Raw genomic sequence first — 269,333 nt, 5'->3', positions numbered from 1 at the left:
TAAGCCGATGCGGGGGTAACGCTGTCAGGAAGACAATCACACCGTGATCCACCGAACGCTGCATGTACGGGCAGCGCTTATTTAAAGCAATACATGAATCCCTTGCGATGACTGTCGTTTTCAGACCGCCGCAACGTCCACATCAATGTACCATTCATGTATCACAACTAGATTACTTATCTGAAACCAAAATAAATAAACATTGGCATCTTGGAGCACTCATCTCTAGTGATCTAAGTGCTAGAGCACACTGTAACTACAAAGCCAAAAAGGCATTAAGAGTTGTTAACCTAATCTTACGGAACTTTTTCTCTGGTAATGTTACACTACTAACTAGAGCATACAAAACATTTGCTAGACCAATACTCGAATACAGCTCATCAGTCTGGAACCCACATTACGGATATGATATTCACACAGTTGAGAAAGTTCAGAAATATTTCACAAGAAGAGTTCTCTACTCCTTTACTCGTTGCAGAATACCTTATACCACCAGACTTGAAATTCTAGACCTAGAAAATCTACAACTACGCTGCCTTCGGTCCAATCTAAGTATTGTATATAAAATCATACATTGCAATGTCCTACCTGTCAATACTTCAGCTTCAACCATAACAACACAAGAGCAAACAATAGATACAAACTCAAGGTTAATCGCACCAAACTTGATTGCAGGAAATACAACTTCAGCAACAGAGTGGTCAATGTCTGGAAATGTCTACCTGACTCTGTGGTTTCTTCCCCAAACCCCAAAAACTTTAATCTTAGACTGTCTACTATTGACCTCACCCCTTTCCTAAGAGGGGGCGTGCATAAGGTCCCTGTCCTATTGTTTCTTTTATTTTTCTTATATGTACTCATTTCACGTATTCATAACTATGTTTATTCTTATACCTATTATCTTGTAAGTGATTGACAAATCAAATAAATAAAAATAAAAATAAATAAATATCTCACACTGGAGGAATGCAGGAACTGAAGTTCCCATAAAAAGGCATTGTAACTGATCAGTTGCTCGTTTTTCTTTTCCTAAGAAAATATCAGAGATTAGCAGTACTTTTGAGACCTCAAACTTTTTTTGGACTGATTTGCAATTTTAAGAACGTGTGGGTTCTTGCAAACTGGCTGCTGAGGTTAGGGGGAACTTGAACAAATTGCCTGCCATTGAGGATTTAAACAGTTAGGAGGCATTTGTTATCCAGCTAGATTTTCCCATCCTAGCATGATGCTCCATACTGACTTATTGTCTTTGTTTTAAGAGGACATACAGCCAAACAAAACATGGAACCTGACCTTCATTTATACTATCTAATATAGTTTTGGAGCCTATTTGTGGTTTAGAGTCATTCTTGGGAAAAATCTTTAAAAGATAAAAGATGAAATAAATTAAGGAGCATGGCAAATTCTAAAGAAAAAACCTAGAGCAAGAAGCAAAGCACTGCTCTGTATCTAATAAATCCATTTTGCATGTCAAGAGGATTTTCCACTACACCATCTAATAACTCCTCTAAACAAAGATGTGATTCAACCACATTTTCCCATCCCACTCCCATCTTTTCTCGTGAAGAGTGCTTGACATTTAAGAGCTTGCAAGGATTCTATAAAAGTTCATTTGTCTAATTAAAGCATTTCTGCTAAAACATTAGGATATCCTCCTCCCACTATGTATGATCAAGTTGCTTACCATTTTATTTTCTAAAAGTGCATGTTTTCTTTTATGTATATTTGGTACATCCAATATTTATATTGGGTGGTCAAAAGGATTCTTTATAAATGAATGGCCACACCTATAGAATATTATTTTGACACAAATTGTTGATATAGCAATCCTGTATACTATCTCTCAATCAAAATTTTCATGGATCTTTAATATTTAGAGCATTTTATTATACTCAAAAGAGGTTGTCATGTCTCCAGCTTCCAATTCAGAATCCATATTTTGTGAGATTAGCTTTATAGATACTGATACACACACAAAAATCAGCTCAACTATTTAAATGCATATTCCTTTTCTGAAGGTATGAGTGTGGGTGTATGTATTGATAATGTGCTCAGCAGTTAAAAATGGTGAGCTTGTCAGCTGGAAAGCTGAAGTCTGAGTTTGAAACCCAAGTGCCATGCAACAGGGTGAGCTCCTGTTACTTGCCCCAGCTCCTGCCCACCTAGTAGTTCGAAAACATGCAAATGAAAGTAGATAAATACGTAATAGCACTTTGGTGGAAAGTAGCAGCATTCCATGCATCTTGGGATACAGTCATGCAGGCCACATGACCATGGAAATGTATCTGGATAACGCTGGCTCCCTTGGGGAAGAAATTTTTACTATCGGTTCTGTGGCTGTAGCTTGGTGGCCGTGGCTGGGGAAGGATACTGTAAAATCTCCACTCAGAGGTGGAATTTGCCAGTGCTCTGAAGTACTCAAAATTTCCGCTACCAGTTCTCCAGAACTGGTCAGAACCTGCTGAATACCACATCTGACACCCACCCATGCCTGCCTTGAGTCAGATATGACTGGACAGGGGAAACCTTTGCTTTCATGTGTCTATTTATATCAGGAAGGCAAAATATTGTTGTTCACAACATTACTGAACTTTTATTGTTTTCCCCACATTATACATTTGGTTTTAATGATTTGCAGATGGAAGTCATTTATAATATATGCATTAATAATAGTGAGCATGTCACACTGTGTATACACATATTGTAATATCACACAAAGGAATCAGAAACAGGGAAGATGCAAAATTTCATCATTGATTTCTTTGCTTTTCTTTCATCAAAATAATTTTTGTAGAAATCAAATAAATAAAGAGTTTTAAAAGGCCTAATTAAAAAAAAACTTACAGTGTTTGCATACAGTGTAGAATATTTCAACCTTGTAAAATGTTAAACTTCAGAAAGTCAGATTTACCAACTACATCTTTAAATGGTTAATTTTCAAACATTGTTACTGAATTTAAAAATAGTTTTTTAAAAACACATTGTATCATGAGCAGATCATGATACAAATTAGGAAATTTGAAGCAGGAAGAATTTGGAATGCTAGGTTTACCAGAATAATGATCCATGCTTGCTGATGCCACAGGTAGACATTCAGAGTCCAGTTTAGGGAGATAAAGGGAGATGATTTTGATCTTAAAATTACTCAGAATAAAACAGGTCAGAATGAAAAAGGATCAGATTCAGGGAATTATCAGTTCCTACACATTTCAGAAAGCCAGATTATTGGAATTCACTATCCTTTCATATTTATGATTATGAACTACATTTTAGCCCCTATTATGTAATTTTTTTGCTTTATGTGTGATTTTTAAAAATCTTTTGTTTACTACCATATGCTTATCTTGTTCTTGATGTAAGATTCTTGATGTGATATTTAGTATGGGCCAGGATAGCATACCTAATTCAAATAAATGTAATGTATTTGGGATATCTTTTGAAATGAATATGGTGGGAAAGTAGGGGAGAAAAAAATGGAAGAGGAAAAAGTGTAGGATAAAAGGGGGGAAAGAAAGAAAAACATTGACTTTTGACTCCTTTTAGCACAGTAGAATAAGATACTTAAATCTTATTTTTCACCTCACAATCTTTTTCTATTTTCCTTTTCCTCAGCATCCAGACCTCATTTCTACATTGTCTTGAAGTGTATGTATGTATGTATGTATGTATGTATGTATGTATGTGTGTGTGTGTGTGTGTACTTACATGTATGGCATTCAGCTTTGTTCAGGTATTTTCCCACGTCATAGCAGTTGTGCTTTTAAAGTTGTAGTGACGTTTCAGCAGAATCTCATCTGCCATCATCAGGCTTCTGTATAGTGTTCACCTGTGAGTCAAATCTGAAACCACTGTAAAAGCCTGACTCACAGATGAACACTATACAGAAGCCTGATGATGGCAGATGAGATTCTGCTGAAACATCGCTACAACTTTAAAAGCATAACTATAAAGACGTGGGAAAATACCCAAACAAAGCTGAATACATACATACATATATGTGTGTGTGTGTATGTATGTATATGTACACATATATACATATACAGTATATATATATATGTATATGTATATGTATATGTATATATGTTTTCTTAAGTTTTTGCGGGTACTTACATGTATGGCCTTCGGCTTTGTTCGGGTATTTTCCCACGTCATTGTAGTTGTGCTTTTAAAGTTGTAGCAACGTTTCAGCAGAATCTCATCTGCCATCATCAGGCTTCTGTATACTGTTCATCTGTGAGTCAGACTTTTACAGTGGTTTCAGATTTAAATTTGGGGCAGCCTATTGCTGTGCCAGAATGGTTTTTTCTTCATCCTGATTGGTTGGGAGTCTTGGTCTGTGTTTATTGGTCTTGGAGTTTGCTGTATTCTGCTTGATTGGTGTTTCTAATATCTTCTGTCTGTTTTTTTGGCTCTTTTTGTATCTTGATTGGCTGGCAACATTGTGTTACTTTATTGGAGGCCTTTAGTGCAGCTTGGCTCCGGGTAAATGGATGGCTATCATTAGTTAGGAAGCTAGGTTTCATCTGGGTGCCTGGTTGGGGTGTGTTTGAGCTGGAGGTATCAGGGGGGGATCTGTTTGTGCCCAGGTGTTTGCCTGGCTTGTGGTGTGGAGATTTTTTTGTTTGTGAGTGCAGGCTTCCAAATGATTGACAGTCTGGTGGAATCATCTCTTCTATTCATGCTTTCAGGTCTTTTTTCAATCTCTACGGCTTCTCTGATGATTCTGTGGCTGGGGTTTTCTATAGTGGCTAGGGTTTTGGTGCCATTGAAGTTGATACTATGACCTGTGGCTTCCATGTGTTGGACTAGTGAGGAAGTGTGTTCCAGCTTTTTGACTGCATTTTGTGTTCATCCAGGCGGGTACTTATTTTTCTATTGGTCTGTCCAATGTATGTGGCCGGGCATGATGCACAGGGGACTTCGATATATGCCTTGGTTTTCCAGGTCAATTTTATCTTTGGGGTTTCAAGGCTGCCTTCAAAACAGACAGAAAAATAGCAGCCATCCTTAGAAACCCCAGATAAAATTGACCTGGAAAACCAAGGCATATACGAAGTCCCCTGTGCATCATGCCCGGCCACATACATTGGACAGACCAATAGAAGAATAAGTACCCACCTGGATGAACACAAAAATGCAGTAAAAAAGCTGGAACACACTTCCTCACTAGTCCAACATATGTGTTGATGTTCCATCATATTCCTGTTATAGAAGGATCCAAAATGCAATGGGATTCCATCTGCCTTTTTCAGTTCCAGCTCAGCTTGACATCTTGATACATATGTACCCCATACTTCCTAAGTGTTAGAAGAAGGAGAACCACTTCCTGGTTTCCTTTTAAAGCAGCACGATCACTGCTATTCATCATATTTTCTTGTTGAATCCTTGAATATATTGCACAATGGTCCCAGGCTGGCAATTTCATTTGAGGAATTAAATTTAAGAATTGCAAAGTTGAGAGGGGTCTCTTGAGGCATCTTGTCCAACTACACTGCTCAAAAAAATAAAGGGAACACAAAAATAAGACATCCTAGATCTGAATGAATGAAATATTCTTATTAAATACTTTGTTCATTACATAGTTGAATGTGCTGACAACAAAATCACACAAAAATTATCAATGGAAATCAAATTTAACAACCCATGGAGGTCTGGATTTGGAGTTACACTCAAAATTAAAGTGGAAAAAAACACTACAGGCTGATCCAACTTTGATGTAATGTCCTTAAAACAAGTCAAAATGAGGCTCAGTAGTGTGTGTGGCCTCCACGTGCCTGTATGACCTTCCTACAATGCCTGGCATGCTCCTGATGAGGTGGCGGATGGTCTCCTGAGGGATCTCCTCCCACACCTGGACTAAAGCATCCCCCAACTCCTGGACAGTCTGTAGTGCAACGTGGCGTTGGTGGATGGAGCGAGACATGATGTCCCAGATGTGCTTAACTGGATTCAGGTCTGGGGAACGGGCGGGCCAGTCCATAGCATCAATGCTTTCATCTTGCAGGAACTGCTGACACACTCCAGCCACATGAGGTCTAGCATTGTCTTGCATTAGGAGGAACCCAGGGCCAACCACATCAGCATATAGTCTCACAAGGGGTCTTAGGATCTCATCTCGATACCTAATGGCAGTCAGGCTACCTCTGGCGAGCACATGGAGGGCTGTGCGGCCCCCTAAAGAAATGCCACCCCACACCATTACTGACCCACTGCCAAAACGGTCGTGCTGGAGGATGTTGCAGGCAGCAGAACATTCTCCCCGGCGTCTCCAGACCTTGTCACATCTGTCACATGTGCTCAGTGTGAACCTGCTTTCATATGTGAAGAGCACAGGGCGCCAGTGGTGAATTTGCCAATCTTGGTGTTCTCTGGCAAATGCCAAACGTCCTGCATGGTGTTGGGCTGTAAGCACAACCCCCACCTGTGGACATCGGGCCCTCATACCACCCTCATGGAGTCTGTTTCTGACCGTTTGAGCAGCCACATGCACATTTGTGGCCTGCTGGAGGTCATTTTGCAGGGCTCTGGCAGTGCTCCTCCTGTCCCTCCTTGCACAAAGGCGGAGGTAGCGGTCCTGATGCTGGGTGTTGCCCTCCTACGGCCTCCTCCACGCTCCTGATGTACTGACCTGTCTCCTGGTAGCTCCTCCATGCTCTGGACACTACGCTGACAGACACAGCAAACCTTCTTGCCACAGCTCGCATTGATGTGCCATCCTGGATGAGCTGCACTACCTGAGCCACTTGTGTGGGTTGTAGACTCCGTCTCATACTACCACTAGAGTGAAAGCACCGCCAGCATTCAAAAGTGACCAAACCATCAGCCAGAAAGCATAGGAACTGAGAAGTGGTCTGTGGTCACCATCTGCAGAACCACTCCTTTATTGGGGATGTCTTGCTAACTGCCTATGCTTTCCACCTGTTGTCTATTCCATTTGCACAACAGCATGTGAAATTGATTGTCAATCAGTGTTGCTACCTAAGTGGACAGTTTGATTTCACAGAAGTGTGATTGACTTGGAGTTACATTGTGTTGTTTAAGTGTTCCCTTTATTTTTTGAGCAGTGTATAGATGATAGATAGATAGATAGATAGATAGATAGATAGATAGATAGATAGATAGATAGATAGATAGATAGATAGATAGATAGAGATAGAGATAGAGATAGAGATAGATAGATACACATACATACACATACATGTATGAACACACACACACACCACTCTGAGCCTGTAATTAAAATTGTAACAGTTGATTATATCAATTTTCAAGGGTTTCAAAATGCTTTTGCCTCAAAAGAAATGTAACAAAATAGACATTTGATTACTGTTAATACAAATTGAGAATTACATTACACAAAACTTCTCATCCCTTGTTTCACTGAAATTAAAACAGACTTGCATGATATTAACACTTTTAGCTTTAATGCTGTTCAATTGCATATAATAAATTATATATCAGTATCAAATAGTACATAAAGGTCTGAGAAATTTACATAAGAAAAAGACACCGAAGCATTGTAAAATCTAAATATAAATCCCAGGAAGAGAATATAGATAAGGTAACAATTGTTGCTTAGATTTTTAAATCTACTAGCTTTCTCTGTTGTTTTTTATTTAGCAAATTTTGCATCCTATGAGGAACAAGATGCCAGCACGTACTGGCTAACCTCTGTTGCTAAATTCAGCACTGTCATAGAGCTCACCTGGATAAACAATGACATCATTGGCTCTTCTAGTGAGCTGCTTCCTGTCATGCTTTTCTGGCCATCTTGGATATGTAGGATATCCATTATCACAATGAGAACATTTTAGCATTTTCTATGATAATACTAAAATGTATAACAGGCCTTTATACTGTAACCATATCTCCTCTACAATACACCAGCCTAATGGTCTATTCATCTTCCACTGAAGCGTACAATCAAGTTGTAAGCATTTTTTTCCCGATGTTGTCTTTCTTTTCAAAAATGGAGAATAACCCTAGAGGGCATGACTGAATATTGCTTGTTTAGTAAATCTATAGATAATTTCAATCTAAAAAGACTCTAAATTATGCAGAACAGGTGATTGTGTAATCATTTTTATTGGCAAGATTGAAGTTTTGGGTATCTCTTTGGGAAGGAGATGCAGAGGTTATCCCATATGGTTTGTTTTTTTTTAAGTTCAAGTCATTTTTAGAATGTAAAAAAAAAAACATCCAAATCAACAAATAACTGCTACCAAACTTTGATGGTGAAATCAGCAGAATGAGTGACTGCTTTTGCTATAAGCTTTCAGCCATCAGATTTTCATCAGAACATTGTATTTTACGCCACTCATGAATATTATCCGATTTGCACCAGACTAAGGCCTGAAATAAATGAAAACCGAAGAACCAACTTCAGTGATGCAGAGAACATCCTCTCTCAAGATCTCCAGAAGATGGATGACTACTTAAAAAAATGATGCCTCTAACCAAGCCTAACAAAACCAGAAGGAGCCACATTCCAACTCAGCAATAGGTACGCAAATTACCAGCTTTCAGTGAAGTTCCAGAACCATACTTTACAATGTAATAATTCTCTCAGTACCTGGGGGTAACACTGGACAGATCAATTACTTTCCATCAACACCTGGAAAAACCAGCAAAATTTAAAAACCACAATTTACTAAACAGACTGGCTGGAACATTTTGGGGTGCTGATGCTAACACCCTACGTACAACAGCCTTGACTTTGGTTTATTTCACATCTGAATATTGTGCCAGTGTGTGGTTTACCAGTGCCCACATCCAAATGGTTGATATCCAACTCCATCAGAGCATGCATATCATGTCTGGCACATTGCACCCCACTCTTGTGCACTTGTTGCCAGTATGTCTAAGGAGATTCTCAATCATCCAGGTAATGGTTGTTCCAAAGCTGATTTTTTCAAGAGACAACTGGACTTTCTGGTTAAGAGTAATTACTCTAATTACCAGTACTTAGCAATATCATACCGCCCTACATTAGAAGACAACTGTTCTGACTGGGCTCCCAAACACAACCAGCATGCTGTTTTTAACTAAATGTTCCCTTTGTTAGGAGTGCCAGCAACCACAACAAAGTCTCTGTCTCTGTCTCTCTGTCTCTCTGTCTCTCTCTCTCTCCCTCCCCCTCTTCCTCCTGCCCCTTCTCTCACGCTCAGCAGGCTAATGAAGCACAGACACTTCCCCCTGAAATGGCTCCAACACACCAGGAATCTCTCTCTCTCTCTCTCTCTACACTCGTAACAGAAGTCCTGGAAGGTGCACTCAATCTTTTCTCAGCAGTGAAGACACCCACACACACGTGCTTAGAAGGCGCACCTGACTCTCAGCACTGCAAATTCCAAGAAAGGATACTGATACAGGTCCCAACAGGATTCAGAAGTTTGGACTTTCAGTGGCTGACTGACAGGAAGACAAATAGTTGTCTGCCACATCTGTTCATCTCTACCCCCTGCCTTTTATCCCCAGAGCTAGAGTGGGGCTTAGCTAGCAGTGGTGGCTCTTCCATCCCAAGGAGCGGCCCATAGATTCCCACTGCTCTCCTCTCCTCTGACTTCTGCGTATCAGTCACAGAGCCCAGCTGTTCCTGTTCTTCCTTATCAGCCACTTCCAGACCTGGGGGCTGTTGACTCTGAGGGCTGATGGATGGCCCAGGCTCTGCTTCTGTCTCTATCTCTGACAGCTCTATTCCCTTTCCCCCCTTGGAGCTCTCAGATTGCCTTGATGGTGGCTCCAACTCCCACTCTGCCTCCTCATCTGATTCAGCTGCTGGAAGGACTGGCAGCCGACAGGCCACAAAAACAACAAGCTCTCATTTGGCTATGGTTAAGGATGCTGAACAACAAGGTTCTTCTTATTCACCAGGATAATGCACAGCCCACCACAAGATTGAAATTCTGTAGGCCAACTTGGAAAACAGCTATTCACTTAACATCTACCCAGTTTGACGAAGGAAATGCCTGGATATGGGAATGGTCCAAGGTACCTTCTTGTGCCCCAGGTTATCCCTCCACCAAATTTTTTGACCCGCCTTTCTTTGTCTGGTTGAAATTAGGTGTGAAGAAGTGTCTCTGCTGTATATCAGTGGGGATGGAAACATTTCTCTTGTTGTGATTGTGGTGCTGATATGCAAACTATTAAACATATTGTGCAAGATTGCCTGTGATGTGCAATCTCTGCTTCCCTAGAAAATCAGTACGAAGCAATACTAGAGGTAATCCACCCTGATAGCTGAACTGGATATCCAGTTATGAGGCCACTGCAATACCCCCATAGAAGTTTTATTTAAAATTACGTAGACTATGTATATATGTTTACTTCTCTTCTGTCATGTTCCCATCATACACTAAATAATAATTAGATTTGTACCAGATTAAGGCCTGAAATGGAGAACTATTAATGGAAAGATTATGTAGTTCAGCATCAGCATCAAGCCATAAATCCTGAAATCCATATTTATGTCTTGTTTCACTATCAGGCTAGAAGAAAGAAGCTGATTAGAATGGCAGTTAATATTTAATAAAGACAATACATTAAATGTTTATTTAAATCCAGCCCACAAATGTAGTGTTTTTCCTTAGTAGTAAATGCTAATTCTTTTCCAAGTGCTTCAGGAGGAAAAATGGGAAATTACCAGAAAATCCTAGATTTTCAGGCTTGTAAATTGTGTGGGTAACTGAGCAAAAATTTCCCCAAAGAGAATTTGCTGTGAAACCCATGTGGAGCAATGAATGGGTTTCTAATTTTTTTTTTTAACCTGGCACAGTAGAACTAGAAGTCAGAAACAGATCTATTTTAAATTACATTGGTTACTTTATCAAAATAATAGAACTTCAAAATGTAAGGCAAACGTTGCAGTACTCAAGACTTTTGATAGGTATGTAGTCTGTCTTGGAAGAAAAAACTGCCCTAAGTTAAAGAACTGATCTTCCAAAAACTCCTATCAAGATCTTCCCAGTTCTTATCCCCTTTGCTTTAAAATACCCTGTGTGTCTCCTCCCTTTCTGGAGGCTCTGATGGATCAGTTTCCTCCCCTGCTTTGGAAAATCCACATAAGATAAATGCCACCTCCTACTTGTGAACAGTAGACAGATTGACTGCTAATATTACCGAAATTACTTCACAGAAATACAATAATTAATACAGAAAAATCCTAATATAGTTCTCATCAAGTTATTTTACATTGGAATAAGAATAAATAAAACCTTGTAACTGGTGACTAAGCCCAGGGGGAGAAGGATGGAAGTCTCAAACTCCCTTCCCAGAAGTCTTGAGTTCTATCACCCTGGCATTTCCTCCTGTTTGGGGTAGAGCTAAGCCTACTACTGTACCTACTCTCCAGAAGAAGCCTCACTGTCAGCCCTTTGAGGTAGTCCAGGCCAGGGGTCTTCAACCTTGTCGACTTTAACTTCCAGCAAAGCTGGCTGAGGAATTCTGGGAGTTGAAGTCCACAAGTCTTAAAGTTGCCAAACTTGGAGATCCCTGGTTCAGGCAGTAAACCAAAGTCATGAGTAATAACACTCTTTTATAGGATTAAGGTAACAAAATCTTGCAAGTCTGAAAGCACCTCTCTCCTCCTGTATTCTTACTTTCCAGAGAATTAAGGAGAACCCCTTCTGAGATGGTTTCTCCATCTCCCTTCCTTCGATGGGCTGAGATATCTCTTGTCAGACCATTGCCCATGGGGCACTTTTCTTCCTATCTCCCAAGGCTATTTGCACAACTATTACGCCATCTGCTACTCAAGATCCAATCTTAGTATACCTGACAGATAGGGTTGTCTAAACCTGTGTTGCCTTTCTCACAATTAAGTGGCCAAAATGCATCCCTTCCCCAATAAAGAATAATTTCTATAATCCCATTTCCTGGTCACACAGCATGGAAACACCTGGCTAAAGGATCCAGCCTTTCCTGTCCTCTTGGGAAACAGACCAATCTCACAAAATCTATCTTTAGTTTAAAAAGAAGGAAAAATATTTTTAAAATCCTTCTTTTTAATTTAATATTAATTAATTTTTATTATTTAATATTTTTAATATTAAATAATAAAATCCCAACATTCACTCTAGTTTAAAACATAGACCTGTTCAGAACACAGGACAGCATCCTATAAGAAAATCATATACAAAAAAAAAATATTGCTTTAAGCAGAATGCAGGTAGCATGATCCTTTCTTCAGAATAAATACTAGAGAAATTTCAGATTATAGTACATTACAGATTAAAATTATATCACAAGGAAATTTTAAGGAAAATATGTTTTCTTGCGCCTGTCCGAGATACAAATTAGAACTGACATAAAAGCCACTTTTTCTAGCTTGGAGATCGAGTGAGTGAGAAAAGGACAGGATTTAAAATTAAAGATAAAGGCCCTATACAGTGGTATCCAACTCTAAGGGGTGGTGCTCACTCCATTTCTTAACCAAGGGAGGCAGCATTCTCTGAAGACACTTCCATAGTCATGTGGCCAGCATGATTATATGCCAAGGCCCAAGGAACATTGACACCTTCCTATGAAAGTATTTATCTACTCATGTTTGCATACTGGAGCTGGGGCAAGTAATGGGAGCTCATCTCATGAGTCAGCACTCAGATCTTGAGCCCGGCCTTCCAGCTTTCCAGTTGACAAGCTCAGCATTTTTAACCACTGAGTCATCATGTCCCCATTGAGAAGGACTTAGTATCCTGCAAGAATAATAATAATAATAATAATAATAATAATAATAATAATAATAATAATAATAATAATAATAATAATAAGCAACCAGGGAATGGGCCTGCAGAGCTACTGGAAGCTGAACAACCTCAGAAGCGGCAGAAATACACCATGTCAGAGAACCGCACTGTAATGAAATGCTACTACAAAGCAGAACCAGAAAAATGAGGCTACCAAAAAAGATTGTACAAATTATGGAAACAAGAATACCCAGACTCAAGGATAACTGAATTACTACGATCAGCCGATCAGTGACGATTCATCACTCAGAACAAAGTGCTCAGTGAAGTCGAACTTGAAGAAATACGGAAAAATTGTGAAATGGGAACACCGACTGCTGAACAGCAGACTGCTGAAGTGGCAGCAGAAAATACTCCAATAATATCTAGATGAACTGAACAGCCTGAATTCAAAGAAAATGCAGATATTTTGCAAGAACAGGATCAGCAAGGGCCTGAAGTCATCATTGAAACACCAGGAGTACTCAATGACAGGCAGCAAGAACTGAAAGCTAAAATCTTGGCACACGCTGCAACAAATGCAGAAAGAAGGCTTCCACCATTGAAGACTGTGTCTAGAAAACGTTTGGTGCCATTGATGATAGATGCGAACTATGCACTTGCAGCAGTCCAGATAACATCAACTGAACAAACAAATCAGCTTGCCTATAGTACAGCAGTCATAGTAACAGAAGAACCAGGGATTCAACAGCTGCAACACTCTAGAAAATCGACTGGAAAACCACAGTGGGAAATCAGGTTGGAGTTGAAAATCAAGAGCCTGCGAGCAGATGCAAGCAACTTGAAGAATTTGCAGGAGAAAAAGCTGAAGAACAGCAAGATCAATAAATATCTGATAAAAAAATATGGGCTCAGCACAAGAAAAATTGACAAAGCATTGGAAATTGTGAAGCAGCAGATAACAGCAACAGCAAGAAAAATTGAAAGATGCGAAGCCAGAGTCATCCAGTACAAACAAAATCAATTGTTCCAATCAGACCAAAGACAGAGTCGGAATCAGATGGGGGAAATGAAAATTGAAAAACCTGAGAAAACGGCAACTACTCAGTTTTGGAAAGACCTGTGGGAGACTGAGAAATGTTACAACAAAAATGCTGGGTGGATCAGAGACTTTGAGATGAAATTCTCCAAGAACAAAATGGACCAAGTGGAAATAATTACTGAGATGATAAGCAACAGAGTGAAAAAAGTCAAGAACTGGACATCGCCTGGCAATGATCAACTGCATGGCTTTTGGCTCAAATAACTGACCAGCCTGCATGGAAAAATGGCTGAACAATTCAATGAGATGCTGCAGACAGGAAACATCAATGAATGGTTAACAGCTGGGAAAACCTACTTGATACAGAAGGATCCAGCAAAAAGGGCAACACCTGCAAATTACAGGCCAATAATGTGTCTGCCAACCATGTTCAAGCTGCTGACCGGCATCATAGCTGACAGGATCCAGGACTACCTAGAAGCAAACAACATCTTGCCAGTAGAAACAAACGAGGAAGCAGAGGCACAAAAGATCAGCTCCTGATCGACAAAATGATTCTAGAGAACTGCAAAAGCTGAAAAACAAATCTGCATACAACTTGGATTGACTACAAGAAAGCATTTGATTCACTACCGCACAGCTGGATCATCAAGTGCCTATATGTCATCAGAATATGCAAGTGCATCGGTACTTTCACTGCAAATGCGATGAAGCACTGGAAAACAACTGTTTATTGGAAGTGAAAGCTACGGACTGGTCAACATCAAAAGAGAAATTTTCCAGGGTGATTCTTTGTCACCTCTGCTGTTCATCATCGCCATGACCCCCCACCCCCCACCCCATCAACAATTTTACAGAAAACTAACCTGGGTTATCAACCTGCTAAAAATTCACAGAAAATCTCTCACCTGCTGTATATGGATGATCTGAAGTTATACGGAAAATCAGAAATTGAAATCCAGTCACTGACCAATACAGTTCGAATTATCAGCACTGATATCAGCATGGAGTTCGGCCTGGACAAATGCGCCACAGTGGCACTGAAGAAAGGGAAGATCGTAGAAAGTGATGGAATTGAAATGCCCAATCGACAAACCATCAAGTGCCACCAACCTGAAGCCCACAAATACCTGGGCATACTGCAGCAGGACAATATTAAGCACGGGCAAGTGAAAAATGTGTCAGCAAAGAATGCACACAAAGGGTCAGAAAACTTCTAAAAGCAAACTGAATGGCGGTAACACATCAAGGCTATAAATACCTGGACCATACCCGTCATCAGATATACTGCTGGGATCATAAACTGGACACAGGCAGAGCTGGACAGCCTGGATAGGAAAACAAAAAAACTGATGACCATACACTATACGCTGCACCCACATAGTGACGTCGACAGGCTATATTTGCCCAGAAAAGCAGGCAGCAGAGGACTTTTGCAAGTGAAGCAGACAGTCGAAGAAGAGAAGCATGCTCTGGCAGATTATGTGAAAGACAGTGTTGAACCAGCTTTGATGGAGGAAGCTGCTCCAAGTGCAGCAAACCAAGAATTAATATAGGAAAACAGCGGTGCAAACTCGGGCTGACAGCTGGTGTAACAGAGCACTGCATGGACAGTTCCTTGAAAAGATCCAAGGAAAAGTAGATAAGGAAAAGACCTGGTTATGGCTGACCAATGGAACACTGAAGAAAGAAATAGAAGGCCTGATTCTTGCAGCCCAAGAACAACCCATCAGAATGAATGTAATCAAAGCCAGAATAGAAAAAGTCTGCTGATGACCCCAAATGCAGACTCTGCAAAGAAGCCTATGAAACCATTGATCATATACTGAGCTGTTGCAAGACAATAGCTCAGACTGACTACAAACAACGTCACAACACAGTCACTCAGATGGTCCACTGGAACTTGTGTCACAACTACCATCTGTCTATAGCAAAGAACTGGTGGGATCATAAGCCTGAAAAAGTGGTCAAAAATGAGCATGCAAAACTACTGTGGGACTTCCGAATACAGACAGAACACAATACCCTGGATATCACAATTGTGGAGAAGAAAAAAGTGTGGATCGTCGACATTGCCATACCTGGTGACAGCAGAATCGATGAGAAACGACTTGAAAAAGTCACCAGATATCAGGACTTGAGAATCGAACTGCAGAGACTCTGGCATAAACCAGTGCAGGTGGTTCTAGTGGTACTTGGCACACTGGGTGCTGTGCCTAAAGACCTAGGCAAGCACTTGAAAACAATTGGCACTGACAAGATCACCATTGGTCAGCTGCAGAAGGCCACCTTAGTGGGATCTGCTCGCATAATCCACCAATACATCACGCAGTCCTAACATTTGGGAAGTGTTCAACTCGTGATTTGTGATACGAAACCCAGCATGGTTATCTCGTTTGCTGTGTATACTGTCATTTTTGTGTATAATAATAATAATAATCATCATCATCATCATCATCAACACTTGGGAAGCATTTGACTAGTGATTTGTGATACAAAACCCAGCATAGTTATCTCGTTTGCTGTGTACTGTCGTTTTTTGTGTCAATAATAATAATATAAATTTCATGGTTATAAATATTAACCTATCTTACAGAAATAGAATCCTCTTCAAGCAAAGTTCCGCTTTCTTTTTTCTAACTGCTTTCCCACTGCTTCAGGCAAAGATTTTTTTTCCTTTTTACCACTTTTAAACAGAAGCAAATTTATTTAAAGGCTTGGAGGAATGTTTATTTGGTACTTTTCCCAAGCTGGGTTCACAGTTTTAAAAGGGCCGTTTTGTTTTCCTTTAGCAGTCTGGAGAATGGAGCTTCTCTGTTAGATGACAAAGGGAATGTCAACTTCATGTGTTTTCTCTGTCTGGCCAGCTGCCTGTGCTATTGTGAGGCTACACTGACAGCAAACCTATTAAAAATCAGTATCTTGCCTCGAGAGCTGGGGTTTCTGCTTTTGATCTGTAGTGAGCACCTTTCTCTATCCATCTGCACACTTACACATTCTCCAGAACAATCTCCCTTCCAAGAAATGCCTTTGAAGCTAGTCTTTCACTGGAGGCTTGCAATCTTAATGAAACAGGTCTCTCTCTGCAGAATATCCTAAACCAGACAAAAAGTCTCATGTAGTTGTTTTCTCACTCTCTTACATCTCCTTCTTGTTGCATTTATTTACTAATGAAATGAATAAGGCTTCTTATTTATAACTCTAGGTAATAATTTTCAACTAAAAAAAAAAACTCCTTCAGAATAGATCAAACAATCATTTAAAACACTCAATTAACATCCCATATGGGTTATAATTTGATCTGTCCATCTATCTGGATCTCTTCCAGTTGGTTTTATTCTTTTCCTTCTTTGCTGGTCTATAGAAATTGGGCAAAGGCATGAAGTGTTGAAGTCTGGATCAATTCAACCCTGGGATCTATTGAAGAGACACACCATCCTTTGCCCCTCTGTTTAGTCTACTCAATATTGGGCAATGGGAACGCTGATAGCTTTTGGTGCCACATGTATTGGTTGGACTCACATAACTGCTGTGATGAAGATTGGAAGCCCCTTCCCTAGATGTTTCTTTTCCCCTCCATTTTTCTCTTTTCTTTTTTCTTTCCTTGTACCTTTTATTCTTTGTTCTAAGGCCTTTTTCTAAGTTTCATCTGTATTTGCTTATACTCTTATAATCAAAATTTCCCGTTACATTTTAAAAATAAAATGTTAAACAATTTGCTGAAGCAAAACAACTCCTGCTTGTAATGCAACCAATAATTAATAATTTTTTTTCTCTGAGATGTCAGTTAAGTATTTTAGTAGAACTCACAACTGCCATCTAGCGACTATTGTATGTTAAATATAGATAAAAGTGAGATGGAAAAACGGAGGGAGGGAATATTTGGAGGGAAATGTAGAGTTTTCTTTCATGGGTCAATGCTAGTTAAATTATATTTAGACTATAACTTACATGTATAACATATGCATGGTTAATAAAAATACAAGTAACACAAATAATAAAATATAAATTAAAGTGATCATTTCTCATCTCTTGAGGTGAGCCTCAGAATGGAAGCATTAGTATGGAAGAAATACCTTGACACAAGTGTAGAAAGTTAGCACCCACCCCTCTCCTAGAAGAATGAAATATTCTAGGAAATATTAAAAAGGCAGAATATTATATTTCCCCGGATGAGAAAAGGAGAAATATGTTTTAAAGACAAAGCAGCTTCCTGCAGCTCCCTGGACCCCCTCCAGCTCCAGGGTGATGGATTAAGACATGGCCCTCAGGACACGATAGGATTACCCATCTCACCACATGGCACCTGGGAAGATTACATCACCCAGCAGGATTCAACCAAACTTAGCACACATACAACCTACAAAACTAGCTATGACCCCTGACAGCATCCAATCAGGATACTCTTCCTGTGTCCAGGAAGTTCAAAGCTCAGAGAGGGCATTAAACCAAGGGACTCTCAGCATCTCTTCCCTTTTCGCTTAGGAGCTCCAAGGCATGTGGTCCTGTCCACCATTAAACCTTCTTTCCAAGCAACTTCCATGAATTCAGTGCCTTTTCCCCCACTTGGAACCCAGAAGGATATTTCTTCCAACACAAGACAAACATCCCACACATTCCTGAAATTATAATTACAAGAACATGTTATACAGGCATTTCTCCAACCCAAGAAGGCTATGATTTCCTTCACTAATGAGTCATATTCTGGCCTGGAGTTTGTTTCCTTACCTGAGATCTGTCTATGCCTACTTTGTTATGTTTGAGGCATGGATATAATGAACGGAGACCAGACTGTCAACCTTGAACTTCAGCTCTTTATTCACAAGCATAACAGAGACAAAGAACCCCGGCTAGCAGTCACTCTTTTATAGCGTAAGCTGCTATCTGGATAACCAATGGATATTGTTATAGCGTTTGAATCTTGGCGCAGCCCGCCAACAGCCAGTCAGATTGCTTGGAATGAACCAATCGTAACTTGCCATTATATGGGCCAATAGGACGTGCAGGATTACGATCCTGCTAGGCAAATGAATCTTTATTAATATATTTCTTTAGTTCACAACACCCCTCCCCCTTGGGTTTCGTTTGACGGCCGTGGTGACGTAATCACGCAGGTATGCAGGTCGTTTTACCTGCCTATTTGATTTTCGCTGTTCCACCGGTTTTTGTTTAAAGTTCGGTTCCGGTGGAACGCAAGGCTCGTCTTCGCCCGGGGTTGATTCCGCGGTGCTGTTTTCGGCACTATCAGGGTCCCTTAAGTCCATTTCTGGATCGGGCGGGCACGCCTCCACTACGGTGTTCCTCCATGGGGAGGATGCCCCCGATCCCGGACCTTCTTCAGGTGGCGCGAGTACTCGGTTTAGCGGCCGTCTGTCCTCGATTGCGTCGTCGTCTATACGGCCTTCGTCCCCCTCGGTATTCCCTCCCCCTTGAGTTTGGAAGTCAGAGGGGTCGCGGATATTTGGTTGTAAGCGAGATCAGAGTTGATCAATATGGCGTTTCCATATCTTGCCATCTGTCGTCTTAAGGCGGTAAGATCTAGGGCCAGTGAGGTAGACTACGGTGGCTGGGACCCACAACGGTTCGCCGGAAAGGTTTTTTGCATAGACCAAGTTGCCTACCTTGAATTGGCGATACGTTCCGCTGGATCCACAAGGTTTCTCTGGCGAGTAAGACGGGTGTAGTCGGTCGAGGTGGGAGCGAAGCTTCCGCCCCATTAAAAGTTCGGCTGGGGTCTTGTTGGTGACACTGTGGGGGGTAATGTGTTGTAGTAAGAGTATTTTGTTTAATCTAGCGTCGATGTCCCCCGGATCCATTTTTTTGGAGTGTCTTTTTAAGGAATTGAACCATCCGTTCCGCCCTACCGTTTGCCGCAGGGTGAGCCGGCGAAGTTAAGGCATGGCGGATGCCCCGGTCCGCCAAGTATTGTTCGAAGGTGAGAGCAGTAAACTGGGGTCCGCTGTCGGAAACTAGAACGTCCGGGAAACCGTGTGTTGCAAATAATCTATCTAGTTTTTTAATAACAGAGTCAGTAGTTGTGCTTTTCATCTTGTGGATTTCGAGCCAGTTGGAGTAAGCATCCACGGTTAGGAGAAACATGTGTCCTTTCGTGGGTCTCGCGAAATCAATGTGGATGCGGAACCACGGGCCTCGAGGAGTTTCCCATTCGGTGGGAATTGCTCTCGGTGGGGCATTGCTGACTTCTTCGCAGTTTTTACACGTGGTAACCCAAGCTTCAATTTGTTTATCGATGCCTGGCCACCACGCGTAGCTTCGAGCGAGGGCCTTCATGCGGACGATGCCCGGATGTCCTTTGTGCAGGGTTTGCAACACGAGTCGCTGTAGTTTCTCTGGCACGACGACTCTATCTCCCCATAGGATGCAGCCCTTCTGGGAGAATAGTTCCGTTTGCCGGTTCTTGAACGGTGCAAAAATAGCGGGGGTTTCTTCGACTGGCCACCCGCGTTCAACCCAACTGAGAACTTTTGCAAGGATAGAGTCTCGTTTTGTGCCGGCAGCGATATCTCTTGCCGTTAGTGGCGGCGAGTTGAGGGTTTCAATTTGCAGCGTGGTGAGGGTTGGAGCTGGGTCGCTGACGGTTTCCGGAAGTGGGGAACGGCTCAAAGCGTCAGCGTGGGGAATGGCTTTCCCCGGGCGATGCTGCAGTACGTAGTTGTAGGCTGCTAGGAATTCTGACCAACGAGTCATTCTAGGCGATAATATATACGGGGTTGGTTTATCACCTGCTAAAATGCCAAGTAAAGGCTTGTGGTCTGTAATTAGAGTAAAGGGCCGCCCGTACACATATTCGTGGAATCGCTTCACGGCCGATACAATAGCAAGAGCCTCTTTGTCAAGTTGGCTATAGTTTCGTTCAGCCTTTGATAATGTTCGCGAAAAGTATGCAATGGGGGCTTCATGCCCGTTTGGTAACACGTGACTCAAAATGGCTCCAACCCCAAACGGTGATGCGTCGCACGTAATATTTAATGGCAAAGTCTCGTTGTACTGCATTAGAACAGTATCGGATGTTAATAAGTCTTTCACTTTTTGAAAAGAGTGTTCTTCTCGATGTCCCCAGACCCAGGTGGCTTTCTTGTCGAGAAGTCTATGTAGGGGCTCAGCTACGGTCGCCTTCTGGGACAAGAAGATGTTGTAAAAGTTGATAAGTCCCAGGAAAGCCTGGAGTTCAGTCTTATTTTTAGGTCTTGGGGCATTCTTGATTGCCCTGAGTTTGTTTTCGGTAGGGTGAATACCGTTTTTATCGAGGAGGTATCCGAGAAATTCTACCCTTTCAGTGCATAGTTGACATTTATTTTTTTTAACCTTGAGACCGGCGTCCTTAAATCTATGTAAAACCAATCTGAGATGCCTTTCAAGCTCGTCTCTATTTGGGGCAGCAATTAACACATCATCGAAGTATGGTACAACCCATTTTATTCCCTGTAGAAGTCTCTCCATTAGACTCTGAAATATCCCGGGGGCTACACTCACTCCAAACTGGAGTCTGTTGCATTTAAAGGCACCTCGGTGTGTAATGATAGTCTGTGCCTCTGCGGTTTCCGCATCAACGGGTAGTTGTTGATACGCTTGCGCTAAGTCTAACTTTGCGAAGATCTTCCCGCCGCCCAGGGAGTGGAGAAGGTGTTGAACTACCGGCACCGGATAAGCGCTCTGTTGGAGTGCATGGTTCAGAGTGGCGCAGTAGTCTCCACAAATTCTGATCGACCCATCCGGTTTGATGGGGGTTACGATTGGGGTTTCCCAACGGGTGTGGTCAATAGGCTCCAACACCCCTTGGGCTATTAACTTATCAAGTTGCTCGTCAATCTTGGGTTTAAGGGCGAACGGAACCCGACGAGGCTTAAGGCGGATAGGGGCTACTTTTGGATTGAGGCTAAATGATATAGGGGTCCCCTTGTACTTGCCTAAGTTGTCCGAAAACACGTCGTGGAATTCCTGGATGATGCTCTCTTCCCAATCGTCGCTTCCAGCCTGGTGAATGCCGGCCACCTCGATCCCGAGTGGGGCGAACCATTGTAGGCCTAGTAAGCTGGGCCGGTCACCATCGACGACAGTTAATGGGAGTGACACGGCACGATCTTTAAAAGATACTTTGACTTGACTCACTCCGACGACTGGGATCGTGTTCCCCTGGTAATCTCTGAGGACGATTTTCTGTGTTCTGAGGTCTTGCCGACGGATGGCAGGGATCAGTTGTTTAAGGATCTTCCAGGAAACCATTGAGAGGGACGATCCGGAGTCGACTTCCATCAGGCAAGGTTTGTTCTTGATCGCCACTTCCACTCGGATCTTTTGTTTGTCAAATGACGAAGCGTGGCCGATAATAATAGTCTGGTGTGTCTCTTCTCGTCGTGCTGGAAGAGCAGATGTTTTGCTGCCGTAGGCATGGTTGCTCCATTGGTTATTCAAACGATCCCGATTTGCAGGGAGGTTCCCTGTGGTTTGGCGGAGGTTGTTCTCCTTTCTATTTGTGTTGAATTCCCTCTTACTTCTGCAGACCCGTGCGATGTGGCCTCTCTTTCCACAGGAATGGCAGATTGCGTCGAGGAATTTGCAACCGGATTGCGGGTGGTTTCCCCCACAACCCGCACATGGGCGCTGAAGTTTTAGAGTTTGTTGATCTCATTCGGCACGAAGTCTGTTAACCTCTTCTTCATCACTCTCGGATTGGGACTCAAGGTCCTCATGGTGCGCTGTTGCTGAGTGTCTTTCTAGTTGAGGCGAGGCTTCGTGGGCGAATTGACGGAGCGGCGCGTTGGTGCGGCGCATTCGAGCGGCCGACTTCTTGGTTGCCTCTGCTGCAGTAGCGTCAGCAATGGCATCTGCAAGATCGATGTCCCCTTTTGCCATGATTTTGCTCTGTACTGTGTGGTCATCTAATCCCAGAACTATGCGGTCTCGCATAGCTTCTTCTAGGTCTGAAAAACCACAGAGGCCTCCCAGGTTTCTAAGGTCAGCGATGAAGTCTGCAATACTTTTACCCTTCCGCTGATCCTGTTGATAAAATTCGTGTCTCCGGACCAACATTGGTACGGCGGGGGCATAGTGAGCCCGTAGGATAGGCTCGAGGTTGTCCCAATCCATTGCTGTCACCTCAGCCGGTTTCGCGAGCGCCTTCGCCATTCTAAAAACGGCTGGTCCACAATGGGTCAAGAACACCGCCCGCTTCTTTCCGGCTGTTGCGTCTTTCAAATTGTTGGTTTCTAGAAACATTTGAAACCGATCCATATACGACTCCCAGTCTTCCTTTTCCGGGTCAAAAGGAGTGGGTGGTATAGCGCCACCTGACATCCTGCCGATGTAGATGTGCTCTCAGCCACGTGCTTCGGTTGGTGCTCTGTAGGGTTTAGTCAGCTCTTTTGTCTCCGTATCCCACCTTCGTCGCCAGTGTTATGTTTGAGGCATGGGTATAATGAACGGAGACCAGACTGTCAACCTTGAACTTCAGCTCTTTATTCACAAGCATAACAGAGACAAAGAACCCCGGCTAGCAGTCACTCTTTTATAGCGTAAGCTGCTATCCGGATAACCAATGGATATTGTTATAGCGTTTGAATCTTGGCGCGGCCCGCCAACAGCCAGTCAGATTGCTCAGAATGAACCAATCGTAACTTGCCATTATATGGGCCAATAGGACGTGCAGGATTACGATCCTGCTAGGCAAATGAATCTTTATTAATATATTTCTTTAGTTCACAACATACTTCATTTCAGTTAAAGGATGAAGCTTACTCCACTGGGCACATTTGGTGCTTACCCACTTAGAGTAGGGTCCACACAGCAAGTAATCTCATAGCTTCCCAGGATCTGCTGGAGAGATAAAGAATTCTCCTGATAGCACATGTGTCCTGGAACCCTAAGACGCTCTAATATTAGTAAAAGAAATTAATTCACCCGCTTAGGTGATCACACAATGGAAGAGTGGTTGATTGTGCACTTGACTCTTGTCATTGGACATACAGTGACTAGAAGATAATTCTTTAACTTGAACCATGTCTTTGTAGAGCTGAGGCAAGAGCAGGTCAGTTGCTTGCCAAATTCCTTTCATGCATTTCTCTTTCCAATGTTTAAAGTGTCTAATGTGGAGGACACACTGAATGATGCCTTATTAGGATACCACCATCATAGAAAATAATGAAATGAGGCATATAAATGGATTATTTAAAACACACACATTCATCACATATGAATAATTTGTTAACTATAATGTTTAAGACAAAAAGTAACACTAATTCCAATCTCTTCAACGTCTTGAAAAACTTCCTTGAAACAATATAAATATGATTTTGCTAAATTGTCCAGTTAAATGAGTAAAAACTGATCCTTGATTTTATGCTAATTTATCCTAATCCTTCACTATAAACATTCTCTCTCAATTTTCCTTTCTTGTTTCTTTAGGGGGCGGGATATCCGGAATTATGGCAAAATATAGACTGGTCCTGACTTCCAGCATCAAGCAGTTCAGTTATAAGGCTGGTTGAGAGACTGACAAAATTGAAAGCTGATTGCTAATACTGCCGCTTCCAAGGACTGCCGTCTTTGTTAAACTACATTTGCACAAGATGCTAATTTCAATTTGTTTAATTGTGATTTATTTATAATTGTGGTGGTCCTGGAGAAAAGGGACCTTATAGGTCATCTAGTCCAACCCCCCCGCCCAGGTGGGAGACCCTACACCATTTCTGACAAATGGCAGTCCAGTCTCTTCTTGTTTCAATCTCTTCTCTCAAAGTTATTCCTCCCCATTAAAAGCAATACTTGAGGAACAAGAGATGCTTGCCTCTATGATTCATGCCTCTGTTTCTTTCCTTTCTTCCTCAATCAAACATTTAATTCTGAAGGAGCCTCCTTCTTCCCACCACTTATATCTCTTAGCACATCTGAATTTCAGAGTGGTGTAGCTGGTAAGCAGACACAAGCTGCAGTTGTGTAGCTGGTGGTGTAGCTGGTAAGCAGACGCAAGCTGCAGTTGCTGTTTTTCCCTTCAGTAGAGGACACAAACACCTAGGCTCTTTCAAAAGGAGTTTGTCCTGGTTTCCAATTACAAGCTTCCCAATTCAGGTATGTACAGGTGGAATAAAAACATCTGCTCACCTTTTCTTGAGGTAGAACAATGATAGTACTACCAGTATACGACTGGACAACATTTTAAAAACATGTCTTGTCATGGCTAATGTTAATTCATACTGGCTTGGTAGTAAGTCAATTATTTCACAAGCAATAAGGGAAGCATTATTAAAATAGCTAATGCTGCAATGGCTTGCTTAATATGAAGATTGTTTTCAATATCTAATAGAAACTCAGTTCTTGGCACTTTCTGTACATGGTTGTTTGCTTGCAGATGCTTTAACATCATCAATACTAGTGAATATGGGATTTTCTCCCTGTTTTTATACAGAACTTTGCTAGTGTTGGTGGAGGTGTGGTTTTTCTCTTGTAAACCCCTGATTAGAATATTTTCTCGTTGATTGTTTGTCTCCGGTTAATCTCTGCTTATCTGGGTGTTGGTTGTTGGAGAAGATGTGTTTTTGTTTACTTTTTTTTAGTTGTCTCTTTTGAATTATATGTAAATGTGGTTTATCTCTATGTGTCCTTTGATCAATGTATATTAACCATTAAGCAGACTAACCACGTGCTTAGGGCACCAGGACCAAAGGGGGCATCACGAAAACTTTTATGTAGCGTAAACTTGGCTTTGTTTGTACAATATGTACAAAGGAGAGGGGGAACCAAGATGTGGCAGTGCTTAGGACACCAATGAGCCTCAATCTGCCACTGCCTTTGATGAGTGGTTTGTCTGAATGCCAAGCTTCTGGGAATTTCCTAGCATCTTTTGGATCTAAGATGCTCATAGTTTCCCATTTGGAAACTACACTCACTTACAGTGATGATGTTACCTAGTTAGTAACATCTGCAAGCAAACAACCAAGGTCAAAGAGCCCCAAAGAATCCAGTTTTTAAATGTTAATAAAGTTTTAATTATTGTAACTGCAGTATCCTGTTATTAGAGGATATACATACCTTTAGAGTACTATTTGGACTTTCTCCTTTTTTAGCCAGAGCAGATTTGTTACAATTTTTTTAAAAAACCTGCAAATATCAAAATAAATGCTCAGATGCTTAAAATAGTACATAACAGCAACTGTGGTGTGAAATATTTGGGGGTAGAAAGCAATTGCAGCTTGATATATTTGAGTGGGAAATCTAATTGATCTGATTGAATGCAAGAACAATTCTATTGCTGTTATTTATATATATTTTATCTTCTTCTTTATGATGTGAAGGGTGACATTCACATCCCAGTTTTGTGTGTATAAGAATCAGGGGTGGGATTCTACCAGTTCGCACCTATTCGCTAGAACCGGTTGTTAACATTCTAAGCAGTTCGGAGAACCAGTTGTTAGAAGAAATTACTGGCCTAATCCTGTAAGGAAGGCAGGAAGGAACTATTCTGGTGTTGCTTACAGAAACTGCCTCTCTGTTAACCCTTATTACATTCTTAGCAGGAGTAGACTTCCTGTCTCAGGAATTTCTCTGGAGTTTTTTCCCCCTCCTTTGCTGGTACTTTGCTTGTGTGGAGTGCCCACTCAAAGTTACAATGACACTGAAAAAAGTGACTTATGACCATTTTTTACACTTATGACTGTTGCAGCATCCCCACAGTCATGAGAGGCCAGGCAAGGAGATGTGTGCCTCGATGTGAGTGATATTGAGTTGGCCACGCCCAGCCAATAACATGACCACCAAGCCATGTCCACCCAGTCACATGACCACCAAGCCACACTCACCAACTAAGCCACAGAACCGGTTGTTAAAAATTTGAATCCTACCCCTAATAAGAATATATCTGATGTAAGTAGCTAGAAGAGAGCCATTAGTCTAAGATTATTCACAGTTCATTAGATCAGGATTGAGAACAGGGCTCTGTACTTTTTCTATTCGGTCATTCCTCCATTCTGCAACGGAGTTCACGTCCACATAAAAGCACTGTAATATTAGTGGATTTTAGCATAAAAGAGAAGTCCATCCACTCAGGGGTGGGATCCTACCGGCATAACAACCGGTTTGGTGTGGAAATGAATAATTAATAAGTAAGATCCTTGGGCTAAACAGGGTGGCACAAAATTGTTCACCTTACTTTGCAGGAATAATTACATTACTAGACACATATTGGAAAAAATATAGTCGGAATATAAACTAAGAATGAATAAATGCTAGAAGAGGAAATTATGCATGGTTGCACTAACAATTTTACTCCGATAAGGTAAGAACTTGCCATTTTCATAAAGGTTTAGATTAACAGAATTGGAAGGGACCTTGTAGGTCATCTAGTCCAACCCCCCGCCCAAGCAGGAGACCCTATACCTTAAAGGTGTTATGAGATAATTAGCTTTAAGCAGAGGATTGCAAACTGAGTGGTTTGTCACAGAATCATTCATTCTTCTTCAGGATGTGTAGATCTGAATATGTGAGAATATTCCAAAATTTTATATTTAGCCCAGACTGGCGCTATTGGTATCTTACTGAAACCTGTGTAGCTCTTGATTTTTTTTTTTTTATTTTGCCTATTTTGACATTAGTCTAGGGGTGGGATCCTACCAGCATAACAACTGGTTCGCTTCACACGCGTGCGCACCAAATGCGCGTTACTTTACAAATTACTGAGTCTGGCAAGCATTTGCTTGCTCCAGCTGACGAGCGGCACTCAGCTGTGCTGCGCAAAGCAGCGGAGGAGGGAAAAGCATGGAATAAAGCACAGTCTAGAGCCCGGGCAGGCCGGTGGGCCATACAGATGACCAGAAAATCGTCACAGCAAAGCAGTTTGGCGTCAGTTGCTCTTCAGATCTACCGGTTCTAGAGAACCGGACTGAACTGGGAGCAACCCACCCCTGCATTAGTCCTGGAAATTGTAAAAGAAATCTTCCCTCCATTCTCATCTGCAGTGAGTCCTTTAAGACAGGGTCTCTGAATAAACTGAAATGCTTTTTCCCAGGTTTCTTGATACCTGGGTGAAGTTTATGACATAAGCTGCCAAGGGACTCGCATTTGGTCTTTTGATTCTTTATGCCCAGTCATCTTTCCATTGTTTTGTCAGCCTCCCCATAATCTTCTATCATGACAGTGAACCATATTACATTCATGGGGGTGTGGATTGCATGGCTGAGCATGCTAGTTGGCATGGAGGCCACAGCTTAAGATTTTATTTTTTTTTACAAAATGATTCATTTAATTGAATAGCTTTTTCTCAGAGTGTCATAAAAGAGCTATAACTTGATTTGTTATGCTTTTAAATTACAAACATTTGAATATCAATTCCTTTAATAGTGTGTTTGCTGAGTAAATATTTTCTGAAAGCAATTTTGAGAAATAAGAATTTCTCACCATCAGGCAAGTGGAAGTACAGGAATACGCAGTTGAGATAAAAGGACGTTTCAGTCAATGGAGGGTGGATAAGATCTCGCAACTCACCTGTGTAATTTAGTTAACCAAACTCTGGCCTTTCATTTACTCATCTAAAATATTTATTTGTTTAATCTAAGGGAAGCAGTTTACAATAAAAATGAAATTTGGTGAATGTTTACACAAACATTAAAGAAAGTGTGCCTCTAGCAATCTGTCTTCAGCATCACTCTATTCTCATGTTAGCAGTTTGTACTCTTTTCAAAGTATCCTTGCACGAATATAGCTCTATGTAGATTGTGTGCATCTCTTTCAATAAACTCTCTTTAATCAGGCCTGTTAATCAGGACAAATAATGCATTGGATTTGAAGAACATGTTCATCTCCCAGTCTCCAGTATTTTCTGAATGATGATGCTTTGATACACCCCTCCCTCTGGCTATTCACACACAAATGCTAACAGAACATGCTGATGATTAATTTTAACTTGCTTTAAAAAAAAATTTTTTTAAATTTATACAAACAATCTATCTTCCATTTAAACAGTGTGTCATCTGGGTACAAATATCTTGTGCGATAACCATTACAGTTTGTACATATTCATTGCTTGGTACTAATACTCTATTCTTACTTAATACTAATATACATAATACATCTAATTCTTATAACATTCCCCATCTTAACATTTTTAATTCTTTTCACATGTTTATTATTTTTTGCTAATCTTTAATTTCTAACTTCCATATTTATTCCTTTTAAAACAAAACTTTTGCCATTGATTCTTATCAGGAATCAGTCACAATCTGAATATAACAAGATAGAATGGTCAAGAAAAGAAGATTATCAGTGTCATGAGATTAATTTAGAAACATTTAGAACAAAAGATTTTTTGCACAGAATCTTTATGCAGAGGAAAATGGCACCCAATGATTTTCTGGCTGTTATTTTTTAATAATAGCAAAACTTGAAACTAAACATGAAAGCCTTACCTATCAAACTTGTGCTATGTCTAGCAATAAGGAAGTGGAAAGTTCCCATCTTTAACAATGGAATGGAAACACAGTTGGATTCAAGGCTGTGACAAGAAAATTACCCTTTCATGTTGCATTGACTTCTTTTCTTAATTGAAGGAGGAGACAATGCTGATGCTACTTATTTAAACATGTCTGATTCTCAGCAGTTCTATGGACCAACTCTAATTTTTTTCAGGCTGTTTATCTTTTTGCTTTACTTACATTTTAATTAACTTTTTTTTTTTTGCTGACTCCAACTCTTCTCCTTATAAGGGGGCGTGCATAAGCGCACCAACGTGCCTACCGTCCCTGTCCTATTGTTTCTTTTATTTTTCTTATATGTATCCATGTATTCATAACTATGTTTTTACTTATACCTATTATCTTGTAAGCAATTGACAAACCAAATAAAATAAAAATAAATAAAATAAGCAAAGTTGTCAGATGCAACATCCTGTAGGGTTCTCACGGATTTTTGGGAGTAGCTGATTCCTATTTGTGGTCAGAGTTGTTCTCTTTCTGACAACTTTAAAGAGACAAAATCTGAAAAGTCACATAAATGCCAGTGAGATTTCATTTTAATCTTTTCTTTCTGTTACCACCTGGAATGCCGTTAGTGTTATTATAGCTTTTGTGGGACTTGACTAATGATTGCGTTTCTCTTTCAGTTTTTTTTAAATGGCCAGTGGAGATTTGCCTTTCCAGTATGACATCGGAAGAAGAAGGAATTATGAAGGGCGTGGCCAGGAAGTGCAAATTCAGAACATCAAAGCATATGTTTGTCGACCTGCTTCTGATACAAACAAAGCTGTGATTTTGGTTCATGACATATTTGGGTGGCAATTCCCAGACACGAGATATGTTGCTGATATAATTGCTTCTAATGGATACACGTAAGCAAGGGTTCCTATTCTTTCAAGAATGTAAAAAATGTATTGTGAGGGAGGTGATAAATGGTGAGGACTACCATACCTGTGCTGCAACAGTCTAACCAGCCTTTAGACAGCAGGAAAGGGACACATGCATTTGTTTTGCTGCTGTCTAGTGGCACTCATATTTGTCAGTCCAGATATAGTAGCCCTAATTAGAAGTACGGATGAATTGCCACATAGCAAATAGAAATATGAGGATTCTTCTTTAGTTCATATAATCAACACTGCCCTGCAGGAATGCAGGAATTTTTTTTTTAAAGGAAAAGCAGACATATAGTCATTTATTTAAACTATGCAGTCTTACAGCAATGTCTCTAGGTGGCATATAAAGTTAAAAATTTAAAGACTCCAAATCACAAATGTCCAAGGTCATAAACAGCAATTTCAGCTGATAATAAAACAACCTCAGCCAGCTGTGTGTGTTTAACAGCCAGCTCTTCATTACACAAGGAAAGGCAAGTAGGGTTGAGGCTCTCAGCTGTTCTGTATGGCAGGCACTGCCACAGAGAAGGCATGAGTCCTGGATATCCAACAAGATAATGGTGTTTCATGGAAGGGACACAGGGTGTGTTTTCCTTGTTAGAACTGTTGGGATGGACAGAGATGACTGGAAACAATCAGTTCTGCAAATAGTCTGGCGCCATGCCATGTAGAGTTTTGGCTTCTTCAGGAGAGGAAAGAAATCTGGTTCTTTCGAGATAGGCAGACCTATCCCTCCTGCAAAGAAATATTCATCTTTCATGAATCTAATCACAATTCATCTCCTAGAAGTCTTTAAGCAACTAGCAGGGATGTGGATCTAAAATATAAATGGCCAAACTCATGTTTCCAAGGAGCACTTCATCAGAGTCAACAGGTACTAATTCTTCAGAGGTAACCAGGCAAGATCATTCCTCAGGTGACTCTGTAGAACCAATACAGCCACATTCTATCTCTGAGAAAATCCAAAGGACTTATACAACAAGATTCCTAGAACAGTCCACACAGTCCATACAACAGACCTGTAAGTGTTTCCTAGGATTCTCCTTACCCACAATGGACTGGGATATTCTAAAAATGGCCACAGCTTAGTATTTTGCAGATACTGTAAAGTTGGAAAAATAGCTACGCTTTGCCAGGGTTAATTGCCATGAGGCGATCCTTAAAGAAAACTCTTAACCTGTGTTTGGGGCATGCACACAATTTTCCTATTGTGGAACTCTCTTACACTGACCTCTTCTGAAAACCAGGAGCCATCCAGGATCAATGTGCATAGCATCCTCATAGGTGAGATCCAAACCAAGGCTGTTATCATCCTCTCATTCCCAGTCACAAGCAGAAGCCAAACTGTGCACCGGAGCCTTAAGAACAACCCCAATTTTTAAAACCATTCAGTTTCCTTTTCCAATAAAACGTTTAGCTCATGTATACAACTCCCCCACTAAAACAAAATAAATTTTGGCAGAATCATGCCTATATATTACACCTGCATAGATGGGACCAAGAAGCTTAACAAAAAAATCCCAGCTGGATGGTGTCGCTTGCCAGAAAATAGACCTCTTTTATGTCCAAATATAATGCAATGCATATCATTATTAACATATCCACTAAAGCTGCAATCATAAATAATTACATAAACCAATGCATACACTTTCTTAAAGTGTAGTCCTAGGAATCTGGGTGTCTCCCAAGGCCCTTTCATGGGTTCACAAAATCAAAATTATTTGCCAGTCTACCTTGAAAAATAATACAATATTAAAAATAATACAATATTAAAATCCCATCAAACAATCATGAGAAGTGGTAGTGGCAGTGAATATGTTCATTTTAAATTTTAATACAATATAACCCATTGAAACAAAAGCTCTTTTGGATTCCTCTACAATTTTTAAAAGTGGGAAAGAGTCCTGAGAGGTTTAAGAAATAATGATATAAGCATTAAATTAATTGCATTTTAGTGGAAATTCCTTCTAAGTAAGAAAAACACTGGATAGGTTAAAAATTAGAAATGTGTTATTTATCTTTATTGTTAGTAGTTAGCTTTAATATTTTGATTTGTTTTTTTTAAACAATTTATAGAATTACTGGGAGTCAGGAGTGTATAAATTTAATAAATATTTATCTATCTAAACTTCATGCTTGTTAACTTCTTAAGAGCTAGCTTTTTTGTACATGTGTATGTGTGTTTTTCTATGTTATTGTAAATACATAATGTTTTAATGCAGTGATATTTGTATAGAATTGACTGGAGATGAATAACACTTTTAATATTTTAGATAACTTAGACTACTGCAGAAAAATAAATAGAGAACTAAAGAGATAGCTTGGGAATTCATATCTCACAGAAATCTTCAAATAAGTTATTAATGCAATATTTTTACAGAACCATCTGCCCAGATTTTTTTCTGGGAAAGGTACCTTGGACACCAAATGATCATTGGCAGAATTTTGGAGACTGGTTAAAGGATCGAGATCCCATGAAAGTGGACAAGTAAGATTATTTAAAAGTAAATGCAACTGATATGTATCTGATTAAGAAAACATGTTAATTAAGCAAAGCCAGAAAGCTATTCATAATTGATAGGCCAGCAAAGAGTGGAGAGAGAAGATTGCAGCCTTGATACCTTTTAAGATAAAATAAGTTAGTTTCACAACAGAAAAAGAAGGATGAATGTTTTTTGTTTCTTTAGGATTTTTTGTTTGCATTGGATTCACCAAAGCATACATACTTGCATACCATCATACAATGTCTTTTCAGAATAAACAACTTTGCCTTGGGCAGAGGGCTGGACTAGAAGACCTCCAAGATCCCTTCCAGCCTTCTGTGATTCTGGTTCAAATGCAGGCCAATTGCTGAGCACCTTAGGTGAAGCACAGAAAAAAAAGTTAAGCAGCAGTAGTAGTAAGCAAATAAATTAAGCGAAGAGAATAGGAACTATAAACCTAGTTTATACCAATTCCATTCACTCTAACAATACACCTTGGAAACTATCTGCACTTCTACCTTATCTTTGCACCAGTTCCTACATTAGAAACAGATTTATTCTTCTATGCACTCAACGTTTTTATCTAACTTTGCAATGTTGAGAATACACTATTCACAAAAGAATGGGTACCACATAGAACCAAGCTGTGCATGTAAAAACATGTCTTATTCTATTTTCTCATCCTTAATAAATATTATATTATGGTTGAGGTTACTGTACCTGGGCAGCAATTCATTTACTTGCTGTAATGATTCACCATTTCTTTATATACACATTCTTGTCCAACTCACTATTCAGTATTCATCTGTTCACTAAGTATTCCATTTATTCTTACATATAGCACTCTTACCATGTTTAACAACCAATCTTCATTTCCCTATTCTCATGAAATGTCCCAATCTATTCATATAATAATATTCTTTCTCTAAACTACCAATATATAATGAATGTTATTTATACAGTTCTCAGTACTGAGAAACAAAATCTTTATATGCTTTTCCTCGTATAAGAGATATACAGCATTTCTCAGAGTCTTGTTTTTCTACCACTTACTCACTTTCAGTCAGAAATTTGCCAAATACACTCCCATGCATTCATAATAAACTAATCCCCCAATAGATTTTACATTTTTTTTCTTTTGTTTGTATAACAAAGCAAAAATGCCATTATTCTAATCATTTGGCAGAGATGTAGTCTTCACTTTAAAAAAGTTACACAGCCATTCTTTGATATACCACCCACACCTAAAGCATTCTCTCAACAATTATGACATCATTTTTATAATTACTCAACATCAACATTTATTTCAGTTCTGGAATATATAACGATCACTTCTATATATATATATTTCTATAATATTTCTCCCATCGTTTTTCTTCTTTATTCACTTGGCTACACACCTCTTATTCATCTGCTTCCAAAATATTTTCTCCATCCAATTACTCTGTATTTTCTAAATCAACCAGAGTTGGTTAGCTATTGACATCTACTGTGACCTAATGTGTGAATGGTGCTTTACTATCTATCTAAGGTTGCACATATAGGGGGAATGAAGAATGTATCTCACACTAGAGAGTTTTAATGTTACTGTTGTGTTGCAAGTTACACCTAGATTTGTAGATGACTCTACATATCTCTGTGGAGCTGTACCATTTTTACTGGTGAACTGTACAACCTAATTACATGATTGGGGAAAGGATGATGCAAGCAATGTTTTCATGTAGAAAAATACTAAGTATAAATTATATAGCCACACGTACAGGTAGTTCTCGACTTACGACCACAGTTGAGCCCAAAATTTCTGTTGCTAGGTGAGACATTTGTTAAGTGAATTTTGCTCCATTTTATGACCTTTCTTGTCATGGTTGTTAAGTGAATCACTGCAGTTGTTAATAACCTGGTTGTTAGTGAATCTGGCTTCCCCATTGACTTTGCTTATCAGAAGGCCACAAAAGGTGATCACATGACCCCAGGACACCGCAACCATAAATACGAGTCAGTTGCCAAGCATCTGAATTTTGATCACATGACCATGGGGATGCTGTGAAAAATGGTCATAATGCAGATTTTCCAGTGCTGTTTTAACTTTGAACGGTCACTAAATGAACTGTTGTAAGTTGTGGTCTACCTGTACCACATTGTTTTGCATGTAGAAAGAAAAGATACTGTAGTCCCATTTCTCTTCTTTCTTTCCTCCTTCTCCCTTGGCTTGCCTATACAGTATATTTATTTAATGACTTTCTTTTAACCTAGAGTGATTTTAAATCTCTCTCTCTGTCTATTGTTAAAATGCTTGTACGTAATGTGACAGAATCACCAAAGTGAACATCCACTGAACCCCTCATTTGCAAGTTAAAAGTAGGCATCTTCATAAAGATTTAAAATAGTACCAAACCAAAACATTTTTTAATTATTTGATTGGAAATTCAAAAATATACATCATGCTGTTATCATTTTAACATGTCCGTAATAGTAAAATAATAGTTCAGTACTATGGCTTATCAAACAATGGATTATATCAGACACCTTTTCAAGTAAATCAATAGACCAGAAATGCTGCCAAATTGTGTTTATTTCAAAACACCTTTTTTTAGATACTTTGCATTTTTTAATTCCTTTAGGTTGGAATTTGGTGGAGATAAGCAGTTAACGATAGCTAAAAGTAGCAGGCTGGGGCATGAGCGAGGCATTTCACTTGCCTTCTTCAACTCAAATTAAGCCATACCCCAGTACCCAGACAACCTATCCTTGCTTTTTGGCTCTCTGAACACAAATAAGATTTTGGGAGCTTTCCAAAGTAAAGGACAATGACCAGAACAATAGTTGAAAATCAACCACCAATTATCTGTAAAAGTGACTGAGCAGAGCAAAGGGACAATAAGGCATTCTATTGTAGTTATGCAGGTTATAAAATTTCAATTAATGTGGGTTTCAAACTCTCTAGAAAGAACAAGGGTCTTCAAACTTGACAGCTTTAAGACGTGTGGACTTCAACTCCCAGAATTCCTCCTCCAGTCATGTTAGCTCAGGAATTCTGGGAGTTGAAGTCCACAAGTCTTAAACTTGTTTGAAGATCCTTGCTCTAGAATGTGATCAGTGTTTGTCATTGGTGCATTTATTTGTAAATGAGTACCAAATACAACAATAAGTTGTTCACCACGGGCATTTCATTTTAGAAAATCCATTCTAAGACTTAATTGGTAGTCTATTGTCATCCTCTTAAGAAACCAGTACCTGAGTGGATAATGTTTTATAAGAATTGTTTTTAATAAGCAGGAATGATACATTTTGATAACTGTGTAGTTTGTTTTAGGTACATACAAAGATGTCTTTTTTGTTTATGCTCTCATTTTCTTAGGACAGTTGATATGGTCTTGAAATATTTAAAAGAGCAGTATAATGCAATCGGGATTGGTATTGTTGGATTTTCCTGGGGTGGAATGGCTGTACATCACGTGATGCTAACAAATCCTGAATTAAAGGCTGGAGTCTCCCTCTACGGTAATGAAAAATGCTTATTAATTCTTCAATTTCTAAATATTTGAACAGTATTAAATAATTATTTGTAAGGATAAATTGCATTATACAAGTACGACCATTTTACAAGCTGAGTGCTCTTTTTTGTCTCTCTCTCACAAACAAGGGGCATATCTGTGCTATCTAATTGCCCCATTACCAGACAGGCACACAATTTCTTCTGGAAGGAAAAAAAAAAGAATGTTATCACCCTACTCACTATCCAAGACCTCGGGTTGCATTTTTATGCTGTATTTCACTTTTGAAGTACACATTTATATGTTATGTCACCTTTAGGCTTTTATCCATTTCAAATAATCTGCTTCAGTTTGTTTCTGAGTAACTGTTGCAATTCATTGGACAGTTGACAGAGGAAAGATTGCTCTTTCAGCTGAGTTGGTGATCGCCCTGCTAATATTTTCTAAAGCTCCTTTAGAAAAAAAATAGGTTCTGACATAGCCTAATGGCTCTAACTGTTGCCTTACAAATAGAAAATTGTTTGTTTAAAATCAGCTTTTAAAAATGCTTTTTTAAAAAAATTACTATTTTCTTTTCTATTTTCTAGGCTTCTATACTTTTTATTGTATGTTTTTGTAAAGTGGTAAATTATTTTTGTTCCTGGGAAGATTTTATTGCGTCTGTCATTTCCACTTTTCACAGAATAATTGAAGAACATTCAATAATATGAAAAATATACATTCCCATTTTACGATTAAATATGTACATCACCACCTTATGCATGTTTACTTCTCCTTATTTCCAATAATCATACAGGTAGTCCTCAACCTGTGACCACAACTGAGTCCAAAAATTTCCAATGTGTTAAGTGAGTTTTGCCCCATTTTATGATCTTTCTTGCCACAGATATTAAGTGAAACACTACAGTTGTGACACAGTTGTTAATTGAATCTGGCTTCCCCATTGACTGTGCTTGTGAGAAGGTCGTAAAAGGTAATCACATAACCTGGGGCACTGCAACCATCACAAATACAAGTCAGTTGCCAAGTGTCTGAATTTTGATCACATGACCATGGGGATGCTGCAACGTTCATAACTGTGAAATACAGTCAACAGTCACTTTTTTTTAGTGCTGTTGTAACTTTGAATAGTCACTAAAATGAATGGTTGTAAGTCAAGGACTAACTATAGATAGAATATTCTCTTGGGTTGTCTCACAATTTCTCCAGGCCACTGAGGTTGAAAAGCTTCAACCCAAACTCTCAAAAACCTTCATAGCCCCCTTACCCAAATATTAAATAAGAAGGCTTGGCAGCAAAGGATTGGTATAGTTAGAGGATATGATTTAAATTCATATTGTGTCAAACCAGCATGAGCACAGATATGGCCAAGAGAATATCCTATGTGTGTTTATTTGGAAGAAGGAGAAATAAAGATGCAAAAGATTATGTTGTACATACAGAATTATATTCTTTGGCTAGCATATTGATAGTTCTTTTCAAAAAGTGGAAATAAGAGAAGCAGTCAAAGCCCTTGTTAATTTTCTTATCTCAAGTAACAAGAATAGTTTATTCAATTTACCCCAGCTTAATGTTATTAAAATCATTTTTCATCTATGTATGCCAAAAATATAAATAGCTTCTCACTGATTAACCCTGGCAAATAAAAATACTAGCAGATGGTCAGATAGGAAAGCTTTATAAAAGTGGTTTATTTCATGACTACATCATAAATGACAAAGACAGCTAGGTAAGTAATCATGATGACTGAAATTATTAAATTTTTGTAGATTCATGCTGCCTCTCCATTCTTTAGTCTGTTCCATCGGTGGTTTGATTTGTGAAGAATGTCTGCCCTTTAGAAACCAAAAATACACCCCAAAGTCTGTAAATATGTTTTACAACTCATGTTTTCAAATAATTGTAGAAATAATTTTCTGAAGACCCAAAGTTGTTTTTTTTAAAATACATATCAAGCTGGTGCAGGTTTGCAATCTCTCCTTTAGTACTAGACTTACCATGAAAGGGAACTGGTATCCTGGATAATACTGCATAGAAAACAATGCAGTTTATAATAGGACTATGGCAGATGATATCAGGGGTGGGCTTCCAAAATTTTAGCAAAAGGTTCTCTGTCTGGTTGATGGGTGGGTGTGGCCATGGTGGGCATGGCTTAGTCGGCCTCTTTCACCACGGCCTCCCTGGGCTCCAAAGGCTCACTGGAAGCCAGAAACAGGCCCATTTCCGGCCTTCCCAAACTTCCAGGCTTTTTTTTAACCCTCCCCGAGCCTCTACACGTGGCCTGAACTTACCTGCATCAAAAATGGGCCATGGGGGGACTCCTGGGAGAGGTGGGGAGGGGTGGGCGGGGCCAGCCAGGAGTTGGATTTGGGGGTTCTCCAAACTGCACAGAAACTTAACTAGGGGCTCTCTCGAACTCCTGTGAACCCCCAGCAGCTCACCCCTGGATGATATACATAATTTAGTACGTTCTAGGAATTGGGGATACACCAGTATCATAAAAACAACAGGAACTGGCTGGCACTAAATGCTGTTTTCAAAATTAATAAATGAAGTATATATAAGATGTCCTTGGCCCTGAAGTGCACATTGAAACTGTACCAACATAAATAGCCATAGCACTTAGACTTATATACCACTTTATAGTGCTTTACAGCCCTCTCTAAGCAGATTACAGAGTCAGCATATTGCCCCCAACAATTTGGGTCCTCATTTTACCCACCTCGGAAGGATGGAAGGCTGAGTCAACCTTGAGCCTGGTGGGATTTGAACTGCCAAATTGTTGACAGCTTGCAGTACTGCACTCTAACCACTGCGCCACAGAGGCTCCAAATAACTGCAGAGACACTTGAGTGTTTCAAATAACATTTTACATTTGTATTATATTTTTCAATTATACCTTAAAATGTCTGCCTCATCATCACATGACATAATAATTAAGGTAAATGGAGTATTTGTTTTCTACTTTTATTGTTTGCTTTGAAAAATGTAGTTTTAATGTAACTTCTCTTCTTTTAGGAATTATTAGAGATTCCGAAACTAGATATAATTTACTGAATCCAACCTTTTTCATTTTTGGCGAGAAAGATCATACAATTTCTCTTAAACAGGTAAATTATTATCTTCAGATTCTAAATAGTTTTATGACTGATATCACTGCAATCCATTTAGAGAATGAGTGAAAATGGGGAATAAGCATTGCAGGGGATCCTTATTTTCATTTAAGGGTCATTCCAAAAAATAATGAGCAGCTGCTCTTACTGTAGTATTACCAATGGGAACATTTAGCAGCAACTAATGTGATACTGGAGCCGCAGCTGAAAACAGCTGTTCATCTCTGCTACGTAGTGTTTATGTGGAAGAAGGGAATTCCTGCACAGAGGGAGAATCATTTGAAATCAATTTAATATTTTCCTATCCGCCTGCTTTTTAGCATGAATAATAATTAGCAGGATGTTGTTGTTTTTAGTAGGGAAAGGACTATCAGTGACAAAGTGCACACTTACAAGCAGAAGATAGCTAAAATGTGCGATTTTCCCAGAAACCTCTCCTGCAGTACAAGGTGCAATTACTCCAAAGCATTTATTCTACTCATTGTGTGCTCAGAGGTATTATACAATATCGTTCCATATATGTGCCCCAATTCCAAGGACTGAAAATTCTTGAGCTGTCAACACTTGACGTTCAGAATTTGGTTTGCTCAAAAAGCACGGACTAAAAAAATCTTGATGTTTCTCTGGTATAAAGTTTACTAGTAGTCCTCTGATTAGGACCCCTCATTCAGCAACAATTCTAAATTATGATAGCACTGGATAAGGGACACTTATGACCATCCTCAAAATTGTGGCCATTTCAGCATCCCACAGTCACAGGGATGCAATCTGGGCACTGGCTAACCAACTTGCAATTACCATGATTGCAGCATCCCAGCGGCCACACGATCACCATTTGCAATCTTCCCTCCTGGATTCCCACAAGCAAAGTCAGTGAAGAAGCAAGTAAGAGGTTGCAAGTCATTCCTCTTGCTTTTTCTCCCAAGGAGTCCCCTAGTACGGTGGTCACCAACCAGTGGGTTGGGGACCACTGATAGTACACAAGAAAATTTTGGTGGTCTTCAGAGAAATGTCATCCCCAAAGAACCCCCCCAAGGCAATTAATCCAGGCTGCGAGGGAACACAAGGCTGCGCTGGTGCAACAAGTCTCACAAAGACTCATTTCTGGCAGAATTTGGGGGAAAGAAAGAAAGACTTCTACTGTTTCTGCTACTTTCCTTGCATGAAGCCAAAAGTCTCTCTCTCTCCCTCCCCCCCAAGAATGGAGCTGGAGAAAGTATCCTGCGATCCCAAAGAAAGAATGATCAATCAGTAGGAAATGGGATGGGGAATTTTCCTGCAGACATTTTTTGGGATTTTCCCAGGGTGTCTGGTCCGTGGGATTTAAAATTATGAGTTTGGTGGTCCCTGAGGTCCAAAAGGTTGGCGACCCCTGCCCTAGTAGCATGGAAAATGGAGCCTTAGTGGCGCAGTGATTAGAATGTAGTATTGCAGGCTGACTCTGCTAACGGCCAGCCGTTCGATTCCAACCAACTCAAGGCTGACTCAACCTTCCATCCTTCTGAGGTTGATAAAATGAGGACCCAGACTGTTGGGGGCAATATGCAGTCATTTGTAAATCGCTTAGAGAATGCTGTAAAGTACTCTGGAGCCATATATAAGTCTAAGTGCTATTGTTATTGCTATTGCTACTCTCTAGCACCTGCCTGCCTGCACTCTGTAGTGGCCCACTTGCCCTCCACACCCCCTAGTGCTGGCCAAGAGCACCTATCTGCCTATCCAAGCTCTGAAGTGCCTGCCAATGGAACTCATCCACCTATGGGTACTCTGTAACATCCACCTATACTCTGTAGTGCCTGCCTGCTGGCTTGCTTGACTGGGACATGGTTTCAGCATCCCTTCCCACAATACAATCATGTGAGGTTCTCATTTAACAACCTGTACAGTCCTTGCTTAACAATGTCAACAGGGATTGCCAGGATTTCTGATGTGAACTTGTGTTTATAATCACATTTCTTAGAGGTTATAGTCCCAACTGTCACTGTAACCCAAGGACTACCTGTAGTCATAGAGAATGAGTCCGAGTGTTGATGTTCCATCATATTCCTGTTATAGAAGGATCCAAAATGCCATGGGATTCCATCTGCCTTTTTCAGTTCCAGCTCAGCTTGATACATATGTACCCCATACTTCCTAAGTGTTAGAAGAAGGAGAACCACTTCCTGGTTTCCTTTTAAAGCAGCACGATCACTGCTATTCATCATATTTTCTTGTTGAATCCTTGAATATATTGCACAATGGTCCCAGGCTGGCAATTTCATTTGAGGAATTAAATTTAAGAAATGCAAAGTTGAGAGGGGTCTCTTGAGGCATCTTGTCCAACTACACTGCTCAAAAAAATAAAGGGAACACAAAAATAAGACATCCTAGATCTGAATGATTGAAATATTCTTATTAAATACTTTGTTCATTACATAGTTGAATGTGCTGACAACAAAATCACACAAAAATTATCAATGGAAATCAAATTTAACAACCCATGGAGGTCTGGATTGGGAGTTACACTCAAAATTAAAGTGGAAAAAAACACTACAGGCTGATCCAACTTTGATGTAATGTCCTTAAAACAAGTCAAAATGAGGCTCAGTAGTGTGTGTGGCCTCCACGTGCCTGTATGACCTCCCTACAATGCCTGGGCATGCTCATGATGAGGTGGCGGATGGTCTCCTGAGGGATCTCCTCCCACACCTGGACTAAAGCATCCCCCAACTCCTGGACAGTCTGTGGTGCAATGTGGCGTTGGTGAATGGAGTGGGACGTGATGTCCCAGATGTGCTCAATTGGACTCAGGTCTGGGGAACGGGCGGGCCAGTCCAAAGCATCAATGCCTTCATCTTGTAGGAACTGCTGACACACTCCAGCCACATGAGGTCTAGCATTGTCGTGCATTAGGAGGAACCCATGGCCAACCACACCAGCATATGGTCTCACAAGGGGTCTGAGGATCTCATCTCGCTGCCTAATGGCAGTCAGGCTACCTATCTCTGGTGAGAACATGGAGGTCTGTGCGGCCCCCCAAAGAAATGCCACCCTGCACCATTACTGACCCACTGCCAAAACGGTCATCCTGGAGGATGTTGCAGGCAGCAGAACGTTTTCCACGGCGTCTCCAGACCCTGTCACACCTGTCACATGTGCTTAGTGTGAACCTGCTTTCATCTGTGAAGAGCACAGGGTGCCAGTGGCGAATTTGCCAATCTTGGTGTTCTCTGGCAAATGCCAAACGTCCTGCACGGTGTTGGGCTGTAAGCACAACCCCCACCTGTGGATGTCGGGCCCTCATACTACCCTCATGGAGTCTGTTTCTGACTGTTTGAGCATCCACATGCACATTTGTGGCCCGCTGGAGGTCATTTTGCAGTGCTCTGGCAGTGCTCTTCCTGTCCCTCCTTGTACAAAGGCGGAGGTAGCGGTCCTGATGCTAGGTTGTTGCCCTCCTACGGCCTCCTCCGCGTCTCCTGATGTACTGTCCTGTCTCCTGGTAGTGCCTCCATGCTCTGGACACTACGCTGACAAACACAGCAAACCTTCTTGCCACAGCTCGCATTGATGTGCCATCCTGGATGAGTTGCACTACCTGAGCCACTTGTGTGGGTTGTAGACTCCGTCTCATGCTACCACTAGAGTGAAAGCACCGCCAGCATTCAAAAGTGACCAAACCATCAGCCAGAAAGCATAGGAACTGAGAAGTGGTCTGTGGTCACCATCTGCAGAACCACTCCTTTATTGGGGATGTCTTGCTAACTGCCTCTGTTTTCTACCTGTTGTCTATTCCATTTGCACAACAGCATGTGAAATGGATTGTTAATCAGTGTTGCTACCAAAGTGGACAGTTTGATTTCACAGAAGTATGATTGACTTGGAGTTACATTGTGTTGTTTAAGTGTTCCCTTTATTTTTTTGAGCAGTGTACATTATCACCAGGTGCAGAAGGCATATTCCTACTTAGATATGATTAAAAAAAAGTCAGAGGTCATAAGATCAATGGTATTTAAAGGACTGTTGCTTAATTACACTTCAGGTAGCCTTGACTTTTAAGCAAAATTGTCCAAGAATCCAGGTTATGTGTGAACAATTAAGTTAAAAGTATAATGTTAAAATTTACCATAAATATGTAACATATATATATATTCTGCTACAGATCTCTTTGCTGGAGGAAAAACTTACAGAATATTGTAATGTAAACTATAAAATTAAAGTATATCCTGGACAAGTTCATGGTTTTGCACAGTGTAAGCCTGGAGACATGAAGCCGAAAGATGAGCCATACGCCGAAGAAGCAAGAATGGATTTAATAGAATGGCTGAATAGATACATTATGTTTTAAAGCAGCATATCCCATAGGCCCCTAACTTCCACAACAAAATGCCCTTTATTTGTTTAAAAAAACTTATTGTTAATATTGTAGGGTTGCCTATTAAAATCTGAAGAAGGGAAAATGCATTTGAAAGATCTGGCAATATTAACCATTGAATATCTGTCATTAATGGATTCATTATCGTATTACTCCAACGGAAAATTATACATACTCTTTCCTACATTATATACTGTATTATCTTTGTGTAAATATATTGAGTATATTTTAGCATGTCAGCATTGATACACTTAGCTTTGGGCCTTAATTCTATTATCACTACACCATCTGGGCTGCAAAAATCCAAGTTTTTACTTATACCTATTATCTTGTAAACAATTGACAAAAATAAATAAATAAAAATAAATAAATAAAATTTTTCTTTGTTTGTGCTGGTCTATAGACTCACATTAGACATCACCTTGAAGACACAGACTTTGCCCCCAAAATCTTTCTTCTCTAAGTCTTGTTTTGTAATAGTTAATCAATAACAGGAATATAATAATTTATCTCTGATGCAACATAAAGCAATGCATTCAAAATTGGGGTCCATCTCAAATTAAATTTTGTCTAATTCTAAAGCAATATGATTCTATGAATAATACAATTTGGAGGAGACCAACTTTTTAAAAAGGCAAAAGTAAAAATAAGGCATCATTTAAAAAAAAAAAAAAACCAAAGGGATGAAATGTTTGTAATTTTCTATATCTCCAAATAATAGAAAGCTGAGAGTTTTGAAACTAAATAAGGAACACTTAAACTGGTGGCATAATTTGACTTAATACTTAAGTAATATATATACAAGTAAACATTATTTTCTCACACTAACTTCGAGAAATAATTTATTTTCACTGCCAACTAGCTATAAATTGTGGAAGTTCATTAAAAATATGCAGAGATATGAGATATGATACATATGATCTGTCAGCTCATCAGTCTAGCTTAATCAAGTTCTAACTTTCATTTACTATTTTGTTTTAAAAATATCTACTTGTTTGCAGTTTACAGTGAAAATTATAAGGAAACACTTCACAAGTAAGGTGTGGAAAAAACAAGGTAGCAACTAAATCAAACTTAATCCTGGTGTGAATAGCCTGCCTCCAGCAATTTCTCTTCAGAAAGGCAAATACACATATTCTTAGTTGGCAGTTTGTATTCCAAAATATCCTCACCCATCTAAGCTCAGTGCAAATTACATTAAGATTTCCTAGAAGCTCTGTCATTAATGGATTCATTATCGTATTACTCCAACGGAAAATTATAAGGAATAGTCTTAATGCACCAAAGACAAAATATTTTCGCTTTCCACTCTCATCCTCCAGTATTCTCTTAACTATTGAAGCTTTTATATACCCTTCCCTCTGGCTGACATCAGAAACAAAGCAGCAGCATGTTTAGCTGTGGTTCTATTTATTTATTTATTTATTTTATTTGTCAATCGCTTACAAGATAATAGGTATAAGTATATACATAGTTATGAATACATGAAATGGATACATATAAGAAAAATAAAAAGAATCAAAAGGACAGGGACGGTAGGCACGTTGGTGCACTTATGCACGCCCTCTTATAAGAAGAAGAGTTGGAGTCAGCAAAAAAAAAAAAAAAAAGGTAATTAAAATGTAAGTAAAGCAAAAAGATAAACAGCCTGAAAAAAATTAGAGTTGGTCCATAGAACTGCTGAGAATCAGACATGTTTAAATGAGTAGCATCAACATTGTCTCCTCCTTCAATTAAGAAGTCAATGCAACATGAAATGGTAATTTTCTTGTCACAGCCTTGAATCCAACTGTGTTTCCATTCTGTTAAGTATGGAGAATAACGGAGACCAGACATCTGACCAGTGACTTCAACTCTTTAATAAAGTGATAGAACATAACAGAGCAATGCTATGGGCAGCAGTAACCCTTTTATAGGGTTAGCTGCTGCCTTATTAACCAATGAAAATGTGCAACAGGTTCAAACTACTGACCAATAAGGACAGTCCCAAGAGTGGCCAATCAGGGACTGGTTCTGGCCCAATCCCAACTTGTTGTATAAGGACCAATCAAGTGTGCAGGTTTTCAACCCCTAATTTGCATTTAGGTTATTCACTTTTATTGATTCACAACACATTCCATTGTTAAACTTTCCACTTCCTTATTGCTAGACATAGCACAAGTTTGATAGGTAAGGCTTTCATGTTTAGTTTCAAGTTTTCCTATTATTAAAAAATAACAGCCAGAAAATCATTGGGTGCCATTTTCCTCTGCATAAAGATTCTGTGCAGAAATCTTTTGTTCTAAATGTTTCTAAATGAATCTCATGACACTGATAATCTTCTTTTCTTGACCATTCTATCTTGTTATATTCAGATTGTGACTGATTCCTGATAAGAATCAATGGCAAAAGCTTTGTTTTAAAAGGAATTGATAGTGGCATTGGCTGAACTCATGTTCACAATGTAAAGCATTATAAAAAATAATTCAACATGTTTTCTAGACATAAATCTATGCTCTGTATACACAACACAAGCAACAGACCTTCTATAGCAGCATCTTAAAAGTTCAGAAGAGTTTTTGATTTATTTCTTTGTTACCTAAACACTTACTTGTTTTATATTAATGTGCCATAAGGCTACTTAACAAGACTATTTAAAAGAAGGCTCAAAATAGAAAAAAGGATGTTCAAACTACAAAGTTTGAAAATAAAAATCCTTGGAATGCTAATCCATCCTATGAGCAAAATAGATGCTAAGCTAAACAGGAAAACTCTTAGTTTTGATCCAATAATAAAATCAAATTTACAACAACAACAACAATAAAAAAATCTGTGGAAATGGGGTGGCTAAGAGCTTTTAAATATATGTTGGTGGTGCTTCAGATTAAGAGAATAAGTAGTTGTGGGGATAGACATAATTATTATCACTGACAACATTAATGAAGCAAAAATCTATTCAGCATTAAAGAAGATGCGAAATGATCTTCAAGGCAAGTTATAAATGGCATTTTGCATCAACAAGACTGGCAAGGATGTTTAAAGATAAATCAGCTAAATATTGGAAATGCCACCAGACACCTGGATCATATTATTATATGTGGTAGACATGCATAGAAACTAAAAGATATTGGACAAAAATATATACGTGATGATACAGCAACATATTGATTTAAAACCTGAAATATTTCTGTTGGGGATTATACCTGAAACTTATAGTAAAGAGAAGGTATATTTAATTATTCATGTATTAACTGCAGCTAGTATTGTATTTGCACAAAATTGGAAAAGTGAAGAGATTTTGACTGAAGAGCATGTGATTAGAAAAATATTAGAATGTGCAGAAATGAATAGGCTAACACTAGCAATTTAAAGAGAAGGAGCAAACTGAACATTGCTGATATGGGAATTATTTTATCAATGGCTGGAGAATAAATATGGAAGTTAGAAATTAAAGAAGATTAGCGAAAAATAATAAACATGTGAAAAGAATTAAAAATGTTAAGATGGGGAATGTTATAAGAATTAGATGTATTAGTATTAAGTAAGAATAGAGCATTAGTACCAAGAAATGAATATGTACAAACTGTAATGGTTATCGCACAAGATATTTGTACCCAGATGATGCACTGTTTAAATGGAAGATAGATTGTTTGCATAAATTTTAAATTTTTTTTAAAAAGCAAGTTATAATTAATCATCAGCATGTTCTGTTAGCATTTGTGTGTGAATAGCCAGAGAGAGGGGTGTATCAAAGCATCATCATTCAGAAAATACTGGAGACTGGAAGATGAACATGTTCTTCAAATCCAATGCATTATTTGTCCTGATTAACAGGCCTGATTAAAGAGAGTTTATTGAAAGAGATGCACACAATCTACATAGAGCTATATTCCTGCAAGGATACTTTGAAAAGAGTACAAACTGCTAACATGAGAATAGAGTGATGCTGAAGACAGATTGCCAGAGGCACACTTTCTTTAATGTTTGTGTCAACATTCACCAAATTTCATTTTTATTGTAAACTGCTTCCCTTAGATTAAACAAATAAATATTTTAGATGAGTAAATGAAAGGCCAGAGTTTGGTTAACTAAATTACACAGGTGAGTTGCGAGATCTTATCCACCCTCCATTGACTGAAAAGTCCTTTCATCTCAACTGCGTATTCCTGTACTTCCACTTGCCTGATGGTGAGAAATTCTTATTTCTCAAAATTGCTTTCAGAAAATATTTACTCAGCAGACACGCTATTAAAGGAATTGATATTCAAATGTTTGTAATTTAAAAACATAACAAATCAAGTTATAGCTCTTTTATGACACTCTGAGAAAAAGTTATTCAATTAAATGAATCATTTTGTAAAACAAAAAAAAATCTTAAGCTGTGGCCTCCATGCCAACTAGCATGCTCAGCCATGCAATCCACACCCCCATGAATGTAATATGGTTCACTGTCATGATAGAAGATTATGGGGAGGCTGACAAAACAATGGAAAGAAGACTGGGCATAAAGAATCAAAAGACCAAATGCGAGTCCCTTGGCAGCTTATGTCATAAACTTCACCCAGGTATCAAGAAACCTGGGAAAAAGCATTTCAGTTTATTCAGAGACCCTGCCTTAAAGGACTCACTGCAGATGAGAATGGAGGGAAGATTTCTTTTACAATTTCCAGGACTAATGCAGGGGTGGGTTGCTCCCAGTTCAGTCCGGTTCTCTAGAACCGTAGATCTGAAAGCAACTGACGCCAAACTGCTTTGCTGTGATGATTTTCTGGTCATCTGTATGGCCCACCGGCCTGCCCGGCTCTAGACTGTGCTTTATTCCACGCTTTTCCCTCCTCCGCTGCTTTGCGCAGCACAGCTGAGTGCCGCTCGTCAGCTGGAGCAAGCAAATGCTTGCCAGACTCAGTAATTTGTAAAGTAATGCGCATTTGGTGTGCACGCGTGTGAAGCGAACCAGTTGTTATGCTGGTAGGATCCCACCCCTAGACTAATGTCAAAATAGGCAAAATAAAAAAAAAAAATCAAGAGCTACACAGGTTTCAGTAAGATACCAATAGCGCCAGTCTGGGCTAAATATAAAATTTTGGAATATTCTCACATATTCAGATCAACACATCCTGAAGAAGAATGAATGATTCTGTGACAAACCACTCAGTTTGCAATCCTCTGCTTAAAGCTAATTATCTCATAACACCTTTAGGGTATAAGGTCTCCTGCTTGGGTGGGGGGTTGGACTAGATGACCTACAAGGTCCCTTCCAATTCTGTTAATCTAAACCTTTATGAAAATGGCAAGTTCTTACCTTATCGGAGTAAAATTGTTAGTGCAACCATGCACAATTTCCTCTTCTAGCATTTATTCATTCTTAGTTTATATTCCGACTATATTTTTTCCAATATGTGTCTAGTAATGTAATTATTCCTGCAAAGTAAGGTGAACAATTTTGTGCCACCCTGTTTAGCCCAAGGATCTTACTTATTAATTATTCATTTCCACACCAAACCGGTTGTTATGCCGGTAGGATCCCACCCCTGAGTGGATAGACTTCTCTTTTATGCTAAAATCCACTAATATTACAGTGCTTTTATGTGGACGTGAACTCCGTTGCAGAATGGAGGAATGACCGAATAGAAAAAGTACAGAGCCCTGTTCTCAATCCTGATCTAAAAGAAGAAACCACAGAGGATGATAACTGTGATAGTTTGCAACATTGAAAGCAAAGATGACTGGTTACAAAGAAAAAGAAGTCTTGAAAACATGCCCTTTATATAATATATACCAATCAAGAGTTTCTTTTTGGGATTGGAATAAAAAAGAAAACAGATTTGCAGTGTAGAGAGATACTTTGATTTGTGACCCCATCATTGATCCACATTTCCTCCTTTCCACAGCCATTCAAAGTATACTGTACAAAGGAGAAACCAGTTATTGTATTTATAGCATCTACAGTAGATATACATTGAGCAAAAGTGTTTTCTGTATGTTGGAGCTCAAAACTAATTTTTAAAAATGGGTTGATTTTTGTAAAAAAAGAAAAAAAAGAAGGGGAAAATAGTTACAGATACAGATACAGATAATCAGAGTTGGAAGGGACCCTGTAGGTCATCTAGTCCAAGCGGGAGACCCTACACCATTTCTGACAAATGGCAGTCCAATCTCTTCTTGAAAGTCTCAAGTGATGGCGCTCCCACAACTTCCGAGGGCAAGCTGTTCCACTGGTTGATTGTTCTCACTGTCAGAAAGTTTCTCCTTATTTCCAGATTAAATCTCTCCTTGTTCAGTTTCCATCCATTATTCCTTGTCTGGCCTACAGGAGCTTTTGAAAATAGCTTGAGCTAGTTGTTTCTCTCTATGTTGAGGATGAAAGCAAACACAAATAAAAATCGAACGCTTTGACTAGGAGCATTAAACTCTTCCTTGTATGGGGAAGTGCAGCCAAATCAAAGACTAAAGATGGAACCAAGAGGTCAAACAAACAATTTGATTTTGCCATTTGATCAAGCCTGTTCTCCCTCACCCAGGCTCACGCAGTCTCCAGGTACTGGGTTTGGGAGTACCATATTCAAGGATGGCCAAACTGATATACTTTTTACAGATATAAGGTTTTGTGGTGCTTAATTTAAAAAAATCCATCACCACAACAATCTGGGTGGCTTATCTTGATTAAAACATAAAATGTTAAAAATCAAACCTTACAACCAAAGACACATGGGGAGGACTGGGGTGGAGTGGGAGGGATCTGGGATCTGTTATTGCTCAATCAACCACCTCCATTGCACTGATCCACTGGAGCCTCAAGCCAACTGGCACAGCCATGTCTTTAGGCCCTTATGAAAAGATAGGAGGATTGGGGCTAACCTCACATTGGGGGCAAGGCGTTCCAGAGGCAGGAGCAACAACAGAGAAAACCCTCCTCTTGGACCCCGCTCCCGGTCGACTTTTCCAAACATGGAAGAAAGATCCAAACCGATTTTTACATTTTTAACCATATTTAGAAGATGGCTTATTTTATGAATTATCTAAAAGAGATAACTCATTTTCAAAACTTGGTTGGAAATTCAATAAACTAAAATACACTAAATGTGTATGTTTGTAAAAATGTAGCATGCTAAAAGAAATAGGTTTATCTAGTTTTTGTATTATAGATTCATTTGATGGATCATGTCATTTTTGCTAAAATCTATGACACTTCATAAAAAATTGTGTTAAACTCATTTTTTTTAAAAAAAAAAATATTTTAATGCCTAAACAAAAATGCTGCAGTTCCCTTCCAGAAGGGAAAGAGAAAGAGATCCGCCTCAGAATTTACTGAAAAGGCAGAGATAATCGTTATATAAAAATAATTCAACATGTTTTCTAGACATAAATCTATGCTCTGTATACACAACACAAGCAACAGACCTTCTATAGCAGCATCTTAAAAGTTCAGAAGAGTTTTTGATTTATTTCTTTGTTACCTAAACACTTACTTGTTTTATATTAATGTGCCATAAGGCTACTTAACAAGACTATTTAAAAGAAGGCTCAAAATAGAAAAAAGGATGTTCAAACTACAAAGTTTGAAAATAAAAATCCTTGGAATGCTAATCCATCCTATGAGCAAAATAGATGCTAAGCTAAACAGGAAAACTCTTAGTTTTGATCCAATAATAAAATCAAATTTACAACAACAACAACAATAAAAAAATCTGTGGAAATGGGGTGGCTAAGAGCTTTTAAATATATGTTGGTGGTGCTTCAGATTAAGAGAATAAGTAGTTGTGGGGATAGACATAATTATTATCACTGACAACATTAATGAAGCAAAAATCTATTCAGCATTAAAGAAGATGCGAAATGATCTTCAAGGCAAGTTATAAATGGCATTTTGCATCAACAAGACTGGCAAGGATGTTTAAAGATAAATCAGCTAAATATTGGAAATGCCACCAGACACCTGGATCATATTATTATATGTGGTAGACATGCATAGAAACTAAAAGATATTGGACAAAAATATATACGTGATGATAAAGCAACATATTGATTTAAAACCTGAAATATTTCTGTTGGGGATTATACCTGAAACTTATAGTAAAGAGAAGGTATATTCAATTATTCATGTATTAACTGCAGCTAGTATTGTATTTGCACAAAATTGGAAAAGTGAAGAGATTTTGACTGAAGAGCATGTGATTAGAAAAATATTAGAATGTGCAGAAATGAATAGGCTAACACTAGCAATTTAAAGAGAAGGAGCAAACTGAACATTGCTGATATGGGAATTATTTTATCAATGGCTGGAGAATAAATATGGAAGTTAGAAATTAAAGAAGATTAGCGAAAAATAATAAACATGTGAAAAGAATTAAAAATGTTAAGATGGGGAATGTTATAAGAATTAGATGTATTAGTATTAAGTAAGAATAGAGCATTAGTACCAAGAAATGAATATGTACAAACTGTAATGGTTATCGCACAAGATATTTGTACCCAGATGATGCACTGTTTAAATGGAAGATAGATTGTTTGTATAAATTTAAAAAAAAATTTTTTAAAGCAAGTTAAAATTAATCATCAGCATGTTCTGTTAGCATTTGTGTGTGAATAGCCAGAGGGAGGGGTGTATCAAAGCATCATCATTCAGAAAATACTGGAGACTGGAAGATGATCATGTTCTTCAAATCCAATGCATTATTTGTCCTGATTAACAGGCCTGATTAAAGAGAGTTTATTGAAAGAGATGCACACAATCTACATAGAGCTATATTTCTGCAAGGATATTTTGAAAAGAGTACAAACTGCTAACATGAGAATAGAGTGATGCTGAAGACAGATTGCTAGAGGCACACTTTGTTTAATGTTTGTGTAAACATTCACCAAATTTCATTTTTATTGTAAACTGCTTCCCTTAGATTAAACAAATAAATATTTTAGATGAGTAAATGAAAGGCCAGAGTTTGGTTAACTAAATTACACAGGTGAGTTGCGAGATCTTATCCACCCTCCATTGACTGAAACGTCCTTTCATCTCAACTGCGTATTACTGTACTTCCACTTGCCTGATGGTGAGAAATTCTTATTTCTCAAAATTGCTTTCAGAAAATATTTACTCAGCAGACACACTATTAAAGGAATTGATATTCAAATGTTTGTAATTTAAAAACATAACAAATTATAGCTCTTTTATGACACTCTGAGAAAAAGCTATTCAATTAAATGAATCATTTTGTAAAACAAAAAAAAATCTTAAGCTGTGGCCTCCATGCCAACTAGCATGCTCAGCCATGCAATCCACACCCCAATGAATGTAATATGGTTCACTGTCATGATAGAAGATTATGGGGAGGCTGACAAAACAATGGAAAGAAGACTGGGCATAAAGAATCAAAAGACCAAATGCGAGTCCCTTGGCAGCTTATGTCATAAACTTCACCCAGGTATCAAGAAACCTGGGAAAAAGCATTTCAGTTTATTCAGAGACCCTGTCTTAAAGGACTCACTGCAGATGAGAATGGAGGGAAGATTTCTTTTACAATTTCCAGGACTAATGCAGGGGTGGGTTGTTCCCAGTTCAGTCCGGTTCTCTAGAACCGGTAGATCTGAAGAGCAACTGACGCCAAACTGCTTTGCTGTGATGATTTTCTGGTCATCTGTATGGCCCACCAGCCTGCCCGGGCTCTAGACTGTGCTTTATTCCACGCTTTTCCCTCCTCCGCTGCTTTGCGCAGCACAGCTGAGTGCCGCTCGTCAGCTGGAGCAAGCAAATGCTTGCCAGACTCAGTAATTTGTAAAGTAATGCGCATTTGGTGCGCACGCGTGTGAAGCGAACCAGTTGTTATGCTGGTAGGATCCCACCCCTAGACTAATGTCAAAATAGGCAAAATAAAAAAAAAAAAATCAAGAGCTACACAGGTTTCAGTAAGATACCAATAGCGCCAGTCTGGGCTAAATATAAAATTTTGGAATATTCTCACATATTCAGATCAACACATCCTGAAGAAGAATGAATGATTCTGTGACAAACCACTCAGTTTGCAATCCTCTGCTTAAAGCTAATTATCTCATAACACCTTTAGGGTATAAGGTCTCCTGCTTGGGTGGGGGGTTGGACTAGATGACCTACAAGGTCCCTTCCAATTCTGTTAATCTAAACCTTTATGAAAATGGCAAGTTCTTACCTTATCGGAGTAAAATTGTTAGTGCAACCATGCATAATTTCCTCTTCTAGCATTTATTCATTCTTAGTTTATATTCCGACTATATTTTTTCCAATATGTGTCTAGTAATGTAATTATTCCTGCAAAGTAAGGTGAACAATTTTGTGCCACCCTGTTTAGCCCAAGGATCTTACTTATTAATTATTCATTTCCACACCAAACCGGTTGTTATGCCGGTAGGATCCCACCCCTGAGTGGATAGACTTCTCTTTTATGCTAAAATCCACTAATATTACAGTGCTTTTATGTGGACGTGAACTCCGTTGCAGAATGGAGGAATGACCGAATAGAAAAAGTACAGAGCCCTGTTCTCAATCCTGATCTAAAAGAAGAAACCACAGAGGATGATAACTGTGATAGTTTGCAACATTGAAAGCAAAGATGACTGGTTACAAAGAAAAAGAAGTCTTGAAAACATGCCCTTTATATAATATATACCAATCAAGAGTTTCTTTTTGGGATTGGAATAAAAAAGAGAAAACAGATTTGCAGTGTAGAGAGATACTTTGATTTGTGACCCCATCATTGATCCACATTTCCTCCTTTCCACAGCCATTCAAAGTATACTGTACAAAGGAGAAACCAGTTACTGTATTTATAGCATCTACAGTAGATATACATTGAGCAAAAGTGTTTTCTGTATGTTGGAGCTCAAAACTAATTTTTAAAAATGGGTTGATTTTTGTAAAAAAAGAAAAAAAAGAAGGGGAAAATAGTTACAGATACAGATAATCAGAGTTGGAAGGGACCCTGTAGGTCATCTAGTCCAACCCCCGCCCAAGCGGGAGACCCTACACCATTTCTGACAAATGGCAGTCCAATCTCTTCTTGAAAGTCTCAAGTGATGGCGCTCCCACAACTTCCGAGGGCAAGCTGTTCCATTGGTTGATTGTTCTCACTGTCAAAAAGTTTCTCCTTATTTCCAGGTTAAATCTCTCCTTGTTCAGTTTCCATCCATTATTCCTTGTCTGGCCTACAGGAGCTTTTGAAAATAGCTTGAGCTAGTTGTTTCTCTCTATGTTGAGGATGAAAGCAAACACAAATAAAAATTGAACGCTTTGACTAGGAGGGTTAAACTCTTCCTTGTATGGGGAAATGCAGCCAAATCAAAGACTAAAGATGGAACCAAGAGGTCAAACAAACAATTTGATTTTGCCATTTGATCAAGCCTGTTCTCCCTCACCCAGGCTCACGCAGTCTCCAGGTACTGGGTTTGGGAGTACCATATTCAAGGATGGCCAAACTGATATACATTTTACAGATATAAGGTTTTGTGGTGCTTAATTTTAAAAAAACCACCACCACAACAATCTGGGTGGCTTATCTTGATTAAAACATAAAATGTTAAAAATCAAACCTTACAACCAAAGACACATGGGGAGGACTGGGGTGGAGTGGGAGGGAGCTGGGATCTGTTATTGCTCAATCAACCACCTCCATTGCACTGATCCACTGGAGCCCCAAGCCAACTGGCACAGCCATGTCTTTAGGCCCTTATGAAAAGATAGGAGGATTGGGGCTAACCTCACATTGGGGGGGCAAGACGTTCCAGAGGCAGGAGCAACAACAGAGAAAACCCTCCTCTTGGACCCCGCTCCCGGTCGACTTTTCCAAACATGGAAGAAAGATCCAAACCGATTTTTACATTTTTAACCATATTTAGAAGATGGCTTATTTTATGAATTATCTAAAAGAGATAACTCATTTTCAAAACTTGGTTGGAAATTCAATAAACTAAAATACACTAAATGTGTATGTTTGTAAAAATGTAGCATGCTAAAAGAAATAGGTTTATCTAGTTTTTGTATTATAGATTCATTTGATGGATCATGTCATTTTTGCTAAAATCTATGACACTTCATAAAAAATTGTGTTAAACTCATTTTTTTTTTTTTTAAAAAAAATATTTTAATGCCTAAACAAAAATGCTGCAGTTCCCTTCCAGAAGGGAAAGAGAAAGAGATCCGCCTCAGAATTTACTGAAAAGGCAGAGATAATCGTTATAAAAATAATGCGTATGGTATAATTATAGTTACTTACTTATTAAGCTTTCATTCCTTCATATAACTCTTATTCATTCTCTTTTCATTCCTTCATGGAAAATAATACACTATAACTAAATCCCTCTAATTTTATTTAGCCAGTTTTTATAAAGCCGCTTCTATACAAAAGATACTGTATATTAGACATCTCAAATGTGTCTTCTAGCAAATGTTGCTTTCGGAAGATTAAATTCCTACTTAGGATGGAATTGAATAAGGCTTCTTTGGAGTGGCTGCCCACTTCTTTTCATTTGGAGGTACCTTGTAAAAGGATTTGTTTCCAATAATGCATCCTTTCAAAATGAACCATCTCCATATTAATATTTTGCTACCAAGGACAACCCACTAGAACAGATATTATCATGACCTAGTTTCCAAGTTGTGAAGGCACAAATTGTGAGCTCTAGGCCAGCATTGGAAAACAGCACAAAGATTCTTTGCCAGATGGAACTGAGCCCAGGCATTGAAGCTGCAAAGTTCAAAGCAATATTCATATATATATATATATATATATATATATATATATATATATATATATATATGTATGTATGTATGTATGTATGTATGTATGTATGTATGTATGTATGTATGTATGGTGTTCGGCTTGGTTCGGGTATTTAGTTGTAGCAATGTTTCAGCAGAATCTCATCTGCCATCATCAGGCTTCTGTATTGTGTCCGTCTGTGGGTCAGACTTTTACAGTGGTTTCAGATTTAAATTTGGGGCAGCCTATTGCTGTGCCAGAATGGTTTTTCTTCATCCTGATTGGTTGAGAGTCTTGGTCTGTGTTTATTGGTCTCGGAGTTTGCTGTGTTCTGCTTGATGGGTGTCTCTGATATCTTCTGTCTGTTTTTTGGCTCTTTTTGTATCTTGATTGGCTGGCAGCATTGTGTTACTTTAATGGAGGCCTTTAGTGCAGCTTGGCTTCGGGTAAATGGACGGCTATCATTAGTTAGGAAGCTGGGTTTCATCTGGGTGCCTGGTTGGGGTGTGTTTGAGCTGGAGGTATCAGGGGGATCTGTTTGTGCCCAGGTGTTTGCCTGGCTTGTGGTGTGGAGATTTTTTGTTTGTGAGTGCAGGCTTTCAAATGATTGACAGCCTGGTGGAATCATCTCTTCTGTTCATGCTTTCTGGTCTTTTTCAATCTCTATGGCTTCTCTGATGACTCTGTGGCTAGGGTTTTCCATAGTGGCCAGGGTTTTGGTGCCATTGAAGTTGATGCTATGACCTGCACTCACAAACAAAAAAATCTCCAACCAAAAATCTCCTACACCACAAGCCATGCAAACACCTGAACGCACAAACAGACCCAACCCTGATACCTCAAGCCAATTAAACCCCAAAATCTACATCCCAGCCACCGGCAACTCAGATGAAACCCAGTTCCTAACTCAATGATAGCACCGCAATTGACCCAGGATATCACAGCACAAGACCAAGGATACCACAGCAATAAATCTCACAAGGTCATCACACAACCCATTACCCAAGCTGTTACTACACAGGAGGCTAATCAAAAGAGATCAAAACACAAACGACCCAGGAGATTACAACGCAAGACCCAGGATACCACAACAAAAGAACTCACAAGCCCATCACACAACCCATTACCCAAGCCGTTAAAACACAAGAGGCTAACGACCCAGGAGATGACAGCACAAGATCCAGGATATCTCTACAACAAAAGGCCATTACACAGCCCATTATACCAACATCAACTCCATCAACCAATCAAGAGGCTGCAGCACAGCCAACAAGCCCAGCACACCATCCCCACCACTTGTATATAGAGAGATGGCAGCTCCGGTCACACACTGCTTGCACTGGCACTAAGCCGAAAGCACCAGCCTGAAGATGGCGAGTGGGACCTCGCCCGGCGTTGCCTAGATACTTTGAATCTTACGCGGAGAAAACCCGAATAACCAAAGATCCACATATATATATATATATATATATATATATATATATATATATATATATATATATATATATATATATATATATATATATATATATATATATATATATATATATATATATGGTTCATTTATATATATATTAAGACTGCTTCAAAACAGACAGAAAAATAGCAGCCATCCTAAGAAACCCCAAAGATAAAATGGACCTGGAAAACCAAGGCATATATGAAGTCCCCTGTGCATCATGCCCGGCCACATACATTGGACAGACCAATAGAAGAATAAGTACCCACCTGAATGAACACAAAAATGCAGTAAAAAGGCTGGAACACACTTCCTCACTAGTCCAACACATGAAAGCCACAGGTCATAGCATCAACTTCAGTGGCACCAAAACCCTAGCCACTATAGAAAACCCCAGCCACAGAATTATCAGAGAAGCCATAGAGATTGAAAAAAGACCTGAAAGCATGAATAGAAGAGATGAGTCCACCAGACTGTCAATTATTTGGAAGCCTGCACTCACAAACAAAAAAATATCCACACCACAAGCCAGGCAAACACCTGGGCACAAACAGATCCCTCCCCCCATACCTCCAGCAGACAATTTAAATAACACTGCACCATTATTTAAAAATGTAGCAACATCAAAATATAGAACATAGTTGTGACAAGCCACTGTATTATTTTATTTTTTTATTCAAAGATTAGCATGCACAATAGTAGGGAAACTATAGATTTCTGAATAAACTTCGTTAATAGTAACGTAATCTGTGGCATGCCATACAAAACGGAACACAGCAACCATCCCTTGAATGCAAGGGCTACATGAGTTGAACTATAATAACCTTATTTCCTCCCAGCAACTCCCCAAAGGCCTCAGCCATGTCTTCAGACATGATCAAAATGCTTTTTCAGAATACTCAAAAGTTTTACACTCCAAAATTGTGGTTTCTCTCCCAAAGCTGGACTGAGGAATAAAGAACCCAGTGATTCAAAAGGACATAAAACATGTAAAGCATGTGATGAATGATAGCCTGGAGGTCAGTCACGGAGGAGTTATTTTTGAAATCCTCCCCACTCTGGGGTGGAGTTACAGTCAACCTTTGAGCTCTTTTGTAATAAGCAAATCTTTTTGCTGCCTTTTCAGTAGCAACGTGAAAGAAGCTGCAGCATAACACAGCAGCAAGCAGACTGCCTTAAAGAAACAGTTTCCAGCCCTCTGAAATTGGCTTCAACATTCCAGGTATCATTGAGATCAGATCTGTTCTATAATCATATTGTTTTCTGGAGAAAAGTTAAATCGGTAGCTGAAATGCTAATGCTTTCCTTATTCTGCCATATTGAAGAAAAGATAACAAAAAGACCTGAAAAAAAAAAACTACAGGGAAATAACTTTCTTAAGGATACTCAGGAAGGTATTTGGCAGAGTTCTGAACAAAAAGTATGAGAGGTAACAATAAGCAAATTCGGGAAGTAGAATAAGGATTTCTGCTAGGCAGGGACTGTGCAGACCAGGTTTGCTCTTCAGGAAGTCATAACCAAATGTATGGAAGGGAGAGAGAAAGTTGATTGTGCGTTGGAAGCATATTAGAGCTTCATTTATAGAATGTTTTGCACAGATGAATAAAAGACAGCTGCTGAATGCGGTAAGATGTAGAATGTGAGTAAAGGATACATGAGGTAAATAGAATGCTTAAGAAATGGTCCCGGGGACTATTTCTTAAGGGGGATCTAAATCAAGGTGTCTGATGTTCCCTTGATATTGTAATGTGGATAACCATATAAGGATTCTTATTGTGACAGAGATATATTAACAACAGCTATAAATACCTTGGATAAAGAGGATGTCTTTTTGCTTGGAAGCAAAGAATAACTAGCAAAGTGTAGTCCTTTATCTTTTTGGGGAATCATTTTCATTCTTGATCTGTTAGTTTGTGGTAAGCCTTGCTGTCCATAGAACCTGCGGGGGGAGGCAAAAGCAGGTGCACCCTCAAACGAAACTGGCTCTTTCGTCTTGCAGGATTGGGGGGCTAAAATCCTGCAGGGGCTTCGAGCAGACCACATCTCCGGGACCAATTCTTGGGCACTTGAAGGAAGCAGCCTGCAGAGGGAAGGGCCTAGCCCTGGTGAGCAGCAGGGCAGACACCACCGAAGCCCCAGGAGAGCCTTTCCACCGCACGTACCCCAACTGCCCCACTTTCCAGCAACTTTCACCCCCCCCCCAAAAAAAACATGGCCAGCCATGCCCTGCAGGGGACACTCTGTTCAAAGGCCCTGCTTGCCCCCCCACTGCCCCCTCCTTTGAAGATGAAGGCCACTGCCACCGCCTTCGCCATGGCTGGATATGCCGCTGCGGCCGCTGTGGCCGCTGCTGCTGCTCTGTGGGTAAGGCAGCGAGCAGGGCCGACAGGTGGCAGGTGAGGCTTGCCCACATGCCATCTCGTCACAGAAGGTCCTGGAGCACATCGTGAAATTCAGCCAGTGGAGAGAGAGACCTGCTCATCCAAGGCCAGCCTCAGTCATGACCTGGCCCCATCTTAGGTGCCACGGAGCTCATCTTTGGGCTCAGTGGGGTGACTTCTCCCCACTGGTACTTTCCTGCCCAAGAGTGCCAAGAAGCCAAATTTCGCGATGCGCTCTGGGCCTCTTGACATTCTGGGGCAGGAAATGCAATATAGAGGTCGGTGTGAGGGAAAGATGAGGAGCGAGGAAAAAGCCACTCTGTTGCCCATTTCACCATTGCAGCCCTGCACCATGGAGTTTTCTCTACCCACCACTGCCCAGATGCCCTCGCTTCCCCAAATTCCCCAAGCATTTCTTTGCCTACCTGATTTCCATCTCCATCATGTTTCTCCTTGTTGCCATCAGGTGCAGGGAAACAAAAGTTTGTGTGAGGCTAAAAATTTTTCACTCAATCAATTCCAACTTCGCATGATCTTTTTCTTTCATGAGAAGTTGGAATAGATTGAACTATTTTTTTTTTAGCCCCACACAAACTTTTGTCTCCCTGCACACGATGGCAAGAAATGCAGCGGAGCTGGAAATCAGATTGGCAAAGAAATGCTTGAGGAATTTGCGGAAAGCAAGGGCATCTGGGGGATGGGGTGGCCGGAGAAAACTCTTCTGCCCACAAAGAGAAGAAGAGAATGGGGAAGAGAAGAGACAGCTGGAGGACTTCCATCTCCCACGCGCCCCAATGAAAGACAGCAGCAGCTCAGCTGCTTTCCTTCCCCGCAAAGAAGATAAGCAAACATACCAGGGCCACGTGCCATGTGGAAGGGAGTAGGGAAGGCAGGGAAGCATGCCTGGCCACAGGGACTGCCAGGAAGGCCGTGTGGAAGGCAGGGAAGCACGGTGAGGCTGCATGCCACTTGGAAGGGAATAGGGAAGGCAGGGAAGCGCACTGGGCCTCAGGGACCACAGGGCAATTTAGGAGGCAGCTAGGCTGGGATTCGGGCCTTGCTGCTAGCACCTAGGCAGATCAGGGCAGCTTAGCTGGGCCACATGGAGAGTGTTGCGTGGGATGCAGCTGAAGGCAGGCAAGTTGGCTAGCCCTCAGAGACCGTGTGGTTGCAGCAAGCCAGGGAGCCATACCGAGAGCAGAAGCAGCTATGCCAGGTGAGCAATGAGATGAGAAGTGATTGGGCGGGGAGGGGTAGGTGGGGCCCGCCAGAATTATCGCTACCAGTTCGCCTGAACTGGTCAGAACCGGCTGAATCCCACCACTGGCTTAAGATCTTCCACTGCAGAACCTTCATGAGTCTGACATGCCTGGCAAGTTGAGAGCCAAAAGTGGACTTCTAGGTATATAAAAGTCTTCATCTTGTTCTTACTTGCTCTGCCAAGAGTTTCTTATAGAAAGCAGCAGTTTTGTTTTAAGTTGTACAGAGGTGACCATCTCTCTTTCTGTCTTTCCTACATATAGTTTAGTCAAAGAACATAAGCCTTCACAAAATCCAGCTTACTTCTATCTGCATTTCTAACATATAAAGCTTTTTTTTTTTTCTTAATGCCTATCCTGATTGTGGCATCTTTTTCTTAATTTTCTTCACACAATATCCAGAAACAATAAACCTTGATCTGTCTCTTTCTCATTAAGGCACTCAACATATATCTTGTATTACCATAACCACATGTGACTCTAAGATGATAGTAAGACCCAATTGAAACGTAAATCAGGTTCTGAATGTTTGGTTTGGATGTCTAATCCTAAATACATTACTGTAGCTTTAAAATTATTGATAAATTATTGTAATGGACAGTTACAAGGCTTATATGTAATTCCATTTTAAAATATGTAAGTTACAGAGTATATGCATGCACCCTGTCATCTACAAACATGCTAAAGAATTGTCTCACAGATGTGTTCCATTACATTTACAGATGGCAGAGAAGCCTAAATTTTGTCCATGTGACCTTGGAGATGTGTTTGATTATCAACCTCTTGGATGTGAAGTGTCAATTGAGCATATTAAGGCCTATGTGAAAAAGCCCTCTTTTCATACCAATGCAGCTGTAGTTGTGATTCATGACATATTTGGATGGCAACTCCCAAATCTTAGATATATTGCTGATTTGGTTTCTTCCAATGGATACATGTAAGAAATGGATTTTATTTTTTCTCCGTCATAATCTTCTCTCCTTTAAGTAGTGTCATTCTTAATTCAAGGTGCCTTCTAATTTATTCATTTATATGTGGTTTGTATGTCCAAGCTTATTTATATGTAATGGAATAGATATGTAGAATCATAGCACAGCAAATGAAATACATCATGATAAAAATGATTTCTATATTAATTTAACTGGAGCTGATTTACCTGGTGATTGTTAGATTAATAAAATAAAATCTATTTGGAAATGGCCAATAACTTGATTGATTGATTATCAGTTATCAATTCAGAAAGCTAATACTTAGAAGCAAAGGAGAACTATTATTATGCATGACAACTTATATAGGATATGAATTCACATTTGCGTTTAGAAGCTACATAGATCCACCCTGTCATTTGATCTGTTGGTTATCTTGTTCCTCTAGAAGACCTTTGGGATGATTTTCCATATGGGAATTTTTTTCTTTGTATGCACTATAGTGAAACCAAGAAAGCTGCTGACATACATTAGTTATGCAATTTATAGCCATGCATCAGCATTCATACAGAATTCATACCACTACACAAATCATATGTTTTAACCTAATGACAATAATATATTTTTGCTTTTATCATGAAAGCATGCTGTGAATATGGGGTTATTAATTAATCAATTTGCTAATCATCCATTTTAACAACTCTCATTGTTTAAGACATGTTATTGTTTCTTTCTCTCAATGATTTTTTTTGTAAAAGGGAGGGAATTATCTGTCTTATAGGTGGCAATTAAATAAGGTTTTAATGAATTATTTTGTACTTATTTTTTGTGCAGTACAATTTGTCCAGACTTTTTTAAGGGAGGAGAACCTTGGAAACCATCTAATGATATATCTCAATTAAATGAGTGGCTAAAAACACGAGACCCCAAAAATATAGACAGGTAAGATTTTATCTTGAAAGGTATTTACTTTTTCTTCTGTACACACACACACTATATATATATATACCCATAGATGGCCTTGCTGCGGGGGCCCTAATGTAAGCCAGTGTGGATGCATGGTGTACCTCCACCCCCCGCCTCACCTCACAGCTGTGGCACTGCTAGCAACCTGATGGAATGGCCCTTCCTGATGGATTGTGCAGGCTCTTAAGTAGGGCTTATTTGGGAGTAGGACTTCTATTAGGTACATGCATTAAAAAACATGCTAGGGCTTATTTTTGGGATATATCTTATTTTCAGGGAAACAGGATGTGTGTGTGTGTATACATACATACACACATACACACACACACAAGCTAACTCTTTTGCTGATTGCAACTATTCAGTTGTCATTCAGTGTGAGACATATAGGGGAAGGGGAAGTGGCTGACCTCACTTGATTCTAAATAATAGATCATATCCCATTATTGAAACCAATTAGTCACTTTATAGGGGAGATAGCTGACAAAATGAATAAAATTTTTTATCAAAGCACACACACACACAAGAACCAACTCACTGCCAGAAACAAACCCTCTTCAGATCCTGCTGATTTTAATATATCCTGTACAATGCAAAATGTTCTGAAAAATAGTAGAAATGGTTAAGCAGCTGGTCTAGAAAGCAGGAGACTATGAGTTCTAAGCCTCCCTTAGGCATGAAAGCTGGCTGGGTGATTTGAGGCCAATCATGTTCCCAGCCTAACTCACCTCACAGCCCAATCCATCTCATCTCACCAGATGGATGGATAGATAATGGATGGATGGATGGATAGATGGATGGATGGATGGATAGATAGATAGATAGATTTATAGATAGATAGATAGATAGATGATGTAATAATGCCAAAACAATTCCCAGTAGTCAATTGCAAAAGATTGCTTATATTAAAGCTTGTTCCAAAGAAACAGCTGGCACATGTATTAAAGGCTGCCAATAATGGAATTTCAAATATAAGAACCAACTCACTGCAAGAAACAAACCATTGATGTATAGCACAACTACAAATATAACTGAAGATCTGACTGCAAAATCAACAAACAATAAAAAATGTAAACAGTAAAATAAAAAAACAGGTTGGAAAATAAGATCAATGTGCTAAGATCAGATGTAAGCAGGCTAAAACAGATGAAAGAAAAGAAGCTGAAGAACAAGAAGATCAAAGAATACCTTCACAACAAATGTCACTCAAGACAAGAAAGTTCAAGAGACCATTGGGAAATAATAAAGCAGCAAATAACAGCCGTAGTCAAGAAAATCAGAAATGAAGCTCAAACTGTACATTATAAACAGAATGTCCAATTTCAGTTATATCAGAAATGTTTCTATCAATCCATCAATGGAGAGAAAGAACTGAAGAAAACCACAAAATATAAAGATCTGAAACTAGAAGTAAAATAACTGTGGCAAGAGAAAGCAAAGATAGTACCAATATTAATGGGTATATTTGGTAAAAATCCTAAAACATCTGGAGTACCACTTAACTATCATCAGCATTGGTAAAATCTCCATCAGTTAACTGCAAAAGGCAATTGTGCTTGGAAGGCCTTACATCAGTACCATCAAACAACAACATCTGCCTATCCATGATGGGAAGATCTCGATAGGTAGATTAAAAATGTTAAATCCAGTGTAAATATCTGGCTAACTGTGAAGCCAACCATAATATTGTCTTGTATTATGCTAATTCTTTAGGCTGATACACTATAAGTTCTTCATTTTCATTGGCCAGACAATATGCCTGACAGCTTTGCCACCAATTGCTATGTAGGTTTCCAAAATTCATTCCAGGTCTATGAAGCCTTAGCTGTCCATTCACCTCATTTCATTACATGAATCTAGAACAGCACTTAGCAAAATTTGATGCTAGAGCAAAAGTGTGTAAAAGCTTTGTACTTCTTGCTCCTTTTTGAAGCCATCTAAGAACTCGTTCTATGTGATTTGGGAAGGGGGAACTTTTAACGAGTGCCTTTCAGCCAGCTTTATCTTGTAGGGAACCTCCACTACTAGATCCTGGTGGTTTGTGAATACAAGGAGCCCTTTCCATTCATGAAATGGTTATCCTGGGTCCATCTGTGTATGCTTTTACATATTTTCCTCCTCTTGAGATTACTATTTTTCTGGTTGATTTCTTTGCTGACGTACTTTTTTGTCCCTTAGTGAAATCGGTGTAGTCTTGAAATATTTGAAGGAAGAATGTAATGTGGCGAGGATAGGCGTCATTGGCTTCTGTTGGGGTGGATCTGCTGTACATCATTTGATGTTGAACTATTTTATATTTTCTGTAGGCGTGTCCATCTATGGTATGTGTTTAATGCAATGGAAACTGTGCAGTTTATTATTTTTCAAGGGAATGAGAGAGAATAGAAAAATTGGTAACATAAATAGATTGGGATCAGTGTTGGGATCACATTTTTTTTTACCACTGGTTCTGTGGGTGTGGCTTGGTGGCCATACTGTCTGCTCACGCAGAGGGTTTGCTACTGACCTTCTCCTGCAATCCTGCACTCTCCCTGTATGTTCAACAGCTGATGCGCGGCAATCCACTGTGCCGTGCAAAGCAGCTGAGCTTTAAAACCAGGAAATAAAGTAAGAATAGAGCTGGGATGGGTGGGTGGACGGGTCCAGCAGCTGATCGTCAGAGTAAACCAGTTCGCTCACAGATGATCCTCAGAGCTACCGGTTTGGCCGAACCGGGCCGAACCGGTAGAATACCACCATGATTGGGATATGTTTCCCAGAAAGATATATTAGGGAATGTAAAAATTTCCATACTAGGAATTTTGGATCTTGCAAAATTATTGGCAGAGTCAGTGTTCACACTCGAAGGCAAGCAGTGATTGAATATCAATCATGAATCCTTTCTTGTACTGCTTTTTACTCTGAAAGGGACATAAATGCTGGCCTGGACTAATGGACAATTCTTGGTATTGTATTATAGGGCTCTTCATATAGACAACTTACTTTTCAAGTCTATATTTATCTATAGAAGATTAAGTGAAACAAATACTATAAATAGGGAGTTTGGGGGTAATATCTCTGAATTTGAATTGTTTGTATGATACAACAGAGGGGTTTGTGATGCCAATTTGTACTAATATATTTGGTTTTAATATAGCTTTTGGTCAAATATATTTTAGGAGTTGTCAATTTAATGGAGGACAATTTCAACCTGAAAAATCCCACATTTTTCATTGTTGCAGAGAAGGATGAGTACATTCCTCTTGACCAGGTAAGATATTGTTCTGGATAGTGAATTTAGAATCACATCTCACATGTACAATGTGAGATGTGATTCACCTGTATCAGTGGGAATCAATTGTATCAGTGGGAATAGATTTGTAATTTTCCCCTTTATGGAATTCTGGCTATTCTGGATGGATGCAATGGATGATTCTTTCAGATACCTGACACAAAACATGCCTAAACTTAACATTATTGTATATATATTCCAGCAATTTCCCCCCTTTTTAAAAGAGTCACTCCTCAGCAAGGGGTCTGGAAAGAAATATTTTTATATAAAAGATTTAGACTGTCTTAGGACTCAGAGGCTAACCCTGTGAGAATCTGCTTCATAATAGAGAAATGTTGCTTTGTGAATTCAGAAATAATAATAATAATAATAATAATAATAATAATAATAATAATAATAATAATAATGATTGGCATTAATGTTAGAAGGCTAATTAAGCCAGCCTTGCACTCCTAGTGCAAACCTTAAAATAACATTATGAATCACAAGATTTTTCATATTTTTAAGATACAGAATTCTAAATCTTCATATAGGACAAAACTTGAATTGGCCAAGTTTAATTGGGCATATCACAAAATAATCATGCAACTATATTGGCATACTTTACCAGAATAGTTGGCTTCTAGGAATCTGGCCACCATCTTAGCTCTTCAGCTGCACCCTCTTTGTGTGATCATGCAAACCCATGTTAATCATCAAAATGTATAATTCATCCAAAAATGGTACTATAGAATTTGAGTCCCAGGATACTGAATTGCAATAAATTTCTGTTTAATTACTGTACCTGTAAAGACACGGATATCACAAGAAGTATATAGGCTGAGTACATAAATGTCTCAACTCCCAATGAGCTGAGAGAAGATAAGGGGACTCTGGATTTGACATAAGATAAAAATAATTTCATACCATAATAAAAGGGAGTTTTCTGTTACAGATTACTCAGCTAACAAAGAAGTTGGAACAGCAATGCAAAGTTGATTTTGAAGTGAAAATATATCCTGGGCAGACACACGGCTTTGTACACCGCAAGAAAGAAGATACTAATCCTCAAGATAAACCTTACATTGAGGAAGCGAGGAAGGATATGTTGGCTTGGCTGTGTAAATATATTTAGTAATTGGTGTACTCAATCAAAATATGAGAGTGAGTTTTCATTAGAGAAAAAGAGTAATGTTAAATGTATCTTTAACACCAAGATGTAAGCTGTGACGATTTAAATGCATAATTTTCTCTGCTATAAGCAAATGTCTACAGCAATAATGTCCCAGTTGCTGCTTGGAACAAACTCCTCCTCTAGATCACATACCTACCAGAATCAGGTTAAGATTGGAAATATGGTTCTTTGTTCTCACATGTAAACTTCTTTTACACCTTTCTCTCCAATACCATGCTGTCAAATCAGCAAACCAAATATGATATGGCAACTTGGTCATGGAATATCACCTAAATTACAGGGGCCAATCAATATACTAAGGTCTCTCCATAATTATCTCATAGGAACAGTGCTAGAAGGACACAAGTTTAAGAATTACTATGGCTTGAGAAAATGGATCTTGGGATTCTATAGCAAGGCAATGGTCTTAACATTTTTCAAAAATTTCTTTAGAGTAAGAATTGTTCATAAAACATAACAGATACACCCATACCCAAACCCACACCCATCCACCCACACATACACATATACATATATATGTATACATACATATATATACATACACACACGTTTGTATGTATGTATTATATGGAAAACCTGGCATATACGAAGTCCCCTGTGCATCATGCCCGGCCACATACATTGGACAGACCAATAGAAGAATAAGTACTCGCCTGGATGAACACAAAAATGCAGTCAAAAAGCTGGAACACACTTCCTCACTAGTCCAACACATGGAAGGCACAGGGCATAGCATCAACTTCAATGGCACCAAAACCCTAGCCACTATAGAAAACCCCAGCCACGGGAATCATCAGAGAAGCCATAGAGATTGAAAAAAGACCTGAAAGCATGAATAGAAGAGATGATTCCACCAGACTGTCACTCATTTGGAAGCCTGCACTCACAAACAAAAAAATATCCACACCACAAGCCAGGCAAACACCTGGGCACAAACAGATCCCCCCTGATACCTCCAGCTCAAACATACCCCAACCAGGCACCCAGATGAAACCTAGCTTCCTAACTAATGATAGCCGTCCATTTACCACAATGTTGCCAGCCAATCAAGATACAAAAAGAGCCAAAAAACAGACAGAAGATATTAGAAACACCAATCAAGCAGAACACAGCAAACTCCAAGAATAATAAACACAGACCAAGACTCCCAACCAATCAGGATGAAGAAAAAACCATTCTGGCACAGCAATAGGCTGCCCCAAATTTAACTCTGAAACCACTATAAAAGTCTGACTCACAGATGAACACTATACAGAAGCCTGATGATGGCAGATGAGATTCTGCCGAAACGTTGCTACAACTTTAAAAGCACAACTACAATGACGTGGGAAAATACCTGAACAAAGCTGAATGCCATACATACATACATACATACATACATATATATTCTTAAGTTTTCACGGGTACTTACATGTATGGTATTCAGCTTTGTTCGGGTATTTTCCCACGTCATTATAGTTGTGCTTTTAAAGTTGTAGCAACGTTTCGGCAGAATCTCATCTGCCATCATCAGGCTTCCGTATCGTGTCCACACCACAAGCCAGGCAAACACCTGGGCACAAATAGACCCCCCCGATACCTCCAGCTCAAACACACCCCAACCAGGCACCCAGATGAAACCTAGCCGTCCGTTTACTCGGAGCCAAGCTGCACTAAAAGCCTCCAATACAGGAAACACAATGTTGCCAGCCAATCAAGACAAAAAAAGCTACAAAACAGACAGAAGATATTAGAAACACCAATCAAGCAGAACACAGCAAACTCCAAGACCAATAAACACAGACCAAGACTCCCAACCAATCAGGATGAAGAAAAAACCATTCTGGCACAGCAGTAAGCTAGCCCCAAATTTAAAACTGAAACGGCTGTGAAAGTCTGACTTACAGACAAACACTATACAGAAGCCTGATGATGGCAGATGAGATTCTGCCGAAACGTTGCTACAACTTTAAAAGCACAACTATAATGATGTGGGAAAATACCTGAACAAAGCTGAATACCATACACACACACACACACACACACACACACACACACACACACACACGTTCCTAACAGTTAAAATATGCAGATATTTTAAATCTGTTTTCCATGCTGATTCCTTCATTCAATAAAATTTTAAATTTTGATGTCAGTTCAGTGGATAACTAAAGGGAGTAATTTTAGAACACTTACTTTACAAAACTTGTAGAATCATGTTACCTTAATATTTTTAATTATGCAAGCACAAACTATATAACCTTTTAGATTTTTCAACAGCTTTTGTCAATCTCGTTAACAAGCCAAGAGGAAAAAGGGGCGGTGGTGACTGATCTCCAGGCCATGGAAGCTGCAAGCATTTTGCTGTGACATTCCATATTATTTCTTGGTCCAGCATGGAGAATCAAATAAAATGTAAAGATGTTTTGTTGTTTGTCTGTTCTAAATCTCCTTTTGATCAGTTTCACTGAATAACTCCTCCTCCTGTGGCCTAAAAGAACCCTGGGTCTTGTAGCTTAAAACAAGGAGAAAATCTTATCTCGGCCAAATTTTTCCATGCCATTGCCATGTATAATTTTTCTTTACACCTTGATCTCTTTCAATCCTATTTCTATGAATTCCTAGAATATGTTTTACAAAGCAGTGTCTAACAGACAAAAAGCTTTAAAGCTCATATCTGAATATAGAAATAAAAGTTATTACATGGCCAATACAAACCACACAATATTTATTCCCCGAAGGAAAGTACGAGGTGCTCCTGAAGTCAAAAGTTCATACATATCCCTTTGCTAGTCTGCTATGACTGCTCCAAGTGTTGGTGCTCATTCTGCTAGGCAGAATGGCTCATTCTGGGCAGTCCAAAATCCCGATGGCCAATGCTATTTTTAAGTGAAGCTTTATGGATTGGTGGTTAATTTCTTTGGTCATGCCTAGGCTTAGTATTTCTGTCAAGTGGGGGTTGACTATACCTGTCATAGACCAAGCAGTTAAAAATTAACAAACTGAGGAATGAAACTTGGCTTGTTATACTTTAACCTTCAAGAGATATCCTGTAATGTGCAGGAAAAAATAACCTTGAGGAACAGAAGGGGAGCCCCAAATAAAATACTAGTCAGATAAAAGAAATGTAAATCTCAGACAGAACCCTTACAAAGGCAAAACGAAGGAAGGGGGAAGTATATTCAGATTTGCAAGATTCTATTACTATAATCTTATATTAAAAGTATTATTAGCATTCAGAATAGTACTATTTGGTTTCCCGTTTTGAGGTGCCTAGTGGGGCCCAATTGAATGTTCACAGAGGTTTAAATGTTCACAGAGGAAAACCATCAGAACTATTTATTTCAACATATTTCATGTCCATGGATTGCTTAATGCCTAATTGATTTACAGGGAAACTACAAATATTAATACTTCAAAAACTTGGTTCCTTCATAATGACATATAACAATGTCTGATTATTCTGTTATTTAAAAGGAACTTTGTCAATATAGTAGATGTCTTTATTTAATAGAAAATATAGTCCACAACCAGCTGGGGTTGTAATGTTCTTCTAAAAAAATCACATTTTCTTGAAGCATGTAATTTGCTTTTTTCTCCTATACTAAGCCAACATCTTCAATGAGCTATGTATAATGACTGTAAGATATTTTTCCTGATTAGTTACAGATAGCTCAGCCCCGTTAGAGCATGCATGGCATTTGTGTCTTTTGCAGCACTTCACTTCGTATTTATTTAAATTGAACTGCATAATATGTCACCTGACATTCACCCAGGTTAATGAGGTCCTTCTGGAGATTTTCATGGTTATTTTTTCCCATTATCATAAACAGTTATTATCATATATATTCTAATTAGAATTAGAATTCTTTATTGGCCAAGTGTGATTGGACACACAAGGAATTTGTCTTGGACAAAACAGTTCACTGCTCATCTATGAATTCAATACAGCCTCTGGCACTTACTGACCTATGTAAAATTCAGTGTCACAATTGGTAGATTTGATCATAATGGGGAGGGGGAAACAGAAAGATGACTTGAAGTCTCAGGAGACATACATAATGTGTATTCAATGTATTAAGAGGCAGTTATTTGATAATTCTGTTCCTACATTTGTGAGTTCTGGTTGCAGCTGTACTGCACATTCAGAGCATATAAGTAAATAATATAAAGCAAGATAATCTAAAGAGAGGACCACACATATAGAAACACGCACATGTTTATCACTGTAAAAGAACAGTGATACATGTAGCGTTCATGAAGTTAAGCAACAGGTAGGTAAACTGGAAAATGTTCATGCTGAGGAAAAAGAAATGGGGAAAGTTGTTACAAATGGAGAAATTGATCACATTTATAATTAATTATAGTCTTAATTGTAGTTGTGTAAAGAGAGCTTTATGAGACAGTTTCCAGAACCAATTTAAAATGCTAACTCAAACCTCTAAAACCTTAATTGACGTAGGAGATCACAGCAATTACTGTATAAAAGTAACATGGGAATCTCACTGGAACAGAGATGGAAGAACATAATCCAAAGTACTCAAAGCAAAAGATTTTAATAAAATGATTCCATTGAGTTTATATGCAAATTATTTAAAATATATAGTAACACTGTATGTTCTTTCTCATAATCACTATAAAAAGAATTTAACTCCTTCTGTTCTATTAAATAAAAATGATATCCTTTCAGACCTTCAGTGTTAAGTGATTATGTTTTTTTGAAATTTTAAAAGACTGTAAGCTTTAACTTCCATTTTGTTCAGCAGCTGTATATTTTAAGTATGTCCTTGGTATATTTTTCCTTACAATTCTTGTAAGTCTTCCCTTTGAAGTAAGGGAAGTTACACTTAACATTCCTTAGCAAAATTTTGAATTTTTTTTTCTTTTCCTTATTACATATAGAACTCTCATAAATCCTACGGAATAAGCTGTATAAATACAGGTAAACATGGACTTATAACCATTGTATAAATGCTGTAGGGATGCAGTGCTTAGAATGCAGTATTGCAGACTAATATGGCTCACTGCCAGGAATTTGATCCTCACTGGCTCATGGTTGACTCAGCCTTTCATCCTTCCAAGGTTGGTAAAATGAGGAGCCAGATTGTTGGGGGCAATATGCTGACTCTGTAAACTGCTTAGAGAGGGCTATAAAGCACTATGAAGCGGGATATAAGTCTAAGTGAATTGGTGTTGCTATTTGTTTGAACTTATCACAACTGAAAAAGGTTACTTATAACCTTAATTTACTTATAACAACCATATCAAAAAATGTCATAAAATTGCTCATGACCCACTTAACAACCAACTTGTTTTTAATGGAAATTTTGGTCTCAATTATGGTTGTAGGTTGAAGACTACCTGCAGTTGATAAGTTTGAGAAGTTAGTTTCTGAAATGGGAAAGATAGAAAGCTGTAGGGACACGAATATTTACTATTTAGCTGTCATTTGGAAGTCAACATATTTCTAGCTGTATTACATAATAGTGGGATAAAAAACCGAGATGACATAAAAAAGGCTAGGAAGACTATGCATTAAATAGAAGAGTTGGCATATCATTAGAAAGAAATAGTCAAAAGTAATGATCAACCTACTACAAAAGAGATGATAGTAGGCAGATAATTATGACCTCTTCAGTAGGGAGCTGATAAGAGTCATTATGACTTTTTGGTTTCCTTAGCAGCAGTCCCACATTTATACAGTACCCTTACAGCCTTGAATTTATGTTTTAGAGATGTAAGTCCTAAACTTACTACAGTTCAAAATAATTTCTTTTCCTACTGTTTATTCAGAACATGATTTCCCAAGTTTGGGTTAGAAATTGCTCCTTTCTGGATCACAAAACATTTCACTCACTTTATAGGTTCTAGCTCCTGCATTATCACAGAAATAGAAAGATTACAAAGCATATTTATAGTATTTTTTTAAATGGGAGGTTAATGGTGAAATACTTATATTATTAAATATATAATTTTTTTCATTAATTGGAGATAGAGGCTGAAAGAAACAAAAGCTACAGCATTCTCTTAAGAATTATTTTGTAAAGGAAACAAAAATATGATTTATTTGGATGGAAAAGGTAACATTAGAATAATCGTAAGATATTTACAAGTTGGGATTGTGTGTAATTTTTGTCGAATAGAAACACTATGCTTTGATCATTTTCTGTGGTCTTTCAAGAAATGTATGTTGGGTATGGATTCAGCAATAATTCTTAACTCTTTAATTTGTCCATGTGCTCGGATGAAATAAATGAAATCCACAAGACCATAATACTAAGGACAGTTGTTTTAAATAATGAAGACTAGATAAACTTGATTTAAAATAAATATTCATATGCCAGTGCAGCAGGGCAGAAATGCTTTTAATCTCATGGTAAAGGATAGTCCTAAAAATGAGTTATAAAATCACATTGTATGTTAGGAGGGATTCTTTGTTTTCCAAGACCTTGATACATCACAGCATAGCACATAACTGCAAACAATGCTTTATTGTGTCACATACCTTCCCCAACAATAGGTTGCTGCCCTCAGTGAATTTCACTCTTAGGCCTTACAAGCTGATATAGCCTGCTAAATAGCTCTTTAATACATTACCAGTTTTTAATGTTGGAAAACTAGCATGCCCCCTTTTGTCTCGCTTGAAAAGTTCTTGCATTGGCTGAAGTGATGGGCTGCCTCAGCGTGGTTGCTCTTTTTCTCTGGTTGCTGCAGAAATCCAGGCCAAACTCCAAGCTCTGCTTTTAAGCACTGTTGCTCCTGCAGGAATCAAACCAGGATATGCTATTTACTGGAGCTTATGATCTTGGTAGTTGACTGCCTGCCTGGAATAGTTGTAAATTTCTATAAGTCATCTCCTGCTTCATCTGTGTTCTTCTTTTCTCCTACCCTCTCCACCACACACAGTCTTTAACATTCATTTTTGTAAGGGCAGAGGCTGCCTCTGAACACTGGCACATTCCTGAAAATGTCAGTTTGGCTCAATTTATTTATTCTATTTTTATGTATGTATGTATGTATGTATGTATGTATGTATGTATGTATGTATGTATGTATGTATGTATGTCAATTGCTTACAAGATAATAGGTATATAAGTATGCTTGTGAGTAAACTGTGAGGGAATGAGGGAATGAATGAAAGAACCAGCCGATCTCTCAAATTTCTGAGGCTGCAAATTTTTACAGCCCTTTGGGAAAAACATGAGCTGCACTGGGAACGCGGGGGTGGGAAGACTTTCTGCCTGGTTGACTGCAGCTGTTTTTCTCAAGCGGCCAGTCCAGCTTCACTTAAGCATCTCAGTCATGAATTATTATAGAATAGCTGTTTGTTCTTAGTCTTCTCCCATATTTGCAATATAGAGATAACCGTGGTCTTTCTTTTGTCAAGATTATAAAAATCAAGCATTTGTAATATTTTCACAGCACACAATACTAGTAATTAGTTTGCAGCAGTATAATTATTGTGGCCTTCTCAATGTAAATGGGAATATACCCTCAGTGACTCCTTACATATTTATTCAGATTATTTTGCCACCAATCCATTGCTACTAAATGAAGACATGAATTCTTGGCTACTGATACACCAGAAAATGTGCTTTCTGTCTAGAATATCTGCAAGAGATTAATGATTTGCCCTTTGAATTCTTCAAAAATTCTTATCTGTTGGTAATATCACCCATATTAGTTTTCCCATTGCATAAGTTTACTTTATTGTCATTGCACCTTGTACAACGAAATCAAACAGTGCACATCATGACCATGAAAATAAACACAAACACACATCCTTCACACTTCACACATTGAACCAAAAAAACCCAAACCACACCAACACTGCACTATACAGTAGAATTTAAAAGAGCTACTGCCCTGGGATAGAAGCTGTTTTTCAGCTTATTTGTCCTTGTTTTTATTATTCTCTACCGTCTGCCAGATGGTAATAGTTAAAAAAAAGTGGGGGGGGTCCCAGGATGAGGGATCTTTGAGAATGTTTTGAACTTTCTTAAGGCGGTGGGAGCTATAAAGCTCTTCCAAAGAGGGGAGAGAGCAACCAATGATCCTCTGGGCAATGATGTTAACCCTCTGGAGTGCTGTCCTATCTGCCACTGTGCAATTGGCAAACCATACACAGGTGTAGTAAGTTAAAATACTCTCTATGGTGCAGCGGTAGGTCACCAGCAGTTTTTCATTCAGTTGTTTTCTGAGAAGTCTCAAGTAATATAATCTCTGCTGGGCCCTTTTGACCAGTGCTGCAATGTGAGCACCCCAGGTCAGGTCCTCTTTTATGGTAATACCCAGAAACTTAAAACTGGCCACTTGCTCCACTCGGTCTCCACACCATGAACGCAACCGGTCCACCTCATCTTGGTAGGCAGACTCATCCCCCCCTGAGTTCCACCACTGTTTTATCATCTGCAAATTTAGTATTTAGTATTACTAGTGAGAGTGGGAATCCAGTCATGCACATAAAAAGTATAGAGTAAGGGACTCAACACGCAACCCTGTGGTGTACCAGTTAAGAATAAGGGCTGAAGAGGTATGATTACCTAATCTGACCCTCTCAGCAGTCAGACAAGAAATCCATAATCCAAAGGCAGATTGAATAAGAAAGTCCAAGGTCCAGAAGTTTAGACACTATTCTATGTGGAAGAATTGTGTTAAATGGAGAAATATAAAATCTACAAAAAGCATCCTCACATAGCCTCCCCCCCACTGTAAGATTTTCTCTTCTGTTTACAGTTACTTGCTATTTCATTTATTTTAGTCGCTTATCAGGTGGGTTTTGGTAAAACATCATAGAATAAGAACCCTTGGGGTGAAAGTGTTAAGGTGATAAAGAAAGCAATCCATCCAGGTCATATCTTTGGTGATAAGAATATTAAGATCACTAAAATCAGCAAAAAAATTATTTATTATCCTGTTACCTAGAGAATTAGAAAAAAAACATATTAATACTATTCATAATTCAGTTTCACCTATTATTCTAACCATAATCATCATTCCATGTGTAAGAATAAAATCTGGGTTCTAATCTAGCTGGATTTCCATAGAACACAGAAGACTAGATGCTTGGAGTAGAGATAAGTTTATTCTGACAGCTTAACATGGAGTACAGCAATTGAAAGTTAGATTATAAGGTTAGAAAGCTGAAGATGATAGTACTTTTAGCAACAAGTTTTTCAATTGTGAGGTAATGGACTTTGAGGTGAAGTATTTTAGATGTGCATGTCACCCTGGGGACATGTGAAGTACAGGAGAGGAAGGTCCATTTCTTATCCTGTGGGATGTGATCTTAGATGGATAATTCTCTTTGGTGTGAAATTTTATTAGGAATCTGGCAATGAGAGGTTTCCCTTACCTTGACAGGGTTCGGTTCTACATTTGTTGGTGTTGGCTGATTTCCTGGAGAGACACTTAAACTATTCCAGCCTTCAGTGTCAATGTGGGTAGAAAACGTTTAAGTGATTTATCTGTATCTTTATTTGAGGTTGCCAGTGGACCAGAGGTGGTTGAAGTTGATGTGTGACATCACTAAGGAAGGTGTCATCCAGGTTTTTATTCTTCCAATACATCATCTATAATTTATTCCCATAGGGAATAAATTAAAAGATTAAAAAAAACCCTTCCTTATAGGCCAACATTCTGCCTATCCCATTATACCCTTTGTTTCCAATATTGGGAAATCGGGTGAGGAAAATATCAGAAAAATGTTGACATCTATAAACTAAAATGGGGAAATCTGAGGACTTATTTCAAATTAAGTCCTAGGAATCTGCAAAAGTAACTCCTGAGATGAAAATCAGAGCAGTGCATTTGACATTTAATGATTCTTCCTCAGCTACATATTGAAATGTAATTTTATGATTTTTGTTGAATTGTGCTTTAGACCACTCTTAGCATTTGTCTTTGTAATGTTTGTAAAACATTAGAAAAAGAAACAGTTAACATGTCCTGATTTAGTTTAAGACAATCTGATATTCACTATTAGTTTATAAAGACAGTCCCTTGAATGTCACAACTGACTTCCTATAGCAAGGGTCCACAACCCATAGTCCATGGCCTGGCACTGGGCTACAGCATGCCAGAAACCGGGCTGTGCAAGCAAGCAAAGCCCCATCTGCAGGATACAGGCAGCATCCGAAACCACATCCCCTCTGGTCTGCGGAAAAGCCTGCCCAAAAGGTTGGAGGCTGCTGTCCTATAGCATTTCAACAGCCTTCATCTTTATACAATTCACAAGAACTTTAGATTTTTAAAAAATTTCCATCGGAAAGTTTGTACTTTATTACAGACTTCTATTTCAGATTTATAAAGTCAGCCATTTATTACACCACTGAAATTGAAAGCAAGCAGAATGTGCACATTTCTGAATGTAAAGACTGAAATGTATTAAAAATTAATCATATATTGGTATTTTTTACGTCATCATTTATATGAAATGGCATAAAGAATATTTTCCATTGTAATTTTCACATAAGATTATACAGAAGTCAAAGCACACAGAGCATTAAATAGTCTGAGCAGTTCTGAATATGCGTGTGTGTATATGTATGTGTGTATTTATGTATCTATTACTAAGCCACATTCTTGAATTTTATCTGCACTATTTGCATATATAAACTTAGTTGCACCATCCATAATTTTAGGAAAGAACAGTGTGCAAAAACTTGTTCTAAAGAATTATCCCTCTCAGTTATCATAATTGCACAAACTAAATGAGAAATGAATAAATGAAAAGTATAATTTAAAAAACTGAGAGGTCAACTCTTCATGAAAATATCACAATTTAGCCAAACCACTAAAAATAAATACCGTTTTAACCCCTTAATATTCACAAGGCATTTTTTCACCAAGCAAAAGCAGGATCAATCACTTTGAAACCACGCCACATAAATAAAAAGTGCTAAGCAGTGAAAATGAATAAACTTTTTCTGTATATGTGACTTCTTCTAACAAGTTCACATACACAAATATTGCTTTTAGGTTAGTACCCTGTGCCTATCAGTTTATGCAGATAAACAATTCTGTGTAGTACAAGCAATGAATGGAAATGCACATCTACATCCTTCCTCTGTAAAGATACAATTGGTTTATATTGTAGCTTACTTCATAAGCACTGGGTTTCCACATTTACATACATTCCAATAGATCTATTGTATATTCTTTAGTTTTATTCAAGGTTCACATATACCTACCGTGTTTCTCATATAATAAGGCCGGGTCTTTTTTTCAGCCCCAAAAGGCTAGTCATCTGGCGAATACCCCCCCCGCATCTGGGCGCGGCGACAGCGATGTTGACCCCCAACTGGGCCGCACGGGTCAACCCAGGCAGCACCAACGGGTGTGCAACAAAACTTTCCAGCCCCCCCCCCCCCCCCCCCCCCATTCCGCATGTTTAAACAGGCCTTAATGGGGAGGGCCTAACCCTAAAAACACGGGACTCCCAGGGGAGGCCAGGGCGGGTGCGCCCTTTGCCTATGCCTGTGAGCTCTCTAGCAAATGTAAAAATGCAAAAAACTCACCAACAAATTGAATATAATCTTGTTTATACCTTTTAGAGACACAAAAACTTTCCATGTATACACAGTCCCCTATAGTGCACTGGAGTGGTACTAGCACAACTTCAGTATATTGGTAGTGAAATGGAATGGATATTTTGGGTATTTGGAAACAGAAAAATGCTCAATTTTTAGTTTTGTTGCCAATAGGTTTCTACATAACAATAATGTTCTGTCATTCGTTTGGTTATTAATATCTATGAGAATGCTAGTTTATACTTTGTCATGGGCTACAGGTAATCCCCCAGATACAAGGGTTCCTTCAGAGAATTTTCACCAGAATGAATATATTCAGAAAGGGGACTTAAGTTAGCAATTTAAAACTGGGATCAAAAACAGGCCTCTGTAACCATATGACTTGGATTCAGTTACTGCTGCAGCGGCCGCCATTTTAACTGTGTCTTGCCTAGGCCATTCGAGATTACAATGCAATTTCTGGAAGCACAGCCAAACAAAATCCGGTGATCTTTGCAGCCAGCCCGGCTCTGAGTTGTTTTTTGTTTTAGTGCTGCATGTAGAATCTGCTGCTGCCTGGGCTTGAGAACTACAGGTACAGTGCTAGAATTGCTCGTAATTATTTTAAAATATTCTTTTTTGTTACTCTATAGTGTAGTACTGCTTGAAAGCACTTTGGGAACTGCTCTACTTCTTTTTAAGTACTGTACTGTAATTTGCTACAGTATTGTGTTTGTAAGTACATTTCTTTGCAAGGTAAAGTTTATTAGCATTTGCTTTGAAATTGCTTGTAGAAATGCTAGCCAGCATCTACACAAAGCATTCTATAATGTTGCGTGCTGTATCTCTTCTCTAAACTGCTGATTTTCAAATTTGCAAGTTATTTATGTGAGTTTTTGGATTCTGCCTGGAGAGGCTTGTGCTGATCAGGGCAAAAAAAAAGAGGTTTTAAATGTAAATTGCCTCCAGAAGTTGTGGATGCCCCACCCCTGGAGGCTTTTAAGAAGAGACTGGATAAGGCATTTATCAGAAAAACTCTTGTGAGAGCAATAGTTTGGACTAGATGACTTCAAGGTCCCTTCCATCTCTGTTACTATTGCAAGCCAAGAGTTATGTAAATATCTTCCCCATCTCTTGCTGGGTGGCTGGTTGGCGACTGTTAAACTAAGTGGCAAGTGGTTTTTTTAAAAGCAACTGTCCCCCCCTCTTCTGGACAGCTGTCTGAACACGCTTGAGCTGATAATGCAGCAAATGGTTTTTTTTAAACTTGAAACAGAGCTGCTTGGAGGAGGCAATTTAGTTCCTCCTTTGGCTGTACCGGAAACAGCTGATTGGCAGAGGCAAAAACAGCTGATTGGTGGTAGGCTGGAAGTAAGTCAGATCTTCATTCATTATTGAGCCATTTGATGAATTTTTTGATGTATGAACCTAATGGGCCAGCTCCATTAGGTTCGTACATCAAGGACTACCTGTACTTATATCTGAAAAGGAAGTAACAATAACTACTAATAGGTATAAATACATGCCATATTATTTAATTCACTATCTGTCTAGAATTAAATTCAAGCTATTCCTACATTTGAGATATGACAATTTCTCATGTTAGTTTTCAAGCCATAAAAATGCTTATTCGTTATTTTCCTCTTTGAATGCCATATGCTAAACAAATAAATCCTCATTGAAAAATAAACCAGATATTAATATATTTGCAAAGTATTCATGAGCAAAAGCTATAATTCAGAAAAGGTCAGGATATCCTACATGAAGTAAGATGTCACAGACATTTTGTGGAAAACAGGCTACCAATTTATAAAATCAAGGTAACTAACTTACCTTTCATATAATATCCTTCCACACTACAGTGGCAGCCTGATAACACACTTTTGACATCAGAAGTTTCTCACATGGGGAAGATTAAACAGAGGGAAGATATTAAGGAAATTGAAAGCTCTCCAGAAGCAGAATGCCGCTGACCACCTTCCACCACCACTTAATTCATAATTGTCCATCATTTGTTTATGTGCTAAGAATTACTAATTTAAACAAAGTAGCATTATCATCATAGTCAAACATAATCATATATGCCACTGTTAACTGAAAGATGGGGACGGACAAATTCTTACCCCAAATGTATTAAATTTACAAAATTAATATTCTCCTAACCATACAAGGGATAGAAAATCTATGGTGCTCCAGGACTTCCTTTACTGCTGACTATGCTGCTTGGGCTGCTAGGAATTGCAGTGTAGTCACATTAGAAGAGCCACAAAATTAATTCCTTACTGTAGAGTCACAATCTGAAAGGATCTAGCATTTAAAAGAAAAAGTGATGAAAAGGGCCACCAAAATTTAGAAGAAAACTGTGCCATTTTCTTGATAATCAATTCTATGGTAACTAACAGCATGGATTTGAAATTTTATTTGTGTGTATATTATGATTTTAACTTTAGTGTTTTAGCAGTTCATCTAAGTTTACAAATATAATCAGAATTCTTGCTTGTACTTCATTAATAATCAGTTATGTTTCTGCTGAATTTTTTTTCTACTAGTTCTTTTTTAACCTTTCCCCCTCACATATTTATGCTTTTAAGAGAGGTAGAATAGGTCATGTTTGCTGGTACTGCTCCTGATCCTTGAGATCTACACACAACATAGATGAGAATCTATGTTACACCAAGAATTCCTTACATACCTCTGATTAACCGTTTAATGGTTTACATAAGAAGCTGACTATAGATGCATATATATGTGACCAGATCCCATTTAAATTATTCAATCACAAATGAGAATATTCTACCTTGCCTTAATTAAAAATGAACTATTTCTTTTCCTCTGCTGTTTGCATGATGAACTTCAAATATATAAAACAATATGTTTTGATAAAAATTATCCTGAACACATTTGTAGTTTCACTTCCACTTTTCAACAGTGTAATTCCTTGTTAATCTCATCAGTCTTGTACATCAAAATAGTCAATAACTGTCTCTTCTTTGAACCGTCTCTCTGTGCTGCTATTCCCAGATCTGAAAGTTAAAGCAAAAGATTAAAAGAATTTAGTAAAAACTTTGTGGGTGAGAAAAATACAATTTATGACTTTCCCTTATAGGAAGGTCTTGTATATACTTGACTTATGCAATGATGCTTTTTTGTTTTTGTTTGGTAAGATTTAAGAAGGACATTCCCTGGTCATATATATCTGTGACTTAGCCAACTCTTCCACAAAGAGAAAGGAGACCTGAAACAAGGAGACTACTCTACACAAGTATGTTTCCAGAGATCAACAGCTCTATGAGTCTTTCTATCCTACCTATACTTGCTACAACAGGGATCCCCAACCTTTTCGCCGCCGCGACCCGGTACCGGCATCAGCTGGGCGCCGCGTAGTGCCCGGCATCAACTGGCGCCGCCATCTTTTTATGAAAAAGATGGCGGTGCCAACGCTCGGTGAGCTTTTTCGGGTAGAAATGGCTTTCTACCGGAAAAGCTCAATGGAAAGCGCTGAGCGCCACCATCTTTTTGATGAAAAAGTGCTTCGGTGAGCTTTCTACCCGGAAAAGCTCACCGGAAGCACTTTACCAAAAAGATGGCGGCGCCTAACAACCAGTGGCCCGGTAAGAGTTGTTCCGCGGACCGGTATCGGTCCGCGGACGGTCGGGGACCCCTGCTTGCTACAATGTTTTCCCCATTATCCACTTCTTTTGTTCTCATTCATTCATGTAGTTACTTCCTTTACATTATTCCTTCTGTTCCACCATTTATCACCCCCATCACCACTGATTTGCCTCTTCTTCTCAAGGTGGCATCCACAAAAGGAAAGCCATCCTTTCTTTTATAGAAGTATCTGATCAAAATAAGTATGAGAAGATACTACAATGAACATTCTTCAAGTTTTCTGTTTTGAGAAGTAGATCCTTCCAACTTTCTAAGGATTGCCTTTTAATTAATTTTGAGAATTCTGAAGCCCTTCCATTTATGTAGGGATTATTTCTTCTGATGGAAATTCTTCTGATGAAAATACAGGACACAGCCTGACTCTTAATTTTCATCTTCTGGTTCAAACTTGTCTTTTTACCTTCTATGCTGGCTTGCCTATAATAGAGTTTCAAATTTAGTCTCAAATGCTTGATAATGAGAAAAAAAAATCTGTGGCAAAAACACTTTTCACACTAGTCATCTCTTTTCTTTCTTAGTGGAATGAAATGGATACCTACTAGGCAAGTTACTGATAAATACACTGCTCAAAAAAATAAAGGGAACACTTAAACAACACAATGTAACTCCAAGTCAATCACACTTCTGTGAAATCAAACTGTCCACTTAGGTAGCAACACTGATTGACAATCCATTTCACATGCTGTTGCGCAAATGGAATAGACAACAGGTGGAAAGCATAGGCAGTTAGCAAGACATCCCCAATAAAGGAGTGGTTCTGCAGGTGGTGACCACAGACCACTTCTCAGTTCCTATGCTTTTTGGCTGATGGTTTGGTCACTTTTGAATGCTGGCGGTGCTTTCACTCTAGTGGTAGCATGAGACGGAGTCTGCAACCCACACAAGTGGCTCAGGTAGTGCAGCTCATCCAGGATGGCACATCAATGCGAGCTGTGGCAAGAAGGTTTGCTGTGTCTGTCAGCATAGTGTCCAGAGCATGGAGGAGCTACCAGGAGACAGGACAGTACATCAGGAGATGTGGAGGAGGCCATAGGAGGGCAACACCCAGCATCAGGACCGCTACCTCTGCTTTTGTGCAAGGAGGGACAGGAGGAGCACTGCCAGAGCCCTGCAAAATGACCTCCAGCAGGCCACAAATGTGCATGTGGCTGCTCAAACGGTCAGAAACAGACTCCATGAGGGTGGTATGAGGGCCCGACATCCACAGGTGGGGGTTGTGCTTATAGCCCAACACCGTGCAGGACGTTTGGCATTTGCCAAAGAACACCAAGATTGGCAAATTCGCCACTGGCGCCCTGTGCTCTTCACAGATGAAAGCAGGTTCACACTGAGCACATGTGACAGTAATGGTGCGGGGTGGCATTTCTCCATCCACCAACGCCACGTTGCACCACAGACTGTCCAGGAGTTGGGGGATGCTTTAGTCCAGGTGTGGGAGGAGATCCCTCAGGAGACCATCCGCCACCTCACCAGGAGCATGCCCAGGTGTTGTAGGAAGGTCATACAGGCACGTGGAGGCCACACACACTGAGCCTCATTTTGACTTGTTCTAAGGACATTACATCAAAGTTGGATCAGCCTGTAGTGTTTTTTTCCACTTTAATTTTGAGTGTAACTCCAAATCCAGACCTCCATGGGTTACTAAATTTGATTTCCATTGATAATTTTTGTGTGCGTTTGTTGTCAGCGCATTCAACTATGTAATGAACAAAGTATTTAATAAGAATATTTCATTCATTCAGATCTAAGATGTCTTATTTTTGTGTTCCCTTTATTTTTTTGAGCAGTGTACATTTCTGCCTAATCTCAAATAAACCATCAATAAAAATATATTAAATCAATCCAGGTACTTAAAAGAAATGATACTTACTTTTCTGATTGTTTGTGATGAGGAATAGGTGGGGGAGGCCTGGTCTGCTTCTCCTTCGTAAGTAGCGATGTCAGAGTAACTGTTGGGCAAACTGATTTCCCTCTACAGATAAAAAAAACAGGAACACTGTTACTTTCATGAATGCTTATATGCAGCACCTTTTCATCTACTTGCATTTGCATGCTTTCCAACTGCTAGGTTGGCAGGAGCTGGGACAAGTGATGGGTGCTCATTCAGTCTTGTGGCACTTGGGTCTCGAACTCCCGAGCTATAAACTTTTAACGGTCCAAGACTTAGCGTCCTAACCACTGAGTCACCTTTCTCTACAGAAAGAAAATTTACTATTAAAGAGCTTTGTTATATGATGCCTTAGACCAGGGGTCCCCAACCGCCGGTCCACGGACCGGTACCGGTCCGCGGAACAAGTCTTACCGAGCCGCTGGTTGCTGGGCGCCGCCATCTTTTGATAAAAAGTGCTTCCGGTGAGCTTTTCCGGGTAGAAAGCTCACCGGGCACTTTTCATCAAAAAGATGGCGGCGCTAGCGCTCGTGAGCTTTTCCGGTAGAAAGCCATTTCTACCCAAAAAGCTCACCGAGGCTGGCGCGCATCTTTTTGATGAAAAAGTGCTTCCGGTGAGGTCACTGGAAGCACTTTTTCGTCAAAAAAAGATGGCGGCGCCCAGTTGATGCCGGTACCGGGCCACGGCGCCCAGCTGATGCCGATACCGGGCCGCGGCATAAAAAAGGTTGGGGATCACTGCCTTAGACTACTCTTCTTACTGCATTATTGCAACTCCTATTTTGAAAAACAGGAATTTTATTGGTATGGGGATAAGTATTTTTATAAAGCCTGCTGGAGTAAATATATTTTCAGGTTAGATTAATGCTTTCACTAAATCATTCAATTCGCTAGGAATTAAAAAAATACACTCATGCTATATAGAAAGATTAGTGACAAACCTCATATATGTTGAGGTATATAAACAGGCTTTTCTTTAAAAAAAACCTGATATCTTTGGTCTAGAGAGACCCAGGGAAATGAGCTTATTTAACTCATTTACATGGATTATTATTTTGTTTCAAATTATGTTTTAATCAAATTATTGCAATGTTCCTGTATATAAAGAGAAACTAAATAATCAAGGACATTTTCAACGAAGAAGTGATCATGGGAATACATCTTTCCTAAACACAAATATATTAAAATTCCTGGCACACAAAGAATGCTTAAAATGTTTGCACAATATCAATGTAAAATCAAATTGGCTCAAATACAGAACATAAAAATGACATCATTTATTGGAAGATGGTAAATTTGCCATTTATAACAAGAAAACAGAACAACATACTTCACCGCACTGATAACAACATTGCGCTTTGGTTCGTTATCATAGCTCACACTCTCAATGCCGTAAACCTGAGCAAGTTCATGGATGATTCGACGGTGTTCTCGGTTCATGGGTGGAAAACAATGACTCTTCTTTGTGTGCTTGCTCTGCATTGGAGAGATATAATATTTTGATGAAGTTTGGAGAAGACTGACTACCATCTATGTTTGTTTTATGGAGAAATTGGGCAATGATTTTAAATGTAGCCAATTCTTTGGTAACTATTTACTGAACCAAAAAAACCCACCTGTGATTGTCTCAGATTTTTAAAAATTTCTATTGTATCCATTTTAAATATTTTATATACTTTTTATGCTACTCTGTTTATATTCTTACAATAAACAATTTTATAATTGAACAGAGCTGAAATAAAAGCCCATACTTTAAAGTATTAAATTTGAGAAACATTACTGGTTGATGTTTCACACAAACACTCCCTTCCTTCTGAATGAATCAAGAAATATGATACCATTTTTATACAAGAAACTTGAGCCCTGAAATCATAAGAATTCAAGTCTTTTATTTAAAGGGTAACCTCACTTTCTATAATGAATATTCTTGTGGTGGTCTTTGTATATCAACTGGTTCTAAGTTTATGATACATTAACTCTGGTTGTCCTCCAATTCTGTATCTCTGAAACTGTAGGTGGATTACTTTACATTTTATTATTTAGCCTCTATATTCCTCAGCTGTTCATGTTCCACAATGAATGACATCTGGAACATCTGAATTTTATATTCTGAAGGAGTACATTGCTCCTGCAAATCTCAAATGAAGCCAAACAACAAATCTTAACTTGCTATTATTATGATTTAATAGAATCCTTCTTAGTTGTGAGGGAATACTTCTCCTAGAGGTTTCAAATATTTTGGAACAAACTAAGGAACTGGAAATTATTCCAAATGACAGTTAAATGTGATTTTTATATATGGACTAATTCTGTTATGGGTAGTTGTGACGAAGAGCACGCCTACTGAAAACAGAATGATTGAAAAGCATTTTTAATTGTTTCATCTGATTTGACATGCATTGTAACTTTCTATTGGCAGGTATTGGGATAATGGCCATATTCTAGTAATCGCCAGACTGCCAGTTTATGGCCTTAACTGTAATCAGAGATTCTTGATTCATATTATTCCTCATCTGGAAAAGATAGTAGACTCCATTTGTGACTGATTATTTATTAATATAATAATTAATGATTTCAAATAAAATATTCCTTTTATAAATTAATGATGACAAATAAGTAAAATATTGCTCAATATAGAAACTGGACTCAAACCATAACCTTAAATGTTAGTTTAATCAAGAATGTCACAGCAAAAAAAAAGTTATGAAAAACTGTAAGATATATAGAGCTTCATGTTGCATTATTTCTTGAGGCAGCAATCTTGAGAGATAAATATTATGAAATATCTCTAAAAAGGAACAGCAGTTTTAAAAATGTGGAAAAAATTGCCCAGATCATGAAAGGAAACACTTCTTCTTCATTTGGGCACTTTATTTTGCCTGTTCTTTCTGAAGATCCCTCCTGACAGGCTTAATATTTTAATGCAGTGACCCTATCACTCCATTCTTTTCCTACTTTTCTATGCTTCTACATACTGAAAAGAACTAATAAAGAGATTGTTCCCTAATGACCAAATACTCTCAATATTTTGTAGATTTAGGGAGGGTCCCTTATGCAACACTTTCTCTATCTCCATTCCTCCTGTTGTTGAGATATCTCTTTTAGGGCATTTGTCTCAGTTGTAGCACTCCCTGCTGTCCCCCAAGGTTATTCCGAGAGCACATTACACTTTATTGCATTTCTAATTATTTACTTAATGCAGATATTGGCTAAATATGGTGGGCTGCAACCAACAAAATTAGACAGCACATTCAATGGTAGACAGCACTTTACAGGAGCATCCGATATGTTGATTATATTTTTCTGTTCTAACTTTTTTTTTTTTACTTACCTTGTTTAAATATTTTAATTGTATTACTTTCATCTAAATATTGCAGATGAAATTTCTGTTTTTTCCAGCTCACAGATGTCAACTACAACTTCTAGGAATATCACAAAATTTGGGCAACTGCCATTCCAATTTGTCAAAAATGGTTTAGATTACGACGATGTATTTAATTTTATGCATAGTAAACATGTTGACTGTATTACTGCCTGTTCCCTATAAAATGTAATGTACAGCACTGGATTTAATTGCTTTCTGCCTATATTACCATATTGGTTTTGATAGAAGATTTTATGTACTGTACTTGGAAATGAACACGTTTTCTACATTACTAACCTTATTGACTGCTTCTATAAGAGCTTTCATTTCTTTCTCAACTTCACTGACAAACTTTAAATCTTTTCTGCAGCAGAAAGAAATAATAATTAGGACAACAACAGTTCTGTAACTAAGGATTTTTCTTTCAACCTAACTTAAGCTCCCCCCTCCCGGCATAAACTGGATATATTATTAAAGGTTTCTGATTTCCCATAAATTTCATTTTGTTTCTTAGAGAAGGAAATTTATTGTTTTTTAAACTCTGAGATTGTAATTCCATATATTTTAAAAATGTTTTTAAAAATAAAAGTATAGTCTTCCCAAACCTGTGAAGATTTGGTAGGATATTTGCTATTTTATAGTTGTTAGAACAAACTGATCAACAATTTACAAAGTCTTTTCTAATGCTGTATACACTGTTATGCATTGTGGACTGTGCATATATGTCATTGAAATGAGTAGTGACTGATTATGTGCCACCAAGTTGGTGCTGACTGTTAGTGATCATGTACATTTTCTCCATGATGATCTATCTCTCCACAACCTAGTCCTTCAGGTCTTCCAATAGTGTACTCATTCTCAGTGCAATTGAGTTCATCCACCTTACTGCAGGTGGTCTTCTTCTTCTTCTCTTTTCTTCCACCTTTCCCAATTTTATAGGCTTCCCAAGAGAGCTGGATTGTTGCATTATGTGGCTAAAGTACGATAATTTCAGCCACGAGTGAGTATACTGTGTTGATATATTTGTTTGTTTCCTTGCTATCCACAGTATTGTCAGAAGTCTTTTTCAGCACAAAACTTGAAAAGCATTAACATTCTTTCTATCCTGCTTCAAAGTCCAGCTTCCACATCCATAAGCTGTCACAAGGAGACTGTAACCCTGCTCCATTCTGTTCTTTGTAGATATAGAAACGTAACAGTATCAGAGCCTTCATAGCTATCTTGTCGAGTGCTAATTTGTGATCTATTTCTGGACGGTTGCTCTTTTATTGTTGACAGCTGCTCCCAAAAGTCAAATGTGATTCACCACTTCACAATCTTTATTGTTAAATTTAAGGCTGGTTGTTGTGCCTGTTGTTTGGTCCTTTTAATAAGAGTAAGATAACTTTATCTTCTTCCCTTAGTTTTTTTCATTGTGCACCTTGATTTTCATTTGGTAGAACTAGAATTTTAAAATCATTTGAATTCTTAATTATAAAGGAGCATTGTCAATGTAGCACAGGTTACTGATGCTTCTTTCAATTTCAAACCAACTTCATTTAAAATATATTCAACATTTACGAAGAATAAATAATGGGATTGTATATGTCCTTGCCTCGATTCTTCACCAACCTGGAGTTTTACCAGGTTTATTAGGTTCTATCTAGATTGGTTTCCTGGTCTGTGTATAACTTTTGCATGAGGGCAATGAGATTTTTGGGCTTCCACAGTTTGACATGGTCAATACAATCAAAAGCCTTTCTATAATCAATGGAACATATACTGATTCTTTCTGGTATTGTTTTATCTAGGCAGTTGGGATTATCTTTACCTTTGGTGATTTGCTGGGATTATATATTCCTGGCATACGTTCCTAGCATTTCGCTTATCCCTCCCAGGAATATCCTACCACTACAGGTAATCCTTGTTTAACAAATGTCTTATGATGATGATGAAAAAGTAACTTTGAAATCAATCTTCATATTTACAACCTTTGTAGGCCTGTAAGCTGAAGTAAGACATTAAGCACAATTGCGGTTTCACCTACAGACTTCGCTTAACAATTGGTCCCAATTGTGGTAGCTAAACAAAGACTACCTGTACCAAAATGAGGCCAACACAGCAGGACTTGCAGGAGACAATGGTGTATAGTTTAACACTGTAAAGATATAAAAGGAATAGCAACCAGCAGACTTTTTGTGACTGCAGGCTAAATTATTTCTCATAGCAGAACTGTGGATTCAAATACATGTTCTATGGATCATAAATAAAATAGTAGGAACAAAACAAATGGCAACAGAAGTATATACATAGGAATATCTGTGAGAAGATGGGTGGGTTAGAAATAGGAAATATAAACAAAGAAATAAATATTTGATCCCTTTCTGTCTAGCCTGAAATAGGAAATAAGAAATTGGAAGAGAACTGACTGAAAGGAAAGCAAGTAAAAAAGAAAAACAGCAAGTACAGAAAAATTCCAAACTGCATTGTCCAAATGTCCCTCAGCCATGCTTTGCCATGCAATAGGAGAAACCATCTCTTACCATTGGTACATATCAATACCATACCAGTACCATACGTACATACTTCTGACTCTGAAAATTCCTCCAACTTTAATAGAATTTTGATCAGAAAAACATTCAAAGATTTTCTGAATCATGTCAAGGGAGGTTTTACACCAGGGCAAGTTTTTTAAAAAAAAACTTACCGTGTTTCTCACATAATAAGGCCGGGCCTTATTTTTTTGAGCCCGAAAAACGGCTAGGCCGTCTTTTCGGGGGTGACTTAATTCCCCCTTGCATCCTCACCAACAGCCGCTCCTAACGGCGATCATGGCCAAGCACAGAGAGCTCCTACTCCCACCTTTGCTGCAGACACCTTTGGCACCCGCCGCTGTTGCTTTCCCTTCTGCCCATTCCGCTGCCACGTTTGGAGCTGCCGCTTCCGTGTTTGGAGTGCCGCCGCCATTTGGAGCTCAAACGCGGAAGTGGCAGCTCCAAACATGACGGCGTATGCATCTTTATTTTTGGTCCGCGCGAAGTTCAAAGCGAGCAAGAGAGGGAGACTGCGATGCCTCCATCCGAGATGGCAACCTCACTAGTGGATCACAACGTGGCTGGAAGCCCGAATTGGCGGGATATGATGGCGATCTTTTTGGAGCGAGAGGAAAGGGAGAGAAGAGTTGCGGCGTAATTTGCAGGAGGAAGTGGGTGTACCCCACGGCAGGGAGCCCAAGGAAGAAGGGCTGGTAGGCAACGGAGAGCGTCCCGTAGCTCGGAAGCAGCCTAGAGACGCGCGCCGGGAAGAGGCGCAGATGCTGACTTGCAGTCCCCAAGCCAGCTGCGTGCGCCGCCTTTAGTTATGTGCGCTCCGCGCTTTGGGCATCTCCGTGTGATCGCGACCCTGTCCTTTCCACCTGGCGCCCTTGCTGCTTTCTGGCTCTTTAGCAACCGGCTTCGTGTTTGGAGCACTGCCGCTGTTTAGAGCTCCAAACGGCGGCAGAAGCTTCCAAATGCGGAAGCTCCAAAATGACGGTGGGCGATCTTTTTATTTTGGTCCGCGGAGTTCAGAGCGAGCATGAGAGGGAGACCGCGATGCCTTGCTAAAGAGCCAGAAAGCAGCAAGGGCGGCAGGTGGAAAGGACAGGGTCGCGATCACACGGAGATGCCCAAAGCGCGGAGCGCACATAACTAAAGGCGGCGCACGCAGTTGGCTTGGGGACTACAAGTCAGCATCTGCGCCTCTTCCCGGGCGCGTCTCTAGGCTGCTTCCGGAGCTACGGGACGCTCTCCGTTGCCTACCAGCCCTTCTTCCTTGGGCTCCCTGCCGTGGGGTACACCCACTTCCTCCTGCAAATTACGCCGCAACTCTTCTCTCCCTTTCCTCTCGCTCCAAAAAGATCGCCATCGTATCCCGCCGATTCGGGCTTCCAGCCACGCTGTGATCCACTAGTGAGGTTGCCATCTCGGATGGAGGCATCGCAGTCTCCTCTCTTGCTCGCTTTGAACTTCGCGCGACCAAAATAAAGATCGCCCGCCGTCATGTTTGGAGCTGCCACTTCCGCGTTTGGAGCTCCAAATGGCGGCGGCACTCCAAACACGGAAGCGGCAGCTCCAAACGTGGCAGCGGAATGGGCAGAAGGGAAAGCAACAGCGGCGGGTGCCAAAGGTGTCTGCAGCAAAGGTGGGAGTAGGGAGCTCTCTGTGCTTGGCCATGATCGCCCGTTAGGAGCGGCTGGTGGTGAGGAATTCGCCCGCTGGCGCTCCTAACGGCAAGTCTCCCCGCCCTTCCCCTTATTTTGCATATTTTAAAATAGGCCTAAATTTGGGGGGAGGGGCTTAATTTGATTTTATGCCCAAAAAACATGCTGGGCCTTCCTATTGGTGGAGGCCGTATTGTTGGAGAAACACGGTAGTAGCAAAACAATTCAAATAATTGTCAGATTTTAATATCTTCACAAAGGTCAACATAATGCCAGATTATGTGACACATGAAAACTAATGATGCATACCTTCCATCTTCTTTTAATACATCACTGTACTTGGGTGCAGAGACACGAACATTGAATGGATCAGAATTGTCATCTATGTGAAGAGCCTCAGCAAACCGTCTAATAATAAATAAATATTTAATGTTATCCAGTTTATCAACAGTCAAATCCCAATTTTTAATTTACTGTAAGAGATTATCTATTTCCTTCCAGTCACACACACTTCACATATTGTTTATTGCATTAAAATCAATAAAGCAATTTACCTACCTGTTTCTTTCAAGAGCCAAGCATTCTTCATCACACTGCAACCTAAATGAACAAGACACAGACGTACGATAAACGTTTATTTGAAAATGCTACTGCATTTATGCACAAAGAAAGAATATTTCACAGAACAGGAACTTAAATTTATCATGTCTGCAACAACACTATGCCAGACAGAAATGCAATTGATAATCTCAGGTTAGCAACAATAGTGGATTAAACAGACTGGAATATTACACAATAAATTCTGCAGGCATGCCTCCAAGTCAAAATTGCTAAAGAATCACATTATTAAAAGTCTGTCTTTCCATTTCAAATACAAAGGTGGTATAACAATTTCAATTTTACATAATGAACCAAAATCAGTTAAAACAACCAATAAATTGCATCCACCAACTAAAATGTAACTAATATATACTATCGCAAACAACATAAAAACCAAATTCTAGCTGAATTTAAAAACTATCCCCCAACTGATTCATGATTTTGTACCTTGTTTGCTTCATTTCTTTTTTGGTAATCAATCTACTTATCTCTACTGAATCTCCAAGTTGTGGATCTGTTAACTTAGAGGCAATCGATATTGCAGCTATTCTGAAAAAAATAATAAAGAGAATATTTTATATACAGAAACATATGCTATTCTTTTAAAAAGCTACAGAAATTCATGTATGAATGTGCTAAGGAGACGGTGAGAATGTATACTGAAATTTCAGAAATCTTTGCCATTTTGGACTGAATTATTGCTTTAATCAGAGGCAGTGAAATAATATAGCCTATGAATGCAACTTTGGCATCAATTCTCCAATCTGAAAAACTTAAACAAGTGTCTAGTACATGCACTTATCTTAACTACACTATTATATTACTTTGTCTTAACAGGTTTTTGTGTTAAATTTCAAGAATATCAGAACTTAAATTTCCCCCCCCTGAAACTGTAATTTAAAAATTAGATAACACTCTCCTTTATATTTAGCCAACTTTTCAAAGATTTGCTATTAAGATCATACATAGAGATGTAAAGAGATGTTTTCTGGTGGGCTCTCTGTTAATCCAGACTGAGTCCCTAGTTATAGTCTGCTGAATTAACAACATCAGTAGAATTAATTTATTCTCTCACCTGCCCCCCTCCCCCTGGCTTATGAGGAATGAGTGATGGGAATTCTACTTTCGTAAGACTAGCTACAGCCTATTATGTAGAGAATGAATAATATAAAGTATTAAATATTGGCAACTTCATACAGAGCCAAAATTATCTCTGGCACTAGAAACATCAGCCTGCTGCTGTAGAATGTTAAATATCTCCCAGAAGATATGCATGTGCATGCAGTATATATTACATAGCCATCCAATTTGCAGCGAGAAAACTCATTACAGACATGTTGAATATGAACCAAGGGAGTAGAATTAGTTGAACAGGAATACTGTTCATGACAGCTAGATTAATTGATACTATATGAATACATTCAGAAGAAAATGAAATCACAGCTACACAAGATTTTTTAATTCTTCTACTTCTGTGCAATAAAAAATGCAGGTCATTGCCTTAACAGACCTTTGATAAGTACTTGCTGCTTCTGAGCAAATCATAGACTCTTTTTTCCTTCCACATTCACACTGAAGCTCAACCTATAACATCAGAAAAACAGTAATTAGTATCACAGAAATTTAACATCGTAATTGCTAAGCAACAACAAAGGGCACATTTACTTACTGGAATGAAATGGACTCTTGTTCATTTCAAGACAGCTTAATTTCCTTATGTCACAATTATGACACTAAACAATTCTGATTATTTGCTAAAATTTAAACTGAGTGGAATAGAGGAGTTTTAAGGTAAAATCTATGAGATATTATGCATCTTAATCACTTTGCAATAAAAAAGACTTAACAATCTGCATTACCAGAAGTGTTGCGAGAGATATGTCCAGAGACCTGTACTTTGGAGAGTGCTTCAGACCTCTCTACTCTACGCTTTTTTTTACGCCTACATGAAACCACTGAGGAAAGCCAAAGCAAGCCATCAGGAATATTTCGGTAATACCCAACTACAGTATATATCATGGTCCCAGGCCAAAGGTTCTACAATAGAGCTATTATCTGTGTGCCCAGAAGCCATTAGAATCTGAATCGGAAAGTAGAGACTGAGATTTAATCCCTTCAAGACAGAGAATCTTTGAGGTTGTGGCTAAAATATTTTATTTATTTATTTTTTATTTATGAAATTCGTTTGCTGTCCATCTTGCTGTGAGGTGATTCTGGGCGGCTTACAACAGTAAAAGCAATGAAACCAAAGAGACATATATATCTAACTCCAATAGAAATACAAATTCTAGGGACTTCCGGCTGATGTCTCAGCGAGATCGGATGTGAGGAGTGGGTCTCCACTCTCCTGTGTAGAGTTCTGCCCGTTGGAGGGCTCTAAAATCGAAGTATTAAAATGGACAAGAGATGATGGATAGAAAGGAATTTTTTCTTTTCTTTTTTTCTAATATAATGATGGCCTGATTAAAAACTAGAATAGAGGTAGAAATAAGAATATATGCCTTTATATAATATATAGTTAGATGGAAAGATTGGAGGTTGAAAGATGGTATTATTAGGTATGTTTAAATACTAGAATGATTGGTACTAGAATGGGGTACTGTGACTTTGAATAATCAAATAATGAAGGACCATGACTTAATATAAACATGTGTATTAACACTAGGATTAGTAATGGTGGTCTGATAGAAGCTAGAATAGAGGTAGAAATAAGAAATAGGGGGAATATTAGCAGATATAATTTTTATATAATAGAATATAAGTAAGAATTAGATGGAAAGATTAGAGGTTGAAAGATGGTATTACTATGTTCGCTTAATAATAGCATTGGCAATAAAATGGAACAATGAAATACTGAATAACTACTCTAAAACAAACATGTATATCAATACTAGGATTGTATAAGTTTGATTAATGTAACAACTATTATTACTATTATAGCTGTTTGTATCAAAATGAATTATACCCAGATGCCACATTGTTCACGTATTGATATTGATGTATATTTAAAAATAATAATCTAGTAAAACTTAAAAAAATACTAATTCCAGGGGAAGATCATCTTTGATTTCCCCATTCAGAGGTAGTTTGCAATTGAGCCTTCCCCCAATGCATAGGTCCTATTCTATCAGTAGGTGATTGTTGTGGCCAGGAGTTTTGTCTGGTTATATCTTGAGAGCCATTTGCAGCCATTCCTGGACTGATTAAAACATGAGTGCCTTAATCACTTCCCACCTAAATTAATGGAACAAGCTCTCTACAGGTTGCTTTTAGAAAGTATTCAGAAGCTATGGGTAGCACAAAATATCACAGCCTAGGTATTTTGGGGTATGAGTACATCGCAACTGACTTGAATGACCCTACTGCTTTGGGAACTACATCCGTTTCCAGTTGGCTTCTGGATGCCAGCTGTCACTTTTAGACCCTTATAAAATTGTGAGTTGGGTTATTTATGGGAGCATATTTTCATATATTCACCTACCCATTCAATCAAGTTGAAAAAGGTAAAAACCCTGCAGGTCCTGTTTGAAAATGCTATCAAATTGGGTTTAGTAATTGGCTTTTTTTTAATCACCACTTCCTACTTTGGAATTCCCTCTGCACAAAGATCTGATCTGACAGTGTCTAAAGTAAATAAACTACGGAAAAGGTGGCCTAGGTAGCTTGGATGTCAACTTTCTTAGGCTACCTTAGATCATTTGGACAGTTTAAGCCCAAGATCAATCTACTTTTATATATCAATTAAATAAAACATTACAAAATCTTAGGATGAAGGAAAAACTTCAATGAGATTTTTGGAAATTAGTATAGCATTTTTAGATAAATAAACAATACAATTTGAAACCAAGAAATACACATATTTCAAATATTTCAGCAAAAAATGTAGCAAAGCAGTATTTATTTGAAATATTGTACTTAAGTTATTTGCTGAAGTGGCATCTGTGCTTGCTTGAAAGGTAATGAATTGTCACAGCCACCTACCTTCGAACGGCAAGGAGTTGTAGGACAAGGTAAGGATGGATGGCATGGAGACATACATGGATGATTACAGTGAAGTCTAAGAATAGTGCATGGCTGTCTGCACTCTTCATCTATGAGGCACTCCCCCTTGTGACAGATCCTTTTACATTTGTGCATTCCACATTTTAACATTCGATCACAGGAAAGACCACAAGAAATATCAGTGAGGTAACAAGGAATATTGCTCCTTAGCTAGATTAGAAAGAAAAAAACAGAGAGATGGATGCCACCTATGTTAGAAAGGAAGTAGTTTAACATGCTCCTTTTTAAAAATATGGAGATATATACCATTATTGCCAACTCTCTGGCAGTCATACTAGAAGGATATATACCCAACCCAAGTATGCTGAATTTGTTCATCACAAATTACTTGAAATTTCAGATTACTTCTTTATAGTGAGATTTGCTGCAGCCAGATAAATTCATCTGTTTTTTCTTTTCTTTTGTTTTATTACATCAAAGACAATAATAAAATAAACCTATCTAAAAAGTTTTGTGCAGAGCTGTGCACAGAGTTGTTCACAAACAATTCAAACTTGTTATTGTGTACCTCTAGAAAAGAAGTAGGATAATGCTATTTGGTGAAAGTAAAAAAATTATTACATTGGTAGTTTCATTTACTATTTGAGACTATATTAGGTTAGGTTTTAATTGTACAGCCAATTAAATACATTCAAATGGTTTTTTGTTGTTTATACCTGACATATTAATTATAGCTCCTTTCAAAATTAACTATGAAATATTTTACTTTCATCATTACTTAACTTTACAAAACAATTAAGTTTTTATAAATTGTACAATTTTCAGGAAGAAATTAGGAATGAAAAATTTGCCTGGAAATTTTCTCTCCATATCACAAGGCATATATTAGAAAAAAGGAAAAATAAGGTAATAAAATTTATCCCTAACAAAGGTAAATACCATATTCACTTACTTCATGTCTTCCCATACACCATTTCTGAACAAGGTATGTACATGGTGGACATTTCTCTTCATTATGACAGGAATGATATACTATATATACAGAAAAAAGAAAAATAAATACAGGAATGCTCTCCAGTAACACCTAATGCGTATGTTATTTCAGCATTATATTTCCATGTTCTACTATTGAAGTATGAGTGTAAACCAATTTTATGTTTGAATTTACTGTATTAAAAACTTCACGAAGGTATGAAGTTGCAATCCCATCCAAACTGTTTCTTTTTTAATTAAGGTAGCAACTATTCTAACATTTGAAAAATAGTCGGAAATCCTTTACAACAATAACCTTTATAAAGCTAAACAAACATGTCCAGGTATCCAAATGTTAAGTATAACAAATTAATCATAATGTACATATTATCTGTCAGGTATTAAAGAAAAATAAAAACATTCAGAGCCATATGTATCCTAAAACAAAACAAAATTGAAAACAACCTGCTACACTTGATCTTGATCCAAACAGCAAAAAATGGTAGCCCTTTATTAATAAGCAAAATCTAAGCTGGGATTTCAGAACAGGCTTAATTTCTCTAACTGGAAATTGTAAATTTGTTTTAAATTAGAACATGCTCTGTGGCTTCTCCAAAAGACATTAGTTGGAAAAGGCACTTCCACTTTTCTGTCAGCAGTTCTTCCATTTCTAGTAAAACATCTAACACAATGCCCATATCTAGTCTTATCAAGTTGCACTGATTTGTACAATGGTTTGTTCAATAATCTGTGATAAGACTTGTGCAGCTGAAATTAAACTACTGCACACAACACTCACACACAGATGAAAATGGGGCTAATAGAAGCTTTCTGGTAGCAGAATAGCAGCACTGGTTATAGATTGTGATTTCAAAGACAATTTCAATGCAATAGCTCTATCCTAGAATGTTACTCTAGTATTTCTGAAATCATCCAACCACATTATTTTGTTCCCTACACCATACATATTAATATTTTTTGTACCTTTTAACAAATAAAAAAGAGTTTAAATGTATACTTTACCTGGATGATCACATTCATGAGGCCTGGTACACGAATTTTTACATTCTGGTGGTCGAGTACCACAAGGTACTGGGGGATAAATCACTGATCCACCACAATAACAAGTTAATTCCTCAAAACCTAGAGGAAAACAAAGGTAAAATAAATTATTTCTCAATATTAACAGGCATATGCAGTATAGGTAGTCCTCGACAATTGAGCCCAAAATTTCTGTTGTTAAATGAGTAAAATTTCTGTTTGTTGAGTGAGTTTTGACTCATTTTATGACATTTCTTGCAACAGTTGTTAAGTGAATCAGTGAGGTTGTTACGTTAGTAAGCTGGTTTATAAGTGAATCTGGCTTCCCCACTGACTTTGCTTGTCAGAAGATTGCAAACAATCACATGACTGCAGGACTCAACAACCGTCATAAATATGAATCAGTTGCCAAGCATCTGAATTTTGATCACATGACCATGAGGATGCTGCAAGGGTTGTAGCTGTGAAAAATGGACATAAATCATTTTATGAAGTATCACTGTAACTTTGAATGGTCACTCAATGAACTGTTGTAAGTCGAGGACTACCTGTACTTATGATGTAATGCTGTAGTGGTGCAGTGGTTAGAGTACAATATTGCAGGCTAACTCTACCCATTGCCAGGAGTTCGATCCTGATCAGCTCAAGGTTGACTCATCCTTTCATCCTTCCGAGGTCAATAAAATGAGGACCAAGATTGTTGGAGGCAATATGCTGACTCTGTAAACTGCTTAGAGAGGGCTATAAAGTGTGAAGGGGTATATAAGCCTAAGTGCTATTGCTATTGCTAGTGGTATGTGATATCCAAAACATGGTTTGGAAAGAATAGTGCAAAAATAGTACCACCTGCTCCTTGCTCCTCCCCCACATTGTTCAGTTAGTGTCAAATCTAAGTTGAAATAGATTTAGAAAATAATTAGGAATCATGAATATGTGCAGTTGTACATTCAGTAAAAACTCAAGCACTATGCAAAGAAAGAGTAGTCTTGCAATCAACCATTATTAAAACAGTCTGTGTTCTGAGAAGGCTTTGCAATAAATGGCATTCTAACTTAAAGTATTTTTATGGGTATAATAGTGAGCAAGACTACAATCTAAATGTAATAGGGGATGACAGTGCATTCAATAAGAAAATTCCCATTGAAACAAACCATAAATAGCAGGCACCTAAAATAAATAGATGCCTAAAGCAAATGTCACAGGGCTTAGTCACTAACCTTCATTGGATTATGTATGAAGTACTGAATCATCAAAAGTATGTTACTTTAAACAAAGCATTATATACTGACAAACTACAGGCAATCATGATGAATGCTTACTGGTCTGCCAACACTTTTGACAATTGCCACGGTGACAAGGTTCCTCACATCTGTGGATACCACAATTCAGTTTACGTCCACAAATCAAAGAGCACTTGTGCTCTTTATCCTAAAAAATAAAATAACATGATCAGGAACTTAAAAAATGACAATTAGAAGTCTTCATTAGGCATAGAAATTCTAAATCAATACCCAGTCAAAAGCATTAGCATATAACTTTCTGCTCCCAGTAATGATAGGTGAATAGTAGTATAGAATGAAAATTTGGAATAATATACTGATTTTTTTATCCTTTCAAAATAAATTTCTAGCCCTGCAAGCACATTGTTTTGCCCAGTATCAAAAGGAAAAAAGCAAGTGCCAGAAAGCCTTTATATAGAACCTTCAACACTTTGAGGAAGCCTTCTTTAGCTATCATGTCCTTCATATCAGAAACTGAAAACTATTGAACAGCGGCTCCAAAGGATGCTTTAATTCATACGGAAAGAGATGTAACACAGACAATCCTTCAGATTCTCTTAGACCAGTAAGAATTGCCAGAGCCTGAATTAGATTTTCGATGAGAGCGCGCTCTCAAGAACAGGAAGATGAAACAGTCACTAAACGATCTTGTACAGACTAATTTTCAGTATATTTATCTTAATACTGACCATTACAACAAAGGACAGATTATGGAAGAAATCATCAGGTGAGCCAGACAAGGTGTGGATTAAACCTAATTTGGGGCAATATTATGTTGTAGTAATTGAAAATGTTTACTTATGCATCTCCAGGCCATTATATAAATAGGCCAGAACTACATTTCTGTACTGTGTAGCATTTCCAATTCCAAAATGCTGGAGAGAACAAAGCAGCCAATGGCTTACTGTGAGAAGTTTGTAACAATTTTTTATTGATAGTCATCCAAATTTATCTTAACTTGGAATTTAATCTGAGGCAGAACATGATAATCTAACTGTGGAAACCATAAACCTTGTTGACCTGGCTTTTTTTCAGTTTGTGAACGTGAGGCATATGGCTCAAGTCTGGTGTGATTAATGCTGCCATGTTTACCTGTTCACTGCCCCTCCAAGCTGATTAAATGAATTAGAGAATTGGGACTATGATTAAAGAAGGTATTAATGCTTTTCTGTATCTTTCCCCATGAAAAAGCGGCAGTGAGAAGACCAATATTATATGCCTTCCCTTGATTCAGAGTGAAACAATCAGTTGATCTCAAATGTCGAAGATATTATTGCTAATTACAGTCTTCCAGAAAATGATAGACATCTGAAGACACATCTGAAAGATGGTGATTATGTGCATCTATTTCACTTGTATTTTTAGCTAAGATATGGGACTGAAATTGCTCTGATCAATTTCACTGATGTATGGAAAAAACCAAATGGGATAACTGCAACCTATCTCTTGAAGTCCCTAATGCTATTATTACCACATTGTGATAACCTTGTTTATCACTTTACAGAACTAGAAATTGGCACCCTTATTTTATGGTGATAGTTCCAGACTTACATGTTGGATTGTGGCCACGAGTCATTTCTTCAGTGAAAGAAGAAAAGGGGGGGGGAAGCTGATAAAGAAATCCTTTCTTGATGTAACCTGAATATATTTAATCTTATATCGAATTTGTATAACCCACACATGATACAATGGAGGGAGAAAAGCCAGATGGCCAGAACTATCACCTCTGAGAGGCACAGCCAGGAGATGAGAAGATCATAAAAATTCCACAGTGAGATGTGCCCTGGGAATCTCTTGAAAAGTTCATTCTAAAAAGGGGGTGGGGGGAAATTAGGTATGCTCTGGGAAACTGTGAAAAAGATCGTTCCTTACAAAAGAGGTGGGGAGGAATTAACATACTGGCTTTTGTTTCACTAAATACACATCGAGATAAGGGGAGGGGTTCTAAACTCCCTTATGTACCCCTGTATGCCTGAGAGACCTCAGACGCTGCTTTGAACTCCTACATGAATTGTCTCATCTCAATAAAGGATTCCTTTTTGATACGTTTTCAGAAGTTCATTCTAGTTGAGTGAATGGGAAAAGTTCTGTAGCCTGACAACTAGTTCAGTATCAGTATGAACCATTATGAGAATTTATCTGGAATTTTGAAGTAAGCTATGCAGACAGACTTAAACAAAGGATTCATTTGACTGATGTTTAAGTATGGTAATAGGCTCAATAATGAAGAACAAAACAGATGCAATGTTTATTAGGAAATCAGAGTCGAGGACTGAAATTTACAAGGTTCTGGGTAGCATCGTGCCTCCTCCGCCACAAAAGAGTAGAATTGCCATTAAGAAGTGCTCCTTGATCCTAGTTGTTCTGGATTTCCAGTTGGCGGAACTGGCAAGAAATGTGTCTGAACACTTACATCTATGGTACTAGTTACCATTACAGATAGTCCTCATTTGGCAACCACAATTGGGCCCAGCAACTCCATTGCTAAGGGAAGTGGTTGCTAAGTGGGAAATCATGTGACTGCAATTATGCTTTCCTTTTCCTTACTCCTATGCCTTCAGAATGTTCACCCAGAAGAACTGGACTGGCTGGTTAGAAACTGACAAGACAAAACAGTTTCATATTTTCTGCTTTTTTAAAAAAAATATTTTAATTGAAATTTAAAAACAAACAAATAAAAAAACTAATACAAACTAACTGCATTCCCCATTGTGTGCTAATAATTTTATCAGGGTGGGCGAGAGGTAAGTCAAGCACAGTATAATTACTTATAAAAATTGTTGGGGTTTTTTTCAACCATGCTCCACTCTCCAAGTGGAGAAATTGGAAAGCAAAAGATTGACTATAGGTAGTCCTCAATTTATGACCAGTTGCTTAGTGACAGGTCAAAGCTATGACCAGCCCAAAAAGGGGACGTATGACTTGTATTTGAAGTTGTTGGTTTAGGCAAACTTTTGGAACTTGGCAACATAGCCACAATAATGGCTGTTTACAGCATCCAGTCATGTGACCACATTTACAATTGTTTTGCCAAAAACTTAACATTTCCATTTTGGGGCACAACTGTGTCCATAGAAAACCACTGAATTTGCTTAACAACTACTACGGCAACTGCCACAAAAAAGGTAATTAAATCACACATTTTATGACCGTTATGACATACTACCATAATGGGAAGGCTCCGTTATGGCCCTATGTCAAGGACTACCTGCAAGTAGACATAGAGTGGGTTAAACTGTTTGCATTCACAGCGTTGGCACCAATGCAGTGCTTTCAATGTGTATGCCCCATTGTGACTCTGTTTCCTCTCTTGCAAGCCCTTCCTTTGCTACCTCTCAAGGGGAGGGAGAAACAACAGATTAGGCATAGGACAACACATATTACTGTAATGATAATCACATGACTGAGGAACACTGTGAAAGTCATAAATGTTGGCATTAGTTGTAAAGTTATTTTTCAGCATCGTTGTAAATGATTGCTGAGCAAGGCACTCAGTTAACAAGGACTACCTGTACTAAGCTTGTCAACTTTGATGACATACATTTGTTATTGTCAGGTCCAAGTCTAAAAACTACAAAGCGAGATCCAATTGAGTCCAATCCTTTATTTGCTTATATGTAATGGACAGACCAAGGATGCAATGGCTCAGTGGCTAAGACGTTGAGCTTCGGCAGTTCGAATCCCTAGCACTGTCTAACGGAGTGAGCTCCCGTTACTTGTCCCAGCTTCTGCTAACCTAGCAGTTCGAAAACATGTAAAAATGCAAGTAGAAAAACAGGGACCACTTTGGTGGGAAGGTAACAGCGTTCTATGCGCCTTCTGCGTTTAGTCATGCCGGCCACATGACCCTGGAGACGTCTTCAGAAAGCACTGGCTCTTTGGCTTTGTAATGGAGATGAGCACCACCTCCTAGAGCCAGAAATGACTAGCATGTATATGCGAGGGAAAGCTTTACCTTTATAATGGACAAAATCTAGCCAAACTAAAGTTAAAACCTTGTAGCCTACTGGACATATCCTGAGAGATTCTAGGATATGGCTACCTTGAATTCTTCCCTCCTCTCCCATCTGGTTTTGGACTGTGCAGTTGCTTAACCTGGGCCTGCCTAAACAGTAAAGCTAGGAAGGACCTCTGAAAATCTGTGCTTGATCCTACACTTTCTGATTTTAGGAAAAGAATAGAATTAATAGAATTTCCTGAATAGAATTAATGAATAGTAACATTAAATATTTCTATTTGAACAATGCAATTGTTTATGTCTTGTTTTTTTGCCAGTAATCTTGACTAGCCACTTGATAAAAATCAGAAGTCAAAATATACTCATGAATAACAACAATAAGGAAACTGTTTCCAACTCATGTTTTCAACCAATTCAGTTTCAGTCACTAAAAACTAAAAAATGATTTCTTCAACTGATTATTAGTGAAATTCAGGATGATTATGCATTCTGATTATTGGTCAATCTTGCTAACCACACAATTAAAATAACAGTGTAATTATACTGACACGGCTCCTTCTTTCACGCATTCATGAACTTACCACACAGCATGTTTCATTACATTTGTGTCGTCCGCACGACAATTTTTTGTTGCATCTTTTGTCACATAAGAAAGGAACTTTAACTTTAAAACAAGAAAATGTTTCAATTATTATTATGAATTGATAGTTAATGTAATTTGAAATAACTGTTTTATGTTCTCTGTTATTAGATATTTTAGCCACTGCAAAACATTTATAATCAAAAGGAAGGAAAACAAATAACACTAGCTAACTTCAGAATTCAAAAAGCTTTTTAACAAAAAAATAATACTGAAAAATTACATTTCAATATATTTATTGTGTCGCTTATTCAAAATAGAACAGAAATAGAAAAACTGAAATTGATTAATGGTAATTAAAGGCAATTAGTCTGTACTTAAGAATAATCTGTGCATTTCATAAATGTGAAATAATTTTCTTCAGCTTCTATAAAAATGTGCAAAATATAATCTTGACGGGAATATGTTAACCATCTATGATATTATATTTATCTCCATCTTCTAATGGATATTCTTCATTTTTTAATCTTTTGTTCTCTTTTCTATATGACCTTCTGCTGTTCTAGGATCTCTAAACCCAAGGTAAATGTTGATGGTATACAGCAGGGGTGTCAAACTCAATTTCATTGAGGGCTGTGGTTGACCTCAGGGGGGGCATTGGGTACACCAGGCTGAAGCCACGCTGGCCCAATCTTTCCTTTTTGCATTGGGCCGAAGCCACACTGGGCTGAAGCCACACTGGCCTGATCTTTCCCCTTCGCACTGGGTAGACCAGAATGGCTCCTCAGGCCGGATCCAAGACATTGTGGGCTAGATTCAGCCCACGGGCCTTGAGTTTGACACCCCTGTTCTAATAGAAAGTAGACATCACTAGCTAAAACCCAATTTTTTAAAAAACATATCATAGCATAACATATTCAATAAGCTCTGGCTTTCCAACTATTCGTGGTATATCAAAATAGTAATATCAACTATTCACATACTTTGTGTGTGTGTGTGTGTGTGTGTGTGTGTGTGTGTGTGTGTGTGTGTGTGTGTGTATATATATATATATATATATATATATATATATATATATATATATATATATATATATATATATATATATATATGATGTTATTCGGAGTATTTTCGCCGTTATTGTAGTTGTTCTTTAGTTGTAGAACGCTTTCAGCAGAATCTCATCTGCCATCATCAGGCTTCTGCTGAGATTCTGCTGAAACGCTGCTACAACTTTAAAAGAACAACTACAATGACGTGGGAAAATACCCAACCAAGCCAACATCATACATGTAAGTACCCTAAAACTTAAGAAAACATATATATATATATATATATATATATATATATATATATATATATATATATATGTATGTATGTATGTATGTATATGTGTGTGTGTGTGTGTGTGCTTTTTAACATTAGAAAAAAGTTGACAAGTGAAAGTGGGCCTTAAACTGTTAATGGCCAGTAGCCAAATGCTTCTGTCTAATATTTATTATATGCCAGTATATGATGTTAAGATTATTTACCTTGATTTTTGAGAGAGGCACATGGAACTTCCTAAAAGGAAATTAAATTGTAAATATCTATACTATCATTCTGACATTTAAGGAAGATAAAGCAGTATGATGCAACATGTACTTCACAATCTTATTGTTTGCAGAGAACAAAAGGTATTCTTTACAGCCAGCTTAGCAGTTGAAAAATTCCCCTTATGTTAAAAAATGTTACTGATTCTACATGGAGTCAGCTAAGTTTTGGAAATAGGAAAGTATGCATTTTCTTCGCTGAATTGAAATTAAACTCACATCTAGAAATCTGAGAAATAGAAGATCCTATTGGAATAATGACTTACAGATTAAATATGCCACATACAGTGGATATGTAAGTTTACACCGCTGTTAAAATACCCAGTTTTCGAGATGTAAAAAAAATCAGACCAAGATAGGTCACTTCAGAATTGTATCCACCTTTAATTGTACATATAAGCTGTACAATTCAGTTGAAAAAAACTGAAATCTTTTAGAGGGAAAATAACAATTAAAAATGAATGATTTGACTGCATGAATATCCACATGTGACTATGTTCAGAATCAATCAGATTGTAGTTTCCCCGAAAAGAAGACCTAGTATTTTTTTACCCATGTACCTAATATAAGCTCTGCCCCCAAAATAAGTCCTACTTAAGAACCTACACAGCTGGCCAGCTGCCCATTCTGTCTTTGTTGCTCGCGATGCCACAGCCACGAGGCGAGGTGGAGCCACCCCAAGAGCTCCACACCGGATTACCTCAGGGTTCCCTCAACCAGACCATCCATGCCCTGACAACTGCCTCATGACAGAAGCAACAACCATGTATAGTAGAAGCCCACATGGCCGCTAGCCCACTGCTTCTGCAATGAAGTAGGAGGCCAAGTGGTATGCTAGTTCCACGGCCATGACGCAAGTGTCGGGGTGTGGATGGCCAGGCTGTGGGGGCTCTGAGTTAAGCTGGTGCAGGGGTGCATGGGGCAATTTCATCGCCCACCTTGCCTCATGGCCATGGCACCGGCGCATCGTTCTGTCTCCTGATCGCTTGCGGCCGCGAGCAAGCAGAAGTGGGCCAGTGGCCACACGGAATCCTGCTGGATGGGGCTGCCAGAGCCGCCGTCATGAGGTGAGGCAGGTGTCGAGGCATGTATAGCCTGGCTGAAGGGCCCTGAGGTAAGCCGGTACTGGGGGTGTGGGGCAGCTCCACCCACCACCTCATGGTGACAGCATTGGCATCCCACATGGCCTCTTGCCCCACCATAAGCAAGGAGAAGAAGTGGGACTCCCGCATGTTATTGTAAGTTTTTTATTGTTATTGTCCATTGTGATTTCCCCCCTAAATGATTTCACTTTGTATTCAACTGTATTGTACAGTTTATATATTAAAGGTGGAAAGTGATTTATCTGGTCTGATTTTTTTTTTTTTTTTTTAACATCTCAAAAACTTGGCATTTTAAGAGGGTGTTTTAAGAGACTTTCTATATCCACTGCATATCCTGGAGTTCAATTCTGATGGGGCTCAATGTTGACTGAGCCTTCCATCCTTACGAGGTTGATAAAGTGAGCACCCAGTTTGTTGGGGGCAATATGCTGACATTGTAAACTGCCCAGAGTGCGCTGTAAAGAACTACGGGGCAATGTATAAATGCTCTTGCCAACAGTCTTTGATGCTATGGGTTAATTTTGTTTGTTTTATTGACTGTATTTTCATTGGTCAATGACCCAAATAAAGTTTCTATTTACTTTTATCAGTTATCAAGATACAAAAATACAAGGGAAATCTTAATTTAGCAAACCCCTAATTAAGAACCTTAAGATTTTCATTTCAATATTGTCCCATAATAGATACATTGAATACAATGTGGTTTAGACAAGGAGCTTAAAAATAAAATGAAACTTAGCCGACAATTATCTCATTTGTGGCAATTTGTATAATTTGTGAAATGATATTAAATGAAATTATGCAAATTGCCATAATGATGTAATTTTAAATTTAGAAAATTTGGAAAAATGGATGCTCTCTTTCCAAAAATGATCCATTAAATATACATACACTTAGCCTTTTGGACCAAATTGTTAAACAGTATTGTGATAATAATTGGAAAAGTAATTAATGTTTCATAAATATATTGAAGAAGACACAAAACACAAAAGATTTCACAGGACAAGATTAAAGAATAATCTCATAGGGGAAACAGACAGGCATAGCAGATTTTATTATCTGCATTTGTTTCAGTTTCAACATTTTGCTTTTTAATTATTACCTTTAATTTTAAGGCACATCTGCAGTAGACCTTTGATGTGCGAGAACACTGCCCACATTCGCCTTCATGGCAAAGATTTTCACATGTATGCACAGCATCTATGTAAAATTTGAGAAGCATTTTGAACGTAAGTTTTAGTGTTCTAGGATAATCCAACTGTGATTTTTATTATTAATCAATAGGCACAACTAAGCCAATTTAGACCTTTTTTTAAAAAACCAAATGCACTGCTTTCAGAACCAATCTTGAAATCCAGTTTTTTAATTATGTATATAGATAACAAAAGATGTTGTGAGGCAGGTTAGGAAGATAACACCCTACTACATGTAGTCCTCAATCTAAGACAATTGAGACCACAATTTCTGTCACTAAGTAATGTGGTCATAAAGCGTGACATCACTTGACTACATTGATTAGTGATGACAATTCCGGCATACACTATTTTAAGTACTGTATTTTTTGCATTATAAGACGCTCCAGACTATAAGATGCACCTAGCTTTTGGGGAGGAAAACAAGAAAAAAAAAATCTGCTTCTGCCTCCCAGCAATTTGCCTCCTTGCAGCAAACAGCAAACAGCCTGGTCAGTTTCAGCACAGCCTGATTTAGCATGAGCAACTGACTGGCGGTTGGATCGGCCTCCCGGAATACCGTGGATCAGCTGTTCCAGGTTGCGGGGATCGTTGCTGCCCATCGCCACTGTCGCTCCCCGCTGGAACAGGCCAAAAACGGGGCACGTGGAGGCCGAAAATAGGACATGCAGAGGCCAAAAGTAGGGTGCACGGAGGTCAAAAACGGGGCATGTAGAGGTGGTAATGAATGGCAGCAGTGATGGGTGGCAGCGATCACTGCAGCCTGAAACAACTGATTGGTGGTATTCCGGGAGGCTGATCCAACTGCCAATCAACTGCTCGTGCTAAATCAGGCTATGCTGAAGCCGACCAGCCTGTTTGCTGTTTGCTGCAAGGAGGCAAATTGCTGGGAGGCAGAGGCCAAAGGGTGGGGGCTGGTGGGTGGACGGGGCTTCAGCAACATTCACTCTATAAGACGCACAGACATTTCCAGCCACTTTTTTTTTTGGGGGGGGGTGTCTTATAGTGCGAAAAATATGGTACATTTTTTATTCGTATTATATTTCTCAGGAATTTTCTGAAAAGCAAAATCTGGTCTGTATAGCATGCATTACCTGTGTTTCACACTGCAGCATCCCCCAAACTCATGCACAATCTGCATTAGGCATCCCAGGGCCTCCCCCATACCTGAAACACTCCTGAAACCTTTATATGGGACTCTGCTTAACAATCTGCAAAATCACTTAACAACCCCTATCAGGAAAGCTGGGGTTGTGATTGTTGACTTTGCTCTACAACTAACATTCTGGTTTCAATTGGGGACACATGTTAAGGATTACCTTTATGTTTTCTTCATCCATAGTCTCTTTCACTTCTTCATTCCAGGAGTGTGAATTCATACTTCGCACACACTTTTGAACATTCTGTAACTTATGCCATCTGTTCTACATCTTTTCTTATGCCCATTTCACATCAATTGTGCTGGAAGTTTAATCTATTTATACTTTTTGATAAATAATTTGTAACCTTCTGCAGTCATTCTTTGTTCATTCTACTTTCTTTCTTTTCTTCTACGTCTATTTTCCCATGACCTACTCCTTACACTATTAAAAAAAAAGTCTGTCCCAGAATATTCAGTTGTTTTTACTGATTCTTTCAATCTTCCATTATAAACAAATCAACCATAAACATCATTTTTTTATCCATCATTCTCTCAAAATGTCTGTTTTTCTAAACTAAAATTTATCATTATGGAAATGAGTTATTTTTGTTCAAAATTATGCTTTTAGTATTTCATTTTGCAAATGTGATAATTAAAGCACAATACATTTTTAAATATAGAAGCAAGCAATGTTGAATTACCATAGCTACTACAAGGTAAAGGTTTTCCACATGTTCTTCCACACGATGGGATAGGATCTGTGCAGAGTTTACGTTCCATACACCCCAACTCTAGTAATTTACTAAGAGAAGTCTGTCCACAAGGACAACAGTGCACTATTTGTGGAAGCCGTGGACAGGGCTGACAGGGCTGGGGATGGCATACTTGTTCACAATTATGCATTCCACAGGATAATTTTCTGAAATTAGAATTATAATTGGTTTGTAATGTTATATTGATAATAAAAATGGAAAAATATAGCAATAAAATATGTTAAATAAGCTATTTTCTTACTTCCCACAAGTTCTCAGGCATGAAAACCAATCTTCACTTGCTCCACATAACACTTCTCGAGAGGTGCTCCCACAGTAACATACTGAACAGAAAAACACATCACAGATGCTTAAGATGCATAAAGATGCTTAAGAAAAGGCATTTTTTCTGAGAAGAAGGAATTATTTCTTTAGAAATATAATACATATCGAGAACTAGTATTTGGGTCAGATAAAAAAATTAATACAAAATTAATGAAACCTATATTTTTCCTATATATTTAATAAGTATATGCTATTGAAAATTGTTTTCATCTTTTACCTAATGATTTTTCTATTTTTATTCTGAATGAGTACTTATGTAATAAAATATCTGTGAACTACTTTATGCCCATAATTGATCCAGAAAGAATTTTTACTATTTTTATTATTGTCAAGTAGACACTAAAGTCCCTTGTGAAGGATCTTTTTTACCCAGTCACTCTGAGAACAAAAACACTGCCTTCTAGAGAGACTCCATCCTACCTGGGGCAGAATCTCTCTAGCAAACAGCATTTTTGCTATCAAGCTGGGTGAAAAAAAAATCCCTCATGAAGGGACTTCTTCACCCGCCCCATTGACAAAAGTGTTTCCTGAAAAACTGATTTCACCTCACATAGGGTGGTCTCTCTCCAACTGGGCTGCAGAAAAAAAGTTTGAATCACAAAGATCTAAGCTTCTTTTCAAAGATCTTAACATTGAAGTTCCCTTCTGTGCACTGAGAGGGAATTCTTTGTCTCCCTTCAGCACGCATTTTCCTCTTTGTCCATTTTCTATCCATCCTGGGAAAGCCATAATACAGTTGTAAAGTTGAAAAAAGTCTTATGATGACTCATTTAATGACTACAACTACTTACGACCTAAATATCAGGCTGAATTGTGATCATCAATCAAAGACTACCTTTAATACCTAAAGAAATTAAGAGCTGGGCAATCCATTTTTAGATATGCTGAATTAAACTGTAAGCTATTATTATATTAAAACAAATAAAAAAGGGACTCATTGAATTATTGTATTACATAATTTAAATGCTCTACTATATATTTGGATGATAGGTAGTCCTCGACTTATAACCAATCACTTAGAGACAGTTTGAAGTTACAATAGACCTCCCAAAAGTAGTTAGGACCTAAAAGTACTTATTACGTTTACAAATATTTCAAAGTAGTAAATATATCTAATGTACCTTCTCCTCTGATTTTATCCGTAACAATCCAGTGAGGTGGGATGGGCTGAAAGAGAGTCACTGGCCCTAAGTCTATCAACTGGTTTTCAGGGCTAAGCCAGGATTTGAACTTACAATCTCCTGATTTTACATGGAAATTACAGACAAGCACAGTTCTTTTGTCAAAATTTCTCACCTACTACATATTGTATTTTTTCAACATAGTAATATTATTATCATTCTACCATCATAGCAATTCTATTTTCTAACGCAAACTGTGAAAGGCCATAGGAAAGCCCAGTGTTGTATTCTTCATTATGCATATATACCAGTGCGTACCTAGACCTAACCCTAGTAGAAAATTGATCCTAGAGAAACAGTAATTCTGTAAATCTCACACAAGTGGTACTTATAAATAAATTTTAAAAAATCATGAAATTCTTACCTTGTTTTACAGTCAATTCACATGGCAGGCATTTTCCAGAATGGCATATCTGGGTACAATTATGTTTACCACAATTCAAAACATTCCCACATATATTAGTACATTGAATTGCAGTAGAATACCCACAGCGAACTGAATGGCTGTAGAAGAAGAAAACTAAATCAGTCACCAGCAATGATGGATCAAATATTCACACTTGAACTGTTTACTCAAAGGTTTTTGTTTAATAAAAAGCTATTGATTAGTAGGGATGAAACTTACTGAAAATTTTGGTATTTGCTTTAGGGGTCTTGCTAAATTAAGGGGGGGGGTACAATTTCATAATACTGCAAACAATAGGGAATTTTATTTAAGCAGAAAAATTATTTCCACACAATAGGATCAACGTTTTGAACATAACATTTTTGCACCACTGGAAAGCTCAAACCCATTCTTTATTATTGTACTGTTGTAGCTACACATAGCATTTTATTCCAAAATTTAAGTTTAAATTAGTAGTTTTAAGAAAGGTAACTGTATTTATCTGCTGTTGCAGCTTAAAATAAAAATTAAACCATTTCCGTGAAGAACTCTGGTTCATGAAAAACTTTATAAAATATGAACTTTATAAAATCTAAGCTTTAACATGGTATAAGTTCTCTATTTTTAATTAATAATTTGGTTGGGAAAAACATTTATCTCCTCCCTTTCAGATGTACATTTTTCATTAAGCACAGATTAACTGTGTGTCCATATTCCAATATAACAAAAAATACAGAAATAAAGGCAAAAATATCTAAAATTTATCCCCTTTATTTTTTACATCGTTTGTGATCTGTAAAAAAACAGTATTATAAAATCCTCACTAATAATGGCCTGGATAGCAAGATGTAATGGTTGGGTTTACAGAACCTAAGTAATAAATTATGATTTATAAATCACAATGGCTGAGTTCACATATCATAAGTCAAAATCTAACAAAATAGCTTACCCATCACATCCAAATTCAGATTTCATCTAATCTAGAATTGTGCATAATAATGCTAAACCTTATATATTATACTGTAGACACATTAGAATAATATAACATTAGAAACCTAAATATTGCCTTGCAATATTAGCCATTCATTATTTTTCTAAGTTTGAATGAAAGGACATGGTTTTATTCCAAAGCCTAAAGAAAAAGTACTTTAAGAACCATAATTAAAAAAATAGGATTGTCAAATTTTGGCATTTTCAATCTCAACAGCATGTGAAAAAAATGTAATGATAAACCCATAGATTATCCTTCACTTCTCTAATTCTATCAAAATTATTTCTAAATGCTAAACTCTTCTGAAAATTTTTATTTTATGGAAAATTTTATTTTATGGAATTGATAGCAGGGGCACAATTAATCCTAGGAACTACTTGTGGTGTAAATCATAAAAGATCATGCTATTGCTAGGAAATCCAAGATACCAAGCATGTTTCAAAGAGTTGTACTGTAAAACCTTAAATATTATTCATTGTATCTGCAGAAAACATAAACATTTAATTCCATATCCTAAATATTAATTCCTTCTTATGAATTCCTCAAGGATTTTTTTTCCCAGCAGCAGTATTCTAATTTTGGTAACAGATTGACTGTCATTAAAAAGCACTGGCTGAAACCCAAATGAGGGAGGGCACTACACAAGCATATTCTAACTACGCATATTCATATGTTGTCTAGGAGACTAGACCCTTAGAAAGAACAAGGCAATTCCCCAAGAATAGATATGTTATGCTTAACATTTGTAATAGTCCAATGACACTTTAAAAAATAACTTATAAAAACCAAGGTTGCAAGTTTTCTAATGCACACTAAATTACCTTGTACGTCCACATTCACATTTTTTGGTCATAAAAGCAGGGCAGGATGGGCAAGGTCCTGGATGACAAAGTCTAAGAAACAAATAAAAGTTGTGCAGTATTTATACTTCATTTTTACCTAGCTGTGCTAACATATTTCCTATATAATTAACTTAATATTCTAATTTATTTCTGATTTAGAACCAATAGATGTTAATTCTGTACAAGTATAAGTTCTGCATGTTATGAAGAATAAACAATTAACATTTGTGTTAATATAACAAACTTGTTCTTATAATAACCTAGCTTAGCATGTTAGCTGCTACCTATTTATGTATGCATTTTATGCATAAATATACACAATTATATACACTTTTCTGATTCTTTGCTTAGGCTCGTATATTCAAGAAATTATGCAATTTCATAAGTGCTACAATGTAAAAAGGATAGAGAGACCAATGAAAAATAGGTAGATAGCAGCTGACATTCTAAGCTCGGTTCTTATAAGAACCAATTTATTGTAATAACTCAAATCTTGTGCCCAACGAATAAGATGACTGTGATGTCCCATATTATCTAAAACCCATATTCAAGCTGTAAAGAAATATTTTTCAAAAAATAAAAAAAGTATTCACAGACTTACATATTACATAAATGTGGACAATCTTGAGCTGATCTTTTCTTTCTACACAATTCTCCACAACTATGTGGTATTTCATTTCTATTCCATTCAGGATTTTTTACCCGGCCTAGGAAGAACCCAGAAATATTTATTTATAACATTTAAATGTTATGTTATGCTTTCCATAAAAATCAAATCACTATATATATATATACAGACTGGCTTCATGCAATATAGAAAGCTATAATGTGAACTGTAAGGCATATTTAGTGTACTATATGAACACACAAGTCTTAAAAATACAATGGATTCAACTCATATTGCATGATAATGGTAAGCTTGGTCAAGTTCCTAGAGATACCTTTTATCATTATATTTCCTTCTCTATTTCTATATTCAATATTTATTTTATATAAACTACCATTCAATAATGGGAAACAGAAATAATTGTACTTGTAACTACATTGTATGTCACCAGTTCACATTTTGTTAGATGGGTGGTTATATAAATATGATAAATAAATTCAGCTTTTTGTTATTCTAACAAATTTAACCTACAGTATGTATCCTTTTTTCCATCACAGACCTTTAAAAATATACATGTCTTTAAAGAACCAAAAGAGTTAGATTAATAACTATTAGTACTTTACTATGAATCTTAATTCTATCTAATTTTATTCAACATATACTTTAAAACATGGAACTGAATGTTTCCATAGTGATAAGCTATATAGCAATGAAAACATGAGAGCATCTCTACTATATAAGACAGGTATATTTTATAAAGACTGTTACCAATACTGGCAAATGAAAACTGCAGGTAGTCCTCAACTTATGACAACTGAACCCAAAATTTCCTTTTGTTAAGTGAATTTGGCCCCATTTTACAACCTTTCTTGCCACAGTTGTTAAGGGAATCACTGCAATTATGTTAGTAACATGATTGTTAAGTGAATCTGGCTTCCCCACTGACTTTGCTTGTCAGAAGCTCCACAAAAGGTTATCACATGACCTTGGGACACAGTAACGGTCATAAATATGAACCAGTTGTCAAGTATCTGAATTTTGATCATGTGACCATGGGGATACTGCAATGGTTGTAAAGTGTGAAAAATGGTCATAAGTCACTTTTTTCAGTGCTGTTGTAACTTTGAATGGTCACAAAATTGTTTTAGTTGAGGATTACCTGTACTGGTAGTCCTTATATTATGATCACAATTGAGACTTGAATTTCCATTGTAAATCATTGAAGTAGTAAATTGAGTCAGACCTGATTTTATGACAATTTTTGGAGCAGTTGTTAAATGGTTCACATTATTGTTAAATGGGTGCCTTTTGCTACAAAGTGGCAAAAAAAGTTGCAAATTGTAATTACATGACCACAGGATGTTGAAACCATACAGCAAAACTAGTGCCTGAATTCCAATCACATGACTGCAGGAGGGGTTGCGATTGTCATAAGTGGGAGTACAGATTGTAACTTGATTTTCTGAGGCCATCACAACTTCAAACAGTTGCTAAATGAACAGTTATAAGTTGAGAATTACATACATACATACACACACATACACACATCACCACTTTATTTTACTATTCCAAAGGCAATCTTTTCATTTTTGTTAGTGGAAACCAATTGGAGAAAAAAACACATCAGATTTATATGTAGATAACTTTATAGTAATAGATACCAGAATAGTAGAGCATCTTACAAAAACATCAAAAGGATTTCTCATAAAAGTTTTATCTCTAAAATCCTAAAAGTACCATTCACTATAAAAATGTACATTAATTTGTCTTTTAGAGGTAGCCCATAACAAATGATCATGCAAAACAATCAGAAATACAAATGTTTTAAATACTATATATGCAACTTAAAAATCAATTGCAAATCTTTTTTTTTTTTTTTTTTTGCTCTCCAACTCTTAACCATTTATTAGCTTTAGAAAGGGTAAAAAGTTTGCCATTAGACTTGTTGAAAGCAACTATGTCAACACTGCACATACTGTAATCTTCAAATTTGGTAATCTCCTCTTCCAGGATATCTGTCCCAACTTTGTTATCCTCCACCACACACTGGATCTGGAGTTTCTTCATGCCGTAGCCCACCAGGACCAGTTTGGAAGCCCCCCAGAAAGGGAGGAAAATCAGGGGTCATATTTTAGGATTAAGTAACCCTGTTGTGAGCCAACTTTTTAAGCAACAATGCCTTTTGCAGAGCATGAACAATAGCTACATATGCTCAAGAAAACAAACCTGACCTTGCACAATTACCATGCAAGCCCAGAAGACATGACTCTTTTACCCTAGTTAAGCCAAATCTGAAGCAACTTTACTTGTTCCAGAAGCAAATACTACAAATTCTCTACTAATAATCTATTCCCTCTCGAGTTTCAATAACCTCAAATTGTTCAAGAAGACCGTACAGAGATTCTAACGAGTTATAAAAGAGAGAAGGGATGGATATTTTCCTTCCATTATTTTCTTATAAATCAAGCCTATATATCTAAACAGACCAGGCTTAAATGACCCATGACTAGGTATTTGCTTATGAGACCAAATTAGAAAAAACACTCACCACAAAAACAGGTATAAATACTAGGAACTTGTGATGAAACATTTTGACACGCAGGGCATCGCCAGCCACTGTTACCATCTAGAAAACAAGCAAACACCCATTCCCCAATTTAATTTTCCCAACTTATTTCAAGGTATATTTGATCACCTATTGTTTATTTTGTTTAGTTTTTTATCCCGCTATTTTTTTAATAACTCCATGTAGTGAACATACCTAATACTCCCTTCTACTCCTATTTCCCCCATAACAACAAGGTGTGAGCTGGGTTGGACTAAGAGAAAATGACTGGCTCAAAGTCACCCAGCTGGCTTTCATACTTAAGGCAGGACTAGAATTCACAGGCTCCTGGTTTATAGGCTAGTGCCTTAACCACTAGAACAGTGATGGCAAACCTTTTTGGCAACAAGTGCCCAAAGTGTGCGCTCATAACCGAAATGCAACACATGCGTGTCCTGCACATGCATGCATGCATCCCATGCATGAGTGCCCTGCATGCACGCACCCTGCCCCCACACGTGCCCCCCTGTGCATATGCCCCGCCCCCATGCATGCATGCCACCTCCCCGCGCATGTGCAGCAGAGACCGGAAGACCAGCTGGCTGGAGGGAGGTGTGCACACATGCACAGTGGTGCTGAGCTGGGGCGACGGCGCACATGTCCACAGAGAGGGCTCTGCGTGCCACCTATGGCACACGTGTCATAGGTTCGCCACCACGGCACTACACCAAAGTGGCCCTCATGATTTAAAGGAGTAGAAAAGTCTTATGTACTGAACTGTTTTAATGCATGTTTTAATTTAATGCATAACACATTTGTTATGCATTAATTTACTTGATGCATTCTTCTAATAATCTGGTTTAATACTGTATGAAAAATCAAATGCTTGATTCCAATGTAATGAATTTTTCAATACATTTAACAGGAGGACATACTAACCTTCAATCTGTGCTGCTGGAGATCTTGCCCACTTCTTAATGCAGCTTAAGTGGAAAACATGATAGCAATTCCGACAGCTCCAAACTGGGGCTACCACACGGATCACCTCACAACATACCATACATTCATATTTTTCTGAGGTAAGCTGCTCTATCAGAGACCCTAGGAGAGATTTTAGTTTAAAAATATTAAACATACTAAATACTAGTACACAAGTATTTAATATATTTACTAAAATGTAGTAAGTCAGAAATATACCTACATTAATGTAGCATATTTGTTGCAAATTTAGTGGCAAGATTCATTTAAGCACAGTGTTGTAATGGAGACTATTTGGTCCGAACTAGTATATAAAGCCAGTAATCCATTTATTATGTCAAAAGCACCTTTTCAGATAGAACATCTGTCCCTGTATAGCTAGATCATTCCAAAGGTCCCTTTCAAACATCACCTTATTAAAAAACATCATGTACTATGCTATTCCCCATTTTTTTCAAATCCTGGCATTAACAGTACCATTATCTAAATATTCACTTTTTTCATTACTGAAGCAGACAATCTGATTTTCTGCAAGCAGTAGTCCACTTATACAGCAAGAGCATAATTGTCATTAAACATCAGTGACAGAACATCAGGCTACTCAGCAGTACAAGAAAGATTAAAAACATCATGCAGCTGCTGACATTACAATATTAGGTCAGTGCCTTCTCAATGATACTGCATTTCAAGAAGTTGTTATAAATACCGTGTTTCTCCAACAATACGGCCTCCACCAATAGGAAGCCCCACCATGTTTTATTGGCATAAAATCAAATTAAGTCCCTCCCCCCAAATTAAGGCCCATATTAAACATGTGAAATGGGGGGGAATGGCAGGGGGGCTTGCCGTTAGGAAGTACTTTTGTTGCATGCCCGGATATGGTGCTGCCTGCGTTGGTGGGGCACTTCATATCGGGAGACCTTCCGCCACCATTGCTTTCCCTTCTCCCTTGCTGCTGCGGCGTTAGAGCAACGCCGCGTTTGGCGCAGCCACGTGCGGCCAGCCAGGGCTCCTCCCTGCAACCGGAGCCCTGAGAAGACACTTGGCTTCAGGCGCTCCTGTTGCCGCCTTCCCTTTGCCTTCGAAGGTAAAGCCAATTATTTTAAAAACGACACCCTACTACAACAAAGCCTCCCCTGCCCGAGAGGGCAGCCCAACCCCACGTGGGGAGGCAAATCTCCCAGGGCCGCAGCGCAGCATTGGTCCACCTTGGGAGAAGCGCCCAGCCGCCATCCCTGCCTGGTGCCGGGCAGAGCGCAAAGAGCTTCGCCTGGGGCGCCCAGCGCAGCTGACAGGCGGGCCCTCCTGCCTGGCGGCAGAGTTCTCATCAAGGCAGCGAGCGCCTCCCCGCCGGGCCCTCCGCTCATCCCACCAGGGCTGCGCCGGAGCCGTACGGGCTGGGCAGAGCCGGGAAAGCGAGCTGCGGCACATTGACATCAACATCATAAGCCATACCATAGTGTAAAAGTCTGAATGCATATATTGTGGCTTGTAAATAACAATTTCTGGTTTAATAGCAGGCATGAACCCAACAAAATATGGCTTAGGCAAAAAATGATTAAGCAAACCATAGCTTGGTACAATGTGTGAACTATGTCAGTGGTCCCCAACCTTTTTTGTGCCAGGGACCAGTTTCACTCAGAAACACTTTTTCAAGGACCGGGGGGAGTCGAGTTTGGTGGTTTGCTTGCAGACGTTTCATTATCTGACTAGGTAACATCTGATGTTGTTACCTAGTCGGGTAATAAAACGTCTGCCAGCAAACCACCAAGTTCAGGGAACACCAATGCCTCCTCATTGCAACCCTGAGCGACAGATAGTCCCTGCAGGACGGCTGAGAAGCCTCGCCTCTCGGCCCTGCCTTCATCAGCCCCATCCCTCAGGTGTCTCCCTCCCTCCCTCAGCCTCATCCCTCAGGTGTCTGCCTCGTTCCTCTCTCAGTCGCTCTCTCACTCTTCCACCAGCCCAGGAAGAAACTGCTTCAAAGAAGCCGGCAGGGTGGCTTTTCCTGTCGGCGCAGCTTCCCCAAAGCGCCCGTTCACCCCCACCCCGCCACCCACGGTTCAATCCTCCGTTCTGCCTGCCTGCCTTCGTTTCTGGTGGTTTCGGAGCGCAGCTTCTCTGAAGCGCCCGTTCACCCCCGCCCCGCCGTTCAATCCAGTGCTCCGTTCTGCCTGCCTGCCTTCGTTTCTGGTGGTTTCGGATCCTCCGAAGCGCCCGTTCACCCGCCCGCCCGCCGCCGCGGTTCAATCCAGTGCTCCGTTCTGCCTGCCTGCCTTGGTTTCTGGTAGTTTCGGAGCAGCTTCGGCTGAGAAAAAGAGGCGAATAGTTATTATTCTCAGCCGAAGCTGCTCCGAAACTACCAGAAACCAAGGCAGGCAGGACGGAGGACTGGATTGAACCTGGATTGATTGGCGGCGGGGTGGGGGTGAAACGGGCGCTTCGGAGGAGCTGCGCCGACAGGAAAAGCCACCACCCCCCGGCTTCTTTGAAGCAGTTTCTTCCTGGGCTGGTGGAGGAGCGAGAGAGCGACTGAGAGAGGAATGAGGCGGGAGGAAGCCGAAGCCACTGAGCCAGAGAGCAGGACAGGCTTCGGTTGCTTCCTCCCTCCCCTTCTCTCATTTGTGTCCTTGATCCCCGATCCCAGCAGCATTCACCGAAGGCGAAGAAAGCCGCCATTTTTTTTAATTTTTTTTCCTTTGCGGCCCGGTACAGAGTGCTCCACGGACCGGTACCGGTCCGCGGACCGGTGGTTGGGGACCCCTGAACTATGTCATTGCCTCAGTTGCTGTGGAACTTCACATGCTTGTGAGCTGAAGAAAATTTGGGACATGTTCCACATGTCCCAAAGACAAAGATTAACTCTTAGGATTCACCTATAGCCTTATATGAACATAGAGGGTCTTGCACTATGCACCCAAAGATCTTTACAAGCTTGAAACTTTAGACATTATGAAGAACTCCTGATAAATCTCCAACAACTACACTGTTCTCTAGGACACATTCTTAAGGCTTTCCAACTAGTGCTCTAGTCAGGGGTCCCACTGCCGGTCCGCGGACCGCACCGTCCGCTGAACAAGCCTTACCGGGTCGCTGGTTGCTGGGCGCCGCCATCTTTTTGGTAAAAAAGCAATTTTTCGTCAAAAAGATGGCGGCGCCGCGAGCTCGTGAGCTTTCCGGTAGAAAGCCATTTCTACCCGAAAAGCTCACTGGAAGCGCGCTGCGCTGCCATTTTTTGACGAAAATCACTTCCGTGACGCCACCGGAAGTGATTTTTCGCAAAAAAGATGGCGGCGCCAGCTGACGCCGAACCGGGCCGCGGGCCCAGCTGACGCCGAACCGGGCCGCGCGGCGTAAAAGGTTGGGGATCCCTGCTCTAGATGGAAAGCAAATAAACTATCACATTCAGTTCAAAACCTGAACTGTATAAAAAACTAATCAGCAACATTATTCAATAGGAAGAAGAGCTGTGAACGTGATTTCTCTAACTGCTATAACAATTTGGAATTGCTCTGTAAAAATAGGGGCATGGGAATGGGGGAAAAGAGAGAAATAAAAGCATGCTTATTAAGAGATGGCAGTTTCTATTGCTACACAATAGTACCAGAACCATGTTTTTGCTTCTTTATCAATGGCTTCATATCGCAACATCACAATCACAAATTATGTATCATAAGCTTTTTACTAAAATATCTTTCTGCTACTGGTATATGACTTGGCTACAGTAATAAATCTACTGTATTAAGAGTTTCTAAATTTACCTGTATGAGTTTCTTTGCTCTTTGGTGCTTCGTTTTGCTTTTTCCAGCGTCTGTTTTTATATCCTTCTTGAAGAAGTGGTTTCCTCTCATCACGTGTAGTTGCCTTACAAAACGGCTGTTTCTCTGCCACACTCACCAAGTTTGGACCTCTTTCTTGTAGCACAGATTCTTTCCTCTTCTCACTGGTGCGTTCTCTGGGAGGATGTGGAAGAGATGCATTCTTAACATGTTTTGCATTTTTACTTCTGGATGTATCTTGTTTTTTGCCAATTTCTTTATTCCATGCAGGTTCCCTAAAATGCCTGTTTGCAAAAGGATATTTTCTTCTTGCAATGCTATTGTCAGAAAAGCCATCAGATACTGCTTTTCCAACAGATGTTTCAGATGAATCGGATTGGGTCAAATCTGCTGCTGGAATATTTTCAAAAGCCTTTTCTTTCCACTTAGTGGATATTCTTTTTTCCCTTTCAGATGAATGTTTCTCTTTTTCTTTCAATCCTCTTCCACGTGAATGCATCAAATATGTCTTCTTCGGCTTTGCTCCTCTGTTATTTGCAGTAGCAGCTTCTTTCTCACTGTCTGAAGAGAAATCACTGTATTCTCTATGATTCATCCTACGCCCTAATCTAGTGTCTAAACACCGAGAATCCTCTGTGCTCCCTGCAGGTATTTGCTTCATTTGATTTTTCCCATGTGTTCGATCATTCCTTGATCTTTGCCACCGTTGACTATGTAAGCTATTGCTTTTCGTTTTACCAATACTGTGAAATCGTGAAGACTCTGACTGACATCCATGCTGGCTTTCTGGGCTATAGAAAGTATTATGATCTGTAACTGAATCTACACATTTGCTATGCCTAGGTTGAACAGAAGAAGGTAAAGAATTTCTGCTTGAATCACTATCAAATTCCAGCCTGGACTGATTGCTCCAACTTGAATTGAAAATCTGTCTTTCTCTTGGAACAAAATCAGTTGCATCTGGATTTAAGACACCTAAGAAAAAGGAAAACATATACTATGAAACAAGCATATCACTATTCAGGGAAGACATTTTAATCAATAGGGGTAAATAACATAGAAGCTATTCATCACTTTTAGAAAACTGTTCTTGTGAGCCAATGCATTTATTATCAAAGACAGTTGTTTCCTTACACCATGATATTACCACTTTCTCAAACAGTAAGACACAGCAATTACAACAGCACTATTTTAAAAAGCAGTATAGTGATCATATTCATTAATAATACTGTTGTATGTTATAAAATGGTTACATTTTGTAAACAGGTTATCTTTAAATATCATATCTAATTTGTTTTTTAAGCTGTAGCTCAGTATTAAACTCTCTATGAACATCCTGCTGTTATTTTAGGAAAGCAAGTATTTTTTAATCACAATTAGTAGTTCCTACCTGGCAACTACTCTGAAAATATTAATGCATAAAGCTAAATTTTAAAAGAAAACATTTCTTAAACCCAGGGTACTATTTTTAAAGAAAATAAATCTGAAATAATTATACATTTCATTTCAAACGATCACCGTGCTTGACTCCAGAAAAGGAGGAGAGTATGTTTTCAGAGCTAAGCCACTGCTGTTCGGAAATAACATTTAACAGCTTCTACAGTCTTCATCTTTCCAAATTGCAGTCTCTGGTGCACATACGAATAAAATCAAACAGCCTCTCAATATAATGCCATGCAATTGGAAATAAGCCTAATTCCTTAGGGTGACCCTTTGAGTCGGTATTCTGAAGTTTTTTAAAAGCATTCCGGTCTTGATGTTTTTCTGTCCCACTGGCAACGATCTGGACTGGATAGTCAGGATGCCCCCTTTTATATGAGCGTCACATCTGTTGATGCAAGATGCACTGCAGCAGCAAAGCACGGCTGGAATGAATATTCATTCCTCTCTCCCCCACCCCCCCGCTTCTGCTTCTCACGACACATTCCCGGTGTCTCTCACCTGGAATTATATGCCATTTAATCACCTTGGTAATTTTAATGTTAAGAGCTGCTATATAGCACCTGATCCAGACAGGCGAGTAGGAGAAGAAGGACCTACAATAAACAGAGAAGCCGTTCTTGCTCTGTTAAATCCCACTGCAGTCTGCAGTCAAGGGAGGCAAGAAGTTGCTCTGGCGGTCGTTACAAGCGGAACATTCCCGTCTCCTCCAGGCCTCGGGGTGGGGGGGTGAAGGGGGGACCTCAGTTTTGCCGAGAAGGGACCAAGAGTGGAATGGTACCGTTGGCAGAGGTGGTGCCCGAGAAGCCAAAGTCTCCGGCTTTTTCCCCCCTTCCGGGAACGGGACGAAAAGCTCGGCCTCCACGGTTGGGTCGGGTCGGGTCTGGCTCAGTCATCTCAGGCTCTTGTTCCACTCTCCCCAATCGGGGTTGTCCCGGGGTGACCCCCCCCTCTTCCTCTCTTCTTCCAAGTCCCCGGAGGTCTTACCTGAGTTTGGCAGAGCCGCCTCCGCCATGCCTCGCGCCGAACCACGCTCCCAACCGACCCGCCACCTCAACAAACCGAGCTCCCGCCCTTCCGCGAAGCTACTCCGAAGCGCTCCTACCCGTCCCTTTGCGACGCGCAGGCGCCGTGCTCAGCCCGCCCCCTCTTCGCCTCACGCCACCCTCCGGCCGGCTCGCCTCGTCGCTGGGGGGAGGGGGGGTTCCCACCTGGTAGAGCGGGAAAACGTATCGGCGTGGCTCTGATTTCTACGGACGGTGTTGCCAAAATAGGCCAACGGATGCTTATAGCCAGCCAAAAACCCTAGCCTGCCAAAAACGAGGAAGTTCTCAGCCGCAGGGGAAAAATTGGGAATGCCATATTCACCTCGATTGATATTGAATCTAGCAGTGATCTTCAAAGAATCGAAGCTGAGGTTCATTCAGTGTGAGCTTTTCTCCCCAGGATCCTCTTTTTAAAATTGCAGTGAACAGGTGCCTTAAAACAAGTGGCTTTTTCCACCTCTGTGATTTCATTTTGAGCAGAGAAGCAGGCTGTTGGGATAGCACACAGACGTCTCTCTCTCTCTCTCTCTCTCTCTCTCTGTGTGTGTGTGTGTATGTATATAGATTCTCAGTCATCTAGATCATGGTTGTGCCAATGTCAGGGAGGTTCGGATGTCAGATGTTGGGAGGCAGAATTGCCTCAGCTTTCAGCATCGTACTATATGTTGTCCTTAGGTACAATGGCCCAATGGCAGTTTAATGACAAATCATTTCATCGATCTTGGATTTAACCTGTTTCATTCATCCAACCCTATCAACTTTAAGACATTAAATTAAGCCATTGACAACGTTCTACCCAGCCTGGGGTAAAAAATTCAATTGGGTATCATCACTCTACTGATATATCTTGATGAATTAGCTCTTGGTCCCAGAAGTTTCATGTAAATATTAAAAAGTGCAGCCTGATTGCTAAAAGAAATGGCCTTAATTTACCCAGTGTGCTACATTGAGTCAAATCAACCAATATGTTTATAGTGAAAAATCTCAGGCCTCCCAAATAGTGAGGTCTGTGTTTTAATGACAATATATCAGGAGAAGAACTGAGGATGCCTTCAGCCAAAACAACTTCCACATTCTGTCTCCAAAATTAGAAGCAGATTGCGGCAAAGATGGCATTAGCAGTTTCCCCCACATATTTTCTTCTTTAATGATTGTTATCAGGATGTCAATATATTTTCAACACACATTCACATAGACAAAAAGAAGTAGAAATATGCAGAAATTCAAGATATGATAGTTTAGGATAGTTAAGCAATCTGCCTTTTGTTAATAACAATAATATGAAAATGGGGTTTCACCAGCAAGATGAAGCCATTATAGATCGATCTCCATGCCTACAAAAAGAGCAGATTTATACTTTATTAATACTGCTGTAAATGTCACTATTTCTGAAAACCTGAATCAGAACTGGTTGGAATAATCTTTCTTGAAAACAGAATGATGGTTATTTCAAAATAATTATTTCTCCTCTAATACTTTTGACCATCTTATCTTTTTCCCATTTTAGCAAGGACACAATAATGGAAATTATTTTTTTTACTATGAAAGCTCCTTAACTTCTCTTCCACCATGTATAATACTTCCCATTTTTAAAATATTATGGAGAAACCCAAAACAGCTTTTCTTTGGGTTATATAGGTAGTCCTCCACTTACAACCACAATTAGGACTGGAATTTCTGTTGCTAAGCAAGGTGGTTGTTAAGTGAATCACACAATTTTTGTCACCATGGTTGTGAAATGAATCATTGCAGTTGTTAAATGAATCACATGGCCATCAAGTGAATCGAGTTTCCCGCATTGACTTTGCTTGTTGGAAGCTGGCTGGGAAAGTCACAAATGGCAATCCCATGATCCCATAATGCTGCAACTGTCATACATACACGCCATTTGCCAGCTGCCCAAATTTTGATCATGTGATCATGGGGCTGCTGCCAGTCATATATGCAAGAACTGATCATAAATTACTTTCAGTGCCGTTGTAACTTCAAACGATCGCTAAACAAAGGGTTGTAAATCAAGAACTCTCTCTGCTATATTTACTGTATTGAAAATTAAAGCTGACACATTTGCTGTCACTACTGCTTCTCATAATTTTTTGATAGAATTTTAATGCTGTATTATTTTTTAACACAGACTGACAAATCATTTTGATTTCATGGACCCCTGAAAGAGCGTTGACGTACCCCCAGGATTCTTTAGATCACACTTTGAGAAACACTGCTTCAGGAGAAACAGCTGCTGAAAAAAAAAGCTGGTCGTGATTTTGAATTGCTGGGGAATTGAGAACCATTTAATACGCCTAACATCCAGTAACCACAGTGTCAGTAGAGTCACTCTACCCCCACCTTAGACATTATTTCAACTAACACCAATCAGCATATTTCCAAATGAGGAAAAATAAACCCACCAAAATCCATACTAAGCATCTAGGACTTTATATTCCTAAACAATTAAGTATGTTACGAGTATGTTACAATTAAGTATGTTACAATTAGGTATGTTACAAGCCTTAGATGCTTAATTCCTTAGATAATGGATGTATTAAAATTCTGCTAAATTGATGGGAGTAGAATGATGCTTCAAGTTTAATCTACTGAATGTATTAAGATGTATTCCAGTGTTTGTGCTGCATAAATATTTGAGATAGATATGATATTGAGGAAAATAAGGAATTTATTTGGGAAAGAAGTTCATCTAGGATTTCAGTAGCTAAACAGAGATAATCTATTAAGGATGGTGGTTTTAATTTACCAGATTTCCAAAAATATCATTAGGCTTATATTTCAGCAACTACATGTGTGCTGAATGAATATTTGTGGATTCTGTTGGAAAGCTTGTTATGTATTTCCATTAAGGACATGGTGATTGCTAGGATCACTAACATAATAGACAAGGCATTCCCTTCTCGGATTAAGAGCAACTAGACATGTTTGAGTCTTGTGGGTCATAGATTGGGTTTTGATGTTGAGACTAATGAACATTTAATTTTATGGGGAAAGTATTATAAAAGTAAGGGGCAAAAAGTCATATTGGAAATTGCAGGCACAACTTGAAATAAATTTTTAAAATCAAGTACTTTGCAACTAATATTTTAAGGGTTTTTCTAGACTTCAAGTAGAATTTTGTCTCCATAATTCACAACAGTTGAATCAACAAACATATTTTAAATCTCAGTATGACTAGATACTTCTACTATATTTGAGAAATCTAAACTGTAAATGTACCTGAGGGAATAAATGTTTGGATGTTTGAAATAAAACCCGTATCTTTTTGTATCAAAACAACAACTAATGCAAAATAACAACTAATCTATCTCTGTATTTTATATATCACCAGATGGTATACAAAAATAATCCAAGTACATTTTTGGTAAAAGGAGATGGAAGTGCTCAGTTATAACAGCAAGCCATGGCCAAGGCCTAACTGACAGATTACTATCTGCTCATGTGCAGCTTCCAAGTTAAGCTAAAACACAAAGAATGTCAACCAATTTCCACAATATAACATTTTATAGCATATTTGCCCACCACTTTAACAAAATTTTCCTGAATGTCACTGATAAAAACTAGAAGAATGGTTAGAATAATGGAATGAATTTAAAGAAGCTATTAAGGATTAATATACAAAGATATTTGAAAAGATCAATAAATAGAAAAAAGCAAACTGGGTATCATCACAATCCATGAAAAGAAGACATGAGAAGCCAAAGCCAAGACAGAGAAAACTTAATAAAGAAGTACAGAGAGCTGTTAGAAGAGATAACAAACAGCATTATAACGATAACTGTAAGGGCACTAAAGATGGAAACAGACTTGGAAAAACAAGGAAATTTTTCACAAGATCTCTCTATTCAGAAGGAGATTCCAAATTCAAATTAATACGTTAAAGAATGCCAATGGACGGTAACTAATTCAAAGATCAAAGAAAGATTGAAGGATTATACCAAAATACTGTATAGGATCCAAAATATGCGTAATATATTCCTTATCTAAAAGAACTTTTAGTACTAAAAGATGAAGTTAGCAAACACTCCAATTATTACCAAATCAGAAGGCTACAAGAATTGATGTAATATTTGCACAAAATATAAGAAACAACAGAAGAATTAATAAAGTAATCAAGTGACCAGGCTATGCCAAGAAATCTGGAGAATGACAGTGTGGCCAACAGATTGGAAGAGGCTACTCTACACACCAAAGAAAGGAAACAATATAGTGTGCAAACCATCATTGATGTCCTTCATTTCACATGCTAACAAACTAATGGTCATCTAACTCACATTTATTCAACCTAAATGCTAAATACTGTATATATGTTCAATCAATCTATATACCGAATACCACCACCCACACAGAAGGTTGTTTGGAAGAGATAGCATAATACATTGGAAGAAGAAACATCAATAACCTTGCTATGCTGATGGCACTATACTGATACCCAAACATGTAAAGAATTTACAAGTTCCAGTGATAAAAGTCAAGGAATGCAGTAAAAATAAAATGGAATTAAAACTAAGTTAAAGGTACCAAAACCAGCCTTAGCATGACAAGATATCAAAGTGGATAGGTTCTGCCTTTTATAGGATCAACTGTCAATAATAAGAAACAGGCAGACAAGTAATACACTGCAGACTGGCACTTGGTAGAGTAGATCTGTAGATCCCAGAACAGGGGTGCCAAACTAGCGGCCCATGGGCCGGAAGCATCATATGCAGGCCATGCCCACCCTAGCTCTGCAAAGGGAAAAAATTGATATGTCACATGACAAAAACATGACATAGTGAGTTTGACATCCATGCCCTAGAAAATATTTTCAGATGCTGCAATGTCTATACCTACAAAGATCAGAATGAGTAGTCAAGAAAATAAACGGATCATTGAACAAAACTTGGAATTATTACTTAGGGCACAAATGATTATGCTTAAATTACTGTAATTTGGAGACATTATGTAAAGACTTAGCTTTCTGGAGAAGTCCAATGCTGTGAAAAGTAAAAGGAAAGAGAAGACAACCAGAAAAGAAGGTGGGTGAAACAATCACCCACCTTAAAAAAAAAAAAAGAACCCCCCCCCCCCCCCCCACTTGATAATAATTAAGAAAAAAAAGAAAAGAACTGAAGGTTGCTCTAAATCCATCTTTGACATTCAAAGTACCAATGACTTGTGTGTGAAGCACCTTTCACCAGCTGAAGCAGGATACCTTACTAGATAAATTAGATAAATGCAATGTATTACACCCAGGGTTGCTCTTGAAGGATCCTGGAGAATTCAGAAACTTTATATAATACAAAACTCTACAGCCAGAGTATTGGCTGGAATTAAAGCATATGAACACATCACATCACTTCTTTATGAACTTCATTGGTTCCCAGTTAATTTTTTATCCCTATTTGAGAAACTCCTGTCTTCCAGATTGAAAAGCAATGATTTCTTGTCATTCAGCTACTACAGTGCCTATGCAGCTTCTATGTTTTCTTTCCTCATTTCAATTAAATAAGGACCACACCATTTAAATATGACCAGCTTTATTAAAGCTATGTCTATTTTGCAAATGATGTACAGTATCTGCTAATAACACAATATATTTTCAGCTTATTCCACAATGAAATGCTGCAAAAGTGTACTTGATCTGTAGTTCATGTTTCGGACACTTCAGTTTGAAGTTTATCTCTTGGTAGGAGATGGTTCCTGTGGCCTTACCCAGCATCCAGGTGCTATAAACACAAACACAACATAGTATTTATTGGACTGTGCATATAGTAAGGAGCTAACCTTATTTCACATGAATGAAACTAAGAAACCTATCTTTGAACATTTTACCCCTCTCCCCCAAATGTAGAGTAAAATAACTGGTATGCATTATTTCCTTCTCATGCTGCACAGAAAGAGGAAATGGAAATAATTATTAGGCCTTTTCCCCATTTAGTATAAAAAGATAGAAAGTTGAAAACGGGTATTACTAAGTAGAAACAAAATTAACTGAAGCTTTTTTTCAATGTCCTTTCTTCACCTGGGTAGAAAGATTTAAAGTGAATAAAATAACCAATCCTATAGGAAGCATGAGCCGACAGGACTGCTTGGAATTACAGTCTCTTCTTATTCAATCATCTGAGATGTCACACTGGTCTTGATGTCATCCTTCAAAAGCCTTTCTCAGATGAAACTGTCTTTATGTCAAAAAGAACTGTCATGGGAATAGGTAAAACTCCAGAAAAGTCTGGAAAAGGCAGGAATAACTTTCCATGGGCTTCTTTTTTCAAATGAATCTAATATTTTAAAAACAACTTACAAGACGGATATTAGAAGAATGGCTTCAGATACTAATTTAGCAATTACATACAGTCTGATTTGAATCAATTCAATTTGATTAGAGTGATGTTTTGGGGAAGTTATAAACAAATTAAGAGTTTGGGATGGACTTTGAAAATATATTTTGAAATTAATTGAAAGAATCCTTCCCATGGGAAATGGCTGATATTTTGAATTCCAGAAAAATATGATAGAATGGGTTTTGAAGATTAGACACTAGAAGTAGCCAGAAGGAACATTATAATTAAAGAAGAACACCCATTCAACTTGTTAACACAGACTAGAGCACAATACTTTAACGTTGGAAGTACTAACCTTAAAATAAAATAGAATTAATTCATCTTGTCATGTTTCTTGTCTGGTTTAACTAGGAGGACTGACAGAAGTTAATTTTATGAATGTCTGTCATCATATATAGACTGTGTGTGTATGTAAACCTATTTCACAGTCCTATCAAACAGACTGATAGATTTCTGTAGACTTTCATGGCCAGTATCTATTGGGCAGTGTTGGATTTCAGGATTTAGTAACTGAAACCACCTAAAATGAATTTCAAATATATTCAGTCTGGCACCAACTCTAACTTAATTTCAAGAGGTCCAGAAACTTGCTAAGATTCAAATAGGTATTTTCATGCAACTTCTTTTGTGTTTGTTTTCATTCCTTAAAAATCCATGTTTTATGCAATTCAATGCTATGGTTTGGAAGCATCTCAAATGATTGAAGGTTATTTTGGCATTGTTTTATCCTTTATTTATTCCATGAATTTAATAAACACAAAAGGATATGAATATGCAACAAATATTAACATACTAGTAATATACAACGTTTTCTACATACTCTGTGGTTTCCCAGGGCTTGTGTTGCTAACACTGCTTTCAAAAGATGAGTGGAAGTTGTGTATTGTCTCCTGTAAAATTTTTCTCTCTCGTCCCTGTTGAAATTCATAATTTAAAAAAAAGGAACAAAAGCTCAGTTGATATACTTAAATATATTATTACAATAATTAGTGAAAAATCCCCTACATATCTACCTTTAAGACATACTTTATTCCAGCATATCAAGAAAAGGAATGCCAATGCTTCTAGCCTTCACAAAGGCTGCTCAGTTTGAATTACATCCTACCAACTATATATTTTGGTCTGATATATAGTATACTTAACAAACTTTGTTTGAAGTACCAAAATAAACCGGGTTTGTAGAGTGAAATAATAAGTGTTTGGCCTGAAGAGGCTAAATTGTATTGTTAGTTCAGAATAGGGACCACATAGACAAGGTGTAATCATTTGATGTGAAATCTAAAATATTTCAGCAATGCCATGCAATATGACATATAAAAAGGAGTTCCATAAATTTTGAAATTCCAAGCCAAATTAGAATCACCTGTAAATATCTAATATAGGCATCAGCCAAGAGACTAACGTACTGGTTCTATAATGATTATATCCCTCAATGATTCTAACAAGTTAAAATTGCACAATATAATAATGATTACTCTGCTGTAAATAATTATAAACTGTACCTCGCTGGAAAACAAAAATGCATAAAGACAAAATAATAACAACAAAATGCTTCTTTTAGATATTTGGAATTACCTTTCCGGCATTTAACTCTGAAATAACTGCTAGGATTTGCTGTCTAGAACCATCAGTCTTAATTCCCAGTTCCTTCAAATCCCCATCTGTAAGAGTGAGAAAAGCTTCCATATCCACCTGTTGAAACATGAACACATCTCTTTTAAATTATGAAGCAGCCTGTGGACTAAAAGAAAAAGGCACTGCACTCTTCTCCACTACTTTCTCCAAGAAATTTAAATCCCAAACAATTTTGTATATCTCAAATGTAACATATCTTAGAAAATCCTGATTTTAAAGTTAATACAAATTCAGTAGCTGACTTTATGCAAGCAGCTTTCAGCCTAAGTGCCCACCTTCTTGATAACCGTCCTGCTTTAGAAATATTGTTGGAGGTCAATAATATATGTAACATACTTTAAATATTGTAAAGCATTTACCAATGTTACACATTCTCTCCTACTTTTCAATTATTAAATTTGTTTAAGCTTATGCAAGCCAAATGTTTCTATCTTTTGCTTCCAGTAATAGAATTAAAAATTTAAAAAATGCATTAAAACAGTAAAATGCATAATTAATAAAAAATCTAAATGCAACTGGTCTATAAAAATTTATTTCATTAGAATATTGATTTAAAAAACCCAATTATTCTATTTGAGCTTCAAGGCATTAGAACCTGGACATTAGTGGAAACCTTATTTGTCTGTTGGTGTATGACTTAACAGAATAACAGAGTTCAAAGGGATCTTGGATGTCTTCTAGTCCAACACCCTGCTCAAGTAGGAAACCCTATACCCGTGATGGCGAACCTATGGCACGCGTGCCACAGGTGGCACGCAGAGCCATTTGTGCCAGCATGCAAGCTGCAGGCAAACTTACCTCACTGCGCATGTGCAAGCCTCACAGCTGATTTTTGGCTGGTTTGAGGCCTTTTGAGGCCTCCCAAAGGCTTGAGGAAGGCTTCTGCAGACTTCTACAAGCTCTGTAGGCCGAAATCTAGCCCCGTTTCGTCACTTACGGTTTTTTGGGAAAAACAGGAAGTGACGAAACGGGGCTAGATTTTGGCCTACAAAGCTTGTAAAAGTCTGTGAGGCGCAGTGCAGGTAAGGGGGCAGCAGGTTGGGTAGGTGGGGGGGGGGATTGCACGCGCATGCATAGGGACGTGAGGGGGTGCACATTGCCTTCTGGGTGCTGGCACACAAGTGCGAGCATGCAAACACGCGCACAAATTTTGGCACAGGAACCCAAAAAGGTTAGCCACTACTGCCCTATACTATTCTGGCCGCATTTCTTTCATTATTCAATTTCAAATTAATATATAAATACATATAAATAGATATGAATCATTCTTAATGGCATTTGGACTGTTTCGTATTGATTTCTTATTAATATAGTTTGTATGTATTATTGTTATCAACCAAATTTACTTGTTTAGTCATATACATTTTCCAAATATATACTTATCCTTAAACATCTATACTTAAATTTTGGAGGCACTGACCTAGAAAAATGACATATTTCTTTTTTGAGACATTAGTTTTTAGGAATCATTGTTCCTGGAAAAGTCACCTCTGTTGCTATGTAAGAAATGTATGTTATTTTCGAGAAAGATTGAATTAATAGTTTTTGCATTTCTAAAAGAAAAATGATATAAGTTCTGAAATAGATATATAGATACAGACACAAACATAAAAGTACACAGAGAGAAACACACACACACACACACACACACACACACCTCTCCCCAAGATTAAATATTTTATCTTTTCCTCCCTCCCTTCCTCTCCAGAGATTATGCTGGCTACCAAAAGAATTGGCTAGGGCTTCAGGTTATCCACAGGCCTTGAGTTTCTCAGATAGTTTCTACAATGTTACAAATTTAGCTCTATAAAAATAAAATACCTATAGATATGATAGATAGGACTGCCTATTAATACATTTGAAAAAGTAAAGACAGCTGCAAACTAGTCCCACATTTTCTACATAAGATTAACAGAAACCAGATGTTATTTGCAGAATTAAAAGCTTTAACGTTTTGACTAGGATTAAGACAGTCCACAGATACAACATCTTTGTAGATGGGATTCCTGTATTCCACACTGTTTCTGAAAAAACAGATGATAAATTTTGAAATTACATTTTGGTGAAATAAATCAATATTTTTGAAAAAGTAATTCTTGCAGTGCTATTACATACAAGCCAAATTTTCCAAAGTTTCCAGCAGTAAAGAAAAAAAAAGATTTACCTCCTGCTCTTCAAAGATAGGCTGGTACTTTTCAAGGGAGAGTTTTTTCAGGATGCCTGTAAGTTCATCTTTAAATTAAGGGGGAAATTTTAATGTTTTAATTTATGTTCATTGCATTATAAGAATTGCAAAATAATATTGCACAGTTATGCCTGACCCAGTAGGAAAATCAAGTTGGAAATGAAAAGAAGCCTGCTTTCTAACATCCTGGGCAAGATAATTTTTATAATCTGTGTGATACTACTGTAACAGACACAGACCAAAATCAAGATGGTTATAACAAGTCAATGACCCCATCTTTTTCTATTGTTTCTTGTTTTAAACGGCTGCTGTTAGCCACCCAGTTGTGTTGTGTTTCTTAAGATGTGCAGCCAGACAAGTCTTTTAAATAAATAATCATTATAATAGAGTATACATGACATTCACAATGTGAAAATAGTATATGTACGAAGAGTAATGTATCTTGTGCTTCTTACCATCTCCATTTCTGATTGTTACCATTTCATTCCCTTTCCCCCCCACCCCCATTTTTCTATCTAAATATACAATAGTTTTCCATATATGAACAGGAGAACACAAACATTCTCTTCTCTGGGAGATATTTTTTTTCCATTTTACAGTGCCAAGTGGGAGTCATTGTATACTGCCAAGTGGGACTGCCCATCCAAATTTTGCCTGGGTCAACTGCAGGAAACATTGGTGATTTTGAATGGTTTGTGCCTTATCATCCAGAAGCAATACCGATTTTCATGTTTGCCCAATTTCTTCTCCACTTGCTTACCTTCCCCAATTGCCACAATTACCTTCTTATCTTGAACAGTTTTGAGCAGACCACAATATCACCTTTCACCTTCGCTATGTAAATTGCCCAGAAGTCATTGCTCAAAAGTGATGGGAGAAAATATTACTAATTAAGCATAGCATCAGGAGCATGAGTTCAGATGTGCACCTTCTGTCCCAAGAATAATAAGTCACAGTGATGTCCTACCATGTTCAGAATGAACATCCAGTGTTTTCTGCTCAAGAGACTAAAAATATATTGCAGTGACATGGTGTCACCTAACAAAACTCTTTAGTGTTATTGCCTATTATGAATAGCAATAACACTTAGACTTATACACCGCTTCACAGTGCTTTACAGCCCCCTCTAAGCAGTTTACAAAGTCAGTATATTGCTCCCAACCATCTGAGTCCTCATTTTACCGACCTCGGAAGAATGGAAGACTGGTTCAACCTTGAGCTGTTGAGAATCGAACTGCCGAACTGCTGGCAGCCGGCAGTCAGCAGAATTAGTCTGCAGTACTGCATTTTAACCACTGCACCACCCTACTTACCTTCATCGGTTAAAGTCCCACTGCTGGAGCCACCACTGCTTTTCCCTTGTCTGTGAGAAGAAGAAAGTGAAGACCCTGCACTTTGTATCTTGGGGGATGGTAATGGAGATGGTGATGGCGTGAGAGTTGGGGATGTGCTTTTAGATGTAGAAGAATTCTCAGAAGGAGGTTTTTGATTTACATCCAATTTCTGTTTTACCTAGCAAAAATACAGAAACTTTGCTGTTATTAAAATATGTCACTTTTTTTAAAAAAAAAGTTTGAATAAGCACTATTGGGTATTTTTCTCTATGTAAATTATCTCAATGAACATTAAAATGTAGCAATTAGTAATAAGCTATTCTGAGTACTGGAAAATAGAGACCTGCATAGATAGTAGTGTGAGCACTACAAAAATATTTGCTGAAAAACTGGAACCTTCTATATTCTCAGCTTCTTTTAGTGCCGGAAAAGCCCATATCAATTATTTATTTTTAAGAGCTCAAGAAGTCTGCTAGTTTTAAATATTTTGCATTTATAGAACACAAATAGAAAATACAGCTTACCTCACAGCTGATCTATCATTTGAAGTAAAACATGCATAATTAACTGAAAATATGTAACTTGAGGCAACTGTACAACTATTTCCTGGACCTGCTTCTTTCCATTTTTAATTTATTGCTAAATATATGTTTGCTAGAATTTATACAATGTCATTTATGTATTTAAACATTTAGTTATTCTAACAAATATCTGCTTTTCTTTCTCTTTTAATATGTGCTCAAAAATACAGTGTCAGAAATGATATGTATTTTTTTTTAATTCTAAAAGCTCTTTAACATTTGGGGGTGGGGAAGCTGTGAGAAGCCAGGATATGACTCAGCAATGAAGACCCTCATTTTTTAAAAATACTATCTTTCTGGTAGCCATTTATTTAAAAAAGAAACTATAGAAATGCCTCTGTTCATCAAAGAGTAAAAAATACATTTTGATTTTTTCCTAAACGTATAATATTGATGGGAAATGATAAATTATGTTCCACAGCATGAACTATTCCTTTATGCTTAAAATAGAATTATATTTCATGTGTTTTGAAAATAAAAATTTCTCCAATTATAAAAGGCAGCTTTTCAGATATAGGAACCATAGAAATGGGTAAAGGTTTCCCTGTCCAGTCGGTTCCAACTTTAGGGGGCAGTGCTCAGCTCTGTTTCTTAGCCCAGGCAGCTAGCTCTGTCCAAAGACATTTCCATGGTCATGCGGCCAGCATGACTGTACCACGAAGCCCACAAAATGCTAATAATATACTAAAGGACCTTAGTATTTTAAACTAATTGTCTTCTATTGTGAGCATCATGAAGGAAAGAGTACACTACAGAATGGAACAGACTCAGTAAGCCTATATTTGTCACAGGCAGGTGAAAATCTAACACTGAGCAATCTGCAAGGATCAATATAATTTTATAGTTGGCATCAGGCAATGACAATCACGGCGGCTGAATTCCCATATCAAGATCTCATTAAATACAATTGTACTAAAGTATACATTTGTCTACCTCTATTCAATATCAGTGAATGCTTGGGTGGGAAAAGAGAAACAGGCGGGTAGAGAAACAGCACTGGCAAATACAAACATTACTTGGCAAGCATCTGAATAATGTTTATTTTGTTATTATGCCCAAAGCTTATGGCAGGGGGCAGTTTGTAGCCAATATTCAAAAGACTAAACATTATCAAATCTGCTTAGGATAGATATGCAAATAAACTCCTACAGAACATTCTGGAAGGCTATGTCAAACTATTCCATGTTGTTGCCAAGAAAATACATGGCAGTGTCCACAAAAATCACAAGAAGCCAAACTCAATTGGGAAGGAGGTTCATTTATGTATACCCAAAATCATATTATACTTTAACTTGTAACATAAACTTAAGAACCTTCTGTATCTCTTTAGACTACTTACTTCCCTCAAAAGAATTGCTCTTACTGACAAGTAGTTTCAATAGAAAAAATGACAATCCTCCACAAGCAATCTTAGTTTAAAAGGAAGTTATAAAAAACATTGATACAGTTGGGCATTGTTTGCAATTTAATTTTTAGTAACTGAATTATAGCCATCCTGACAAGGAAAACGTATTACTTATATTTATGGGCTGATCAGTGTATAATTTTAGTATGCTTTATACTTGTAGTTTACAAACCATGTAGTTTACATGGTTTACAGTCTACAAACCGTAGTTTACAAACCATGGCAAATGGGTTTAAACAATAACTATGCCAGAAACAAAGAACCATTGTACCGATCACCAAGTCAAATTATTGGGCTATCTGGCTTTCAGTCAACTTTTTAGTTTAAGATTTTAGTGGGCAATAATTAAATATGGTATTCTCCCCAAAATTCATTTTGTTTATTCAATTTATAGACCAAATGATATAAAGTGAAAAGAAAAAGAAAGAATTTACCTCACAAATGATGATGCATGGTTATAAAACCAGACAACAGGAAGATTTAAAATTCTTATCTAGGGACAGAATATTTATGTTGCTGGGTCAAAATTTTACTTCTGATCTTAAAAGCAGCATGGCAATAGAATTTGGCTACTGCTGATCAACCAGCAACCGTTGAATATAGAAACAGTCCTGGAAAATCTATTGATATAGTTCTGAACTCTGCTTTCAACAAAGGACTTTACCTGTGTCATTTATGGCTTCAATATGCACCTGCAGATTAATGTATCTCAGATTAGTGAGTAGTGATTAATGCACTACTGCATTATCATTTTGCACACAGTACTAGAAACAAAGTAGTTGTTCCTATATCAAAAATGTTGGAAGTAATTCTTTAAAATGCTATAATAAATATATTAATAGTCTAACATGCTACACACTCTTTGTATAAACTATAGCATTATTACTGCATTTACTAAGAGCCAGTTCGATGTTGTGGTTAAAGCATCAAGCTTAATCCGAGAGGCTGTGAGTTCTAGTCCCACCTTAGTCACAAAGGCAGATGGGTGAACTTTGGCCAGTCTCTTTCTCAGCTCTAGGAAGGTAAAAGTCACTTTGAAAACTTGCCAAAAAACCTGGAGCAATTAGCCCAGTCAATAACCAGGAAGCAATACTGACTTGAAGGCATCCATTAAAAAAGCATTTATTAAAAAATATATATTTTATTATTACACGGCAGAGTTACAGTTAACCCCCAAAATACATTTTATCTATTGTTTTTCTTTTAAAAAATAGATTTCAATGCATGCTTATTTAGCAGTTTTGAGATAAGAATAATAAACGTAACCTTAAGGATATGTCCATTTCCAATGGTCTGTGTATTTTCCACATCAAGAAGACAAGATGAAATTAAGCCTCCTATAACTGGCTGTTGACTTGGTTTTGGTTCAGATATGCCAGCAGCTTTTTTTCTTTGAGCTGCGATTTGAGATAAAACGCTATCCGTACTACCACCTTAAAATAGATAGGAAGATATTTTAAATTCTAACATAACACACTTTATTCTTCTAATTTAAAAAAAATAATGTTTTAACAAGTAGCATTAAAACAAATTGTTTTTAAAAGGTGCTTTTTTAATTTAAAAGGAACTGTTTTAAAGATGTAACTGAAATGTACTATTTGAGATCGTAATGGCAACTCAATTATATGTATGTATGTAGGAAAAGGATTTTAACTATTGTCTAACAATGTGTCATAAGCCAAGCAGATACTCATTTAATGACCACTCATTAAATGACCATTCAAAGTTACAATGGTTCCAAATGAGGAGACATACGATAGCCCTTGTAGTTGCTGCCATCACAGCATCCCCACAGTCATGATTGCAATTTGGATGCTTTGCACTTGGCTCGCCGTTGCAACAGTCACAGTATCTTGCGGTCACATGATCGCTACTTGTAACCTTCACTGCTAGCTTCTGACAAGCAGAATCAATGGGGAAGCTGAAGGAGGTTGTAAATGATGATCAAATGATGTCACACTTAAAGACCACAGGGGATTCACTTAACAATGGCAACTGTCACTGTCACATTTGCACTCATATATTGGCGCAGTCAAGTGACAAGCCTTAAATCTATTGGAATACAAAGAAATCAATATATTTTACCTGGAAAAACAGAATGTTAACTCTCAGTTTTAAATCAATTTATTAATTCTATATTTGATGTAGTTTTTAAAGGAGCACAGTGGCTCATGAGCTTAGAATGCTTGGCTGATGATCGGCAGCCTTACATTCGAGATCGTTGCTGCCACAGAGCGGGGGTGAGCTCCCGTCACTCACTCCAGCTCCCACTGACCCAGCTCTTTGAAAACAGACAAGTAGATAAATGGGTACCACTTCTGTAGACAACTTCACAGGGACACAAAAGGAGTCCCCAACTGGTCATCCCCCAGGCAACGATGATGCCACTAAGGAAGTAGTATTATGGTAAAATGTATAGACACCTGATTTATTATGCAGATCTCCACCATGCCGGCTAACTCCTCCTACACTGCTGGATCCACCAGAAGAATGAGGCGAATGATTGAAATTACTTGAATTGCTGGGAGTTGGAGGTCTTCTTGCAAAAGTGGATAGTTTAATTGGTCTACTACCTCTGCTTAAGGATGTCTGGAAAAATACAGTTTAAGTAATTTTTTTGCACTAATATTTATAAAATAAATTCATTTTCACACAGATTTAAGCATTCAACAAAACAAAATGAATAAACTGCAGAATAATAAAAACAAGTGGCTTAACATATACATTCATGAAGCTAGTTTTGCGGTAGCATTGAGAGACAAAACAGCATGGTAGTTAAGAATTCTGAATTAAACATTGGACAAAAGCCAAATCATTAAAAAAATTATTTGGGTATTGACGGTGGAATCTTTCTCAAATCTAACTGTAAATGGATCATCAAATGCCAGTGTCTTTGTAATTTTACAGTCTAAATTTCTGCACTTATTTTATTAATCACAAGAATAACTATTTTAAAAGAACCCAAGACTATAGCACAGAATGCTATATGGGAGTTCTTTTATACATGCATATTATTTATATTATCTTTGTTTTCTTTTTCCATTGTTGTGCAACCTCCAGAATTGTATATGGAATAGTTTCCAAACACTTTCAGTAAGTAAATAAATAGTGGAAATATAGTCAAATTTCAAAACACAAATTTCACTTATACAGTGCAATGTATTTAAGGAACCTAGAAATTTGACTATTAAACTTTAAATAAAACTTTAAATAAGTCTCTTACTTTGTCAGCACTATTGTCAATACTTGTAGATCTGTGTGGAAAGCCAAGTCTTGTTTGTTCTTTGTTACCCTCTTTGTTCTGTGTTCTATCAGAATTCCACAACTCAAAACTTGAAGGTGGCAAGAAGGGTGGAATAACAGCTTTCAATTTGTCATTGGGTAGCCGTGTAAATGGAGCCCCACTTCTTAACTGACCGGGGGGAAACAAGGCAATAAAAATTTCAACAGGTAATATCTTTCATTACAACACTAATAATAATACAGTTAATTCCTAAATAGCATTTACATGCATCATTGAATATAAATTAATTATATAAAGTTGAAGCTGAACATTTTTTTTTCAAAAACTAAATGTTTTTTATTCAGATTTAATTGTGATGATCCTGGCTTAAAGATCCTGGCTTAAACATGACACTAGATCAAGCAGGTTTATTTTTGGAGGATGTGATTATGCTGAAAAGGCTTTGTTCAGTATATCAGAAACAATTAAATGTACAGTATTACTCTATAAGGCCAAGTTCTGTATTAGACCTAAGGTTTAGGCCTAAGGTTGCATCAAACCTCTACAATAAGCAGGGGTGGGATTCTACCAGTTCGCACCTATTCGGTAGAACCGGTTGTTAACATTCTAGGCAGTTCAGAGAACCGGTTGTTAGAAGAAATTACTGGCCTAATCCTGTAAAGAAGGCAGGAAGGAAACATTCTGGTGTTGCTTACGGAAACTGCCTCTCCATTAAACCTTATTACCTTCTTGGCAGGACTAGACTTCCTGTCTCCAGAGCTTCTCTGGAGTTTTTTTTTCCTCTCTTCCTGGTACTTTGCTTGGGTGGAATGACCATTCAAAGTTACAATGGCACTGAAAAAACTGTCTTATGGCCATTTTTCACTTACAACTATTGCAGCATCCCCACAGTCACGAGAGGCCAGGCGAGGAGATGTGTGCCTCGATGTGAGTGATGTTGAGTTGGCCACGCCCAGCCAGTCACATTACCACCAAGTCACGCCCACCAACTAAGCCACACCCACAGAACCGGTTTTTAAAAAAATTGAATCCCACCCCTGACAATAAGCAATAACTACCTGTGGAGGTTTCTGCCCACTAATCCACTATTAAAAATCAAATTGAAGAATTTGAGAGAATCAAAGGGGTAAAATAGAAAAAGAAAAAAATTAAATGACATGGTGAATTGAAAACAATTACAGCTCCATACAGGAACATTTTTTCCTTTAATTTATTTTGGTTTCTGCTCCAAGCCTTTGCCTGTTTAGCCACCTTTTCAACTTCATTATAGTTACTAAACAAACAAACAAAAGAAACCCCTTCCTTTTGAATTTCAATTTCTTCACCTTTAAGCCATTCTCAACATTTTTTCTATGAAGTACCGTATATACTCGAGTATAAGTCGACCCGAATATAAGCCGAGGCACCTAATTTTACACAAAAAACTGGGAAAACTTATTGACTCGAGTATAAGCCGAGGTGGGAAATGCAGCAGCTACTGGTAAATTTCAAAAATAAAAATAATTAATTTGGGAAACGATCTCACTATCATGAAAGGTTTAATTGATTCACTAACCCAAAAGAAGACGATGATGATGACAGCGGGAGGCAGGAGTCACTCTCTTCCCTCCCTCGGAGGCCCCTGAGTCAGGAGTCGCCACCGCCGGCGCGGCCCAGTCCCGTCGCCTCGGGAAGGGAAAGGCAAAAAGGAAGAGCCGCGGCAGCGCTTTGCAACAGCAGCAGCGGCACCGGAGGCTCAGGCTCAGCGGCTCCTGGTTTTGCCCCACCCTTCCCAAGGCAACGCGGGACCGGAGCCGCACTGGCGGCAGCAACTCCGACAGCCCCAGCCGGACACCTGAGCGGAGATGTAGGGAGAAGGCAAAAGCGACGGAAGATCCTTCAGGGGAAACTGAGGGGGAGACTCACCCTTGGTCCAGATGAGCCCCTTCCCCGCCCTAAGGAAGCAGAGGCAGCCAGCAAGGGCAGGCAAGCCCCGCTTCACAGACTCCGTCCGTCCTCACTCCCACCCACCCACCCACCCAAAGCCACGAAGTCCCCAATCGCACAGCCCAGAATCGCCCTCCCTCAGGGGGTAGCAACGACGCCCGGTTTTTCCCGAGACAAGAAGCTCCGCCATGCAATGAAAGCGCCTGGCTCTAGGCTCGCGGGCTCAGAAAACAACGCGAGCCGAGGTGGCTTCGACTCCGCTCGGCTTCTCCAACATCCGGCACCGCCCTGTTCTATGTGCCGGGCCCGGCAAGTCCGAGCAGCCAGCGCGTGGAGCAGGACGGCGCCGGAGATCGTTGGCTGCCTCTTTCGCAGCACGGAGGCCTCCCGGCTGGCCAGCTGCTCTCCTCCTTCTCTGCCTGGGAGGCTTCTTGTGCTGCAAAAGAGGCAGCTAATGATCCCTGCCCGCCGGCTTCTCCAACATCCGGCACCGCCCTGTTCTATGTGCCGGGCCCGGCAAGTCCGAGCAGCCAGCGCGTGGAGCAGGACGGCGCCGGAGATCGTTGGCTGCCTCTTTCGCAGCACAGGAGGCCTCCCAAGCTGGCCAGCTGCTCTCCTCCTTCTCTGCCTGTTTGTTCTGTGTGACCGAGGAAGAGGAGACCGGCCGGCTGGTTGGGGAGGCTTTCTGCGCCGAGGAGGCGGCTGCTGGTGTCTGGCTTTGCTCCGCTTCTCCGATGGTCCGGCGCGCCCTGTTCTTTACTTGGGCAGCCGGGCGCCCGCAACGGCGCCCACAGGCAGTTCCGCCCGGCTCCGCTCAGGTGTCCGGCTGGGGCTGTCGGGAGTTGCTGCCGCCAGTGCGGCCCCAGTCCCGTCGCCTCGGGAAGGGAAAGGCAAAAGGTGGGTGGGTGGGTGGGAGTGAGGACGGACAGAGTCTGTGAAGTGGGGCTTGCCTGCCCTTGCTGGCTGCCTCTGCTTCCTTAGGGGCGGGAAGGGGACTCATCTGGACCAAGGGTGAGTCTCCCCTCAGTTTCCCCTGAAGGATCTTCCGTCGCTTTTGCCTTCTCCCTACATCTTCCCTCTGTTAAAATTCCCCCCACACACACACACACTTATTTTCGGGCGGATAGATTTCGTGTCTGAGCATTCTCACATGACGGTGGGTCTTTCCCCCACTAAAAACAGTTAAAAAAGAAAAACAATATATCCTCATGCAAGAACTTTTCTGCTTCCGATTACCCCCATGCTTAAAAGTTGCAAAGGAAACACGGAAGCAGGGAAGCGCCTGCCCAGCTCCGGAGCTCCACACCATTTTTTTTCAGAGGGAATCTGACTCGAGTATAAGCCGAGGGGGATTTTTTCAGCACAAAAAATGGGCTGAAAAACTCGGTTTATACTCGAGTATATACAGTAAGTATTTTTATTAATTGAATGAAAATGTTCAATTCCCAAGTAACTTTTGGTAAATTGAGTTTCCTAATTTTTTTTCAAGGCATTCTACTTTGTTTCATTTTATTTATTTTTTCTTAGTGAAATTTGGACATCATTATTTATTTAGCATTTCATTTAATTTCCTTCGTCATTGGTCTTCCTCTGGCATGTCTAAAATCCTGATCAGGTAGTCTTCTACCTAGGGCTGAAACCTGGGACCGAAATTTTGGTTGCTAAGCAATGTAGTCATTAAGTGAGACATCACATGACTAAACACAATTTTATGATCATTTTTACCAAGTTTGTTCAGCATATTATTAAATAAATATGGCTTCATCAATTGGTGTTCTAACTCTCTTCTAACCAACAGCATCTACAAGATCCTTACCCCTTAGATCCCTGCAACAGATTTAACAGATACAAAGATGTTCTCTCTTTTTCTCAATCTGTAGGCGATGACCCTTTATATTTGGAACTACATTTCTCCAATTTATTTGGTGGAAGTTTAGGAAGTTTAGGATGGATCAGAGTTCAATAATATTATTAATTTAAGCAGTAATTAAAAGCAAAAAATTCTACTAATTCTACTAATTTTAACTGTCATAACTTTTATATGCAACTATTTTGCTTAGTAGTTCATTTTATAATGCCTTTCTGTATAAAATAAATTAGAATACACACACACACTCACACCAATTAGAGACATTATTGTCTCATTATTGGTCTTAGTAATCAGATAACATTGTCCTTCCCATTGATTGCAGTGTTTGGCCTCGTCTCTCTATAAATGCATTATGCTGAGGCCTATATGGTGCAGACTTTTTATGTTGAATACCTGCCATTCTAAGTCTACTCTGGAATTTATTATTTGTAAATTCCGCACCATTATCTGTTATAAGAGTTACTAATTTCTTTTTAGTTTTTCTCTCTGCAAATTTTAACCAATTAAAGAAATTTGTATACGTTTCAGTTTTTCTCTTCATTAGAAAACAGAAACCATACCTAGAATAGTGGTCCATAATGCTTAAAATGTATCTAGCGCCACCTACACTTGGCTTTTTAGGACCTATTATATCGGCAAATACTACCTCTAAAGGCTCTTTGGTAGTAAATCCATCAACTCTATTTGCCGGTATAACTTTGCTTTTGTTTTGATTACAAGCAGAACATTGCAAATACTTATTACAAGGTTTCAAACTTATTCCTTTAGATAGTTGAACAGTTCTCTTAATCATTTTAAAATTTAAATGACCTAACCTTCGGTGTAACAAGTGAATACATTCATCATGAGGTTTCTTATTATCATAAACTGTGTTAGCCAACTTTAAACCATTATCATTTAACACATATAAGTCACCTCTTAAAGATGCAGTAATTTTCCTACCTTCTTTTTCAATTAAACAAGTATCTCCCCTAAAGGTAACTATGTATCCTAATCTAACCTACATTCTAACTGAAAGCAAATTAAATTTAAGTTGAGGTACATATAACATTTTTATGTTCTCATTTATACTAGAACAATGAGCTATACCTTCACCTTTTGCTTTAAGTTTCCATCCGTTTGCCAATGAGATATGCTGTGAACTCATGGACATTTTTACAAATTTTTTGCTATCATTTGTAATACAGTGGGACGCACCACTGTCAACCACCCATAAATTATTTTTTACAACTCCATTACTATACATTGCTAACTCATAATTCTTATTTCTTCTTTGATGGCTTACAGCATTCTGGCTTGCATTCTTGCGCTTTGGCTTCTTACAAAATCTTGATAAATGTCCTCTCCCTCCACAATTAAAACACCTTTTAATTGCGAATGCAGTAGGAGATTCATTATTTTCCTTTTGAGGTTGCTCCCTCCTTAACTGATCTCTTTCAAGCCTTCTTCTGGCCTCTTCAATCAATCTGCCAGTGATATCAGTTAAAGTTAGACTTTCTTTAGGCAATATTTCAAGGGAAGTTACGTAGTCATCAAAACTTTCGTCTAATGAAGATAGAATTATGTAGACCTGGTGTAGTTCAGAGAAAATTAACTCTTTCTCATGAAGTTCTTGAAAAATGCTTTTCATAGTGTTCAAATGACTCAGCATATCACCATTCTTTTGGAGATACGTGCGGAAAAGCTTCCGTGTTAGATTTATGTGAGCACCAACGTTATCTCGGACATAAATCCTCCTCAGTTTTTGCCAACACCCAACAGCAGTTTGCTCTCCGCGTATATGAACAAGCTGCTGATCAGTTAATGATAGTCCTATGATGCAAAGTGCTTGCTCATTTTTCTGTTTAAATTCTTTTATCTTTAGACTATCTTCCTCATCTTCAGGATCCCATTCTTCTACATTTGGTGGGTTTTCAATTATGTTCCACAGACCTTCTCTTCGTAGAAGTAGACTACATTTCATAGACCATGAAACATAGTTTGTTCCATCCATCTTGGATATAAGGGACAAACTTTGTAGACTGACTTGTGCCATGTTTCACTATATGGATATAAAACTATAATTGATAAAACACAGCTGTCTGTTTACTGTAACGTGTAACAACACAACAATCTCACTTTTTACATAAACCTGTTTTTATCCAAGTTAAACTGACTTTGCAGTCTCTCTGGGCCCATAACCAGTGTTAAGCCTGGATTCCCCAACGGGTGTTAAGGAAAACAAACTAAACAGAACGTGCAGCAAAGTCAGATAGGAAGACAGGTAAATGTGTGAGATAAGTTTTCTAGTTAACACGCAGTAATTATACGGATATGCTTGTGCTATCAAAATTATAATTTATTCCATTTAAGAATTATAGCATAGTCATTATAAACAGTCCATTAGTCATATACCAAATTCAGTCAAGTCTTGTCGAGGATACTCTAATTGCAAAGTCCGTGTTGAATAGCCAGTGTCAGTACACATATAATAAATCTGTCCAAAACTTATCTTCTCTCTGTTGAGAAATATCTTCAAAGTAATCCAACACTTCTTCTCCTCCCCATCCAGCAAGAAATGCAGTCTTCAATAAGCCAGCCAGTAAGTGCCAGAGAGTGCCTTGCTGCTTATATAGTACTTTTACAGCTGCACCCTTAATTACATTCCTTTAGCTTAAAGTCACATGCACTTTATCTGACAAACCATGATTCATCATTTTATTATCTTTACCCAAAACAGTTAGGGTAAAACAATGTTATCCCTAACATTGTCTACCTGTTCAACTAGGTTTTCTATAGACCCATGCACACAAAAATTATCCACTTTTATCATTTTACATTCATTTATTCAATGATTGTTTGAAAGACATTGTTTAATCCATTATTATTTGGGAACTGGATTTCTCCAAATACAGGTTGCAGTCATTACAGATTCCAAGCTTCGCAATTATGCCTTTATAGCTCCTCCCATTTAAGCTCCCTATGCTTCAGTAATTATTCAGGAATTTCCTAATGGAACATTTCTATAACAAGGGCATCTAGTTCTCTAGGAAACCATTTTTGATCTAGTCCATGTTAATTTAAGGAACAGCAACATTTTTTCCTCATGATTTGCAGCCATAAGCCAGGTTGCTTCTTAACAGTTTCACACTGCACAATTGGAAGAAATACTTTGAGAAACCATACTAACTGTTCCATTCCAAACAATCTGCAGCCTACAATTGCTTCTTACTCTAATTATAGAAAAATATTATATTTTATATGGCTCTTCAACAAATAATGTAACTGCTATTTCACTGTTGGAATAAATAGATATGAAGAAATCACTAGTTACAATGCTAACATGTTAATCATCATCATTTTAGCCATTGTCTACATATATTAATATCCAATTGAATATTCAAGGAATGGTAACCAATCCCTCCCCTCTCTTTCCTATTCTAATGATTGCAAGTAGAGTTAATCTCCATGATTATATCATGACTGACAGTAATAGGGAACCTCTTGATATACACAATTGCCTCCATGTAAGCTGGCATCTACCACTATTGGTTTTGGAGCTCGGCTACCCATTATATATTTGTAAACATAGATACAGTTCCTCACATATATAAACAGTGTACAGATAGTCCTCATTTAGAGACTACCTCATTTAGCTACTGTTTGCAGTTATGATAGTAATAAAAATAACTTTGTGACCAATCCTTATATTTAAAACAACTATGTATCTGTAAAGCAAAGAAAAGCTGAAGTAAGATCATAAATGTGTTCATAATTTCACTTAGGGAGCACTTAACAACTGAGTTGTTGGTTCCAACTGCAGTCACTAAACAAAGACTCCTGCAACTAGGTATAGAAAAGCATGGAGACAGTCTTGAAGAAGGAACACAAGGGTAATTACTAAAGATTAGCTTAGATCTGATAGAGACGAAAGGGTGAGAAAGAAGTTGAAAACTGTCCTACCCAGAATCTCTTGACTGTAAAATGGGGACAGAGAAACTCCATGGGCTTTCAAAGTTATGTTATTATGCTCTACACCAATAGAGTTCCAAGTATCAATTCTGTCACCTGGATCACCTTGTTTCCTCATGTGGCAAAGGACTGACACTGAGGGGAGGGGATGTTCATCGTTCCTCATAAGTTAAACTGAAGACACAAAGGGAATGCTTGAACAGGGCTAGTGGTTCTTTTTTGCACAAAGTTACTGGTCAATCTGCCAACATTTGATACTTATGTTATGGTAGCTGTATAAGCTGACTTACCACCGTGGTCAGAAAATCATCATCTTTTCCAGCCTTGGCAGTGTGGATAACTGAAGGGAAAACATATCCATACTAATGTTAATTGTGCCATTGTAAACCTTAATCTTTGTTCAAAAAAAAAGTGGCATATATTACATGCCACCACAATTTCTCCTAGTAATATAATGACTCAATTCATTTAGAATACAATTCACTGTATTCTATTAATTCCTGTATTTATTTATATATCAAAAAGATAGTTTAAAAATATCTTCTACAGCCCTAAAGATAGTTTTCTTTTCATCTCTATTGCTTTTAAAAGTACATCGTTACTATAAATGTGCCCTGATCTGATATGGGATTTTCAACATCCTCCAAACAAGGAACTAATAGGATCCATGCTTATGTAGCATTATATACTATTAAGCCACTCACACACCCTTCAATCTTTATTTCTAAATTATTATACTTGTACTCTAAATTCAAGAAAAGTTAGGATAAGGTTATCATATCTAGATTACAAAAATCTATTAGGGCAGCAATTATGACCGCATGGAAGCAAATAATTAGAATTTTCTGGCAATGTTTCCATTGTTTATGCTGGTTACATTGTTATGAAAATATTTACTATTCAATACCTTAATGATTCCCAACTTTTAAACAGGTTTTCATGTAAACATTGGGATTACATCAGTGGTGGTATTCTACCGGTTCAGCCCGGTTCTGGTGTACCGGTAGTGCCAAAAATCAGTGGAGACCGAACCGCTTCTCTCTGAGGAGCTGCTGTTGGACCCACCTGCCCGCCCGGGCTCCCACACTGACCTTTATTCCCTGCTTTTGAAGCACAGCTGCTTTGCGCGACACAGCAGATTGCCATGCGTCAGCTGCTGAAGCGACAGGGAGAATGCAAGATTGCAGGTGGTGAATTGGAAAGCCTCTGCGCCTGCCCACCAAGCCTCGCCCACCGAACCAGTGGTAAACTATTTTGAAACGCACCACTGTGTTATATAAACATTTGAAAGGGGCATCTCAAGGGTCAAGGTAATACAAGTGAACCACCCATTGTAGAAGCTTTAAAGCAGCATGTTCTCTGGAAAGACTGCCCAACTGAAAATTGTTCCTAATATTTTTGTACATGCACCTATGTGCACAGAAAACATTTCCATGACCAATTAGTTGTAGTGGCTGTATATGTGTCTTTACATTAAAAAAGTTTGGACAATCTTTGAAATAACTGTGCAAACTTTGCAGAATCTTCAGCTGCTGTAATGCTTTGAGAAGGGGTATATGCTAAAATACTTTGTGGAGAACCCATTCAATTTTTTTGCATAGTTGATTAAGTAAATCAAAATATGTTAAGAAGAATTTCCAAATCTCACATTAATTTAAACTTGAAATGTTTGATTATGGACATGGACACACACAGATATACACATACACAAAATGGTTGTAATAGTTAACATTTATTACCATTAGATTTGCTTTTTGTTGCCCAAGCTGTAGTGGCATCATGATTTACAGTATTATCATTTTGTAACGCAGCCTTCATTGTGCAGTCAAATGTGGATTTTGATTCTTCTGGAAAAGGTATAGATTGATTCATCGAAAATCCATGATTTAAGGTTTGGGTCATCTTCAATTTGCGAAATCTGTTGGACATTCTGTTCCACCATGACTAGAAAAGAAAATATAACTGTGTTGTTTTCTTCAGACATATAATGATATGGGTGAGAATTAGGACACTGATTTGAAATAAATTAATAATTAAGTTTAAGAAATCCACAGAAACTTGGAAAACATTCCTGTTCTTCCTTTAATCTCTTCCTTTGGCTAATGTTCATGTGAATGAAAAGGCCTTAGCTAAGAGCCAGTGGCAATGAAATAAACAGTGACATAGAAAAAGAAGGAAGTATTATTGGGGAAAACTCTGAAATTGTCCCCAAACTGACAGAATAGAAAGCAGCTGAAGCCTGCTCTCAGATTTCTGTTCTGAAAAGATAAATATATTATTTCTATACCTTCAATCCTCCCTTGTCATCTGGCAACAATGGAATACCTATGGACTGTTTATTTCTGGAAAAGGGCGCAGTTACTTTGCTGTTCTGCTTATTCTTTTCTTGCATGCAGGCAGAGGCCAACAACCGCACAAGTTCCGCATCTGCAAAATTCACAGTTTGGTAAAGCGTTTCTACTCTAACTACGTATAGCAAGACTATGATATACAAAATAAGCACACAGAAGTACCTGGGTCATTCAGCAGCATTATCAGGTCAAAGGCTGTATATCCGTTTTTAGCACGCAGGTTGACATCAGCTCCTTGATTTAATAAATACTTAACAACTTCTTTATTTCTTTAAATAAAACAGAATATAAACTACATACATATATTAAAGGCAGATTATATTAGAAGATGTTACTAGAAAGAGATGAATTCTTCCTATCTCTAATCTATCTTAAACCATCGTTGACTTCTGTTCGTTATATAGGTAGTCCTCAACTTACAACCATTCATTTGGGGCCGTTTGAAGTTACAATGGCATTGAAAAAAGTGACTTATGACTGTTTTTCATACTTACAACTGTTGCAGCATCCCCATGGTCATGTGATCAAAATCTGGCTGCTTGGTTCATATTTATGAGGGTTGCAGTGTCCCAGGGTCATGTGAACCCACTTTTGCAACCTCCTGACAAGCAAAGTCAATGGGGAAGCCAGATTCACTTAATAATTGTATTACTAACTTAACAACTGCAGTCATTCACTTAACAACTATGGCAAGAAAGGTCATACATTCACTTAGCAACTATCTTGCTTAGCAATGGAAAATTTGGCTCAATTATGCTTGTAAGCTGAGGTCTATCTGTACCTGGTTCTTGTACTAAAATTCTCTGTAGGAGTAAAAAGTTCCAGCCACTTAGTGCCACATCTGCATTTCAATATTTCTATAGCTTACTTAACATATTGCTTGTCCAAACTTATGTTTATAACTTACAGTAGCCCTCACCTATAGAAATAATTAGAATTTTCTGATTATAAATTATTTACAGTCAACCGCCATCAAATGATTTCTACTTACTAGAAATAATACTCTAACTGCTATTTACAAGATCACAGCTGCATCAACAAAAGTTCTAAATTGCATTCTTGCATTTTTATACAATGCATTTTTACTTGGCCTAAACAGCTTCGTAGCTGATGACTATGCTCACCTGACACATATATCCTAGATTAACTGAAGCATGCTTTCCTCATTTAAGTCAATTCTGAAGCTTCACATAACCCCAAACACTAATTAGACTATAAATACAGCTAATTAGACTAAAAGTAGCTGTTTGATTTGTGATTGTGTCATACAAGTTCAAGCCTCAGCAATTATGTTAGTGTATTTGAAATATACAATAAGCACCACCACAACAGGAAAAAATTCCTTGTATGTTTTGTCTGATAAATACAATTTTATCAGAAAAGGGGTAGAAAAACATTCCCTAAATAAAGGTATCAGATAGACTTGCCCATAGATTGAAACATAAATAACAACGTTGCCTACAAATTCTTCCATGGAGAAAGGAAGAACATATAGTACTACATACATATGACATTAGCTACAGAATAACTTAACTTACATGTCACTAAATCACAATTTAATGATAGAATGTCGAATAAGCCATCATCATGACTTAGTACAATGTATGGACCAAACTAACCCTAAATGTTTATGTAAAAGGGTTGCCATCATAAAGAAATGATAATTTCATCCCATGACATTGGTGGAGGACAATCAAGAGGCAATAGTAATTTTAAGAAAAAAAAGAAAACCTCTCCCAAATCACACTAGCAAAATAAATGTATTTACCCATGATACGTGGCTTGCATTAATGCTGTCCAGCCATGGACTTTATCTTGTTTGTCAATGTCTACATTTCTTGAAACAAGTAACTGTATAAGGGGCATCTGTCCAGTAACAGCTGCAATCATCAGGGGAGAAGCACCATCATCATTAATGACATTGGATTGTGCCGGATCATCATCAATAATTTCTTTCACCAGCTGAAAATTTCCTATAGAGAAAATAACACCAACTTGAAATGTTCAAAAGGAAATATAATGTTAGTTCTAGTTCTTTTATTAGCTATTAATTGATTTTATATATCTATATCTATATTAATCTTTACATAGGCGGGTCCCATACAATTTGAGAACTTACTGTTTAAACAGAAGAGAGCTTGTAAACTTAATCTCAGGAACCATGCACTCAAATAGTAACCATCTTTGGCAGCACCTATGTCTGTGAACACTTTTTCCTGAATGAAACAACTGAAATCTCCAACCAGATCCAGACTAATTGATGAACAGTTGCATCACTTGTTACGACTGGCAGTGACAAATATGGAGCCGGACATTGACTTTTTCATCAGCCAAAAGGAAGCCCACATTTCCCATTGAATTAGTAGTATATTATGGTGGTTAAAATTGTTTTTCATTTTAAATATTGTATTATTTCATGGTTTTTTGCACTACAAGTAAAGATATGTGCAGTGTCCATAGAAATTTGTTAATGTTTCTTTCAAACTATAGTCTGGCCCCCAACAGTCTGAAGGACAGTTATCCCTCCTTAATGCACCATTGGAGGTGAGGGGGGCGTTGTGTTGATTCTCGCCTTCTTCCTTCGGCTTCCAATGTCTCTCAATACCCATCTTGGGGTTTTTAGTTGCAGTCTTAATTAGTGCAGTTCTCAGTCTGGTTTATTGTGTGGTCATCTGAAACATATTATCAGGAGTTATTTTGACGGAAATCCTGTTTGTTTTACTCTTTTTTTAATAGCCTGAAGCTGCTGTTGTAATGAAGTTAGGTAAGTGGCAAGAAAGTTTGTGCTCTTTTTCCCTTTGGAGGGGTCTTATTAAGTATATAGATTCCTTGGGTTGAGCAAATACAGCAAGGACAAAGGCAAAATGGACTGCTAAATTGGCCATTCCCACCCAGTCACATGACCACCTAGCCATGCCCACCCAGTCACATGACCCCCAGCTGGTCTTCCTCCCAACAGTTTGAGGGACCATGAATCGGCCCCCTGTTTAAAAAGTTTGAGGACCCCTGTTGTAAAGAATCAACCTGAATTTTGATAAGGACTGAGTGCTGGCAGTATGGACTACTCTGAACCTAAGGTCCACTTGTTAGCATTGATAGCTCTGTTCAGATCCTATAGGCAGGCAGAGCAGCCTAGGAAAGAGGGAGGAAGTTACAGGGATCTAAAAAAAGAGTAAAAGACAAAGACAGATGGATTTAACAGAAAAAAATGAATAGTTCATATGAATGAGGAAAAATCAGAAGACTAGAAGACAAAGAAGGGAAATAAACTAATAGAACTGAAGGACAGAAAGAATTATACATAACAATGAGCTACCAAAACTCTTTAATCAAAGTTCATATAAAGATTCAAAGTATTTGGTTGCAAACTGCTATTATACTTCTAAAGCAACTGCAGAGCCAGATCATAGATTAAAAACCACATGTATTAAAATTATAAATCTCTTACCCATTTTTAAGGCATGGAAGATATCAGGTTGTTTTTTCTGCTTATCTAGTGAAAGAGGAAACAGATATATGTATATCATATAGGTGTTACGTATGGTAACACTACAGAAAATTTCTCAATTCTGAAAAGCAAAAGCAACAAACATTGAATAATATAATTGAATAGTATAATATGAAGATGCTTATTCCTGAGGACTGTTAAGATACTAGAATCCCTTTCTTTCCCACTTTGGCTTCTTAAGATGGCAGTTGTTGGCACTGAAAGGAATATACTGTAGTGTTCTTTCTTTAAACAGAAAGAATACTGAGTATCTCTTAGAATGCATTAAAAATCTTTAGCAACTGAAAAAATCAGGGATTCTTAAAACAACTGTGTGAAGTAATATTAAATTCATTTAGAAATCATATTTATCAGGTTATCTGACTCCAAATTCTTTGGTAAACAAAAAACAAAAATCAAGTATGAAAAGAATTCATCAAGAAAATCAAAATGGTTCACCTAAAAAATACGCAGCCTCAAATACACAGGTAGTATAATCTCTGCTGGGCCCTTCTGACCTCTATTCATCCTAGTCCATGGCCTGGAGGAACAACTAAATCTTCAAGACTCTCTTGAAGGAGATGAAATAGGTTATTACCCCCTTACCCATTAGATGTTTAGAACACAGGAAGACAAGGCAAACTATTGATTTATTATTTATTATAACTGGCAGTTCATAATTTCAATCTTCTCTAGCCTAACTGAAATACAAAGGATTGGATCTCCGATTTTTGTGTATGTTCTGTAATAGAATAACATCCCTCCTTTTCTCAATTTTCATTTATTGTTGTCATCAAAGTCTTAGCATTTTAAAGTGAGTAATATTATCTCTGGTCTAGTACTGGTAAGGGAGACTATTAAAAAAGATATGATGTTAGACTAGTTTGGATATACAGAAACCCAGGGCTAGATGAACCAGAGAGAATCCATGTTTGAATAGTAAGTCTCTTTACAGGTGTCCCAGGAATAACCTTTGCTAGTAATAATAATGGATATTAAACAACTACATTATGAATATTCAGCTTTAATGCAATACATAGAACACATGGTAGATCACAGGGTAGATCAAATGGATTAACAGCATGGCAGGGTGGATTGAAACTATAATATGTAAAACCAGAAAAAGATCTCAGTATGATTGATAGTACTAAAAATCAGATATGAATATCAATAATCAAAAACTGCCCAAGAACTGCCCATTATAATTTTCTAGAAGTGTAGCAATATTCCATAACAAGATTGACGAATGCTAGCTATTCAGAATCCAATATTTTTCTATTTTAAAACAGGAGACAAAGGAGAGCTCTCTGTGTATGAATATACCTGTGTATACCCTACAGGTATGAGCGAGTTGTGTGTGTGTCCTACTTCGCTTGCTGCTTTTTTGCATGTAACTTTTCTCACAATCTTCTTTGTAGAATTAAGGCACTACAAGCCGGTTTATGGCAACAATCTGATTGCTAATTTAAATAGTTTCTCTGCTTACATTAGTCTGAAACTCATGTTATGTACCTCAAATTAATTGCGCTGTAATTGAGAAATGTAGTAAAGGGACAGTTGTAAATCAATTGTATGGGATTTAAACTGTCCTGAGTTTCAATAAATCCACGCAGTCCTCCTAAACTGTTGCTTTCTGTGGTAGTTCTCATTGGGACTAAGATCCTGAGAGTGGGAGGCAAAGTACTTTATGATTACCACCTCCAAAGAACCTATGCTTTATAGTAGACTGAGCAATTAGAAAAAAAATTCCTAGGCAAATTATTCTTATATCAAAGTCAAGCAAAACATTTAAGTTTAGAAGTAATTTATATCCAGTTATATAATGCATAACCATTTTCAGTTGTGATGCCTGATGATCAAATATTGTTAAAGATGTATTTTTCTGAAGAGTAGATTGTGAAGGTCATATAATGTTTTCTAATTCAAAGGTAAGCAAGCAAATTATTTGTGAGCTGAAATGATGCATTTTTTGAGAGATTAAGCCTGCTGAGGGCTGAAGAAGGAAGTGGGTATAGCCATGGGATACAGAAGGGCTGGTCAAGATTTCTTTTTTCCCAGATTTGTGGGGGAGGTAATAGAGGTGCTTCTCCATTATTATTACTTTTTAAAGAACATGTTAAATTTCTGTTAAGGCTTACATTACAGATTTTATTGTGTTTCTAACCTTAAAAGGCAGAAACTGCTAATTTTTAGTAATTGTAATTTAGCTGGAAACTGCAAAAAACAGAATTTGTGACTGTATATATTGTGATGTTAGGACCTTCTAACCTGTTTAGCTGATTTCACATTATACAAAAGTATTGTCAAGTAAATAGGAATTAATACTAGCATGAGTTGAATTATTAACAAATACTGCATATTATATATGTATTCATTTTATTTGAAAATAGCTTAGTCAGCATGAGACATTGTGTTGCCTATATGTTGCCTAAACTGAAGGCATTTTTTCTCCTTATACTGTACAGAAGTCTAGGAAATGGCAACTGAATTTAATTTTAATAAGTGCAATGAAACTAAGCCTTCTTTTGCATCTGACAGCAAGACTCTTTAGGAAATAATGTGCTTAGTTCTATTAAGTATGCTTGGTGCAGAAAATTAACTATCAAAATGTCCCCTTAATGGACATTTTTCTTCTTGGATCCCTCTAGCATATTCATAGATTATCTCTTTAGTTCTTAAAAATTAAAACACAATAAATTTCATATGATTCTACTTACTCTTACATAGTCATAAAATTTGCAGTATTGTATATTATTTCTAAGGAATGGCATTTTATGGAAAATGTAGAGGGAAGCTGAGATTTATACTTCAGTTCAATAAATACCTGAAACAGATGAATGATTATCTTTTTCTTTAAAATGCAAACAATATTTGTTTAGTATGATTGAAAACAGTATTTACAATTACACAGATTGACATCCTAGTTTGCACATGTGGCATTTTCAGTCTCAAAAAGAATCTAATCCATAAATGGTTATTAAACCCTATGATACAAAAACTCCTGTAATTAATCTTTATAATTTCCTATTGATCATGAATCAATATGATATGCAAATTTAAATGTTTGAATGGAATAAAGAACCACAGATTCCTATTTTGCCAAGGCAATGGGATATTCAACATCCGTTAATACATGTAGTCCTTGCTTACCAGCTATCTTATGCAGCAATCATTCAAAGTTACAACCATGCTAAAAACCTTTGTGACTAATCTTCAGATTTATGACTGTTGTAGTCTCCCATGGGCTGGCAACAAAGTTAATGCAAAGGCCAAGTTGTAAATTGTTAGTTGCAGTCACTTCACTTAATGACTAAAGGGAAAGTGAGGTCATAAGCCTGTGAAATGATTTTCCATTTAGGGATTGAAGTGCTTAATGACCTGGGTGTTGGTCCCAATTTTGGTAGGTGAGTGAGGACTACCTGTACACAATTTACTGAACAGCTCAGCAAACATATGAATTGAGTAGCTTCTTTGTTTAATTCAGAAGGCCTTTTATATCCACAGCATCACTTTAGAATTCTCCTGCTTTCACATTTGCTAAGTCATTATGTGCCTCTTTTTGATTCTGGCTTACTATACTGTGATATGTAAGTTCAATAATTTTTAAAAACTTCTAACTTAGCAAAATACATTTCATTAAGTTGCAATGTGGTTTGATTATTTTTTGCATCCCCCAGGCATTTTAGATTATATTTTGGTCATAATTTACAATTTAATGCCAGGCATAAACTCAGATAATACATAAAAGATGCATGCATCCACCATGCAGGTTTTGTTACTATGGGTATAAGCACCCAATAACACTTATTGATTTTTTTTTAATCTGACATGATAAAAGGAGAATTTTTCTAAACAGAAAAATCTGGACTGTGTATTTACATTGAAGTAAAAAAAAGTGACAATTAAGTGTCATGCCCCTGTTAGAATCTGACTCCAAGGGAGAGGAGGGAACAGCTGACAGGGAGTGGGAGTTTGGCTCCGGAGGTTGTGGAGGAAACTGAGAAAGGGTACAGGCCTGCTAGGCATTCAGAGGAAGACCCAGGCCCATTCCCTCTTCATCCTAGGGCACGCAGGGAGGAGTGGATAAGGGAGAAACATGAATGGCATGGTCTACGGGGGAGGAAAGGGCCTTGATCCCCTTCATGGGCTGCAGCTGTGAGGGCTGTTTAAAAGGACAAACTGCGCATGGGCCAGTGCTGGAAGCAAAGCGTGAAAATATTTCTAGTCTGTCCATTCTTATCTGAGTTCTGGTATCCTTCCCAGTGTGTGTATTTTGATATCTGTGGACGTCTTCAAGCCCTTATCCTGCCTGGTCTCCTTAATTGCTTCAGTGTGATTTGTGTTTTTATTTATTTATAATTTATATGTATTCTGAGTTTGAACAGAAGTTCTTCCTTTTCGCAACTGTTTGTGAGGCAGTTTTTTTCCCCAGTCAATGATAATTGAACCTTTGAAGCCAAGTTGAAGGAATTAAAGGGACCTGTTTTTGTGACTTTGTTGCTTTTGTATCTCACCCTGGGTCATCACAGTTAAGTATTTTATGTGTTATATATCTTATGCCTCAGCAGACTTGACAACTCACTATCCATTAGATACAGCAAGTTATCTATTTTCTTTGCTAAGAAAATTTTATACCCACCTCCAAGATAAAGTAAAAGCAGCTCATACCTGTCTGAGGTCTAACTGTTGTCAAAGGTGCCAAATAATCCATCATATCTTCATGTCTGAAATCCACAGATATTTCATATGGTGTTTTATGCAGAATATTCAGATGATCAGGATTGGCTCCTTTGTTCATAAGCTGTTGGGCTAAACTAACTCTTCCACTAACAGCTGCCAACATCAGGGGAGTCCAGCCCATAGTCTTCACTGAGTAATTACAATCAGCTCCCCAGTCCAATAGAAGATGGACTACTGCCTCATGCCCATGTTGGACAGCTGTCATGAGGGGAGTGACAGCTGGCATTTCCTCTTTACTGTTGTCCAAGGTAACACTCAAGTGATCATCATTGTCAACATAAGCACCAGATTCCAGCAGTAGCTTAATCACACTGATATGGCCGCCCCGTGATGCTATGGTGAGTACACTGGCTCCCAATTTATTCTGTGCATTAGGGTCAGCTCCATTTTCCAGTAAGATACGAGCCACATTTAGATGTCCAAACCTTTGATTGGGGAAAAGAAAAAGAAAATAATTACAATATCCAAGAAAATTAAATGTGCATTATTTAAATTTAAAAGGATTCTGCCTTAACATAACAAGTATTGTGTGCTGGGACCTCCCCAGTTTCGTTCTCAGTCTAACTAAAATACTGAGGCCACGTTCAACATCATGCTTGCCTCAGCTGCAATATATCTCATGTGGCATTCCATCTGAATATCTTAAAGAAAGATTTCTGTATTACTTAAAGCTCATACAGTGTATTGCAAAAATATGGGATTAATAGCCTTTGTATATAATAACTGTATACACAATAACAACATTTGTGGTGAAAGTACATATAGCTCTTTAAGTAAAGGTCAACCGATAAAATAAGTTTTGGAAGTGTTCCAATATTTGAAAAGCAGAGGGTGTTACCAAAGCTATTTGAAAGAAGGATGGCTTTAGGCATTTATTTGATAAGTGGTAAGGATGGAGAAACAGGACAAATTCAAATATCCCCAAAGCAGTTTTCTCTTTCATATACTACGAAAAATGACTTCTAACAGTCACTTGAGATAGTGATGATATAGAGATATACAAGTCTGCTTACATATCATTGCATGTCTACATTTGTATACTACCTTTCATCTCTCATTTTTTACCAAATTAAGAAAACGGAAGCAATTTGAAAAAGATAGAACATCGAACCAAGAAGGAATAAAAACTGTGCAATGAGAGCAAATGAGTCAGGGAAACCAAAGACCAGGAGAATCTAGTTGGAGAGGTAAAGGAGATCAATCGGGAAACAAAAAGTCAAGTTTCTCTCTCGGCTGTGTGTGTGTTTGTGGGGCGGGAAGCAGCTTCTGGGGCCTCCCCATCAGCTGATTTACTGTTGTTTTCATCTCGACCTTGAACTGTAGGCAGCGCACTTGAGCCACACAGCCAGCCCAGCTCTCCCCAGCAAGGACCGCTGAGCCACCAACCCGTTTCTCCCGCCGCGCTAACCTGGCTGCTTGCATGAGCGGGCTCCAGCCGCAGTGATTCCGGCTCTGCACCGAGGCCCCCCGCCGCAGCAGGAAGCCCACCAGCTCTTCGTGTCCCCCGGCCGCTGCGAACTGTAGGCCGGTGTTGCCCGCCTCGTCTGTGCAGTCCACTGGCACCGAGCCGGGAGGAATGTCCGCCGCAGCCCCAACCCCACCTCCGCTAGACAAGACGCTCCCAGCCTCCGCCGCGGCTTCTTCGGCGGTTCCAGCGGCAGGCGAGGGTCCCACTAGCAATCGCCGGGCGCACTCGCAGTCTCCCTGATCACAAGCGCGAAGTAGTAACTGGACGCCAGCGGGCACCCCGCACTCCCCCATCGGCGGACTTGGCCCTCTTCCGAACCCGTCCGCAATCTTCCTCCGCTCCGCCCGTGAGAAGAAGGAGGGAGAATTCCGGCCGAAGCGCCAAGTTCTCCAGAGTTGGGAAAGGGAGGGCTGCACCGCTGAGGCCTCCGACAGGGGGAGGGAGAGAAGGATGGTTTCAATTAATACGGGAAAAGGAATCAGCTTAGGAAGTCTTCAGCTTGGGACATAGGTCTCCTCTTTAATTCAGGCACTTAATTCAGGCACTAATAAGTTTTCTTTCTCCGTTCCTGCCACATTGACTTCCTCAGAAACAGGGCAGAAAATTTTACATTCTGCAGATGATTATGTGATGGATGGTATATGGTTGGGATTTTTAAAAGAGCCCTTGTAAAACATTTGAAATATGAGTTTCGAACAGGTCACTCTTACATTTATATCATTTTTAAGCACAGCATACATAGTTTTCACATAAAGTTAAAAATCATCTTCCAGTCTAACTTGATTTTGATTTTAGCAACGTTTTTGGAAAAGTTACTACGTGAAATGTTAACAAGTTGATAAAATTTGATTTAGATGCCACTACAGTAGGGAAGATCCACAGCTGGTTGATCCTTAGTATTCAGAAATGCAACACCTACCTTGGGTTGGAGTATAATCCAACTATTTTTATTAATGACCCCAAAAACAAGATTGATGGGATATTTTTCAATTTTGTGGATGGCACAAAATAGGGTGTTCTGGGCAACATCCAGGAAGGCAGCATCAGATTGCAAACTGGTTAGAAGGCTGGCTGATAAGGAAAATATATATTTAACAGGGAAAATATAAGGCATTAGAGAGGAAACATATATGATACATATATAAAATGGGAAGTTTATGCTTGGAAAAAGTATGAGGAAGGTCTTGGCCATTGAAAATAAGAAAGGTGCGCCAGCAGTGTGAGATACCTGCTAGAAGGGCTAATACTATTAAGACTGCACCAGAAACAGCATTGTATCAAAGATATGTGAATAGGTTCAGGGAAAGGCAAAAATGTGGCAGTGCTTTGAGGCTGAAGGACTAGGATGTTCAGTCTGAAGATGAAGGTAACCGTGATATCTGTTCAGGTACAGAAAAGGATGTTATATAAAACATGCTTGATAACCATTTCCCATTGCCAGATAAGCTAGGATCAAATTTAAATTAAATGCAAGGAAAAAATGACAATAAAATCTGTTCAACTGGGGAGCAGTCTGAGATTGTGTGGCCTCCATCTTTTGAGGGTTTTAAGAACAGGTTGGGTAGCCACCTCACAAATAAGGTTTAACTGATTTTCTTGTATACTGCACAAAATTAGACTAGGTGATCCTTATGGAACCTTACAGCTCATTTCTATGATTCCAATATAGGGTGATTCAATTGAGAGCTCATGTAAATAATCTATCAAATTTTGCTTGTTTTCTTGACAGAACTAGCAGAGTAATCCACCAATCAGGAACTGTGGTCAGCTGGGGTGGGGGGACATCTGGCCACAATTGCCAAATGCAAGAAAATAATTGGTTGACATCTGGACAATTTCTTTAGATAGTTTTATTTCCACCAAGATTCAGCACAGATAAAAGCATTTTAAGGCAGTTGTGCAGAAGAGACCTCAGGACAGATGTCTCTGATCTTATGAACAAGAATTTTTAGCTGTCGGATGATAAATGAAGGTAATCATATTTTTATTCTAATTGGCTTAGTAATAAAGGAAAAATTTCAGTTAATGTAGTTTATTCAATTAAGGGAGTGACCTAACACTTTTCTTTAAAGCTTTCTGTTTTACAAATATTTGTCTACTGTTAACATTTGCTTCATGAAAATCTGTTTTGCTTGTAAAACTGTAAGTTTTAATATTACTTAGTATTGTTGCTTAATACTTTGCAAGTTCTGGCCTGGAAGATTGTCAATCTTTTGAGTCATTGCTTTTCCACTTTTGTAACTCAATAGTGTTTTTTCTGTTTCATTTTACAATTGGTCATCTTTCTTTGTATATGTTTTTAGATTAAAGGAAAGGTTTCATTCTTGCTCAGTGGTTTGCTTCATGTCTGATTAAGTTTCCTTAAAAAAATTAATACAGCCATTTGCAATATTTGCAATGCAATTGAATTTATTTTCTGCATCAAATATTGATACCATAGCAGGATTAAGCCAATACATTTATGCAGTTTAATGTGCAAAAACAAGTACATTTAGTATATGGAGGCCCTGCTCAATTTTTACAAAGTCCTATTTTACTCTTGCGGATTGCAAAATTAGCTCAGGCTCTAATTTTGTACCTACATTTCTAAGTAGGGGTTTTAATAGTTTGTTTCAATTTGAAAAAGGATATTAAAATATTTGTGGTTTCTTTGAAGATTTTTGTATCTTTTTCCTCTCATTGTTTTAACTGCAAAGATAATTTGTTTATTTTTGTCTTTAATGCACAACTTTGGTTCTTTTTACATTCATGACTCAATTTTTCATGAAATTTATCTAGTCCTTTAAGTTTCTCAAAAAGTTCAAAAGTTGTTGTGCTTTATTTTTTTCTTCTCCCTCAGTCTGAGTTACTAGCAGTGGACAACAAGGAGATACTATAAGCAGCGAAGTAGCATATTTTCTAAATAGAACTCAGAATTGTGACTGTAATTGTAACATAGCATAAAAATATAAGAAATATACATAGGTCCTGGTGTGAATGAGGGGAATTGTATTATGTAAATTTTGGGTTACAGTATGTTGCAAGAAATGAATCAACTTGCTGTCAGTACTCAAGTTATTCAAACCACTACTTAAAAATAATTCATAAGACTGTTCTTTTATCTTTTAGATATTGCTTTAAAATCTTTCTTCACTATAGTGTTTTCTGGATTTGATTGTTGCTTCTGCTTTCCTTTCCTCTTCCCCAACTTTATTGGTGTTTGTACCTGTATTTTGTACATCACTTTGAGATAATGATAAAGGAAGCAGTGCTTGAGATTCATAATGTTGGTGTTTTTCATCTAACAACAATGTGTGAACTTAGTCATGGACTGTGCACACAGGTCCACTGGAAAGTTGCATTAGGATAGAGGAAAGGGGGCAGATCATGGGAAGCTGTTTTTCCTATTCTCAAAAATCACCCATAAAAATCCTTCTTCCGCTCAGACTATAGGAGGGAGAGGAGGCTGCTACCCTTCCCGGGTTGACCACTCTCCTGAAAATGGTTTTCCTCCTCCAAATGGGAATTGAACCACAACCGTCTTCCATTCTATCAACGGAGGTGAAGTTCACCAGAAGGTAAGTTTAAAGTTCATAAGAAAATGCAGACTGTTTTTCTCCCTCGCTTTCCTCTCTGGCGACTCTCCTCCGCGGAAGGAGAAAGGAGAGGGGGACCCAGGTAGGCTGCGCTGTTGCTAACGGCTTCCATGCCTGCCCTGCCCCGCCACGTTGTAAGCCAAGAATCCGGAGGCGAGCAGGCCAGCAGTCGCTTCCGCGATTAGTCCGGGTAAGGCAGCCGCGCCTGGGCGGTCCTTCTCTGACTAACTTTTATTGCCGCGTCGGTCCGCCCCCGCCTGTCAGGACGGTTTTGTCTTGCGGGCAGCACCCAAAAGAGCCTGGGAGAGGACGTTTCTACCCAAGTTGGGATGCGGCGGAGCCGGCGAGTTCGGCCCGGCCGAGGAGGATGGTCGCTCGTGGTGGCGCTGTTCTCGGGGCTTGGCATAGCGGGCGTGTTGTTGCTGTGGCACTGGGGTCCGCGGGACCCGGCGAAGAGCTTTGGGAGAGCGGCGCCGCCTTCCTTGGCGCCCGAAGTAGCCCAGCGACGATTGCGCAGACCCGTCTATGACAAGCCGCCGTTGGGCAGAGAGACCGAGGTGGGCGAGATGGGCCGGCCGGCGCGCTTGGAGTTAAGCAAGGCCGAACAGGACCTTCAGGAGGAGAGCATCCAGCTGCACCAGATCAACATCTTCCTGAGCGACCGCATCTCCCTTCACCGCCGCCTGCCCGAGCGCCGCAACCCGCTGTGAGTGCAGAGGGCGCCCGGAAGAGGCGCCGCCGCCGGCCTCACGGGGAGAGCGAGAGGGAGGGCGCTTCCCGCCGCGGGATCCGGCTTAGTTAGCTGGAGGGAGAGGGGAGGCGTCACTTTACCGTGATCGCGTTGTACTTCATGCCCCAGAAGTAAACTCGTGGAACTTCCTTTAGCGGCCCCGGCGGAGTCTCTCGTGGCATTTCTAAGACGAGGCTTCGTAGGTCGCGATTGCATTTGCAAATGTGCTGAACTGAAGCGCACGCTCAAGTGCAATCCCGCGAGGTTAAGCCAACAGTTGCAAAGTGGATCTCACCCTCTCGGAGATATTTGACAGGGTTCACGCAGCAGGTTAAGCCAACATTAAAGATGCATCCATGTAACATGCTAATCCCGAGTTTAAATTAGAAATGAGCTGAATGGGCTATACAGGTAGTCCTCGCATTATGACCACAAACTGAGCCAAAATTTCTGTTGGTAAGTGAGACAGGTGTTAAGTGAATCACTGCAGTTGTTAAGTTAGTAACACAGTTGTTAAGTGAATCTGGCTTCCCCACTGACTTTGCTTGTCAGAAGGCCGCAAAGGGGATCACATGACTCTGCAGACATCATAGATATGAGTCAAGCATTTTAATTTTGATCATGTGACCACGACCATGGAGATGCTATAATGGTGGTATGTGAAAAATGGTTATAAATTACTTTTTCAATTCCTTAATTTCAAATGGTCACTAAACGAACTGTTGTAAGTTGAGGACTACCTATACACAACATATTTACAACCATCCAAATGGTAGGCTAGACTATTGTGTGAAGGAAATGAAATCCAGACAGGATTTGGTTACCTTCTCAATCCTCCTTGTTCCTTTTTAGAGTATTTTATGTCATATTTTCCATGATTCCTTGCTTCCCACAATTGCTTTGATTTATAAAAAGCTTATTTTAAAAACAACAACACCTTTTTACTAAAAAAAACTTTCAAAACCATTGACCTGTCACTTCTTACATTAAGTTTTGTAAAATAAAAATATGAGATACACATTCTCCAGGCCATAAACTAAAATTTAGCCAATTTTAATTTGCATAGTTTTGCATGCTATAAATATTACACTTCTACAAAAGACTGGGCCAAACTGTGATAACCCTTAGCACATAATGCCAGAATTTAGGGAAGAGATTTCCATTTTCCAGAGGAGTTACATTAACGTTGTTTTCTAGTTTTCTGTCAATGTCTAACCTTTTTGGGAGTTTTGAGAATCCTCATCTCCAGAAGTTCCATCTTTGCTCATTCGTAGGAAATAATATTTTCCTGACATTTAGGAAATGGGACATTTTAAATCAGGGATGTCAAACTCAAGGCCCGGGGGCCAGATCCAGCCTGTGGGGTGCTTAGATCCAGCCCACGGGGCCACCCTAGAAACAGCAAAGGGCCAGCTGTGGTGTATCTGCCAGCAAAAATGGGGGCCATTGCAACTGAAAACGGAGATCATAAGGGCTGTATGTGGCCCTCCTGGGCTCCATTTTTGCTGGCAGAGTGCTCAGGCCACCAAAGTTGCCCCAGACCCGAGTGATGTTAGCTGGCCACGCCTACTCCGGCCATGTCCCCCCCCCATGATCAAACACAACCCAGATGCAGCCCTCAATGAAATCGAGTTTGACAAGCCTGTTTTAAATTAGAATTAGAATTCTTTTATTGGCCAAGTGTGATTGGACACACAAGGAATTTGTCTTGGTACAAATGTTCTCTGTATACATAAAAGAAAAGATACATTCGTCAAGAGTCAAGAATCATAAGGTACAACACTTAATAATAGTCATAGGATACAATAAGCAATCAAATCATACTAGGAAACAATATAAATCGTAAGGATACAAGCAACAAAGTTACAGTGATACAGTCACTAGTGGGAGGGGAAGGGTGATAAGGAGTGATAAGTGATAAGGAGTAAGTGTTTCTAAACCTATGCAAAGTCCATAGCTTAATTCTATTGAAATAGTTCTTAGGTTGTAGTCTTTAAGTTTACACAAAACCGTAACATGTGAATGAACCTGTGAGACTGGCAGTGGGATAAATGTGCTTAGAATCATGTTCTTATTCTTGATTGATTTCATCCAGCTTTCGTAGTGGTTTTTGATGGAACTTTCTAGTAGGACATTTAAAATGTATCACCCTAAATAGATGAAGCCTGAATGAGTTGTAATGCTAATTGCTTTTCAGTTTTGCAATGTCAGTGTTTCAAAGAAAATATCCTACATCATACGTAGAAACATTGGCAATAATTTGTCATATTTGGCTCTCTTCTTTTCAAAACTTTCTAAAACTTGGTCCTCAACACCAGTAAAATCAAGGAGCTTATAGGGGACTATAGAAGCAACAGATCAGATATCCAGCCCTTGCTTATCAGTGGAGACCGAGTGGAGCAAGTGACCAGTTTTAAGTTTCTGGGTGTTACCATAAAAGAGGACCTTATCTGGGGTGCTCACATTGCAGCACTGGTCAGAATGGCCCAGGAGAGATTATACTACCTGAGACTTTTCAGAAAACAACAACTGAATGAAAAACTGCTGGTGACCTTCTACCGCTGCAGCATAGAGAGCATTTTAACATACTGCACCTCTGTATGGTTTGCCAATTGCACAGTGGCAGATAGGACAGCACTCCAGAGGGTTAGTGTCATTGCCCAGAAGATCATTGGTTGCCCTTTCCCCTCTTTGGAAGAGTTTTATAGCTCCCGCTGCCTTAAGAAAGTTCAAAACATTCTCAAAGATCCATCTCATCCTGGGAACCCTTTTTTTGAACTATTACCATCTGGCAGACGGTACAGAATAATAAAAACAAGGACAAATAGGCTGAAAAACAGCTTCTATCCCAGGGCAGTAGCTCTTTTGAATTCTACTGTATAGTGCAGTGTTGGTGCGGTGTTGGGATTTTTGGTTCAATGTGTGAAGTGTGAAGGATGTGTGTTTGTGTTTATTTTCATGGTTATGATGTGCACTGTTTGATTTCGTTGTACGAGGTGTAATGACAATAAAGTAAACTAAAAAAAACTAAAAGCAAGATTTAAGATTGCTTGTAGAAAACTAATTAGCCACATCACTTTTCTTCCTGTGAGTATACAGAACAATGCTGATATTATAATGGAACATGTTCATGTATATAAATCATATATTATTCTGTTGCAGAACTGGAATGCAACTTTTGAGTCTAGTTGACTATAAATAGTTATAATTCCTATAATTTTAAGGCAATCTGGTGTAATTTTATAATATCAGGAGCACTTTGGTGGGAAAGGTGGGATGTGTTTTCTAATATAGTGGGTTCTGCTGAGGTGGTTATTGGAATATATGCACAAAATGAACACCAAACAAGACCTTTTTGTAGCAGCCTCAATGACTTTTGCCACTTATGCCTTTTGATGTTCAGGGATGTCTTGATTCTGTTACTGCATTAGATAAAATTTCCAGTCCAGTTAATTGTACTTTAATAATAATTGTACTTCCTATGTTCACAAAAAATGCAATGTTAGCAACAGCTAAGATACTATTCAGAATCTTCGAACTCCTGAGCCTCTGATGGCAGACCTGAAATTGCAGAAAAAACATATCACCCGTGAGGTGTACAAGTACTGTACTCTTTAAGGAGTTGATATTTGTTTCCATAGGGATAAATGTATATATAAAATGAAATTTTTAGTTAGTGAACCAACTTCTATACCCAATTCATTTTTGCATGTATGCTTCAGAGCTGCATTTATTGCTGATCATGGTGTGTAACTGCATGCCTGATTTTAAATTATTGTAATACAGTGTGCTTTTCTTTCAGATGTAAAGAGAAAAAATATGATTATTACCATTTGCCAAAGACTTCTGTTGTAATAGCTTTTTATAACGAAGCCTGGTCAACGCTTCTGAGAACAGTTCATAGTGTTCTTGAGACATCTCCTGATATTCTTCTAGAAGAAATTATCCTTGTAGATGATTATAGCGATAAAGGTAAGCGCAGGAGATATTTTTACAACACTTTGCTGGGATAGGATTTCCAGTGGAAGAAAAAAAAACTTAACAGCATTAACATTAGTAGGAAAGACATTGTTTTATTGTACAATATATTATTAAATATAAGAATAAGTAAACTGAACAGAAAACCAAAATAGTTTTCTATACTTCTTCAACAGCATAAACCAATTTAGCTAACTCATTAATTTAAAAAAAACTGTCTCATAAAAAGAACAACAGTTTTATCATCATAAAGAGTGTAAGTCTGAAGAAACAAGATGTAATTCCCTAAAATATGCTAATTATTATATATTGGAATAAAAATTGAGAGTATATTGTTAAAATTAAATATATATGAAATGGATTTAGATTGAGATATATTGTAAATGACTTACCTTTAATGTAGCTTTGCATAATATTATTTCAAATTATTTTCAGATTCTATGATGTACTACTTCAACTGTTTGTCATTGTATTAATTTTCCATCCATTTAAAATAATATCTTGTTAAATATGTGCTCAACACAGGAATTAAACAGTTTACCAATCAGTCTTGTGAACAGTTATCTGAATAACAGGTTGAAAGAACGTTGCAGGACAGGGAATTGGCAAGAAATAAATATTACACTCAAAAATTCCAGAATCACACATCTCTGAAATCCAATTATATACTCTCTTATTCAGAAAATTTCACATTATTTGGAAAAAAAATTGTGGACTGGTTTGGTCAATATTGAAAGCTTACTTTCTCTTTTAAAGTCTTAGAAAATCAGGTGAATTTGGGATATAGTTGCAATTACAGTTTTTATATTTATATGTGCATGGTTTGTTTGTTTCCGTGCCTTCAAGTAAAATTTTGACTTTTGATGACTGCTGGGACAAGTTCCTGCAGATTTTAAGAAGTGGTTTACAATTGCCTGCTTCCTGTGGCTGAGAGTGTGTGACTGGCCCAACCTGGCTTTGTGCGTAAACCCAGGACTAGAACTTTCAATTTCTCACCTGGAACCTTAACCACTTCACCAAACTGGCTTTTTATATGTCTTTACTTGTGTAATTTTTTTGCATGTGGTGAATTGTTCATTTTTGGTATATGTCTGTTGGAAAATGTATTTATAAAACCAATTTTTAATTATTAAAAAGAAGGAAATATTATACCGATGGATATCTGAAAGTAATTTGCTAGATTTCAGAATAGTATTTTTCAGAGATCTGATATTCAGAGAATGCAAGTGAAAATGTGTATAAGTTGGTTGAGAGCTAAGCTTTCTAAAAGTTTGTGTGACACTTGGCTTCTTATATTACCTGCCTCTCATCATATTTTAAATTGGTGGTTGATAATGATGGAAATGGTTGTCATAAAGAACGGACCAATCACAGACAAAAGACACTGAATGGCCTAGTTATTTTTACCATTATAAAGTAAATTCCAACATCAAAATGTTTTAGAACATGACATTTTTCTCTGAGACTCAGAACACATAAGAAAACCATTTTGAGGGCTTTGTGATTCAAGGACACCATGTTTTAAATCTATCATGTAAGTGAACATGCAAGGCAAGTTTTTTCAGTTGAGCTGTTTGCCTGTCATTATCTCTGCTCAGATGCAACTAAATGTAAAAAAGTATGTTTGTGGCCCATTTACTATAGGTTCCTTAGATAACTAAGTTCTTACTTCTTTGCCATAGAACATTTAAAGGAAGCTTTGGAAAACTATCTGGCGAATTTGCGCAAGGTACGGCTTATCAGAGCAAATAAAAGAGAAGGGCTAGTCCGAGCAAGGCTTCTGGGAGCTTCAGTAGCAAGAGGGGATGTTCTTACATTTCTCGATTGCCATTGTGAATGCCATGAAGAGTGGCTGGAACCATTATTAGAAAGGTAAATAAATGTCATATTCCAAAATTGGAACCATTTGGTAATTTGTGTTGTTTTTTTAAAGACTGTGACAGCTAAGTGAATACCTTGTACGTTATAGTTTTCTTCTTTGTCTATGAAATGTAGAATACATTAAGAGTGCAAAGATCTTGATGTTTATTTTCATTAGACTTTCTTATAGTAAATGATGCTAGTTTTTAAATTATTTATATGAGAATAATAAATGTATGGTGAAGAAAAATATGATGGGCACCAAAAAAAAAGACTCAAAATATAAAATAAATCTGAATTTATCACATAAATAAATGACAATGGAATATTATATTTCAGGTGTAATCAATCTACTGAAATCATTATAACAGTATAAACTAAAGAGGCATATCTTGGTTTGCTCCTGTTATAATGATTTTAGTGAGTAGCTATAGGATTGTACATTTTTATGTCATGTGTACCTTCTCCAGATACAGTGCTACTGTTTTCAAAATATGTTATATTGAGGAAGGGAGGGAGGCTTGCACCATGTGACAGTGAATTACGTGACAGTGTGACAGGATGAGAGTCGTAGTCATGAGAAAAAGGGATTTAGGAGAGAAGGACAATAAATGCATTATGTGATTTGTGATAGTAATTACTAAAATAATTTATAATTAAAATTAGTAATTAAAAGTAATTAGTAAAAAGTAATTAAAATATATAACATTTGCAGGGTTTCCCACATATTACATCATGATTGTAAAAAATGAAATAGAGATGCTTTTCAATGACCCAAATGCAAAATAGTAAAACAAAGAGTTCGTGGATTTATTAGTATGTGGCAATAAAAATAGAGATTTAAAAAAGGAGGCAGGTAGAATATTTGAGTGTATTTCTAAATACTATAAAATCACACATATAGTTAATATTGTAAACTCCTGATTTAATATTTCCCTGTTTAGCAAACATGAACAAAACATTTCTATCCAAATTTCTATCTAAATATATTTAATAAGAACAGAGAAATTATTACAAAGTTTCCCAGATGAAGCACATAATTGTACGCTATTTTTATGTCATTTCTGTTAGATTGCATCATGTGTTTAATGATATTATAAATGATGTAAGCTATGACAAATGACATAATTTTGGTTTAATGAGGTTATTTGACTGATAGTCTGTTAAATCTTATTGTAATACTGAAATGTAATATTTTTAAGAACATATATTAACTTATACTTCACTTTTATTTAATTATTTAATTTATCTGTTCGAACTGCAGTGAACTGCGGTAGAGGCTTATTTTATGACATTTATATTTGAAAGTAACTAAATATATAACTCTTATTCTTAACAATGTGAATATTCCACAAGATGGCAGTGTAGGGTAAGATTTAGATTGAAAGTTATTTTCTTCATACTCCACTACCAACAGGAATAATTCATATATTACCAGTTATGGTTTCTAAAACTACCATATATTTGTGTTAAATAGTAAATTGTTAAACTATAATAATAATATCCATTTTCTATAAGCAATAAATTATTGGATCACTGTGTATAGATAGTCCTCGATTTAATCATAATTGAGCCCAAAATTACATTTGTAAGTTGGGTTGGTTATTAAGCAGGCCATCACATGATCACACCTGATTTTATGATTTTTTTATGGTAGTTTCTAAGCAAATGGTGCAATTTTAAGTACCGTATATACTCGAGTATAAGTCGACCGAATATAAGCCGAGGCACCTAATTTTACACAAAAAACCTGGGAAAACTTATTGACTCGAGTATAAGCCGAGGGTGGGAAATGCAGCAGCTACTGGTAAATTTCAAAAATAAAAATAATTAATTTGGGAACGATCTCACTATCTCACGTCGCCTCGGGAAGGGAAAGGCAAAGTGCTTTTGCCTTCCCTTCCCGGCTGGGGCTGTTGGGAGTCGCTGCCGCCGAGCGGCCCCAGTCCCGCGCCTCGGGAAGGGAAAGGCAAAGCGCTTTTGCCTTTCCCTTCCCAGCTGGGGCTGTTGGGAGTCGCTGCCGCCTGCCTTTCCCTTCCCGGCTGGGGCTGTTGGGAGTCGCTGCCGCCTGCCTTTCCCTTCCCGGCTGGGGCTGTTGGGAGTCGCTGCCGCCTGCCTTCCCTTCCCGGCTGGGGCTGTTGGGAGTCGCTGCCGCCTGCCTTTCCCTTCCCGGCTGGGGCTGTTGGGAGTCGCTGCCGCCTGCCTTCCCTTCCCGGCTGGGGCTGTTGGGAGTCGCTGCGCCTGCCTTTCCCTTCCCGGCTGGGGCTGTTGGGAGTCGCTGCCGCCTGCCTTCCCTTCCCGGCTGGGGCTGTTGGGAGTCGCTGCCGCCGGCGCGGCCCCAGTCCCGCCGCCTCGGGAAGGGAAAGGCAAAGCGCTTTGCCTTTCCCTTCCCGGCTGGGGCTGTTGGGAGTCGCTGCTGCCGGAGCGGCCCCAGTCCCGCGTCGCCTCGGGAAGGGAAAGGCCACGGCTTGGAAGGCCGCCGCTGGAGCGAAGCTGTGCGCAGCCGCTGCGCTTAGCATCGGATCGGGCGCGCCGGACGGTTCCGACCGAGCCCCGAGCGTCGTCTTTGGCGCCGCCCAGCGCCGCGGAGCTCCCTGTACCGGGAGAAGGGGAAGACCCCCGGGCGGGGCAGGGAGAGCTTCTCCGCCCGCCCCTCTTTCCGCGCCCACCGGTGTCCCTCAGGACGACCCCGCCCGCAGTCGCCGCCGCTTGAAAGAGACGGGCCGGGGTGGGTAGAAAGGCGCCGGGTGCCCTTGGAGGAGAAGGTCCCGCGTTTGCCTGTCTGCCCGTGGATGTCAGCGGAGCAGCCGCTGCTACGGGAACAGTTTACTGCCATTGCCCTCAAAGGGGGCAACCGGACAGGAATCCGAGGGCAGCACTCGTTGCGTGCCGGAGGCGACAAGCCCCGCTCGGGTGGACGTGTTTGCCCAGAGACGCCGGACGAAGCAGTGGCAAAGCTCCGCTGACATCCGCGGGCAGACAGGAAGGGAAAGGCAGGCGGCAGCGACTCCCAACAGCCCCAGCCGGGAAGGGAAAGGCAGGCGGCAGCGACTCCCAACAGCCTTAGCCGGGAAGGGAAAGGCAAAAGCTCTTTGCCTTTCCCTTCCCGAGGCGGCGGGACTGGGGCGCGCTGGCGCAGCGACTCCCAACAGTTAGCCGGGAAGGGAAAGGCAAAAGCGCTTTGCCTTTCCCTTCCCGAGGCGGCGGGACTGGGGCGCGCCGGGCGGCAGCGACTCCCAACAGCCCAGCCGGGAAGGGAAAGGCAAAAGCGCTTTGCCTTTCCCTTCCTGAGGCGGCGGGACTGGGCCGCCCGGCGGCAGCGACTCCACACCATTTTTTTTCAGATGGGAATCTGACTCGAGTATAAGCGAGGGGGATTTTTTCAGCACAAAAAATGGGCTGAAAAACTCGGCTTATACTCGAGTATATACGGTAAACATCGTGGTTGTTAAGTGAACCCATTGTCCACAATGGGCATTTTTGCTGTAAATAGGAAGTAAATGCTGGTTTCTGACAAAAGCTATTCTAACTCGCAATCATAGGACCACTGAATGCTTCAAATCCCTGTAAACATAGGCCATTTCAGGCACTCATAAACCAGCCCACATTTTTGGTAATTTATCGAGTCCCATGGACATGTGACTGTTTATGACAGTTGTCCTGAAAACAGGCATTTACTTCCAGTTTTTGGCAAAACTGTCCTGTAGTGAACCACTAGTTTGCTTAACAACTGCAGTGGTCTTGACGTCTGGTGGCGTTTCCGTCAATGATGGATCAGAGACCATGATCGTGCGTGGCTTTGATCCATGTTTCCCTTGTTGGAAGGGTCCCCACAGGACCGGAGTCATCTGACCCACCTTGGAGGGGTGGGAGAAGAAGGGGAGACTGCCAGCTGGGTCGAGGGGAGCCGCATCTCCCCTCCCTAGCTAGGTATTATTCCCCTGGAAGACAGGGAGAAACGGCAGTCTAAAATGACTGCCATGAAGACGGAAAGCTGCCGGGACCCTAAGTTTTGTGCTGGAGCGGTGAAGTGGTAAGTGACGTGTGACTAGATAAAAAGAACTGAATTTTTTCTTAACAACCCCGAGAAGTAGAAAGAAAGTGCCCTCGCACAAGAGTATCACAGCAGCGAACAGAAAATAAGAGGAAAATACAAGGTAAACAAAATTGGAGTATAAAAAGTTACAATGAAATTACAGACTAAATTTTGAATAATATAAATTGGCATTAATTAGGCATTGGATAAAATGCTGGACTTGCCTGGAATTGGTTATTGTCAAGAAAATTAATCGTGGAAATGGTTGGAAATTAATGTTTAACATAATTAAAAGAGGAAAGAAAAGAACTTTGAAAAGTGGAAAGTGATACAGAGCGCCATCTAATGGTCAAAGACTTTTTTCCTACAAAATCTTATGGAAATTTACTGGACTCATAACTGTTATGAAACAAAAGATAAATAAAATAATAAGAAGCCCAGAAATTAAAAAAAAGAGGGAGAAACTCTATTAAGAGGCTATACAAATGCAATTTCCTGGGACTATTGGGTGTTGATTGTGAAAGAGATAGAAGGATTAATAAAAAAAACAAAGATAAAAGGAGACTTTTGGCAAGGATTGCAATAAAAGACTTTGAATATTAATAATTTAACTGATTATAAAAAATGGAAGAAATAAGCAAAGACTTAAAGTTGGAATTGCAAATTGTAAAAGGAATGCTGAAAGAAAGAAGGGAATTATTGGAAACATTGGAAAAGAAAATAATGGCGATGGCAGAAGAACAAAGAAATTCCAGTGAGGCGGAGTTAAAGGAAGAAGAAAGAGGCTCAGATAGACTTGGAGAATGACACTAAAGGAATTAAAACTATGACATTGATGACAGAGTCAATAAACAAAAGAGAAAACGCTCCCAGGATTAAACAAAAGAAGAAAAAATTATACAAGAAGAAACTTCAAAAAATAGAACAAGAAAGGGTGGGGGAGAAGATGGGCGAAATGTTAGAAGGAAAGAAGGAAGACCAGGGAAATTTAGAAAAGGGAAAGTTGGTTAAAATTAAAAGAAATAATAAAGCCGAAAAATTCCAAGATAAGTGTTAGGGATTCTATAAGGGGGTACCACATGAAATATATATTGGTATTTAGTTTTAAACTTGTTGGGAAATACCTTAGGAGTGTTTAATTACACACACACACACACACACACACACACACATATATATATATATATATATATATATATATATATATATATAGCATTCAGCTTTGTTCGGGTATTTTCCCACGTCATAGTAGTGGTGCTCTTAAAGTTGTAGCAAACGTTTCAGCAGAATCTCATCTGCCATCATCAGGCTTTTGTATAGTGTTTGTACAAAGCCTGATGATGGCAGATGAGATTCTGCTGAAACGTTGCTACAACTTTAAAAGCACCACCACTATGACGTGGGAAAATACCCAACAAAGCTGAATGCCATACATGTAAGTACCAGCGAAAACTTAAGAATAAAATGTGTTATTATGAACCCTTTTTTTCTTCGAGGATTAAAATAAGGGAATGGAAATTAATTTTAAAAATATGATTATTAATGATTATAAGTAAAGTGAAGATAAAATAAGAGATATTAAGAAGTTATTTTAGTGATTTTGGAGGGGATATATACAGTTGATTATTAAATGGATATTAGAATTGTACAACGAGAATATTTTATTCTGATTAAAGTAGGGGAATGGAAAATACCATGTGGATCCTAAATATATTGTTTTTATTATATTTTTACTCTTTAGATTCTTTATTATATATCGGCTTAGAGAAAATTAGGGACAATAATGATGTGTAATGTAAAATAAAATAGGAGGTAAGCTGAAAATGGAAATAATAGGGGATAAAGAATTGAAAACTTATGTATGGATGAAATGATATTGATATAGAATTAATGAACTGAAATATGAATTGCAAATTTATTTAAAGATGAGTGAAATGGATAATATGAGTTAATATTTTATAAGATTAATGGAAATGAAAATATGACTATGTACAAGTGTTATAATCTGGAAACGTTGCTCACGTGAAAAGATGTATGAAATGTAAAAAATAAAAAAATATTTTACAAAAAAAACCAGCTGCAGTGGTCTTTTTATGACTGCGTGTTCACTTAACAGCTGGTTATAACTTCAAAGACTACCTGCACTTTATTGGGTCTGTTATGCTAAGCAACGAGTCATAATTGAGAACTTCCTGTGTGCTCAGGATCCAAATTACTCCTCAGTTACTTTCCCCAAAACTCTGCCTTCTAATATCCTATAACTGACCATGAGAAATCGGTGGTCTTGAAGCGGTAGTTCCCTTAGACTGGTGATGTTGAACTCTTGCGTTTCCTGATAAGAAATCTGAGGTGCAAGCAAATCCTGGAAGACTGTGTTTCCAGAGCATCCAGATATTTGAAGTAACAACTTTTAGAAAATTTCGTTTGTCCTTGCCATAACCACGTTCCTGAAATGTTTCAGAATGCTAGAAAGGCCTTGAATGGGGCTCCTGCATTGTGCAACCCTAATGTTCTCTTTGCAGGAGTATAAGATGAAGAATAGATGTAATGGCACAAACGTCATGGCTGGATATTTTGTGGGCTACCGCTACAGAGTCCTGGCAAACCAATTTCATAGTGTCTACATGGTAATTTGTGCCATGCAAGTATCTGTTTGTCCCAAATGCCTGTTTTTGATTGTAGTTGCTCCTTCAATGCAAACTTCACTTAAATGAATTGACGGCAAGATTGAGGAGGGATTAAGAATGGCAGGATTTATTGATTTATTGTTTTAATGTACTTGTGATGACCCAGGATGGGATACAAAACAAACCTAGTCACCAAAAAAAAAACCCTTTTATTCCTTCACTTTGCTTTCAAGTTCCGAATATTCTTGACAGAAGACAAAAGCTCCCACACAAACAGTTACAACAAGAAGGAAAAAGCAACCCAAACCAGGCAAGATAAGGCTGGAGGACGTCCACAGATAACACACACTGGGAAGGACACCAAACTCAGAGAGGAACCATAAACTAGAGATATTTCCATGCTTTGTTTCCAGCGTTCACCTGTATACATGTCTGTACTCTTACTCAGTTGTCATAGCTGCAGCCCATGAAGAGGATCAAAGCCCTCTCCTCCCAAGTAGACCACATCTCTCCCTTATCCTCTCCTCCCTGTGTGCCCTAGGATGGAGAGGGGATGGGCCTGGGTCCTCCTTTGACTGCCCAGCCGGCCTCTGCCCTTCCCCAGCCTCCTCCACAACCTCCGGAGCCATACTTCCACTCCCTGTTGGCTGTTCCTCCTGTCCCTCAGAGTCAGTCTCCACCAGAGGCATGACAGTACTTCTTGTACAAAATGTGCTGGGATTAGAAATGAAGAGCTGGAAGGAGGCTGTAGGATAGTGTTGACTTTGTATAAAATAAAATGATCAAGAAGCAAATGATTCCTTGATACATGACCCTGATGTTAGAAATAATTGTGCTTGCTGCTTTCCGCTTTCTAGGTAGACATTAAGAGGGGGGAAAAGATAACCAATATGTCCTTACATAGACTCTGCTCCACATTTTTGTATTCTAGTTGCATGATTTTAATCCAGTATAACAGCTTGGATAATTTTAATCAAATACAAGTTCTCTTGGTCTTCTTTCTTCACCATCTCTGACTCCATCTCCTTTTTCCTCCTTTGTGTCTTTTATCTTTTATCTGTGGTTGTTTGGCAGTTGGTCTGCAGCTTGCTGGGAGCATGGCCATTTCACTGACAGGCACCGTCAGAAGGAGTGGCCACTGAACTCTTGAAGTTGCTTGGACTGGAGAGTGAGTAACACGAGTCTCTTTGTGCTTGTGAATGCTAGGATTGATGAAAGTTCTATTATTCTTCAGTTAAGACTTCATTTAATCTGCTCCAAACATTCATCTCTTTCTTCTTTTCTTGAAGATGATTATCAATATCATAATAAATGTATAGTGACAAAAGCTGAATAATGTATTTCCTTCCATTTTTGTTTTTATTTGCTTCTGTAAGTTATTAATTAGTTTATTTTCTACAAAGCAAATTATTGTAATCCATAACATAAAGGTTTTATCTTCCAAATGAAACCTGTGGATGTTGGTTGACAATCAGAAATTTCAGTTTTTTACATTTAGCTTGATTATTCTGATTAAGAGAGGCAACAGTCAGTGAGAAATAATATTCCACATTATTTTTGCCTTTAAAATTTAAAATATTAATAAGTTGTTCTCTTGGATACATTGACTACCCTATGTAGGATTCAGAAAGGAGGAAAATAGATATGAATAAATCTAAAAAATTCCTCAGATCACCAATAGTAGTATATTATATTGTCTTCCTTTTACAGAACATGTTACAAGTTTTCTGCTTCTTGCTTTCCTGTAAGCATTTTGTATATTTGCGATGGTTTATATCCTTTGTTTAAGCCATTTAACGGTTTATTAATTATGCAAACTTATTGCTGGAATTTATTAGTTATGCATACATAATTGTATTAAATTAGAATAGAACCAGTCTCAGATTATGTAGCAAGATGCCTTGGATAAACTGTGAAATAGAAGAGTTTAGAGAGGAGATAGTTGAAAGTTTTTGATTGATCTGATGATGTCAGCAGATGAATAAAAGGGGAGGTTAATTGAATCTTGACTAAAAGAAAATATGCACAAGTATGCTTGTTTGCCTCTTGCAACAGCACTGAAGTGAAACTCAGTATAATAGTATATGGAAAGTAATAATTAGTTATCCTTCACATTTATTAATGAGATCATTGTATGTAAGGGTAAAAAGGTAAACATTTTTCATCTCTTTCCTTAGTTTTTACTGCAGGGGGTGAGGCTCCATATGCTCAGCTGATTTGAAAATCTTTGCACCTTATCTGAGCAATCCAATGGTGGGATACAATAAATATGTAAAGATTCTTACATGATGGAGAGTAGTGGGTTTTCACCCAATACCTTTGATTATTTACAAAGTATACTTGGAAATGTTGAGAAAAAATAAAAATTATTTATTTATAAAATTTATATAGCTGTCTACTTGCTCACAGCAACTCTAGGCGGCTTACAAGCAATAAAAAACAATATAGAAAAAAAAAGGCCCAAAAAGCCAATGACCCATCCTCCCGGCGAAGTACACAATTAAACAAGCTATTGATGAACTCCCTCACACACTGGGTTCCCCAGGCCTTCCGGCAAAACCAAGTCTTCAGTGCCTTCCAAAAGACTGTCAAAGTGAAGTCAGAAAATGTATATGCAGAAAATGCACATGATACACAAAAATAAAATATACAAAACATTATCCTTTCTTGTTCTACGTTAGTCTTTCCCAACTTGGAATCCTCCAAATCTGTCTGGAACTATGCTGGGTGGAAATTTTGGGAATGCAGTCCAAATGCACCTTTCAGACAAATATCTTTATACTAGTTACTTTGATGATAGAAATTGGTTAGGTACTTCTTTAATTATTAGGAAAATACTGTAAAATGTCTGTAAAAGTTTGGAAAACTGAAAACTACTTTTATATACTTGTGCTAATGGTCTTCTACAATCTATTCAACATGTTAAGTTTCTACCATCAGGATACAAACAATATTTCTTTGTAAACATGCATAGAATTAAAGAAGAACCATCAGCTGTCGTCTGTCCTGTGATTGATGTAATTGATTGGAACACCTTTGAATTCTTGGGAAATGCTGGAGAGCCGCAGATTGGTGGGTTTGACTGGAGGCTGGTCTTTACTTGGCACATAGTGCCAGAGCGGGAGCAGCAACATCGAAGATCCAAGACTGATGTTATCAGGTTAGATTGATTTTGAGTTCCATCTGAAATTATATTTTGATAAACCTGTTGAGATGAATAATGATCAAATACAATACTGTTATACTAGATTATTATACTGGCAATTTTATTTTAAAAATAAGATCTGTAATCTGTCCTTCACACATTTTATTTTTTTGCACAAGTTGGCTTAGTTGCTACAGTACTACCGTACTATGATTAGTTTGTGTGACCAGCGGTAATAATTGAAACTATCAGTGTGGATTTCAGTAATAGCATCTGAGTGAATAATAATAATAATCATTGTAGAAAAAGAAAACGTTCATTTGAAAAAGAAAATAATACCAGTAGTAATAGGCACTGGGTGAAATCCCCAACATCTCGAGTGCCACTTGAAGACCATTGGCATTGATAAGATTGCCATCAGTCAATTGCAGAAGGCAACTTAAAAGAGAAAAATTCTGCAATTATTAATGAAGCAATTAATTAAACTTTTTTTTTACCATATCCGGTTCTACAGGCTGGTTTCCTCTGCCTCGTTCTTTTTGGAATTTCTACAAAAATCCTTTCCTTTACAATCTTATTCCTCTTCCCATTTGACACAAATATAGAATCTATGAAGAACACTTTGTAGACCAGAACACTTTCTCATGGGAAACAAATTTACAAAGATTCTTTACCCTGCCTCATGTTTCTTGTATAGTTCTCTGCCTTGTTTTGCTTTGGTGAGAGCATTATTTGTATTTTGATCACATTGCTTTCCACTGGTCTCCTGATGCTAAGAGTGACTTCAGCAACTTTTCCCCCAGGACTTGATCTTTCAGTTTCTGCATTTCTTTCTTTCAAATCTGATCTGTTCTGTTCCTGCTCTAAGTCCCTCAGCTCCTGTTCTGTTCTATTCACTGTTCTCAACTGACGAAATGTTCAGTCTTCAGACCCAGGAGTATAATTCACCTCTGACACACCTATTGCGTTCATGCCACAGTCTACAAAGATACCAATGCCCATAAGATCTTAGATTTTAGAGAAACCATCCTATTCGCTAAATATTTTCAGTCCTCTGATGTTGTGTTTCCAGGTGATTGCAACTATTTAGCTAGGATTGCTTAATCACAAGACTATATTTCTCATGACAATTGGTATATGCGTTCAACATTGTAAAGTACCCATCAGCTAAAGTGGGTTCCTTAGCAAACTTGGAGAAATCTGAAAAGAAACAATTCAAAATGTTCCAAGAGACTCTGCCTTAATGAATTCACCAATAAATGAGAGTTGGAAATTCCTCTTTCAGTTTTTAAGATTCTTTATTTTCTCACAATTCTAGCATGTGAGGCGCCTTACCTTATCTGTAGAGTTGTTGGTTCCTTTATCTTTTATTTTTAGGCTTCGACAACTTAGAACTATGCCACCTTCGGTCTGACCTAAGGGTAGTAACATAAAATTATCTATTGCAATGCCCTACCCGTCAATGACTACTTCAGCTTCAACCACAACAATACACGAGCACAGAATTAGATACAAACTTAAGGTAAACGGCACCAAACTCGATTGCAGGAAATACGACTTCAGCAACAGATTGGTCAATGCCTGGAAATACACTACCTGACTCTGTGGTTTCTTCCCCAAACCTCCAAAACTTTAACCTTGGACTGTCTACTGTTGACCTCACTCCACTCCTAAGAGGTCTGTAAGGGGCGTGCATAAGTGCACCAGCGTGCCTACAGTCCCTGTCCAAAAGTTCCCATTTATTCATATTCATTTCATGTATTAATAATAATGTTTATACTTACATCTGTTATCTAAACATGCTTGACAAAATAAATAAATAAAATAAAAATCTGATGCAACTTTATATGCCTTGACAAAAAGCAAAAGGATGAATTTGTAACTCTAGGTAGAATGTTTACTAAAAATGGGAGTATAAATGGAGAAATCTTAAGATATGTAATATAGCATGTAGCTATAAAGGTAGTCAGTAGCATGTAGTCTGTTGTGAAGAAAGGATGTTTGTCAAAATCACTGAGTAGAAAAATGTGCTTCTATGCCACTTACTTTGTGGAAGTCAGAATTGACAAAACAGTATATAATCTCTGTGTTAAAATAATAGCTATCTTTTTTGTCCTATGGCCTACTTTTGTCTTTATGCTAAAAACGTTTGAGCTACATGTAAGAAGGAAGTTCTCTATCACAGTGGTAACCCAGGTCTGGGAATCCCTTCCTACAATATTTATCCTGTCACTTCTCTTCCCTGTTTCTGGGATCCCTGGATAGAGTTTTTTTTGCAGGCAGGTGGCTGTTCTTGAGTTTGGAGTAAGCCAGTGGTGGGATTCAACTGGTGTTACTACTGGTTCGGTGACTACATTTTGTGTGCGCATGTGTGCACATGTACGAAAATCTTTAGCTATGCTGCCCGGACAGCTGAAAAGCACTGCACACAGGTGCGCAGTGTTTGGAAAGCCTCTTTTTTCCTGCTTTTTCATCCTCAGCCGTGCCATGCAAAGCCGCTGAGGTTGAAAAAGCATGAAATAAAGGAGCCCGGGCAGGTGGGTGGGCCAAACAGCAGTAAACACAGAACCGGTTCGGTGTCTGCTGCTCTTCAGAGCTACCGGTTTGTAGAGCTGGGCAGAACCGGTAGCATCCCACCCCTAGAGTAAGCATTGACTTCATCTGGCATCTAAATAGTATATAGAACAATAGATTATTCTACTTTTCTCTTTTGCTAGGGGGATAGGTATCCAGCAATTCTTTGTGTGCTGCTAATATAAACCAACACTGTAGTAATAAAGGATTTTTATTTGGTTAAATGCAACACAATAAGATTACATATTATTGTGAGTAGACAGACAAAGAGTGAGAGAGACAGAGGATGGAAGCAAAAATAAAACTGACATATAAAAATAAAGAAAGTGTACTGATGCGATTGTATTGTACTTTCTCTGCCAATTTTGTCTTACAAGATACAATCCTGTCAGAGCTTTGCAGAATTGGGTGTAAATATCTTTAAAAATTTCTTCTAGAATTTTTTACAAGGGAGTGAAGCCACTGTGCAGAGGAAGCTGAATCCCAGTTCCAATCCACAGTTTCCTGCTAATCAGCAGAAAAACTTTATTATTTAATTTCAGTTTATTCACCCCAGTATAGTTGGTAATTGAATGTATACAGCATTCAGTGGAATTGAATAAAAGCTCTATGCTCTCTTCAGTCAGCTAGAGTTATGAGACTTAGATCAATTATCGGAAAAAAATAACTGTTTGACATGATTGGTTGGAATTCTTTCTTTTAAGCCAATTCCTGAGGGTAGTAGCTACGTTTTACTCTTTTTGTATTGTTGCGTAACAGAATTCCCCCTGAGGTTTAGAGTTAAATTGAACAAAAATAGTTTACAGAGGCAGTTAGAAGGTTTGCAAAGGTATGTTGGGGCACTTATCTATGAACAGATCTACTAATGATTAAACAGCCTAACTTTTCAGTTTATATGGTAAGTTAGTTAACAAATGTCTGTCAGGTTTTTTTCAGACATTTCTGAAAACAAAAAGGGAAAGGTAGCCTTGCTCCAAACATGGAATTTCATATAAGTATATAGAGATAGTAGGAGTTGTTGCGAATTTAAGTATTAAAAGTTGTTAAAATTGATCAAATTATCCTTCCAATCAAACATTGGTAACTCATTGTAAAATAATTTGTAAAATAATTTTTTTTAATTGTATTTCCTTGTTGGGATGATGAATAACAGTACACAATTTTTGCACCTGAACATTGTTCTGTTAATAATTGCTTACTGCTGATAAGATCACATTTAATTTTGTCCTTCTTTAGTTCACCTTATTTGAATGTATAGTTTTTTTTTTCTGTGGCATCAGTACAGCTTATAGCAAATAATGTATTATCTTTCATGCTTTAGAAATATAGTTTACTTATGAAATAGGTCAATAACATGAAAAGGAATTAAGGATATATTATAGACAATAAAATATAATTTTAAGTCTAAAACTAAGATATCATTTCCTACAACTGCTATGTTTGATTTAATAGAACTAGTTAAATATAAGTAGAAGTGTTACTCAAAATGTGTGGTTTCTAGGTGCAAAATAAATGAGTCAAAACCAAAATGTATTAGGATTGACTTCTTATAGATTAGAGATGGGCCATGGTATGTGGCCCCAGATTTATTTTTGTGGTACCTACAAGCTCCCAGAAGTTCACAGTATTATGGTTTCTTTGTTCAAATTTCATAAAATACAATAAACAAGAATAGAACTCCATCCAGAGCCTACCTGTCAGCCCACTCAGGCAAGAAGCACAACAATGACTACTAAAGCTATCTTTATTGTAAGGTTATATCATCAGAATCTTGCAAGCTTGAAAGTATTCCTTGCACATTTTCCTTTTACTTGCCAGAAAACTAAAAAGTATTTCTTCTAAAACATTTCCCAGGCTCTCTTTTTCTGTGGACTGAGATACCTTTTACAGTTGTTTAGTATTCAACTCTTCTTCCTGTCTCCCAAGGTCATTCCCTCCTACTATTACACCTAAGCAAAACAAAAGCCAAAAATTGAAGTTTGTCTTCTACATTGCCCTTTCACTTCCATGTCATTTTCAGAACTTTGAGGTTCCTCAAAAATAGAGAAAACAAAATTGTAGCCCTTGACTGAGAGACGTCTTTGATCCTATTTTTTTTAAAATGTCTATAATCAGAAATTATTTGTAAAACAATAAATGGATAATTCTGCAAGGTATCTTACATCTCACAATATTAGAGCTTGAAGATAAATGCACTTCTGTAATTAAGTAGGAATACGTAAAAAAATAATCTTAGAAATGACAAAATTGTCAGTTTTTGAGCTGTATTTTACAGATTAGTCTTAGATGACTTTTCATTTCCTATCAAAAATCTCCTTGTTTCAGTGAAAAGAAAAGCAGTGCTAATTTTCAAGCACAATATAACTTTAAAGGAATAGAAGTGGGGTATTTTTTAATCTAAAACTGTTGGCACATTTACAGCCTTTGGAAGACCTGATTTTTGCCAATCTTATTCAGAAAGAGATTAATAATTAAATAGATGTTTTCCTTGGATAGCTTAAGGAATGGGAAGAGGCAACACTTTATGGGACTAGAAATACTATTTTTGTGGTAAGGTGTTTCTGCTAAATATATTTTGCAGCTGAATTCCTTACATACTCCAACCTGGTGAGGAACATTAATAATTTTTGAAGAATAATGCTGTATAACCATATAATTGTAAATAAACTATTTAACAGTATAGGAAGCACCATTGGTAAAAATTAAACAGCAGCAAAGATGTATCTTTTAAATATTTTATTCAAATTTTGTCTCAGTTTCTTTTTATTCTATCATTGTCATAATTCAAATAAATCCTATCTACCCAGTTTCAAACATTGTATTTCTCTTTAAAATTATGATGTGTATGTGTAGGTGTGCCCCTTGATTTATTGTACAGATCCACAGTGCAGATCCGAAAAGAGAGAGCAGTAAATGGATATGCTGGGATGTTGAGGGAACAAGATGAAAAGCAAACTTGACAGGACAAGGGCATTCACGCCTAGATAGAGCAGTAAAGCAGGAAAAGTGGTCTTTTACTTTTTCCTTCTTCCACTGGTAGGCTGTCTTGTCTGTGGATGTTCAGGATGATCAGCTCTCTTTTTGGAAGAATTAAGTTTTGTGAGTTTTTTGTTTGGCCACTGCAACCATTCAATGCAATATTTTGCCCAAAAAGTGATTTCATGGGCAAGGTCTGATAAGATGCTACGCTACACCCTTCTTGGCTGTGAATATTGATAGATAGGATATTTTCTAGCATTTTAAAAAAATTATTAGATTTATATCTTGCCTTTATTTTATGTACAATTCAAGGCAACATACACAATGTTCTTGCCTTCTATTTTCCCTACAACAATAACTCTGTGAGATGTGGTGGTCTAGGAGAGGCTGACTCACTTCCCTTGTGCTTTGTATTTTTGCCCTTCCTGGCTCCTTTAGTGAACAAGGGAGTAGGAGGTTGTCTGCCCCTCTCTGTGAATAAGGTGATGCCAGCACACTTCAAAAAGCCTGTGGTGTTATCTGTTTATTATTTATTAACTTGTTTTTGTTCTTAAATTATGTCACTTATGCCATTTGCGGGAACAAGTTAATAGTCCCTCTACCCAAAGCAAGAAAATCTCAGACTGAGGAAAGTTGCAAGGAGTAACTTTTAGATAGAGGAATGTAGTTGCTTCCGATATGTGTCTTTGGAGATTCTCAATCATCCGGGTCATGGTTGTCCCAAAGATGCTTTTTCAAGAGGCAACTGGATTTCCTTGTTTTTCTTTGAAGATGTTTCGCTTCTTATCCAAGAAGCTGCTTCTGACTGGATCAAGACAAAGCTTCTTGGATGAGAATTCATTAACCGTATTCATTAACCGTATTTTTGGAGAAACAATGGGTAATAAGCAAAAGCCACCTAGTGGTTGACTATTTTTTTAAAATAAGGATAAGAAAGACAATATAATTAGCAATAAAAGTTAAGCTTGATTCTTGAGTTCAAAATAAACAAAGTGTATGAAAAATTTCCAAATATTTAATATATAAAGAATAACATGTTTTTCAAAAAAGTGTGATGTATGATGATTTTGTTGGAGTACATGGTGAAAATGTTTGGTCTAGTCCAGTGGACCCTGTACTTGTGGAAAATTGCTGGAAAGAAAAAAAAAGCTGTGCAAAATTAACACCTGCTTCCTGTAAAAAAAATAAATGGCAGGCTTGGGGAGTCCATAGAAGCAGAAAAATAATGCATCTTCCTTCATTCCTGACCACTGACCCTGCTTTGTAAGGCTGTGGAAAGTTGTAGTTCAGGAACATCAAAAGCATAACAGAATTTTCGATCCCAATTCTATTTGAACATAATTATTGCTTTAACTTTCTTCATATGATTTGTAAATCTCTGTAATCTTGATACCATTTCAAGATCTCGCTGGGACTGATGTTCGTTTTCAATTTTTGCAAAGATCAAAATAAAACAGATTTATTAGTTCTCCTACTTTTTTATCCCCATCATCTCTTTTTTAAAAGGTACATAAAGTACTATTTTTGTGTTTTTCCTTGTATGGTTAGTATGATTAATAAGTCTAAGACTGTAGGTTAAGTTCCCCACTAACATAATAAGCACATCTAACTTCATAAAGCTTTGGTAACAATTACTTTGTAGTTTTATAAAAAATGTATACCATAAATTTCTATAAAATAAAAAAAAATATAATATGTGCAATCATGAAAACAAATGATTATTTTAGTGTTTGGTAATAAGAATGAGTATTCCATACAGTACAATATCACTTTGCAGTATAGAACTTTATCTCTCATGGTATAAATTATGAGGTTTATAATAAATTGCACAAATTATGCACTGATTATAATTTATAATACGAATGATAATTGTTGAATATTTGCTGAATAGTTAACACATTAATTATAAATTTTAATGGGATATCTGAGCTTAACTCATAATGATATATTTCATGAACGATTGTAACTTTTGTTAGTCAGAGACAGCATAATAGTCAACTTCTGCCTGTTTTGATATTTAGTTTTGGTTGCAGTGAGTGCTGAAAATGCATTTTCAAAAATATACGTTGAAGAAAAAGGTAGAGGGCTTTAATTGTTGTTTAACTTGAAAGCATATTGTCTTCCAATTCTGCATTATTTATTTATTAAATTTACATGCTGCTCATATTCTGAGGGCAACTTTGGGCTACTTGCAGAACAGAAAAAGATAAATACAAAAGCAATTAAAAATTTAAAAGTAGAAACATTTACATTTTGAAATTATGCAAAAAACCAGAACCAAGAAAACAGCACAGGGATAAGGTCTTCTTATCCCATCAACCACCTCCAATGGTGAGCATCCCCTTGTGACCTCAAGCCAACCAGCAAAAGGAAGTTTTAATGCTCACCCAAAAGGCCAAAAGAGTGAGAACAGTTCTCACTTCTGGTGGTGGAATGTTCCACAGAGTTGAGACCACTGAGAAAAAGACTTATTGACCTCATTGCCAAAATTCTTTAGCAGATGTGGTCTGTGGTAGACCTTTTCTGCTGGCATGAGTAGAGTGAGCTAATCCCATTTTGGTGATTACCCATGCCTTATTTATTTTGAATACCCATGCCTTATTTATTTTTAGTCAGAAAAACCTTCAAATTCTCAAGGAAACATTATTCTTTTACAGAAAATAGTTTTAAGAAAGAGGAATGGGAATGGGAGGAATGGGAATATAAATAAGTAATAAATTAATTCATGTAGTATCTTTCTTCAGTTCTGTACATTTGCTTACACATTTTAATGTGTGTCTGCTTCATTTAACTTGTAATTTAAGATATGCATTTCTAGTTGTACTGTTACCAAAGCCTGCCAAATCATTGCTATCATGTTACTGCTTGTTAATTGCCCATGAAAATGCCATGTTTATTTTCTCCTGATTTGCTTGAAGGAATATTGGAATTATAGTATATGACCTTTTCCTGGTTCTCACCAATCGTGAATGGTAACTCCAACATGCCTCTTCCAGATCTAATGGAGCAGGCTGAATTTTATACCTTGTAATCCTTACTCCCAGGATTAGTAAACTGTACCCTTTTGATTGTTATTGAGCTACTGCATCCACAAAAAATTAGTCCGTACGTGAAGACTTCCTATGGCAGGCATGGTGGGCTGACACACTGCTTATTAGCAGGATGACATTTGCTAAGAAATTGTGGCTAAATGTTGGCTCTAGACTAATGAAACCTCTCCAGAAGGAAAGATTCTAAAGAGTATCCATGTGACTTCTGGACAACTGCTCCTTGTGAGTAGATTCTGGAAATTGTTATTTTATGGTCAGTTGATGAAGGGAATGGCTGGAATTTGAGATTTCATGATGCTCACACTCACAAAGCAGCTTTTTACATACAAAGTTTACCCAAACCCCATTTCTTAAGCCCTCTTGCATTATTATTATTTTTATTGCATATTAGAAAAACTAGCTCTATACCACTGCTTTGCTATGAAACTATGTGATTTTTGGGAGGAAAATAAGTGGGGGAGAATAGTGCCTCTGCCTACCAGCATCCATCAGTATTCATCTAGCTAGTGTCCTGTCAGTGTGTGAGAGTTGAGGGCTGTTTGGAAACTGAAACATGGAAACTGAAACAGTATTTGCTGTGTGAGCGAGAAGGAGACAGCAAGGAGTTTGAGGTTGGCTTAGCTCAACTGTTCCGTACTAAAGCTGGTTGCTGCTATGAAACTAAAACTGAAACTCCTCTCCTTTGCTTGTGTTTTGCATTTGGAACAGATTTCTTTTCTGGGGAGGGGGAGTAGAACTCCTTAGCATCAGAGCATGTTAATAATAATATACAAAATACTAATGCTCTGATGGTCATTTCGAAAAATCCTTTCTTAGTGAGCACTTAGAAGCTAAGATGGACATATGTGCCAAATTTCAAGTTTGTAGGCTTTACAGTTCCGGAGATTTTGTGATGATGCATGAGTGGTATTTTTATAATATGTTGTATATAATATATGATATGTTTTCGTAGATTTTCACGGGTACAGGTATGCAGGTCTTGGCGTGTTCGGGTCTAAAGACTCAAACACGCCAAGACCACATATATATATAATATAATATAATATAATTTATATTATATTATATTATATTATATTATATTATATTATATTATATTATATTATATTATATTATATTATATTATATTATATTTATTTTATATATATATATATATATATATATATATATATATATATATATATATATATATATATATAAACATACATATACACACACGTGTGTGTATGTGTGTATGTATGTGTGTGTGTGTATATATCTATATAATATAATATAATACAATACAATACAATACAATACAATATAATATAAAGACCTTTCAGACTGGCAAGGTTTTTCTGTATTCATCAGTGAGTTCCTCTTCCTTAGAGAATAATTATTTAAATTTCGTTTTAAAAGGTTTGAAAATATATGACCTTTTTGACTATATAGCAAAAGGGTTTTAGTATATGGATTTTAGAATAGTTAACAACAGATTTAGAGGCCAAAGCGATTTGAATTTGTAGCCTTGAATTAATTAAGAAATTTTCTCATGGGAATATGGTGATACTTTGAACATTGGATACTCAAAGGAGTCAAAGGATAAGGGTAAAGAAAATGGAGCTGAAATCTTTATTACAAGTTTTTCATTCTTTTACTAAGCTTCATGACAAAGTGGCTGAACTTATTGACAAATGGACAGACCATGTGGCAATGAAATTATAGAAGAACAAGCAACATTGGATGTTTGTGAAAACATTTTGAAGGATTTAAATGCAATCCAAATGAAACTGGTAGATGACTCATTTCCTAAAAGAGATATATAGATATTGAATCAGAAATTTGTATAAATTCTTTTTATTGAATGTGCAAAAAGTTCTGGTAAGGTTTTGAAAGACTTTATGAGAGGTGATAAGCAAAAGGATAAATTTTGCACATTGGACTTAAAGAATATATTTTTAAAGATTTGAAAGACTTTTGCTTGAAACAGATGAACAACAGGCTAGCTCTAGAACTTTTTTTTTTTTGAAGGATTTAAAAATGTTTTTAAAAACCTAGGGAAGAAATACAGGGTTGGCTTTTTCGATCAGAAATTAATTATGTATTTTTTTCCAACCAGGAATAATTGATGAAACATTTTGATTCTGGGTTTTTTTTTTAGTTAATAAATGAGCTCTGGGGAAAAGAGAGATTATGTGGTATTTAGAGATTGTGCTAAATTACTAAAATTGTTTTTACTTGTTAGCATACAGGAGGAAGTTACTTTCTTCTTTCTTTGTCTTTTTTCTTTCTCACTTTTTAAAAAAATCTGTATTTTGTGTATTTTGTATTGACTTTTAATCTTTATAATCTCTCAGGATGCTGAGAGATGTTCAGCAATATTTTGAAGGCCACAGTTTCTTCACTTTTGCTTTATTGATTTCAGATATTAAACAATTTAAATTTACTGATTGAAAAACAAACCAAAGCTTGCTAAAGAATTCTATCATTGTGTTTCCTATTTATTTTAATTAATTAATTAATTTGCTGACCATCTTGCTGCAAGGGGATTTCACAATGATTTTTGATCAAAGTTTTCTTGTCTGGCTTCCTTCCTGTTTTCTGAGTAAAACTTGATTACAGTATTTGTTATTTCATTCTGAGCTACAGAGCAATTACATTTTGTTAAATAGATGTATTCTTCATATTATACTGCTAAGGGTGATATTTACATATGGATTCACATGTGATACTAACTTGGTAAGGAGATTTGGTTTGTCAATTAATTCTGAGGTGTTTTCCTCTGTTAGGTCTCCAACTATGGCTGGTGGACTCTTTGCTGTGAACAAGAATTATTTTAACTATCTTGGCTCATACGACACAGGAATGGAAGTCTGGGGAGGGGAAAACCTTGAATTTTCATTTCGGGTAAGTAATGATTTTGCAAGTCTTGCCAGGATCTTCCTAGAATCCATCCCTCTTCATGTTGTCTCTGTTCTTTTCTTTGAAAGAAATATTTTCAAAGAAAATGATCTATGATATAGTCAGTATGTTAATAAAACAGTTCCTTATTATGATGAATTTCAAGTTTGATTCAAGTACTTATTCTGCCTCTGTTACCTGGAATTAAGCAGCCATAACATCTTATTTTAGTAGTTCAAATATTTCATTGGTTATTTGCTGATCAGCCAAACTCTATGATAGATGCATATCATCCATCTTTAAAATTAATGGGATAGAAGTACTGTATAGCAGACTTCCTTTTACATAATGTAACATCCAGACACAAGAGTTTGTAATTCATCATAAGTGAAGCTCATTTAGGTAGCGTGAAAATTGATCAAGCTTGACCGAGGTAAATAATTTAAGTTTATGACAAAAGTATTTTCTAATTCCCAGATTTAAGAGTAGAGAACAGATCAGAATCTCAGAATACCAGAGTTAAATGTTTTGAACTTGAGGTTCTTTTCTGCTACAATTATTGGGGGGGGGGGGGGATGCAAAAAACCAGCATTCCCAACCTTCCAGGCTCCTTGAAAACTTATATTATTTAGGAAAGTCTTTTAAAACTTTCAGTTTCTACCTTAAGCCTCAATATCCACATATTTAGTCCTCAGATATTGAGGCAAATGCTTATCTGGATATTTTCTGATCTGAATTTGCAACATGGAGTGCTTAAGAAATTGTATTTCATCTTGTTTCAAAGAAAAACTAATACATATTGTAATTCTTCAGTCTGTTGCAAGTTTTAATTGGATGCTTTTTGATAATAACTAATTGAATGCATCTACTGCAAACATTAGCTAATAAATATTTAATACTATAAAATGCCTGGTAACTTCTCTTATCTCCTTTATCTGAAGTGGCCTTCATGATAATCTATTGATGTATATGTGCAATTCTGACCACAAAATTAGTATTTAGTGACTGTTCAAAATTACAATAGTGCAAAAAGTAACATTATCACTTTTAACTTCCTTTAACTTTTCCTTTAACTTCCAAATGTCACAATTTCCCAATGGCCACGTGGTCTCCATTCAGGTGCTTCGTAATTGGAATGCATTTACGATAGTTGCAGTGTCTCCTTGGTCACTTGATTGCCATTTCTAGAGCTTTCCTCAAAAAAAATGAATGGAGAAGCCAACAGTAAAATCACCAATTGTGGTCATGTGATTTCTTCCTTAGTGACTCCAACAGAATTCATGTTCAGTGCAGTCATGTGATGCTGCACTTAACCACATAGTTTAGTGACAAAGTTGTTTCTCCCAGTTGTGGTTCTTAAAGCGAGGACTATCTAATAATGATTTTGATTGTGTCTCCTGTATTTCCTTTTCAAGCTTTAATTGTTAAAAGCAACATGTATATAGATGGTCCTTGATAACCAACCACTCATTCAATGACCATTCAAAGTTGCAGTTGTGTTGAACAAGTAGTATTTATGATCAGTCTTTGAAGTTTCACCTGTCACTGTGCCTCCAGTCATTTAATTTCAATTCAGGCACTTGACAAATGGCTTGTGCTTACAATAGTTGCAGTATCTGTCCCATAGTATGGGATCACCATTTGCAGTTTTCCCTACCAACTTCCCACAAGTAAAATCAATGGGGGAAACTGGCAGGGAAAAGTCACAAGTCATTCTGTACTATACATTCTCTGGCCTTCTGCATTCATACACAGCCTGTGCCAGATCTCTCAATCCCTCCCCTGGCTCCCCTCATAGCATTCTTCCACCTCATTGTGCCACACCCTCCCCCTACACTTCTTAGTTGGTATTCTGTCACTTCTTGCTTACCGACAGCAAACACCAAACTCTCAGGTTTGTCATTATTACACAATGTAGTCATAGACTCCTGCACATGCCTTAAATGCTACAAAAATCTAAAGGATAATGAAAACTCCATCAAATGTTCTCTGTGTAAGAAATACACTCATCATGACTGCTTGGGATTAACCAAGTAATTTATTCAATACCTGGAATCATCCAATGAGTTTCCATATTACTGCAAATCATGCAAACCCAAACTGGATCTGTTGGAAAGAATTGATACCATTGAAACCATAGTAGCATCCTGGACGCCATAAAAGAAAGAATATCCAACCTTGAAAAAAAAAAGAAACAACGCAAAAACCTGAACTTCCAATAGCTACAAACCACATCTCTACCCAACAACCACAACCCAATCCAAAACCCAATCCACAAATAAACACAACCCAGACAAATATTGATATCCCAATCCTCATCAGAGAAGCTGTTGAGCGTGAACGAAACGTCCTAACGCCATCTTATTTGGTCTAGAGGTCACCAATAACAATGATGACATCACAACTGTCCGAAACATCATCAGGGATTATCAAGCATCAACCATCTCCGCTGATGAAATACTTGACATTTCACGCATTGGCCGAGAGCTCAATAACAGTGACGGCTCTGTGGCCCCACGCCTGTGCAGAGTCATTTGCAAAAATGAATCAAGCAAACGTAAATTCATTTATACTATAAACTCACTCGCCAAAACCAACACCAACCATAAGAACCTCCGTTGTCGCCCTGACCTAACCATACAGCAACGTGCCCACTCCCGTGTACTCCGCATTGAACTCAAAAACCGTCTAGACAATGGAGAGAAGGACCTGTACATTGACTACCATGCTGACTGTATCAAAAGTAAGCCACGCAACCCAATACTCAGCTTTTACCCTCAACCACAACCCTACCTCAACCGATCCACCATCACCCAAGACTAGGCACGCACGCCCCCAACTACCTCAATTCCAACTACTGCCGGCCTTAAATGCAAACTACTCAATGCAAGAAGCCTCGTGAATAAAATACCTGAATTTCTCATCCTACTAAATATGGCTAACTTCGACATTATATTTGTCTGTGAAACATGGCTCAATGCATCTCTCCCGACTCCATTACCACAGTAAGAGACTATCATGTTTACCAATCAGATCGTGAAAATCGTCGAGGAGGTGGTGTTGCTATCTTCTATAAAAATCCTTACATCTAAAAAATATCCAAGTTACCCAGGAGCTTGCTCTTCCTGAGACCATCATCTGTGAACTATCCTTAAATATCACAATTCGATTCTTACTATGTTACAGAGCACCTGATTATGACATCGAACATGTAAACAAGCTAAATACATTACTAACATGGGCTGCATCCTGCCCATACCCTTTTATCCTTCTTGGTGATTTCAATCTACCTCATATTGACTGGACCCTAAATGATTGTACAACTGAAATCATACACTCAACCTTCTACAATGCTACTACAAATCTGGGACTGGAACAACTAGTAACCAACAACACTAGACTAAACAACTGCCTCGATCTCATCTTCTGCAATAGTTTGAATTTAATTTACGGAATACAAACTAAAGAACCCTTTTCCAGTAGTGACCACAATATGATTGACTTTTGTCTCAACATACATCCACACAAAAATCACCACAATGATGTAATCCCCAATTGTAACTTCAAAAAAGGCAACTATGATCTTATAGACAACGATCTCTCATCCCTTGATTGGCAATCTCTATTCACTGGATGCAATACTGTTGAAGACCATTACAACATATTTTTACTTGAAGTCAAAAGAGTCATCAAACTATATGTACCAACAACAACTCCCAAAACAAAACAAAAAAGCAGATTACCCACAACAATAAGGAAACTTCAATCCAAAAAGAGATCACTCTGGCGGAAAAACAAATCTGGTCACGTTACCAATTTCAAAAACCGATACAAAAATTTATGCCACCAGATAAAGACCGAATGCACCAATTATCACATTAAACAAGAGGAAAACCTTCTAAGCACCAATTCCACCCGTGCTTTTTACAATTTTGTAAACAACAAACTAAAAGACTCAAGGTCCATCCCTCCCATGATAGGACCTGATGGTAAAGACTGCAACGAAGACACCATTAAAGCCAACATCTTTAACACATTCTTCGGCTCAGTATTTGTAAACAGCAATGGATCATGCCCAGTATTTCCTAGCCGTACCACAGATAACAACAATGATCTAATACATATCGATTTCACAGAAGACAATGTTGAAAAAGCACTACGCAATCTAAAACCATCCCTATCTATTGGACCGGATGGAATATGTGCCTACTTCTTAAAAAAGCTATCCACTGCCATAGCCAAACCTCTAAGCATAATCTTTGAAAAATCTTTCAGGACCAGCTCCTTGCCTAACCTATGGTCACAAGCCACAGTCATCCCCATCTTCAAAAAGGGAGACCCAAGCCTAGTTGAAAATTACAGGCCAATCTCCTTATGCTGCGTCACCTGTAAAGTCATGGAATCAATTATTAACCAATCCATCATCCTCCACTTAGAGACAAATAACCTACTCTCCAATAAACAATTTGGTTTCAGAAAAAAACTATCCTGTAATCTGCAACTCTTACACTGCAAAAACATATGGACGACACAACTCGACCAGGGCAAAGCAATAGACGCAATCTACATAGACTTCTGTAAAGCCTTTGATTCAGTGGTACACGACAAACTACTCCTAAAAATAAAATCCTATGGTATCTCTGGACAACTGAATAACTGGATAGAAGCATTCCTGTCAAACAGACAACAAATGGTCAAAATTGGGAGCGTCCTATCAAATCCAGTACCTGTCAATAGTGGTGTCCCCCAAGGCAGTGTTCTAGGACCAACTCTCTTCATACTCTACATAAATGACCTCTGTGATCATATTAAGAGCAATTGCGTTCTCTTCGCTGATGATGTAAAGCTGTTCAATACCACAGACAATACTGCTACCCTACAAAAAGATCTTGACTATGTATCAGAATGGTCAAACAAATGGCAACTTCAAATCTCAACAAATAAATGCTCTGTCTTACATATTGGCAAAAAAATCAGAAAATAAAATACAAGCTGAATAGTCAAGATCTTGTTGATGACCCAAGCTCTGTAAAGGACCTTGGAATACTCACCTCTAATGATCTAAGTGCTAGAGCCCACTGCAACTACATAGCCAAAAAGGCATTAAAAGTTGTTAACCTAATCCTACGTAGCTTTTTCTCTGGTAATATCACACTACTAACCAGAGCATACAAAACATTTGCTAGACCAATACCCGAATACAGTTCATCAGTCTGGAACCCACATTACGTATCTGATATTAGCACAATTGAGAAAGTCCAGAAATATTTCACAAGAAGAGTTCTCCACTCCTCTACTCGTTGTAGAATACCTTATGCCACCAGACTTGAAATTCTAGAACTAGAAAACCTTGAATTACGCCGTCTTCGGTCTGACTTAAGCATGGTATATAAAATCATACATTGCAATGTCCTACCTGTCAATGAATACTTCAGCTTCAACCATAACAACACAAGAGTACACAATAGATACAAACTCAAAGTTAACCGCACCAAACTTGATTGCAGGAAATACGACTTCAGCAATAGAGTGGTCAATGTCTGGAATACTCTACCCGACTCTGTAGTTTCTTCCCCAAACCCCAAAAACTTTAACCTTAGACTGTCTACTATTGACCTCACCCCTTTCCTAAGAGGTCTGTAGGGGGCGTGCATAAGCGCACCAACGTGCCTACCGTCCCTGTCCTATTGTTTCTCTTATTCTTTTATTTTTCTTATATGTACCCATTTCATGTATTCACAACTATGTATACACTTATACTTATTATCTTGTAAACAATTGGCAAATCAAATAAATAAAATAAATAAATAAATAAATAATGTCATGTTTTATGATTGCATCACTTAGTCAATTGCTGTCTTAACCTAAGGACTACCTGTATTACATATCATACTGAAAAGCTGACATGTATAAAACCCATGAAGAAAAAAATTCGAAATATGTGATATAGCAACATGAAATACTATCAGCATTGTTCATGGTATGTTTCGGACAATGCATAGGTTAATCAGTTTCCAAATAAAGGAATAAATAAAGGAATAAATTAATTGAGAGTGTTGTTGCATGATACTTTTGTCTGTATTCAAATGCAGATGTATAAGATGTCTCCAAAGTATTGCTTGAGTTGATGAAATGAAGTAGGAGCAGGATTAGTTTTCCAGACCATAGAGATTCAGAACTTTCTTCAACAGCTACTACATGGGCAAAGGCATTCCACAACAATGCACTGTAGTGCATATATAACAGATCTGCTTTCTGATTTTGTTCTTAGATCTGGCAGTGTGGAGGAAGTCTTGAAATCCATCCTTGTTCTCACGTAGGGCATGTTTTTCCAAAGCAAGCTCCATATTCACGTGCAAAAGCATTAGCTAACTCTGTTCGGGCTGCTGAAGTATGGATGGATTCGTATAAAGAACTTTACTACCACAGAAATCCACATGCACGCTTGGTAAGTTTGCTGTAGGCATAAGTACAGGTATAGAAGATAAAATTTATTTCTTGATAAGCTGAGAGACTAAGTTTATATTCTCAGAAAATAAAGGAATGAGCCTAAAAATATGATAAGACAACAAAGAGAACGGTGCAAATGCTGAAATTTTGCAAGATGAGTACAGAAAAATATAGGCAGAATAGTGCATATGCTTATGTTTTGGAGGAACTCAGGCCAGCAGTTTCTAGCCCTTATAGTTTTAAAAATAGGTTTATATATGAAAGAAAATACAGCTGCTAAACATTTTGAAGTCGGTGAGATAGATATCATTTCCGAGGATGATTTTGCGAAATAAAAATATAAAATTTACATAGGTAACTTCATTTATAAAAATACGTTTCTTAGCATTTCATATTAATTTGATTGGCCTTAATTCATTTTTCCCTCCATATTACATACTGACATTGATTGAAAAGTTATTAATCTTTTCAACTGAGGTAATATTTCAGAGGAATACACATATTAAAATGTTGCCAAATTGAACTAGAATATTCCTCATGAATAACAAGGCTGTTTGTATATAGAAAATGTTTCGGGCATTCTGCAGGCCTCACACTAGGATGCTGTACTTTCTATTGTTTTTCAGAATTTTGCACTTTGGAAAAAATTATGTCTACCTTATGAGTTGCATTAACTTTAATGAATCAAATGCTTAAAGCATCATCATTTTTGAATGCTCACTTGGAAGCCTAAAAAATGATAGGCTTTTTTTAAATGAAGAGCATGCATGCACAATAACATAAATAATTGGATAGGAATATTATAATTCTAATAACTGAAGTCCTGGGGGCCAAAACTTAATGCTGATGTATTTATTCAGATAACTGCTGACTAGGGTAATTTATTTAATATAGAGCTATTTTCACCTTAATCAGGAGTGGGATTCTACAGGTTCGCACCTATTTGCTAGAACCGTTTGTTAACATTCTAAGCAGTTCGGAGAATCGGTTGTTAGAAGAAATTACTGGCCTAATCCTGTAAGGAAGGCAGGAAGGAAATATTCTGGTGTTGCTTACAGAAACTGCCTCTCTGTCAACCCTTATTACATTCTTGACAGGACTAGACTTCCTGTCTCTGGAACTTCTCTGGAGTTTTTTTCCCCTCCTTTGCTGGTACTTTGCTTGTTTGGAGTGACCATTCAAAGTTACAATGGCACTGGAAAAAAGTGACTTATGACCATTTTTCACACTTACGACTGTTGCAGCATCCCCACAGTCATGAGAGGCCAGGCGAGGAGATGCGTGCCTCAATGTAAGTAATATTGAGTTGGCCACATCCAGCCAATAACATGACCACCAAGCCACGCCCACCAATTAAGCCACGCCCACAGAACCGGTTGTTAAAAAAATTGAATCCCACCCCTGACCTTAATAATTTATAAATTGCATAAGTGTGAGATACTCGAAGCAAAATTTATTGTATTAGGATCTTACTTGCCTCTCTGGAATACTGTATATAACTTGTTCTCTATTGAAACTTTACTTTGGGATTTCACTTTAGGAACCCTATGGAGATGTGACAGAAAGAAAACTGCTTCGAGAGAAGCTCAAGTGCAAGGATTTTAAATGGTACTTAGATAATATTTATCCTGAACTTCATGTCCCAGAGGACAGACCTGGCTTCTTTGGGATGGTAAGTGAAACTCTTCTTCATAAGGGAATTTCCAAGCCTTCATACTCTTTCAAGATACACAGGTAGAAGTTCTTGAACAAACAGTCCTGAGAATTGCTAGTAGTATTACTGGGTAGATGGATTTTAGCCTCCCAAACATACTGAGGTAAACAACATTTGGGGTTTTGCATAATCCCTCAAGCAGATACAATAGATAAGGTAAACAGGTAGCCATCAATTTACACAATTGAGCACAAAATTTCTGTTGCTAAGCAAGACAGTTATTAAGTGAATTTTGCCCCACTTTTCTTGCTGTGGTTGCTAAGTGAAACAACTGTAGTTGTTAAGTTGGTAACACAGCTGTTAAGTGAATCTGGCTTCCCCATTGACTCTGTTTGTCAGAAGGTTACAAAAGCTGATCACAGGATCCCTGGACACTGCCATTGTCATAAATACATGCCAGTTGTCAAGAGTCCAAACATGACCGGGTGGTGGGGGTGCTGCAATGGTCGTAAATGTGAACTAAGTCACTTTTTTCAATGCCATTATAACTTCAGTCACTGAAAAAATGGTGGTAAGTCAAGGACTACCTGTATGTCAATTTGGCAAAAACAGTGTGGAAAGTTTGTTGCTCTACATACTGTACTCATTTCCTGGGAAAGTTTTTACCATTAGTGCTTAACTAAAAATATGTTTTGTTTCTTTTTCTTTGCCATTATGATGGTAGAAGTAAATGAACATTAATATAAATCAGTCAATAAATCCTGACAGTAGCAAAGACAGTGTGAGGGAGTCAAAAACTCCTCAGGTACAATTACACTTCTGCTGTTAACCTGTTAGTGATCCTTAGGTAAGTCAGCATCTCTTAGTATGGATCTCCATTGGGATAATAATTGTAATTGTTGCTTTACAGTGGCTTTAAGGTATAGAAGTGCTAAATGATGATGATGGTGGTGATAAGTGGTAGATTCACATAAAAGTACGTTCTAACGTAAAATAGGGAGAAAAAAATTGAGCAGAGGTCCCCACACTTTTTAATTCATGGACTCCTTCATGAAATTTTGTTCATTGATTATATTATAAACATTGATTATATGAAAATAATTTAGTAAATACTATTTTAAGTAATATTACTATCAATAATTGAATAAATAACAATACCAGCTCTTTGGATAGTCCTACCAACAGAGGGGGTATTCAGCAGGTTCTGACCAGTTCTGAAGAACCAGTAGTGTAGTGGAAATTTTGAGTAGTTCGGAGAACTGGCAAATACCCCTTCTGACTGGAGATTTTCCAGTATCCTTCCCCTGCCACGCCCACCAAGCCACTCCCACAGAACCGGTAGTAAAAAAATTTGAATCCCACCACTGCTCTTCAGGATCAGTAATGACTACTTTAAAGAACCCTGATATTGAGCAGTCTTTCTGCATTCTTTCCAAGCAGCTCCACTCAGGATCATGTGACTAAGAGGAGGGGCTTCAGAATTAGAGTAATCGACAGCTTTCTGAACTGTTGCCCACCTGCAACAATTCAGAGGATTTTCCCCTTTATTTGGTCCTGCATTGTTTGTTTTTAGATAGCTGTCCTGTTGACAAGGAGGACACACAAACAACAGAGTCCAAACTCCCCTCATGTTGGGTTGGAAAGAATAAAAATGGCTTTTGGTTCCCAGCTTAGTGGAACATCCTATTTTCAGCAGCAAACAACCAGATCCTAGCCACAAATACAACTAGTCATGGTACATGCTACAGTACAATGAGCCATGATACACCAAGAAGCCTCTTTGTGCTTCCTGGGATATGGTCACTTTGGGCCATTTTGTTGGGACTTGCTGAGGTACGGCAATTTTGTGCCACACTGTTGGGGTGAGCTGGGGTGGCTGACACTTCCAGAGATATCTGAGGGTTCTTGCTTTGGGCCAGGTGCTTCTTGCAGCCCCAGAACCACAGTGTCAACTCATAAAACATTCCTATCCCTGTTTTAATAGTTGCCATTAAAAAAGGGGGGGGGGAGGAAGGAAATCTGGAAGAGCAGTGCAGCAGTTGAAAGCAAAAGTACACTCCAACTCTTATCTTTAAAAGATTGTAACTAAAATACCAGAGCTTTTGCCCAAGAATATATTTCATTGGAGAACGTGAATGATGACACCCAGCCTGTTAATGTGTTCAGTTGGAGAATCTGGTTTATGTGACATCCAGGGGGGAAGGGGGAAACAGGGTCACAGGTGACTGTAAATTACGTATGCCAGAGTTGGCTTGCTGTCAGGATTCCAGCAATCGCTCTAATTAAATCATGATTCTCGAGCCAAACTTCAAAAAACTTCAAAGGATTCATTAGAGGCGAATCACCTCGAATGAGTCATTTGCAGTTTTTTGAAGTTTGGCTCGAGAATCATGATTTAATTAGAGCGATTGCTGGAATCCTGACACACAATGTGGCAAGAAGCTCCAAGCCACAGTGTATTCTTTCCCCAGTCTCTCCATGATTGCACATATGCATGCATCCGCACCCTCTTTCCTGCTTCCCTGAACTCTTGCCACACTGCAGTAACCCCCAATTCATGGATGGCCTGCACCGGGCCTCCCCTGGCCTGCGCCACTACACTGCAGTACCTCTGTGCTCCTTACCTGGGATTCCTTCCACTTCCCACTTAATGACCTGCACATCTGGAGTTGTAACATCAACTAGGATCTACTAAGATTGCAGTCACTAAGCAATGCGGTTACATGTTATTGCACTTTACAACTCCAATTGCTTAGTGATGGAAATTTATGTCCCAATTATGCTCAAGGGAGATTTGCATTTATATTATAATTAGTAAATATAGTATACATTTGTATACTATACAAAAGTATACTATGTACTGTATTATAGAATTTGATTCTTTAATAGTTTTACATATTTATTATCTATTAGTTTTATGTTTTAAACGTTATTGCATGAAATAGGTTAGTGTTAGCACTGCAACATTAGAGCTGTAAAATTGCTGAAATGATTGCAAGTTTTATATCCTTGCACTTTTATGTTGTCTTATGCTTATCTGTGACCAAAATAAAAACTCTGGCTGTTGTTGGCTATAAGTTCACATTTGAAGGTCTGTTTAAAATAATTCCTGATATTGATGGTTCTCTCCTGTAAAAGAAAAGGTGTTTTCTTGGAAAATACTTTCATGTCTATACCTGCCTAAATGATTCATGCATAGGAAAAGAAAATCTGGAGCACCAGTGAGTGAATAGTACAGTACTTTACTCATGTCTATGAAGATGCTCAATCATCCATGTCAAGTTTGTCCCAGAGGTGCTTTTCGAAAAGCAACTGGACTTTCTTAGTTTTTTCCTTGAAAACATTTTGATTCTCATCTAAGAAGCTTCCTCAGTTCTGACTGAATGGTGGGGAATGGAAGGATTTCTATTGTTTTCATGACTCTAACATCCAACCTTCGGAGTGCTAATGACCAGATGATTGCAAAGAATAGAAATCCTTCCATTCCCCACCATTCAGTCAGAACTGAAATTTAGTTGCCTGCTATGTAACTGACTATGTTTGTTTGCCTGTTGCTGTGTGCCAAGGAGGTCACCATCCATGTTTTCAAGGCTGCCTGTCATTTTGCTGAAAAGCTCTTTCTTCTCCAGGCACACTTTATATTATTGTTCCTATTCCATACAAGTTTTATCAGTTCTTGGCAGATCCTTGTGTTGTGAAATTCTCTGCTGAGGATCATACCGTAAATTTCCTTGAAGGGAAAATTTTCTTGCTTTTATGTAACTCTTGGGACTGACATTTTGAGTTCACTATAAATAAAAGATCAGTTCATGCTGCAGTGGTTTTTAGTGGGAAATGCTGGGTTGACAGCACAATATTAGCAGGGTATGGGCTGAGACATTAATATATTCTCAATAAGCATTAAGTGATTAATATTATTATTATGAATAACAATAATTATAATAAACCAAGAATAAACAAATTGTACCATAATTATTTACAGCATTTCAATAGGCAGTTATATTGGGAACCTTATACACGCACACCCCTATCTATCTATCTATCTATCTATCTATCTATCTATCTATCTATCTATCTATCTATCTATCTATCTATCTTATACACACACACACACACACACACAAAATAACTGGTAGAGTGTTTGGATTAAAATGATATGTTTTAATGGCCTTTTGTTGCCTTTTAGCTGAAGAATAGAGGAATGCTAAATTATTGCTTTGATTACAATCCTCCCAGTGAGCATGAAATAACGGGACACAAAGTCATATTATATCCATGTCATGGCATGGGACAAAATCAGGTAAGGCATTTCTATTCAAGTGTCAGATAATAGTTTTTCTCCTTCTACATGCACGGTCCTGTTATTTCTTCTAATCTAACTGTACCAAAACTTTTCAGTTTTGAGCATAACCACCCATATTAAACCTAGTCTTGCTTTGTAATTCTTTGCAGAATTAAACAGAAGTTCAAGGAATATGGGTGTGCATATGTATTGGGAAGTTGGACTAAGGTTCTTCTTAGTGAACTTGATCAGCTCCTTTTAAATTCTGCCCTTAAGATCCACTTGAGAAGGCTGACAGTTTTAGCATTTCACAATACAATAGCAGTGATAGTCAGAGTACAAATACAGAACAATTATTTCGGAAAGAAATATGATTTTTAAGAGGATTTCTCACTTAGTAAAGCAAATAATTTTTAAAATACTTGAAGATAAAGACATGGGTGTGTTTTTTGCCATCTGGGAGTTTCCTTTAGTGGTGCTGCCTCAAACATAAGAGGTTATGAGGTCTTGTTTATGAAATTGGCCTCTAAGAAGCCCAGTTAGGGGCTTCTGTTTACTTCCCTCCCTTGTTGTGGTGTAGTGGCTTCTCTGCCTGCACTTCATTGGATGGTTGAAATAGTAATGGAGTTCCCTTGACTGATAGTTTTGGGAGAATTCATCCTGCCTTCGTTGGGTAGTGTGGAAATTCGTGGCAACCACGAATCTGACCCAGTGCTGGTACAGAAAACCTAATAAGGGGGAGTTGTTTTGGGATGCGGGGTCATCTTTAACTCTATCGGATGCATTCTCCAAATGTTATTGTGTAACTTGGGGGGTTCTCCCAGACTAACACCTTTTCAAAGAAGATGGCTATGGCTAGGAGACCCTTTGCATAAAATCATCTTGTGCACCAGTGCCACCCATTCCTGGATTGGTGGGGAGGGGCTGATTATTATGACTCATGACCTAGTCACTTCTTGTTTGGATTACTGCAGTGCACTGTTCATGAGGCTGCCCTTGAAGATTGCTTGGAAATTTCAACGGATCCAGAATGCAGTAACACATATATTCTGGGTGGCCCATGAATTTATCCATGTTACACCACTACTCCTCAGTCTTGCACTGACTCCTAATTTCTTTACAGATGCAAGGAACTGGTTGTCACAGTTAAAACCTTGTATGGCTCAAGGCTAGGTTATTTGTGAGATTGCCTCTCTCTGAGGACATTTACCTGTCCCTCTAAATTAGATAAAGCAGGCTTACCCCAGTCCTTTCAGTTTAGTGTTGTTATCTGGTGGGATTCAGGAGATACTGTAAGTCTTTTCTCTACCAATAAGCCAGTAAGACCTGCTCTTCCCTAAGGATGAGAGGTGAGCCCAGCTTTTTTGGTAATTTTGGAGAGAGGGGTGTTATGATGCTGATCATTTGTTGAAGTTTTAATCTCATGTTTTCAATATTTGTTACCCATCAAGGATTATTTTTAATAATATAGATGGTCGTATAAAATCTCCAAGTAAGTATATAAATGTCATGGTAATTATAATCGGAAGAATTTCAGATTTGGTCTAGAGATGGCTTTTTAAATTTTTACTATCCTTCTCTTCACAATGCTTTTGATCATAGAAATGCATACTTGAAATTTAATAGAGATCTACTTATCTTTTTATTTTGGGAATAACAGTTTTTTGAGTACACCTCCCACAATGAAATACGTTATAATACCCGTCAACCAGAAGTCTGTGCAGCTGTTGATCCAGGAACTGATATTTTGAAAATGTACTTATGTGAAGATAGTATCCAAAATATTCCTGAAAATCAGAAATTTATTCTTAGAGAGGTAAGAATAGTCAAATTTGTTAACAAACATTAGGCTACAATGGGAATGGGTTATTAAAACATTAGAGGTTTGTAATGAATGATACTTTTTGTTTATACTAAAATGGTACTCCTGCCAATGCCGTATATTCCTTCATCCTCTTTTCCTACCTTTCCTGCAATCATTGATATTTCTACTTAAAAAAGCAGAACAGACATTTCTGTTTTTAAAAATACTGTTTTTCTTTTTCTTTATTAAATTCCCTAAAATAATAATGACAGCAATATCAATGAAAAATAACAAGATCATTACCAGACCATATAGATTAAATTGCTGAGCTAGCAATTTCTAGCATTATTTGTAACAATGACTTTTTAAAGGAAAAGAAAAAAGAGGAAGATAAATATGTAAGCAACTGCTTTAAAAAAAGATTAAATGTTCAATTGCTTGAAAATTTGCTTTCTTGCCCATGTCCAAATGTCCTACTTCAGATATTGCGAATCCCCCTTCCAGTTGTAATTCTTACTTTAATTACTCTTAGCAATTCTTGATGCCTTGATAAATTATATATTCTTGGGATGTAGCCAAGAAAGGCATGTGCAGTTTTGACAACCTGTAGTCACTGTGAGCTTATATTGACAGTTTTATACATTTCAGGCAAAAATATTGCAAAATGTAGCACTTAACCAAATGAGTGAATGTTCATACCTCTGAATTGCATCTCCAAATCTAAGGTTATTGTAACCTACTCCTAAATGCTGTCTGAGATTAATAATAAAAAAGGAATAGTGTTGATGACTTTTTCCTTTTAGAGAAGTTGCATTTCATGATCAAAGAATGCTAGATCCTTCTAAGAGATCAGTATTGATTGATTAATTGATTGATTGATTGATTATGAGCCTCCCATCTTGTCCAGTGATTACTCATTATAATATTGCATGGGAGCTGGAAACAGGGGCATCTGCCAAGGATTGAGGCAAATGACAATAGTATTGTGCTATTGTGACAGAAGTTCTCTTTTTTGTACATGTGTTCTGAACATGTGTTCTGACATTACCTGCATGTATGAAAACTACAGAACTTACAGCATGCCTCTACTTTCATCATTTTGATGAAGCATCTCTGGAGACACCTCTGGTTGAACTTTTGGAAGATACAATAGAATCCCCCTGCACACTTGCAAATTCACCTATAAAAATGAAGTCTATGTATACAAACAGGATACATGAAGCAGATTTCCTACAGAGCAGCATATACGGTCTTCTTTGGTCAAAATTAATTGTAGCTAATGCTGACCTATATGATTCTCTCCTTTGTATAATGGTGTCATTGTCATCTACGGATATATGTTAATCCAGATCACTATTAGCTACTTACAACTCTTTATACAAAAGAATTAACATGATGTTAATTAGTAAATCAAAGTACATGAACATGTACTCACAATAGTTTTTGTTAATGTCTTGTTAATGTTATGTTAATTATCTAGCAGCAATTCTGTTCTTTGTCACTTGTCTTTTCTTGAAGTTAATCAAGTTTAAAATGTGAATTTAACTCTTACTGTGGTTACTTTGTCTTTACCAGACATTATAAAAAACTATTTATTGTTTTATAGGATGGAGTTTTAATACATAAGCAGACCCAGAAGTGTCTACAAGCTGAATCTGATGTAGAAAATGGATATCCAGCACCTTTGTTACGGCCATGTTCCAATTCAGAATACCAGAAATGGTTTTTTATAGGGAGAAGTTGATACAGAAAACTAATTTTGTGGTTGATCAAGATAATCTCTGGATCTGAAGCAAGGAAATGTTTAATCGTTTGTACAAGGAGAAGTGTATTATTTTCAACTTCTGGAACACCAGCAGGCATTGAAATTCATATGTAGTTATTGTGGACTTTTCTGCATCGGAAATCTACTTTTGGCAGCTATATGATTTTCTAAATTTTTTATATATTTTAGAAATAACCTAGAGACTTGATAATGAAATGCAGGTGGTGGCACTTAAATTTGATAATTTAAATATTTATTTTTTTTCCTAATATGTTCAACTTTAATGTGACTAAGACATTAAAAGAAAAATAAAAGGACAATTTTGGCTGTGAAATTATTATAATATAAAGAAACATATAATTTTTTGATATATCTGAAAATAGTACACTGGAACTGCATGAAGAGGACTCACAACTGGTATTGATTCTAAGCATATAGTAAGTAGATCGTTATAGTAGAATTATATGTGAAGTCAACCTATTACGATATAATAGGGCACAATGTAATTACTTGGTTCTAAATATTTTAAATTAAAACAATAAATGAATTGGAAGCAAGGATGACTGAATCACTCTGTCTCCGATTCAGCTCAGTTTCAAAGACATCCTGTCATAAAATCAATATTATCTCCAATTACCTAATCAGGCTGTCAGTTAAAAACATCCATATAAATTAAATGTCTACACCATTTTCCTTTGTATTCTAATACATGATTACCCTTAGTTCAGGGTCTTCAAACTTGACAGCTTTAAGACTTATGGACTTCAACTCCTAGAATTCTTCCTCCAGTCATGTTAGCTCAGGAATTCTGGGAGTTAAAGTCCACAAGTCTTAAACTTGCCAAGTTTGAAGACCCTTGCCTTAGTGTATGAATTTTTAATGTACTTTTATCTAAGAATTACAGTAATGTAATGTTAGAAAAGCATCCATTTTAAAACACAATTTTTCAGATTAACACATGTTAATCTAAGATGTATAAGGTATATTTGGTTGGCTCAAATAAAGACTTAATGAAAATTCTGTCCCATTTCTAACTGGTGCCAATTTCTAAAAAGAATATTGGCTTGCAGAATCATTGTAGCAGGACCACAAAAAAAAAATCTTCAGAACCAGACTTCAGGGAGGAAATTACACAAGACATGGTACCTTCCAGGTAACAAATTAAATTAAGAAGTAGGCAATCTGCATGAAATATGATTGTCTTTGCTTCTACCTAGTAATCTAGGATTTTTACACTAGAGATCTAGTAGCGATAATCAAAGAAACATTCTTTGACTGAATCCATAATTTTATAATCACACAAAAATTCATGCATGGCCACGAAAAGGTGCAAAGAGATTTTTTTTACATGGTATAACAAACGCTTGTACAGAATATAAAATAATGTGTGTAGCGTGGCAACTACCAATATGTTGACTGAACTTATCCTAACATGTGAAAATAAAATACTGTAGGAAATGGCATTTTCCTAAATTTGGAGGGGGAAGGATTGTGTGGTAAGGTGAATTAGTAGAAGTTTGGTTAGTCATGAATATAAACAACATGTTGCAGATTGGGAAGAGAAAATGATTGTTGAATAAGAACGATTCTAAGTACCTTTGCAAGAGAGGGGTAGGATGCAAAAGATGACAGATTTGGATGGTTTGTGGGGAGCTCAAAATGCTGAAAATTTGGGGAGTTTACATTTGAATCAAAAACACCTCATGCCTGGTCAGAAACAATCTCAAATCTAAAGATGTTTGAATGTCAGATTCTGGCAATGATGTTGGAGAGGCAAAACGCTAATTTGTTACTATGGAAACCAACTCAATGGTGTGGCTAAAGTAGTTGAAGAAATAGGGATGTACAAAGTACACATTTTGCAAAGTGTCTGAGGGAGGTGGGTGGTTTAGAAATAGGAAATATAAATAAATAACTCCCTCTTTGAAGCACTAAATCAAATGCATAGACTAGTATGCTTTTCCCCCCAGAAGTTATTATTAAATGTTTTTGAGATGTGCTCGGTCACACCATTGGACTTCTGAATGTGCCCTTTGAATTTTTATTTATTTATTTGATTTGTCAATCGCTTACAAGATAACAGGTATAAGTATAAACATAGTTTTGAATACATGAGTTGGATACGTATAAGAAAAATAAAAAGAAACAATAGGACTGGGACGGTAGGCATGATTGGTGCGCTTATGCACACCCCCTACAGACCTCTTAGGAAAGGGGTGAGGTCAGTAGTAGATAGTCTAAGGTTAAAGTTTTGGGTTGGGGAGGAAACCACAGTCAGGTAGAGTATTCCAAACATTGACCACTGTTGCTGAAGTCATATTTTCTGCAGTCAAGTTTGATGCAGTTAACCTTGAGTTTGTATCTATTGTGTGCTCTTGTATTGTTATGATTGAAGTTGAAGTATTCATTTGCAGGTAGGACATTGCAATGTATGATTTTATATACTATATTTAAATTGGACCGAAGGCAGCGTAGTTCTAGGTTTTCTAGGTCTAGAGTTTCAAGTCTGGTGGCATAAGGTATTCTGCAATGTGTAGAGGAGCGGAGAACTCTTCTTGTGAAATATTTCTGGACTTTCTCAATTGTATTAATATCAGATACATGATATGGTTCCAGACTGATGAGCTGTATTCAAGTATAGGTCTAGCAAATATTTTGTATGCTGTAGTTAGTCGTGTGATATTACCAGAGAAGAAGCTACGTAGGATTAGATTAACAACTCTTAATGCCTTTTTGGCTATGTAGTTACAGTGGGCTCTAGCACTTAGATCATTAGAGATGAGTACTCCAAGGTCCTTGACAGAGTTTGGATCCTCAACAAGGTCTTGACTATTCAGCTTGTATTTTATTTTCTGATTTTTTTTGCCAATATGTAAGACAGAGCATTTATTTGTTGAGATTTGAAGTTGCCATTTGATTGAACATTCTGATAGATAGCCAAGGTCTTTTTGGAGGGTAGTAGTATTGTCTGTGATGTTGAATAGCTCTACATCATCAGCGAAGAGAATGCAGTTGCTCTTAATATGATCACAGAGGTCATTTGTGTAGAGTATGAAGAGAGTTGGTCCTAAAACACTGCCTTGGGGGACACCACTGTTGACAGGTACAGAATTTGATAGGACACTCCCAATTTTGACCATTTGTTGTCTGTTTGACAGGAATGCTTCCATCCAGTTATGCAGTTGTCCAGAGATACCATAAGATTTTAGTTTTAGTAGTAGTTTGTTTTAAGTTACTTCACTTGGTTTCAGAACCTCATTCTCATACCCTGACAAGCTCTAGTTTCTCAATTTTGCTGATGGACTTTGTGCTGACATTGTACTGACATCCTGATTTTGCGAATAGATGCAGACCTTAGGATTTACTTTAGCCATTCACAGGAATATCTGGAAGCTGGTAATTAGAACTAGACCAATCATAGTGGCAGCCTGCATGCTTTTTGGGGGGGAAGAAATAGCTCTTTAAAAGATCAATGGATGTTTTCATCACAACGACATTTGGAACTCTGCAGGTATAGGTATGGGATAGGGATTTCATGCCTGAGAAATGCTTTCTTTCCTCTCCTTTCTCTAACAAACATTTGCCTTTGGGAGATGACTTGCAAAAAAGGAGAGACACTAGGACTCCTTTATATGATGATGCTATCAGTGTTGTATCTTCTTAGTTTTAAAGCAATTTTGAAATACAAAATTAGGCAAGCAAGTTATGTTTTTTTTCAAAGTTCAGTTTAAATAAAAGAGATCTTTATACGTTGGATACAATATAATATGCTTTATTGATCAATCAATTGACCATGTGCTGTCCAGACAGTTTAGAGTTAATGAGATTTGGGATAGTTAGTTAGGTATTGAAAGCTGTCCCCTTAAGGGAATGCATCATGGTAAATGTAGTTAAGGTATCCTGGGAAATGTAGTACATGTCATGTGGTCACATCTGTAACCCGCTTGGTCACTGAATTGACCCTTGGTGGGTTGGGGAGGTTTCTTCACTCTTTCCTGAATACAGTCTTGTGGTAGCAGCTCTACCCCCTGCCTCTACGACTATGGGATGAAATATGGGATAGAAAGATTACTATCATTTACATTACGATTTCAACTATGCAAAGAATTGGACATTAGATGCATCTTGACATAACTGTGAGTTACCTTAAGGATACCTAATATAATCCAATAAAAGAAACTTTGTATGGAAGAATTTGTAGAGTTATTCTATCTGTCTTTATATTCAGCAAGTGAAGCAAAAGACAGAATAGACCATATCAAACATGAGCATCAGCCACAGTAAAACACAATAAAATGAGGTAAGTTACAGTGAAGTGATATACAATATCTACCGTGATATAAAACTGAATAAAATATAGTAGGGAGGAAGAGGAAAAGGAGAAAAGTGGAAGAAGGAGAAGTATTTGCAGGCAAACTCTGCCTACAGCCTGAAGAAGGAGAAATAATCCCCAGATTATTTTTTACATGTCTGATGGTGTGCTAAAATAGTGTTCTTTAAAGTAGTTTTCAATTTGTGGAGTTGGCATTTTAAGTGGCATTTTGTACATGTGTTTGTGGATTGGAAAGTTGATGCTAATGAAGATGAAACACCACACTTCCTAAGATGTGATTGGTAAAAGACAAATGGCTTCATATTCTTATAAGGAGATGAATTGCATTTTGCCAAAATCCAGAGGGAATGTGATAATTCGATACAGTTCCAAATCCACTGTATTTTAACGCTAAGCTTCAGGGCACCTTTGTTTCTAATGTGTTTCTCAAATACTCTGGTTTGTTGCACACCTTAGGAGATGTGCCCCAAAACAGGGCATCATATTTTAAAGGATCTTTGTTTGAAACCCCATGCCCTGGCTTCTATCTAATTTGACATATTCCAACCGCTTACAATTCAATCCAAATGTGTTAAAAAGCAAATGTGTGCTTTTGTGTTTTTTTCATAGTATTCATTCATTCATTCATTCATTCATTTAACAAATTTATATGGCCTCCCAAGTCACACATAGGGTGACTCTTTACAGCATTAAAAATTCACAACATAAAAACCCATCCTACCCCACCCACTCAACCACACGATTGGCTCCATCTCCATTTGTGGTCCCCCAGCCCACTGATAAAATCATGCCTTGAGGGCCTTTCAGAAAAAGTTTAGGATGGGGGGCAGTTATGTCTCAGGGGGGATGATGTTCCAAAGAGAAGGGGCCACCATTGAGACATCCCTTTTTCATAGTCCCATCAAGTGTAGAACCCTAATAGATGGGACCCACAACATACCATGACCTCCTGTCCTTATGGGCCAGGTGGATGTAATAGGAGAGGTGGTCCTTCAAATAGCCTGGTCCCAAACTATGTAGGGCTTTAAAGGTGATAACTATACCTAGAAGCAAACTGGCCTTCATGGAGCCAGTGCAGTCTCCTTTGGAAAGAGATTTTCTTTTCTCCTTAAAAAGTTAGGAACCTCCAGAATGATCTGGACCAAACTTAGCTATTTGTGGACTAAGAGCTTCTGCATTACTGAAATTCATTTTTCCAACTAGTTCATGCAAATGAGCTAATGAAAAGCATTGTTTTTTAAAATAATAAAATAGTATAATTAAAGCTATTTTTCAATGTCTTAGTGCTTAGCTAGCATTATAATTATCAGCCTTTAGTCTCTATTGAATAAACCAGAACAAAAGCAACAAGAGCTTAAAATATGTTTGACAATTGCAGAAACAAGAATATGCATAGGAAATTGAAAACATGAAAAGATTAGTATCTTAGGCCTTGTGATATAATGAGGGTTCACTGATGGTAATTACTTTGTAATGTCAAAAACTGACTTCAATGTTACTTCCTAGTTAGAGAAGTTGTATGCTTAATTTTGACACAAAGTGAGGGATCAATATATTAGAACTATCAGCAAGAATACGTACATTGTGAAATTATGGAATACTTGGATGCCATTTCTTTCAACCTGTCTTAATATTTTCATTTTCTTACTTTGTTTAATAGCCTTGAGAAATTTTGTCAGTTGGAGCTATGTAATTCTTGTTTTTATGTAAGTCCTGAATTTATTTATAAGTATGATCTTTGGCATTAATTTCATAAATATTATTGTGTTTTGTGATGTCTATAAATATATGTGTTTTTCCACATTTGTAGAATCATATGTGAAGATTGTGTTTATAAGTACCAAAGGCTAATGAGATTAATACAATGCAGTAAAATATTTGTTTTTAAAGCTCATATTTCCAAGTGCTTTTTTAAATTAATCACCTCTAGTCTTTTTTTTTTTTTTTGATAGTTGCCTTATCCTGATAATGTGAGTCTTTTCTCTCACATTATTGTTGATTCAATACAACACTTGGTTATAATGCAATATTTACATTCTATTTGCATTTAGATAGCTGTTAGGTTTTGATCTATGAAATCTTAAGAATTTCTGAAGACTAATAGCTGAAGTCAGATTTCAGAAAGTGGAAATTAATGAAATAATAACTAAAACTAAAGTCTAGGACATTAATATCAATAACATAGAATTTCTAAATTAAATAAAAAAATTACAAACTTTTAACTACTCTTTATATTCTTTGTACTTTTGATTCTCTGCTACATACTGGTAATCTGTTAATTGCTTTGATGCTTATAATGTCAGAAATGCTACATTTTAAAAAAATAAGGTACTGTAAGCTTTTCCCCTGAAAAAGAGCTGAGGAATTCTAGTAGTTAAAGTTCACAAATGTATGATTGTTAAGGTTGAAAAACATTGTGCCAGACTTGTTTTTCCCAAAATCATTACCATAGCAGCATGGAAAATCTGATGGATCACCAAAGGGAAGTTATTGGGGTGCTTACAAGGTGGAGTAGGAAGGGAATGGGATTTTGCAGCAACCTTCCCCCAGGAGTGGGGTGGGAATAGAGATTTTACAGTATCTTTCCCCTGCCACACCCACCAAGCCACGCCCACTAAGCCACACCCACAGGACCGGCAGTAAAAATGTTAGAATCCCACCACTGATATTACATATTAAATTGAATATTCCCACAAGAAACCATTTATGTTCTTGCAAATAGAAGGGGGTCTATTTTCTGTACATATTCATTTTTTGCAGAAATGAACCATGCATGGTAGTTTGGTAGGACCTGAAGTCATTTGGGAGATTAACTCTTGGGATGGTAGTGGTGATGATCATTCCTCATAGTTTTGCAGAAACTTGAGATGTACTAAGGAAAGCGAAAGCGAAATAAAAAAATATTTTATCACATTATGAATAGCAATCTTTTCCCTCCTTTTTTGTGCATAAGTTGTGGACTTCAATTGCCCCGTAATCAACTCACTGAATCACAACACTAGATTCAGAATTTAGGGGAATTACTTGCTCCAGATGGAGCTGGACCTAGTTTACCTGAAGGAATTATTTCAGTGCCTGGATGTTTTTTGCAGCCCTGGACCATGCTAATAGCCACAGATCAAACAAGAGTAGGGCCATTTTTTTATTTTCTTCTAAATATTCCTTATTCTTGTACTGCTTTTATTCCAACCTTTTACCTCATTTTCATGACTTTTTATTGGTAGCAAAATCTTTATCTCCAATAAACGGCAATTTCCTCCCCATCAGCAGATAGGAGACATTTTTCAGTGTATTGGCTCCCTCTACTGATAAGAAAAGTCTAGGGAGTTTAAGATACATTAAAAAGAAAAAAGAAAACCAACTACACATGCAGACTAAAATGTCATTCTCACCATGGCAATGGGGGAAAATATGAAACTCCCTCCAAGTTCTTGTCCAAGGATATGCAGCTGAAGGAGCTTTTTGCAAAGCGAGTACAGATGACACCTGTAGCTTAGAAACACTTTGCAGCATTTTAGGTTACTTTAATTGTGCCCATTCTAGATAAGGAAAGTTGGCAAGTGAATCATACATTGTTAACCTCAGGATGGACTTCTACAATGTACTTTGTATAAGGCTGTCCTCAGGTCTAGTTTGGGACTAAGATACTGCCTGTGATGTCATAAGGTGAATGTATAATATTTTGTGGTTGCTAGGTTGCTGTCACAACAGTAAATTTCCCTTGGCCATCTTGAATAGAAGATCATCTGGAAATTCTAAAAACTCCCCTCAACCATGTTTAATGTGCTGCAATTTCTATATAAGGCTATGGCAAACTCAAAACCTGTTTACCTAACAATGGCTGCAATACATCTATAAAATTTGCCTAGACAGCTGCAGTTCCTGGATACTTCTGACCTCCATGCCACAGCTTGTTGCTTAATCAGCTAGGGATGATGCTGAAAAAGGCCTTCTCTGTGGGGACTCTGTCTGGCGGAATAGCATCAGAAAATGTATTTAAAGCTTTTTATATTGACTTTCTTTGAAGATTAACACATACTGTGGCACTGTCCTCAAATAGAACATTTTTAGTCTGTTTTTATTTATGAGTTTCTATTATTGTGAATTGTTTTGAGAAGTCTGAAATAAGAAAGTATAAATACTTCAGATAAATCTATTTTAACTAAATATTTGCAAAACTTGAAATTTCTTCCAAAAATTAAAAAACTCAACCATTTTATTATAGAGTGCATAGTGTAAAATGTATCAGGTATTCTTATAAAAAGTATGGGCTTTGACATCACTGCCCCATTCCTAAAGAACTAGTAAGATAACAGAAACAATTGTTTTTTTCCATTTAAAATAAAATAATAAAATAATCATTTTAATTACCATTTCATATCTATTTGATCCATATCTCTCTTTAAATAATTTAAAACACATTGAAAGAGATTTGTAGTATGATAATCCTTTTATTTGGTTAATATAAAAGATAATATAGTATTAACAGGTTTTCTTCTTCATTTTACTCCATTTTCAGAAAATATTTAAGCAATATGCATTCTACAATAATGCAGTTTTAATGGGTTGATCAATGGATTAATTTCTATGTGTGGACTTAAATACTATTAGAGTTTTGAAGGATTTTTTTATTACTGATCTTTGTAATAATACGTTTGATTTTATTTTAAGGATTCCTTTAATATTAATTATGACTAAATATTCTGTGGTGATTACTCCTAGTAATTTCTTCAGATTTCTTCCAAAAATAACTATAGTTAGAATAGAATAACAGAGTTGGAGGGGATTTGGAGGTTCTAGTCCAGTGGTGGCTAACCTTTTGGGTCTCCTGTGCTGAAAATTGTGCGTGCATTCATCCTGTGCCCCCCCGTGCCCCCTGTGCATGTGCATGTGACCCTCCTACGGGCCACGCATGTCTGTGCTTGTGCTCACGTCTCCCGCACACACCCCGCCCCCACACATGTATGCCAGATACTTGACAATCAGCTGGCTGGTGGGTGGCACACGCGCATGCGCAGTGAGGCTCTTCTGGGTGACCTCTTCGTGCCACTTCCGACACAGATTTATTTATTTATTTATTTATTTATTTATTTATTTGATTTGCCAATTGTTTACAAGATAATAAGTATAAGTGTATACATAGTTGTGAATACATGAAATGGGTACATATAAGAAAAATAAAAGAAGAATAAGAGAAACAATAGGACAGGGACGGTAGGCACGTTGGTGCGCTTATGCACGCCCCTTACAGACCTCTTAGGAAAGGGGTGAGGTCAATAGTAGACAGTCTAAGGTTAAAGTTTTTGGGGTTTGGGGAAGAAACTACAGAGTCGGGTAGAGTATTCCAGACATTGACCACTCTATTGCTGAAGTCGTATTTCCTGCAATCAAGTTTGGTGCGGTTAACTTTGAGTTTGTATCTATTGTGTGCTCTTGTGTTGTTATGGTTGAAGCTGAAGTATTCATTGACAGGTAGGACATTGCAATGTATGATTTTATATACCATGCTTAAATCAGACCGAAGACGGCGTAATTCAAGGTTTTCTAGTTCTAGAATTTCAAGTCTGGTGGCATAAGGTATTCTACAACGAGAAGAGGAGTGGAGAACTCTTCTTGTGAAATATTTCTGGACTTTCTCAATTGTGCTAATATCAGATACGTAATGTGGGTTCCAGACTGATGAACTGTATTCGAGTGACATAGGTTCCCCATCACAGTTCTAGGCCAATCCCCTGCTCAGGCAGAAAACCCTATACCATTTCAGACAAATGGTTGTTCAATCTCTTCTTAAAAACTTCCAGTGTTGGAGCACACCTACAACTTTTGGAGGCAAGTTGTTCCACTGATTAATTGTTCTGTCAGGAAATTTGTTCTTAGTTCTAGGTTGTTAGTTCTATAGTTGACAATATATTCTCCTACTTGACTATTAAATGAGTGCCTTGGACTTTAGATTTTTTTCCCCCCACCAAGGGGAAGATTGCTTGAGCAGAGTTATGCTCCAGTAGCAATTCTATCAGCAACTTTGTCCTCTTCACCATGCAGCCCATTGTATTTCACAAAATCCACTTCAGAGGGACTATTGAGAGCATGGGAAGTAGGAATTGGTGAAAGTTACATCTACCATTTTTCCACAGGCTGTAGACTAATTCCCCAAAAGAAAGGTCCCTTTCATTTTCAAGAGCTAAATCAATATATTTAATTTGTCTTTACTAGAACACTGCTGCTATTTTTGCTTTCTGTAATTTTCTCACCAATATCGGACCCTTATCTGAAAATATTAAAACTGCGCAGGTGTACAAGGAAGAGCCACGGTCCAGTTCAAAGTACATGCTCTGCATGCAGGAATTTACACACTGAAATATCTTTTTCTGAAACTTTCAAAATCCATTTCTTGTCAATGTAGAAGATACTGAGTTAGATTAGCAAACTATAGTTACACTAGAACCAAGTATGAAAGTCCTGAAAATGTAGAAACTATTTAGTTTTTTTTTTTAATTGTCCCTTGTACAGATTATGAACTCATTCTATATTTGTGGACACTTCAATATTCAAAAGGACATATGGGGTAGGGGTGGGGAATCACCAAGCCTGGGAAATACCAAAAATTGTAGTTTTTATTTTATTTTTTTAAAGCAGCTATAGAGTCCTCAAAATATTAAATTATTGTTCCGGAGAAAAACAGAGAAAAGGAAGGAGTGAAAATAAAATGGAGGGTTCTGAAAGCTAGAATTCTTATCAACAAAATACACCCAATAAGATATACTTCCTTCTAACACCATATTAATATGGACATATGCTAGATTTCTTATTTATTTATTTATTAAGTCATCTCTCCTTATAGTAAAGTAGGACTAGTAATGTAGGACAAGGACTGTCAATATATCTTCTCTCTTATTGCCCATGAGTTTATAGGACTCATAAGGACACTAAAGGGTGAAAGAAAATAAGTGAATGCAGTACTAGAAATTCTTCTGCAGACATGCCTAATAATTTAGAGCATTCTATTAATGGAGCTTGAGGTTGTTAGCAGGGGTATAAAAGAGTGGTGAATTATATGTGGTTGCAAGGGTAATAAATGGTGGCGGTCACATGGCACATGTAACATCAATACTGTGTGAGCAGCACTGGTTGCCAGTGTGTTTCCAGGTGCAATGCAACATGCTGGTTGCCATCTTTGAAGCCCTACATGGCTTGGGACTGAGTTACTTGGATGATTTTTTCCCCAAGAGCTTCTACCCATACAACTCGATCCAACAGATTGGGCATGGCACAGATCCCCTCAGGCAAAAAGGGTTGGCTGGCAAGAAGTAGAAGATGGGCCTCCACTGCTGGAGCCCCCACTTTATGATATATTCTCCCCTCGGAGATTAGAATGATCCAAACCCTGATGGCCTTCCTCAAGGTTTTAAAAACTTAGAGATGTACTTTAGCATGGAAAATGTTAAGGATCCCTTAACTTTACTGTTAGTTATTTAATCATCACAGCTACTGTTTGTATTTTTATGTGTGGATGCTTTTTATTGTTTTAATGTTTCGTAATTGTTTTATAATTTTAGAATTGTAAGCCCCAGTGTCAATTAGTTGAGTTGGGTGGCTATAGAAATGTAATACATACATACATACATACATACATACATACATACATACAGTACCCTCTCAAAGGTCTGATATCACAAACAAGATTAGAAAAATATCCTCAAAATAAATGGATTATTGGAGCTTAAATAGCAATGACAGGTAAGTTTTTAGGATGGGCAGGAAGAATACTTTTCTTTCTTTAATTCATCCAGTGCTACAAAAAAGTTAAAAAAAACCAACAGCTTTAATCACACCAAGGCAATTTTCAGTGAATGTAACAGCATTTGTAAATCCCAGAGAGAAATTACTAGTAAATAGAATAGTTTCCTATGTTGTTTATGGCAAACTTAACTTTGTTTTCCACAAATGGAGTAAGCTACATAAAGTACATAGCATATAAAATTATGGTTGTGTGTATGTATATATATATATATATATATATATATATATATATATATATATATATATATATATATATATATATATATATATGTGTGTGTGTGTGTGTGTGTGTGTGTGTGTGTGTGTGTGTGTATAGAAAGCAAATCTAAAGTTCTAAGGGTGTGTGTGACATTATGGAGCTCAGTAGCACCACTAGATGGCATCTACTGACCTTCAGAATAATAATAGCATCTTAAATTTATTTTTTTTCATTTAAATGACAGAAATCTTGTATAATATCTGTACTCTGTCATGAAATCTCACCACTTTCATTTTTAATAAAAAAAAAAAAAACTTTGTACATTGTCACAGCCCCACTTATCTATGGTATAAAGGTTACTTTTCTCTTTAAAAAAAAATAAGTTTATTGAAGCTTTTAATTTATTTATTTATATTCCACCTATATTATTTTTATAAATAGCTCAAGATAATGCACATACCCAACACACCTTCCTCCTCCTATTTTCCCCCAACAACAATCCTGAGAGATAGGTTGAGCTGAGAGAGAATGACTGGCCCAAATCACTCAGTTGGCTTTCATGACTAAGGTGGGACTTGAACTCACGCTCACCTGGTTTCTAGCCTGGTGTCTTAATCTTTACTCTGAATGTGCATATTATATACACTTAGTAAGTTTACTAGTATAATACTATAGTACATTGTAACAAATTAAAATGCATAAATGCTACTGCTCATCTATATAACTCCCCGCCAGTAAAGATTTATGTCAAAAAAATCCAGGTTTTAAAGGTGTTTTGAAGCCAAGACATTGGGTATACAGATAGATCTAAAATAGAAACCAAAGGCATGCAGAAGTGAAGAGGGGACTGTAACTATTTTTTTTTTTAAAGCAGTTTTTCTTATACCATCACAAGTGCTTACTTGGTGCAATAGGTGAAATTGTAATCAGCAGGTGCATCTATGTATCCGCTGGGATCATAAGGAAGTTGGCATTTATCAAGACACCTGCTCCCTAGGTGTACACTTTGGCAGAGTGTCTCAGAGCAGTGCGTTTGACGGAGTACAACAGGCCATGGAAACTGGAGAAGATAATTAGGCAGAGAATAATAGCTTGGTACTAAATAATTACATCTGTGGCCCAAATGCACATATAAAAACAAATCCAGTTTTTAATAATGAAACTATAGTCTCATAAAATGATTCATATTTTAATAGAGGAGGTTTATGTAAATAGTACAGTTACAAAAAATAAAAGTTTAATTTAATATTAGGCATGATTGGATTCGTGGGGCACCTAAATCCCATCCTAGGACACAAATCTCAATTTGAAATCATTAAAAGAAGACGACTTCTACATTTGCTTTAACCAAAGTTTGCAGTAACCAGTGTCTTGGTTTATGTTGTTTTGTGTCCTATCCAAGTTCCTCTTCCTAGCTATTGAGATGCTAAAGGTAGCTCCCTACTACATTGCTCTTCAAATTCAAATCTTGCTTTTTTTCTTCAGACTCCATGTTTTCCTGGCCAGCTATATTTTTTTACATACTGTAATCATACAAAAAGATCCACTTCATGAGCACAGAGGCAAAAAATGAAACTATGTAAACAAACATAGAGTTCCAACAAATACATAGAAAAATACGGTAGTTATTTACTGCTATTAGGTACACAATATTTGGTGACAGAGACAAAGGAAAAGAAAACACATATTGGCCAAAAGCTGCTTTGATTTTCCACAAATGCATTACTCAGCCTGATTGGTTCAACAAACTCTGGCAGAAAGAAATCTTGACTTAGTGATGATATATGTAGATACAGCCACTGCTTCCATAGAATGAGTAAGGGATAATTTATAGGATACTATATGAGAATAAGGGTTAACAGCTGATTTTTTTAGTATTGTGGAGAAACTGAAATGAAATATTATATAAGAGATATGTAAATCTCTCTCCCTCCCCCCCCTCCCCCCCGTGTGTGTGTGTGATTTTCTTATTTCAGAATGGCATGTATAGCCATATAAATAAATTCATTTATATCCTGCATAGGGAAAGGAAACAGATTTTGGATTCTGTCAGATAGAGAAATGTCCTTCTCAATTAATTTTGAAATTATTTCTCTAGGCATATTTTCATTTGCAGCAATAAAATAATGAAACAAAAACAACTATTAATAGTTACCAATTCCTTTCTTGATTCATCATAGATCTAATTTGCAGGAATGCACTATTTACTGTAATTCAGCTATCTCAAGGTAATTATATTAATTATAGCCACTGATATGTTTTCAGAAAAAAAGCCTTGTTCAGTTTGGTGGGTAAAGGATAAAATATATACAAGATTACAGCCTAATAATTGCCCATCTTCTTAAATATTTTCTTCTTACTACATTATATTGATTTGATCATACTACCGTGTTTCTCCAACAATATGGCCTCCCCCAATAGGAAGACCCAGCATGTTTTCTAGGCATAAGGTTAAATTAAGCCCCTCCCCCAAATTTAGGCCTAGTTTAAAACATGCGAAATGGGGAGGAGGGGGGGTAACTTGCCATTAGGAGTGCCCCGCAGGCAGCCATGCCCCGCCACCAGCCACTCCTAACGGCCGATCATGGCGGAGCTCGGAGAGCTCCCTACTCCCACCAAGTACCTTTGCTGCCGGGGGCTCTTGTACAGGAAAGACAGGGCCGCACCAAGAGGTGGATGCTTCCACTTTCCCATCTGCGCAAAGGGCACCAGCTCCCCCCTCCTCTGCCACAGCCCCGGCATGGGCGCGAGAGCTGACTTTAAAACAGACTCCATCCACATCCCCTCAGGCAGCCAGAGCAGGGCTCAGCAGAGATGCCTCCAGCAGGACCGCAGAAGAGCGAGCCGCCCAGCCTGCTGCTGGCGCGCCAACCTTTGACCAACGCTTTGCTCTGGGCATAAGCGGGCGCAGCGGTAACCCAGCCCAGCCCACATGTCCTGCTCCTTTCGGGGACTGCAAGCTCACTTGCCCTGCTCAGCCTGGCTTCCAGCCCTACCGCCAGCCACTCTTACCTTACACAGCAGCAGCACCTCCTCCTGCTGGCCACGCCTTGCAGGCTGAAAGCGCAGCCCAGCGGCGCCCAAGCCAGGGCTGCATGGTTTTGCCCCTGCACCCTGCAGAGCCAGAATCCGCCACCCACCACGCAAACCCCAATGAGCAGGCTTGCCTGCGCTCAGGGGAAGAGAAGCTGTGCTCTGCCATCTCCTTCCCCCCCCCCCCAAGCATGGGTGAGGCTGCTCATTGGGTTCATGCGGCAGGCAGCAAATTCCAGCTTTGCTGGGCCCTGGGGTGACAGCGAGCAGCCCCCACTTGGGCTGCGCTTTCGGCCTTCCAAGCACCTGCAGGCACCATTGTCTATACTTCGGCAGTGGCTCTGTAAGCAGAGAGTCTGTATCCTGTGCATCTCTGGGAGCACCTGAAGCTTGACAGGGCTGCCTGGGCCCTTGGTGGTCCCATGCCCTGTTGTGAGCTTGGAGTCCATGGGTTGGAAAACAACCCCCGGACTTCCGAAGAGAACTTGTCAAGGGAAGAGGTCGGGGCAGGTTGGTCGTGGCCACCGCACCTGAATGACACAACTACATTCTTTTGGAAAGGTCTGGCTGAGAGACTTGGGAAAATCCCAGGAGGTTAGGGAGGGTAGAACAAAATTGGTGCGCAAGACCGGTCGGCTGGTGTTCTCACTGGGGGAAGAAGAGCTGGCGGAGCGCCAGCCGTGGCGGGAGTGAGTGCCAGAAAGGCAGTCCGCTTGCCTTTGTCTCTCGTGCAGTGGCAGGAAGCCGGGCATTGCCGGGGCCAGGTGGCTGTAAGCGACCCAGCAGTCAGCAGGGCAGGTTAAGAAAGCAGCCTCCTGAGTAACGGTTCTGAGTGCTGCAGCTTGATCCGAGCTCGAGCATGTCCACACGGCAGGCTGAATTTGGCACTTAATGGAGCTCTGCAGGTTTGCCAATGCACTGAACCAAGAACTACCCGCACAGGCTGAGCTGGCACGATGCACAGGATGGAAAGTGGTTGGTTGCGTGGGTGTCGTGGGAACACAGCCATTCACTGATAAGGGTGTAAATACACACACATACTACCACCAGGCTGCGCGTGGGAGGAAAATTAAGACATCCTCGAAAAGATGGCCTAGCCATTTTTACAGGCCTCAAAAAAAAAAAAAAAAAAAAAGATCCGCCTTATTTTATGAGAAACACGGTACTTAAATAATGAGAAAAATTATGAGATGTACAAAACATACAGTATATAATAAATACTTTAGCATGTATTATTATAAAAACCTTTTTAAAGTTTTAAAGAGAACATAACAGCTAATACAAAAGAATACAAAAGAAAAAGAACAAAGAAAGAAAAAGAAGAAATAAAAGTGCATAAAGAATAAAAAAGAAATATAAAGAAGCTTCAATTTCCTTTGCAGCAAATGCAAGTATGATTACAAAATTGTCTCTTATTCTATGTCTATGGAGATTCTCAGTCAACCGGATCATAGTTGTCCAGCTCAGAACTGAAGAAGCTTCTTGGATGAGAAGCGAAACGTCTTCAAAGAAAAACCAGAAAGTCCAGTTTCCTTTTGAAAAAAGCATCTTTGGGTTTCTTACCCTATCTTCACAAATAAAACTCACTTAGCATCGTAAAACTTTTTCAATAATTTAGTTGTACAATCCATACTATGAAAACTTTGATTGTGAATTATGGTATGAAATGCAAATGTTCCTTCCATTGCAGCTAATTGTTTTTCATCTTCAGAGTAATTTGAAATTTTAAAAAACAACTTATTACTTGATAACTGAAAGCAGATGCATCTGATGATTGCTTATGTTTCTTGGTGGTCAAGTGTTTCGTAATAGCTGTTCTGCCCCCAACTGCAATACAAAATTCTCTGCTGCAAATATTGCAGAAAACTATGTTATCCTTCTTCGATATGAGGAATGGAAATTCCTTATTCAATTTATCATTGAAATGGTATTTCCTCTTTTTTTATTTTTCTATCCCTAAATGAAATTTAAAATTAAAAATAAAATATAGAGCTACAGAAGCACGTTCATTATGAATAAATAAAATTAATTATTAAACTGAAACAATAACATTAGCAAATAAACTTGTAAATAAAATTATACATATTTGGAAATTATTAAATAGATAATGAATTAATAAAACATGAATTATTGTGCTCACCTGTATATGATTGAATATTCACTGAGAAAGAAGTGAGTCTAATGCGTGTGTGTGTGTGCCGTGTCGTGTTTCAGTAAGAAGTAAACAAAGCCACTTGTGCATGGTGCACTCTTGTGTGCAGCGCACTCTCTCAAAACAATTCTCCTGTGAGGAGCATATACGTCTCATAATCACGTCTTACCGCACTGTGCCGAGCCTTGATGAATCGTCATGTCAAATACAAACACGTCACATCACACGCAACGGATCGGCTCGGCATTGATCAAATACGGAGATTTACAGATTAGTCTTCAAATATTGAAAAGGAGGACACTTTTTGAGAGAGGACAGAACTTACAAAGAAGGACTGTCCTCCCTAAAGGAGGATGATCGGTCACCTTAGTTATATTACTTATTTACTAAATTTATTATTTATAAAATTTATTTGCTGCCCCTTTCTTAACGAACAGTGACTTTCAGCCTAAAGCGTCAACATCACAACATATAAATGTCTGTCAAACAAAAAAAAATAGACATCCCAATGCAGATAAAACCTGTGTGCACCTCGCCCCCTGCCCATGCATGCGCGTCTCCCGCATGCGTGTCTCCCCCACACCTGCGCGGCAGATACCCAACAATCAGCTGGCTGGAGGGGGGTTTATGAGCATGTGCAGTGGATCTATTCCGGGCGACGGCTCATGTACCAGCAGAAATGACTTTGCATGCCACTTCCAGCACTCATGCCATAGGTTTGCTATCACGGGTATAGGATCTCCTCATTGAGCAAGGGGCTGGACTAGAAGACCTTCAAGGTCCCTTCCTCCTCTATTCTGATTAAATATTGAATTTGTCTTTTTCTTTTTTTCTGGGATTATTTAAAAAGTGAAAATAAACTACAAATGAATGAAAGTGATGAATTAAAATCACTGAGGGATAACATGAGTTGGCAGTTATAGCAGTTGTAGCACTTATAGAAGAAACTAGATATGAGATTTTGGGAAAAACTGCAACATTCTCAAACGCATGAGATCCATGGAAAGAATTGTTCTGTAGTTAGTAACTCATGAAAATATGAGATACAAGAACGTGGAAAAAGTTACAGCCATTTGAAGATCCAAGAATGAATAAGAATGGTGTTCCCATTCCCTACATATGGGAAAGGAATGAATATAGATCTGAAAGGAGTATTCACTTGTTTATAGTGAATGCTATAAGGCTTAGAGATGGATACAAAAGTGATGAGAGGTACTTTTTCATTTTGTCAAGAGTGGATCTTGGGAGCAAAAGGAAATAGAAAGGGTATGAAGCACGTGAAGCCACAATAAAAGTAGAATAACTGCAGGAAAAAAGTGTGAAAATGCATGGGTCCTATATAAGAAAATGTTAAAATATATTTAGTTTCCCAATAAAAAGAGAATAGAAAGTCGGCATATAGAAAGAGGATGTGGGAACGGATTGGAACAGGGAGAATTATGTTACAGAGTGATCCCTGTAGGAGGATTGCAATGTTAGCCTACGGTACTGTATTGTAAATCAAGCATAAGCCATTGCATTAAAGCATAAGCAATTTTATATGCAGCTGATTAGCTGCAGTTTACAGAAGTGTGTGCTCTTATGCTTTTATAATGAAATAAAAGATGCTACCAGGCCTATTCTGATTGTTGGTTAAAAAAAAAATGTAGTTACCCTACTGGAAATAATGAAAAAGTATGCATATAAATTTGCTGAAAAATATGAGGACGAGAGAAAAATACTGCATAAAATGTATAAGTCAAAGACAACAAGGAAATCTTAAAATGTTAGAAAGAAAAAGAAAGACAGAATGGCTTGATGGAAATATTATTTTGGAAGCGGATAAAGGGGCCATACAAAAAATATCCAGATTTGAAAACAATACACCTTTGTCCTTCATAAAAAAAAAAAATCATACATGCACCTCCCAGGAGTCTTGTAGCACCTTTTCCAGCTATCAAATTTTATTAAAGAGCATTTCAGAATCTATGGAATGATATAGAGTGGCTAGATTAAGTTAGGATGGAGTGGGAATGTGGGAAGACATGGTCATGAAGCAAATATTGCAATTGTTAAATGAATCATTCCCCCTCAGTGTGCATTTGTTGCCAGAAACCAGATGTAAATGCCAGAAATCAGCAAAAAAAGCAACACATTTCAATCACATGACCACAGAATGCAGCAAATAGCTATAAAGGTGGGTTAATTGCCAAGAACCCAAAATGCAATCGTGTGACTGCACAGTGTATGTGTTTTGTAACTTTGAAAATGGGTCATAAGTAGTTTTGGGTGGTTATTAAGCGACTGGTTGTAACTTGAGTACTATCTGTACAGCTTGGTAGTATACTTGACATTTCATGGATGTGACCAGTTCTTTAATTTATTGACTTAATGAAGCTAGACATCTTGGACTTTACTATAACGTGGATTGGATCTTAATGCTGAATCTCTTGAACATTTATTTAACTTTATGGAAAACCTCTCCTTTAAAAACAGGTGGGAAAATGTTCTATGAAAAAGTATAGGCAGACTATTGAATAAGTTACCTTATACTTTTTCTTGTAATATGTTTTAGAAAAAAATTACAATGAGAAAAAATAAAAATAATACAATCATAACAAATATAAGAATAAGAAAAAATAAAAAAGTGTAGAAAAGAAAAAAGTATAAGTCCATCACAAGTATAAACAATTTTAGTAATTTATTTCCACTTCTTAAAATACAACAAATACTCTCTTTATCCCATGTCTCATTTCTTAACAATAAACAGAATCCAAAACACTCATCATTCCTTACCAGCACAAGTTCATAAAGGATTACCAGAAATAATTAAATATCTATTTTAATCTTGATCAAATAAGACAACTCTAAATTCCTTCCCTACACTTTTAACAATCATAACTTTTAATCCCTTCCAATACCATTTTAGAACTTGCTTTGTTTTCATTTTTTTGTATGTCCCCTTTAAATGTTAAAACATCAATTGATTTCATTTGTATGTCCAGCATATCGTTTTTTCATCTCTTTCTTGAAACTTCTCATATTTAAACCCACATTCCAATCAATTTCCATTTTACCCAGCTCAGCTTGTTCTTTTTCTGTAACTTCATTAACACACCATATATTTGATGTGGATGGATACCATCATGTCTTGAATCACATATTCTTAAAATTATTTTCTGAGTCCATTGGTCAAAAATATATGTTAGTCCTCCCAAATATACCAAATGGGAAACAGATTAGATGAACTAATTCTATTTTATTTTAAAGCTACATTAACAGAATCTTGCAAGTATGAAAGTTTGAACTCCCTATTGCCATTTTTAACTGCTTCATCCAGTAGTGAAGGTCCTTCCTAAGTTTCTTTCTCTGGCTTTTAAGCCACTGGAGATTTTTGCATTTCCTGTCTGATTTCTTCATAGGCAGCATTTATTTTCCTAGGCATTCACCAGCTCATTCACACATTCTATTACAATAGCCTTCAAAACATCCCTTGTTAAAATATTTTGCTCCATTATTAGTTAACAAGCCAAATTTTAGTATTCTTCTTCTTTAATTGTATTTTCTTCTAGTTCGTTCTAAGGAACCCAAACCACCACAATTTCCTAAAGGAAGGATTGTTATAATTGATTTTACATTTAAATTCCAAATCCATCTGAACCCTGAGCCTGTTTTTAACTTTTCAAAATCAACATTCTAAACAGGCTTCTGCTATTTATTAATATATTTTTTTTGCAGATCCTTAATATCATGATCAAAACTTCTCAAAGGAGCAGATTAACCCAATGAATGCAGTAAAAACTTGCAATTCTGAAGAGTCTTAATATTTCCAAAGCAATAATAATAATTCAAAAGTGATTAAGAAATGATCTTGGTCAAACTTTTTGTTTATAAAAGGCTGAGTTATGACTATGAAATTAGATAGTATTGCTCAACTCCCAGCCACCTGACTTATGCACACTTCAGGTGGCCATTCCTTGTGAGAAATTGAGGATTTGTAGTTGGCTTATAACTGCAAAACCTCATTTTCTGAGATTTACTCATAAGAAATGGCTATGTGGAGTGTGCTATCTCAATCTCTCCTTTCTGCAGAGAGATTTTGCTGGCTAGGATCCAGCATCCAGCCACTGATTTCTGCTAAAATACTGTCCTGTTTCAGCAGGACTTCTCGCTCTCCATGGTGCTCATTGGAAGTCTGAATAGCTACTTTATATCAATTAGTTTGTACTGATGTTTTGAGGATTTTCAACAACTACAGACATAATTTTCTCTGCCCACTACAGAAGAATGGCAGGATAATCAACTAGAATGATTTGAATATGGATTAGGCATTTTAACTGTCTGAAAGAAGCCTGACTTATGTTTGTTTCTAAAATAAATTAACTTTGAAATTATATCGACAATTGAAAATTATTGTAAAAGTTGAAATTATGAATATTTATCATGTATGAAATAAAGAGTTACTACATCCAATAATGACTACAAAAAATTCCAAGGTTTTCAAAACAATATTATTTGTTTCTTTGGACTTGAAATTGAAGTTGATCTATCAAAGGATTTTATTCTTTTTTTTTATTTTTTTTATTTTTTTTAAGCAAATTTTATTAATTTCAAAAACAAACAAAACATCATCAACCATTACATATTTAAACCTTTTTCCATTATAAATTTTACAAGTCAGATAAAACCTTATCTTATACAATACAATTCTATTTTAAGCCATTTCCATATGAGCATAAAAATACCTCTTATCCAATTTCTCTTTGCTCCTCTTTACTCTTATTCAATTTCACTATTATTATTTCATCTATTTCTTTCTGACTTGATCACCATTATTTTCATTCTATAGTTCTACAAGGTTTTATTAATGCTCTCAAAAACATAGACACACAACAAACAAACATATAAAAAATCTTTTAGGAAAGTAACTTGGCCCCAGGTACCTCTCTTTATATGGGCTTTAATTCATGCTCATCATACATAACATTACCTATTTTGTTTACCATTCTATATCTTCTATATAAACTTCTCCACAAATCACTCTTCATAATTCTATCTTATTTAATCCATCTTAATTTAAATCATTATATTGTATCTTTTGCCCATTCTTTATTATCCCTCTATCTCATTCCTTATAATGAAAAAAAAAAGAAATTCTCCTGAAATCACTAATCAGAGTGTGATGCCTTTCTATCCTTCTCCTAAATTAATTAGATTAACATTTAAACTAACACCTAATACCCAATCTGATTCTGCTTGGTACATTCTATCTACTAATTTTTTCTTTTAATAACAATAAAAACAGAGTAATAAATCGAAAATGTTTAAATACATAGTACCCTCCTAAATACATAGTTAAATAACAAATCTAAATATTAAATCTTATAACATTCCCATTGTCTTTCCCTTTAATATTTTATTACATTTTAAAATCAATCATTATTAAACATTTCAACATTTTGATTTCTTATTAACTCTTAAGCCATTCTAATTTTCTATTTCTAATACAGATGTTACAATACCATCTTATGTACCTTGCAAAATCTTTTTTTTAGAAATTATCCTTTACCCTTTGTCCCTAAAAAAGATTCCTCTTTTCCCATCTAATTTCAAAACTTTGTGGCTTTTCTCTGCCTTTCCCCTTTCTTTCTTCCCCCACCAAATCTTCCTACCCCCCCTTCTTCTAGCCTCTGCCTTGCTAGCATCCCTTCTCTGTTGTGTTCCCTTTTTCTTTTGTTTACTATCATTATGTTTATTTTGCATCATATTTTTCTCTTTCTTAAATGTTTTTTTAGATCTTAAGTCCTTCATTTTCCTCGCTTTCTTCCTTCCTTCTTTCTTAGATAGATTTTGGGATTCATTAAAGATGGCGTCTTCGTCTTCTTCTTGTTGTTGTTCTTCTGCTTCCATCTGTTGTATTGTTAGCTGATAGTTAACCAGTGCCATTTCTAAAAATAGGAAGGCTTTTTCCATACCATCTTTACAGGCTGCTTTTGTTTGCTCATATTCTTCCCTCAGTTCCTCAAAAGAAAAAGCCATTATAAATCTTTTCTTTTCTTCCCTCTTTCTTCTTACACCAACCAAGATATTTCAAGAGAAAGTAAAACAGTCCCAAAATCCACAATCCTCAATCAACCCAGGCCAAGACAAAATTCTCTCTTTCTCTTCCAGGGGTAGTATCAGACAAAGGAAAAAAGAAAGTCCAAATCTGTATTTTGAAGCCTTATTAGAGTTATATTTCTGTCTTCAAATCCTTAAGGCATCTCCTCCAACAAAATCAAACCAGATGAATATATATTTTTTTTGTCCTCTCCCTTTCGACTTATCCCAAAAGCTAGTTTTACCTGAAAAAAAAACAGGTTTCTCAATACCACTTATTAATTCCGTCGGGAGGGAGAATCAACTTTCCTTTCAGCACCTCAGAATTGCCGCTTATTTTCTCTTGTGGAAAGAATCATCCAAAAAGCCATCATTTCCAGGAATTAAATTAAATGTATCTCAGAGTCCTGGATCAACCAAGAAAACTTTCACTCTCAAAAGCTTTCTCCTCTTCCTCCAGCGCATACTTGCCCAGCTGCCGGCTTCTTTGTGGTGGCCATTGCGGACCGCCGCTGCGCCGTCTTGGGAAAAGGGGGTTCTGCCGGCCGGGGAGGGGGTCTGCAACACCCCCAAACCCCTCTCCGGATCCCCCCTATCTTCAGCTACCCCTGCAGGGTAGCCTAGCTCCGGACCCGTCCGGATCGGAGCACCAAAAGCGGCTAGCGCGGCAGGGATCGCGCGGAATCGCAAATCCCTGCCGCTCGCAAAGCCGACAAACCGGAAGTCCAAAGGATTTTATTCTTATTGGGATCTTCAAAGAATATATCAGAAAGGATGAACGGTAGATTTTCTGTGATGGTGAGATAAGAACAATGAGAATTGGGTTTCTTCAGCGACAGACTGAAATCCGCAATTGTGCACAGTTTCAATCTGTGCTCGCCGCTGGAGCGCCGCGATCCTTTGGATTTGGGGCTGAAGCCACCCTGTAGAGGTGGTGAAGAAAGGAGAGGTTGCTAGCTGAGTGGAGGGGAGCCGCACCTCTCCTCCTTGGCTGATCTAAACTCCCTTCCCCGAAGGCAGTTGCAGCGGTGGTCAGAAATGGCCACCTCAAAGAAGAACCCGACTGGATAAGATTGTGCAGGAGGAAGACAAAGAGGAAAGCAGGACAGACCAGGCTAAACAACAGAGAACATCTAAGCAAGGTACCCTGAATCTAAAAGTACTTAGAGGGATACTTCTGAAAGAAGATTTTTAAGTGGCGAAGGAGAGAGAAAAGGAGGTTAAAACTCCCTTTTTTAACCTTTATATTGACAATTACAAACGGTACGGAAAGAAATTTATGTTAATCTATTTTGACACTAATAGGCAACTTTAAGCTGAAATTTAAGTGTCAAAAGGAGAATGAAGATTTTTTTTTTCTGGTCATTTTAAAGCCCTAAAAAGGAGAAGAGTGGAGGCAAAAGGGTGGGACTTGGAATAATGGAAAAATGGAGTGCCACCTGGAAAAATAAAGAGGATTAACAGTGAAACTTTGAAAAGACTCCCAAGGATACATTGTAACTGAAATCTTATTAAAAGATACAATAACCCATGGAAAGGAAAAGTAAAGGAAAGAAACAAGAAGGAACAGTCTAGGACAGGGGTGGGCAAACTTTTTGGCTCGGGGGCCGCATTGACTTTTAAAATTTGACAGACGGGCCGGGTCAGCACAAGATTTTTTGGGAATCGCCCCCCCTTTCTCCCCCCCTCTTCTCCTCCTTCCCCTCCCCTCGGAGGCCCTCTGAGTCAGGAGTTGCTACCGCCGGTGCGGCTCCGCGCAGCTCCAGTCCCGCGTTGCCTCGGGAAGGGAAAGGCAAAAAGGAAGAGCCGCGGCGGTGCTTTGCAACGGGAGCAGCGGCACCGGAGGCTCAGGCTCAGCGGCTCCTGGTTTTGCCTTTTCCTTCCCAAGGCAACGCGGGACCGGCGGTAGCAACTCCTGACAGACCCAGCCGGACACCTGAGCAGAGCCTGGGCGAAACTGCCTCTTGCTGCTGCCGGAGCACCGCCGGGTCGCCTCCTCCAAGCAGCCTGCCCGCCCACTGGGCTTCCCCTCTGCCGCGTGGCTCGGGGCCAGGCGCAAGCGCCCGCGAGATAAAAGGAAGCCGAAAGTTGCTGGGAAGTTGCTCGGGTGCTGGAAGCAGGCTTTTAAAGTGCCGCCCAAGCAAAGTTTAAGCCTGGAAGCCCCGGAAATCCGAGCAACTTCCAGCAACTTTCGGCTTCCTTTTAACTCGCGGCGCTCACGCCTGGCCCGAGCCGCGCGGGAAGGGAAGCCCGGCGGGCGGGCGGGCTGCTTGGAGGAGGCTCCGGGCTTCCCTCCGCCAGGCGCGAGCGCCCGCGAGTTAAAACAAAGCCGAAAGTTGCTGGGAAGTTGCTCCGTTTTCCAGGGCTTTGCAAAGGCAAAGTTTGCAGGCTGGAATGTCTTCCCGCCAAGGAGCGGGAAGGGTTCTGCCAGCGGACGGGCGGGCTGCTTAAACTTTGCTCGGGCGGCACTTTAAAAGCCTGCTCCCAGCACCCGAGCAACTTCCCAGCAACTTTCGGCTTCGTTTTAACTCGCGGGCGCTCGCGCCTCGCCCCGAGCCGCACGGTGGAGGGGAAGCCCGGAGCGCCGCCGGGTCGCCTCCTCCAAGCAGCCCGCCTGCCCGCCTGTCCGCCGGGCTTCCCCTCCGCGGCGCGGCTCGGGGCCAGGCACGAGCGCCCGCAAGTTAAAATGAAGCCGAAAGTTGCTGGGAAGTTGCTCGGGTGCTGGGAGCAGGCTTTTAAAGTGCCACCCGAGCAAAGTTTAAGCAGCCCGCCCGCCCGCCAGGCGGAACCCTTCCCGCTCCTCGGCGGGAAGATGCTCCAGCCTGCAAACTTTGCCTTTGCAAAGCCCTGGAAAACAGAGCAACTTCCCAGCAACTTTCGGCTTCGTTTTAACTCGCGGGCGCCGCGCCTGGCGGAGGGGAAGCCCGGAGCCTCCTCAAGCAGCCTGCCCGCCCGCCGGGCTTCCCTTCCCCGCGCGCTCGGGGCTAGGCGCGAGCGCCCACGAGTTAAAACAAAGCCGAAAGTTGCTGGGAAGTTGCTCGGGTGCTGGGAGCAGGTTTTTAAAGTGCCACCTGAGCAAAGTTTAAGCAGCCCGCCCCGCCCGCCGGGTGGGACCCTTCCCGCTCCTCAGCGGGAAGACGCTCCAGCCTGGAAACTTTACCTTTGAAAAGCCCTGGAAAACGGAGCAACTTCCCAGCAACTTCGGCTTCGTTTTAACTCGCGGGCGCTCGCACCTGGCGGAGGGGAAGCCCGGAGCCTCCTCCAAGCAGCCTGCCTGCCCGCCCGCCGGGCTTCCTTCTGCCGTGCGGCTTGGGGCCAGGCGCGAGCGCCCGCGAGTTAAAACGAAGCCGAAAGTTGCTGGGAAGTTGCTCGCGTGCTGGGAGCAGGCTTTTAAAGTGCCACCCGAGCAGGACCGCCGAGCCGGGAAACAGGGCACCAAGGCAGGGCAAAGCTCCACCAGCAGCGGCCTAGCTTTAGGTGGCTCCAAGCAGCCCGCCCCGCCCGCCGGGTGGAACCCTTCCCGCTCCTCGGTGGGAAGACGCTTCAGCCTGCAAGCTTTGCCTTTGCAAAGTTTAAGCCTGGAAGCCCCGGAAAAAAAAGGGGGATCGGCGGGGACTGACCTTCGGAGAGGTCACACTCGAAGGTGATTTCGAACTCCCAGCCGAGGCCTTTGCAAATTTCTTTTCTTTCCTACCCCTAGATCGCTCCGCACTGTTTTGCAGCTTTGGGGGCCACGCGGCACAGGGCAATTATGCCACGCCCAGCGATTTTTTTTCAGGGGCGGGCCGGATTGGACAGACCAATGGCAGCGATTTTTTTTCAGGGGCGGGCCGCATTGGACAGACCAACGGGCCGGATGTGGCCCGCGGGCCGTAGTTTGCCCACCCCTGGTCTAGGATCATTTGGTGATTTAAAAAAAAAAGTTCTTGGCATTGTTTTTTTTTTTCTTTTTCTGTTTTTACTTAAAGTCAATCGGGTGGTTGTTCAAAAGTGTTTAAAATGCCATCACTCCTGGAGGAATTGAAGATGAGTCTTAAAAAAACAGAAAGAAGATGCAGAAAGGGGAGGAAGATCCTTTGGCTTTGTATTTGAATTTTTTGAAATGGAGATCCTGAACTATGAAAAGGAAAAGGAAAAGCTTCAAGAGCAAGAAGAAGGGTGGGACAAAGAAGAAGTCATTTTAAATGATCAAATAATGCAAAATATTGTAAAAAGGGGGAAAGGGGGGAAAGGAGTTAAAAGGGAACAGCCAAAAAGAAAAATAGTCTGAAAAAGAAGTAAAACAGCAAGGAGAAGCAGAAAAGGAAACTACAGAAGGGAAAATTAGAGATACAAGGGTATAAAAAAAGGATGAGAAAAAGGGGGGAAGATAGACAGGGAAAGAACTTATGAGGGCCAAAAGCAGGAAATAAAGAAAAAGGTGAAACATACTAGGATTAAAGGTATTAGCTCAGCTAGAAAACACAGAGACAATGGCTAAACTAAGTTGAAAGTGAGGATTCTGCAAAGGTACAAAAGATAGTGTTGTGACAGTAGAATACTGTAATGAGTTAGAAATGAAATAAGTAAATCTATGAGATAAAATTGTGTTGTTATGTAATGGTATGTTTATTTATAATTAATGCAATAATAAAGAAGGGAGGGAAACATTGTAATTGTTTCTAAAGATTGATAAAATATTGAAAAGAAATGTGAAAGATATATCAGGAAATTTATACCAGTTACTAGAATGAATTTGAATAATTATTTTGCTTATTAATAGTAAATAATTTATAAGATAAAACTGTATGACTATCCAATGGTATGTTTATTAATAATTAACGTAATAATGAAGAAGGGAGGGAAACACTTCAATTGTTCTCAAAGATTGATAATTAAAAAAGAAATGTGAAAGATTTACAAAGCTCATACCACTACTAGAATGAATTTGAATAACTATTTTGTTTACTAATGTTTATATATATATATATATTGCTTTTGCTATATTTTTAGATTTTTTTTTTTTATATTTTCAAGGGGAAGTACCAAGCAGAGTCTGAATGATGAGATTTACATTATATAAAATAGATATTAGAAATTTGAATGTCATAATTTTAGAATCACAAATTTAATATTTAATGAGATTTCATATGATAATAATAATAAGACTTAAAGGTATTGCACTTCGATTGGCAATCATAGGGGGAATTTTGCTTTTTAAGGAAGTTGGAAGAGAACATATGAAATTGTAAACAAGACAGACGAAAGTATAAGTATAATGAATAAAAAGATATAGAAATTTAGGTACAAGAAATACAATTGAATAAGAAGAAAATGAGATAACCATAAAAGAAAATTAAGAGAAGTAAAGGGAGAAATAGTGAGAAGTTGGAAAAAGAGTAATAAGATATGAAGTTGAACACATAAGATGAATATGTATATGAAATTGTGTCTGTATGGAAATGTGATAACCCGGAACCATGCTGTACTCAAATAAGATGTTTTATTTGTTTTGTTAAAACTCAATAAAACTTTATTTAAAAAAAAGAAAAAAGAAAAATGAGAAGATAGTAACAAATATGATTTGGTTATGTCCAGTTTTGGTTTCTTTTTGGAAGAATATTATAATACACACACACACACACACACACACACACACACACAGAGTATATATCAGTACTGTGTTTCCCAGAAAATATGACCTACCCTGAAAGTAAGTCCTAGCTTGATTTTTACATGTGCGCCCAATATAAGCTTTACCCCCAAAATAAGCCCACTTCAGGATGCAGAGATAAAAATTAAGCTAGGTTGGGGATAAGGGGGTGGAGCTGCCTTACTACTTACTTTCGGACAGTTGCAGCCAGGCAACTGCCTGGCTGGCCCATTTCTTCTGCAGCTGGCAAGGTTTTCCTGAAGGCCTCTGCAGCCGATAACAGAGCTGCGGATCGATCTGGAGCTCTGTTATCAACTGCAGAGGCCTTCATGAAAGCCTTGCTGGCCATCGGAGTTCCTAAAGACCTCTGACAGCAAAAAGAGGGTGGGGGCAACACGCGTGAGGTGAATCAGTGGATGACATCCCCCCACAAAATAAGACCTGGTGCCTTTTTTGGTGGCCAAAAAAATAAGACAGGGTCTTATTTTCAGGGAAACACCGGTAGATGTCTGGGTAAATGTTTCCAATTACAAGATTTTAATGTTATTTCCAAGTGGCCTTTGGATACTTATTTATAAATTTATTGACCCGCCATCTTTCCACAGGTAACTCGGGCAGCTTATGATATTAAATTGTATTTATAACATTATTACTACTTAACTGATGGCAAAGCATAATTTGCTTCTCTTTGTTATCTTAGTACAAAGCTATTATTTTTTAAATAATATCAATAAATCACCACGGTTTTATGGGGAGTAACTGGGAGGGCTGGGATTGTGGACATTGAGTGAAGCAGTCATGTGACATTTTGTTTAATGACAATTAATAGCAGGTTATTAAAGCTAAGATTGATGTTAAGTGCTCAATAAATAACAGAATAACAGAGTTTGAAAGTTCCTTGGAGGTCTTCCATTCCAATGCCCTGCTTAGGCAGCAAACCTATACCACTTTTAGACAAATGGTTGTCCAATCTCTTCTAAAAACCTCGTGTTGGAGCACCCACAACTTCTGGAGACAAGTTGCTCTTCTGATTAATTGTTCTAACTGTCAGGAAATTTCTAGGTTGGTTATCTCCTTGATTAATTTCCATCCCTTGTTTCTCGTCTTGTCTTCAGGTGGTTTGGAGAATAGCACTTGCATAATTATGGATAACACAAACTGTGGTAGTAGCTTTTTCTTACATGATTATATATGATTGATATATTGAATGTGTGGCTGAGATTCACAATAAAGGTTAGCAGAATTTTGCTCATGCCTAAAGAACTGTTCTTCATGATTTGTTCTTTCCTGAAAAACTACTCTGAAGGGATTAAATTTAACACAGTTTCTTGTTCTAAAAGTTATGTTTTGTTCATTGCCATTCCTTCTTGTTGTCAACATTGTCAATACATGGACTGTGTGTGATATATATTGTGAATATGTATATTCAGTGCTGTGTAATGGACTAAATTTTCCATTTCAATGTTTGATCATATTCCAATTTTTCTCTTATTTAATATTTCTTTGCTCTTAGTTCAGCTCTACTTTTTGTATTTAAATTAATCTTATTTGTTGAAAGCAGTTTATTATTTTCCATGGTTTATCTTCTAATCCTTGTTGGGTTCATTATATGTGTAGACATTTGTAATGCTATCAGTCAAACAATGACATAATACTAAAGCAAGAATACATTTATAATGCTCTTTAAAGATCTTTGGAAATACATCAAAAATTGTGAGTCAACTTGCATTCATAAGCAGTAGCATTATAAATAAAGAATGAGGTTCATTACTAATAATTCACTTGCAAAGTCTTATTGCTGGAGATGGATTGTCTGTAAAGGCATAGCAGCAAACTATAAAAGGAAGAGCCTTTTGTGGAAAATACATGCTGATAACCTTTGTTCATGAAAGACCTTTTAATATTTGACAAAGATGGGCATTATTGTTAGAATTAAATACACTTTTAATGAAGCAGACTCCAGTTCATAAAAGCATTTACCCAATAAATGTCTTAATCTTCAAGGTGACCCAGAAAACTATGTTGTTTTTTAATTAATGGGTTTCATTCTTTAAAAAAGACAAGAAATCTTGTAGCATCTTAACAATGAACAATTTATTAATTTCCTTGACTTTTTTTTGCTGCATCAGATAAAGGCTTATTGCTATCAACATGTGAACTTTCTTTTGGCTAAACTGAATAGCTGCTACTGAACCTCCTACTTAAAACTGCACTCCATGGTGCTAATTTCAAATACATAAATACACAGTTTACTGAAAATGTATTTTTATTTGTTAACATGATTTAAATATACAATTAAACTATACAGTAGACTACCAAAGACCTTCCTGCAGTTTCAGAATATTTCTAATTACAACTCATAACATCGATCAATATGTTGTTTCTGTTAAAAAACCATTTTCTGGCACAAACTATTTGTTGGCTCATCACAGACTTTTGTAAAGTTGTTTAAAAAAAAGAAAAGAAAAGTGGGGACTGAGTTGTACATATCAGTACATTGATGGTATACAGGGCAGGTCTTAGTAGAATTCAAGTTACATATGTCTTCTGTGGCATATAACCAAGGATCTTAAAACATATAGAAGATATTAATATAGTTTTCCTGCAGACATTTTCAGGTTCAATCCTTGCCTTATTTTTAATGCTGGAAGCACCTACTTACCTACGTTTGAATTTCATTGCATTTATCTCACTGGACCGGAAGACTGAAAGCTTGTACCCTATTTTAAATTTTAATTGTTCTAAAAGTATAATTTAAATATTTGCAAGTCTCCAGTGATATACGTTGTCTTACTTGCCCAGGTCAAAGTTAATGAGGAATGTGTGATCTGACAAGCTGGATGAAACTACCCAAGCCCTACACCAAGCTGCATTGACACCAAGCTGTTTTGGCTACCTGCCCTTACCAAACAAAAACAAAAGGAATCGGAAAGGACCACCAAACCCCCCTGACAGATCCCAAATCCGTATTTCCCCGGGTTGCAATCGGCGGCTTCTGCGAAAGGCTAGGACAAAGCGGGTCGGAGCCAAATAGGACTTTCGCGTCCTTTGGCTTCTCTGTATTCCGCGGACGCGAAGGAGCGCCATCGGTCTTCTTCTTGAGGGGTTCCCGACAGATAAGAGAGAACCTTTTCAAGGTCTACAGCTGCGTGTGCCAGCTGGGCACCTCAGCTTCTTCCAAATGCCCCCTCGGCGCCTGCCCTTTAACTTCAGGGAAATCGTCCGAGCGTGACTGCGCGCGGGCGCGCGCCTACGAATCAGAGGGAGGGCATTTCAGCACACAAACGCTTCGAGGGAAGGGAACGGACGCGGGCGACTCTCCCCCCCCTCCCCTGCCGAACCTTTCCTTTCGGTCTCCACCCCCCACCCCCAACCACCTCCACGCCGTCTTCTCTCCCTCCAATATCCCCTCCCCCAATTCCCGCCTTCCAATGGGCTATTGGACGTGCCCAAACCCTGCACCTCCCGCGTCTCGTGTCGGTGTCGTCTCTTCGGGGGTAGCGCGTAGGAACGCGTTCCCAAGCAGGAGCAGCGGCACCAGCAGCAAGAGCAGCGGTGGCGGCAAGGAAAGAAGCCCTGTCTCAGAGACGAAAGGCGGACCCAGGCGAGCGACCGAAGCCAAGTGACAGCACCCCCGGGGGGCGAGTCTACGGAGGGACTCCGGCTTCCCAATATTCCGGAGCTGCCGCGCCTGCTTCTTTCTTTTTCGCCGGTTGTGCGCGCCACTTGTGCGCGCCGTGTGTGGTGTGGCGCGGTGTCTGTTTGCAGCAACGGCCGCGGCGGTGGCGGCGGCAGCGGCAACGGCAGCAGCAGCAGCAGCAGCGAGCAACGCGGCGTCGGGAAAGCTCCGGGGGAATGCGGCAGTAGCCTCCCCAGCCTGGAAGAGCGAAGATTTTCCTCCCCCATGTTCCCCTCGGTCCTCCTGGCTTTTACGCACCGGCTTGGGATCCTGCGCCAAGAAGCCTGAGGGCGCCCTGGCCCAGCCTGGCTGTGGTTGAGTGAGGGGCTGAGAAGGTGCTCTCGTTCTTGTTGGACTGAGGGTGGGAGGAAGGGGGGTGGTGGCGGCGGCGGCAGCAACAGCTTCGCCGCCGCTACCGCTGCTGCTTTTCAGAGTGGTTGCCTTTTAGCCACCCCGAGGAAAGAGCAGGCGCCATTGCCGGGAGGATCGAACCGAGGGGGCCGCCGCAGCGCGCGCGCCCCTTCCCCTCTCTTCGGCGGAGGGCAGCGGGCGCCCCGATCCTGCTCTCCCCCAGACGTTCCCCCGCAGGATGCCTGCCTTGTCCTGGCGGCCGAGCGCGGCCATCCCTTCCGCCTTGCTGCTCCTGCCTCTATTCTCCTTAGCTTGGGCGCGGAGCAACTCTCGGGGGCTGGCGGGGTTTCCCGCCAACGCCGCTTCTTCCCCTACGACTCCCATTGCCATCATGGGCTTAATGCCGCTGAGCGACTCGGTGGAGAAGGGCAAGATCGGCCGAGGGGTCCTACCGGCTATGCAGTTGGCAATGGAGCAGATCCTCAACGAATCGCTGCTCAACCCCTACTCTCTGGACCTGCGCTACTACGACACTGAGGTGAGTGAGGGGGAAGGCAGCTCGCTGGGTGGCCAAGCGCCGGGCGCCTTTCGGCATTGGATTTTGGGAGGGAAACGTTGTCCTTGATTATGAGATACGGGGCCGATGGGATGCCGGTCTCTCTCTGTGTGTGTGTGTGTGTGTGTGGGGGGGGGTCCTTGCCATTTGGCTTTTATAATGCCACTTCGTACGGCAGGTATTGGCCTAGGAGAGAAATGCTGAGACTCGTAACAGGGAAAGGGAAATAAAGGAACGTGGAAAGGATTCCAGTTGCACAAAACGGAGCCGCGCCGGTGTAGGTTATCTCCCTAGCCTCTTGTCATGACCATCTGCTGCTGCAACGGTGGTCGGCCGCCAACGGGAATAACGTGAAGCAGAAAAAAGTCATTGGGAACGAATTCCGGTCGCTTTATAGGGAGTGACCTCAGGTTTTGTTTGCACTCCTTCCTCCGGCTCTCTCCCACCCCACGCGTGCGTTTGGTGACTGCAATTTAGCATTTACGGGTTGTTGTTTTTTACCCACCCCTCACCCCCGGGTAGCTTTTTGGCCCAGCAGCATCGACTAAACCTGCAGCTTTAGCAATATTGAGAAAGCGCCGCCCGTTATTTAAAGCAACGGAGACGCGTCAGGGATTTGTGGTTGGTGAGCTTGGAGCAGGCGCTTGGCCACCTGCATAACTGAGGTGAGCTGCAGCCTTTTGCGTACTTGGAGCGCCACTTGATGCTTTCTGTGAACTCCTGAAGGGCGAGAAGGAAGCTAGTGGGATTTCTAGTGCTTAAAGGCAGGAGGAAAGCGGGACCAACAGAGAGGAAGGAGGGAGAAGGTTTGCCCATCTTTCGTAAAAGGTGTGTGCCAAAATATAGAAGTGGAAGAAGAGGAGGAGAGAAGATGCCGGCTATTCCCAGAGCAATAGCAACAACTACTACCCTTCCTTGGACGTGGTGCCTCTTTTGCGGCATCCCTCGTTCCTTGTCCTCTAGCCGCACAAATAAATAGCTAATGTGGCTGCAGGTGCCTATTTCTAGCCCGACACACAGTATACAGAGAACATGGAGTGCCCAGAAGAAAAGTAGGTGAGACTTATGGGCAGCTGAAATACTTAGTTGTGAATTCGATTCAGCGCAAGCCCCGAAAGAGTTAATCCTGCAGCTTTTCTCTTCGTGGTTCGTAGTATGTCTGCCATGCATAATTCTTTTTGTAAATGCTGGTTCTCACATCCGTGCGCTTAGAGAGCGGGAGAGAAAGCCGATGGCTGCAGACCGCACAGAATTCGTAGTAGGCAGGTTCTTAGGTTATTCAGTGTTGTTGTGGGATTGACCAAGGGAAGTGCGATCATTGGGTGGCTTTTCCCCACTGCAAACATAGGAGGCCGATTGTTTTCTGAGAACGTGTTTGCGGCAAATAAATGTTGATTCGATGTTGGACCTTGCCTGAAGGGGGCAGCATTTTCTTATATAATGCTTGGGTCTGATGCTCTCTATCAAGGTAGCTGCCATAAGAAGTTCCCAATGAAATTCAAGGTTTTAACTCTTCTTAAGTGATACCAAATAAGCTTCTCTTATACTTATGGGTTGTTTATAAACATTATAAATGTTGGAGGCTCATTTTCTCTTGCGATAACAATTAAGGGAGTGCTGTGATCTTCAATTGCCATGACTTTTGAATAGGGAAAGGTCGTATGGGTAATGATGAATTGGGTGATGATGATTTGTAGGAAGGTAAGAATGGCCATGGTCCTTATTTTTGTATAATATAGAAAATTTGTCAGTAAATTATCTCTGTCCCATTTAAACAAATGATTTGGAAATGGAATTATCAGGATTAAAAATGAGATAGGCAGATGTTCGACATGTTTCTGTTCATATCAAATTTAGAAACCTTTATTGAAAAGCTTTGAACTGGGTATAATATCCATGTTCATCTGAAGTTCAAATAAACAGCTGTGAGATTTTTCTAAGGTTACATTCATAACACTATGTTTTCATCTTCATTTGGAAAATTGGATTTTAGCAAAGTGAGAGTAAAACCAAATCCTGTGCATCACTTGATAACTTCAGTGTCAAATTACAGTTGGTATGCATGAATACATACAGAGACAACCCTGCTGATGGACCTTTTATTAACATCACCTCAGATTATTTTCATGTACACTATAAGCTTTTTAGTGCCATGTTTCACACTCTCAACTGTATGTTGAAATGCACAAATAAACTAGGATACAGATAATGATTTTAAACTAGCATAGGAAGAGCTATCATTGATCTTTGAACAGCTCACTAGGGTTAAATTTTAAAATAATATTTTTAATATTAATCTTCCAGTTTTATCTATATGTAGTTATGTAAGCAGTTAACATTGAAATCAGTGAGATACATAAAGACAACATTTGTAGCTTTGGATGCAAATCCAACAGATGCATATGAGAAGATCCTTCTTTGAATATCTTTATTTGGATGTAGGTTACATTGTGAACTGTCATTGTTTAATATTCTGGGGAAGAAATAACATAAAGCAAGACAGGCTTTTAACTTCTGAATTGTTTCGTACATCTCTGATTTTTTTTATAGTAAATTCATGTATATTGATAGGAAAGAAAATCAGAAATCATGCTATGCAGATATTCAAAAAAGGAAGCATAGATTTTCTGGTTAAACAGGTATTGGGCTTATAAATGGAATATGTAGTTATTGAAAACTCCATTCACACATGAAATAATGCTCTATTTAAATCTAGTTGTGATATAGCAAATTTGAACTATACTTAGCTTTGAAGAACACAGATATTTTAATTTTGTCATGCATAGATGTGATGACACATTATGCTTGATAGAGGTTGATCTTCATTTGGTTGGCTCTGACTTCAAACTAGTGACACCATGTCATCTTATGTGAGCTTTGCAGAAATTCTTACATAATTTTCTTCTTTAGATTGATTTTATTTCAAGGTGAGAATCCATTTAGATATAAACAGAAGGAAAAATGACAGGATAGAAATAACTTCTTTTTTGTGTTTTTGATCAGTTAGCATAAAGACACTGTTACTGCTTCTAACATAATACTATTTGTGAGGTATTATTCCATATATACAATATGTTTAGTCATTTTAAAAATAATGAATAAACAGTAGCTATTTGGGCTAGGTGTTTAATATTTATCCATCAATACTGCAAATCTATAGCTAAATTTATTCATAAAGCACACCATAGGTTATGCTTTATTTTTTCTACCCTTTTTTTTTGGGGGAATGGCATTCTCAGAATCAGAAATTATTTTCTCAAGGAGAAAGGGCAGGAGGGAGAGAAAGAAATTGTATTCTATGCTGTGGGGTTCCAATAAATGAGACATTTCAAGGTTATTCTGTGCAGAAATTGCAGAGCTATATGGAGCAGTTGTAAACAAGAAAAGCCACAAATGAGCTGACCATGGTGCTACCTTATTCATATAAGCAAATTGGAATCTATAGCACACATCCTTAAGAGCAGTATTTCTCAACCTCAGCAATTCTGGGAGCTGAAGTTCATACATCTTAAATGCTAAGGTTGAAAAACTGCTTTAGAGTAAAAAAAAATAGTAATTCTACTTAGTTTTATTGTAATAATAATTTCTGTTCAATAGAAGGCTTATGGCAGCTTTGATGATCTAGGAAGTTAATATTTGGAATGTTCCTTATAGTTTTCTCACATCAAAATTATCCAGATAAGATTGTAGTTTCTAAAATGCTCAAACAAATATTGGGAATGTTGGAATTTGTAGTACCAACGCATCAACTAGATGCTGGATTGTGGAAGATTGATCTAAAACATGATAGGAGGAAGTACAATAGATCTTGAGTTCTTTCTTTCCTGCCGTAAAAATTACATTTCTAGGCCTATAACAAGATTCTCTAAGAAATTTTGGGCCCAAAATGAGATCACTGATGCAATTATCAGAACCTGAAAGTGAAAAGGATCTGCATGTGATTTGAAGCATCAGGTACAAGAGTGCAGAGCCATCAGACAATTATAAGGTAGCTACCGTTTTCACTGAGTTAAGAATATAGAAATGGGTTTAGTATATTGGATATTTTAGTATCAATACAGCCATCACATAGTTTTTTCCAAGGCAAAAAAAATATATTATCTCTACAGTTATTTCAGCAGTGAAGTTCAATTTTGCCTCCACAAATGTAGGTATTCTTCAGATGTGCAGATCAATAACTAGAATTCCCCAGCCAGCAAAGCTATTGTATAAATGTCCTGGATCAGACTAAAGGCATCCACTTTGGGCAAGGCTGTGTCATTTCAGAGGTAGATAGAAATAAGCACAAGCAATGGGTAGTGCTGGAAAGTGCAGATTGGTGTACAAGAGAACTGAGTGTTCAATCTATTTGTTGTCATTTACTGAAGGGGGAGATAAAAGAAAAAAAAAAAGCAATTTCTCTCTTTTCTGGTGAAAGAAATAACCTATTCAAAATAATTTGAAGGCTGCACTCCTACCTATAGACTACTTACTATTTAATAATTTTGTTAAAAATTTAACTTGCTTGAACAGCACAGGATTGTTCCTGGAATCTTTTTGCAGGAAATAAGATTGGGAAATAAAATAATGTTACAAGAATATAAGTTGTTCTAGCATTTTCTCTATTGTATTTAAATGATTATATTTCAATTGATTAAATATTTCAAATATTGATGTAATAGTTGTTTTTATATACGAGGCACCAGGGTCATTTCAAGACTGATAATTTTGTGACTTGTAGGGGAGCTCCAATTGGTGGAGGACCAATCCTGAACATAAGAGTCGTGGTGATGCAGTGGTTAGAATGCAGTATTGCAGGCTAATTCTGCTGACTGCCAGCAGTTCAAGGTTGACTCAGCCTTCCATCCTTTTGAGGTTGGTAAAATGAGGACCCAGATAGTTGGGGGCAATATGCTGACTCTGTAAAGAGTGGGCTGTAAAGCACTGTGAAGTGGTACATAAGTCTAAATGTTATTGCTACTTTATACACTGACTAAGAATAGACAATAGAAAAGCATTGCTAGTTATACTGAACTCTGGAAACAGGATTCAAATTCTGGGTATCTGGGTTTAAATAAATTTCTTAAAAAGATAAGTGAATGAAAAATGTTAACTAAGCATAGGAAACCAGATGTAGCATCCTTTATCTAATAAGGAAATATTTACTTGGGATTATATCTATACTATTAATTTGTAATGCTAAAAATTAACAAATTATATAGCCTTCTAAAATAAACTTTAGGGTTCAGTCGTATGGCAAATGGAAATTAAATATTACAAAACTTTTGTTTAGATTAGTATTCAATTTAATTACTTCATGAATTAATACAATTCCATTCAAATTATGCAATATTAAAAAAACCAAAATTCTAAAACTGAATTGTTTCCATGTGACAGTGAGAGGCTTTTGCAGAAAAATATCCATCATATCACTATCATTACATTTTATTTTTATTGACAAGGAATGTAATCACAACTTTTTTTTGGTGAGTCCTTTATTGACATATTTTTTGCCAGTAACCAGATGTTCTGCATAAAATTTTTAATTGTTGAGTGTTGTGAGGGTAGCAAGTAGTTTAGGATGTGGAAATCAAATCTTTAATTTTGTATCATGCTCATTGAAAAGTACTGTGCGGTAACAAAAGAAACGAGAAGTTTGGGAGAGTGCTATTTATTTGTTTGTTCAATTATTACCTTTCCCTGTGAATTTGTCCTCTTGAGTGACAGAGTTCCTTTTTTAATCCTCTGTCAAGGGATGAATGCTTTCTGTGGAGCACAAACCAAATCAAATGTAAAACAGGGTTTCAGATTAATTAATAATCCAGAATTAAAACAAACCAGAATATATCAGCTATTTTCAAAGATTTTTATAGGAAAGAGGAACTGTTGCTTTATTGCCTACTATAATGTAGTTCTGGCATTTCAATAAATACAAGGATCCTTGAATTAAGACCAGTGATTTAGTGACCAAATGCTTCATAGCTTAATGACCATGGTGTTTGCTGCAGAACAACTGCTTCTCAAAAGGTAGTAAAATTAGGTCTGTTATGTGATTTATGATTGTCATGACTTATGATTGCATTGGGCAGGTTATATTATGGTCGAAAGTTGAGTTCTGCCTGCAAAGTAGGATAAGCATGATGTGACCTTGTGTTATATGTGAAGCAGGCAGATATACTCTATTAATAGAGCCTAAATCCTGGCCTAATAAGTTGACAGTGCAGTTTATTGGCCAAAGAAAAAGGAAAATTAAATAATGAGACTGCAGTGTTTGTTCAATATTCAGATTTGTCCATTGCAATTTGGGAAATAATAACTTCTTGATATACAAAAATCAGCAGGTGACATAGCATGCAAATGTATCGAACTGTATACTTGTTGGTATACAGAAACATTGAAAACAGCATTTTACTGTATCATAATTTCCATGAACAGACAGGTCTGTACTTTAAAAGAATTATTGTTCTAAAGTGTATAAATTTGTCATCTATGAGTGATGATTTCTACTAGCAAAATGTCCAAAATGACAAATATTTAAAATAAGATAGGATAAAAAAAAAAAAAAAGATATGGCAGCATTTTGCCAACACTGAGAATTATTGTGAGGAACTATTTAACAGGAGCTCTGATGTGAGCAGGATCACTGTCCAAATTGGAAAATCCAGCCTTAGAGAACAATTTATATTTTAATAACAATTGGCTCTGATTTTAGAGGGACACAGCACCTCAAGGAATTATCAACTTCAGAATGGCAGACTGCTACACAATTGAAGCCAGTTTCCTCTAGGGGAAGAGCTACAAATGAAGAAAGGAAGTCAGAAATAAATTCGAATGAAACTTCCTTATAATAGCCTTAAAGGGCTTTTATCCAATGTTGGAGGAGGCAGCAAACTCTGAGTATAAAGAAGTGCTTACCATATTTCTAAACTCTGTTCTGCCTCAGCAATGAAGAAGAATAAAGATTCTGTTTCTATATGAGAAATGGGGGAATGAGAAAGGTGGAAGGCCTTTTTGGTGCCAAAAATGGGAACAGAAGACTTTCTGCTGTTGGCTTTCCAATCACTGTGATGATGCCAAATGAACAGCATTTTCTATGCCAGTTCCCTTCCCCATGGGAATGAAAGCAGGGGAATTGGCTCTTCCGCCAGAGTGGAATAAGCGGAGGTGTTTTCCTTCCCTGTCAACTATTAGAGAGAGGAGGGGAAGATCTATCTATCTATCTATCTATCTATCTATCTATCTATCTATCTATCTATCATCTTGTACAAAAGGTATCTGACCATGTCTTTTTCACCCTTATGAAATTGTAGTGTATCCATTTAAATTATGGTAATTGGTCCATCCTATTTATCTATCTATCTATCTATCTATCTATCTATCTATCTATCTATCATCTATCTATCTATCTGTCTGTCTGTCTGTCTGTCCGTCCGTCCATCCATCCATCCATCCATCCATCCATCCATCCATCCATCCATCCATCCATCCATCCATCCATCCATCCATCCATCTATCATCTATGGCAGGGGTCGCCAACCTTTTGGACCTCAGGGACCACCAAACTCATAATTTTAGATCCCAGGGATCACTAACTGGTTCTATGGGCATGGCCTAATTTGTGTGTGTGGCTTGGTGGTCATGTGACTGGCTGAGCATGGCTTGTATGTAAATATTATAAATATTTATATAAATATTGATTTTTTTTTATAAAAAAAGAGCAACTTTTACCCAAAATCAGGCAAAGCAGGCAGATTGAGTTGCTCACAGAATCATTCAGTGATCTATCTATCTGCTATCGGCTAGCTCAGTCTCTCAAATTTGCTTGCCGTGAGTCTGCACTGAATTTGCTTGCAAGCAAACCTTCAGTCCTAAGGGAGGTTCGGCTGTGCTGAGCCGAAGATCTAAAGACTAACTAGAAAGCAAGAAATCCAACCATTTCCTGCTTCCTAGCTAATCTAAATCTCCCAGCACAGCAGAACAGATGATGGTCGGAAAAAGGAAAAATAGCAATTTAGCAGGTAAGTTTACCGGGTAAGGAGTGATTTGGCAGGGAGGATTCCCACGGGCCATGTGGGTGGCACAGCCTTGTGTTTCTGCGCAGCCTGGATTAATTGCTTTGTGGGGGTGCTCTGGGGGTGAGATTTCTCTGCGGCCCACCAAAATTTTCTTGTGGCCCACCACCGCCACAGCCCACTGGTTGGCGATCGTTGATCTATGGCATTGCAGAAGAGCCTTTACTCCTGCTGCCAAAAGTCTGCAAATCAGCAGCTCTCAAACAGAGAGGAAGCATATCTGCCAGTCTCAGATGCCCAGTAGGAGCAGACAGGTTCCTGCCTCTAATTTTAGGTTGGTATATGTAACATGTTGACCAGACAACATGATTTGGATTGGAAAATTCTAGAAAACACTCCTTTCCAACTGTAGCAGGAAGATATGAGTTCAGAATGTCTTAGTGGATCAGGAGTGAATTGAACATGGTCTCCTCCATTTCCTACAATCCATTGCTGAAGTATCTTCAATCCATGGTTAGCAACTCATGTGGAAGACCCCTAAAAAGTTATGTACTTAAAAAGAGAGATTGGCTATTTTAATAATTTGTATGTGGCTAATAATTAGATGTATGCTGGACTATTTCATGCCACTTATTTCACTTAACAGAGCCAGCCTGCAGTTCATGAATGCTTGCATTCATGTGTTGCATTCATGCAGTTGTTGTTAGTTCCGATCCATTACAACCTCATGGACAATGTTCCTCCAGGCCTTCCTGTCCTCTATTCATGCAGAGAAAGAACTAATTAAAGTTTTTCAATTAGGATTTAGAAGATGCATTGTCTTCCATGGTGATTTCGGCTCTTGAAAGTAAAGGGACAATATGTATACTAGAAGAGGAAAAGGTAAAAAAGTACAGTAATAGCTAGGAAACATTCCAAATCACCTTTGGTGTAGCTTCTGAAAGGAACTTCCTTAGAAGCAAAAACTATCTTGCATCATTCTGAGACTAAAGCAATTTTCCTCACAATCATTTGATTGCAGGAAATACGACTTCAGCAATAGAGTAGTCAATGTCTGGAATACTCTACCCGACTCTGTAGTCTCTTCCCCAAACCCCAAAAACTTTAACCTTAGACTGTCTACCATTGACCTCACCCCTTTCCTAAGAGGTCTGTAGGGGGCGTGCATAAGCGCACCAACGTGCCTACCGTCCCTGTCCTATTGTTTCTCTATTCTTTTATTTTTCTTATATGTACCCATCTCATGTATTCACAACTATGTATACACTTATACTTATTATCTTGTAAACAATTGACAAATCAAAAAAAAAAATAAAAAAATAAAAATAAATAAAAAATAAAATAAAAAAATATGTTACAATCATACAATCTTGTTACAATAACAAGATGCTTTGAGCTGTACTTCAACTCTTCTGAAAGTCATCAGATTGAAGAGTCTGGTGTAAAGGGTACAGTGGGGTAGAATTGCATTTTATATTTCCTTATAACTTTTAAAAAGTATCTTCTGCCTTAACTGGAAAGTAGTTGCGATTTCCCAGCTAGACTTTTCTCACACAACTGTTTTACAGGGTATACGTTGCTCTGCCTGAAGTATAAAAAAATAGCAGAATATAAGGATTAGTATGTTGCTGTAATTATGTATCATAGAATCGTAAATTTGTTGCTCGATTGCTTCTGATTCTTCTTGACTTAACAGGAAATTTTGTCCATTATTAAATGCTTCTTTGAATTCTAACATGTCCCTCCCTGCTTGCCTTACAGTTTGGTGTCTTATCTTTTTTTCCATTTTTTAAAATATTCTGTCAGTTTCTGTTGACTATTCTTGATTTTCCAAAGTATTGAGGCCTACTGCAATGAATTTTGCCTTTATACTGTATTACATCCAAAATATTTTAGCTTTAGCTCCATTGTTGGTATTTCTAGACAGCAATCTGATTTTATCATCTAGTATTGATACTATTATCTAGTATTGAATTATTTGTTTTTCCTGCAATCCAGGGTATTCTCACAATTTTCTCCAACACAAATATGAAGTATCAATTTTTCTTCCTTAAGCTTTTTGGATGATTCAGCTTTCACAGCTGTCCATAATAATGCATACTTGACTGTCAGTGTGATATCTCTGTACTTCAAATTTTGTCTATCTTATTCTCTCTTCTGAATAGTAGGCATCTCTTTTTTGGGCAGCATCTTCTAAAATGCCACATTCTATACATATCTTTGCAATATTAAACTTTCTGTTTGCACCAGAAATAGTGGTCAGTGCTATTGCTTGTTGCCATGTATCCTTTCCCAATAATTTAATAATCTTTCATCTTCCAGCATCTGGACATTGTCCTGGTTTTGTATGTCCATTTAGTTTTCTTGGAAGGATACTGAAGTGGGTTGCCATTTTTTTTCAGCGAATCATATTAATCTGAATACTTTTTTAATGACCTGCCATCTGGGCAAACGCCTGGACTGTAAATTCCTGAAAACGTATTGTCATTGAGTGTTCAAGACTCTTCACCACTACAAAGTAGTGATCTAAGACTGTGTGCTGTCATGTAAGTGTCTACTCTTACCAACCAGATATATTTTCTCTATAATGACCTGTTCCTTACCTGGTCTTTCAATGGTGCACTCATTGCCACTGTAACCAAGTCTTTCCATCTTGCTACTGGTCATCCCCTTCATTTCTTTCCTTCCACCTTTCTCAGCATTAGAACCTCCTCCAGAGAAATGGTCTATGAAAGGAATCATAGAATTAAAAAGGCCATATAGACTTGATAAAAGTCTATGAGAGGGGAGATGGTTGTATATTTATTGTGTATGCATGTGCATGTGTGTGTATGTTTGTGTGTAATACACTAGCAGTAGCATTTAGACTTATATGCCATTTCACAAACCTTTACAGCCCTCTCTAAATGGTTAGCATATTGCCCCCAACAGTCTGAGTCCTCATTTCATAAACCTCAGAAGCAGGGGTGGGATTCAAATTTCTTAACAACTGGTTCTGTGGGTGTGGCCTAATTTGTGGGTGTGGCTTGGTGGTCATGTGACTGGGTGGGGGTGGCTTTCTGACTAGGCATGGCTTGGTGGTCATGTAACTGGATGGGCATGGCTTGTATGTAAATATTATAAATATTGATGTAAATATTGATTCTTTTTTATAAAAAAAAGCAACTTTTACTCAAAAGCAGGCAAAGCAGGCAGGCAGATTGAGTTGCTCACAGAATCACAGAGAGATCTATCTATCTGCAATCAGCTATCTGAGTCTGTCACATAAAATTTGCTTGCAAGCAAACTCAAAAAATTTGCCAGCAAGCAAACTCACAAAATTAACTCACAACACACCATGTTTGTAAATATTGATTTTTTTATTTAAAAAAGAGCAACTTTTACCCCAAAGCAGGCAGGCAGATTGAATTACTTACAGAATCACAAATTAATTTAGAGATCTATCTATCTATCTATCTATCTATCTATCTATCTATCTGTAATCGTCTACCTGAGTCTGCAATGAAAAGCTTCAGTCCTAAGGAAGCTTCGGCTCTGCTTTTAGATTAGCTAGAAAGCAATAAATCCAAGGATTTCCTGCTTTCTAGCTAATCTAAATCTCCTGGCAGAGCAGAACAACTGATGGTCGGGGGAAGAAAAAGGAAAAATAATAACTTACCAAACCAGACAAGTTGGATGGCTCGCATGCCAAGTAAGGAGTGAGTGGGTGGGAAGGGGCGGGGCCAGCCAGTGGAGCGATTTTCCGGTTCTCCAAATTGGGGACAATCGTGTGTGTAGCATTTGCAAGTAATCATCAGCTGTGCTGCCTGGACAGCTGATAAGCGCTGCACTCGGGTATTCAGCGTTTGAAAATCCCCTTGTTTCCTGCTTTTTCAACCTCAGCTGTGCCGCGCAAAGGAGGGAGGAGGAGGGAAAAGCAGAGAATAAAGGACACCCTAGAGCCCGGGCAGGTGGGTGGGCCAAACACCGAACCGGTTCGGTGTCAGCTGCTCTTTGCAGCTACAGGTTCTATAGAACTGGGCTGAACCAGTAGCATCCCACTCCTGCTCGGAAGGATGGAAATTTGAGTCAACCTTGAGTCGTTCAGAATTGAACTACTGGAGTGAGCAATGAGTTAGTCCTGCAGTACTGCATTCTAACCACTGCACCACAATGGCTCTTGGGTATGGGAATGGATAATCTAACTCCCAAGTGAAAAAGTATTACCTACAGATAGGGTTGGGTTTTTTTTTGCCACTACCAGTTCTTGAATAGGAGTATACTGTTTGCCTTCCTTAGGACAAAACTCTTCAACTTTAGTCTAGTTTTCCCTTTTAACCAGGATTTCCAGTCTCAGGTGGTTTTGGAGTGCCTAACTTTAACATCGAAATAATAATGAAGGAATCTTTTTATTTCAAGAAACACAATATAGAAAGAAGTAGGCTAGCTACAATAAGTTTACATGATGCTGAGATCTATATACCAAATGTAGTACTCATTAGCCTGATCATATAAAGAAAGAGAGAAACAGAGAATAGAAGCAAAATTAAGGCAATAGAACTGAACAAAAAGAGCAATGAAAAATAATGTGATACAATTGCCCTATTTTTCCCCCTGCCAATTTTACTGGCTCCAGTTTTCCTTGAGTTTTTGAACACACTAAAAAACTTAACATTGTTAAAGCATTTCTTAACATCTTTGCTCCACTGAGGACTTTTAGCCAATGTCGGCTGCGGCAAAAATAAAATAAAATAAATACATGTATTTTTAAAGTGAAATAAAGCAAGCCCAATTTTTCCCTTGAATTCAATTTCTCCTTGCCTCTCAGTGGCAGAGAGCAGAGGCTGAGCATTACAGTGTACATTCCAGCATGCTGCTCACAACTCGTCAACAGCTAGCCTGTATGCCACTAGCTCTACAGAGTCCTCTATCCTTGTCAAGGCTATTAAACCTCCTAAAGATGTGGGGCAAACTGGAGACTATCAGAGATAAGGGCAGGGCTTCTCTTCTATAGCTCTGGAAAGCTCTTTAAATTTGGCTTTGGTCCCGGGCCTAGGGTTAATGTACAGTTGAGGACCTTGTTTTATTTTGGTTTCTGTTGCTTTTAAGATCGTTTCAGCCTGGGCTTTATGTTTTATTTGTTTTTATGGATTTCATGGTTCTGTATGCTGCCCAGAATGCATTAGATTTTTTTTTTTTGGGGGGGGGGGTCTATAGCAAATTTGAATATATAAATAAAACCTTATCTCTATCAACTTCCTACTATTCAGCCAGAATCTGCAATTTAAGATGGTTATTTTTTGTTGTCCTGCTGTTCTAGGTCAATAGGTCAGAGCTTTCTCTATGTGATTACCCTTCAGGTAATTGAAGAGTGCTATTATATTTCCACTACAGTCATCTTTTTTTTTTTTTCCCAAAATTAAGCATATATAATTCCCCCAATGTTCTTTATCAAATTTCTAGTTCCTTGATGGTACTTATTGCCTTTCTTTTGTATCTGTTCCAGTTTGCTTGAATCCTTATTAAAATATAGCTTAGTATTTGGTTGGAGAGATGTGGGCAAACAAAGATGGAAAATAGTAAAAATCTCTTTTACCTTCAGTTCACTACTCTCTTGCTTCCATTCTAGGTAAGGATAATGGAGCCTTCTGTTTATATGTCTTGCTTAGCCTAAATCGAATGCATGCCCAAATGTAAATACTATCTCTGCAGTGCATAGCTTTCAGTGCTATGTTTCTTCGGATGAATGTTCCAGGGCAGACTGGAAAGATGATTTGGATTTGTTTAACATGTCATTTTCCCTTATCATTTAAAAATTTGTTCTGGAATCAATGTTTACTTGAAGAATGTTAAATTAAATTAAACATTTTTTACAGAGCAAGCTTCTATATAAACTAGAAAACATTTAATATCAAATTTTAAAAAGGTAGATTGCATAAGCTAGTTGCCTTCTAGAATGGAAACACTAATTTAGATCTCAATTATACCCAAAGTTACTTTGCGGCAATCATAATTGAACAATATTATGCTACCATGTTTAATGTTTCCAAAGATTTATTAGTATTAAGAAAAACACATTCCCTTCCATAGAACAACTGGAATAATTTACAGTGAAAGATGCTATTGATTCAGAGCACTATGAATGATACAAAGGATACCTCAGCAAAATATGGGCTGTTGATTCAATGACATCCCTCCATGCAAGACAGATTCTATCCAGTGGTGGGCTACAAATTTTTTAACAACCGGTTCTCTGGCTAGGTAGGCATGGCTGGTTGGTCATGTGACTAGGTGGGTGATGTCACTCATCACACCCAGCCCCTCCTCCCAGCCACTCACCTCAAAAGAAGAGATAGGATTCAGACGGGAGCTAATCCCATCACTGGCTGGCCCTGCCCCACCCATTTTTTGGTCATTTTTGGGCTGTTTTCAGGCCGTTTTTGTCTTGAAAAATGGCCTGAAAACAGCCCCCAAAATGGCCTGAAAATAGCCCAAAAAACAGGCCGAAAAATGGTCCAGAAATGGCGGGGGCGGGGCCAGCCAGTGATGGGATTTGCCAGTTTGCCAAATTGCACCTAATCTTAACTATCGGCTCGCCAGAACCAATGTGAACCAGCAGCAGCCCATCTCTGATTCTATCCCTGAAGGGAAGTTCCTATATTTCACTTTGAGACTAACAACATTTATGCAAATCCATAAGCATGTTGTGTGTGAATTTGAAGGGCTATGAGTCAAAGTACATCAAGGTTTGTTACATTAATAAGCTACTTGTCAACTCATAAAGCCTTCATTGGAGAATGTGATTGATGATGCCCAGTCTGTGAATGTGCTTCATTGGAGAATCTGATTGATGACACACCCAGAGGGGAGAGGGGAAACAGGGTCACAGGTGACCGTAAATCACGTGTGTCAGAGTTGCCTTCAACTAGAATAATGCCGATATGTTGCTCCTAATAAATCTTTTGGATTCTTTTGAAGCTTGGCTCGAGGCTCGTGATTTAATTAGGGCAATCGCCGGAACCCTGACAGCAAGCCAACCTCACATTTATATCAACAGTGCTTTCACAGACGTCAGAAAACTTCACATATCCCATTACAGATCTCAAAGTAGCCATTGGGCAGTGGGTGGGGAAACATTTCATAGCATAAGTGAGCAAGCAACTGTTAAACAAAAGTACATCAAATGGTTTCAGGCCATTTCAGGTTTTAGATAACACAGTGGGTTTTTAACACATTATAAGTGTTAATAAGGTGTTTGAAATCTGACATATGCAACCTGAATCTACATAACTATCCTCCCTACCCCTGTCTTTGTCTCCACTTAGCTCAGCTGTGTTTAAATCCAACTGGAATGTAGCTATTCATGCATCTGATAAGGTAAACTGTAGTTCATACAAGCTTATGTTCTTTAATAAAATTGGTTTGCCCGAAAATGTGCTACAAGTCTCCTCCTGTTTTGCCTGTCATAAACTAACACAGCTCTCCTCCTACAGCATTTATTTATTTAGTAGTTAACAATTATTTCTAGGCAAGTAAAACAAGATCAAACAAAACACCCTTTCCTCCCTCTATGATTTAAATAGAAAAACATAAACATTTTTAGAATTTAAAAAAAATTGTGATTGAATCTTTCCACAGATTTAGGATTCTATGGAACTTTTTTGGAGAGAATTCTGCAGCATATTTTAGGGTATAACATTTGATTTATGTATGATGCTGTCTTTTTGCACTTGGGCCTCCCTGTCACTTTGTGTAAGCCAATCCACCATTAAAACATGCTCTAAACTTTCTTTCTGGCTTCACCTTGCAGGAAAATACAACTGCCTTACCAAAGCACTATAGTTTAAAAACTATTCCTTTTTAATAATAATTGGGGCACTTTTGGGGGGGCTTACATATTGGTTAGTTTTGTCTTTCAAGGTTATTCATGTTATCTGTCATTTAACAGTTTTACTAGAGAACCTTTTGGTCCCCCAGGATTTGCCCGTTTCCCTAAGGAAGACAGAATTATTAAAGCATTAGAAGCATTAGAATTATTGGTAATTTCTCCTTGCTTCTCAATGTATTTGCATAGTAGGAAATAGCTACTATTTTTGAATTTTTTATGGTAGTGATTGACCTTCTCTTTTATTGTAAAATGCAAGTACAGAAGTAATTCAATAACCATGCAAGATTAGAAAATACATCTGAAACGTAATTGTGCCATATAACGGTGTTGCAGTATGCACTCCCGTTCAGTGATTGGAATTTCTTTGGGAGATGTTTACTATTTTTTTAAGATTAATTAACAAATGTCAAGCACTTGCACATCAGAATTCTTATTTGATTACAAAACATTATAGTAAAAAGCAATTTATGCTGATTCCGAGTACTGAAAACAGTGATGTAATATTAAATTCATTTTAGAATTGAGACATCTTTATTCTGTTGTATGTGTGAAAGCCAACCAACACATACAGTTCAATGGATAATACAGGTGTTTCTAAATTGGCTTTTCCTGAAAAAAAATTGACTGTCTGTCTTAACTATTTCCTTTTTTAAAGGAGATGTTGTTTGATCATTAGATTAAAAAAATCTAATAATAGGGGAAATTTTGTGAACATTATGAAAAAAATGCATTTTAAGTTTTCTGTTTCTGAATAATTTGAGATTCATGCTATTAACCTCCTAGCAGATTTAAAACTGGCAGAAGTTCTTCAGTATTCCAGATTAATATTGGTTAGAAATAGGATTAAGGTTTATCAAAACACTATAAAGCTAAAGTGAATTAAATCAGTTTTTTAAGAAAAGTGGCTATTTTTAAGAAATAGCCTTGGCTGAAAAAATAATTCAGCTGCACAAACTCTTAAGTAGCTTTTTTGACATTTGGGCTCAATTGTTAGATATTTCAAAAGTATAATTCCCATTACCTTAATCTAGACAAATATTGTTTATTAGAAATATTGGATATACATATTGAAAAAGTTGTGCGTTTTCTTAACAAAGCAAACATGTTTATATCTACATGTACTTTAGTTGGTTTAAAACTTGTATTGATCAATGTATACTTAAATATTTTCACTATGCATACCTCAATAATAACAGAAGCAAACAAATCCAATTTTTTTTTAACACAGCAGAAATATTTAATTGGCTGGGGCTCTGTGGAATATGTCCTCAGTGTATTTACAAAATGAATCTCCAATTTACACTTCATTGGGTTCACTGCTGATACACAGAAGTGCCAAATTTCCTTGCTGTATAAAGTGTGAATTGGCCCAAACATAATAAAAATTCTCAGTATTTTAATATTTGCATATATAGGAAAAGGCATAAGACAAGCAAACTTTCCAATGTCTGCCTGCCTCCCTGCCTGTCTATTCATCCATCCATCCTGAAGCACTCCTCACTTCTTACCTGTGACTCTCTGTCCACTTAACTACCCATAAGATTCCCACTCCTGAGAGTGCCACCATTATAGTTCTCAAGTGAAGCAGTCATACGACATCTCGCTTAACCATTATTTTGCTCAATGACAAAGATCCTAGTTCCAGTTATGGTGATAAATTGAGGATTACCTACCTATCAATTTTGTATTTTCAAATTTGCAAGATTCTGTTAATGTAGTCGTATAATAAAGTAGAATTAGTTCATCTAGTCATACTACCTATCTGTTTTTCCTGGAAAGGCTGACATAAATCTTGCAAGTAAGATATCTTATTTGGGTTTTCCAAAATTTTCTGTGAAAGCAAGAAACAAGAGTATGGTAATATTGAATAAACTTTCCTCCTAAAAGTCAGAAATAGAAATTCGCCATATATATGTTTGAAATCATTTTTTCTTCTTTAAAAATTCTGCATCTTATGTAATAATAACACTTTGATGATCAATAGCTAGAACCCTCCAAGCTTAAGGATACCTTATATTTCAAGAGTTCTGATATAGGCAAAGGTTCCCATGAAATTGTTGAGGAGGGAAATAATGAAAATAGCACATGCCATTGTAATGCAGGCTCCACCTCATTGGTATATGTGTCATAACATGGACATGCATACCTTTTGCACACATGTACAAAAGTAGTAGAGCTTGCTTGCAACATGATGGTACAAAGCCTTATGCCATTCTGTAATCTATTTTTATTGTTGTCCTATTTTGCTTGTAATGTTTATTAAAATGTTGTACATTCATTTCCGGTTTAAGGCTTTATATTTCCCTTGCCCCACGTTAATAATGGCATGTGTTCCTAGTGATTTGAATGTAGTAAAAGGAGTAAATTCTAATTTCTATAAAGAGAAAATAGTATAGTTTTTCTGTGTGGTGGATATGTGTTAAAGGTGCTATTTGGTTTGTGTGTGTGTGTGTGTGAATATAGAATAGGTTAATTCAACAAACCCTATTGAATTTAGGGTGTGCCAGTCCTAGAATTGAAATCTTGGTTACACCTTGTCTTCCTTTAAGCTTCACATTAGGACCATACAAGTTTACTCTTAAGAATCTTCTGTTACCTTGTTTTACCCATTCTCTTCTCCAGCTCGGGGTACGGATTTGGTCTCTGTTCTTTTGTTCACTGGAATAAAAATACATGCATTTTTTAAAACAGTGTGGAAATTATAACTTGAAATCTCCTTAAAAGAAAGGGATGGATTTTCTGTTCTTTTCCTGTGGGGTATCCAGTTGTATTCAGCAGAATATTTCTTAGATTAAACTACCAGATTTGGACTATAAAATCCAGATGGCAGGAAACAGATTAAAAATTGTTTTTTGCCATCCAATGGCTGTCACAGTTTTTGTAACCTATATTTGATAGCTCTACCTTAATCTCATTTTGTCAACAGTAAATATTTCTGTGGTTGATTTTCAGATATTGTTTGGGGTTTTTTCAGTTTCTTAAATTGGTTGTCTGCTTTAATTAGTTGAATAATAATCAGCATATTGAATAGTTAATTAGCTAAATCATTAAATGGTAATTATTCTATTAATATGTTCAACACTGAGTTGTTGTTTATTTGCTTTTTATCTCAGAAAGAGGAATTGAACCTGCATTTGACTGTATTGCTTGATACTGCATGTTGGGGAACTGATTGCTCCTTTATACAAATATAAACAAATAAACAAACAAATAGATCTTTATTTATTTATTTATTTATTTATTTATTTGATTTGCCAATTGTTTACAAGATAATAAGTATAAGTGTATACATAGTTGTGAATACATGAAATGGGTACATATAAGAAAAATAAAAGAAGAATAAGAGAAACAATAGGACAGGGACGGTAGGCATGTTGGTGCGCTTATGCACGCCCCCTACAGACCTCTTAGGAAAGGGGTGAGGTCAATAGTAGACAGTCTAAGGTTAAAGTTTTTGGGGTTTGGGGAAGAAACTACAGAGTCGGGTAGAGTATTCCAGACATTGACCACTCTATTGCTGAAGTCGTATTTCCTGCAATCAAGTTTGGTGCGATTAACCTTGAGTTTGTATCTATTGTTTGCTCTTGTATTGTTATGGTTGAAGCTGAAGTATTCATTGACAGGTAGGACATTGCAATGTATGATTTTATATACCATGCTTAAATCAGACCGAAGACGGCGTAATTCAAGGTTTTCTAGTTCTAGAATTTCAAGTCTGGTGGCATAAGGTATTCTACAACGAGTAGAGGATATTTTTTTCTTCATGTAGAAAATAAATGAAGTAGGAAAAATCATAACATATTTTTCTAATGAAATTGTAGTAAATAATTTGCATGCAGAAAATGAACTGCAGCATGCTTTTTGTGCAACCATTATTTTTCTGTATATGATAATATTTTTGTATCAATGCAATGTATTTTGTCTATCAAAACATGTACTATGAAGAGGTATATATGAAGGTCATTTGAAAGGACCTTTTTTCTTAGCAATTGTCATTTCCCTTCTACTCTTATTTTGTATAGTAAGCTACCCAGTTGGATGGATTTTCTATTTATGCTGCAGCATAAGTACATGCAGCACATCTTAAAAATGATGATTAAAAAAGGCTGTGCTTTGGTGTCAGTAACCACACTCAGAATTTGTAGCATAGAAAGTAAGCAAATGAAAATAACTCCTTTTAGCATAGAGATAATTAATGGGTAAAGTTTCACCTATTTAATTTCTGCATGCCATACTTTTAATAGCAGAAGAACAAAATGACAACCTTGTCCGTAGAATGACAGCTCAAATTCCTTTCAGAACTCTTAATCAATGTATTGTAGAGTTGTAATTCCGTTAGAACAGATCTTTAAACTTTTCTCTTTTTTTCACTCTTGCTCTTTTTGGTTGTGTTTGGAAATAACATGTTTGTTTAGGTTTGGTTTAGTGGCTTAGGCAGGAACCAGGAGGTTTTGAGGTCCATTCCTGCCTTAGGTATGGAAGCTGGCTGAGTGACTTTGGGCCAGTCATTCTCTCTCAGCCCAACCTGCCTCATAAGATTGTTATGAAAATTGAAAATAGGAGGATAAAGGAATATTAGGTATGTTAGTCACCTTGAATTATTTATAAAAATAATATAAGGTCTAAATATATAAATAAATATGGGATCACAAATTAACAATATCAGGATTGTCTAGTTCTGATTTAGTGTCCCTTGAATATTAGGCTGAGTAAAACCATGGTTCAGTTCACTATAACTAAGAATGGCTTGGAAACATCTGCTAAACTGAAGCTCACTGTTGTGTAAACTAGTATTTTTCATATGTTTTTTAATATTTAGTCTATGGTTCTATAAATTCATTGGTGAAACTCTTGGAGCAGTAAAAATATATAAACAAAGCAAATTATATTACAGCTTGCCCACAGGCAAAAAAACAACAACAGACAAAATGCAATTAAGTTAACATTAAGGTATATAATGTTCCCTATTTAATCAAATGTTCATATTTAATTAAAAAAGTTCTGAATTCTATTAGCTTTTAAAATAAATATATTCTGCATATCAATAACATCTGTCTAAAATCAAAGGTGCGTTGCTTTAAGAAAACACCAGAGAACAATTGGCTATAGCATTCTGGACAAATGGCTGTCTAATCTCTTCTTAAAAATCAGTGATAGAGCACCCATAACTTCTGGAGGCAAGCTATTCCACCGACTTATTGTTCTCACTGACAGGAAAGTTCTTCTTCTAGGTTGGTTTGTTCTTTAATTAATTTCCATCTATTGCTTCTTGTCCTGCCTTCAGGTGCTTTGAAGAATAGGTTGACCCCTTCTTCTCTGTGACAGCCCTTCAAATATTGGTACACTGCTATCATGTCACCTCAGTCTTTCTCTTTGTTAGACAAGACATACTCAGTTTCCACAGCTGTTCATTGTATGTTTTAGCCTCCAGCCCCCTAATTATCTTTGTTGCTCTTTTTTGGCACTCAACATCTTTTTTGTATCATAGTGACCAGAATTGGATGCAGTATTCCAAGTGTGGTCTTACCAAAACAATATAAAGTGGTACTAGAACGTCATGTGAACTTGATACTATTTCTCTTTAATGCAACCTAGGATTACATTGGTCTTTTTGGCAGCACATGGCTGGCTCATATTTAAGTAGTTGTCCACTATGACTCCTAGGTCCCTGTTACAGTTACTGTGTTAAGTCAGGTACTACTGCATTTGGTTTTTCTTCCCTAAGTGTAAAACCTTACTTTTCTCACTACTGAATTGCATTTTGTTGGATAGCACCCAGTGTTCAAGTCTGTCAATATCCTTCTGAATCTTGAGCTTATCTTCTAAAGTGTTGGCTATTTCCCCAGCTTGGTGTCATCTGCAAATATACAATTTGCAGAAACTAATATACAAGATGATCTTATCCAGAGCTGAGAATATGAACAATAAAACTGAATACCCATTTCCCTTGTGTAGTCAAAAATATAGTAGGTTAATAAGATCAAGCAACCATTAGAACACGTACTGATTTCATTCAATACATCTTCTCCCTTTTTATCAGCATTTCCCATGATTTTATTGTGCTAATATTTTATTTTATTTATAATAAAATATTAATATTTTATTGTGCAGGAAATACAACTTCAGCAACAGAGTGGTCAATGACTGGAATACTTTACCTGACTTTGTGGTTTCTTCCACTAACCCCAAACACTTTAACCTCAGACTGTTTAGTGTTGACCTCACCCCATTCCTAAGAGGTCTGTAAGGGGCATGCATAAGCGCACCAACATGCCTACCATCCCTCTCTTAATGCCTACCCTCCATGCCTACCATCCCTCCCGTCCCTTTTATTCACATCTATTTCATGTATTAATAATCATGTTTATATTTATATATAATATCAAATGCATGCTTGTCAAAATAAATAAAATAAAATCTATTCCCACTAATTCATATTATTGAACATAGATACTAATTGCTTTCATAATCAGTTTTAAAGGGGGAGTTTGCAGACAAAAAGCAGTCAGCCAACTTTATGCCCATCTCTTAGGTCTGTGTGGAAAATATGGGAGACATTGTTCAACATAACTGAAGTTGGGGGGAGATTAAGGGAAGATTAGAAAAACCTCAGTAAATATCTAAACTAAATAGCTGTCTCAGTATGTTAAGTTTGTTAACACATTTCTCTGAGTGTCACATTAGCAGGGGAATGGTTTTCAATTATTTTAAAATGTTAGAAGAAATTACACAGAATCATCTTTCAGTTAATTTACTGAATTTACTTTTAATTTCATTCTAGGTTTTTCTGGTTTGTTTTGTTAGCAGTCACATAATTCTAATATTTTCTAATTGAGGTTTTAGAACTAACAACCACCATTAATAGCAGGGATCTACTAATATCCTTTAAAAATAGAAAAACAGATTCTATAGCTGTCTCTTCATCTCCCAAGGTCTCTCACTCCTTGGAAAATGCTCATCTAAATAAATAAATTCCTGAAAGTACTCTGTTTACACCAAATACAGTATGCAAACATTCAAATCCTGCTTCTTCTTTTCATAATCTTGGTTTCTCTTAGTAAATCCACTCTGGTACATATGTGCTCAAATAAATCCATATTGTTACGGAACAAATATCTATCTGTTGTTCTGGAAAATCTAGAAAATACTACTCTTGAATGGAACTTATAATTTCCTGTTCTTTCTTTGGTTTTTTTTCAATCATAATTGTAATTTTTATTCTGGATCTTTACTTTCTAATCATGATAATTAGAGTGTTAATTGTTATAAATGATGGGAAAAAACAGAGTTCTAGAAAGAGTTCCCTTTATTTCATCAATAAGATTGAAAAACTATAGAGAAATGTTTAAGTTTGATTTTTTACTTTTATCTATGCTGTTCTATAACCATAACACAATGTGGAACATAGAAATCCTGGTAATCTCCAAGGAGAAATGGCGTAAGAAAAACCGTAAGAAAAAGAATGTACAAAATAAATGAACCTAGGAAGCATATTATTACATATGTGTCTAATGATAGGAATTTATAAAATATTAGTTTTATTTATCTTTCTTATTGAATAAGCAATATAAAGGATTTATTTACAAAATAACACAGTTATAATCCAATAATAACAATAGAATATTAGATAATATAAAATATAGATAGTATCTAGTTCACAAGGGATAAGGAATACTTGCCATTTAATATCTGTTATGAGTTACTTAATCACTATCAATATATTAAATGTATTAGAGAGAAATATGATTTGTGCTGATGTCTATTTGTATGATTATTACTTTTTAATTTTTGTATATTTGTATATTTTAATCTTCTGTACTTAATAAAGTATTTTTAAAAAAAGAAAAATATAATTCTGCAAGATTAGCAGGCTCTGGGTTCCTCAATATCATTATTCAGGATCTCAGAAGCATGCCTGCTGTGTAGCAGCACCTGCCCTAAGCAATGAAGTTTCCCCAGAGATAATTCATATTGTCCTAATGGTTCAGCAAAAGCACCAATCATCTTCCTTATTAGCTGACCTCTCCTCTGATAATTGGAGGGATGGAGGAAGAGATCTTAATTTTGATCAGGGTGCCCCCTTTCAAGAGGCCCACATTATGAGATGAATCACAAAGGCCACGATCTTCTTGGCCTTTGGTTACCTGATTGATCTTCTCTTTCCCTCTCATAGTGGGGACTAACAAAATACTCAACAATGATTTTTTTTCTGGCAAATCCAAATAAAACTTTATCACAAGTGCAATAAATTGTAGCATTCTTGTTTGCATATGAGGTCCCATCCAGGAAGTTTAAAAGAATATGACTACTAAGGACATGTTCACAAGTAGGTAAAGCCTCATAGAAAGACAATAGAGAGCAGATTTTCCAACCCCCCCTGATGTAAATAGAATTCCCATAGGTGGGACTTCTGGTTTGCAGGGCTTCGGCGGCAGGCAGGAATCTTCGATAGTGTGTGGTTTCTGCCTGGGCTCGCCGCTGGAGCGCCCCGAGCCAGCTGGCTTTGGGGCTAAGCCACCCCGTAGAGGTGGTGAAGAGGGGGGAGGTCACCAGCAGGTTCGAGGGGAGCCACATCTCTCCTCCTCAACTGGTCAAACTCCCTTTCCCGAAGGGGGTAGGAGCGGTGGTCAGAAATGGCCACCTCAAAGAAGCACTCAACCGGGAAAGAAAGTGCAGGAGGAAGATAAGAAGTGAAAGTTTTGGCTGACCGGGATAAAAAGCAACAACTAAGGTACCCTGGAATTTAAATTTTATAAAAGATAACATCGCTCCCAAAGAAGAGTCGAAAGCAGCGAAAGAAAGTGAAAAGGGAAAGTTTTTTTTTCCTTCTCTCTCCTTCCTCACATTGACAACGAAGAGAGCTGAATAAGAAATCGGAAAAATCCGCTTTGGCACCAATAGGTATTAAGCCAAAAATATAAATAATTGCCAAAGGGACAACAAAGATTTCTGGACACTAAAAAATCCTTTTTTTCTATAAGCAGGAAGGGGGAGGAAAAGAATAAGGGCAGGATCTGGAAGGAGGAGACTGCCTGGACTTCAAAAGAATCTAAAGTAAAATCTCAATACGACTTCTAAAAGATACATTTTAACTGGAACTTTGTAACCAAATAGTAACCCCAGGAAGAGAAAGTGAAAAAAGAAGAAAGTGTAAAAAGAAACAACTTGTGTGTATTTGGATTGCTTGGTGACTCTTGGATTTTTGGATATTATATTTGAATTACTAAAAACAATTGGGTGGTTGTTTAAAAAATTCTACAATGGCATTACCCCTGGATGAACTGAAAATGGAATTTAAAAAATATAAAGAGGTACAAGAAGGGAAGGGCTCCTTTGGCTCCATTTTTCAATTCTTAGAAATGGCGATCTGTAACTACAAGAAACTACAAGAAAAGAGGCAACAAGAAGACATGGGACAAAGAAGAAGCCATCTTTAATGAACAAGTAACTCCATCGAGGGAAGAAAGGGGAAAGGGGGGAAAGAGAATGGAGAATTTAAGACTTAAAAAAACAGCCAAAAAAAGGAAAAATAATTTGAAAAGTGGATATAATGTTGGAAAGCAAGAGAAAAGGGGAATACAGAAGAGGGAAATAGAGGTGGAGAGACAGGGGGGTAAAAGGGGGAGAGAGAAGAAGAAAGGGAAGGAGGAAAGGAAGAGAAGTTACAAAGGTTTGGAGCAAGATGTAAAGAAACAGGACTTATTCAGAGATAATGGTTGAAAATTTAACTGAAAAAGGGATTCTGTGAAGGTACATAAGATTGTATTGTTATATTTGTAATAGAAATAATGTTAGAAAATTGGGAAATAACATATGATTAAAAAGAGGGATAAAATAGTCAGTGTAACTTAGTGAAACTTTTGTGAACAAAATAAATGAAATAAAATAAATGAGAGAATTGAATTAAGAAGGAACGGGAACATTTTAATTACTCAATGTTTTATAAAATATAAATGAAGGGGGGAATTAACTATGGAAAGCTTATAAGTGTTCCTGTAGGAATATGATATTTATCTGAAAAGTAATGTGTAAAATGATAAGATTTAAATGAATATTAATATTAATGATAGAATTGAATTGGAATGGATTGTTGTTTTAATTATATTATACATTTATAATTTTTTCTTTTTTGAAAATACAGTGTGTGGTTTTAGAATGTACCAAGCAGAATCCGAATGGAAGTTATGTATTATATTAAATGTTATAATTTTAGGGGAAAGATATAAAGGCGTCATACTCCAATCAGTGATTACAGGAGAAATTTTGTTTAATGAGAAAAGATAGTAGACAGTTGAAACAGGACAGACAAAGAATATAAGTATAATGATTTGAATTGAGATGAAATAAATAAAATAAAATTAAGAAAGTTAAAAGAGGGGAGAAGCTATATAGAAAATGTAGAATAGTAATAAGATATGGAATGGAATATAAAAATGAGCATGAACTTGAATTTGTGTCTGTACGAAGAGATGTAACCCGGGATTATGCTGCTTTCAAAAAAGATGTTTTGTGTTTTTATGTTTTATGTTTTGTTTGTTTTTAAAAATCAATAAAAATTTTCAAAAAAAAAAAAAAAAAGAATTCCCATAGGTGACAACTGTTCTAACCCAGCAGAAGCAAGAAACAGACTCCTTGTCACGAAAAACTCCTCTTTATTTATCTCTTGTGAATGAATTGCATTCACCCACTGAAAATTCCAGGCAATAGTCTTCAAAGAGTTAATGGCAGCAACAGACCTTATCAGTCCCTTGTGATAATTGCTAAGCCCTGAGCTCCCAGCCGAAAGGCTGTAAATTAAGTTCTGGCAAGCAGTTTCTGTGGCACTAAACACAATGAGCAAAATCTTCAGAAAGATGAACTGTTGTCTCCTACAACAACCACTCCCCTTTCCTTCTATTTATTCCCCAGCCAGGAGGGGCCATTCAGCATCCACATGTGCTTTGCTTCCCAAGTCAACTCCTTGACCTCCATTATTTCCCTCTCCTAACAGCTATCTGAAACGGGCCCCAGCTGTTCTTCCTCCTCATCAGCTTCCAAAGGCAGCAGCCTCTCTGGTGGCTGGGAAATGTTGGACGTCCTTGACTGTATCTCTGCGTCTGACACAGAGCATCCATCAGAGCCTTCCCCAGACTCCAGAACTGGCCCAAGTTCCTCCCCAACCTCCTCC

General features: G+C 38.1%; 6 protein-coding genes across 8 annotated transcripts in view; 4 read left to right on the top strand and 2 right to left on the bottom strand.

The window, feature by feature from the left end:
• Positions 1–24,598: 24,598 nt before the first annotated feature.
• On the top strand, positions 24,599–43,854 carry LOC113415861 (carboxymethylenebutenolidase homolog). Its single transcript, XM_087959019.1, has 6 exons — positions 24,599–24,810; positions 29,831–30,055; positions 32,457–32,564; positions 35,918–36,060; positions 39,072–39,163; positions 43,308–43,854. The coding sequence occupies exons 2-6, from the start codon at positions 29,841–29,843 to the stop codon at positions 43,491–43,493; spliced, it is 744 nt and encodes a 247-aa protein (XP_087815145.1). The 5' UTR covers positions 24,599–24,810; positions 29,831–29,840; the 3' UTR covers positions 43,494–43,854.
• Positions 43,855–58,756: 14,902 nt separating this feature from the next.
• CMBL (carboxymethylenebutenolidase homolog) lies at positions 58,757–67,624 on the top strand. Its single transcript, XM_087961135.1, has 6 exons — positions 58,757–58,905; positions 62,046–62,260; positions 63,084–63,191; positions 65,391–65,533; positions 66,371–66,462; positions 67,418–67,624. The coding sequence occupies exons 2-6, from the start codon at positions 62,046–62,048 to the stop codon at positions 67,595–67,597; spliced, it is 738 nt and encodes a 245-aa protein (XP_087817261.1). The 5' UTR covers positions 58,757–58,905; the 3' UTR covers positions 67,598–67,624.
• A 12,460-nt stretch (positions 67,625–80,084) lies between these two features.
• Positions 80,085–124,673, bottom strand: NFX1 (nuclear transcription factor, X-box binding 1). Of its 2 annotated transcripts, none has more exons than XM_087961133.1 (24): positions 124,545–124,673; positions 122,100–123,092; positions 118,300–118,461; positions 117,364–117,441; positions 114,810–114,915; positions 114,188–114,259; positions 112,355–112,494; positions 110,727–110,808; positions 110,414–110,631; positions 108,481–108,578; positions 106,216–106,246; positions 104,685–104,767; positions 100,185–100,293; positions 98,848–98,967; positions 97,805–97,884; positions 96,832–97,062; positions 94,361–94,434; positions 93,298–93,399; positions 92,809–92,850; positions 92,560–92,658; positions 88,368–88,434; positions 86,037–86,182; positions 84,689–84,790; positions 80,085–82,169 (listed from the first exon to the last, which is right to left on the bottom strand). In XM_087961133.1, the coding sequence occupies exons 1-24, from the start codon at positions 124,570–124,572 to the stop codon at positions 82,097–82,099; spliced, it is 3,336 nt and encodes a 1,111-aa protein (XP_087817259.1). In that variant the 5' UTR covers positions 124,573–124,673; the 3' UTR covers positions 80,085–82,096. The 2 variants fall into 2 exon arrangements, with proteins under 2 accessions (XP_087817259.1, XP_087817260.1); XM_087961134.1 differs by having other exon boundaries at positions 81,713–82,169; positions 86,087–86,182.
• Positions 124,674–130,111: 5,438 nt separating this feature from the next.
• ANKS6 (ankyrin repeat and sterile alpha motif domain containing 6) lies at positions 130,112–161,541 on the bottom strand. 2 transcript variants are annotated; one of them, XM_026673414.2, is made up of 16 exons: positions 161,050–161,541; positions 159,570–160,066; positions 154,863–154,907; positions 153,183–153,387; positions 151,577–151,683; positions 151,351–151,490; positions 150,803–151,007; positions 149,354–149,403; positions 141,296–141,484; positions 140,496–140,661; positions 139,339–139,505; positions 136,066–136,264; positions 134,732–134,799; positions 132,508–132,624; positions 131,753–131,846; positions 130,112–130,317 (listed from the first exon to the last, which is right to left on the bottom strand). In XM_026673414.2, the coding sequence occupies exons 1-16, from the start codon at positions 161,400–161,402 to the stop codon at positions 130,268–130,270; spliced, it is 2,652 nt and encodes an 883-aa protein (XP_026529199.1). In that variant the 5' UTR covers positions 161,403–161,541; the 3' UTR covers positions 130,112–130,267. The 2 variants fall into 2 exon arrangements, with proteins under 2 accessions (XP_026529199.1, XP_026529200.1); XM_026673415.2 differs by having other exon boundaries at positions 136,066–136,255.
• Positions 161,542–164,768: 3,227 nt separating this feature from the next.
• On the top strand, positions 164,769–208,812 carry GALNT12 (polypeptide N-acetylgalactosaminyltransferase 12). Its single transcript, XM_087961132.1, has 10 exons — positions 164,769–165,390; positions 169,217–169,386; positions 171,075–171,264; positions 180,890–181,075; positions 192,429–192,546; positions 198,812–198,988; positions 200,531–200,662; positions 204,831–204,944; positions 206,587–206,742; positions 208,337–208,812. The coding sequence occupies exons 1-10, from the start codon at positions 165,014–165,016 to the stop codon at positions 208,472–208,474; spliced, it is 1,758 nt and encodes a 585-aa protein (XP_087817258.1). The 5' UTR covers positions 164,769–165,013; the 3' UTR covers positions 208,475–208,812.
• Positions 208,813–241,077: 32,265 nt separating this feature from the next.
• The window catches only part of GABBR2 (gamma-aminobutyric acid type B receptor subunit 2), a 354,273-nt gene continuing 326,017 nt past the window's right edge, over positions 241,078–269,333 (top strand). The window contains exon 1 of the mRNA XM_087961130.1: positions 241,078–242,290. Within this exon, the coding sequence (XP_087817256.1) occupies positions 241,991–242,290 (300 nt within the window). The 5' untranslated portion in view covers positions 241,078–241,990. The remainder of the gene's footprint in view (positions 242,291–269,333) is intronic.

The sequence above is a fragment of the Notechis scutatus genome, chromosome 3, assembly GCF_049901735.1.
Source record: "Notechis scutatus isolate UNSWTSFEM ecotype Mainland chromosome 3, rNotScu1.2, whole genome shotgun sequence".
Classification (NCBI taxonomy): domain Eukaryota; kingdom Metazoa; phylum Chordata; class Lepidosauria; order Squamata; family Elapidae; genus Notechis; species Notechis scutatus.
Note: the sequence above shows the minus strand (reverse complement) of the source record. Positions and strands in the feature narration are given on the sequence as shown.

Bases quoted from the DNA above. Each gene is read 5' to 3' on its own strand.
- LOC113415861 (XM_087959019.1), top strand. From the start codon at position 29,841: ATGGCCAGTGGAGATTTGCCTTTCCAGTATGACATCGGAAGAAGAAGG. The intron at 30,056-32,456 runs GTAAGCAAGGGT...ATATTTTTACAG, and splicing joins ATTGCTTCTAATGGATACAC to AACCATCTGCCCAGATTTTT. The intron at 39,164-43,307 runs GTAAATTATTAT...ATTCTGCTACAG, and splicing joins ATACAATTTCTCTTAAACAG to ATCTCTTTGCTGGAGGAAAA.
- CMBL (XM_087961135.1), top strand. From the start codon at position 62,046: ATGGCAGAGAAGCCTAAATTTTGTCCATGTGACCTTGGAGATGTGTTT. The intron at 63,192-65,390 runs GTAAGATTTTAT...TTTGTCCCTTAG, and splicing joins GACCCCAAAAATATAGACAG to TGAAATCGGTGTAGTCTTGA. The intron at 66,463-67,417 runs GTAAGATATTGT...TTTCTGTTACAG, and splicing joins AGTACATTCCTCTTGACCAG to ATTACTCAGCTAACAAAGAA.
- NFX1 (XM_087961133.1), bottom strand. From the start codon at position 124,572: ATGGCGGAGGCGGCTCTGCCAAACTCAG. The intron at 110,632-110,726 runs GTAAGAAAATAG...TTCTAATTTCAG, and splicing joins TGCCTGAGAACTTGTGGGAA to AAAATTATCCTGTGGAATGC. The intron at 82,170-84,688 runs GTAAGTATCATT...TTTAACTTTCAG, and splicing joins CATCACAAACAATCAGAAAA to ATCTGGGAATAGCAGCACAG.
- ANKS6 (XM_026673414.2), bottom strand. From the start codon at position 161,402: ATGGGGGAGTGCGGGGTGCCCGCTGGCGTCCAGTTACTACTTCGCGCT. The intron at 136,265-139,338 runs GTTACGTTTATT...TATTTTTGCTAG, and splicing joins GAAATGGACATATCCTTAAG to GTAAAACAGAAATTGGATGT. The intron at 131,847-132,507 runs GTAATTCCAAAT...GAATTTCAACAG, and splicing joins CAGAGTTAAATGCCGGAAAG to GGACGAGAGAGAAAAATTTT.
- GALNT12 (XM_087961132.1), top strand. From the start codon at position 165,014: ATGCGGCGGAGCCGGCGAGTTCGGCCCGGCCGAGGAGGATGGTCGCTC. The intron at 171,265-180,889 runs GTAAATAAATGT...AAACATGCATAG, and splicing joins CTGGAACCATTATTAGAAAG to AATTAAAGAAGAACCATCAG. The intron at 181,076-192,428 runs GTTAGATTGATT...TTCCTCTGTTAG, and splicing joins TCCAAGACTGATGTTATCAG to GTCTCCAACTATGGCTGGTG.